The sequence below is a fragment of the Cavia porcellus genome, unplaced genomic scaffold, assembly GCF_034190915.1.
Source record: "Cavia porcellus strain 051 isolate PalLab524CR breed Dunkin Hartley unplaced genomic scaffold, mCavPor4.1 scaffold_7, whole genome shotgun sequence".
Taxonomy (NCBI): domain Eukaryota; kingdom Metazoa; phylum Chordata; class Mammalia; order Rodentia; family Caviidae; genus Cavia; species Cavia porcellus.
Genome location: NW_026947490.1, coordinates 69512909 through 69801266, shown reverse-complemented (window position 1 = coordinate 69801266; position 288358 = coordinate 69512909). Strand labels below are relative to the sequence as shown.

The following is a 288358-nucleotide window of genomic DNA, read 5'->3' as shown; positions in this document are numbered from 1 at the left end:
GCCCACAGCTCGGCGACATCAGACAGTCGCCCTGTAGACAGGTCTGGTGGAGGACATCTTGAAATTGGGCAGAGACCGGCACTGTGACGGCATCAGCGACACAGAGAGAACTAGTGGAGGATATCTTGGAATTGGGCAGACCTGGTGCCACAGTGACATTAGATAGTTGCTTTTGGCACAGGGAGGTCTAGTAAAGGACAGCTGGGATTTGGGCAGAGCCCTGTGCCACAGTGACATTAGTCAGCCGCTTCTGGCAAGAGAGAACTGGCAGGATCTCCTAGAGCTGAACCAAACTTCTGGTTGGGACCCAATAAGCAGATATAAAATAGTTGTGACTCTGCAACATCCACAAAGTACAGCCTAACTTGCGGATTGAGTGGCACAGAGGCTGGAGGCTAACCTGCACCATCCCTGCATCCCTGCCTACCTCAGATAACAGCAAATTGAGGAGGGCAGCAAAAACACAAGTCAGCATGCTTCAGAAAGACCCTAAGCAATACAGAGAGGGTCAGAGATCCCCAGGACACTCCAGTCTGAAAGAAACCAGAAACATGACAAGAGATAGAAATTAAAAAAAAATCTCCAGCTGCTGAACATGAGAAAATAAGCCCAGGAGAAGTAAACACTGAAGAGAATAAGCACAGTAACTATCCAATACTGGACACAGCATCAGCCGAAATAAAAAAATACCTCCATGACCTAATAGATGAATTTAAAGCTGTACTCCTGATCCAAGTAAGGCAGGATATTAAGAGATTAATTAAAGAAATGATAAGCCCCGTCCAAGAGAACACAGATGGAAGAACGGAGGAGATCAGAAAAGAAAGAGAAACTTCTGAAGAAGAATTTAAACATAACTTAGAATACATGAAATAGAGCCAAAGAGATTACCAGGAAACTAAAAACTCCATTGAACACTGGCAAAATGCCTTGACAGAAACTAAAGTTAGGCTTTTGAAACTTGAAGAGAGATTTATGGTATACGATTGTGAAAGAAAAGACTTCTTAAAAATAATGAGGAACCAGAAAGAAACAATTCAAAGACTAGAAGATGACAAAAGGATATATAACTTAAGAATAAAGCATGTAAGTGAGGAAGCAGGAGCAACCAAAAATGAAATACAGGGGCTGGGGATTTAGCTCAGCGGCATAAGTGCCTGCCTTGCAAGCAGGCAGTCATGAGTTCTATCCCTGGTACCGATAAAAAATGAAAAGGACCCAAAAAAATGAAATACAAAGAATATTCACAGATATATTAAAGGAAAATTTCGCATTTATAGGGAAAAGAAATAATATCCAGATAAAAGAAGCATACAGAACACCAGCTACCTACAACCAAAACAGATCTACACCCAGACATATAATTAAATTATCAAGATTCCAGAAATCCACCAAAAGAACAGAATATTAAAAGCAGCCAGAGAAAAGAAGCAGATTACCTACAATGGGAAAATTATCAAAATAACAACAGACTTATCAACACAAACTCTTAAATCAAGAAGGGAATGGGCAGAAATATTCCAAGTCCTGAAAGAAAATAATTTGCAACCAAGACTCATATACCCATAAAAACTCTCTCTCAAAATTAATGGAGAAAGAAGATGCTTCCAAGACAAGGAGGAACTGTGGGAGTTTGTGGCCACCAACCCAACCCTACAGAGAGTGCTGAAGGACATTCCAGAGAAAGAGAGGAAGGGATACCAGGATTCGAGCAACAGTGGCAGAGAGGCCTCAATGAATGGGGCAGACAATGGAATGAGGGAGTAAGGTAGACAAATTATAGCAGTAAAGTGGAGTGGTAGACATGAGACAGAGACAGTAAGCTATAATCTTTAGTATAGATAGCTTTGATACACTATAAAAAAGGCAGAGGTCATTGTTAATAGTGTATCAGGATTTAAAAGGCACAGTAGTCTTATTGCCCTGTTTAGTTTGAATTTAATTTGTTCTGGTCTGTCCACTCATATCAGATTTGAGGGCACAGACATCTGACCCAAAAATAGCAGGTTATACCATGGTAACTATCCTTAATTTCCTATTAACTTAAACTGAAACCCTGTATTACTTACATTGTCTTACTATGACTGATCTTATTTGAATCTGATTCATTAGACTGTGGTTTTGTCTTGGCTGATTTTATTTGAATCTGGTATGTTTGATAGTATCAACCCTAAAAGTAGAGGCAACTACTCTAAAGATGACAAGATGTAAAACATATCCATACTGGTATTGATTATTAACAACTCTCAAGTCCTACAATGTTTTCAAAGTTGTGTTTTTATAAAAATAGCTATGTAATACTATGCTGAACTATTTTAACCCTGAAGATAGGGATGAGTCTATTGAAAATAACAAGAAAAAGCATAGTAACTATGGTAGGTCACCTAATATTGTGGTCTTATGTGTCTTTTCATTGCATGTTTTTCTAGGAATTTGTTTTGCTGTCTTGTTATGATTTGTTTTTTCCAATAATACAGAGAGGATAGATATACATGTAGAAATTCACACATGAGAAGATTTATTTAAAAACTATTTAGGGAACAGATTATATAATGCAAGATGTAATGAACAGATACTCTGAAGAAGAGACACTAAGAAACCCAATGCTAATTCTGTAGCATTATGATATAAAATATAGCAATACTATTATTCACTGATCAGAGTGATATTAGTCTAGTCTCTTAAGTTCAATTTCAGCATATGTAAAGATAAGGACAGCTACTACAAAGAAAAGGAGAGACACTGTGGTAGTTATTATTGTCTTCCCCAATGTCAGATCTTGAAAACCTAAAAAGCCTTCATTATCCTGTAATGATTTGATTAGTTCTATAATATGCATTATGTATTTAATGTGTGTGAAGATGAGGACAACTATTTGGAAGAAACTAGAGACAATTAGATAAACAGTGAAGATATACACTAGACTTGCTTCAAAATCTGTATTTCTTTAAATTGTTGTTTTTAACAGTTTTGATATGTTTAATCTTACTCTCTTTAAGATAAAAAACAAGTGTGTAGGACTAATAAACATATTACTAAGTTTTTGTTAGATCCTTGAACAGAACTGTTGGCAGTATCACTATTTGAATGTCACTTTACATACTTTAATTTTGTAACCTGAACAGCTATTTCTAAGATGACAATATGTAACTTATCAACTGGTGATTTCTTACCATTTATTTTTCTGTAATTCTGTATTATTTCTACCCTTTTTATCTCCATGTATTTTTTTTTGTTTCTTTCTCTTTAAATAAAAAAAGAAAGCTTCCTCTATATAATAAAAACATTCAGCAATGTAGTTGGATATAAAGTCAATACTCAATACTCAAAAGCATTCCTATACACTAACAACAAATCACTGAGAGTGAAATAAAAGAAGCCACACCCTTCACACTAGTATCCAAAAAAATGAAATACTTAGGAATTAATCTCACAAAAAAAGTAAAAGATCTATATGGAGAAAATTATAATGCCCTGAAAAAGAAACTGAAGAGGATCTCAGAAAATGCAAAGACATTCCTTGTTCATGAATACAAAAAGTAAATATTGTGAAAATGGCCATTCTCCCAAAACTGTTATACAGATTCATTGCAATCCCCATGAAAATACCACCAACAAATCTGATAAATCTAGAGAAATCACTCCTGAAATTTATCTGGAAGCAGAAGAAACATAGACAAGCAAAGGCAATTCTAAGCAGCAAAAGCAAGGCAGAAGGTATCACAATCCCTTACTTGAGGTTATACTACAAAGCTACAGTAATAAAATCAACATGGTACTGAAATAAAAACAGATCTGAAGATCAATGGAATAGATTACAAGATAGAACCACAATTAAAACACATTCAACAACCTTAACTTTGATCAAGGGGCCAAACATAATCACTGAAAGAACTATAGTCTCTTTAATAAATGGTTCTGGGAAAACTGGCTCTCCATATGCTGAAAACTAAAACTAGAACCATGCCTATCAACATGTACTAAACTAAAGTCTAAATGGGTCAAAAATCTGAATATTAAAACAGAAACACTAAATCTGTTGGAAGACAAATTGGTTAAAAACCTTGAAGACTTAGGGGTAGGTAGAGAATTCATGAATAGAAATCAAACCACATGGGAAAAACTTCCCAGAATCAATAACTGGGATCACATTCTATTAAAGAGTTTTGCACATCAAAAGAAATCTCCAGCAGAGTGAAAAGAAAACTCACAACCTGCGAAAATATCTTAGTGAACTCTCGCTCATATACAGGACTTCTGTCTAAAACATATAAAGAATTGAAAAAAATCAGACCTTCAAATTCAAAGACCCAATTGAAAAATGGACATCTGAGATGAATACATGCTTCTCAGATGAAGAAATACAAATGGCAAATAAATACATGAAAATTTTTCATCATCCTTTGTCATTAGAGAAATGCAAATTAAAACCACAATAAGATTCCATATCACTCCATAAAGAATGGCCAAGTTCAAAACCACCAACAACAAATGCTGGAGAGGCTGTGAGGATAAAGAAACCCCTCAGGATTTTTGGAGGGAGTGTAGGCTGGTGCAACCACTATCAAGATCAGTCTGGAGATGCCCAAAAACATGGGATTGGAAGTCCTAGTGGACCCTGCTATTCCACTTCTAGGCATATTCACAGAAGTACTGAAAGCAGCATACCACTGTGATATATGTGCACCCATGCTTATAGCAGCACAATTTGTAATAACCAGATCTTGGAAACAACCTAAGTGTCCATCAACTGAAGAATGGAAAAAAAGTTGTGGCTTTTTTATACAATGGAGTACTACTTAGCTATAAATAATGATCATATTGAGATATTTATAAATAAATGGACACAATTTGAGACCATAATTATAAGTGAAATAAATCAAACTCACCTGTATAAACACCATGTAGTCTCCCTAGTGTAAGAAATGGTAAGAGTATATAAGACTTTATGGTAATCATGATTCCCCATTACATTGTTTTGAAGCCTTATAATGTTTTCATTCATTAGTTGGGATGGTTTTATTCTGTTTTGTTTGATTTTTTATGTGTGATGGTATGAAAAGCGATTTTGAAGAAAACAAGACATTATGGCAGCCATTGCTGATTTAATATCATCTTACTTTGAGGTCCTACCATGCTTTTGTTCTTCAGTTTCCATTGGTGCTATCATGTTGTGTCTTACTGGATTTTAATATGTGTGATAGTATAAACAAATTTTCTTATGGAAAATGAGATAATATAGTAGCCATTGTTCATTTTCTGATGTTTGGTTCTGAATGCCCTGTAATACTTTCATTATTTGAATGGTTTTATTCTATTTTGTTATGTTTGATACTATTGTATGCAAAAGTGTTCTCAACTATTTCAAAGAAAGAGATGTTATGGTATCTCCTGTTAATATCTTGTCTTGTTGGATGTTGTCTTGTTGGAATTGCTGTGTTGCTTACATTTTTCTGCTCTGATCTGCTTTGTTTTGTCCTTTTTTGCTTTAATCTCTTTAAAATAAAAATGAATGTTATTTTGACATCAGAGACAGTATCAATGGTGCCTTGTCAGGCAAGCGACTCACTGCCACAGTGGGCAAATGAACACGGATAGAAGTGAGAAAGAAAAGAATCAGAGGCCTTTCTTTTCCCTGCAGGAAGAGAAACAAACTTTTTTCCAGCACTCTTGAAATATCCTTGAAATCTGATAACACTTGGTGTCTGACCAAGATACCATTCCTTACTGTTCCCAGATTGTCAGTTCACAATCAGATCATCTCCTCTAGGATCCTTTCACTTTGTTTAGCCTGGCCCTCATGACCCTTATTTTGTCTTTTAATAATTTTCCACCTTGACTTCCATGCTAGTCTTTGGCTATAAACTCAGATTTGCACAATGCAGGGTCTACCTCAACCCTTGTATGCCTTACTATAGTGGTCAATACACAAATTTACTTCCCAGATCATAGTTTTTTTCAGAAAGTGTTATTGGGAATTTTTAATTTCACAGATTGCACAAAAGTCAGTCAGACACCACTAATTCATTTATCCAACAAATTTCCAGACCTGTTACTAGTACTAGAAACTATAAAATCCATCATAAGAATCCACATGTTTACCTTAAATAAACTGACCACGTGAAACCTATTTTCAAAAATTGTTTGGGAAAATGCCAGAGGTAATGACACATGATGGTATTTACAGTTAATTAGGGGCTGAAGTCAGATTTCTGGAGTAAATGTTTTGGCCAACATGGGTAACATAATAAAACTTTGTCTTAAAAATTATAATTCCTTAAAATTATCTAAGAACTAAAATATGAATAAACGTCTTGCATATGATAATGAATATGAGATAGGTGCAAACACTTACTGTGGCCACAAGATGCCTTAAATTCTTAACCTTACCTTTACTACTTCCAGGCATGGACAACTAGGAAAGACAATACTTGTGGCTCTAGTGTCTGACAAAAGAGAAAATAATTATTTTTGGTGCCATCTCATTTTTCATAGAAGCACAAATCATCTCATGCAATCTTCTGATTCCAGGCAACATGTGTGCACTATAGAAAACAGTGCTACAAAACTGATGTGTAAACTGGGGAAATGCACGTGAAGAAGGATCAAATCTGATGATGGTATTTCAGAGTGTTGCCCAACATTCCTGACCTGAGTTACAGATCTAGACATAGACAGTCACTGAGATGAAAGCGTGACATGCTCAGTATTTAATGCGTCACTGAATATCTACAGTTAAATATGCCCAAGCAGGTTAGTATAACTAGCAGTGTAGGTAAAAAGATGCTTTATGCATGATGAAGGGAATGTTACCGATCTGGGTCTTTAGGAAATGAATATTTACTTAAGTGTTATTGTGAATCCAGGGTTTGGATTAAGTGTATATTGGAGATCTATTAATATCAAACAATTAATATTGAGGTGTAGTCAAGTGTATACACATACAGTAAGGTTGAAGATGCTGTCTCTCATGATTTAATCATGAAAAAATAGCAGCTAAATTATGAAAATATTATCATCTCTTCTTTTTAAGATATGAAAAAAAAGGAGCAGAATAAAAAGCAATTGCCAACAGTTCTAAGTGAGTATATACAGAAAGGAAAAGATTAGGGATACAGATAATATTTGCATCCAAATCCCCAGGCATTACTGATCCTGATTATCAAGCAGAAAGTAAAAAAATGAAAAAGACACTCACCCTATCATAGGGAAGTCTTTGTTGAGTTTTAAATGGATGTAATCATGAAATATAAACAGGTGTACAAAGAGAAGAAACTCCCAGTCACACCCTCTCCATCTTGTACACACTGGAGCTCCTGCTTTGAAGACAGGAATCATTATACAAGTGGCACCCAATGAGAGGAAGCTGGAAAAAGAATAATATAATACTCAAAAGAGGCAACTTGAAGTATATTCAAATGCCGAAATCTAAAGAAAGAAGAAGACTGCAAATGTCACTTGTTGAACAATGTTTCCTATGTATGTATTTATGTAGGTAGATAACTACATAAATGTGAAAGAATGTGTGTTTGTTTTACTATTTCAAAATTTAGATGGTTTGATGATCTTGACTTCAACCAAGCCACCTCCATGTCCTTTGAGGAATTTCCCATGGTTTTCCCCTGAAGCTCTGCATCTGATGTCCCGTGTCCCTGTGAAACCATACATTGGAAAATGTTTGAAGATCTGCTTATGCCCCTCCAGGCACCATTACTTCACTGTAATCATTTATGCCAGGTTCCTGGTGCCTTCTTCTCCTGTGTGGATTTTATCCCAATCCTCTACCAACAGGTGTTCACATGAATGTCACTTGGGGTGATGCAAATGGATTGCATCAGAGAAGATGCAATGTGAGATGTTTTCGAGATGTTTTGAGATGTTTTAAAATGTCTGGACGGTCCCAGACATTTTAATGAAGATTTGGTGACTATCCCTCTAGAGATCAAGAAAAGAAGTGACAGCCTCACACTCAGGAATCAGTACAGATACAGAACCCTCCCAGCTTTGCCCATTCATTTCTCAGTTGTTTAACAAAAAAACTTCCCATCTACATATTTGCCTCATTTTCCAAGAATCAGCAATAACACTATATTCAGAAATTTCAAATTATTCAAGATTAATAAAGTAGTATGTTGCACTAATGAAGTCTAAACTTTGACCTTTCTCTGCTATTTAGTACATTCAAAAGTGCTAATTCTATGGCTTTACATATTGTCATAATCTGTTCCTACAGCAAATAGGAGCCCTACATTATTTACTTTTAAGACTTCATGTGAGTTTGCTCACTATAAAGCAAAGAAATGGAATTTGAAAGTACTTCTGCATCTTTCATCACCAAAACTATTAAGTTTGATGCTTACATATAGATTTTTATATTATCATAGTTTCACAGAGATTACAAATTAAGGATGTTATTATTATTTGTGGTTCTGTAATGGTTGAGTAGATAACATTTTGCATTTGTTAAAATTTAAAGAATATCCAACACAAGTTGTGAACCATAACATAAATTTGGACTTTATTTTATTGTTGGAATAATATTGACTTATGAATTATGATACATAATAATAGAATGGTGAAGGCAAACAACAATGTATTTTCACATAATTTACCATAAACTTAAAACATGAAAAACTGAAGTCATTTAAATTTTAAGGAGAATATATTTCCTAATTTGATACCTAATATTCCATGTCACAATTGAGAATTTAAAAACTACTTAGTCCAATTAAAGATGAGGTATAAGTGCAAAATATACAAGTATCAAATCTTTTGTATATAAATTAAAATCACAGTAATAATTTTAATATTAAATGCATATTATACTAATATGTTTGCAATGATTGATACATTGTGTCAACTTGGGAAGTTTACAAACTTAACTAACTGACTCAGCAGTTCTACTTGAGGGTATAATGGACATGTCCTCAGTTATTTAAGCTCGAGGAGTTTGTAATGTCATTGCATCAACTTGGAAAGTTTAGAAGTTTAATTAATCAACTCAGCAGGGGTCTAGGGTCCTGTACTTCTGAACATGCTTAGCCTGTGCAAGAGGAGGGCACTGAGATGGTGTGATTGATGCACCCACCCTAGAGAACATAGCCTGCATGCAATAAAAGGTGGGGGGGAGAGACTTCTGTCCCTGTCATTTTTGTTCTTTTGTTGCTTTTGCTGTCTTCTGCCACCATCATCTGTTGCCCCTCACAATGGCAGCCTGCCTTGGAGTCAGCTGATTAGATTAAAACATCTTGAAAATGTGAGCTAAATAAACCTCTCCTTCTTTAACTTTTAGTGTCGGGTATTTTGTTCCAGCAATAAGAGTAATGTAATGAATATAAATAAGTCTTTTACCTGAAGTGTAACATAAAATTAACAATTTCATATAAAGGTATTAGGTGATGATTTCTTGGACACTGCAAAAACTACTCACTCACACACACACACACATACATACAATAAAAGAGTACCTGATATCAATAAAAAAAATCAATGAACTATCATGTAATAATCTCTAATTTTAGGAGAGATTATTGCTGTAAATTCACTTGTATCTCCTTGAAAGTCATGGTAAACCTAGTACTTGTGAATACGATCTTACTTGAATAGAGAGTCTTCAGATGCAATAAGGTTAATATAACACAATCCCACTTACAACACAAATGGTGTTTTTGTAAGCAGAGAAAAATACCACATGATGATAGTGCTAAAGACTGTAGCAATCCTATAGCACACCACAGATTAGAAATTGTGCTATTGCTTTTTTCACTATGCGGGATTGAACTCACAATTTTGTGCTTTCTGGGCAGGTACTTGTGAGAAATCATGCATTCTTACAATTTATTTTTTTATTATTTTATGTTTGAATTGCATGCAGTTTACACTCATCCAGAGGAGTAGATATGTATAAATAACAACGTGATTATTTTCCACAATTTTTCCACTTCACTCTACCCTCATCTGTCTTTTCGAAATGATCTTTTCCCATTGTCATTCTTGATATTATTGATCTTATCCCAAGTTGTATATAATATTTATGATTTATATTCAGTTATGGTATAAGGTTCCAGTATATGGTATGACTTTATTCTACTTAAGTCTCCTTCCTCTCCTCCTTTCTTGTTTCCCATGTTCTTTTGGGCTCCTTCCCATTTGCAAGAGATCTACCCTTTATCTCCTCCTATCTGTCCCTTAGTATTCTCTTTGTTTGTATGTTGTCTTACTCAAATGTCAGCTACTGTATAGTATTTAGAATCATGTGTCTGGATTATTTCACTCAATATTATATTTTCCAGGTACATTCATTTTCCTACAAATGTCTCAAATTTATCCATCTTTAAAGTCAAAAAGTATTCTATTATGCATAGATACATTTCCTTCATCCAGTTCTCTGCTGATGAATACACAGGCTGATCCCACAGCTATTATGAATTGTGCTCTTATAAACATTGGTATGCATGTCTGATTGTAGTATGATGTATTTAGGTCTTGGGAAAGATATCTGAAAGAGGGAAACCTGGGTCATAGGAAATTTATAATTTCAGTTTTTTAAGCAATCTCTACACTGACTTCCGTAATGATTTTATGAGTTTACAATGCCACCACTAATGTGGGAGGACTGCTTTTAACTCCAACCTTGGATTCATTTGTTATTTTTTAATTTATGCTCAACATGCTTTCGGGTGTAAGATGGAATCTTAGTGTTGAGTTAATTTGTAGTTTTAATGGGCAGGGATTCTCAATATTTTTTCATATATATGTTGGTCATTTGCACTTCTTCCTGTGAGAAGTGTCTGTTGATTTTATGTGCCAATTTCTTCACAGTGTGTTATATTAGATAATTTAATTGTTTCAAGTTTATTACATATTTTAGGTATTCCTCTGATTTAAAGCTAAAACAAACATGGCAAGATTTCACAAAACAAGACTTTGGTGAAAGCTTGAATTTACTTACATTCCAATAATATCATAAAATATAATTTTCTCATTTAAGCACCTAGTTGAGGATATTTATTAAAGCACCATAAGAAAATAATTCAGAGTTTTCATGACAGGGCAATTGCCAGAAGAGATGGTAAAAATTTCATCACTTTTCAAGTTAAAAACTGTATTGCAAAATTAAGTTTCTGGAGGCCACTATCCTTGGTGTAGAAATTAGATTTTCTTGCATCCTGGTATGGCATGTTTTGTTAGTTCTTAAGCATCCTTCCAAAATATTTGAGACACATATATAAGATAAATAACCAAAAGAGCCAAACTGTGTCATTATACATTGGTTAAAGAGAAAATTCAACAGGAAGTGATAATGATTATAAACATATGCACCAAACCACCACATGCAGCTTTCTAAAACAAAAACTAAGGGCATAAAAGATGAGAAAATCACTAACACCATTATAGTTGGGGGACCTCAATACCCCAACGCCATACATAAACAAAACAACTAGGCACACATATCAGGAATAAAATGGCAGAATTGTACAAAACTTTTGAATAAATAGACCTAAGAAATATTTACACGGTGTTCCAACCAAATACAACAGAATACATATTCTTCTCAGTGGTAGCTGGGACATTGTGCTTTATACACCAGATTATATGCCAGAAAGCTTGCTAAAGTCAATGCAAAATAATTGAAATCATCCCATTCTTATTATCAGATTATAGTTTCTTTTATCATGTCACCTAGTAGTTACAAAGTTCCAGACATTGCATTAATATCTTTCATTCATTTTGAGTTGATTTTTTTTCCAGGTGACAGATAAGATTCTAAGTTTATTGTCTTCTTATGGAAATCCAGTTGTAGTTCTGTATTATGTGTAACCTTACACTGCTTTGTTTTGTTTTGTGTTTTTCCCTTTTTCCTCTTAAATTAAAAAAAAAAAAAAAAAAAGAAATCCAGTTGCATAAACCCATTGATTTTTAAACAGTCTTTCCTTATTTGTATGATTCAGTTGCCTAAAGATGCATGCATTTATTTCTATGGCCTCTATTCTGCTCCACAGTTTTATGCCTATTCATATGCCAATAGAACACTGTTTTGTTACAATGGCTCCGCTATGTTGAAGTCAGGAATTTTAAATCTTTCAAATTTTCTCCTTTTACTCAGAACTGCTTTGGCTCCTCAAGTTCTTGTACTCCTCAAATACTTTAGAGATATTTTTTTGTAATCTTGTGAAATGTAATGAGAATTGTATTGAATCATTGCCTCATTTGGAAGGATTATTGCCATTTTAAAAACATTGATTTTCCTAATCTACGTATGTGGAAAATCTTTGCACTTTGTATTTTATTCTGTAATTTCTTTCCTCTGTATTTTAAACTTTTATTATAAGCACTTTTTATATTTTTGATCAGGCCTTTCTTTGTATCTTTGTATTTTTTTACACTAGTAGATGGATTCTTTCTTGGTTTGGTTTTTAGTCATCTCATTATTGGTATGTAGAAAAGGCATTCTTTTGTATAGTAGTTTTATATAATGCTAGTTTGCAGAAATTTTTAGTTCTAAAGGGGTGTTTCTACTGTGACATATTTATGAACTGAATCATTCTATCAGCAAAATAATTTCCCATTTCCCATTAGAACAACCTTTCAAGTTTTCTGTTGCTTAATTGCTTTAATTAAAATTTCAGTACCATACTGATTGAGTCCAATAAGTACACACATACTGATTTTAGAGAAAGTGTCTTCACATTTTGAGCACCAGTATAACTTTGGCTACGGGATTATCATGTACAGAGTCATTACTAGGTTGAAATAAGTTGCTCCTACGCCTCATTTATTCAGGACTTTTATCATAAATGAAAATTTAATGTTGTCCCATGCTTTCTGCATCACTTCAGATGATCATACATTGATCAATTCTTTTATCTATGATGTGAAAACAACCTCATTATGGTATGTAAACTTCTTAAAATGTTGTTGAATTTGAGCTTTGAGAATGTGATTGGATTTTGGTAATGTTTCATAAAGGATGCTCATTCACACGTAAAAATCTTTTCAAATGACTTTGATTAGTGTATATTTTACATGCATACTGATGACACCCACCAATAGGAAGTTGTACCTGTACACAATGTATTTTGCTTCTTTTCTTTTACCATTCTTACCAATCTTTATTCCTCTCTCCACTTACAAAGTATTGTTATTTACTTTTTATTTTCATTATTTTATGCTTTTCATCCTATTTCTTCACTTCACTTCCAACTAGCCCTTCCTTCTTTTCTTTCCTTTTAAACAGTTTCTTCCTAATATCTATCTTCAATTTTAGTACTTAATTACATTTTGGATTTCCCATACTGGAGAACCAATGTGATATTTAAATATGTAAACGCAACTTATTTCATTTAAATTGTGCTCTAAAAGTGCATCAATTTATCTTCCAAAAAAGTTAAAAACAACATACCACAGTCATATACACTCAAATCTTGTTTATAGCAGCAAATTTATGGTAATTAAGTTTGAAAACATCCTATATGCCCATCATTAGATGAACAGATTTAAAAAATGTGTTTTTTACTATCAAATGGAGTGATACTCTCTCATAAAGAAAAATAAACTTGGGACTTTTTAAGGTAAATAGATGCATAAATGTGAAAAACCTTAGACAAATATAAACAAATCAAGCTGTCTATAATTATTCAGAATCTAGTATCTTGATATATTGTGTGAGTGTAGACAAAAGACAAATTGTGAGATTTTTTTTTTCCTTACAAAGTTTTATGTGTCCGGGGTAGATACAAATCCTTGTATTATAAAGTTACATATTGTATACTAGTACACTTGCCACCCCTTACTGAATGTTGAAGTTTAAACACTGCCTGTGTCCTCTCTCTCTCTCTCTCTCTCTCTCTCTCTCTCTCTCTCTCTCGCCCATTCCCCTCTCTGTGTGCATTAGCAGAGCTTAGTTTGTAACTGTTGAAAAATAATTTATCAATTTAATTTGTTCTCAGTTTTATCATAGCACCACACAACTAAGCATCAACAAGGATTATTTTGATTCATACTCTACTTTTTAAGTATAATGAAAATAATAGATGTGTCATCTTTTTATGTCACATTGCATTGGTACATTCATCAATAAAATTCGGAATGCATGTGCTTTTCTAAGCAGCATATCACTTTTTAACATCACTAGGTTATTTCAGTGTATATGTGGAATAAAAGTCTGGTTTCAAGATTATACTTTTTAAATATATTAATTCATATTTATGTAGGTTTTTAAATTTGCACGATTTGTTGTTTAAAAATTATCTTTCTGGTACATAAGTGGATTGCAAGATATCTTTCTGAATTTTCCTAGAATGTGTAATGTTTGTGTATCATTAATCTTTAGAGCCAAATTTAAAAAGACCATATATATTCTATGATATTTTATAATGTTGTGCTCTTCCAAATCTAAATTTATTATTTAAAGTTGCAATTTTATTTTTCTTTATTCCATTAGATCCAATGTGTCATGTTTCAGGTTGTAAAGATATACAGAGACAATGGGTATGATGGTGACATGGAAGATGACAAAGCACTAAAATTGATTCCTTAAGTATTCCTGAATCAACTACCTCCCTTATTTATCAGAAACTGGTAGTATTTTCATATTGGGTGGGATTGACCACAAAGGAAATTACACTAACACTTTTAATAATATTTTGAAAAGCAGAATGTGCTGTCATCCTCTGATAAAACCCGTACCACAGAGGCTGAGGAAGGAAGAGCACTCCAGTGAAGGAGTTAAATGGTAAGCTTGGCAAAACATAATGAAATTTCCATCTTGATAAGTAACAATATCTACTGAGAAGGACACTGGTTTGCATTGAAATATTATATAATATAGGAAGAAGTCTTCTTTGATGACAGAATATTTCTTTAATTGTGTATTACATCCAATATCCAGGTAAATAAACATAAAATCTTGTCTCTTAAAAATATAATTGCGTATTTTATTTTTTAAATTTTTTTTATTTAAAGAGCAAAAAAACGAAACAAACCAGTAAAAGTGTACAAGTAACACAGAATTTCAAAAAAATAAACAATAAGAAACCACTAGTTAATAGATTACATATTGTCATCTTAGAAATAGTTGTTCAAATTACAAAATTAAAGCATACAAAGTGGACATTCAAACAGTGAGATTGCAAACAGTTCTGTTCAATGATCCAAGAAAAACTAAGTAATATGGTTTTCTATCTTACACACTTAAATATACATGCAGTTATATCCATTAGAGCACTTTCTTTTCCTCTCTTTTTTACAATAACTATTACACATTTTGGGTTTTATGACTCCCAAAGTTCTTATTACTTTTTTTTGAAGAGAATAAAACCAAAGGTGACAAAACAAAACAGAGTCAATTAGAACAGAAGGATGGACATAGTACATGATGTAAAAGCAGAATACAAGGTAACCAACAATGGTTACCATAATGCCTCTTGCTATCTTAAAAAGAGTTTCCTATATCATCAGGTATAATAGAATTGAACAAAAGAGTACAGAACAAAACCAATAAAACCTAAACATTGGAGACCTTACAGGACTTCAAAAGAAGATAATAGTCAAAAAAGAATGGGCATCATAATGAATCTTATTGCCTTTAAAATAGTTGCCTATACCTCAAACTTGATACTATCAAACAAAACAAAATAGAGTAAAATCAGAGAGCAATACAGGGGTTTGAATCAAGTTAATAGGAAAACAAAAAAGTCACTACAATATATCACCCTATTTTTAAATTTATTTTTCCCTTAACTGAAAAATAATTAAAAAATTAAATTTTAAAAAAAAAAAAAAAGGAAAAAAGAGGAGATTGAGATAAAAGAGGACATAACAACACAGGTCAGAACAGAAAAATTTAAGCAACATAGTGTTTCACCACCAGATAAACTGACATAACAGTAGTTACCATAGTGTCTCTTTCCTTGAAATATTTGAGTATAACTTCGTATACTATAGCATCAAACATATCAAGACAGTGTGAAACCATTCAAGAGAATGAAAGTATTACAGGGTATTCAGAATCAGAAAACATACTACACTTTGGATATCATCTTTTTGGCTATAAAAAATTTTTGTTTATAGTTTCATATATAATTAAATCCAATAAGATACAACATGATAAAGCCAATGGAGACAGAAGAACAACAGCTTGATGGCACTTCAAAACAAGACGATATTAAATCATCACTATCTATTATGATGTCTTGTTTTCTTCAAAATAGCTGTTCATACTATCACAGACAATAAAATCAAACAGCCCAGAATAAAATAATTCCAATTAATGAGTGAAAACATTATATGACAAACATTATATGAAAACATTATATTCAAACCAATATAATGGGGAATCGTGATCACCACATACTTTTACGTATTTATATCATTTCTTACACTAGGGAAACTATTTGGCATTTATACAGGTGAGTTTGGTTTATTGCACTTATGAGTATGGTCTCAAGTTGTGTCCATTTATTTATAAATATATCAATGTGATCCTTCTTTGTAGATGAGTAGTAATACATTGTGTAAAAATGCCACAATGTTTTATCCAATCCTCAGTTGATGGACATTTAGGCTGTTTGCAAGATCTGGCTATTACAAATTGTGCTGCTTATAAACATGGGTGCACATATATCACTGTGGTATGATGTTTCAGTTCTTCTGGGAATATGCCTAGAAGTGGAATAGCTGGAACAAATGGGACTTCCAATCCCAGCTTTTTTGAGAAATCTCCAGGCTAACCTCCACAATGGTTACACCATTGTACACTCCCACCAACAGTGTAGAGTTCCTTTTTCCCCACAGCCTCTCCAGCATTTGTTGTTGGTGGTTTTCTTGATCCTGGCCATTCTTTCAGGAATGAGATGAAATCTCAAGTGTGGTTTTAATTTGCATTTCTCTAATGACTAATGATAATGAACATTTTTCCATGTATTTATTTGCCATTTGTATTTCTTCATCGGAGAACTGTGTATTCATCTCAGATGCCCATTTTTGGATTGGATCTTTGAATTTTGGCGGTTTGATTTTTTTAAATTCTTCATGTTTTATACAGAAGTATTTTGTCTGAGGGCCAGTTCACTAAGATTTTTTCCAGTTTGTGGGTTTTCTTTGCACTATGCTAGAGATTACTTTCAACGTCCAGAAACTTTTTACTAAGAGGTGATCTCAGTTATTGATTCTGGGAATTACTTCCTGTGTGGTTTGAGTCCTGTTCATGAATTCTCTACCTACTCCTATATCTTCAAATATTTTACCCAATCTATCTTCAAATAGATTTAGTGTTTCTGTTTTAATATTCAGATCTTTGATCCATTTAGATTTTATTTTAGTACATGGTGATAGGCATGGGTCTAGTTTTAGTTTTTAGCATATGGAGAGCCATTTTTGCCAACACCAATTATTAAAGAGACTGTCGTTCTTCCAGTGAACATGTTGGCCCCTTTATCAAAGATAAGGTGGTTGAGTGTGTTTGTAGTTGTGGATGTATCTTCAAATCTATTCCACTGATCTTCGGCTCTGTTTTGGTTCCAGTACCATGTTGACTTTACTACAGTTGCTTTGTAGTATAACTTCAAGTCAGGGATTGTGATGCCTCCTGCCTTGCCTTTGCTGCTTAGAACTGTCTTTGGCATTCTAGGTCTCTTCTCGCTCCAGATGTATTTCAGGAGTGATATCTTGAGATCTCTGAGCTATGTTGATGGTATTTTTATCGGGATTGCATTGAATATGCATACTAGTTTTGGTAGAATGGCCATTTTCACAAGATTTATTCTTCCTATCCATGAGCAAGGGATGCTTTTCAATTTTCTGAGATCATCTTCAATTTCTTTTTTCAGTGTATTATAATTTTCCCTCTATAGGACTTTCACTTCTTTCCTGAGAGTAATTCCTAAGTATTTCATTTTTTGGTTTCTAGTGTAAAAGATGTGGCTTCTCTTATTTGTCTCTCTGTGATTTTCTTGTTAGTTTAGAGGAATGCTATTGATTTTTGAGTATTGATTTTGTATCCAACTGCATTGCTCACATTATTTATTATATCTTAAAGTCTTGCAATGGAGTTTGGGGGTCTCCTTTTAGAGTATCATGTCATCTGCAAATAATGAAAATTTAACTTCTTCTTTTCGTATCTTTACCCCCTTTGTTTCTCTCTCTTGTCTAATTGCTCTCGCTAGTATTACCAGTAGTACCTTAATAAGAGTGGTGACAAGGAACATCCTTGTCTTGTGCCCGATTTTAAAGTAAAGGCCTTCAATTTTTGGCTATTTAGTATATTACTGGCTGTTGATTTATAAAAGATGGCCTTTATTATATTGAGGTAAAGATCATCTATTCCAATTTTTGGTAAGATTTTTATCATAAATGAATTTTGGAATTTATCAAAGCTTTTTCTGCATCTATAGAAATGATCATTTGATTCTTACTTTTGGCTATATTGATATGGCGGGTTACATTTATTGATTTACATATGTTGAACCATCCCTGCATGCCTGGGATGAATCCCACTTGGTCATGGTGTATACACTTCTTGATGATTTGCTGCATCCCATTTGCCTGTATTTTATTGAGGATTTTTGCATCTGTGTTCACTTGGGAGATTTGTCTGTAGTTCTCTTTTTCAGTTGGGTCTTTCTCAGGTTTTGGTACTAGAGTAATATTTGCTCCCAGGGATGGCTTAGGAAGGATTGCTTCCCTTTCAATTTTATTGAAGAGTTTGAGGACTGTTGGCATTAGGTCTTCTTTGTATTTCTTGTAGAATTCTGCAGTGAATCCGTCTGGGCCTAGGCTCTGATTTGTAGGTAAGGACTGAATTACATTTTCAATTTCATTAATAGAGATTGGGTTATTCAGCAGTTTTACAACTTCTTGACCTAGCTTTGGTACTTCATATGCTTCTAGGAATCTGTCTTTCTTCGGTGTTATCAAACCTTTGAGAGTAGAGGTTTTTGAAATAGGTGTTGATGATCTTCAATTTCTATTTCTATAGGGTCTGTAGTGATTTATCCTTTTTCATTCCTTATTTGTGAATTTGAGCTTTTTCTTCCCCTTTTTAAATAAGGTTGGCTAGAGGCTTATCAATTTTATTTATTCTTTCAAAGAACCAATTCTTTGATTCATTGATTCTTTGGATTGTTTTCTTTAGTCTCTATTGCACTGAATTCTGCTATGATTTTTATAATTTCCTCTTTTCTTTTGGCTTTGGGCTTGACTTGTTCTTCTTTTTCTAGATGTTTGAGGTATAGCATCAGATTGTTTATTTGTATTCGTTCAATTTTCCTGATGTGGGAAATCAGTGAAATAAATTTTCCTCTAAGGACACCTTTCATTACATCCCAAAGATTCCAGTAAGTTGTATTTGTGTTTTCATTTGCTTCTAAGTATTATTCAATTTCTTCTTTAATTTCCTCTGTGATGCAGTGATTACTCAAGATTGTGTTATTCCCTTTCCATGTTTTTGTGTGATTTTTGCAGTATCTTTTATCAATTTCTAATTTCATTGTGCTATGACCTGATAACATGCAAGGGATAATTTCAACTCTTTTGCGTTTATTTAAATATGTTCTGTGAGTTAATATATGGTCTATTTTAGAGAATGACCCATGTACTGCTGAGAAGAATGTGTATTTTGTTGTTGTTAAATGGGTGGAATACTCTGTATATGTCTACCAAGTCCATTTGTTCACAGCTGTGATTCAGTTCTGTTATTTCTTTGCTGATTTTCTGTCTTGTTGATCTGTCTATTGGTGTCAGTGGTGTGTTAAGATTTCCTGTTATAATTGTATTACTGCTAATTTGGTTTTTCATTTCTGTTAATACTTGCTTTATATAACTGGGTGCTCTGGAATTTGGTGCATATATATTTAAGATAGTTATCTCTTCCTTTTGAAGTTTTCCCCTAACCAGTATGTAGTGACCTTCTTTATCTCTTCTGATCATTATTGGTTTGAAGTTCATTGTCTGCAAACAGAATAGCTATCCCCGCTGTTTTTTGCATTCCTGTTGCATGATATCAATTTCTAATCTCATGTTTTCCATCCTTTGACTTTCAGTCTATGAATTTCCTTCTGGGTTAGATGGGTTTCTTGTAGACAGCATATGGTTAGATTTTGTTTCTTGATCCATTCTGACAGTCTGTTTCTTTTAATTGGTGCACTGAGAACATTTACATAAATGGTCATAACTGTTATATGTTGGTTTATTGTTGACATGTTATCTTTCTTCTGTTGCATCTTTATCTTTCTGTTCTGTTTAATTGTCTGCTTTGTTTAGTGGTTTTTTCCTAAGTGTATCTAAACTGTCTTTCAGTATTATTTGCAGCATTGGCTTGGTGATCATGAAGTTCTTCCACTGTTCTTTGTCATGGAAGTATCTTATTTCTCCATTGATTTTTAAGGACAGTTTTTTAGGGTACATCAGTCTAGGTTGGAAATCATTTTACTTTAGTATATGAAATATTTCACTCCATGCTCTTCTTGACTTTGTTGTTTGTGCTGAGAAGTCTGCTGTGATTCTGATGGGTTTTCCCTTATAGGTGATCTGTCTTTTCTCTCTGACAGCTTTTAATATTCTATTCTTTTGTTGGATTTCTGGTATGGTGATTATTATATGTCTGGGTATATTTTTATTTTGGCTGTTTCTATTGGAGTTCTATATGCTTCACTGATCCTGATATCAGTTTCCAATCTCATGTTTGGGAAGTTTTCATCTATTATTTCCCTAAATATCCTCTTGACATCCTTTATGTTGTCCCCTTCTTTTTCATTTATCCCTATCAATCTTATGTTGTTTTTCTTTGTGTCATCTTGCAGTTGTTGAATTGTTATTTCTGGATTTCCTGTTATTTTTAAAAGATCTTTCCTTTCCTGTTCACTGGCTTCCATCTTGTCTTCAAGGTCTGAAATCCTATGGTCACATTCATAGATGCAGTTTTTACAACTTTCAATGGAATTTTTGATTTCCTGTGTATCTCTTTGCATCTGCTTTTTTGTTCTGTTTCTTTCTTATATTGTTCATCCAGAGAGTCTATCTTTTTGTTTAGTTCTTCCAATTTTTTAACTGTGTCTTCTTTAGATATTTTCAGCATCTCCTTTATTTCTTTTATCATTTCTTCTTTTACTTGAGAGATTATTTCTAGTTTGAATTCCTTTAAAGCTTCCCAGAGTTGCTTCTTTATTTTGGTTACTATTATCTCTAGCATTTCAGACATATGGCATGTATTTTCTTCTATGTGCATGGCTCCTAGGCTTTCCTGGGATGGGCTGGATGTTTGAGATTGTATTTTGGTCTTTCATTTTGTCATTTTCCTATAGTTCCATGTTTCACGTGTTGTTCCAAAGCTTCCCCAGGGCCTCTTGCAAATTGTCTCCTATGTCCTGGGCTCCTGGGACTCCTCTGGTAATGTAGCTCCCTCCTTGTGCAGTGAGGCTTCCAGATTAAAAGAAGGTTGTCAGACTCCCCTCAGGTAGACGTAAAGCCTCCTCAAGCTACACAGCTCCCCTTCTGGCAGCAAAGCTCCCCTGATGGAAGGAAGGCCACTTCGTGTGGTCCAGACAGGCCCAAGTCCTGCTAAGCCCAAGCCCAAGCCCAGCAGGCCCCCAACCCCTAGAGCAAGGATCTCATACTCTCCCGGGGAGTGGATGCTGTGTAACTATCCACCTCCTTGGATAGAAAAGCTCCCCATGCTGATAGAAGTTCCTCCTATGGCCTAGGTTGGCCTCAAACCTCCTCAGTAGAGCTGCTCCCTCCTCCAGGCTGTGGCAGTAATGCTGGTGCTCTCTAGGCTGAAAGAAGGTCGCAGGCAAGGCCGGAGCAGGTTCCCATGGCTCGGCTCAGCTCCCTCCTCCAGGCAGGGCAGCTGCAGTATGCCCTTCACATGAGGGAAGGTGGTCAGCAAGGCTAGAGCAGGTTCCCAGCTTGGCCCAACTCCCTCCTCCAGGCGGGGCAGCTGCGGTTTGCCCTCCAGAGAGACAGTGGTCAGCAAGGCCGGAACAGGTTCCCATGGCTCAGCCCAGCTCCCTCCTCCAGGCATAGCAGCTGTGGTGTGCCCCTGTTATCTGGTTTTGAAGGCCTATAATACCTTCATTATTCTGTTCTGATCAGTTTGATACTATTTTGTTGTATTTGAATTCATTGTGTGTGAATATATGGACAGCTATTTAGAAGAAATCAAGAGACAATATGATAATCAGTGATGATCTCCTGTTGTCTTGCATTGAAATCTATGTTACTTACACTGTTTTCTTCTGATTTGCTCTGTTCTGTTTAGTTTTATTCTCTTTAAAATAAAATAAAATAAAATGTTTAAGGAGAGAAATTATTAGAAAGAAAGGTCAGTGTAGAATATTTGTCCCTTGTAAAACATCCTTTGCTTATGAAATACGTGTGATGTTAGGTACTGTGTTTTCCATCACTGTTCTTCAGTATTTTCTTCCAATTTTCTTTCCCTTTTAGATTACCTTTGGTGCTCTTGATTCTGTACTGCCTGTCAAGTGTATCAGGTGGTCCCAAAGGACACACATTTGGCCCTATGCATGGTGTCCTTGTTGTTTCATTTCTGCTAGACTTGAGTGGGTCTGCTCATCACAGAAGGCCATAAGGGCCTTCAGTTTCTCTCAAATGTGAGAGCTTAGATGGTCAGGAACAGAGTTCGTGTAGCCTTTGTGAAAATGGTCCCAATTATGGCTGTGTCATATCTCTCTATCATTCACAATGATGATGTCCTGACTGCAGATACATAATCAATGTGGTGGTTATTTAATATGACAGTGACAGTTCAAGTGGTGTGAGCTACATCATGATACAAGACCAGTGACAGAAAATCTGGGTGACAAACTCACAATGGCAAGCTGACCTGTATGGGAGAATTTTCATACTTGACACATTTCATAGGATTCTTATTTTTTCTCGCCACCATGGAGAGATTTCAGGTTTCAAAAAAATTTCTCCCAGGAAGCCACCCTGTTCAAATATCCAGAAGACACTTATGTGTTTAAGTATTGGTATGACAATTCCCATTATCCTTTCTCTTGATCTGATTTTGAATTGGAGAACTGTACAACCAATGCCTCTCTGGGTTGGTTGCTCTGTACCATTTTGAAACAGCCATGAGTGTGAGCTAAAATATATGTAATGGTGTATATGCTGTGGCCTGTGATCTCTGTGCAAGGCTTTTCAAGGAAGTACAAAGGCCACCAGTGAGAAATAGACAAGTGATGATATTTCCCCACTGGCAGGTATGCCTTACTTTGGATGGCATGCAGTATCATCAAAGTGTCTCAATTTATGCTATGTGTTTCACACAAGAATATTGCAACCATTTCTACAAAATACAGGGCACTGTGTATCACATTTATTGTTCTTCAATCAAGGTGTCACCACTGGCAAAGGTGACAAATCAGAACAATGGCTCACTGCTTCGATTGGTAGGATGTCAATGCCATGCCCACATAAGTAGAGCACATGAGATTGTTAAAACACAACATGAAAACTTGTAGTCACTTATGAAACTAAATGGAATTAAAACATACAGAGCACTTATTTATAGGAATATTCCATTTAGTTCTGCAAATCCTTAAGATATTGATGCACTCATTTTGTTGGTAAATGCTATGGGAATAGTCAGACAAACAATGGAATTTGTGTGTGATAGAAGATTTGATTCCAAAACAGATGCTTTTACCTGACAGAACTCATTTTATTTAAATGAGCTTGCATAGAATATTTTTCACAGAAACTGAATTTCAGTTCTAGAACATGGTAACATTTTAATTTTTAAAGATGCATGTGCTCTGATTCAGGAGGTACTAGTGTTCATGTTGCTTATTTAAAAACAATTAGACACTTTAGGGAATTTCTGCTACTTGTATTTTCTGTCTTTTCCTGGAGCCCTGTTCACATAAAATAATGTGTCTCTTTTAGCTGCATCCCTTCTGATAGGGGACACCAGATTTAACAATCCAGCTGTAGACCAACAGAATATGAATAATGGAAGAAAATGGGATTCAGTGTATGATATTCTCAATTTGTGGAATTTTTCAGAAGTCTTTAGACTCATGGTTAAACTAGTAACACTTTCTTTATATGATCCACCTGGGCAAAACCTGACTTCATTTTAAGACATTATAGAGTGAGCCCCAAGAAACACACAGGTGTGTTCAAAGTAATCATGACCTAATTCCTTAACTGTATACATTCATAGGACTTGTGACCTAGATTTCATTCATGAAATGGTCAAGTTTTGCTCATGTGGAAATTAAGTTACTCAATTTAAAATTTCAAACTAAAATCTCCTTTACCACATTTCTGATGAGCAAGAAAGCATAAATTTACTAAACTATATTTTTGTAGGTATATGTTTTATCTTATGAAATAACCTTGACATTCATTTAAGCAATTATATATATATGAAAATTAAATTTATCCAACTAACTCTGAAGAAGTAAACCTCGAAGAAGTCACTATCATATATTCTTTCACTGGGCTTGGTGTGAAATGAGAGTTGCAGTTCTGTATTTAGAAAAAGTTCTAAGAAGGGAGAGGCTACTTGTTGTTTTGATTACACCCCTGTGCAGACAATGAGATCACCAATGGCACAGGTAGGATCAGATCCTATGGACATATTCTCACTTTATTTTATACTCACTCCATTCATCTGGGAAATTTGACAAAAAAAACTTTGAGATGAATTTTCTTACTTTAAAGAGATTAAGACAAAAGAAGAGAGAACAAAGCAGATCAGAACAGAACAATTTAAGCAACACAGTACTTCACCACAAGAAAACCTGATATTAACAGTAGCTACCATAATGTCTCTTTCTTTGAAATAGTTGAACATACCTTCACATACAATAGTATCAAACATAACAAAATAGTATAAAACCATTCAAATAATGAAAGTATTACAGGGCATTCAGAACCAAATAACAGAAAATGAACAATGGCTACTATATTATCTCATTTTCCATAAAAAAAATTGTTTATACTATCACACATATTAAAATCAAATAAGATACAACATGATACAACCAAAGGAAACAGAAGAACAAAAGCATGGTAGGACTTCAAGACGATAGTAAATCAACAATGGCTGCCATAATGTCTTGTTTTCTTCAAAGTAGCTGTTCATACTATCACACATAATAAAATCAAACAAAACAGGATAAAACCATTCCAACTAAAGAATGAAAGCATTACAAGGCTTCAAAGAAATGTAATGGGGAATCATGATTACCATAAAATCTTATTTACTCTTATGATTTCTTACACTAGGGAGGCTATATGGTATTTATTCATGTGAGTTTGACTTATTTCGCTTATGAGTATGGTCTCAAATTGTGTCCATTTATTTATAAATATCTCAATGTGATCATTCTTTATAGCTGCTCCATTTTATAAAAATATAGTACTCCATTTTATAAAAATACCACAACTTTTTTATCCATTCCTCAGTTTATGGATGTTTCCAAGATCTGGCTATTACAAATTGTGCTGCTATAAACATGAATGCATATATACATCTGTGGTATGATGCATTCAGTTCTTCTGGAAATATGCCTAGAAGTGGAATAGCTGGGTCAAATTGGACTTCCAATCCCATGTTTTTGAGGAATTTCCAGACTGACCTCCAGAATGATTGCACCATTTACATTCCCACCAACAGTGCAGGAGAGCTCCCTTTTCGAATCAGCCTCTCCAGAATTTGTTGTTGGTAGTTTTCTTGAACCTGGGCTTTCTTTTCTGGAGTGAGATGGAATCTCGGTGTGGTTTTAATTTGCATTTCTCTAATGACAAAAATGATGACAAACATTTTTTCATGTATTTATTGCCATTTGTATTTCTTCATCTGAGAAGTGTGTATTCACCTCAGATGCCCATTTTTGGATTGGGTCTTTGAATTTTGGGGGTCTGATTTCTTTTTAATTCTTTATGCTTTAGACAGGAGTCCTTTGTCTAAGGGAGAGATCACTAAGATTTTTTTCCCATTTGGTGGGTTTTCTTTTCACTCTGGTGAATGTTTCTTTTGACATGCAGAAACATTTTAATAAGATGTTATCCCAGTTATTGATTCTGGGAAGTATTTCCCATGTGGTTTGATTCCTGTTCATGAATTTTCTACCTCCCCCATGTGTTCAAAAATTTTACCTTATTTGTCTTCCAATAGATTTAGTGTTTCTGTTTTAATACTCAGATCTTTATTCCATTTAGATTTTAGTTTAGTACATAGTAATAGGCATGGGTCTAATTTTAGTTTTCAGCATATGGAGAGCCAGTTTTCCAAGAACCATTTAGTAAAGAAAATATTATTCTTGCTGTAATAATATTACTGGAAGTAATAATATCTTCTTCACCCTTTTATCAAAGATGAGGAGGTTTAGTGTGTTTGTAGTAGTGGTTGTATCTTCTAATGTATTCCATTGATATTCATATCTGTTTTTATTCCAGTACCATGCTGATTTTATTACAGTAGCTTTGGAGTATATATTCAAGTCAGAGATTGTGATGCCCCCTACCTTGCCTTTGCTGCTTAGAATTGCCTTTGCTATTTAAGTCTTTTCTGGTTCCAGGTGAATTTTTGGACTGATTTCTTTAACTTTATGAGGTAAGTTGATGGTATTTTCATTGAGATTGCATTGAATCTGTATAACAATTTTGGAATAATGTCCATTTTCATAATATTTATTCTTCCTATCCATGAACAAGGAATACCTTTCATTTTTTACATATACTTTGATTTCTTTTTTCGGATTTTATAATTTTCCCTATATAAATCTTTTACTCTTTTCATGATATTAATTCCTAAGTATTTCTTTACTTTGGATGCTAGTGTGAAGGATGTGGCTTCTCTTATTTCTCAGTGACTTTGTTGTTAGTGTTTAGCAATGCTATTGATTTTTGAGTATTGACTTTGTATCCAGCTACATTGCTGAATTTATTTATTATATCTAGGAGTCCTTCAATGGAGTTTTGGTGGTCTTCTATGTAGCTGTCATCTGCAAGTTATTATTATTTAACTTCCTCTTTTCTTATCTTTACCCCTCTTATTTCTCTCTCCTGTCTAATTGTTCTGGCTAGCATCTAGTACTATGCTGAATAGGGGCAGTGATAAGGGACATCCTTGTCTTGTTCTTGATTTTCAGGTATGGATTTGATATATCTATACAAGTGTTCCATCCAACAGCATCAGGATATACATTCTTCTCAGTAATACATAGGACATTCTCTAAAATGAGCCATATACTAGCCAACAGAATATATTTATGTAAATTCCAAAGAGTTGAAATTATCCCATGCATGCTATCTGACTATAGTGCCACTAAACATTAAAGAAACTGCAAAAACCACACAAACAAATGGAAATTAAATAATATACTCTTTAGCAATCAGTGAGTCACGGGGGAAAGTAAAAAAGAAATTTAAAAATACCTACAAACAAATAAAAATACAAATACAACTTACTAGAATCTGTGGGATGCAATGAAAGTGAACCTCAGAGGAAAATTTATTGCACTGAGTTCCCACATCAAGGAAGCAGAACAAAAACAAATAAACAACCTGATTCTACACCTCAAACATCTAGAAAAAAAAAGAGAATTCAAACCCAAAACCAAAAGAAGGGAGGAAATTATAAAAATCAGAGCAGAAATTAATGCAATAGAGACTAAGAAAACAATCCAAAGAATCAATGAATCAAAGAGCTGGTTCTTTGAAAGAATAAATAAAATTGATAAGCCCTTCATCAACCTTATAAAAAGGAAAAAAGCTCAAATTCATGCAATAAGGAATGAAAAAGTGAAATCACTACAGATTCTGTGGAAATACAGATCATCAACACCCGTTTTAAAAACCTCTACTCTGATAGGTTCAATAACACAGAACAAATGGACAGATTCCTAGAAACATATGAAGTTCCAAAGTCAAAAGATGTAAAACTGCTGAACAACACAATTTGTATTAATGAAACTGAAAATGTATTCAATCCTTACCCACAAATAAAAGTCCAGGCCCAGTCAGATTCAATGAGGCATTCTACAAGAAATACAACACTCCTCAAACTCTTCAATGAAATCAAAAGGGAATCAATTCTTTCTAAATCATTCCTGGAAGCAAATATTACTCCAGTGCCAAAACCTGAGAAAGGCCCAATTAAAAAAGAAAACTACAGGCCAATCTCTCTAATGAACATACATGCAAATATCCTCAATAAAATATTGGCAAACAGAATGCAGCAAATCATCAAGAAGATTATACATCATGACCAAGTGGGATTCATCCCAGGCATGCAGAGATGGTTCACCATATGTAAATCAAAAAAATGTAATCCACCATATCAACAGAACCAAAAGTAAGAATCACATTATCATTTCTATAGATGCAGAAAAATCTTTTGATAAGGTCCAGAACCTTACAGAAAATTGGAATAGATGGTCTTTACCTCAATATAATAAAGGCCATTGATGACAAACCATCAGCAAGCATCATATCAAATGGCCAAAAACTGAAGGCCTTTCCTTTGACAGGGAATTGATGATAAAATTTTTCCTTCACTTCTCAATTTTTTTGTTATACTAAGTGCTATTGCCCGCTTTGTAAATACTCTTATCACGTTGAAATACACTCTAATTTACTTCCCTTTTATATCATTCTTTGTTTTATTTCTTGTTTGCTTCTTTGTTTCTTTGCTCTGCCTTGCTGAGCATTGAGCTAGAGTGTGCTTTACCAATGACATCTGTCCCTGACTATTTTTAGTTATTTTAGTTATTTTATTGAGACAGACTATTGCCAACTTACCTCGGACTGCCTTAAACATGTTATAGAATGATCTCGGCTCACTAATTCTAATTAGTATCACTTATGCACTACCATTCCTGTGTATATTTATTTATCTAGCTCTATAAAAAGCATTATTTCCTGAAGATGAGCCCTTTCCTCTACCCCATCTTCTAAGTTCCATCTTCAGTGTGAAGTTGAGCATAGAGTGACATTAAAGCCAACTCTTTACATCCTTTGGATGCTCAAAAATATTACAGGAAAGAAAAGGTCAGGCATCTTTCATTTTCCAGTGCCTGACACTATTCTTCACACAATGAAGATACACAGAGGCAATGAGTTTGAGGACAGATGGGGAATGATTTTGGTGTTTAGTCGGCTTATAACACAGCACAATTTCAAATCTTTGGATTTAATCCCTGCTCCCGTAGAATGCATAGGTGCATAGAGTGGCACCTTGTGCTTGAATTAGAATTTGTGCCAGAGAATTGTGAGAGTGATATGCCACAGAATAAGGCATTGGACAAGAAATAATATCTGCATTTCAGAAGGCTGCCAAGGACATTTTTCAGAGGTGATACTATTAAGATTATATCATAAGGAAAATGGGTAGCATAAATTCTTGATAGTATTAATAGTAGTAACCCAAATGGTGCTTTCACCATTTATGGAAATTCAAATGTCCTAAGGGAAAATGCTCTGTTATTAAAGTGCAGATCATAGGAAGATGCAATGCAGGTTGAAAAACTTTCTATAAATTTATAAATCTCTTATTTAAAACTGTTACATACTATATATAGCAACTTGGAAGTATTATATTTCTTATATATCATGACATAGTGGAATCAACTTCCTGCTGAATATTTTCTGTTTTGTTTTTGTGGCTGATATATGTTTTGATTTCTAAATATAATTAGAATTATTTCAAACATTCTCTGGCATACATTGAGAATTTTTATGTACTGTACCATGTATTTAATTTGAATATGAATACTTTAAAAATAATTATACACACATTTAGAGAACAATGCACCTATTCATATCAGTAACTATATGCCTTCCAGTACCTGCCATACATAGTCTACAGAAAAGAGAGAAGCACAAATTAAAAGTCATGTGCAATTGAAAATCTTTTGGGTTAATGCTGAGACTATACTGAAACAAATATTCCATATACATGTAAATCTGTGCTGTTGAGCATGTAAATAAAAATGATGAGGTTCTGAATTTGAAATATTCATCATATATTAGAAACAAGTAGTGCAAACTGATCACAAAGAAAATGAAATTCCCTGCAGACCAAAAGAAACCTTTAAGAAAGTAAAAGACAGAAAAATAAACACAATGAAATATGATCAAAAGCTCTTCATCCAATTGATCAAGAAGTAAAAGAAAAATTGAAAGTAGTGTATCATGACAAATTTAGCCATGATAATAGAGATATATACAAAACTTTTCTTTTCCCCCTTCTTCAAATCAAAAAAGAAAATATGTGAATAGACATCAATTAATGTCTTGAAATCTATAAAATTACATGAAAATTCAGCAACTCAGGCATAATAACAATTTAAAACTATCTAAAATATCAATAGCTCCACAGTACCATATCTAACAGATGGGAGTCCATAGTATTATATGTCACTCAAATTTGTTGATTTATAATATTAGCAGAGAAAGTTATAAGCATTCAAAAGTATACTAACAGTAACCTAATTTGTTTCAGAGAAAATGAAAAGAGGAAAGTTATTTCATTCTAACCCTGGTGCTAGATTGTGTTACTTGTGGCTGAAATTTCTGTCAGAAGGAAAAGGATCACAGACCACTCTTCTTTTTAATCTAAATTCACTAAATTTGATGCTGTGGTTTAGTTTTACTAAACTAAATTTATTGAGGGATATAACCTCGCAGCATTAGAGGATATATTCCTAAAATTCATTTGGAACCACAAGAGACCTACAATACCAAAATTGATTCTAACCAACAGGGGGAATTCAGAGGACCTCAGAATCACTGAGTTAAATTATACTACAAACCTACTGTGATAAAACAGCATGCAACTAGAAAAAAGTGACATGGGAATCTATAGAACTTATTTAGAAGATACAGAATCAACTCTAGACATGATCATATAAACATTAATATTAGTCAAAAGGAATAGACCATGAACCAACTTGCATAGGCAATTTTAAATCTACCTAGTCCTGTCTTATACTAAAGATGATATCTTTTTTCCAGGGAATGTGCATGGCTCCTTTGTCAGACACAAGATAGCTTAGTGTTTGGGGTGTTATTTCTGCATCTTCTAATCTGTGTCACTGATTCTCTGGTATGGTCAACATCATTGGCCATTCAAGACATGCAAATTGAAACAACACTGAGACTTCCTCTGACCCCACAAACAATGCATATTATCAAGAAATCAACTGATAACAGATGAAGAAAGGGGTATGGGGGAAAAGAAACCCTTGTGCACTGTTTGTGGAAGTGTCACTGGGCCAGTCATTGTGGAAATTTGTGAGTGTGTGGATTCCTCAAAAAACTATGGTTAGAGATCTCATTTGATCCCACAGTTTCCCTTCTGGATATCCTCATAGGTTATTTAAAAATACCATATCACAGCAATATATGTCCATTCATGTTTACATAGTACAGTTTTTAACAGCCAAATTTTGGAAACAAAAATGTCCATCAATCAAGGAATGGATAAAGAAGATGTGCATTATTTTATACAATGGAATACAGTTCACCAACAAAAAAAAAGGAAAATTTGAGACATTTCAAGGAAAATAGATGCACTGTGAGAGCATGTTCTTAAATGAACTAAATTAACTCACTCATATAAATAACACATGTATTTCTTTTTCTCTTTCCTGCACTTAGCAACACTTTTAATGGCATCTATGCCAATGACTTATTGATGAAGACTTAAGATCAAATTTGGCCAGGAACAGGTGGCCCCTATGGCGTTGCTATCAGTGGAATCACGGTGGCATCATGTGAGGAAAATGACACTCAAGTACTGATTTGTGTTTTTCTCCTGGACACCAAATCTCAGATGTAGAGCCCAGAGGCAATGGTAAAAAACTTCTCCAGGGGCATGGAGCAGGCACTGGTGACAGGAGCAGTGGTATCAAAGTGTCCACCTGAGTGAGAAACAATGTCACACTGAATCACACAGACATGCTGTATTTATATTCCTGCCTCACACTGCAAATTTCCTGTTCACTCAATCTAAAGCATTGCACATACACCTACAACGTTGCCTTTGACTTTTCTCTTCCTGCTCCTGCAGCTTCCTGTCTTAGTGTGTACTTTTGACAGTGAATTCTGCCTCATTGAAGGAGCACCATTGTGAACAAGGATGGAGATGTGGTGGTTGGGTGTTTTTTGGATCTTTATTACTACATCTACTAAATGGGTATCTTTCATATAATGCCTACCAGAAATTCCACTTCATACAGTAAATCTCTTTTTCATTTATTTGTTTTCTTCTGAATATTATGGTAGATAATATCTAAGGGCATATGGTTTGAAGTATCAATATCCTCTCTGGTGCTATCCTGTTGTGCCACTCACATGTGGGAAGAGAATATTCCTTTTGTTTTCCTGTGCTTTTTTCTTCCTGTTATCACTCTTGGAACCTGAGTGAAACCCCAGTCTCAATCATATTCCATAGTCCATGCCCTTGCTTCTTCCTAGATGCCACTGCATAATGGTAGGTCATGTTCTTCATCACAATTGAACTCCTGGGATTGAATTGAATGCTCAGTGATCATATTCAAATATCTCATAACATAATGAAGCAATTGATATTTCCCTAACTATGCAGAAAATTCCTTACATTCTTACAGATTATCTTCTGTCATTTCTACCTCCTATGTCTGGAGGCATTTCTTCCAGTAAATATTCAAGTACTACTTCAGACTAGGGAGCTCAAGGACTCCTTGAGCTGCAAGCTGTGCCCAGATTAAAGGATGAATCATCTGAGAAAATGTTTCTCACAATGGTCATTCTTCCTTAGTGGGTTGTATGTATCTTTACTGTATTCAAACACTATTTCATTAGTTCTCACACAAGATATATAAAAGAATAATGAATTGTTCAAATGATATGAGAATTGTAGCAAATGATGTGCTTCTGTGAGAAAAGTAAATGTCACTGTAACTGTGTCTATAAGACTGAGTCTTATAGAAGGTGCTGGCCCCACAGTGTTCCTTGGGTAACTGGCCATGTTAAGAGTTAAAATTCAATACACAAAGATTTTCCAGGGTCACAAAACAGTTCTGTGGCCTGGTTCTAAGGCCTACACATTAGGATGCTTGCTGCACAACCTGATATGAGCAGAGACTCACTTTTAGCCTGGCCAGCTCCCAAGGTGTTTCCTTCTTACCTGTCTGGAAGATGCAGATGCCTGTTGCCTCGGGTGCTTGGCAAGGAGTGGGGGCTACAGACTCCTTGATGATGTTCATGCAGGAATTTGAAGGAGCTGACACTTTTGTCTCCACTGGTATGTAAGGGACCTCACTGATAGGAGAATTTGTGAATTTCATTTCTAGAGAGGACCCTGTTCCCGGACCTGTCCAATCAGAAGGGACAACTCAGCACTGGATTTGAAATAGCAGGGTGAAGGCTCTCCTGACTTGGTGGTGTAAAATTTTCTGTGCTTTCTACATAATCATGCATGTGTTAATCAATGGTTTATTAGAATCTGCTTTACTGTTTTACCTTGATGCTAGAGGCTTTTGTTATTTATGAATCCAAGCGCCTACATTCACCTGCTGTGACTGTAGTCTCTTTAAGGCTATTTAGCACCAGGGACAGCAGAGTATGGAATTTGGGCTTTTTGCTTTTGCGGTCAGGTTCTCTACCTACCTCGCACCCTTTATAGCATCCAGAAATTTCCTTGTATTTTTACTTCTAGCCATGCTCCCCATGTTTATATAATTTTTGAGATGATAACTTCCTGTGCTGCTTTTGCTACCAGCACTTTCCTGGGCTCCACAATTTCCTCTGCTTAAGCTTCTTGAGCAGCTGGCATTGTCAGTACACCCTCAAAGTGCATTTTTCTTCCATCATTTTCCAAAGTGGGTATTTTGTTACTGATGTACTTAAAATAAAAATTTTGATTCTCAGTCCTGCTATTATTTCTTGTTTGTGACAGAACACAACTGTTTTTCAGTGTTTCATCAGAAAACGGCTCTAAATCACCTAAACTCTGTGAGAGCATTAATTAGTCATGTCACATACTGAAAATGACAAGGAGGATTTTATTTGATTTGCACATAACACTAGACTATAATACACTGAAAAATGATTTGTTTGGAAGGGTGAATTCTGGATGGTGGATGGGCTAATGTGTATTTAGAGATAACCAGGAGGATGCAGGAGAAATGAGGGAGTCTGGCAAAGGCAACCTGAGAGGACTTCAAAGACAGAGCACTGTGATCAGACATTGTCCAAGTGTAGTGGGGAAGGAGAAATCGATCAAATACCAAGCATTATCAGATTTCAAAAATAGCTTTAAAATGTAGGGTTTGTTTCTGTTTCTAGGAGGAGTGGATGAGCTATGCACTCTTCTGTTGTACTCTGCTGTTCCCACATATGCTCATGGAATAGGCTGGTTTTGCTGCTGGCCCTATTATAGAACCATGTACTGTGAATCTTTTACCTTCTTTCTTTTCTTCTTTCCCCTATCCCAGTTGTAATTTCTTTTTGAAAAGTTTCTTTCTCTTTCACTTTCACAATATCTGTTGTGCATTTTGGATCTTACTTGCTCTTTCAAATTTTTACATTAGGGAGACAATAAGACATCTACACATGCGAGTCTGATTTACTTCAATTATGAGTATGGTTTTGTGTTGCATTCATGTACCTATAAAAGCATCAAATATAACCTTATTTTTACCTGAGTAATACTCCATTTTATGAAAATACCACATAAATCACCTTTAACCAGAAATAGATGAGCTTTTAGATTGAAAAAATACCCATCATTTGCCTTTTTCTTTTTCCTATTTACAATGCATCTCAAAGTGTAACACTAAAAATACAATTTTCTTGAAGTCATTACTTTTATATTTTAAAAAATTCTTACTACCTTGAAATTATTTTGCAATAAATGTGTGTACTTACTTAGCTTCACTTTTCACAATACTTTTCATTAAGAATAACATAATTTAACATTTAGTTAATTTCTAAACATGTTATGATAAAAAGATAGATAATAATCTATTAGACATACAGAAAAAGGCATAAACAGGCTAATTTTTTTGTATCCCAAATCCAACTTGCAAACTCATGCTTACCAGGCAGGAGGTTATGCCACTAAGTTAAACCCCTGGCCCTTCATTTACCAATCCTATAGAGGTAAAATTTTTAGATTCACATTCACTTATTTTTGTTTCTTTTATTTTTATGAAAATAAACTTTTCCTATATAAATGCCACTTTGTCTCTGAAGTGGGTTTGTAAACAATATAGGAATCCAAGCAGCCAAACTGATAAATTTGGAATTTAACTAGCTGAGCTCAGTGACCACTCATGTGGACGCTTTTTAGAGTCTCACCGAGTGGTCCTGAACTGGAAAATTACAAAGCTTTTAAACCAAGAACCATAAAAGGAAATCCTATTGGAAACAATTTAGCTAGAATCTTACATTAATTTTTGGTTGATACCTGTATCCAGCTTCTTTTGGTGAGCAGTTTAACTTTTCTCTTGTGGGTACAGCTCATTATGCTTTTCTCATGGGACTTATATATACCCTAAGTAACTTTCCATTTTCTTGGGTCAAATACAGGGCACTAGTTAAATGTAGGCCTCAAAATGGCATCACTTATGCCAAGCTACAATAAAGGACACCATGCCAAGGGTCAAATAAGTGTTCTTTCAGACCACTTGATACAGTGAAGGATACTCAATACTGTCAATCAGTATAAAATCAAATGAGCCAAAAGTAACCTTAAATGAAAACTGAATAGTACTTTGAAGTGCTGGTGGATATAGCACAATAGCAGTGCTGAAATGTATTTGGTAACACCTACAAGTTTTACAAGGAGATCTGTGTTCTTCCCATGTTTCTACATATACCCTCAGGAGATATTTTTAAAAATCAATGAATTACTGTGACATCCCAGAAACAAATTTCTTTCCCTCTTTCCTTCCTCTTTTATCCAAAGGAAATAAATAAATAAACTGTATTAAGTGTATAAAAATGTTACACATAGCAGCCAGGGTAAGTCCATGTGTCATCCGGAGCCCTGAGGAGACTTCAAGAACATCTCTTCTGGAGCTCAAGACCTACCCAGAGTCTAGCCACACTGGGCTGTGCTTTGAAGGTTTCAGGCCTGCCCAGGACATGCCCAGTGGCCTCCTAATTCAGGAAACTCAGTTGGCAGCTGGAGCGAGTCTACACACAATCCCAAGCCATAGGGAGACTATAAGAGCATCTCTTCCAGAGCTGAAGGACCCACCCAGAGCCCAGCCACAATAGTCTGTGCTTGGCAGGTTTCAGGTCTACCCAGGACACACCCAGTGACCATCTCTTAAACCGGGAAATTCAACTGGTAGCTGGGGTAAATTTGCGCGCCACCCTAAGCCCTGGGAGACATTAAGATCATCTTTTCCAGAGTTTAAGTACCCATCCAGAGCCCAGGAACACTAGACTAGCTGTGGGAGGTTTTGTGGACCAACTATACTACACCCAGTGACCTTCTTCAATTACAGGATTTGACAGTAGGTGAAGTGAGTTCCAGGGCATTGGTCTTCACCCAGGGAAAGCTTTCATCATCCACAGTGGTTAGCTGCCTGCCCAGCTATCTGGAACACTGAAGGTGGCATGAGCGTGCCTGAGAGTCTAACTGGACCAGGTTCAGCAATGTTCATTCAGTCCCAGGAGCCTAGGGCACAGGACATAATTTCCAAGACATCCAGGGGAAGCCTTGGAACAACACTTGAAGCACAAAAATATAGAAAAATGACAAAGCAAAAGACCAAAATGCAATCTCAAAACTCAAGCCCATCCCAAGAAACCTTAGGAGCTATGTACATAGAAGAAAATACAGGCCATACACCTAAAATACCTGAAATAATAGCAACTGAAATAAATAAGCAACTCCGGGAAGCTTTAAAGGAATTCATATTAGAAATAATCTCCCAGGTAAAATAAGAAATTATAAAAGAAATGAAAGAGATGCTGAATATATCTAAAGAAGAAACAGTTAAAAAAAATTACAGGAACTAAACAGAAAGGTAGAATCTCTGGATGAACAATATAAGAAATAAATAGAATACATAAAGCAGATGCAAAGAGATATACAGGAAATCAAAAATTCCACTGAAAGTTGTAAAAACCATCTCAATGAAAGTGAAGATAGAATTTCAGACCTCAAAGACAGGATTGCAGCTAGTGAACAGGAAAGAAAAGACCTTTTAAAAAAAACAAGGAATCAAGAAATAACAATTCAACAGCTGCAAGACAATGCAAAGAAAAACAACATATGATTGATAGGGATAAATAAAAAAACAGGGGACAACATAAAGGATGTCAAGAGGATATTTAGAGAAGCAATAGCTGAAAATTTCCCAAACATGAGAACAGAAACTGACATCAGGATCATTGAAGCATACAGAATTCCAAATAGTCATAACCAAAATAAAACTACACCTTGACATATAATAATCAACATCCCAGAAATCAAATGTAAAAATAGAATATTAAAAGTTGTCAGAGAAAAAAGACAGATCACCTATAAAGGAAAACTTATCAGAATTACATCAGACTTCTCTACACAAATAATATAAAGTCAAGAAGAGCATGGAGTGAAGTATTCCAGGTCCTAAAGGAAAATGATTTTGAACCTAGACTGATGTACCCTGAAAACTGTCCTTCAAAATCAATGGAGAAGGGGCTGGGGATTTAGCTCAGTGACATAAGTGCCTGCCTTGCAAGCAGGTAGTCATGTGTTTGATCCCTGGTACTGATAAAAAAAGAAAAAAAGGAAAAAAAAACAATGGAGAAATAAGATACTTCCATGACAAAGAACAGCTGAAAAACTTCATGATCAAAAAGTCAACCCTGCAAAGAATACTGAAAGGCAATTTAGACACACTTAGGAAAAAAACACTAAGCAAACCACACAAACAGAACAGAAACATAAAGATTCAACAACAGAAAGATAACATGTCAAAGATAAACCAACATATGACAGTTATAACCATTAATGTAAATCATCTCAATGCACCAATTAAAAGAAACAGACTGATAGAATGGATCAAAAAACAAGATCCAACCATATGCTGTCTACAAAAAACCCATCTAACCTAAAAGGATATTCACAGACTGAATGGCGAAGGATGGAAAATAATACTTCATGCAACAGGAATCCCAAAAAAAGCAGAAGTAGCCATTTTGTTTGCAGACTATGTGAACTTTAAACCAATAATGATCAGAAGACATAAAGAAGGTCACTACATACTGGTTAGGGGAAAACTTCCAGAGGAAGAGATAACATCTTAAATATATATTACCAAATTACAGAGCACACAGTTATATAAAACAAGTATTAACAAAAATGAAAAATCAAATTACCAGTAACACAATTCTAACAGGAGACCTTAACATACCATTAACACCAAGGGACAGATCAACCAGACAGAAAATCAGCAAAGAAATAACAGAACTGAATCACACCTGTGAACAAATGGACTTGATGAAAATATACAGAGTGTTCCATCCAACAACATCAGAATACACATTCTTCTCAGCATTACATGGGACATTCCCTAAAATAGATCATATATTAGCCCACATAACATATTTAAATTGCAAAAGATTTGAAATTATCTCTTGCATATTATCAGATCATAGCACCACCATAAAATTAGAAATTACTGATAAAAGATACAGCAAAAATCCTACAAAACATGGAAACTGAATAACACACTGTTGAGTAATCAGTGGGTCACAGGAGAAATTAAAGAAAAAATTAAACAATATCTATAAGCAAACAAAAATACAAATGCAAATTACCAGAATCTGTGGGAAGCAATGAAAGCTGTCCTCAGAGGAAAATTTATTGCATTGAGTTCCCATATCAGGAAAACAGAACAAATACAAATTAATAACCTGATGTTACACCTCAAACATCTAGAAAAAGAAGAGAAAGTGAAGCCCAAAGCCAAAAGAAAATGAGAAATTATAAAAATCAGGGCAGAAATCAGTGCAATAGAGACTAAGAAAACAATCCAAAGAATCAATGAATTCAAAAGTTGGTTCTTTGAAAAAATAAATAAAATTGATAAGCCCCTAACAAACCTTATTTAAAAAGAGAAGAAAAATCTCAAATTTATGCCATAAGGAATGAAAAAGGCAAAATCACCACAGACTCTGTAGAAATGCAGATCATCAACACCTATTTTGAAAACCTCTACTGTACTAGGTTTGATAACAGAAGAAATAGATAGATTCCTAGAAACATATGAAGTACCAAAGCTAGGTCAAGAAGATGTAAATCTACTGAGTAACCTAATTTCTATTAATGAAATTGATAATGTAATTAAATCCTTACCTACCAAGAGCCCAGGCCCAGATGGATTCACTGGAGAATTCAACAAGAAATACAAAGACTTAATGCTGACACTTCTCAAACTCTTCAATGAAATTGAAAAGGAAGCAATCCTTCCTAAGTCATTCCTAGAAGCAAATATTACTCTAGTACCAAAACCTGAGAAAGACCCAATTGAAAAAGAGAACTACAGGCCAATCTCCCTAATGAATACAGAAGCAAAAATCCTCAATAAAATGTTGGCAAATAGAATGCAGCAAATCATCAAGATTATACACAATGACCAAGTAGGATTCATCCCAGGCAAGCAGTTATGATTCAACATACATAAATCAATAAATGTAATCCACCATATCAATAAAGCCAAAAGTAAGAATCACATGATCATTTCTACAGACGCAGAAAAACCTTTTGATAAAGTTCAACATGATTTATGATAAGAACCTTACAGAAAATTGGAATAGATGGTCTTTATCTAAATATAATAAAGTCCATCTATGACAAACCAACAGCCAGTATCACACTAAATGGCCAAAAACTGAAGGCCTTTACCTTAAAATCAGGCACAAGACAAGGATGTCCCTTATCGCTGCTCCTATTTAATGTAGTACTGGAAATACTACCCAGAGCAATTAGACAAGAGAGAGAAATAAAAGGCGTAAAGATAGGAACAAAAGAAGTTAAATTATCTTGACATGATACTCTACATAGAAGACCCTCAAAACTCCATTGAAAGACCCCTAATATAACAAATAAATTCAACAATGTAGCTGGATACAAAATCAATACTCAAAAATCAATACCATTTCTATGTACTGACAATAAGATCACAGAGAGATAAATAAGCAAAGCCACACCCTTCACACTAACAACCACAAAAATGAAATATATAGAAATTATGCTCACAAAAGAAGTAAAACACCTACATAGAGAAAATTATTACACTAAAAAAAAAAGAAATTGAAGAGGATCTCAGAAAATGGAAAGACATCCCTTGCTCAAAGATAGGAAGACTAAATATTGTAAAATTGGCCATTCTCCCAAAACTCCTATACAGATTCAATGCAATCCCAATAAAAATACCATCAACATACCTCCTGGATCTAGAGAAATCACTCCTCAAAATCATCTGGAACCAGAAGAAACCTAGAATAGCAAAGACAGTTCTAAGCACCAAAGGCAAGGCAGAAGCCAGCACAATCCCTGACTTGAAGTTATACTACAAAGCAACTTGTCATAAAAAATCAACATGGTACTGGAATAAAAACAGAACCGAAGATCAATGGATTAGATTAGAAGACACAACCACAACTACAAACACACTCAACCACCTTATCTTTGATAAAGAGGCCAAACATATTTGCTGGAAGAACTACAGTCTCTTTAATAAATGGTGTTGGAACAACTGGCTCTCCACATGCCAAAAACAAAACTAGACCCATGCCTATCACCATGTACTAAATTAAAATCTAATTGGACCAAAGATCTGAATATTCAAACAGAAACACTAAATCTATTGGAAGACAAATTGGGTAAAAACCTTGAAGACACAGGGGTAGGTAGAGAATTCATGAACAGGAATCAAACCACACAGGAAATACTTCCCAGAAACAATGACTGGGATCACCTCTTATTAAAAAGTTTCTGCACATCAAAAGAAATCTCCTGCATAGTGAAAAGAAAACCACAAACTGGGAAAAAATCTTAATGAAATGTCCCTCATACAAAGGTCTTTTTTAAAAACACATAAAGAATTTTTAAAAATCAGACCCCCAAAATCAAAGATCCAATCCAAAAATGGGCATCTGAGATGAACACACAATTCTCAGATGAAGAAATACAGATGGCAAATAAATACATGAAAAAATGTTCATTATCATTACTCATTAGAGAAGTGCAAATTAAACCCACACTGAGATTTTATCTCACTCAGATAGGAATAGCCAGGATCAAGAAAACTACCAACAACAAATTCTGGAGAGGCTGTGGGTAAAAGGAAGTCTCCTGCACTGTTGGTGGGAGTGTAGACTTGTGCACCCATTGTGGAGGTCAGTCTGGAGATTTCTCAAAAAGATGGGATTGGAAGTCCCATTTGTTCCAGCTATTGCACTTCTAGGCATATTCCCAGAAAAACTTAAAACATCATACCACAGTGATATATGTGCACCTATGTTTATAGCAGCACAATTTGTAATAGCCAGATCTTGGAAACAACCTAAGTGTCCATCAACTGAGGAATGGATAAAAAAGTTTTGGTATTTTTATACAATGGAGTACTACTTAGCTTTAAAGAAAGATCACATTGAGATATTTATAAATAAATGGGCGCAGCTTGAGACCATACTCATAAGCAAAATAAATCAAACTCACATGTATGAATACAGAATAGTTTCCCTAGTGTAAGAAATGGTAAGAATACATAAAAGTATGTGGTAAATATGATTCTCCCTTATATTGCTTGTTTTCATTCATTGATTGGATTGGTTTTATTCTGGGTTGTTTGATTTTATTGTCTGTGATGGTATAAACAGCTATTTTGAAGAAAACAAGACAATATAATAGCCAGTGATGATTTAATATCATCTTGTTTTAACATCCCATGAAGCTTTTGTTCTTCTGTTTCCATCAATTTATCATGTTGTATCTTATTGGATTTTATTATATGTATAGTGTAAAGAAAATTTTTTATAGACAAGGAGATAATATAGAAACCATTGTTCATTTTCTGTTAGCTGGCTCTAAATACCCAATAATACTTTCATTATCTTAAATGGTTTCACACTGTCATGTTTTGTTTGATGCTATAATATACGAAGTTATACTCAAGTATTTCAAGGAAAAAGACACTATGATAGCTACTGTTATGTTGGGTTATCTTGTGGTGAAACACTATGTTGCTTAAATTGTTTTGTTCTGGCCTGTGTTATGTTGTTATGCCCTCTTTTATCTTAATCTCCTTCTTTCTCTTATTTTTTAATAAATAATTTACACATAAAGCAATACTGAGAGTAAACAGTGAAATATCACCTTGATGAATTATTAAGACCCTTGGTTTATTATTTGCTATAATAGAGGAAAGACATTACCTAGCAGTAAAAATCTTTAGATATGTGCAAATTGTGATGAGTTTACTGTATCTCATAGGCATTATCTGTGTGTTCCATACAAAGTTTGTAGAAATTAAACAATGTTTGAAATGTTATCAAAATTCATTGTACTTGGGCTTACTAAACATCAAAAATACACACTTGAAAATTTAACATTTCAGGCAAGCAATAGATTACTTAATATGTGTTAAAAATTACTAAATGTGCTTTCATGTACCTGACATGGTCACTTTCAGTCCAGGGAACTGAGGGCACACCAGGTGAGTGGCAGTGCATTTGCACTCAGGGAGAGTTTGGATCATCCCTCTCAGTGTTTAGGACCCCCTCCCTCCCCCAGCTTTCTGAACCACCAGAAGAGAAATGGGAAGTCCAGCAGGCCTGACTCTGCCTTGCCTAGCCACCTCCATTCAGTCCCAGCAGCTGAGGGTGCAGGACATTTCCAGTGAGCTTGTACTTGGAGAGAGCTTTGGATCATTGTTCCCAGCATTTAAAACACAGCCTGCAGTCCTAGACCTCCTGAGGAGGCCCTGTAGGCTAGACTGGGCCACACCCAAAGACCTCCATTCAGTCTCAGGTTCTCAGGACACACGAGGTGATTTCCAGAACACCCAGGGGAAGTTTTGAAGTTTCCTCAAAACCAGAAAATATAGGAAAATGACAAAATGAAAGACTAAAATACAATCTCAAATATCCAGCCCATCCCAAGCAAGCCTAGGAGCAATGTACATAGAAGAAAATATAAGCTATACACCTGAAATTCCTGAAATGATAATAACTGAAATAAAGCAACAATTCCAGGAAGCTATAAAAGAACTCAGATAAGAAATAATCTCCCAGGTAAAAGAAGAAATGTTAAATGTAGTGAAAGAAATGCTGAACACATCTAAAGAAGACATAGTTTAAAAATTACAGGAACAATGAAAAAAGATGGATACTCTGAATGAACAATATAAGAAACAATCAGAATGCATGAAGCAGATTCAAAGAGATATAGAGGAAGTCAAATATTCCATGGAAAGTTGGCAAAACCACTCAATAAAACTGAACATAGAGTTTCAGACCTTGAAGACAAGATTGCAGCTCATGAATAGGAAAGGAAAGATCTTTCAAAAATAGCAAGGAATCAGGAAATAACAATTCAACAGCTGCAAGATAATGCAAAGTAAAACAAGGTAAGACTGACAGGGATAAATGTAAAACAAGAGGCCAACACAAATGATATCAAGAGGCTATTTACAAAAGTAACAGCTGAAAATTTCCCAAACATAAGAATGAATACTACTTCGGTGAAGTATATAGAATTCCAAATAGCCATAAGCAATATAATAGCTAAACCCAGACATATAATAATAAACATCCCAGGCATCCAACATAAGAACAGAATACGAAAAGCTGTTAGAGAAGACAGATCACCTATAAATGAAAAACTATCAGAATCAGCAGAATTCTCAACACAAACAATGAAGCCAAGAAGAGAATGGGGTGAAACATTTCAGATCCTAAAGGACATGACTTCCTCAGACTGGTGTACCCTGCAAAACTTTCCTCAAAGTGAATGGAGAAATAAGATACTTCCACAACAAGGAACAGCTGAAGAATTTCATGATCACCAAACTAACCCTGCAAAAAATGCTAAAAGACATTCTAGATAGACATAGGAAAAATCCACTAAGCAAGACAGATAGTTAAATAAAGTAGAAAGAAAAAGAAGCAACAGCAGAAAAATAACTTGTCAAAAATAAACCAATATATATCAGTTATAACCACTAATATAAATCACATCAATTCACCAATTAAAAGAAACAGAATGGCATAATGGATCAAGAAACAACATCCAACCATATGCTATCTACAAGAAACCAATCTAACCCAAAAGGAAACTCATAGACTGAAAGTCAAAGGATAAAAAACAATACTTCATGCAACAGGAACACAAAAAAGTACGGGTAGCTGTTCTGTTTGCAGATAATGTGAATTTCAAACAAAGAATGTCCAAAGATATAAAGAACATCACTACAGACTAGTTAGGGTAAAGCTTCAAGAGGAAGAAATAACAATCTTAAATATCTATGCACCAAATTTGGGAGCACCCAGCTATACAAATCAAATATTAACAAAAATGAAAAATCAAATAAGCAATAACAAAATTATAACAGGAGAACTTAACATGCTACTGACACAAAGGGACAGATCAACCAGACAGATAATCAGCAAAAAATAACAGAACTGAATCACACCTGTGAACAAATGGACTTGATATATATATATATATATACAGTGTTCCACCCCACATCAGCATATACAATCTTCTCAGCAGCATGTGAGAAATTCTCTAATGTAAACCATATAAAAGCCCATAGAACACACTTAAATGCAAACAAATTGATATTATCCCATGCATGTTATTGGATCATAGTTCTATGACTCTAGAAATTAATCATAAAAGAAACTGAAAATCACACAAACACATGGAAATTGAATAATGCACTCCTAAGCAAACAGTGGGTCACAGAGGAGTTTGAAAGAGAAATTTAAAAATATCTATGAGCAAGTAAAAATACAAATACAACTTACTGGAAACTGTGGGATTCAACAAAAGCAATCCTCAGGGGAAAATTCATTACAGTGAATTCCCACATTAAGAAAATAAAACAAACACAAATAAACAACCTGATGCTACTGTGGGACACTCAGACTCCAAGAGTGGGCCCCTGCCCCTAATCCCCCATCAGCAACTCTCAAAAACAACAAGATGGAAAAAAATAGAAAAAGAAGTCCTTTATTTTAGCTGGCACCCAGTCAGGCAGTTGCTAGACTGAGCACCCCAAGCAAAGGAATCTGAAACTTTTAAAGGCAAAACCGCAAAGCAAAGGGGGTTGTTTGTGCCGGTGGGTGTCCTTTGGAAAGCTCTCAAGCATAGTTTGGGGTACAGCTTGACCTGGGGACTTTTCACGTACATAACATGTTTTTAACATAAGTACAAGGTTGCAGTGGGCTGTTTCTTGGAACAGATGTCTCCATCAGGACAAACAAGTTTTATCATCTTTTATGGAGCAGTACAGGGGAGGTCGGTGCTTTACAGAACAGCAAGGCAGTGAAGGGAACTGGTTCACAGGTTACAACAGCTATACCTCAAACATCTAGAAAAAGAACAAGTCAAGGCTAAAGCCAAAAGACTGGGGGAATTATAAAGATCAGAGCAGAAATCAATGCAATAGGAAGAAAACAATCCAAAGAATCAATGAATTAAAGAGTTGGTTCTTTGAAAGAATAAATAAAATTGATAAGCCCATAGACAACTTTATTTTAAAAAAGAAAGAAAAAATTCAAATTCATGCAATAAGGAATGAAATGGGTGAAATCACCACAGATTCTGTGGAAATACAGATCATTAACACCTATTTCAAAAACCTCTCTCTCTCTGGGTACACTGGGCCAGTGTGGTGGGGTGGGTCCTGAGCACCTGCATCAGCCTCCCTGCTCCCAGCTGTACTTGACAGACTTTAGAGTTCTAAGCAAGCAGGCAGGTGCCATTGGTTCCAGAGGTCAGACAGCCTGGTGCAAGTGCCCTGCACACTTTCCCCTGAGTCCAGCTAGTTTGGGACCCTTGCTCTGCCCCAGCCAGGGAACTTCATGGCTTCGGTGCACTGGACCAGCGTGGCAGGTCCTGACTGCCTGCATTGGCCTCCCTGCTTCTGGCTGTGCTTGGTGGACTCTGGAGTTCTAAGCAACCCTGCAGGTGCCATTGGTTCCAGAGGCCAGGCGGCCTGATGTAAGTGCCCCATGGACTTTCCCCCAAGTCCAGCTAGTTTGGGACCCTTGCTCAGCACCGGCCAGGAAACTTTGCAGCTTCTGGGTGCACTGGACAAGAGTAAAAGGTCCTGAGTGCCTGCAACGGCCTCCCCACTTCCAGCTGTGCTTGGCAGACTCTGGAGTTCTAAGCAAGAAAGTGGGCACCATCGGTTCCAGAGACTGGGCTTGAGCCAGCCTACTCCACTCCCTGTGACCCACTATCAATCCAGGGAACTGGGTGGCCAGAGTCACAGGAGATGAGAGCATGGAAGAGGATTTCCAACAGACCATGGGGAAGCCTTAGAATAGCACTTGAAACACAGAAATATAGAAAAATGACGAAACAAAAGACCAAATTAACATCTCAAACTCTAACCCATTCCAACAACCTTAGTAGCAATGTACATACAAGAAAATATATGCCATATACCTGAAATATCAGACATAATAGCAACTGAAATAAAGAAGCAACTACAGGAAGCTTTAAAGGAATTCAACTAGAAATAATCTCCCAGGGAAAAGAAGAAATGGTAAAAGAAAGGAAAGTGGGGCTGGGGATTTAGCTCAGCGGCATAAGTGCCTGCCTTGCAAGTGTGCGGTCGTGAGTTCGATCCCTGGTACTGGTTAAGAAAAAAAGAAAGAAATGAAGGAGATGCTGAATATATATAAAGAAGACACAGTTAAAAATTAGGTCAACAAAAAGATAGAATTGCTAGATGAGCAATATAAGGAACAAATAGAATATATAAAGCAGATGCAAAGAGGTATATAGAAAATCAAAAATTCCACTGAAAGCTGGAAAGTGAAGATAAAATTTCAGACCTTCAAAGACAGAATTGCAGCTAGTGAACAGGAAAGGAAAGATCTTTTAAAAAGAACAAAGAATAAGGGCACAATAATTCAACAACTGCAAGATGACGCAAAGAAAAACAACATAAGATTGACAGGGACTAGTGAAAAAGAAAGGGACAACATAAAGATGTCAAGAGGGTAATTAGAGAAGTGATAGCTGAAAATTTCCAAAACATGAGATTGGAAACTGATATCAAGATCAGTGAAGCATATAGAATTTCAAATAGTCATAACCAAAATAAAAGTACACCCAGAAATATAATAATCAGCATCCCAGAAATCCAACATAAGAATACAGTATCAAAAGCTGTTAGAGAGAAAAGACAGGCCACTTATAGAGGAAAACCTAACAGAATCACAGCAGACTTTTGAGCACAAACAATAAAGTCAAGAAGAGCATGGAGTGAAGTATTCCAGATCCTAAAGGAAAATTATTTCCAATCTAGACTGATGTATCCTGCAAAACTGTCCTTGAAAATCAGAGGAGAAATAAGATACTTCCATGACAAAGAAGAGCTGAAGAACTTCATGATCATCAAGCCAACCCTGCAAAGAATATTGAAAGACAGTTTAGAAACACTTAGGAAAAAACCACTAAGCAAAGCAGACAAACAGAACAGAAACATAAAGATGCAACATCAGAAAGATAACATGTCAAAAATAAACCAAAATATAACAGTTATAACCAGTAATGTAAATGGTCTCAATGCACCAATTAAAAGAAAAAGACTGACAGAATGGATCAAGAAACAAAATCCAACCATATGATGTCTACAAAAAAACCCATCTAACCCAAAAGAATACTCACAGAGTGAAAGTCAAAGGATGGAAAATAATACTCCAGACAACAGGAACCCCCCCAAAAAAGAGGGAGTATCCACTCTGTTTGCAGACAATGTGAACTTTAATTGATAATGATCAGAAGAGATAAAGAAGGTTACTACATACTGGTTAGAGGAAAACTTCAAGAGGAAGAGATAATAATCTTAAATATACATGCACCAAACTACAGGGCACCCAGTTGTATAAAACAAGTATTAACAGAAATGAAAAATCAAATTATCAGTAACACAATTATAACAGGAGACCTGAACACACCACTGACACCAAGGGACAGATCAACCAGACAGAAAATCAGCAAAGAAATAACAGAACAGAATCACAACTGTGAATAAATGGACTTGATAGACATATACAGAGTTTTCCATCCAACAACATTAGAATACACATTCTTCTCAGTGATACATGGGTCATTCTCTAAAATAGACCATATATTAGCTCACATAATATATTTAAATTAATACAAAAGAGTTGAAATTATCCCTTGAATGTTATTGGGTCATAGCGCTTTGAAATTAGAAATTAATGATAAAAGATACTGTAAAAATCCTACAAACACATGAAAACTGAATAACACTCTTCAGTAATCAGTGTGTCACAGGTGAAATTAAAGAAGAAATTAAACAATACCTATAAGAAATGAAAAAACAAAAGCAAATGAAGCCCAAAGTCGAAAGAAGAGAGAAAATTATAAAACTCAGAGCAGAAATCAATGCAATAGAGACTAAGAAAACAATCCAAAGAATCAATGAATCAAAGAGTTGGTTCTTTGAAACAATAAATAAAATTGATAAGCCCCTAGTCAACCTTATTTTTTAAAAGGGAAGAAAAAGCTCAAATTCATGCAATAAGAAATGAAAAAGGTGAAATCACTACAGCCTCTATAGAAACACAGAAAATTATCAACACCTACTTTGAAAACCTATACTCCCAAAGGTTTGATAACATAGAAGAAAAAGACAGATTCTTAGACATATGATGTACCAAAGCTAGGTCAATAACATGTAATTCTGCTGAATAAGCCAATTTCTATTAATGAAATTGAAAATGTAGTTAAGGCCTTACCTACAATGAAGAGCCAAGGCACAGATGGATTCACTACAGAATTCTACAAGAAATACAAAGAGGAATTAATGCCGACACTCCTCAAACTCTTCAATGAAATTGAAAGGGAAGCAATCCTTCCAAGGTCATTCCTGGAAGCAAATATTACTCTAGCACCAAAACATGAGAAAGACCCAACTAAAAAAGACAACTACTGATCAATCTCCCTAATGAACACAGATGCAAAAATCCTCAATGAAATTTTGGCAAATAGAATTCAGCAAATCACCAAGAAGATTATGCCCCATGACCAAGTGGGCTTCATCCCAGGCATGCAGGGATGGTTCAACACACATAAATCAATAAATGTAATCCACCATATCAATAAAGCCAAAAGTAAGACTCACATGATCATTTCTATAGATGCAAAAAAAGCTTTTGATAAGGTCCAACATTCATTTATGATAAGAACTTTACAGAAAATTGGATTGGAATAGATTGTTTTTACCTCAATATGATAAAGGCCATCTATGACAAACCAACAACCAGTATCATACTAAATGCCCAAAAACTGAAGGCCTTTACTTTAAAATCAGGCACAAGACAAGGATGTCCCTTATCACTGATTCTATTTAATATAGTACTGGAAATACTAACCAGAGCAATTGGACAAGAAAGAGAGAAAAAAAGAGGAAAGATAGGAAAAGAAGTCAAATTATCATTGTTTGAAGATGACATGATACTCTACTTAGAAGACTCCCAAAACTTCATTGAAAGACTCTTAGATGTAATAAATAAATTCAGTAATGTAGGTGGATACAAAATCAATACTCAAAAATCAATATCATTCCTATACACTAATAAGAAAATCACTGACAGAGAAATAAGAGAAGCCACACCCTTCGCACTTACACCAAAACAATGAAATATTTAAGACTTACTCTCACAAAAGATGTGAAAGACCTATATAGGGAAAATTACATACACTGAAAAAAGAAATCAAAGACAATCTCAGAAAAAGGAAAGACATCCTTACTCATGGATAGGAAAAAAAATATTGTGAAATTGACCATTTTCCCAAAACTGCTATACAGATTCAATGCAATTCAAATCAAAATAACATCAACATAACTCAAAGATCTAGAGAAATCATTCCTAAAATTCATCTGGAGTGAGAAAACACCTAGAATAAAAAGACAGTTCTAAGCAGCAAAGGCAAGGCAGGAAGCATCACAATCCCTGACTTGAAGTTATACTACAAAGCAACTGTAGTAAAATCACATTGGTACTGGAACCAAAACAGAACCGAAGATCAATGGAATAGATTAGAAGATATAACCAAAACTACAAACACACTCAACCACCTTATCTTTGATAAAGGGACCAAACAGGTTCACTGGAAGAACGACAATCTCTTTAATAAATGGTGTTGGAAAAACTGGCTTTCCATAAAAACCTTGAAGACATAGGGGTAGGTAGACAATTAATGAACAGGAATAAAACTGCACAGGAAATACTTCCCAGAATCAATAGCTGGGATCACATCTTATTAAAAAGTTTCTGTACATCAAAAGAAATCTCCAGCAAAGTGAAAAGAAAACCCACAAAGTGGGAAAAAATCTTAGTGAACTGCCCCTCAGACAAAGGACTTCTGTCTAAAACATATGAAGATTTCAAAGATCAAATCCAAAAATGGGCATCTGCAATGAATACAAAATTCTCAGATAAAACAGTACAAATGCCAAAGAAATACATGAAAAAATGTTCATCATTATTACTCATTAGAGAAATACAAATTAAAACCACACTAAGATTCCATCTTTCTCCTGAAAGAATGGATAGAAGCGAAAACTACCAACGACAAATGCTGGAGAGACTGTGAGGAAAAATGAACTCTCCTGTATTTATGGTGGGAGTGTAGACTGGTGCAAACGTTGTGGAAGTCAGTCTGGAGATTTCTCAAAAAGCTGGGATTGGAAGTCCGTTTTGTTCCAGCTACTCCACTTCTAGATGTATTCCCAGAAGAACTGAAAGCATCATACCACAGTGACATATGTACACCCATGTTTATAGCAGCACATTTTGTAATAGCCAGATCTTGTAAACAACCTAAGTGCCCAACAACTGAGGAATGGATAAAAAAAGATGTGGTATTTTTATACAATGGAGTATTAATCAGCTATAAATAAGGATCATATTGAGATATTTATAAATAAATGGGCTCAACTTGAGGCCATACTCATACTCATAAGTGAAATAAATCAAACTCACATATATGAATACTGAATAGTTTCCCAGGTGTAAGAAATGATACAAATACATAAAAATATGTGGTAATCATTATTCCCCATTATGTGGCTTTGAAACCTTATAAAGTTTTCACTCATTAATTGGAATGGTTCTATTCTGGGCTGTTTGATATTATTGTCTGTGATGATATGAAGAGCTATTTTGCAGAAAACAAGACATTATAATAACTAGTGCTGATTTAATATCATCTTGTTTTGAAGTCCCACCAAACTGTTGTTTTTCTGTCTCCATTGTTTTTATCATGTTGTATTTTATTGGATTTCATTATATGTGATAGCATAAACAAAATGCTTATGGCAAAGAGATAATATAGAAACTATTGTTCATTTTCCGTTAGCTGGTTCTAAATACCTTGTAATACTTTCATCCTCTTGAATGGTTTAACACCAACTTGATATATTTGATGCTATAGCATACAAAGTTGTACTCAAATATTTCAAGTAAACAGACACTATGTTAACTACTGTTAAGTTGGGTTATCTTGTGGTGAATGAAACACTATGTTGCTTAAATTGTTATGTTCTGACCTGTATTGTTATGTTGTTATGTCCTCTTTTATCTCAATCTCCCTTTTTTAAAATTTTTTTTATTTTTTTTAATTAAGGGAAAAAATTAAATAAATTAGCTGTATATATTAGAGGAACTTTTTTATTTTCCTATTCACTTGATTTGAAGCCCTGTATTGCTCTCACCATCTTGTTTTGACTGATTTTACTCTATTCTTTTCTGTTTGATAGCATAAAGTTTGAGGATATAAGCAACTACTTTGAAGGCAATAAGATTCACTATGATGCCCATTCTCGTGTGACTATTATCTTCTTTTGAAGTCCTGTAATGTCTCCAATGTTTAGGTTTTATTGATTTTGTTCTGTACTATTTTGTTCAATTTTATTATACCTGATGATATAGGCAATTCTTTTTAAGGTAGCAAGAGGCATTATGGTAACCACTGTTGATTACCTTGTATTCTGTTTTTACATCATGTACTATGTTAATCCTTTGTTTTGACTGACTGCTTTGTTTTGTCACATTTGGTTTTATTCTCTTCCAAAAAAAAGTAATAAGAACTGTGGGAATAATGAAGCCCAAAATGTGTAAATGTTATTGTAAAAAAGAGTGGAAAAGAAAGTGCTCTAAATGATGCAACTGCAAGAGTGTTTAGGTATGTAAAACAGGTGACCATATTACTAAGGTTTTGTTGGATCATTGAACACAACTGTTTGCAGTCTCACTGTTTGAATGTCCACTTTGTATGCTTTAATTTTGTAACTTGTACAACTATTTCTAAGATAATAATATGTAATCTATTAACTAGTGATTTCTTACTGTTTTTTTTTTTTGAAATTTTGTATTACTTGTACCCTTTTACTGTTTTTTTTTTCTTTAAATAAATTTTTTTTTAAAAAAAACTCCGGGGCTGGGGATTTAGCTCAGTGGCATAAGCACCTGCCTTGCAAGCAGGCGGTTGTGAGTTTGATCCCCGGTACTGATAAAAAATAAAAAATAAAAAATAAATCACACACACACAAAAAAAAAAAACTAAAACAAAATTTTTTTTATAACTCTACTCTCATAGGTTCAATAACACAAAAGAAATGGGCAGACTCCTAGAAACATATGAACTACCAAAGCTGCATCAAGAAGATGTAAACCTGTTTGTTTCTTATATTGTTCATCCAGGGATTCTACCTTTTTGTTTAGTTCCTCCAGTTTTTTTAACTGTGTCTTCTTTAGATATGTTCAGCATCTCTTTAATTTCTTTTATCATTTCTTCTTTTACCTGGGAGATTATTTCTAGGTTGAATTCCTTTAAAGCTTCCTGGAGTTGTTTCTTTATTTCAGTTGCTATTATGTCTGATACTTTAGTTGTATGGCATATATTTTCTTCCATGTACAAAGCTCCTAAGCTTTCTTGGGATGGGCTGGAGGTATGAGATGGTAATTTGGTCTTTCATTTTGTCACTTTCCTGTATTTCTGTGTTTCAAGTATTATTCCAAGGCTTCCCCAGGGCCTGTTGGAAAACCTTTTCTATGCCCTTAGCTCCTGGGACTCTAGCCGCCCAGTTCCCAAGATTGAAAGAGGTTTGCTAGGGGTGAGGTAGGCCTGCTCAAGACCCACCAACCTGGTCCAGTGCAACAGGAAGCTGAAAAATTCCATCTGGGGCCCAGTGAGGATCCCAAACTAGCTGGGCTTGGGGGGATGGTGTGGGGACACTCACCCCAGGCTGCCCAGCCTCTGAAACAGATGGCACTGGCAGGCCCAGAACTCCAGAGTCTGCCAAGCTAGACAGGGAGGGGTAAGACCTGTGCAGGCTCACACAAGATGCACTGAGCTGGTCCAGCGCAACAGGAAGCTGTGAAAATCCCTGCCTGGGGACAAGCATGCATCCAAAACTAGCTGGGCTTGGGGAGATGGTGCAGGGATACTCACGATAGGCTGCCCAGCCTCTGGAATGGATGGCACTGGCAGTCCCAGAAGTCTAGAGTACACCAAGCCTGACAGGTAGCCAGCAAGACCTGTGCAGATCTGTACAAGACCCACCGAGCTGCTAAAGTGCAAAAGGAACTGTCCAGGGCTGAGCGAGGGTCCTATACTCCTGTTAAATAGATTCAATACAACCCCATAAAAATACCATCAACATACCTCAAAGATCTTGAGAAATCACTCCTAAAATTCATCTGGAGTGAGAAGAGACCTAGAATAGCAAAAACAGTTCTAAGCAGCAAAGGCAAGGCAGGAAGCATCACAATCCCTGACTTGAACTATACTACAAAGCAACTGTAGTAAAATCAACATGGTATTAGAATAAAAACAGAGCTGAAGATCAATGGAATATACTAGAAGATACAATCACAACTACAAACACACTCAACCACCTTATCTTTGATAAAGGGGCCAAACAGGTTCACTGGAAGAAGGACAGTCTCTTTAATAAATGGTGTTGGAAAAACTGGCTCTCCACATGCCAAAAACTAAAACTAGACCCATGCCTATCACCATGTACTAAATTAAAATCTAAGTGGACCAAAGATCTGAACATTGAAACAGAAACACTTTCTAGAGGAAGACAAATTGGGTAAAAACCTTGAAAACATAGGGACAGGTAGAGAATTCATGAACAGGACTTACACCACACGGGAAGAACTTCCCAGAATCAATAACTGGCATCACATCTTATTAAAAAGTTTTGGCACATCAAAAGAAAGTATTGTGAAAAGAAAACCCACAAACTGGGAAAAAATCTTAGTCAAGACGACAAGGTCTTCTCAGACAAAGGTCTTCTTCTAAAATATATGAAGAATTAAAAATATCAGACCCCCAAAATTCAAAGATCCAATCCAAAAATGGACATTTGAGATGAATACACAATTCTCAGATGAAGAAATACAGAAGGCAAATAAATACATGAAAAAATGTTCATCATCATTACTCATTAGAGAAATGCAAATCAAAACCACACTGAGATTCCATCTCACTCCTGAAAGAAAGGCCAGGATCAAGAAAACCACCAACAACAAATGCTGGAGAGGCTGTGGGGAAAAGGGGACTCTCCTGAACTGTTGTTGGGAGTGTAGACTGGTCTGGAGATTTTGGAAAAGGCTGGGATTGGATGTCCCATTTGTTCCAGCTACTCCACCTCTAGGCATATTCCCAGAAGAACTGAAAGCATCATACCACAGTGATATATGTACATCCATGTTTATAGAAGCACATTTTGTAATAGCCAGATCTTGGAAACAACCTAAGTGCCGATCAAATGAGGAATGGATAAAAAAAAGATGTGGTATTTTTATACAACCTAACACAACTCAGCTATAAAGAGTGACCACAATGAGATATTTATAAGTAAACAGATGCAACTTGAGACCATACTCGTGAGTGAAATAAATCAAACTCACATGTAAAAATGCCATATAGTCTCCTAGTGTAAGAAATAGTAAGAGTACATAATATTTTATGATAACCATGGTTCCCCATTATATTGCTTAAAATCTTATATTGTTTTCATTCATTTGTTTGAGTGGGTTTATTCTGTTTTGTTTTATTTTGTTATGTGTGATAAGTGTGAACAGCTACTTTGAAGAAAACAAGACATTATGAGAGCCACTGATGATTTAATATCATCTTGCTTTGAAGTCCTACCATGCTTTTGTTCTTCTGTTTCCATTGGTTCTATCATGTTGGGTCTTACTGGATTTTAATATGTGTGATTGTATAAACAAAGTTTTTAAGGAAAGTGATAAATTATAGTAGTCATTGTTCATTTTCTCATATTTGCTTCTGAGTGCACTGTAATACATTCACTGTCTTGAATGGATTTATACCATTTTGTTATATTTGATCCTATTGTGTGTGAAGATATGCTCAACTATTTCAAAGAAAAGAGACATTATGGTAGAGACTGTTGATATCCGGGTGTCGTTCTGAAGTGCTGTGTTGCTTGCATTGTTCTGTTCTGATTTGTTTTTTTTTTCTTTTTTGTTTTATTCTCTTTGAAATAAAAAAAAATGTACAGGGTCAATCAGTTGTTGAGGTTAGCATGACCAAACCAGAATTAAACTTGTTCCACAAGTCTGTGCTTTGTCCATAAGTGCATTAGTTTATAAATTTATTCAGCCTTTCTCATTTCCTCTTTTGGAAAATAAGAGATTTAAATAGATGCTCTCTAAATTCTCCTCTATTGTTAAATTTTATTACTAGTATAGATACGATATAGAATTGTAGAAATATATAGTAATTAGCTTCTTAACCAAGATGAAAGACAAAGCTTATAACTTCAAACCCTTGAAAAATTGATAGTATTCAATTGCTCATTACACAGTAAAAAAATATAAATATGACTTAAAAAGTTGAAACTCTGTTTAACAAAATTTGCATTTACCAAACATTCTAGCTTAATTAGAAAAGTGTCCAATATTCAAGGAATGTTGGTCATTCTCCCTTAAATCCACTTTTACTTTTTTTATTTAAAAAAAGGTTAAGATAAAAGAGGACATAACAAAACAGGTCAGAGCAGAACAATTTAAGCAACATAGTGTTTCACCACAAGACAACCCGACACAACAGTAGCTACCATAGTGTGTCTTTCCTTGAAATTTTTGAGTATGACTTCACATACTACAATATGAAACATAACAAGAAAATGTAAAACCATTCAAGAGAATGAAAGTATCACTGGGTATTCAGAACAAACTTACAGAAAATGAACAATGGTTACTGTATTATCCCCTTGTCTATAAAAATTTTGTTTATACTATCACATATAATAAAATCCAATAAGATACAACATGTTAAAACTGATGGAGAGAGAAGAACAAAAACTTGGTGGGACTTCAAATCAAGATTATATTAAATCAGCACTAGCTATTATAATGCTTTATTTTCTTCAAAATAGTTGTTCATATCATCACAGACAATAAAATCAAACAACCAAGAATAAAACCATTCCAAATAATGAATGGTTCAAAGCAATATAATGAGAAGTCATGATTATCACATATTTTTATGTATTCTTACCATTTCTCACACTAGGAAAACTATTCGGTATTCATACAAGTGAATTTGATTTATTTTGCTTATGAGTATGATCTCAAGCTGCACCCACTTAATTGTAAATATCTCAATGTGATCATTCTTTATAGCTGAACAGTACTCCACTGTATAAAATACCACAACTGTTTTATCCATTCCTAAGTTGATTGACAATTAGATTGTTTCCAAGATCTGGCTATTACAAATTGTGCTGCTATAAACATGGGTGTACATATATCACTGTGGTATGATGTTTTCAGTAGGTCTGGAAATAAGCCTAGAGGTGGAATAGCTGGAACAAAAGGGACTTCCAATCTCAGATTTTTTTTGTTTTTGTTTTTGTGGGGTTTTTTTGTCTTTTTCCCTTTTTATCGGTACCAGGGATCGAACTCACAACGGCCTACTTGCAAGGCAAGTGCTTATGCCGCTGAGCTAAATCCCCAGCCCCTCCAATCTCAGATTTTTGAGAAATCTCCAAACTGACCTCCACAATGGTGGCACCAGTCGACACTCCCACCAAAAATGCAGGAGAGTACATTTTTCCTCACAGCCTCTCCAGCATTTGTTGTTGGTGATTTTCTTGATCCTGGCCATTCTTTCAGGAGAGAGGTGGAATCTCAGTGTGGTTTTAATTTGCATTTCTCTAAGTAATGATGATAAAAATGATGATGATCATTTTTTCATATATTTATTTGGCATTTGTATTTTTTCATCTGAGAATTGTGTGTTCATCTCAGATGCCCATTTTTGAATTGGAACTTTGAATTTTGGGGGTCTGATTTTTTTTAATTCTTCATATGTTTTAGACAGAAGACATTTGTCTGAGGGACAATTCACTAAGATTTTTTCCCACTTTGTGGGTTTTCTTTTCACTATGCTGGAGATTTCTTTTGATGAACAGAAACTTTTTAATAAGACGTGACCCCAGTTATTGATTCTGGGAAGTATTTTCTGTGCAGTTTTATTCCTGTTCATGAATTCTCTACCTACCCCTGTATCTTCAAGGTTTTTACTCAATTTCTCTTCCAATATATTTAGTATTTCTGTTTTAATATTCAGATCTTTGGTCCATTTAGATTTTATTTTAGTACACGGTGATAGGCATGAGTCTATTTTTATTTTTCAGCATATGGAAAGCCAGTTTTTCCAACACCATTTATTAAAAAGACTGTCCTTCCAGTGAATATGTTTGGCCCCTTTATCAAAGATAAAAAGTGGTTGAGTGTGTTTGTAGTAATTATTGTATCTTCTAATATAATCCATTGATCTTCGGTTCTGTTTTCATTGCAAACCACGTTGATTTTACTACAGTTGCTTTGTAGTATAACTTCAAGTCAGGGATTGTGATGCCTCTAGCCTTGCCTTTGCTGCTTACAACTGTCTTTGTTAGGTCTCTTCTGGCTCTAGATGAATTTTAGGAGTGATTTCTCTAGATTTTTTAGGTATGTTGATGGTATTTTTATTGGGATTGCATTGAATCTGTATAGCAGTTTTGGGAGAATAGCCATTTTCACAATATTTATTCTTCTTATCCATGAGCAAGGATTGTCTTCCCATTTTCTGAGATCCTATTCAATTTCTTTTTTTCAATGTATTATAATTTTCCCTATATAGGTCTTTCACATCTTTCATGAGAATAATTCCTAAATAATTCATTTGTTTGGTTGCTAGTGTGAAGGCTATGGCTTCTCTTATTTCTCTCTCTGTTGTTTTGTTGTTAGTGTATAGGAATGCTATTGATGTTGGAGTATTGATTTTGTATCCAGCTACATTGCAGAATTTATTTGTTATATCTAGGATTCTTTCAAAGGAATTTTCGGGGTCTTCTATGTAGAGTACCATTTCATCTGCAAATAATGATAATTTAACTTCTTTTCCTATCTTTACACCTTTTGTTTCTCTCTCTTGTCTAATTGCTCTTTTCTAGTTTTTCAGTACTATATTAAACAGGAGTGGTGATAAGGGACATCCTTGTCCTCTGCCTCATTTTAAGGTAAAGGCCTTTAGTTTTAGGCCATTTAGTATGATACTGGATGTTGGTTTGTCATCGATGGCCTTTATTTATTGAGGAAAGACTATCTATTCCAATTTTCTGTAAGGTTCTTACCATGAATGAATGTTCGACCTTATCAAAATATTTTATTATATCTATAGAAATTATCATATGTTTTACTGTTGGCTTTTGACATGGTGGATTATATTTATTGATTTACATATGTTGAAGCATCCCTGCATGCCTGGGATGAATCCCACTTGGTCATGGTGTATAATCTTCTTGATGATTTGCTGCATCCTATTTGCCAATATTTGAGGATTTTTGCATCTGTGTTCATTAGGGAGATTGGTCTACAGTTCTCTTTTTCAGTTGGGTCTTTCTCAGGTTTTGGTGCTAGAGTAATATTTGCTTCCAGGAATGACTTAGGAAGGATTGCTTCCCTTTCAGTTTCACTGAAGAGTTTGCAGAGTGTCGGCATTAAGTCTTCTTTGTATTTCTTGTAGAATTCTGCCGTGAATCTGGCTGTCCCTGGGCTCTTCTTTGTAGGTAAAGACCTAATTACATTTTCAGTTTCATTAATAGAAATTGGGTTATTCAACAGATTTACATCTTCTTGACATAGCTTTGGTACTTCATAAGTTTCTAGGAATCTGCCCATTTCATCTGTGTTATCAAACCTATGAGAGTAGAGGTTTTCAAAATAGGTGTTGATGATCTTCTGTACTTCTATAGATCTTCTGTACTGATTTTTCCTTCTTTATTGCATGAATTTGAGATTTACCTCCCCATTTTGAAATAAGATTGACTAGGGGCTTATCAATTTTATTTATTCTTTCAAAGAACCAACTCTTTAATTCATTGATTCTTTTGATGTTTTCTTAGTCTCTATTGCATTAATTTCTGCTCTGATTTTTATAATTTCCTCCCTTCTTTTGGCTTTTGGCATGACTTTCTCTTCTTTTTCTACATGTTTGAGGTGTAGCATCAGGTTATTTGTTTGTATTCATTCTGTTTTCCTGATGTGAGAACTCATTGCAATAAATTTTCCTCTGAGGACAACTTCCATTGAATCTCACAGATTGTGATAAATTGTATTTGTATTTCTGTTTGCTTGTAGGTATTGTTTAAATTCTTCTTTAATTTTGCCTGTGACCCACTGATTATTCAAGAGTGTGTTATTCAGTTTCCATGTGTTGGTGTGATTTTTGCAGTATCTTTTATCATTAATTTCTAGTGTCATGGCGCTATGATCCGATAACATGCATGTGATAATTTCAACTCTTTTGCATTTATTTAAATATGTTCTGTGGGCAAGTATATGCTCCATTTTTGAGAATGCTCCACGAACTGCTGAGAAGAATGTGTATTCTGATGTTGCTGGATGGAACACTCTGTATATGTCTATCAAGTCCATTTGATCTCAGGTGTGATTCAGTTCTGTTGTTTCTTTGCTAATTTTCTGTCTGGTTGATCTGTCCCTTGGTATCAATGGAGTGTTAAGGTCTCCTATCATAATTGTGTTATTGCTAATTTGGTTTTTCATTTTTATCAATACTTGCTTTATATAATTGGGTGCTCTTGAATTTGGTGCATATACATTTAAATTATTTATCTCTTCCTCTTGAAGTTTTCCCCTAAATGGTATGTAATGACCTTTTTTATCACTTCTGATCATTCTTGGTTTGAAATTCTCTCCTGTGTGTGGTTAAGGCTAATTCTGCTTTTATCATGAGACTCAGACTCTCCTTCCCTGAGTGATCTTCCATGTTTCACAAGGCTTCTGAAGCCAGAACTTCCAGAAAAAGACAGACAGGCAAGCATCCCATCAGGAAACATCAAGAGGGAATCTAGCATTGATATTTCTGGCAGTATGTGTTTTTTAAGATAAGGAACAGGGAATGTGAGAGTGTGTGTGTGTGTGTGTGTGTGTGTGTGTGTGTGTGTATTAGAGTGAAGCTGAGGAACAGGCCATGCATGTGTGTTTTAGTGTCAGCCTGGCAAGGGGGCATTGTGTCTTTTGAGTTTGAACCTGGGGGTTGGGGGATATGTGTATTTTTGAGCCTGGGGAATAGGACATATGTGTGCTTATGGGGTCAGCCTGGGGAATGGGGCATGTGTGTGTTTTGGGGATGAGCCTGGGGAATGGGGCATGTGTCTGTTTTTAGTAGAATGGTGGTGAACAAGGAATGTTCTAACTATAAGCTGTCCTGGGAAATGGGGCATTGGTGTGTTTTTTAGGTGAACCTGGGGAGCAGGGCATGTGTGGGTTTTTAAGGTGAGCCTGGGGACCTTAGCATGCGTGTGTTTTGAGGGTGAGCCTGGGGACCAGGGCATGTGTGTGTGTTTTAGAGTGAGCCTGAGGAACAGGGCATCTGTGTGTTTCAGCACGAATTTGGGCATTGGGGACAGTGTGTATTTTTAGGATGAGCCTGGGGAACAGGATATGTGTGTGTTTTAGGGTGGGTGTGGGAAACAAGACTTGTGGGTGTGTGTGCTTTTAGGGTAACGATGATGATCATGGGAGGTCAGACTCTCTCCCTGACTCATTTTCCATGTTTCATAAAGCTTTGAGAAACAGAATCACCAAAATCATACAGACAGACAAACCAGTATCACATCGGGAATGATGTGGCTAATTAGATCTGGCATTGCTTTTTGGTTGGCAGACACATACAACTATCTGTCTCCCATTCTTTTGTCAGGTCAACCAGGTGGCATTTTTATCCCCTGTCTGTGTCTGTGACTCGGTACTGCTCTTTCTTCTTTACTCATACCGTGTTCATACCCTGAGTAGTTTTCTGCTCTCCAGAGTCAGACACAGGACATCCACTAGTTACAAAAATGTGAGACTCGCACTCCTCAGTCAGACATGGGTCAGTTATTGGTCAGACACTAGCTGCATATGTGGGACACACTCCAGAGGGCATTCAGTCAGAGATGCAGAACTAAGCCAGACAGACACACGTGTTTCAGAGCAGGGCTAAGGGAATGAGTGAGAGAGTGTCCCCAAATGTCAAAGTCACACAGCTTGTGAACCTACAGAATCACAGAAAACAAAGATATCCCATCATAAATGAATTTTAGTTACGATCTGGCATTGAGTATGGATCGACAGACAGACAGACACCACAGCAGTCTCCCCCTGATTCAGCGGATTGTTTGTTTAGTATGGAGTTGCACACAGATGGTGTTGGTGAGGCAGAGTCCCAACAGCGGGGAAAGGAGTGCATGAAAAGACACAGCAGGAGATGGACCTGTCTAGGTGAGTGGAAGAGAGGGGAAATGGAAGGAAGGAGTCTCCCGCACTACCATGGCCACAGAGGTGAGGCGGCCAGAGGCAAGGTGAGTTGAGGTGTGGAAGGAGGGTGAAGCCATGATTAGTCCTTGCATCACTGAGGCCCTACCAGACGGACCAGAACCACTTCAGAGCGTGGCATTTGACCCATCCATGTTCTGAGCACCTTGGATGCTCCTTCAGAGTGCTTAAACGTGAAAGTGAACCAGAAAATCCTAAAGCTTTGCCCAAACCCTAAGCCTAAGCCTAACCATAACCCAAACCCTAATTTAATCCTAGCCATAACCCTAAACCTAGCCTTAACCCTTGGAATAGATGGAAATCTGGGAAGCTAACTCCAGCCTCTTACAGCTGAAAAGGGTGACGAGGAAGAAACACTGGCCTCAGATGCAAGGCCACAGGCAACCCCAAGAAGAAGCCAGTCCCCATAGAAGCCAGTGTCAGAGCACCTCCACTAACTTCCACAGCCTAAAACCCTAATGCTGATCCTAAGCCAAAGCCTAAGCCTAACATTCCCAAATGGGGTGCCATCCTCCCTTCAATGTGTCCCAACATACAAAAGGTCCATCCTAGAATAACTGTGTCCTGTGCCATGTCTAACATGTCTTTCTCTACCTCTCTCTGTCTCCATCAAGTTCTGGATCTTCCACTATGGCTCAGTTTGTAGCTGCATCCCCCAGTGGCCAGAAGGTAGAATAGGTGGCATTTTCAGATAGCTGACATGGAAACAGTCAGCTTGCAAAGCTGATGCAGATCAAATGAAGGAGCTAACCGTGACCAAGCAGGTAGTCAGTAGGGCATTCCCAAACCAGCCCCTCACCCATGGAGGGAAAGTTTGCCTGGATTTTGGGCCAAGGGAGCCTCCCTAAGCCACTGGCTGGCTAATGCCAGGCTCTTGGCTCACTAATTATCACCCTCTGCAGACCCTAATCCCTGTCACTGATGACCTCTCCCTGCTCTATGATATTGTTGTAGTTATGGGTTGTACAGAGAACATGGAGTTTATAATATTAATTTTATAATGGTCACCAGGAGTTAACACAAGAATATGCACAAAACCTATCTGCAACACAAAAGACATACAATACTTAGCCAAGGTCCTAAATCTCGCAACAATGTCCCACATGAGTCCAGATGAAAACCCAGAAATCATGACGATGCCTCCCACGAGTGCAATTGGAAACTAGAGTCCAAAAGAAGGAGTCAAATCAGTCTCTTTGATGGATCTGTGCTGGGAAGGCCCAAAGGTCAGTGGTGGAAAAGCAGAAAGACCATGACCATGGGCTGAAGGATCTGGGCTAGTGGGATGAGGGTTCTTTGCTGGAGCCAACAAGTCACACTCACACCAACCCAGGATTGTCCTGAAAGGCATCAGAGCCATCCTCAGTGACAGAGAGGCACCAAGCTCTGATGACAAGCATATTCGGGTACATGCCAGGAAGCCAGCATGACGAGTTCATCCTGGAGACCAAGCAGCACATGCCTTCCCCTCTGGAGCCAAGAAGCAATGCTCGATGTGAGAACCAAAGCTCCTCCAAGAGGACCAATGGCTCAAACAGCAATTCATATGAGAACCCACAATGCCTCCACACAACACAATAATGCATCAATGCATTAAAGACCTCCTTCTCATTCTCCACTTATTTGTGCTGGCAACTTTCCACAGTTGCAGCATCTTTACTCATTGCCATGCTGCCATAAGCCAGCTGGCCTTAAGTTGACCACCAGTTCCTAATCCATAACAGGAATCTATGGCAAACTCTTCATGGTAACCCCCAGTATCAGTGAAAGGAGGTGAAACATTTTGGAAATGCAAAGGCATGAGACAAACATGACCATTCCAAAACATATAAGCTGGGGAATATAAAGCATCAGGAAAAAAGCCAGTCTAACACCCATCAGGGTGAATACTAAGTCTGAGAGTTTTATGCGCAGCATTCAAAGCATCTCTCCTGTTTCAAGCTCTTAAAGGCTTAGGTGAGTCCACCACCATGGCAGGCACTTCCAGGGATTTCAGCTCCCATGGCAGCTTTGCTCTTAAAGCCTCTCTGCTCGCCGTTTGCAGATGTCTTTCCTTGGATGATCTATCCAGCTACATGTTTGGCTTTTTAAAACTTTTAGGGTCTCCACAGCACTTTTGGCTTTACCCTTGTATCTTTATGATTTGCCCTCTCAGGAACCCACACTTGGCCTAACGCAGGCACTTTGTGATTGAGGTGGAAGCTGTCTTAACCTCAGAATTTGTGCATTATAGTTGTACCTAAAATCAGCACCATGTGGAGGCTGGCTGCCAGTTTGCTGCCAGCTGGAGTGGTAGCCAGGCTTCCTTTTATCCTCCCTTGGCTGTAGGGTTAAAGTGCTTGGATCACTGGCTTCTGTTTACGTGATTCTTTTGAGGAAAAGCTTCTCTTTGTTTCCACTGTTTTGGAAACTCACAAGTATGCTGTCATTTTGGAACCTCACTCGGCCTCTGCCAATGTTGTGGAACCTCATGTGACCTCTGTCATCATTTTGGAGCATCATGCTCTGAAGCTTTCTCCTCTGCTCTGAGAAAATTCTTTCTTTTTTGCCATTTTGAGATGAGCTGAACTTAGCTGGGCAACCACTCCTCCTTTCAGAGTCTCACAGGTTGGTGGGCTCTGATCTGGAAAATCACAACGACTTCAGAAAAGAAAGACTTCCTTCCCCCTTGGAAATGATTTAGGTAGAATCTGACATTCAGTGAATTCTCATTCATCAGACGGACAGACAGACAGATCGACAGACCAAAAGAAGGGTCAGACATTCAAGAACAGACAGATAGACAGAGAGAGAGAGAGAATGAAAAGAGGCAAAGGATTCAAAATAAAGTAGAGACTGTGGTGAACAACAATATAGAAATGCAAACAGCCACATTGATAAATGTGGAATTTAATCAAGTGAGTTCAGGACCACTCAATTATATGCACTCTCCAACACTACCCCTGGTTCTGGGTATCAAATGAATGCCCCTGAACTGGAAAGTGACAGAGTTTTAAAAGAGAGAATTACAGAAGACATCCTGTTGGAAGCAATTTAGCTCGGCTCTTTCCTTCATTTTCACATGACTGACACCTGCATCCTGCTTCTTTGGTTGGGCAGGTTTTCCTTTTCCTCATTCTGTAGGTACTACAGCTCATTCTGCTTTGCTCGTGAGACTTATACCCTGAGTGATCTTCCATTTTCCTGTGTCAAGTATAGGTCACTAGTTAAATGTAATGCAGGGCTCAAGAAAAATTGCATCAGTTATGCCAAACTAGAACATGGGTTAGAGAGGGATAAGCAGCAAAGGCACTTGAGTGAGTGGGTTTGTGAATGAAAGACAGACAGACAGACAGACTGGGTAATCCAGTCAGCCAGATGGAAGCATTCACAATCCAGTGTGCTGGGCTGGGCTGGGCAGGGCAGGGCAGGGCAGGGCAGGGCAGGGCAGGGCAGGGATGAGGGTTCAAGGCTGGTGCGGAGAAGTCACACTCACAACAACACCAGGGCTGTCCTGAAAGGCACCACAGCCATCATCAGCAACATGGAGGGAGGCCTCAAGCTCCTCTGATGACAAGCACAGTCAGTACATGCCAGGAAACCAGTGCGACAAGTTCATCCTGGAGATCAAGTGGCACATGTCTTCCCCTCTGGAGCCAGGAACCAATGCTTGATTTGAGGACCAAAGCTTCTCAAAGAGAACCAATGGCTCAAACAGCAATTCATAGGAAAACCCACAATGCCTCAGTGCAACACAATAACGCATCAATGCATTAACGACCTCCTCTTTCTCCACCTATTTATGCTGGCAACTTTCCTCAGGTGCAGCTTCTTCGCTCAATGCCATGCTGATTTAAATCAGGTGGACTTAAGTTGCCCACCAGGTCTTAATCCATAATAGATATCCATGGGAAACTCTTCACAGAAACACCCTGTATAAGTGAAAGGAGGTAAAACATTTTCCAAATGCAAAGGCATGAGACAAACATGACCATACCAAAACGTATAGCTGGGCAATATAAAGCACAGGGAACAAAGCCAGTCAAACACCCATCAAGGTGAATAATAAGTCTAGAGTTTTATGCGCAGCATTTGAAGCAGTCTCTCCCATTGCAAGCTCTAAAAGGCTTGGGTGAGTCCACCTCCATGGCAGGCACTTCCAGGTATTTCTGTTCCCATGCCAGCTTTGCTCTTAAAGCCTCTCTCCTTGCCATTTGTAGCTTTCTTTCCTTGGTTTATCTATCTAGCTACATGTTCACCGTTTTAAAACTTTAGGGGTCTCCACGGAACTTTTGGCTTTACCCTCTTATCTTTATGATTTGCCCCCTCAGGGGCACCCTGTTTGCCCAAAACCAGAAACTTTGTGATTGAGGTGGAAGCTGTCTTAACCTCAGAATTTGTGCATTACACTCGTACCTAAAATCAATACTATATGTAGGTTGGCTGCCAGTTTGCTGCTAGCTTGAATGGTAGCCAGGCTTTATTTTTTCCTCCTTTGGCTGTAGGGTTACTGTGTCTGGATTGCTGGGTTTTGTTTACCCAATTCTTTTGAGGAAAAGCTTCTCTGTGTTGCCACTGTTTTGGAAACTCATGGGTATGCTGCCATTTGGAACCTCACATGGCTTCTGCCAATGCTGTGGAACCTCATGTGGCCTCTGTCATAATTTTGGAGCATCATGCTCTGAAGCTTTCTCCTCTACTCAGCGAAAATTCTTTCATTACTGCCATTTTGAGATGAGCTGAACTTATCTGGGCAACCACATGAGCCACTCACGTGGACTCCTCTTTTCAGGGTCTCACAGAGTGGCTGGCCCTGATCTGGAAAATCACAAAGATTTCAGACAGAGAACTACTACAGAAAAGAAAAACTTCCTACTCCCCTGGAAATGACTTAGGTAGAATCTAACATTCATTGATTTTTCATTCATCAGACAGACAAAATGACCTACAGACCAAAAGAAGAGACAGACATTCAAGAACAGATGCACAGAGAAAGACAGAGAGTGAAAAGAGGCAAATAACTCAAAAGAAAGTAGAGACTGAGGTGAACAACAATACAGAAATCCAAGCAGTCACATTGATAAATTTGGAATTTAATTCTGAGCTCAGGACCACTCAGTCATATACAGACCCCACCACCACCCTAGCTCAGGGTTCCAAACAAGAGGCCCCAACCTGGAAAGTGACAGTTTTTAAGAGAGAATCATAAAAGTCATCCTGTTGGAAGCAATTTAGCTCAGCTCTTTCCTTCATTTTCATGTGACTGACACCTGCATCCTGCTTCTTTGGTGGGGCAGGTTTTCCTTTTCCTCATTCTGTAGGTACTACAGCTCATTCTGCTTTGTTCCTGAGACTTATACCCTGAGTGATCTTCCATTTTCCTGTGTCAAGTACAGGGCACTAGTGAAATGGAACGCAGAGCTCAAGAAAGATGGTGTCAGTTATGCCAAGCTAGAACATGGGCCAGAGAGCGAAAAGAGGCAAAGGGGCTGGAGTGAGTGGGTACCTGAATGACAGACAGGCAGACAGACAGACAGACAGACACAGCAACACACAGACAGACAAGTTAAGCCAAGCAGACAGATGGAAGCACTCACAGTCCAGTGTGCTGAGCTTGGCTGGGGTCAGTGGAGCTGAGCTGAGCTGAGCTAAACTAAGCTGGGCACCACCACAACTCCCATGGATCCCTTGTTTCAAAATCTCAGAATGACTGGCCCAGAACCAGGAAAAGAAAAATCTCACAGAGACTTTGAACTGACAGCAAACCACCAAACTGAAAGATGTCCCTCTGGGAAAGTTTTAGCAAGAGTCTGGCACTGATTTTTGGTTCGGCAGAAAGACAGAAACCCCCCTCTGTTTCCCACTGCTTAGGTGTGGCAAGTGGGTTGATTTTTCCCTCCTGTGTGTGGTTAAGGCTCATTCTGCTTTTATCATGGGACTCAGACCCCCATTCCCTGAGTTATCTTCCATGATTCACAAGGCTTCTGAACCTAGAACTGCCAGAAAAAGACAGACAGGCAGTCATCCAGGCAGGAAAGATCAAGAGAGAATCTAGCATTGATATTTCAGGTGGTATATATTGCTTAGGAGGAGGATCAGGGAATGTGTGTGTGTGTGTGTGTATTAGAGTGGGGATGAGGAATAGGTCATGTGTGTGTTTTAGTATGAGCCTGGGGAACAGGGCATGTGTGTGTTTTAGAGGGGGTGTGGGAAACAACACTTGTGTGTTTGTGTTGTTTTAGGGTAATAATGATGATCATGGGAGCTCAGACTCTCTCCCTGACTCATTTTCCATTTTTCATAAAGCTTTGGAACACAGAACCACCAAAATCATACAGACAGATAAGCAATCCATCGAGAACAATGGGTTCTCTAGAATCTGACATTGATTTTGGTTGGCAGACACATACACCCATCTGTCTCCCCCTTCTTTGGTCAGGTGAACAAGGTGGCATTTTGTCCCGTGTCTGTCTCTAGGGCTGGGTACTGCCCTTTCTCCTTTATTCATAACCTGCTCATACCCTGAGTAGTTTTCTGCTCTCCAGAGTCAGACACAGGACATCCACTAGTTACAGACAAGTGAGACTCGCACTCCTGAGTCAGACATGGGTCAGATATTGGTCAGACACTAGCTGGATATATTCGGGGCACACTTCAGAGGGTATTCAGTCAGAGATACAGAACTAAGCCAGAAAGACACATGTGTTTCAGAGCCTGGCTGAGGGAATGAGTGAGAGAGTGTCCCCAAATGGCAACATCACACAGCTTGTGAACCTAGAGAATCACAGAAAACAAAGACATCCCGTCAGAAACAAGATGTAGCTAAGGTCTGCCACTGATTTTGGGTTGACAGGCAGACAGACCCCATAGCAGTCTCCACCTGATTCCATGAATTGTTTGTTCAGGGTGGAGTTCCACAAAGATGGCACTGCTGAGGCCGCGCCCAGCAGGGGGAACAGGAGTGCAAGGAAGTGTGCAGTGAGAGATGGACCTATCCAGGTAAGTGGAAGAGAGGAGAAATGGAAGGAAGGAGACTCCTGCACAGCCATGGCCACAGAGGTGAGGTGCAGTGAGATGAGGTATGTTGAGGTGTGGGAGGAGGGAGAACCCGGGACTTAGGCCAGGCTCCCTGCATCACTGAGGCCTTCCCAGAGAGACCAGAACCACTTCAGAGAATGGCACTTGACCCATCTGTCGCTCAGAGTGCATAAGCGTGAAACTGGACTCAAATACACTAAAGCTTTGCCCAAACCCTAAATCTACCCATAACCCGAACCCTAACCCTAACCCTGCTAGGGAAAGACAACCCACTCTCACTCACACAAAAGCACCCTAGAAACAGGCAGGACATGTATAAATAGCCAAGAGAGGGTACTGGCACCTCAGGTGGTACTGGTGTCCAGCAGCAACCAACAAAGTTTGGAACCAAGCCTATTAGCCTCCAGACTCCAATCAAAGCTCGGCCCCACACAGCAAGCCCTGCACAAAGCAGATATACTTCTCCTCCATCTGAGGTGCCAGATGCTCATGTTGTGCACAGACTGCCATGCCATGTGGTCATTTGCAAAAGAGAGAGAGCCCTCACTACCATGCCATCAGGTTCCCTGAATGCCACTCTTCTGCCCTGATGAGACAGCGAACTCTGGTGGCTAAAGGGGCATGCACATCATCCCAAGAGGCACTGCCAAGAGCCAGGTGCTCTAAAAACACCAAGGAGCCTCTACCTGCCTGGCAACTCCCAAGGTCAGGATGATAGTTAGGCGACCTGATCCCTGCAGTGGAGAGAGGACTATGCTGCCTTGTGCTATGCTTTGCTGTGCTGTGCTGAGCTGTATAGCCGGGCATGTCAGGCCAGCATTGCTGGGCACTCATGGCTCACTACTCTGCAGGGCAGTGGTTAGCATCTCATGGCACTCATTGAGTATGGCATCACCAGTCATGGGCATCAGAGGAAACGTGATGTGAGTCTTGGTGCAGATGGCAATCTGGGTAGCTAGCTCCAGCCTCTTACAGCTGAATAGGGACACGGGGAAGAAACACTGGCCACAGATGCAAGGCCACAGGCAACCCCAGAAAAATGAGAGTCCCCAGGAACCCGGTGTCAGAGCACCTTCCCTAGCTCCCACAGCCTAAAACCCTAATGCTTAGCCTAAGCCTAATCCTAAGGCTATGCCTAAGCCTAACATTCCCAAAGGGAGCGCCATCCTAACCCTGTGCCCCTTAACATACGACAGGTCCATCCCAGAATGAATGTGTCAAGTGCTGTGTCTGTAATGTCTTTCTCTGCCTCTCTCTGTCTCAGTCAAGTTCTGGATCTTCCACTATGGCTCAGTTTGTAGCTGCACCCTCCAGTGGCCAGAAGATGGAACAGGTGGCACAGTCAGAGTGCTGACACAGAAATTGCCAGCTTCCAAAGCCCAGGCAGATCCACTTAAGGCACTAGTGACAGGGTAGGTGGTCACTCGCGCCCTCCCCACCCAGACCCTTACTCCAGGAGGGTAGGGTGGCCTGGATGTTGGGCCCGGGGAGCCTCCCTAAGCCACTGGCTGGTTAATACCAGGGGCTAGGCTCGCTAATCATCACCCTCTGCTGACCCTAAACTCTTTCCCTGCTCGCCACTCCCCATTCTATGATATTGTATTTAGGGGTTGTGCAGAGAATAATTAGAACCAGAACATGGAGTTTATAATATTAATTTTATAATGGTCACCAGGAGTTAACACAAGAAAATGCAGGAAACATATCTGCAACACCAAGACATAGAACACTTAGTCAAGGGCCTAAATCTCACAGCAATGTCCCACATGAGTCCAGCTGAAAACCCAGAAATCATGACAATGCCTCCCAGGAGTACAACTGGATTCCAGAGTCCACAAGAAGGTGTCACACCGGCCTCTTTATGGATCTGTGCCAGAAAGGCCCAAAGGTCAGCGGTGGAAAGCTAGAACATCTATGACAGCAGGATGAAGGAGCTGTGGTAGTGGGATGAGGGTTCTATGCTGGAACTGAGAAGTCACACTCACAACAACATCAGGGCTGCCCTGAAAGGCGCCACATCCAACCTCACGGACATGGTGGCTCCAAGCTCCTCTGATGAGAAGCACAGTCAGGTACATGCCAGGAAGCCAGCATGACAAGTTCATCCTGGAGACCAAGTGGCACATGTATTCTACTACGGAGCCAGGAAGCAATGCTTGAAGTGAATGCTTCTCCAAAAGAACCAATGGTTCAAACAGCAATTCATATGAGAACCCACAATGCCTCCAAGCAACACAATAATGCATCAATGCATTAACGACCTCCTTCTCATTCTCCACTTCTTTGTGCTGGCAACTTTCCACAGTTGCAGCATCTTCACTCAATGCCATGCTGCCGTAAGCCAGCCTGCCTTAAGTTGACGACCAGTTCCTAATCCATAACAGGAATCTATGGCAAACACTTCAGGATAACCCCCGGTATCAGTGAAAGGAGGTGAAACATTTTGGAAATGCAAATGCATGAGACAAACATGACCATTCCAAAACATATAAGCTGGGGAATATAAAGCATCGGGAACAAAGCCACGGATTCATAAAAGAGACCGGTGTGATACCTTCTTGTGGACTCTGGAATTCCAGTTGTACTCCTGGGAGGCATTGTCATGATTTCTGGGTTTTCAGCTGGACTCATGTGGGACATTGCTGTGAGATTTAGGCCCTTGGCTAAGTGTTCTATGTCTTGGTGTTGCCCCATCAGGGCGAATACTAAATCTGAGAGTTTTTTGTATAGCATTCAAAGCAGTCTCTCCCGTTGCAAGCTCTAAAAGGCTTGAGTGAGTGCACCTCCATGGCAGGCACTTCCAGGGATTTCAGCTCCCATGGCAGCTTTGCTCTTAAAGCCTCTCTGCTCACCATTTGCAGCTTTCTTTTCTTGGATGATCTATCCAGCTACATGTTTGGCTTTTTAAAAATTTGGGGTCTCCACGGCACTTTTGACTTTACCCTCATACCTTTATGATTTGCCCTCTCAGGGACACACCGCTTGGCCTAACCCACGCGCTTTGTGATTGAGGTGGAAGCTGTCTTACCCTCAGAATTTGTGCATTATAGTCGTACCTAAAATCAGCACCATGTGGAGGCTGGCTGCCAGTTTGCTGCCAGCTGGAGTGGTGGCCAGTCTTCCTTTTTTCTTCCCTTGGCTGTAGGGTTACAGTGCTTGGATCACTGAGTTCTGTTTACCTGATTCTTTTGAGGAAAAGCTTCTCTTTGTTTCCAGTTTTGGAAACTCATGGTTATGCTGTCATTGGGGAACTTCACGTGGCCTCTGCCAATGTTGTGATACCTCATGTGGCCTCTGTCCCCGTTTTGGAGCATGACACTCTGAAGCTTTCTCCTGTGCTCTGAGAAAATTCTTTCATTTTTGCCATTTTGAGATGAGCTGAACTTAGCTGGCCAACCATATGAGTCACTCACGTGGACCCCTCCTTTCAGAGTCTCACAGAGTGGCTGGCCCTGATGTGGAAAATCGCAAAGATTTCACACAGACAACAACCACAGAAAAGAAAGACTTCCTTGCCCCCTGGAAATGATTTAGGTAGAATCTGACATTCATTGATTTTTGATAATTCAGTCAGACAGACAGACATTCAGACAGACAGACCAAAAGAACAGTCAGACACTCAAGAAGAGAGAGAGTGACAGACAGAGAGAGAGTGAAAAGAGGCCAAAGGGCTGGACTGAGTGGGTTCCTGAATGACAGACAGACAGACAGACAGATAGGGTTATCTGAGTGGCCAGATGGAAGCATTCGCAGTCCAGTTTGCTGAGCTGGGCGGGGCTTGGCTGACCTGAGCTGAGCTGAGCTGAGCTGAGCTGGGCAACCACCACTCACATGGATCCCTTGTTTCAAAATCTCAGAATGGTTGGCCCAAAACCTGGAAAAGAAAAAAAATCACAAAGACTTTGAACAGACAGCCAACCACCAAAAGGAAACATGTCCCTCTAGGAATGTTTTAGCGAGAGCCTGGCTCTGATTTTTGTTTCAGCAAAAAGACAGACACCCACCATCTGTCTCCCACTTCTTAGGTGGAGCGAGAGGGTTGATTTTTCCCTCCTGCGTGTGGTTAAGGCTTATTCTGCTTTTATCATGGGACTCAGACCCTCCTTCCCTGAGTTATCTTTCATGTTTCACAAGGCTTCTAAACCCAGAACTTCCAGAAAAAGACAAAGAGGCAGGCATCCAGGCAGAAAAGATTGAGAGAGAATCTAGCATTGATATTGCTGGTGGCATGTGTTTGTTAGGATGAGGAACAGGGAGTGTGTGTGTGTGTGTGTGTGTGTGTGTGTGTGTGTGTGTGTATTAGGGTGAGGCTGAAGAACAGGCCATGTGTGTATGTTTTAGTGTGAGCCTGGGGTACATGACATGTGTGTTTCTAGGTTGAACCTGGGGGGTGGGCTATATGTGTATATTTATGGTGAGCCTGGGGAATGGGGCATATGTGTGTTTTGGGGGTGAACCTGAGAAATAGGGCATGTGTGTGTTTTAGGGGTGAGCCTGGGGATTGGGACATGTTTCTCTTTTTAGCATGATGGTAGGGAACAGGGAATATGTGGAAATCTAGGATGAGCCTGTGAATTGGGGTATTTGTATGTTTTTTGTGTGAGCCTGGGAACCAGGATATGGTCTGTTTTTAGCATCATGGTGGGGAACAGGGCATGTATGTATATATGTTTTAGGGTGAGCTTGAGGTACAGGACTTGTGGGTGTTTCAGCATGAACTTGGGGATTTGGGGCTGTATGTGTTTTAAGGGTGATCTGGGGGAACAAGGCATGTGTGTGTTTTAGAGTGGGTATGGGGAACAAGACGTGTGTGTGCGTGTGTGTGTGTGTGTGTGTGTGTGTGTGTGTGTGCTTTTAGGGTAATGATGATGATCATGGGAGCTCAGACTCTCTCCCTGACTCATTTTCCATGCTTCATAAAGCTTTGGAACACAGAACTGTCAAAATCATACAGACAGACAGACAGGCATCCCATTGGGAACAATGTGGCTAGCTAGAATCTGATATTGCTTTTTGATTGGCAGTCACATACAACCATCTGTTTCCCCTTCTTTGGTCAGGTGAACCAGGTGGCATTTTATCCTATGTCTGTGTCTGTGACTCGGTACTGCTCTTTCTCTTTACTCATACCCTGCTCATATCCTGAGTAGTTTTCTGCTCTCCAGAGTCAGACACAGGACATCCACTAGTTACAGAAATGTGAGACTTGCACTCCTCAGTCAGACATGGGTCAGATATTGGTCAGACACTAGCCGCATATGTGGGGCACTCTCCAGAGGGTATCAGTCAGAGATGCAGAACTAAGCCAGACAGACACGTGTTTCAGAGCAGGGCTGAGGGAATAAGTGAGAGAGTGTCCCCAAATGGCAACGTCACACAGTTTGTGAACCTAGAGAATCACAGAAAACAAAGACATCCCATTGGAAATGAGATTTAGTTAGAGTCTGGAATTGATTTTGAGTCGACAGACAGACAGACACCAAAGCAGTCTCCCCTGCTTCAGTGGTTTGTTTGTTCAGTGTGGAGTTTCACAGAGATGGCACTGGTGAGGCTGAGGCCCAGTTAGGGGCCTGGACTGCAGGAGATGGACCTGTCCAGGTGAGTGGAAGAGAGGGGAAATGGAAAGAGCTTCCCACACAACCATGGCCACAGAGGTGAGGAGAGGTGAGACAAGGTGAGTTGAGATGTGGAAAGAGTGTGAACCCAGACCTTAAGCCTGATTCCCTGCATCACTGAAATCCTCTCAGTTGGACTAGTCCCACTTAAGAGCCTGGCACATGACCCATCCATCATCTGAGCACCCTGAATCCTCACTCAGAGTGCTTAAACATGAAACTGAACCCAAATACCCCAAAACTTTGCCCAAACCCTAAACTTAACCCTAACCCTCACCAAAGGCCACAACTCGTGGTTGGCTGCAAGATAGAGAGAGCCTTCACTACCATGTCACCCACTTCCCTGCCTGCCACTCTTGACCGTATGAGACAGCGCCCCCTGTTAGCTAAAGTGGACACACACACATCATCCCCAGATGCTCTGCAAGGATCCAGGTGCTCTGAAAACCCTAAGGAACCCCTCCCTGCCTGCCCATCCCAAGAGGCATGATTAAATAGCTAGGGAACGCCTCTTCTGCAGTGGAGAGAGAGCTCTACTGTGCTTTACTGTACTATAGAGCAGGGCATGTTAGGCCAGTGCTGCCAGACACTCAAGGCTCCTGTTTGCAAAGCAGTGGTTAGCATCTCATGGCACTCATTGTTGCATATGGCATCACATGCCAAAGGAAATGTGGTGATCCTTTGGGTTGATTGCATTCTGGGCAGCCAGCTCCAGCCTCTTACGGCTGAAAAGAGAAACAGGGAACAAACACTAGGCTCAGATTCGAGGCCACAGGCATGCCCAGGAAGATGCCAGTCCACAGAAAAGCGGGTGTCAGATCACCTTGCCTAACTTCCACAGCCCACTTGCTCCACTCCAACAGATCCCAGCGTAGCTGGTGACTGACCTTGCTTATCTTCATTCAAGCCCGTGAGGTTTGCTTAGCCTAGATAGCCAGAAGGAAAAGTTGGCCATGGGGTGGGTCCCCAGAGAATCAGAGCTTATTCCCCAAATGAACAGTGTGGGCTCCCTCATGGGTGTGTGAACATCAGCAGAAGCTCAGTATGGCAGTGGTAGGGTCATCTTGCTCATTCTGTTTTTCTCATGGGACTCATTCAGACTGCGATCAATTTATCCATTTTCTCCCTCCTCCCAGGTCCAGATACAGGACATTGATTTGTTTGGTGCGGGGATTTGACAGAGGTGCTGTGGGTGATGCTGAGCTAAAGGTGGGGGAAGGTGAAGAGAAATGAGGGCCTGGTAAAAGAGAGTAGACAGGGAAGGATGGAGCTTCCAGCTTGCCCCTGGACTCCGAGGTGAGGTGAGGTGAGGTGAGGGAGCCCAGCAATTTGAGGCCATAGCTTTCCCTCCCTGGGGCTCTCCTACTCCAGCAGGCCCTCGTTCCGAGCATGGCCCTCAGCCCATCTATCATATTTGCCTACCCACCCTTCACTCAGAGCTCTGATATTGGACCCTGAACCCTAAAACCCTAATGCTAAGCCTAAGTCTAAGCCTAACCCTCCTAAAAGGGGTACCACCCCATCTTTTGTGCCTCCCCCACGCGACAGGTCCATCCCAGGAAGAATGTGTCGTGTGCCTTGTCTGTGGTGTCTCAGCCTCTGTCTCCGTTGATTGCTGGATCTTCAACTGTGGCTGGGGTCACAGCTGCGCCCTCTGGTGGCCAGAAGGTGGAATAGGCAGCATCAGAGCGCTTTCGAGGAACTGCCAGCCCAATGGACCAAAGGCGCTAACCATGACTGTCTGGGCAGTCCATCGTGCCCCGCCACTCACCCCTGGCCCCAGGAGGGGAGGCTGTCAGGGATATTGGGTCCAGGGGGCTTCCTTAAGTCACTGGCTCGCTAATCCCAGCGGTTCGGCTCACTAATCATCACCCTCTGCTAACCCTAACCCCTGCCACTGGCCACTCCTCTGCTCTATGATATCTATGGAAAACTCTTCATGGTAACCCCTGTTACCAGTGAAACAAGTTTAAACATTTGGGAAATGTAAAGGCACAAGATAAACGTGACCATTCCAAACTTTACAAACAGGGGAATATAAAGCATTGGGAACAAAGCCAGTCTAATGTCCAGCAGGGCGAGCATTAAGTCTTTAAGCATTAAGCATTAAGTCTTTAGAGTTTCATGCTTGACATTTGAAGCAATCTCTCTCCTTGTAAGCTCTAATAGACTTCGGTGATTCCACCCCATTGAAGGCTCTTCCAGGGGCTTCAGCTCCCATGACAGGTTTCCTCTTAAAGCCTCTCTGCACTGTTTGTAGCTTTCTTTTCTTGGATGATCTACGTGTTTGGCTTTTTAAAACTGTTGGGGTCTCCACTGCACCTTTGGATTTACCCTGATGTCTTTAGAAATTACCCTCTCAGGGGTGCATCGCTTGACCTAACCCAGTCCCTTTGCAATTGGGGTGGAAGCCATCTTACCCTCGAAATTTGTGCATTATTCTCATACTTAAAATTGGCACCATGTGGATGCCAGCAGCTGCCAGCTGGAGCCAGGCTTTTTTTCCTCCATTGGCTGTAGGGGTCCAGTGCCTGGATTGCTGGGCTCTGTTTACCTGATTATTGTTAGGAAAAGCTTCTCTGTGTTACCACCATTTTGGAACCTCACAGGACTGCTGCCATTTTGGAACTTCATGTGGCCTCTGTCGCCATTTTGGAGCATGATGGCTCTGAAGCTTGCTCCTCTGCTCTGAGCAAATTCTTTCACTTTTGCAGTTTTGAGGCTGCAAAAGAAGGATGGAGACCCATTGCTTTCTCGGATGCCCCCAGCCATCCACCTTATGGGGGGGGGGTGGTTCTCAGCCATCAAAATATCAGCTCTATCTTTACAATCCACAGCTTCACTGGAGTTTTCTTTCTGGCCAAACCCACAGCATTTTAAATGATCTCATTGGGCTCTTTGCTCTTGATCTGTAATATATACCTGGCTAAGAGCCCCCTGACGATAGCCATGCCACAGCCTCAACATTTGACTGCCTTGAAATTTCCTTTGCCAGACTAATTGGTCCATTGCCCTTCATCTCAAGCAGTCCCAGTCAAAGTCTCTGGGCATGAACAAAATGCAGACAAACTTTCTGCCAAGCCATAACACAGGCCATGGGAGTCCAAACAGCAATGCAGTCCTTTTTTCCATCAGAAACCTCCAAAGCCTGGTCTTTACCATCAGGCTTTCTATCAGCCTTCTGGTCTCCTGAGTTGAGTTCTGACCAAAATCTCCCCTACAGAACAGCCTAAGCTGCTCTAGCTCTATGAATGCAGGCCACATGTCACAACCTTTTTAAACTCTGCCCACAAGCCATTTCTAAACCTGTCTCTAGAAAAAGGTGGTCATTTCTGATCACAGCAATGACCCCACTCCTCAGTACAAAAGCAGGGAGAAAGAAAAAGAAAACAGCAAAGGGCCCTGAGGAAAGCAGAAACAGAGAGAGAGGAGAGAGAGAGAGAGAGAGAGAGAGAGAGAGAGAGAGAGAGAGAGAGAGGAGGCAGATGGGACTGAAGTAGGTTCATGAATGATTTAGGAGGCCGATCAGTGGCCAAATGGATAGATACATTCAGAATTTAGTGAGCTGACCTGAGCTGAGCTGAGCTGGGTGACCAACCACCATTCATGTGGACATGTGGACTCCTCGTTTCAGAGTCTCATAGAGTGGCTGGCCCTGATCTGGAAAATTGCAAAGATTTCAGAGAACAATCATAGAAAAGAAAGACTCCATTTGCCCCTGGGAACGATTTAGGTAGAACCTAACATTCATTGATTTTTGGTTCAACAGACAGACACAAAGAACAGACAGACACCCAAAAGCAGAGAAAGAGAGAGAGAGAGAGAGAGAGAGAGAGAGAGAGAGAGGCAGAGTCAAAGGACACGAAAGCAGAGACTGAGGTGAACAACAACATAGGAATCCAAGCAGCCACACTGATAAATTTGGAATTTAATTAACTGAGCTCAGGACCACTCAGTCATATACAGACCCCACCACCACCCTAGTTCAGGGTTCCAAACAAGTGGCTCTAACCTGGAAAGTGACAGTTTTTAAGAGAGAATCACAGAAGACATCTTGTTGGAAGCAATTTAGCTCGGCTCTTTCCTTCATTTTCACATGACTGACACCTGCATCCTGCTTCTTTGGTTGGGCAGGTTTTCCTTTTCCTCATTCTGTAGGTACTACAGCTCATTCTGCCTTGCTCGTGGGACTGATACCCTGAGTGATCTTCCATTTTCCTGTGTCAAGTACAGGGCACTAGTGAAATGGAAGCAGAGCTCAAGAAAGATGGCGTCAGTTATGCCAAGCTAGACCATGGGTCAGAGAGTGAAAAGCGGTAAAGGGCTGGAGTGGGTTCCTGAATGACAGACAGACAGCGGAATCTGAGCAGCCCGATGGATGCATTTGCTGTCCAGAGAGCTGAGCTGAGCTGAGCTGGGTGTCCACCACTCACGTGGACCCTTGTTTCAGAGTCTCACAGAGTGTTTGGCCCCAAACCAGGAACAGAAAAAAAATCACAAAGATTTTGAACAGACAGCAAACCACAAAAAGGAAAGATGTCCTGCTGGGAAAGTTGTAGCTAGAGTCTGACACTGATATTTGGGTCAGCAGAGAGACTGACAGACACTCAGCCATTTGTCTCTCACTTTCTTGGTGGAGTAAGTAGGTTGATTTTTCTCTCCTGTGTGTGGTTAAGGCTCATTCTGCTTTTCTCATGGGACTTAGACCCTTCCTCCCTGGGTGTGCATCTTCCATGTTTCACAAAGCTTTTGAACCCAGAGCTGCCAAAAAAAAAAGATAGACAGGCATCCCATCAGGAAAAATTGAAATAGAATCTTGCATTGATTTGGGGGTGGCATATGTTTGTAGGGTGACAAACAAAGAGTGTGTGTGTGTGTGTGTGTGTGTGTGTGTGTGTGTGTATTAGGGTTAGGATGGGGAATAGGGCGTGTGTGTGTGTGTGTGTGTGTGTGTGTGTGTGTGTTTAGGATGAGGTTGGGGAACAGGGCATGTATGTGTGTTTTAGGGTGAGCGTGGGGAACAGGGCTTGTATGTGTTTTCAGGGTGGGGGGAGGAATGGGCCTAGTGTTTGTTTTTAGGGTGAAGCTGGGGAATAGGGCATGTGTGTGTGTTTTTAGGGTGAGCGTGGTGAATAGGGCGTGTGTGTATGTGTGTGTGTGTGCACGTTGTTAGGGTGACAGTGAAAATCATGGGATCTCAGACCCTCTCTCCCTAAGGGATTTTTAGTGTTTCACAGAGCTTTGGAACACAGAACCATGGAAAAACACAGAGATAGACAGACAGACAGACAGACATCCAGTCAGGAACAATGCAGCTAGCTAGAATCTGACATTGAATATGGCATGGTTTCTCTTATATGAGAAACACAAATAAAAAGCAAAGGAGACTTCTGGGAACATGATGGAGTGGTAAGCATCAGAGAAAGAGCCCCTATAAGAGTTGCTGTCTAGACATTGGAATACAATGTCCAGACAAGAAGCAAAGTGGGTGCGTGGACCCAGGAAAAATTGGAAGGGAGAATTAAAGCCCATGGGGAGAGAAAGAGAAAACTTCAGTGAAGAAGAAGTGGGTAGTTATGGAGCCTTCTCCCTGGGCCAAGACTCACAGCACAGGAGGAGCAATCAAACCTGAAAACACACAGTGACTGCATGCAACCCCAGAGGCCTCAGTTGAGAGACGTAGCAGTGAAAGGGAGAGGTGGATGGTAAGAACTACACTCCCTGGGGGTAAGTGTTGAGGTCTCTATCATCCCATAGGAGAAAGAGATGGGCTCAGAACCATCTTGGAGAAGGGACAGCTGAGCTCGGAACCCAGAATAACTTCTCCATCTAGTGGTCTAGTGGTCCATCTAGTGGCTCCCAGCTGAATTCAAGTCCAAAAAGTTGTGATGATTGCTACAGGCTGAATGGGTATGATCTCAGCCTCAGGGCCAGAAACCAGCCTGAACTTCAAAGGAAATAAAGGTGCATGCTCAGTGAAATTGTCCACTACCCCACCATAGAGCTACTTCTGGCTTGCTGGGATAAATTAACATGGACCTGGATTCTACCTCCACAGGTGATCTACTAGTGACAATGAAAGGGAAAACTGTACAAGGAAAACTTGTTCATTTTAAAACTTTATTCTCTTTGAAGCTTCCTATCTATGTAACTGTTTCATCTTTAACTCTTTGCTTTCTTGACCCCTGTAACCATGACAGTGTAACTGAACATACAGAATGCCTAATTGTACCCAGCTTTGTGGTTGTTAATCTAGTCTTGTAAATGATGGTCACTAAAATATCCTTGAAATTAATGATTGCACCCTGTTAGTTAATCAGAAGAACTGCCAGTCTTTCCTGTCCTGCTTTGTTTTTTTTTAATTTAAAGAGAAAAAAAACAAAGCAGTAAAAGGGTACAAGTAATACAGACTTTCAAGAAAAAAATATATACAGTAAGAAATCACTAGTTAATAGATTACATATTGTCATCTTAGAAACAGTTGTCCAAATTACAAAATCAAAGCATACAAAGTGGATATTCATACAGTGAGATTGCAGGCAGTTCTGTTCAGTGATCCAACAAAAACTCAGTAATATAGTTTTCTATCCTACACACGTAAATATACATGCAGTTATATCCTTTAGACCACTTTTTTTTCTCTTTTTTACAATAACAATTACACTTTTTGGGTTTTATTACTACCACTAGTTCTTATAACTTTTTTTTGAAGAGAAAAAAAAAGTGACAAAGCAAAACAGAGTCAGTTAGAACAAAATGATGGACATGGTACATGATGCAAAAACAGAATATCAGGTGATCAACAATGGTTACCATTATGCCTCTTGCTATCTTAAAAAGAGTTGCCTATATTATTGGGTATAATAGAATTGAACAAAACAGTACAAAACAAGACCAATAAAACCTACATTGGAGACCTTACGGGACTTCAAAAGAAGATAATAGTCAAACCATAATGGGCATTACAGTAAATCTTATTGCCTTCAAACTGGTTGCCTATACCCTCAAACTTGATACTATCAAACAAAACAGAATATATAGTAAAATCAGTCAGAACAAGATGGGGAGAGCATTACAGGGGTTCAAATCAGGTTAACAGGAAAACAAAAAGTTACTATAACATATCCCACTATTTTTAAATTTAGTTTTCCCTTAATTAAAAAAATAAGAAAAAATAAATTAATTTTTTAAAAAAGGGTGAGATTGAGATAAAAGAGGACATAGTAACAGAACAATACAGGTCAGAACAGAATAATTTAAGCATCATTGTGTTTCACCACCAGATAACTTGACATAATAGTAGTCACCACAGTGTCTCTTCCTTGAATTATTTGAGTATAAGTTCGTATACTATAGCATCAGACACGCCAAGACAATGTGAAGCCATTCAATACAATGAAAGAATTACAGGGTATTTAGAACCAGCTAATGGAAAAGGAACAACAGTTTCTATATTATCTCTTTGCCTATAAAAAATTTTGTTTATACTATCACATATAGTAAAATATACTAAGATACAACATGTTAACACCAATGGAAATGACAAACAACACCTTGATGGGACTTCAAAATAAGATGATATTAAATCAGCACTAGCTATTATGATGTCTTGTTTTCTTCAAAATAGCTATTCGTACTCACAGACAATAAAATCGAACAACCCAAATTAAAACCACTTCAATTAATGAGTGAAAACATTAAATGGCTTCAAACCAACATGATTGGGAATCATGATTGCCACATACTTTTATGTATTCTTATCATTTCTTACACTAGGGAAACTATTCGGTATTTATACATGTGAGTTTGATTTATTTCACTTATGAGTATCGTCTCAAGCTGCATCCATTTATTTATAAATATCTCAATGTGATCCTTTATAGCTGAGTAGTACTCCATTATATAAAAATACCACGAATTTTTTATCCATTCCTCAGCTGATGGACACTTTGGTTGTTTCCAAGATCTGACAATTACAAACTGTGCTGCTATAAACATGGGTGCACATATATCACTGTGGTATGATGCTTTCAGTTCTTCTGGGAATATGTCTAGAAGTGGAATAGCTGGGTCAAGTGGGGCTTCCAGTCCCAGCTTTCTGAGAAATCTCCAGACTGACCTCCACAATGATTGTACTAGTCTACACTCCCACCAACAGTGTAGGAGAGTTCCTTTTTCCCCACAGCCTCTCCAGCATTTGTTGTTGGTTGTTTTCTTATCTTGACCATTCTTTCAGGAGTGAGATGAAATCTCAGTGTAGTTTTAATTTGCATTTCTCTAATGACTAATGATGATGAACATTTTTTCATGTATTTATTTGCCGTTTGTATTTCTCCATCTGAGAATTATGTTTTCATCTCAGATGCCCATTTTTGGATTGGGTCTTTGAATTTTGGGGGTCTGATTTTTTAATTCTTTATATGTTTTAGACAGAAGTCCTTTGTCTGAGGGGAAGCTCACTAAGATTTTTTCCCAGTTTGTGGGGTTCTTTTCACTATGCTGGATATTTCTTTTGACGTTCAGAAACTTTTTAGTAAGAGGTGACCCCATTTATTGACTCTAGGAAGTATTTTCCAAGCAGTTTGAGTCCTGTTCATGAATTCTCTACCTACTCCTATGTCTTCAAGGTTTTTACCCAATTTGTCTTCCAATAGAGTTAGGGTTTCTGTTTTAATATTTAGATCTTTGATCCATTTAGATTTTATTTTAGTATATGGTGATAGGCATGGTCTAGTTTTAGTTTTCGGCTTATGGAGAGCCAGTTTTTCCAGCACCATTTATTAAAGAGACTGTCGTTCTTCCAGGGAACCTGCTTGGCTCCTTTATCAAAGATAAGGTGGTTGAGTGTGTTTGTAGTTGTGGTTGTATCTTCTAATCTATTCCATTGATCTTCAGCTCTGTTTTGATTCCAATACCATGTTGATTTTACTACAGTTGCTTTGTAGTATAACTTCAAGTCAGGGATTGTGATGCCTCCTCCCTGGCCTTTGCTGCTCAGAACTTTCCTTGCTATTCTAGGTCTCTTATTGCTCCAGATGAAATTTAGGAGTGATTTCTCAAGATCTATGAGGTATGTTGATGGTATTTTGATTGGGATTGCATTGAATCTGCATAACAGTTTTGGGAGAATGGCTATTTTCACAATATTTATTCTTCCTATCCATGAGCAAGGGATGTCTTTCCATTTTCTGAGATCTTCAATTTCATTTTTCAGTGCATTATAATTTTCCCTGTATAGGTCTTTCACTTTTTTGTGACAGTAATTACTAAGTATTTCATTTATTTGACTGCTAGTGTGAAGGGTGTGGCTTCTCTTATTTCCCTCTCTGTGATTTTGTTGTTAGTGTATAGGAATGCTATTGATTTTTGAGTATTGATTTTGTATCCAGCCACATTGCTGAATTTATTTATTATATCAAGGAGTCTTTCAATGGAGTTTTGGAGGTTTTCTATGTAGAGTATCATGTCATCTGCAAATAATGATAATTTAACTTCTTCTTTTCCTATCTTTACGCCTTTTATTTCTCTCTCTTGTCTAATTGCTCTGGCTAGGACTATATTAAGTAGGGGTGGTAATAAGGGACATCCTTGTCTTGTGCCTGATTTTAAAATAAAGGCCTTCAATTTATGGCCATTTAGGAAGATACTGGCTGTTGGTTTGTCTTAGACGGCCTTTATTATATTGAGGTAAAGACCATCTATTCCAATTTTTGCAAGGTTCTTATCATAAATCAATGTTGGACTTTATCAAAAGCTTTTTCTGCACCTATAGAAATGATCATGTGATTCTTACTTTTGGCTTTATTTATATGGTGGACTACATTTATTGATTTATGTATGTTGAACCATCCCTGCATGTCTGGGATGAATCCCACTTGGTCATAGTGTATGATCTTCTTGATGATTTGTTGAGTTCTATCTGCCAATATTTTGTTGAGGATTTTTGTATCTGTGTTCATTAGGGAAATTGGTCTATATTCTCTTTTTTAGTTGAGTCTTTCTTAGGTTTTGGTACTAGAGTAATATTTGCTTCCAGGAACGATTTACGAAGGATTGCTTCCCTTTCAATACCATTAAAGAGTTTGAGGAGTGTTGGCATTAGGTCTTCTTTGTATTTGTTGTAAAATTCTGCAGTGAATCCATCTGGGCCTGGCCTCTTCTTTGTAGATAAGGACTTAATTATGTTTTCAATTTCGTTAATACAAATTGGGTTATTAAGCAGTTTTACATCTTCTTGACCTAGCTTTTGTACTTCATATGTTTCTAGGAATCTGTCTATTTCTTCTGTGTTATCAAACTTTTGAGAGTAGAGGTTTTTGAAATAGTGTTGATGATCTTCTGTATTTCTATTGGGTCTGTAGTGATTTCACCTTTTTCATCACTTATTGTATGAATTTGAGCTTTTTCTTTGCTTCTTTTAATAAGGTTGGCTAGGAGCTTATCAACTTTATTTATTCTTTCATAGAACCAACTCTTTGATTCGTTGATTCTTTGGATTATTTCCCTAGTCTCTATTGCATTGATTTCTGCTTTGATTTTTATAATTTCTTCTCTTCTTTTGGCTTTGGGCTTGACTTGCTCTCTTTTTCTCGATGTTTGAGGTGCAACATCAGGTTATTTATTTGTATTCGTTCTGTTTTCCTTATGTGGGAACTCAGTGCAATAAATTTTCCTCTGAAGACAGCTTTCATTGCATCCCAGAGATTCCAGTAAATTGTATTTGTGTTTTTATTTGTTTGTAGGTATTGTTTTATTTCTTCTTTAATTTCCCCTGTGATCCACTGATTACCAAGGGTGTGTTATTCAGTTTACATGTGTTTGTGGGATTTTTGCAGTATCTTTTACCATTAATTTCTAATTTCATAGCGCTATGATCCAAGAGCATGCAAGGGATAATTTCGACCCTTTTGCATTTATTTAAATATGTTCTGTGAGTTAATATATGGTCTGCTTTAGACAATGACCCATGTACTGCTGAGAAGAATGTGTATTCAGTTGTTGTTGGTGAAATACTGTATGTCTATCAAGTCCATTTGTTCACAGGTGTGATTTAGTTCTATTTCTTTGCTGATTTCCTGTCTGGCTGATCTGTCCATTGGTGTCAATGGTGTGTTAAGCTCTCCTGTTATAATTGTATTACTGCTAATTTGGTTTTTCATATCTGTTAATACTTGTTTTAAATTGCTGGGGGCTCTGGAGTTTGGGGCATATATATTTAAGACAGTTATCTCTTCCTCTTGAAGTTTTCCCCTAACCAGTATGTAGTGACCTTCTTTATTCCTTCTGATCATTATTTGTTTGAAGTTCACATTGTCTGCAAGCAGAATAGCTATGGGTTCCTGTTGCATGAAGTATTGTTTTCCATCCTTTGACTTTCAGTCTGTGAGTATACTTTGGGTTAGATGGGTTTCTTATAGACAGCATATGGTTGGATTTTGTTTCTTGATCAATTCTGCCAGTCTGTTTCTTTTAATTGGTGCATTGAGACCATTTACATTAATGGTTATAGCTATTATATATTGGTTTAGTGTTGACATGTTATCTTTCTGATGTTGCATCTTTATCTTTCTGTTCTGTTTAATTGTCTGATTTGTTAAGTGGTTTTTTCCTAAATGTACTGAGGCTGTCTTTCAGTATTCTTTGCAGGGTTGGCTTGGTGATCATGAAGTTCTTCAGCTGTTCTTGGTCATGGAAGTATCTTATTTCTCCATCAATTTTGAAGGACAGTTTTTCAGGGTACATCAGTCTAGGTTGGAAATCATCTTCCTTTAGGATCTCAAATACTTCACTCCATGTCCTTCTTGACTTTATTGTTTGTGCTGAGAAGTCTGCTGTAATTCTGATAGGTTTTCCTTTATAGGTGATCTGTCTTTTCTCTCTGACAGCTTTTAATATTCTATTCTTTTGTTCAATTTCTGGGTTGGTGATTATTATATGTGTAGGTGTTATTTTGGTTATGGCTATTTGAAATTCTATATGCTTCATTGATCTTGATATCAGTTTCCAATGTCATGTTTGGGAAATTTTCAGCTATTACTTCTCTAAATATCCTCTTGACATCCTTTATGTTGTCCCTTTCTTTTTCATTTATCCTTATCAACCTTATGTTGTTTTTCTTTGCATCATATTGCAGGTGTTGAATTGTTATTTCCTGATTTCTTGTTATTTTTAAAAGATCTTTCCTTTCCTGTTCACTGGCTGCAATCTTGTCCTCAAGGTCTGAAATTCTATCTTCATATTCATAGAGGTGCTTTTTGCAACTTTGAATGGAATTTTTTATTTCTTGTGTATCTCTTTGCATCTGCTTTATATATTCTGTTTGTTTCTTATATTGTTCATCCAGGGATTCTATTTTTTTGTTTAGTTCCTCCAATTTTTCAATTCTGTCTTCTTTAGATATGTGTTCTGCATCTCCTTCATTTCTTTTATCATTTCTTCTTTTACCTGGGAGATTATTTCTAGTTTGAATTCCTTTAAGGCTTCCCGTAGTTGCTTCTTTATTTCAGTTACTATTATTTCAGCTATTTCAAGCAAATGGCATGTATTTTCTTCTATGTATATGGCTCTTACGCTTTCTTGGGATGAGCTGGATGTTTGAGATTGCATTTTGATCTTTCATTTTGTCATTTTCCTATATTTCTGAGCTTTAAGTGTTGTTCCAAGCTTCCCCTGGGTGTGTTAGAAATTGTCTCTGATGTTCTGTACTCCTGGGACTGCCCTGGTAGTGTAGCTCCTGCCTTGGACAATGAAGCCCCAGGATTGAGAGAAGGTTGCCAGGCTCTTCTTAGGTAGACCTAAAGCCTCCTCAAACTACACAGCTCCCCCTCTGTGGCAGCAAAGCTTCCCTGAGGGAAGGAAGACCACCTAGTGTGGTCCAAGCAATCCCAAATCCCGCTAAGCCCAATCTAGTGTGGCTGCAAGCCCAGCGGGCCCCCAATTTCCTAAAGCAAGGGTCTCATTCTCTCCCAGGGAATGGATGTTGTGTAACCATCCAGCTCCTTAGATGGCAAAGCTCCCCAGGCTGATAGAGGGTCCCCCCTATGGCCTAGGTAAGCCTCAAACCTCTTCAGCTTGGGCTGCTTCCTCCTCCAGGAGGTGGCAGTAGTGCTGATGCTCTCAAGGCCAAAAGAAGGTCACAGGCAAGGTCAAAACAGTTTCCCGAAGTTTGGCCCAGTTCCCTCCTTCAGGTGGGGCAGCTGCCGTGTGCCCTCCGGGTGAGAGTGTGTGGTCGGCAAGGCTGGAATGGGGTCTTGCGGCTTGGCCCAATTCACTCTTCCCAGCAGGCAGCTGCAGTGTGGCCTTTGGGTGAGAGAAGGTGGCCCACTAGGCTGGAAGGGGTCCTGCAGCTCAGCCCAACTCACTCTTCCTGGCAGGCACCTGCAGTATGGCCTGCAGGTGAAAGAGGGTGGTCCACCAGGCTCCCTGTCCTGCCTTTGTAACCCCAACTTACACTTCATATAAAAATGCTCAGTCAAAGACACTGCCTCACTTTTTGTCAGAAGTTATTCCAGCCAGGACCACCAGTGTAAAATAAAGCTGGTCCCTACCTCTTGACTTCTTGAGGGTCTGAGACAAGCACACAGCAACTTCTCTTCCCCAATTAATTGAAGAGGTAGGATATTTTTTATTTTAACAGAAAACAAATAAACAAAATTTCAAGACAAGATAATAGGAGAGAAACAATGGTTACTACATCACATATTGTTATCATTAAATTAGTTACTCAGAGTGCAAGATATTGGCATTTGAGCTCAGCAGGGCTTGGACCAGCGTGCACCAACTTTCCAATTTCCTGCCATGCTTGGCCAGCTCTGGGGAATTGGGCCTGCCTCCCTGCACCCTGAACTCTGGACTGGGCAGCCTGGGATGAATGTCTCTGCACCATCCCGAGCACTGGGAGGGAGTTTAAGATCTTAGCTCGTGCCAGCGAGGGAACTTTATGACTTCCTGCCGCACTGAACCAGCTCAGCAGGGCTTGGACCAGCTTGCACCAACTTTCTCGTTTCCTGCCACGCTTGGCCAGCTCCTTGGAATAGAGCCTGCCTGCCTGCGCTCTGAACCCTGGAGACTGAGGTGAGTGTCCCCACACCATCCCGAGCTCCTGGAAAGGAGTTTAAGATCATTGCTCCTGTGGACCAGGCAATTTTGTGGCTTCCTGCCACACTGGACCAGCACAGCAGGGCTTGGCCCTGCCTGCCCCACCCCCAAAAACCCTCTCTCAATCAGGGGAACTGGGCAACCAGAGTCCCAGAAGCTGAAGCATAGAATAGAATTTCCAATAGGCCCAGGGGAAGCCTTAAATAACACTTAAAACACAGAAATATAGGAAAATGACAAAAAAAAGACCAAAATACAATCTCAAGCCTCCAGCCCATCCCACGGGGCCTTAGGAGCTATATACATAGAAGAAAACATATTCCATTAACCTGAAATACCTGAAATAATAGCAACTGAATTAAAGAAGCAACTACGGGAAGCCTTAAAGGAATTCAAACTAGAAAAAATCTCCCAGATAAAAGAAGAAATGATAAATGAAAGAGATGCTGAACATATCTTTAAAAAACACAGTTTAAAAAATTGGAGAAACTAAACAAAAGGATAAAATCTCTGGATGAACAATATAAGAAACAAACAGAATATATGAAGCAGATGCAAAGAGATATACAAGAAATCTAAAATTCCATTAAAAGTCAAAAAAACAACCTTAATGAAAGTGAAGATAGAATTTCAGACCTTGAAGATAAGATTGCAGCAGGTGAAAAGGAAAGGAAATCTTTTAAAAATAACAAGTAATCAGGAAACAACAATTCAACAGCTGCAAGGTGATACAAAGAAAAATATCATAAGGTTGATAGGGATAAATGAAAAGGGAGAGGACAACATAAAGGATGTCAAGAAGATATTTAGAGAAGTAATAGCTGAAAATCTCCCAAACATGAGAATAAAAACTGACATCAGGGTCAGTGAAGCATATAGAACTCAAATAGCCATAACCAAAATAAAATTACACCAAGACATATAATAATCACCATCCCAGAAATCAAACATAAGAATAGAATATTAAAAGCTATCAGAGAGAAAAGACAGATCACCTATAAAGGGAAAACCTATCAGAATTACAGCATACTTCTCAGCACAAACAATAAAGTTAAGAAGAGCATGGAATGAAGTATTTGAGATCCTAAAGGAAAATTATTTCCAACCTAGACTGATGTATCCTGAAAAACTGTCCTTCAAAATTGATGGAGAAATAAGATACTTCCATGACCAAGAACAGCTGAAGAACTTCATGATGCCACCAAGCCAGCCCTGCAAAGAATCCTGAAAGACAGTTTAGATACACTTAGGAAAAAAAACACTAAACAAAGTGGGCAATTAAATAGAATGGAAAGATAAAGATGCAACATCAGAAAGATAACATGTCAACACTAAACCAATATATAACAGTTATAACCATTAATGTAAATGGTCTCAATGCACCAATTTAAAGAAACAGACTGGCAGAATGGATCAAGAAACAAAATTCAAACATATGCTGTTTACAAGAAACCCATATAACCCAAAAGTATACTCACATACTGAAAGTCAACATGATGGAAAACAATACTTCATGCAACAGGAACCCCAATAAAAGTACTATTATGTTTGTAGACATTGTGAATTTCAGACCAATAATGATCAGAAGAGATAAAGACGGTCATCACATATTGGTTAGGGGAAAACTTCAAGAGGAAGAGATAACAACCTTAAATGTATATGCACCAAATTCCACAGCACCCAGTTATACAAAGCAAGTATTAATAGAAATGAAAAACCAAATTAGCAATAGCACAATTATAATAGGAAACCTTAACACATTGACACCAAGGGACAGATAAACCAGACAGAAAATCAGCAAAGAAATAACAGTCCTGAATCACACCTGTGAATAAATGGACTTGATAGACATATACAGAGTTTTCCATCCAACAATATCAGCATACAAATTCTTCTCAGCATTACATGGGACATTCTCTAAAATAGACTATATACTTGCCCACAGAACATATTTAAATAAATGCAAAAGAATTGAAATTATTCCATGCATGTTATTGGGTCATAGTGCCATGACACTAGAAATTAATGATAAAAGATACTCAAAAATTCCCACAAACACATAGAAACTGAATAACACACTCTCAAATAATCAGTGGATCACAGGGGAAATTAAAGAAGAAATTAAACAATACCTACAAGCAAATCAAAATACAAATAAAATTTACCGGAATCTGTCGGATGCAATGAAAGCTGTCCTTAGAGGAAAATTTATTGCACTGAGTTCCCACATCAGGAAAACAGATTGAATACAAACAAATAACCTGATGCTACACCTCAAACAGCTAGAAAATAAAGAGCAAGTCAAGTCCAAAGCCAAAAGAAGGGAGGAAATTATAAAAATCAGAGCAAAAATTAATGCAATAGAGACTAAGAAAACAATCCAAAAAATCAATGAATCAAACATTTGGTTCTTTGAAAAAGTAAATAAAATTGATAAGCCCCTAGGCAAACTTATTTTAAAAAGGGAAGGAGAAGCTCAAATTCATGCAATATGAAATGAAAAAGGCGAAATCACTACAGATTGTAGAAATACAATAGATCATCAACACCTATTTCAAAAACATCTACTCTAATAGGTTTGATAATACAGAAGAGATTGACAGATTCCTAGAAACATATGAAGCACCAAAGCTAGGTCAAGAAGATGTAAAACTACTGAATAACCCAATTTCTATTAATGAAATTGAAAATGTAATTAATCCTTACCTACAAAGAAGAGCCCAGGCCCAGACGGATTCACTGAAGAATTCTACAAGAAATACAAAGAAAACTTAATGCCGACACTTCTCAAACTCTTCAGTGAAATTGAAAGGAAAGCAATCCTACCTAAGTCATTCCTGGAAACAAATATTACTCTACTACCAAAACTTGAGAAAGACCCAACTAAAAAAGAGAACTACAGACCAATCTCCCTAGTGAACACAGATGCAAAACTCCTCAATAAAATATTGGCAAATAGGATGCAGCAAATCATCAAGACGATTATACACCATGACCAAGTGGGGTTCATCCCAGGCATGCAGGGATGGTCCAACATATGCAAATCAATAAATGTAATCCACCATATCAATAAAGCCAAAAGTAAGAATTGCGTGATCATTTCTATAGGTGCAGAAAAAGCTTTTGATAAAGTCCAACATTCATTCATAAGAACCTTACAGAAAATTGGAATAGATGGTCTTTACCTCAGTATGACCAAAGCCATCTTTGACAAACCAACAGCCAGTATCATGCTAAATGGCCAAAAACTGAAGGCATTTACCTTGAAATCAGGCACAAGACAAGGGTGTCCTTTATCACCGCTATTGAACATAGTACTGGAAATACTAGCCAGAGCAATTAGACAAGAGAGAGAAATAAAAGGCATGAAGATATGAAAAGAAGAAGCTAAATTATCATTATTTGCAGATGACATGATACTCTACATAGAAGACCCCCAAAACTCCATTGAAAGATTCCTAAATGTAATAAATAAATTCAGCAAGTAGCTGGATACAATATCAATACTCAAAAATCAAAAACATTTCTATACACTAACACCAAGATCACAGAGAGAGAAATAAGAGAAGCCACAGCCTTCACACTATCAAGCAAAAAAGTGAAATATTTAGGAATTATCCTCACCAAAGAAGTGAGAGATCTATATAGGGAAAATTATGATACACTGAAAAAAAGAGATTGAAGAGGATCTCAGAAAATGGAAAGACATCCCTTGCTCATGGATAGGAAGAATAAATATTGTGAAAATGGCCATTCTCCCAAAACTGTTATGCAAATTCAATGCAATCCCAATGAAAATACCATCAACATACCTCAAAAATCTAGAGAAATCACTCCTCAAATTCATCTGGAATCAGAAGAGACATAGAATAACAAAGACAATCCTAAGCAGCAAAGACAAGGCAGGAGGCAGCAGAATCCCTGACTTGAAGTTGTACTACAAAGCAACTGTAGTAAAATCAACATGGTACTGGAATAAAAACATAGCAAAGATCAGTGAAATATATTAGAAGATACAGTCACAACTACAAACACACTCAAACACCTTATCTTTGATAAAGGGGCCAAATATCTTCACTGGAAGAAGGACAGTCTCTTTAATAAATGGTGTTCAAAAACTGGCTCTCCATATGCTGAAAACTATGACTAGATCCATGCCTATCACCATGTACTTAATTAAAATCTAAATGGATCAAAGATCTGAATATTAAAACAGAAACACTAAATCTAATGGAGGACAAGTTGGGTAAAACACTTGGGTACATAAAGGTAGTTGGGGAGTTCATGAGCATGAATCAAACTGCACAAGAAATACTCTCCAGGATCAACAACTGGGATCATGTCTTATTAAAAAGTTTCTGCACATCAAAGAAATCTCTAGCATAGTGAAAAGAATACCCGCAAACTGAGAAAAAATCTTAGTGAACTGTCCCTCAGACAAAGGACTTCTGTCTAAAACATATGAAGAATTTTAAAAAATCAGACCCCCAAAATTCAAATATCCAATCCAAAAATGGGCATCTGAGATGAATACACAATTCTCAGATGAAGAAATATAAATGGCAAATAAATACATGAAAAAATGTTCGTCTTCACTACTCATTAGAGAAATGAAAACTAAAACCACATTGAGATTCCATCTCTCTCCTGAAAGGATGGCCAGGATCAAGAAAACCACCAACAACAAATGCTGGAGAGGCTGTGGGAGAAAAGGAACTCTCTTGCACTGTTGGTGGTAGTTTAGACTGGTGCAACCATTTTGGAGGTCAGTCTGGAGATTTCTCAGCAACCTGGGATTGGAGGTCCCAAATGTTCCAGCTACTCCACCTCTAGGCATATTCCCAGAAGAACTGAAGACTTCATACCACAGTGATATATGTGCACCCATGTTTATAGCAGTACAATTTGTATTAGCCAGATCTTGGAAACAACCTAAGTGTCCATCAACTGAGGAATGGATAAAAAAAATTATGGTATTTTTATACAATGGAGTACTACTCAGCTATAAAGAATGATCACATTGAGATATTTATAAATAAATGGATGCAGCTTGAGACCATACTCATAAGTGAAATAAATCAAACTCACAGGTATAAATACCGAATAGTTTCCCTCGTGTAAGAAATAGTAAGAATACATAAAAGTATATGATAATCATGATTCCCCATTATATTGCTTTGGAGACTTACAATGTTTTCATTCATTAATTAGAATGGTTTTATTCTAGATTTTTTTATTTTATTGTCTGTGTTGGTATGAACATCTATTTTGAGGAAAACAAGACATTATAATAGCTAGTGATGATTTAATATCATCTTGTTTTGAAGTTCCCCCAAGCTTTTGTTCTGTCTGCATTGGTTTTATCATGTTGTATCTTGCTGTGATAGTATAAACAAAATATTTTAGAGACAAGGGGATAATATAGTAATCTTTGTTCATTTTCTGTTAGTTGATTCTGAATACCCTGTAATACTTTCATTCTCTTGAATGGTTTTACATTGTCTTTTTATGCTTGGTACTATAGTATATGAAGTTATACTCAAATATTTCAAGGAAAGAGACACTATGGTAGCTACTGTTATGTCAGAATGTCTTGTGGTGAAACATTATGTTGCTTAAATCATTCTGTTCTGACCTGTTTTGTTATGTCCTCTTTTATCTTAATATTTTTCTTAAAATAAAATTTAAAAAAATATATTGGCATTTAATTGTCCAAACAGTATGAGCACACATCTTTCTTTTCAAAGAACTGAGACAAATTAAAACAGGGGTGCACATACATTTCTGAGGCGTCATGTTTTTCTGGGAAGATACCCAGCAGGGGGGTTAACTGGATCAAATGGGACCTCCTATCCTGTATTTCTGAGGAGTCTACACATTGATTTTCACAGTGGTTGTACTAGTGAACACTGCTCCAAAGAGTGTAGAAGGGTATTTTCACCCTTCCAGCCCCTTCAGCATTTGTTATTAGTTGATTTATTGATAATAGCCATTTTTTTCTGGTGTGAGATATAATCTCAATGATGTTTTAATTTTCACCCCTCAAACGACCAGTGATGTTGAACATTTTTTATAGATTTATTTTCTATTTTATTTCTTCATCTAAGAAGTGTATATTCATTTCAGATGCCCATTTTCGGATTGGGTCATTAAATTTGAGAGGTCTGATGTTTTGTGTTTATGAGTTGTTTATATGTTTTCAGTAGTAATTGTTTGTCTGAAGAATGGCTGGAAAACATTTTTCCCACCTTTTGGGTTGTCTCTTCACTCTGTTGGTGGTCTCTCTTGCAAAAACAAAAGTATTTTACTAGTATGAAATCCAAGTCATTAATTATTTGTGATAGTTCTTGTATGATTGGAATTTTATTCACAGAGTCTTTGCCTATGCCAGTGTCTTCCAGAGTTTTACCTATTGTATCTTCCAGTAGAGTGGATATTTTGTTTTAACATTTAGATCATTGATCCAATTTGAATTCAGTTTAGTGTATGGGTCCAATTTTAATCTTCTGCCATATGCAGAGCCATTTTTCCAGGATCAATTACTAAAGAAGCTATCTTTCTTCCAGAGAATGTGTTTGGTACCTTGGTCAAAGATAAGATAGCTGAGTATGTCTAGAGTTGTGTCTGCATCTTCTGGCCCATTCTATTGATTCTCTGGTCTGTTTTTCTTGCTAGTTCCATGTTTTTTATCACAGTAGCTTTATAGTATAACTTCAAGACAGGGATTGTGATCCCCCATCGTGCCTTTGTTGCCCAGAGTTGCCTTTGATATTCTAGAACTCTTCTAGTGGCAGATGAATTTTAAAATTGTTTTCTCTAATTCTGTGGAATATTCTGTTGGAATTTTGGTCAAAATTACATTAAATCTGTATAACAACTTTGGGAAAATGGCCATTTTTACTATGTTGGTCTTCCTATCCATGAACAAGGGATATCTTTCCATTTTCTGACATCCTCTTCAATCTCCTTTTTCAAATTACTGTAGTTTTCAAAGTATAGATATTTTGCATCCTTTATTAGATTAATTTCTAAGGGGTTTTTGATGCTATTGTAAAACATGCTATTTCCCTAATTTCTCTCTCAGTGAGTTTGTTATTCATCTACAGGAAGGCTATTGATTTTTGAACACTAACTTTGTATTCAGCTATGCCAATGAATTTGCTTATTAAATCTAGCTTATTAAATTTTAGTGGCGTTTTTGGAATCTTCTATGTAGAGTATTACATCATCTGCAAATAATGATAACTTTTTCCCTTCCTATATTTATTACTTTTATTTCTTTTTTCTTGTCTAATTGTTCCAGGTAAGTTTTGATGACTATGTTGAAGAAAAGTGGGGACAGTGAACATCCTTGTATTTTTCCCGATTTTAGAGAGAAAGCTTTCAGTTTTGATCCATTTAGTATGATATTGGCTGTTGGTTTGTCACAGATGACTTTTATCAGATTGAGATAAAGACTATCTATTTCAATTTTCTGTAGGGTTTTATCATGAACGTGTGCTGGACTTTGTCAAAATCTTTTTCTGCATCTATTGTAATGATCAAACGATTTTTGTCCTTGACTCTGTTAATATGGCATATTACATTCATTGATTTGTGTATGTTGAACTATCCCTGCATTTGTGGGATAAACCCCCACTTGTTCATATTGTATAATCTTCCTGATGATTCACTGCATTCTGTTTGCTAACGTCTTGCTGGATTTTTGCATCTATGTTTATTATGGAGATTGTTCTTTAATTATCTTTCTAGTTGAGTCATTCTTAAATGTTGGTATTATGATAATGCTTACTTTGATGAATGAATTTGGGAGAAATGCTTCCCTCTCAGTTTCATTTAAGAGTATGAAAAGTATTGGTGTTAGGTCTTCTCTAAATTTCCTGTAGAATTCAGTAATGCAATCCCAGCACTCAGAAGGCCACGGCAGGAAGATCACAATGAGTTTGAAGCAATCCTGGACTACAAAGTGACTTAAAGGCCAGTCTGAACTGCATAGTGAAACCCTATCTCAAAAACACACCAAAAAAAATCAATGGCGAATCCATCAGGGCCTGGGCTTTTCTTTGTTGTAGATTTTTAAATTACATCTTCAATTTAATTGATATTGTTTTTTTTTTATTTAAAGAAAAGGAAACGAAAAAAAATATATGGAAATTAAAAAAAAAGGGTAGAAATAATTCTAAATTACAGACAAACAAAAGGTAAGAAATTGCCAGTTGATAAGTTACAAATTGTCATCTTCGAAATGGCTGTTCAGGTTATAGAATTAAAGTATATAGAATGACATTCAAAAAAAAAATGACCCTACAAACCATTCTGCTCTATGGCCGAACAAAAGCTCTGTAATATGATTATCAGTCCCACCTATTTGTTTTACATCTCTAAGAGGATAAGGTTAACCATATCAAAACAGAACAGAACATTTTAAAAAAAAAATAAAAAAACAATTTAAAGAAATACAGATTTCAAAGCAAGTCCACTGGAGATCTACCTTATCTATCTAGCTTCTTACAAATAGTTGTCCCTAACTTCACCCACTTTCTATACTTATTGCATATTATAGAACTAATCAAATCATTACAGGATGATGGAGTCTTTTTAGGTCCTCAAGTTCCAAATTAGGGAAGACAATACCAACTACCATCGCATCTCTCATTCTCTTTGTGATAGCCATCCCCATCTCTGCATATGCTGAAGTTGAGCTGAAGAAACCAGTCCAGAGTCATTTTAATCAGCAAGCAATAGATTGCAAGAATTTATATTATAATGCTACAAAATAAGCCTCAGGTTTTTCAGGTTTCTTCCTCAGAGTATTTGTTCCTATCCTCTCTGTATTATAGGGAAAACCAAGTCATAACAAGACAACGAAACAATTTCCTAGATAATGGCACAGGATTCTGCTTGAATCTCTTCAGGATTCCATTTGTTTTTTATACTAATCATTCATGGATTCTATCTTTTTCTTGAAGTTCTCTATTTTTTTGTCTGTAAATGCTCTAGAATCACTAAGCATGATTTTCATTGTGAACACCATCTCTGTGTTTTTTCTGATTTGAGAAATTATTTCTGATTTGAATTGTTTCTAGAGTATCATTCAATTTCTCATTACCATCTCAGAGAGGCCAGGTGGGTGGCTTTCAGATTGTCCCACCTCATTGCCCCTTTGGTGAGCTGGATGTCTGGGGCTGCATCTTGTTTAAGTGTTCTCATTTTCTTTTCTTTTTTAGTTTAATTCCCGAGTTGATTATTATACATTTCCTATTGTGGGTTGCTTTATTGCTAGTATTTAGAATTCTTAGGTAATGATGTCTTCTCAGAGGTGTCTTCCAGGTATAGCTGGTTTTCATGTTTTGAGTCTGTTGCAAGATCCTACCTCTTCCATTTGTTGGGGATGAGGAATTGCTGCTTGTTTTAGCCATTCTCTAGATCCTTGGTAGTGTGCCAAGTAGTTTCTGTGACCATTAGTCAGTCTCAGTTTGGGAATTCCAGGATGAACAACCATTTAGAACTTTTGGCTATAGTGGTACCATCAGCGATGACAGTGGCATCAAACACAGCCTGGAAAATGACAAACTGAGCTATCAATTTGTCACCTTTAACCATATAAGCTACATTTGTGGTTATATAACAACATCTAAAACAAACCAAAAAATTATATGCAGTATACAAGTCCTTAATATGTCAATTTTTCCCCCAATGTTTAAAATTTAAAATGGGTTAGGGAGAAGATAAAGAACTGAAAGAAGAGAAAGAGATTAGAAGTAAGGCTGTAAGACAAAAAACTGAAGCACAAGACTTGAAATAAAGTGAGAAAGAAGAGATAAAAAAGAAGAACATAATATAACCACAACCACAAAGAGGCTAGAAACCACATTTACATTCATATAAAGACAAAATCAAAGAATGAAGATTTAAAAACAAAATCAAAAACCACAAGAGAGGCAGAAAAAAAAAGAAATTTAAAAAGTCCACTTCCAGGTTTGTCTCTGTTGTCACTGACTGACAACATGTGGAGACAGAGTCCCAATCCATGACAATCTATCCCAGCAAGCCAGCAATAGCTTTTTGGTAGGGTATTACATCATCTGAGTGAGCCTGCACCTTCTGGCTGACACACACTCATTCAGCCTGCAGCCATCAGTGCACCTTCCATGGGGCTGGGCCCAGCCTGGAGCCACTAGATGGAGCCAGCTGCTACTCCAAATTCTGAGCTCAGTCAATCCCTCTCCAAGATGGTTCCCAGTCGATTGCTTTCCAATGAGAAAACTGAGCCCTCATCAGTCATTGTGAGCTGATGCAGACCTTCACAGCCACTGCTCCCCTGTACTGCCACATTTCTTGGTGGAGCCCTTTGTGGTGTCAGCCATTATCATATGTCCACAGGTTTGAATTGATCCTCTATCTGTCTCAGGGAGAAGGCACTGCGGGCTACCTCCTTCTTCTTCATTGAACTTTCTCTCTTCATGCTCTCTGTGGGCTTCCATTCATGCTTTATATATCCTTCCTGGGTCTAGGGTATCTACTTCTCTCTCTCTTTTCTTATTCATGTTGCTATATTACAGTATCTGGACAGAGACTCTCAGAGAGGCTCTTTCTCTGCTGCTTACCACTCCACCAGTTTGGTGCTCCCCAAGAGGTAAGATCTGGTGACAGACTAAAAACCCAAAATCAGCTACATCTGGAAGATACCTCAGAGAAATAGTCATTTCCTAAGGATTCTAAATACTAGCAATGAGGCACCTCACCATGGGGAATTTACAAGCACCAACCCAGGAAATAGACTAAAAAAATATTGAAGAGAGATAAATTACAAAATAGGGAAAAGTTTAAATATTTTACAAAATTACAAACTGTATTGTTTTAAAACTATGTATATATACATGTGCATTCGTTTTATATACTACTAGTTTATCTTAGTTAATTGAAAAAAAGATTTTTATTATCATCTGTTTCTTTTTTGTAAGAATCCTTTTGGTTTATGTCTATATTCTGAGTAACTACTTTGAAGATAACAAAATGTAATAATTGTTATTCTCTTATTATTTGATTGTTAAATATTTTTTCATTAAAAATTTTTCAAAAACAAAAGGGCAGTTGACAAAATGTACAGATAGAGGATGGCTCCCCATTCTTGTGTCCATTGGAAACCCTGGGGTACAAGTTCACTCTATTTTCTGTATGAAAAAAGTACAAACCTGAAATTCTCCCAAAGGCACCACCACCAGCAGTATATTTCCTCTGACAAGAGTGAGTCCTCAACCCATTTTTACAGTCAGGAGAGTACAACCTGAGATTTTATTTTAAAAAGAAGGTTAACTCACTGTAACAAATTAAGTTTCCCAAGGTGAACCATGGAAGACCATATTTGGCCAGGATTGACCACCTAGAAAAACATACCCTCCAGCGGCCCCGTTAGAGTAATTTATGGTTTTTTTAGGCTTGCTTTTTTTCATGGTATATATAATATGATATAACATAATTAGAACTTTGTGTAACGTTTGCTGCTGTAAATACTGCTGTACTGCACATCCTAGGCTAGTCTAATTTTTTTTCTGGGAATGAATTTATAAGAGAAAGAATTAAACTTCCTTTGAAGCACTCACACATATAAGAATATATCATTTATTTAGTCAATGCAATACTTAAGTATTGACAGCTTGTTGTCTTCACTATTACAACAATGTTGTAAAAACAACCTGAATTTGAATGATTATTCTCACAGGAAGACACACACACACACAACACACACAAACTTTTGTGGTGCTCAAGACCTAGGACCAAGAACCTACATATGCTAGATACATATTTATTCTACAACCACTTTACACTTCTAGTCCTTTACAAGCATTTTTTAGGTCCTTGAATTGTTGTTTAATTTACTCTCCCTTTGACAGTACCTAGCTATTTGCAAATCTCAGCATTTCTAGCTTAGTGTAATATTGTCTCTGGTAGTATCAGCTCCTAGGGCAGCCTGTAGCCCTCCAATTCCTTCACTCTTCTTTCTATCAGGAAAGGCAAGAGTTTATTCCACCACCTCTGTCTGCAATCTTAGCAGGGCTCTAGAATTAGCAACAGGATTAAGGTGGAAGCAGTAGCTTCTCTCTAGAAAACAACCTTCAAAAAATAATCTCAGAATTTTCTAATTGGTTTCCTTTCTGCTGTTACTTCAGTTTATTATGTTTTCATTTTCAGCTGAGGACATGCCAGGATGAGACTGTTGCATTATATATCACCTTAGACACAGGATTGCAGATGTTATTTCAGGCCAACTTCTTCCAAGAGTATTCATTGCTTATTTTTGCTTCTGTTTAATAGGGAAGCCATCAGAGGCAGGATATCCAACACAGAGCCTCAAGAGTCATCATAAAATCATAATATCTTGCTTTTATGCAGAAATGCATAGGAAATTGCTGTATCATTCTCTTATAGAAACTAATATTGCACTGTTGACTTTTATTTTAAATTTTGAAATATGATTTCCCCATATTTCCTTTGTTTTCATGCAGAGCCAACATGAGAGAAATGAGTCACAACCCTTGCTTGGATTAAAGTGTAGAAGGCTGGAGATGGTAGAGGGTCCAGTGGCAGAAGCTGTGTTGCAGCCATTACCTGGTGGAAAAAAGAACTGGTGCTCAGACGTCACCAGGCTAGTAGTTCTAAGAGTCACATTAACGCTAACTGGAGAATCTCATTTCTGTCCTCTCACAATCTCTTCATTATCTCATTTCATTACGAATAAATACAGAAAACAGGTGACTCATAGGCTTTTTTCCCTTTTCACAATTTAAAAAATCACATAATATAAATGTTACCACCTGAACTATTTTTAAGTGTACAGTTAGTGAAATTAAATATATTTATATTGTTGCATAATCACTACTACCATTCCCCAGAATTATTTTGATCATGTGAAACAAAAGTGCTGTGCCCATTAAACAATAACTTCCCATCCCACTTCGCAATGGGTGGGGTCAGAATCTGAGCATCTGGAGACACAGTGGTACCCACTGTCCTGCTTCGGTACTTATCACTGCCACTCTGCCCTGGAGGAGATCCCTTTTAGACTTAATCACACTATACTTCAAAGCTTATATTAATTGGTATTACAATTGTTGTTGATAGGAGTCAGGCATGATGATTCACCTGTGACAGCCACCTGGAGATTACCCACAGTGGTTTGTTCCATTTGTCCCTGATACCTACTCTATTGTGCCAGTGCTTCTTACCTCTGTGGCCAATTCTTAGCATCATATAAAGAAAACATCTAATCCCTAAATTTACTTAAAAGTCATGGCCCCAGGAAGATAAAGGAAATGTAAAATAGTGAGGAATTTATAGTTATCATTGGCTTTTGTTTACAGCTTCAGGTTGCAAAGTACTCCTGCATATGTAGTTAAATGTCTTCAATAATGCTGTCAAGTCATTATTGCCAGCCTATTTTTTTAGAAAGAAGGAAATTATCTGAAAAGGAAGGGAAGTTAGCAAAAGTCAAGCAGATAGTTAAGCCTTGGTCCCCAGTTCCCACAAGGGAACTTCTTGGCATCACAAGGATCTCAATGGAGTATTGTTATCACACCCATGGAGAAGGATTCTGAGTCCACTAACCAGTTCAGCTTTGCCTTCTATTTTGATTTGTTTAGACAAGGTTCAAGCCTGATTATTCTATTTTATTTAGTTATTTGAATTACTACAGTCCTAAAACGTGCTAAAATATTATTTCTTCTTTTTGTTTTAATTCTCTGATTATAAGTCAATATGCATCTTCACCTCATTCCTTTGTATATGATTGATGCTTGCTGGTCAACCTCAGAACCCTGGCAGTTTTTTCTAAATGGTCCTTGTTCCTCTCAGAACCTCATCAGCTTTCTTGAGTCTTTCTGCACTTCCAGAACATCAGTGAATAAGCACATCATGTACCACAGCAGCAAAATCTCCTTCTGTGATTTTTCCTCTTCAGATTTTCCTTTAGCCTCCTTCACTTTATGATGACATCCTTTTCTGTTCTCAGGATCGTGACTGACATAGTTACTTTAGAGAGACAGGTTTTAACATTATAGGAAACATTTTATTATCCTAGTATTAACTTTTTGTCACTGGGATGTGACATACTCAGTTTAAAGGAGAAGAGGTATATTTTGGTTCACTGTTTCAGAGGTCTCAGTCAATGGTCATATGGCTCCAAGGCAGAAACAACATGGAGATGGTAAACTGTCCGCTTCATGGTAGATAGAAAACAGAGCGAGCTGGAAAGACAGAGTGGAAGGGATTAGAGACAAAAGATGCTCTTCAAATGTATACCCTCACGAGCTACTTCCTAACAACCCATTCAGCTATGAACTCAGCCACGGGTTCCATGAATGAGGTTAGCACCCACTCTCCATAAGTTTTTGGAGGACATTTCATATTTAAACCACAACATCCTATATCTTTCTGTTAGCCCTATGATTTCAACATTGGTCAGCCTGGCATGAGTTTTTCTGGGCTTAACTCCACCTAGACTGTCCCTGAAGTCTGTGGGAGTTCTGTGTGAGTCTCTCAGCCTCACCACCTCTTTTCTCCTTGGCAGGGACAGATGGCACACTCAATGGGGGAGTCATTTAGCAGATGTGAGCAGCTATCTTCAGGTTGTGGGGGAGAAGCATAAGGCCTGTCCTCCCAAAAAACATCATAGAACACATTTCTATCTCCCAGATACTTGCATTTAGCAGAGGGCATTCCTGTTCTTACCACAGCCACATTTCAAATGTCATGTGGCATGTACAACTCTACAGAGGCGTGGAAAGTGGAAGTTCTCTGTCTTAGGCCTGTCTCACCTACATTGACTTTGTTAGATGCTGTGCTTAGAAAAGGGTGTTGGAGCTTGGTGAAATTACAGAGAAATCTTCTGACTTTCATACTGAGTCATTTCAAGTTATTTTGAGGCTTAGTATTTTCTGAAATCTTTGAAGTGTAATGCATTTTCTTTTTGATTTCTTATGAGCTATCTTAACGCTCTATCCTGAATAATAGGAAGACTCCTATTTCTAATCCTTTATCCACATTCTCTTTCTTTCCACAATCTGTTCCTTCTCTATGTCTCTTTCAGTCTTCAAAGCACTTTGCAACCCCTTAATCTGGTCACCAAAAGCTATGTGGAAACACCTACCCACAAAACCCAGTGTAATGTTGCAGAGAAACCACTTAACACGATAAACTCTGCAGATAATTTATCTGTACTAACACTGTTGTCCACTCACTATTCCCCCTCCTGGGCAAGTAATGAAGCAATGACTTTGTTTTTCTTGCCTGACACTTGGTCCTTGCTACTAGACCTCCCATTCTTCTTGTGTTCCTGGTTCTTTGTTGATTAGCCCTTCCTTCCTCTTTGGAGACAGGAAAAATAGCAGTTTCCTGTTCTGTTTGTTTATTATGTTTAATTAACTCCTCTATGGCAATTCTATGTTTATTGGACAAAGTAACATTTCTATTTTAAAACTTGATTTGCAACTAACGTAGATTCAGAATACTTCCCGTATTAGTTCTGGGTTTTGTGATTTATTTCACACATAATAAAAAAAGACTTTTTTCTGCTCCCTCAAAAGCAGCTCTCATGTGGTGGTGGGCTGTGACTTCTCATGAATGAAGGACAGTGATGTTTCTGCTATACAAATGAAAGGGTAGACATGTCACTATGTGTGTCTGTCATCCATATGTAAGTATGAGAAGCAAACAGAGAAAAGTGTAGTGGTCAGATTAGGTTTCACAGTCTAATAAACTAAGTGGAAAATAATACACCAAGAATCATGCACTTTGATTATGGGAGCTTCCTGGTCTTATATAAACTAGAATTGAAAGCAGTGATTGGCAGGCATCTCCAGAAATGCTGGTTTTTTGGCTGTGTGTCTGTCCAGAGATGAGATTTTGTTCATCTACATGGAAATGTATTAAAAGGGGCTCACCAAGAAACTCTAGTCTATCATAAAATGTTTCTTTGCCATAAAACCCATCAGAACAAGGGTATCCAGAAGTTAGAAAGATGTCACCCCATCCTGAAAGAGGCATCCAGAACCACCAAACTGTGGGTACCTACTACTTCAGTTTTCCAACTGTACTGTTCAAATTCTTTTCATTTTTTAAGTAGAGAAAGCCCAGTTTTAAATGGTCTTAAGGTGATAAAAAGAGTTTGTTGAAACAGCATGTGAAAATCAAAGAAAGACTTTAACTTTAGGTACTGGCTAGATTCAGAGGCTCAGATCCCTCCCTCTATCTCTTAGGTCTGCTTTCCTCTGTTGGAGTCCATTACTATGTTCTTACCTCACAGTATCAAGACGGTGGCCAGAAGTTGCTTGCCTTTATCATCTCTTCTTATTAATACCAGATGAAAAGACTTGTTTCTCTCAAGAGTTAAAAAAAAAAAGAAATTCTGGATTTGAGTCTGACTTTCACTGACTGAAGCATGTTGCCATCCCAACTGTGGCTGGAGATGGGTGTACATGCTGATCTGCCAGACCTGAATGCCATAGCCATACCTCAAGCCAATCCTTAACCATGTGGGCTGAGAGGAGAGGGAAGGCAGATCCTTTAGGAAAACATGACTTCTGTTATCAGTTGAAGGAAGGCCGGATGCCTGTGCAAGCAAAACAATGAAGGTGCACAGTGTCCAACTCAAATCTCTGTTACTATCTCTGTGTAGAGTTCGATAGTTTTATCTGACATATGCAGATTTGCTCTAGAACTTCAGAGGCAGATATCAAATTCATACCCTGTTAAGGTATCTCCACTCACTCCTAGGCAAGTGAGCTCACTTCAGCTTATTGGTAGCTCATATGTAATTTCTCCCCTCCTTGTACTATTCCTGTCATGTTGAGTGGGATTATTGTCTCACCCAGGGTTTTGATTTTTTATAACTATGACAGCATTAAAAAAATCTGGGCCATAATTATTTTTGAAATATGGTGTATTTTGGGTATGGAGCAAAGATGGACAATAATTATGGAGGAGTTCAAAGTTAGATCCACTGTAGGACCAAGTTTCTGTGTTCATAAGTACCTGCCTTAGACTTCAGGTTTTAGCCAAGACTTTACAAAAAGTTTCAAGGACAACAAGAAAATAAATCCATTTCTTCCTCCCTGGTATTCCAGCTTTAATATTTGAAATATTTTTGATAGAGATATTTATTTTGTTTTGTTTTGTTTTGAGACAAGGTCTCACTATGTAGTTCAAACTAGCCCTAAACTCACTTTGTAGCCTAGGCTGGCCTAGAACTCACAACAGTCCTCCTTCCTTAGCCTCCTGAGTTCTGGGATTACAATGTGCTCCACCAAACTGGTCATTGTAGTTATATTTATGAAAAATTGAATTACAGATTATGTTTTGACTCTTTGTGGTCCTGTGAAAAGGAAAATCATATTTTAAAAATGTATCTTCCTTGAGAAAAGATAAATTAGATAATTTGTAGATAAATTAACACTAAAAATTCCAGATTGTGCTGCAAATGTGTCCAGCCCCTTGACTTTCCCCAACAACTCTCTGCCTGCCTCTTGGCATTCTTTTGCCCTGTTGTGCCTAGTTGGGGTTCTTCCTACCCCTGGCACGGTATGACCACCTCACAGGCTACTCTAAAAGTATCACAGACTTACAAACAAAAGAAACTCATACAGTTCTGGAGGCTGGGAAGTCCAGATTTGGAGGTAAAGGAGAGTCTCATTGCACCATCCTGTGATGAAAAACAGAAAGACAAGAGGGTGAAAACAGCAAGAGAGAGCTAAGCTCATATTTTATCAGGAACCTACTCTGGCAGTAACAAATCCAATAATCCATGTATGAGCCTAGAGCCCTCATTAACTACACACCTCTAAAAGGCTCGGCTCTGTTACACTAGGGATTAATTTTCCAATACATGAACTTTGGGGGACATATTCAGATCATAACACATACCAAAGGAAAGAGCCCAGGGACTACTGCTTTCCCCCTCCTGAGGTCAAGAAAGCTTCAGTTTCCTTCATCCCTGTAATCCAAGAGTTTCAGGAATAAGAGACAGAATAATCTGATCTTTCTGTGCTACTATTTACTGCTTCTCACTGGAGCTCTTACTAGACACTTGACAGGAAGGACTCATGCTCGTCTGTGTGGCTTATGTACCATTCCTTTCTCTTTTGGACATTCTTACCTCAGAACTAAGTTAAATCTCCCTCTACCATAATTATCACCAGGACCAACCATCCTTCTCAGGGAAATATGCCTGCCCAACGCCCTCACCCAAAGGAAGGACAGATGGAAGGAGATGTTGGGCAGATGGAGTCAGAAGGCAACGCCAGAGTCGTGCAGATCATATGTGAACCAAAATCTAGCATTCTTCATGACAGTTTATATTTAACCTGAATTATTTCTTATCAATCAAATCTATTTGTACTAGCTAATAGGTAAGCCAATGTCAGGGCAGCTCTAGGGTGGGCATAGTTGACATCTCAAGGGAGTTACAAAGAAGTAGAGGAGGAGATCCTTTCATGAGCTCAGCAGTTGGGAAGAAGAAACATTAGGATAAAATATATGCTCAGATTTTCACATACACTATTTGGAATTTAATCTTTTAAGAAGATTCTGGAGCACTGTTGCATATATAAATGTTTTTCCTAAATATTGATATAACAATTCAAGAAAAGTATATGTTCAGAGGTCCAAAATTTATACAAACAGTCCCAGATACAGTGCTAGATGTTATAACTTTGAGCACTGGAGACAAGCTGCTTGCATTGCAGGCTCTGTGGGAATGCAGAATGGTGGAATGGATTGAAGCTGAAGAGGGACTTGAGTTGCCATGGTGAGACTCAATAAATACCTGTGAATTTATTAATTAACTCAAAGTAACAGAAGTATATATAGACTAACTGGAAGGAAATATTTGTGTGAGATTAGGCAGCATTTTCCACTCTGATTGATAGTTATTGAGCATCTATTTTGGGTCAAACAGTTTTTCTTGGTGGTAGGCACATAAGAGTGAGCTAGACAAAAAGCCTTGATCTCAAGGAGTTAATATGTGAGAATAATAGACAACAATAAGCTCAGTAAATACATGAATAATTAAGATCATCTCAGAAAGCAACAGGTCAGGAAGTGTTGGGAGCCACAGCCCCGAGCCCGGTCGCCTCACTTGGCGGACGTGAGGCCTGTAGTAAAGAGTGAAGCCTGAGGTAGATTGCCCCTCCCATCGAGCACGTTAGTTTCCTGCTTACCGCGTAAGCAACCCGCTCAACAATATAGTCTGCCTGGCAACTGATGATGTTAGCCAATCAGCTTGCCTTGCTTACTTTAACATGATTGGACACTGTACCCGTATATATACCGGTGCCACCCCTGGGCGGAAGAAGAAGCCCGGAAGTAGAAGCCCAGAAGGAGCCGCGGAGAGCGGACCGGTAGAGGCTTCGGAGCGAAGCCCGGAAGGAGCCGCGGGGAGCGGACCAGAGGAGGCTTCGGCTGGGAGCGATCCCAGGGCAGGCTGTACAGAGAAGGAAAATAAAAAGAAAAGGTTGTCCACTACCAGACTTTGTCGTGTGTCCTTCCTGCCGGCCGGGAGCGGACATCGACATTTGGAGGCCCGCCCGGGGACTGATCACCCCCGAGACGTGGAAGTGGACAACGCTCCAGTACAGAGCTGCGAGACAGGTGAGTTGGGGATAAGCCTGGGCTCTGGGTGGCGCGCACCTACAGGGCTTTTAGACTCCCCTCAGGCTCACGCGTAAGTGGCGGATTCCTTGGGCCTCACGCGGTGAGTAACATATTAAAAGATGGGAAACATGTTAGGTAGCAACACTAAGAGCGAGGGTGGTTGTGGAGAAAGCTCTCAAGAGCTTACAAAAGTACGCAGGGTATCTGAGCAGGCCCAGTCAGGGAGCTCCCGAGAGGGGTCCGTCAAGGGGAACAAGGATGCTAAGGAGGAGGACGGGGCTCTAGCCTCGGAGTCGTCTGACTCCGAGGACGAGGGAAAGTTGAATGGCAAGGAGGCCAAAGAGACCAGCTGTCAGGAGCCTAAGTCGCTCAATAAGGAGTCGCAGGGTTCTTTTCCAGCGTTGCCCCGCGAATTGCGCTCTGCTCAACCTGGTCTGCGGAGGAGTAGAGAGCTCCTGAGCGCTCCCCGGCGCGAGAGGGAGGCGAAGCCTTCCGCCCCACCTTGGGGGCCGTTTCCGGAGGCGATTCCTCGCCACGAGGCGGCCGCCTGGGAGCTCCCTCCCCTTTCGCCAGAACAGGAAGTGATGCACGGGCCCCCATTTTCCGCCCAATCACGGCCGCTGTCTTATGCTCCGCCGCCGGCGGGTCGGTATTTTTACAGGCGGCTTTGGCAGGGGGGACGCTTGTCTCATGAGGTACATCCACCTGGGATAGATAGTGGCCCCTACGGGATATTTCCTGTACAAGTAGCTATGGGCCAGGGACGCAATGTATGGGAGCCTTTTGAGATAAAGCAGATTAGAGAACTTAAAAATGCAGTTACAACCTTTGGGCCGACTGCGCCTTACACCATTGCCATGCTGGAGAATCTGTCTTCTGGGCCCCTCACCCCCGCGGACTGGATTCAGCTGGCAAAGGCGTGTCTGCCCTCGGGCAGTTACCTGGATTGGCGAGCCTGGTACGCAGAGTTCTCTGCAGAGCAGGCTGAGAGAAACGCCAATCGGGGAAACCGGGGGTGGAACAAGGAAATGCTTATGGGAGAAGGTCGGCACGCTGATGACCAGACCCAGTTCCCCGGCGCTGTCTATGAACAAATCAATGCCATAGGGCTCCGCGCCTGGAAACAGGTAAGTGGTGCCGGAACAGCCTCCTTGTGTCTTTCAAAAATAATTCAGGGTACCACAGAGCCATTTGTTGACTTTGTGGCCCGAATGCAAGATGCTGCCGATAAGATATTTCCTGATCCGGGAGTGGCTCAACCGCTGGTAAGACAGCTGATTTTTGAGCAATGTACAAAGGAGTGCAAGGCAGCGATAGCTCCTCATAAGAACAAGGACCTCAACGCCTGGATTAGGATATGCAGAGAGATAGGGGGGCCACTCTCCAACTCGGGAGTGGCTGCTCTCCTGGCCGCGGCTGTACAGCAGAGGGGACCTCGCGGGTTAGAAGGGGAATGTAAGGCTAAAGGGTGTTTTGCCTGCGGGGAGCCAGGACACATTAAACGTCATTGCCCAAACAATGCAGATGCTAGGCCTCGCCCTAGGAATGAAGAACCATATGTTTGTGGGCGATGCAAAAAGGGATCACACAAAGCTGAGGAGTGTAGGTCGGTCTTTGATGCACAGGGCAACCGTATTTGTGGACGAGATGCTAGAGGGCCAAAAAACGGCCAGAGGGGGCCCCCTTCACAGGCGGGCCCCCGCCCCAGAGACAGGACAGCTCAGGGTGGCAGCCTTCAACAAGGGCCACCCCTGGGTCAGCAGGTGTGGACCTCAGTGTCGCCTCAGGACTTATATTAGTGCCTGATATGGGTGTTCAAGTGGTTGAAACCACCTTTAAGGGACCGTTACCCGAAAATTCCGTGGGTCTGGTGATCGGGAGATCCTCCACGGCCCTTCGGGGTCTCACAGTAGTCCCAGGGGTCATAGACTCAGACTACACAGGACATATTAAAATTATGGTTCAATCTCTTGTGGGTACTATGGTAATCAATAAAGGAGACAAGATAGCGCAGCTCTTGCTGCTCCCCAGTCTCCACAAGAGATTTCCCTCAAAGCAGAAAATTAGAGAAAGTCAAGGTTTCGGTTCCTCAGGGGAAGTCTTTGAGGGACTCCATATGACACTTGGTAAAAGGCCCATGCTCTCACTTAAGGTCAATGGCAAGAATATAACAGGGCTCCTAGACACAGGAGCTGACCGTTCCATTATCTCCAGAAAGGATTGGCCTTCCAACTGGCCCACCAACACTGCAGATAACACGCTGCAGGGCCTGGGGATGGTGTCAGCTCCTCAGGTTAGTGCTTCAACCCTGCTCTGGTGCGATGAGGAGGGTCATCAGGGCCATTTCCAACCGTTTGTGTTGCAGTTGCCAGTGTCTCTATGGGGAAGGGACATCCTCACTCAGATGGATGTCACGCTTACGTCAAACTGCTCCCCCCAGGCTAAGGATATACTCAGGAACCAGGGATATACCCCTGGCAAAGGCTTGGGCAATGCCCTACAGGGTCGGACATCCCCAATACCAGTAGAAAACAAAAAAGGTAGGCAAGGATTGGGTTTTTCTTAGGGGCCGCTGAAGAAGCTCTCCTACCCACTTCGATCAAAATCACCTGGAAATCAAATGATCCGGTTTGGGTACCTCAGTGGCCCCTGCCTAAGGAGAAGCTATTAGCCTTGTCAGAAATAGTCAGTACACAACTTAGATTAGGACATATTAAGCCGTCAACCTCCCCATGGAACACCCCCATTTTTATAATTAAGAAAAAGTCTGGCAAGTGGAGGCTGCTCCATGATCTAAGGGCGGTCAACGCGCAGATGCAGCCCCTGGGGGCGGTCCAGAGGGGGCTGCCAGCTCTCTCAGCCATCCCTCAGTCCTGGCCAGTTTATGTTATAGACCTTAGAGACTGTTTCTTCTCAATTCCCCTGCACCCAGAGGACACTCATAGGTTCGCCTTTACTTTGCCCACCATTAACCAAGAAAGCCCTGATCTCAGATACGAGTGGGTAACGTTGCCCCAAGGTATGGCCAACAGTCCCACTATGTGTCAGATTTACCTTGATTCCCTACTGGCCCCCCTACGAAAATCCTTTCCCAAGATAAGATGTATGCATTACATGGACGACCTTTTGCTCAGCGGCAGGGACCCAGACATGCTAAATAATATGCTCAGCCAGTTGGTCGAGGCCCTGAGACAAGCTAATCTGCATGTTGCCCCCGACAAGATTCAGGGAGGAGAAATGGTGACCTACTTAGGCGCGAGAATCTCCCCTATGCTAGTCTCTCCGCAGAAGGTCACCATTAGGATGGATGGCGTTAGGACCCTAAATGACACGCAAAAGCTATTGGGAGACATTAATTGGATTAGGCCATATTTACATATACCAAATTCAGATCTCAAACCCCTGTTCGACCTTCTGAAGGGAGACCCAGATATAGCCTCCCACAGGAGGCTCACTCCTGAGGCAAGAGCTGCCTTACAGAGAGTGGAAAAAGCCTTAGGTGGGGCTACCTTACACAGAATTGAACCAGGGCGACCCTTTGATGTCTGTTTGCTACAGACTAGTCTACAGCCCACAGCGGTGATTTGGCAGAAAGGACCACTACTGTGGATACACCCTAAGGTCTCACCTGCAAAAGTCATAGAGCATTACCCGGAGGCAGTCGCTTCATTGGCCCTTGAAGCGCATGATAGAGCTGTCCAACATTTTGGCTCAGGACCACAAGCCATCCGAGTACCCTATACCGCCAGCCAGATCAAGACCCTGGCTGCCTGCATAGATACCTGGGCCATTCTGAGATGTGTTTTCCATGGGGATATAAACAATCAATACCCTAAAGACCCTATCTTGTCATTTGTCACTCAGCACCCTATAATTTTTCCAAAGGTTACTGCCTCTGAGCCATTAGTCCTAGCAACTACAATATACACAGATGGCTCCAAGACGGGGATAGGCGCCTATGTGATCCTAGGCAAGCCCCCGGTTACCATACAATTTGAACCTGATCAGCCTCAGGTGGTAGAACTGCAGATCATTAAAATGATTCTTGAACGGTTCTCAGAAGCCATTAACATTGTCTCCGATTCTAGGTATGTGGTCAATGCTATGCAAGTGCTTGAGACTGCCAGTTTAATTAGATCCACTTCCACAGTGGCTGGACTGTTCCTGTCTATCCAGACATTGCTTCAGAACAGACACCATAAGGTCTTCACCACCCACATAAGAGCACATACATCCCTGCCAGGGCCCATGGCACAGGGGAATGCGGCTGCTGATACTGCCACTCGCCCGTTATGGATTTTTACCTTACTAACACCAATCGAGCGAGCCCGTGCCTTCCATGATAAGTTTCATGTCAATGCCAGGACACTAGCAAACCATTTCCATGTTTCCAGAGCAGATGCACGAGATATCGTGCGACTATGTGACTCCTGTGCCACATACAAACCTGCCATACCGATGGGAGTAAACCCTCGAGGTTTGATCCCTGGTGATGTTTGGCAGATGGACATCACACATATACAGGAGTTTGGGACTCTTAAATATGTTCATGTTTCCACAGACACCTGTTCTCACGTCATATTTGCAACAGCAGAAACAGGTGAAAAAGTGTCTAATGTGATCAATCATTGCCTGGCGGCTTGGGCCGCATGGGGCAAACCAAAAATATTAAAAACTGATAATGGACCAGCCTGTATAGGCAAAGCCTTCAATGAGTTCTGCAAAATGATGGAGGTTCAATTAAAACATGGTATCCCATACAATCCCCAAGGTCAAGGAATCATTGAGAGGGCTCATAGAAGCCTCAAAGAAATTTTACAAAAACAAAAAGGGGGAGTAGGCCAAGGCCTGGCCCCAAAGGCACGATTATCCATGGCACTATTCACACACAATTTTTTAAATTTAAATAATGATAATCGCTCCCCAGCTGTGGAGCACTGCAACCCTTCCCCCAACCATAAAGGGTGGGTGAAGTGGAAAGATGTCCTGACAGGACAATGGATGGGCCCGGATCCAGTGGTCAGCTGGAACCGAGGCGCGGTTTGTGTTTTCCCACAGGAACCGGGACGAGAACCACTGTGGATACCGGAGAGACTGACACGGGCAACAAAGCCCTCGACTGAAGATCAGACCTGCCCTACTGGAGATCCATCACAGACCAACCAATAAGATGAATAGAAATAGCGGTAGCCCGAAATGGACAAGAAGATCCTCAGGCATATGCATGGCTTGCTCAATTGGCCCACGACCGAGTCTAGATATGGCGGGCATCCCTCATTCTCCTCCATAAGGTGACAATACACAGCAGGGTAGGTGAGTCAATGACGGGTAAGAGCGTGCCTCCCCAGCACGACTCGACCTAAGCCAGGCCCTACCCCATCCTGCACGTAAGCCCTGGACTGTTAGATGCTGCCCAGGTCTAAATTTCTCTCCGAGGGGATTTCTTTACGGAGAGGAAATGAGTGCAAGCTTGTGTGCATCCAGGTTCCGTCCAGTTTGTGCCTGGCCCTAGAAAAAGGACGAGGGCCTCAGGGCCTTGGCAGACCATGGGACGGCCGACCAGGGTCTAAGCCAAGGACCTACGGTGGGCCTACACATAGGGCATAAGCCTCTGCACCCAGTCCAGAAAGGGCTACGATGCGCACATTCATAAAAAATAAAAAAGGGGGAGATGTTGGGAGCCACAGCCCCGAGCCCGGTCGCCTCACTTGGCGGACGTGAGGCCTGTAGTAAAGAGTGAAGCCTGAGGTAGATTTCCCCTCCCATCGAGCACGTTAGTTTCCTGCTTACCGCGTAAGCAACCCGCTCAACAATATAGTCTGCCTGGCAACTGATGATGTTAGCCAATCAGCTTGCCTTGCTTACTTTAACATGATTGGACACTGTACCCGTATATATACCGGTGCCACCCCTGGGCGGAAGAAGAAGCCCGGAAGTAGAAGCCCAGAAGGAGCCGCGGAGAGCGGACCGGTAGAGGCTTCGGAGCGAAGCCCGGAAGGAGCCGCGGGGAGCGGACCAGAGGAGGCTTCGGCTGGGAGCGATCCCAGGGCAGGCTGTACGGAGAAGGAAAATAAAAAGAAAAGGTTGTCCACTACCAGACTTTGTCGTGTGTCCTTCCTGCCGGCCGGGAGCGGACATCGACAAGGAAGACCATGGAATGATAGAAAATGACCTGGAGGAGAAGGAGGGTTACTTTAGATAAGGCGGTCAGAAGGATCTTACAGAAGATGACATGATCATGCTAAAACCGTGAAGGAACAAGGAACACAGACTTATTCCTACAATCAAAGTCCAAGGTGACTGATAAGTACTAAACTATATCTTTATTTCCAGGACTGGATGTACCTTTTATGCGGAAGAAGCTGATTCTACAAAGATATCTCATATCACCCCAACCAGTTGGCTGGCTTTAGCCTGGCCCATCACCCTTCTATAATTATGTGCTTTGTTATCTGTAAGAGTGAGAATGGATCAATTCTTTCCAGCTCCTCTGAGTTCTGTGATTGCTACCACTGCATTTCATGTTCAGAAATGCAGAAAAGTTACCAGAACCATTGTAAACGGGCCACTCAATACTTCTAACTTTTCTAAGGTTTAGAACAGGAGTCATAGACAAGATTTAGCATGCAGCCACAAGGCTCAGGCTCTGGGATGGTAGAGTGTGTTTGTGCTTAGCAGCAGCACCTCTGTTTCTATGTGCCATTGCATGTTTCAGAAACTGGATATTTTCTTTCTTTTCCTAATCCTAATGATATTTCCAGGCTTCTGTGCAGCTAAGATTCTGGAGGTAGTTAGATTCTGTAAAACAGATACTCTTGGTAGGGATTTTGAAGACAAGAGAGGCTAACATCAGGCTGGACAACCTGGGTCTTTCTGCAAGAGCTGCTTCCCTGTGGCAGGCAGGACAGGGAGAAGTGTGGTTTCTAGATCCCTCAGCTCATCAGTATTTAAATGCAGCTTCTGAAAGCAGAGTTCAGCTTCCTCATTTTCCTAGTTGAAAGAGGGGGCATCTGTCTAGGAGCAGAGTTGTTTTTGAAGGCTTTTTTTTAGGACCTCAAGCCCTTCCATAGATCTGGTAAACTTCTAACTCCCTGTAGAATGTCTGCTTCAGAGACAAGGGACCTGTGTCTATCACAGGAGCCCTTCCTCATGGAGGCTTTCACCTGCATTCAGAAAAGCAGCTCTTTCAGACCTTGGTTATTAAAGCTTTATATATGTTACTTTCACCTTTATTAGAAGATCAGCAGAAAACCCATAGTTCCCAAGAGCCATGGCACCCCACGTAAAGAACTTCTTTCCCTTTGAACATCCTCTGAGTCTCAGGAACCCCTTGTCTACAACCAGAACTACCACAGGGTTCAGGTATATTCAAACTGGAACAATTCACTCTACATTTAGATGCACTATGGGAGAAATGAGTTAGTAACCAGTAAAACACACACACATACACATACATACACACACACATATACACACACACAGAACAACTAGATCTTTCAAGGATTAAGAAAGAATTTTTCACTTTTTCTCTCTTTTTTGGGGAAAAGCGTAAGTTTTCACCTCACACTTCTCCAAAGGGAGTTTTAGTTGATTTTTTTTTTGTTTATTTTAATAGTCTGTTTGTTTCTTTTTTGAAGATTTTTAGGATAAAATGCAGCCATAAAATAGTGATTAGGGTTTCATGAAACTTTAAAATCTGTGCCAAGAAAGTTCCTCTCATCCACTGACGCCTCAGTCTAAAGAGAGATAATGGAAAAGAAAAACAGGAGGCCAAGAAGTCCTGGCTAGAAGCGTACAGTACCGTGGAGCCCATCCAAGAATTTCACTGTGTGCAGGAAACAAGCTCTAAAGCTATTTACATTCAAAGCAAATGAATCTAAACCTATGATATTATTTTGACCCCCAAACACTTATTCATCCCATTTCCATATTTATGGATCCTCTACTGGAAAAGAACCCCTTTTTTTCATAATTAGAGATAAGGACATAAAAAGTGAGGTTACCTATGATAGGTGACTTTGGATCAAAAGCTTCAAAATTAAACAGCAAAGGAAGCAGAAGGAAAAGAAAATAGGAAGAAAATGTCACTCAATGACCGAATTTAAAAAATTGGTTGGGTATTGGGGGACATTAGGCCTTTAATACAGAAGGTGTATTTCTGGATTCGGGTTAAAAAAATCAAGTCACAAAAGAAGAGTTCAATTAACATGAATTACCATCTTCATTTCCCCTATTATCTTTTTCTCTTTTCTCCAATTCTGTAAAGGTTTTTATAAAACCAAGAAGCAAAGCTTCTTTTCATCTTTTTGTTTGGTATCCCTTCTGAACCTGAACATAGATCCAGAACAAAAGAAGACATCTTCCAGACAGAAAGTGGAAGGACACTGTTCCACTTCCCTCACACTCTCCTTGTCTATGTGACAGCAACCTGATGGTCACCTAAGAACAGAGCTGGGACCTGCTCCTTGCACTGATGTATCAGGCTTACCAAACTTCAGCACTGACCTGAAAAGAGATGCTAAGCCAAGTCATTCTCCATTAGCCACTTGACTCTGAATCTTTTCTAGCAGTAAAATATATGGACTGAATACCAGGGACCTTCTTAAACTCCTTTAAGTTACTATGGGACATACATAGCATAAACAGAGAACACTAATATAGGGGTCTGCAGTGACATGGGAAGAGTCACCTCTGCAGGCTTATGGGCAGCTGCAACTTCTCACATAAAGCTGCACCAGACATTCATTCACTGAATTATTTTCTATGCAAAACTTCTCTCCTGGCTGGGAACCTACCAGAGAAGAGTCTGAACAAGGATGCTGTGGAAAGAAAGATCTCATTGGAAAGCCACAGGCATGGTTTATGAACCGTAAGCCACCTATAGATAAGAAGTGAGAGAGTTAGGGCTCACTTAATTAACTACATCAGACCCTTGACAGTAATTTCCACAATTATAAAAAAAACTTTAAATGGATGGCAAATGAGTTCAGAAAAATTGCTGAGCCCTTATAATTTATATCTATGGCTACATTTTACCTAACTTTACTAAAATCACCAGCAAATAGAAGTAAGCTGTGACACACTTCTTGACCTGTACAATCCTCATAAGTTGTTATTGCCAGCTTCTGAATGGGGCAGACAGAGGGGTGGTGCGGGGTGGGAGAGGGGGAAAGCTGGGATGGAAAAGAGAGAGAGAGAATGCCTCCTGTAAACTCCACCAAACAGCACTGGCATCAGGAAAGATTTCAATAGAATAATCTTGAGCCAAGAAACTTTGACACAGAGCCTCTGAAATCAAGATCTGTGGAAATTTCAGACAGGAAATGTTCTGTATTTGGTGCAACTTCTTTTGACACAGAGTTTAAAAACTGAAATCAAATACAGTAGTCAGACAACTTCTAAGCAATTTCAAGTAAGTACAGTCATAACTCACTTCCAGTCAAACAATGTGAGATTTTAATAAGAGCAACAGGAAAAGTTCTAGAAGGAAACAGCACTGCTAACTTCCTTTGTTCTGGCAACACTCCCTATCAAGGAATTTTTTTCTCCTCTACTTGCAAAGTGGGTGTGTGATGACCAGAACATGAAAAATGGTAAACTATATTTTTTTCCAGCAAAGTTGCAATTATTCAGATCTTGCATAATTCAGGATACATGATACGCAAATGTGTGATGGCTATGTGACACAGCATATCTGTGCTTTCTCAGCCTCCCACCCAAGCATAGTACCTGGAAAACATCCATAAAGTGAGGGAATGCTCCTCAGGGCCCAGTCTTTTCTTGGCTTAGAGATGGGCTTGCAAAATATACCGCGCAAATTATTTAACCTCTTTCTGTCTCCCATAGGCACCTGCAAAGTGGAATGGAGGCAGTGGTTCAAAAACTATTTATGTATGCTTCAGATGCTAACAACCACTGTCACACCCAATGTCAATAGTCAGGATTGTGACACAAACCTGATACAGTGTTTAAGACATCTTTCACTCTTAAAAGTTTTAGAACTTCATACTGAGATTATAAATATTAATATTTTGAGTGGGCAATAATGATAAGGCTTAAGAAGGTGGTAAAGGGTAGATAGTTTTCTTTTTTATACTTTTCAAATTAGAAATAATGATAGACTCCTACGAAATTACAAAAATAGTATGGAAAAGTCCTGTATTCACTGCCCCCCACGTTCCCATGTAACATCTTATGTAACTATAATACATTATCAAAGGCAGGAAACTGACATAGGTGCCATACTATTAACTGGATTCAGATCCCACTGGGATTAAAGCAGTTGTTAAAACAATTTGGATACTGCCAGAGAACATTTGACTCATTACACGACATTTATTCTTGGAGGTGGCATGCTGTAAGGAATTTGAGCCCATTCTCATCAGCCTGTATATTTTAGGCATATGATTTAACATCACAAAGCCTGTTTGTTTATCTGTAAAACAAAAACAGTAATACCAAGTACAGTATGCTGTTATGAGGAAACATATTGAGTCCAAGAAGTAGCATATATTAGGAATCTTCAAAAAAGTACTTTCCTTTATTCCTACATAAGGCCTGACACTTAGTTCCTAGAGTTTTGGGGTACACCAGCCACCTTCCTACTAGTCAGCCTGCCTCTTGATGATGATGACTTTCTTTTTTTTTTTTTGGTCTTTTTCCTTTTTATCGGTACCAGGGATCGAACTCATGACTGCTTGCTTGCAAGGCAGGCGCTTATGCCGCTGAGCTAAATCCCCAGCCCCAGATGATGGTGACTTTCTTCAAGCTGGTCTTATTTCTGATAACCAATATCCCTACTGGTCCCTCGAAGGATTGTGAAGTGAGATGGGCTCTGAGATGGGCTTCCTGCCATTCCTTTACCTAGAAAGTGACCACTCTGCTCCACAAAGCCATCCTCTGCCCAGCCATCTAGCTGCTTTGGACCTTTTATCCCCGTGATCTGGTACCAAAGCAGAAGGTGGGAGCCCAGCTGGCATATCATCCCACTGATTCTTTTCCCAGGCTTCAAAATGAACCCTGGAATGACAATCAGGCAGTCTGTGATTGCGAAGTTTCCTTCTGCCTTTCCAAGTACCTGCCTTCTGGAGCAGGTGTGCAATTTTCACAAATTGTAGCATTGGCCCTGAGGGTGACTGCAAAAACCACATAGGATTTTCCATCTCCTAATTTTTACCATTGTCCCAATAATTTGTCTATTGTAAGCCAGCTGGGCAAGTGCTAACCTTCATTTTCTTTTTGGTACAGTGCCTACTGTTGCCTTAACACTCAATTAATAAAATGCTGTAATGATCTGCCTTCTGGCCCAGTGTTTTAGAAGCAGGGCTAGGCAGACAAATCCTGAGTGGATTTCCTCAGAACACAGGTCCCCAGCAGGGGCTGAAGGTCACTGTAGTGTTGGCTGGGGTTAGGGGAGAGAGACACTTTCGTGGGCCTGAGGGTTTTATGGAGGAAGACTTAGGCAGGAGTGGACTGAGAGAAAAGGACGCTGGCATATGGATGAGGTAGCCCCAGGTCAAGATTTTGAAGAGCTTCAAACTTGAGGTTAGAGTGACTTTTATTAGAATCTTGGCTCTGGCACTGACCATCTGTATGCCTTGGGACAAATTGCTTATAATTCTAGTCTTGATTTTCTCAGTTGTGAATGGGGATAATGATCACCACATCTTAGATACTGTGAAGACAGATAAAGATTCTAAACGTTAGGCCTCAATCTTCTCCTGGGCCCATCTGGACCTTTCTTGTCCAATCTAGTTTTAACAAACCTACCCCATCCTGAGTGTCAGATCACTTTTGACATCTAATCAGGTCCCTTGTCCTCCACCATCCCCAGGATGTCTGACAACCCAAGCTTGCCCTCAGCAGGAAACCTTTTAGGTAACTGGAGCCAGAACCAGCCAACCGGGTGTCTCCTCTTAATAATTCTCCATCCGCTGCCTGCCCCTCAATTCCCACCTGCTCGAGGTACCTTTTGGGTTGGGTCCAATCTCTACCCACTCCTGCAAAATCCCTTTGTCTACACCTATAACAATAAATCTTCTTGCCGTACGGTATCAAATGCCATTAAATGTGTTTTTCTGTAACAAAACAAAGACAGGAAAAAACCACCCAGGGGGGCCAATAAATGAACATTTCCCCTCTAGCCTGGCTTTGAATTGATAGTCAAGCACAATTCAACCTGAAACTTCCCCTGTACACACCTGGTTTCGGAGGGCCTGCTTCAGAGTTAGGGATTCTGACCTTTAGCCCACCTTGGGGACCCAGGGTGGTGACAGAATCCCTACAGGATGGAGTTGTACTGAGGTGCTTGACAGAACAGCTCCTGGCAGACCTGCAGGTGGGACCCGGCGTGACGCGAGGGTTTGGGATGCCACCTTCCCGGGCACCTGGGCTGCGTAGCTTCCTCCGCTCCTGGGCGGGTGGGCTAGGCCTGAGGCCGGGGCGTAAGTGCGGTGGGCGCGAGGGGCGTGGCGGGCTGCAGACTCGGCTGCCGCCAGGTGGCACCAGGAGCCGCCCGGAGCTCTAGTGGGCTGCGCGGGGCAGGAAGGGGTTAAGCCGCCGAGAGCCCCGCGCTCCTCGGGGAAGCCCGGCCGGGCGCGGAGGAGGGCGGCGGGCCCGCGGAGAGCGCCATGCGGGGAGGCGCGGCGCCCGGCCGCCCCTGAGCCGCCGGAGCAGCCGCCCTCGGCCCGGGCGCGGAGATGAGCAGGTCCGCGTTGCTGCTGCTCTGCTTGCTGGGCTGCCACATCTGGAAGGCGGTGACCAAGACGCTGCGGGAGCCGGGCCCCGGAGGCGCCCAAGGTCGGTGGGTGGCGGCGGGAGCTTTGTGTCGCGGGCCCTGCGCAGCGGCGGCCTGGAGCTCGCCTGGCTCGGAGCGGGCTGGCGAGGCTCGGGGGGCAGCGGGGCGCGGCGGGGCGCGCCGAGGTCCATCCCTCTGCACCACGGCATCGCGCGCCACTCGAGCTCCGGGCGTCCCGCGCCTCGCTCCCGGCCCCGACCGGGTCCCTGCAGCGGCGCCCAGTGGCGCGCGGCTCTTTTGTTGTGGCGGGGGCCGGGTGGCCGCCGCCCCGGTGCCCGCTGCGCCCCGAGACCTAGAGTCCGCAGTTGTCGCCCTCCACTCGCCTGCCGCAGTTAGGGAAAGTTTCGGGGTCCCCCCCGCCCAGTCTCTCTCTGATGTCTTTTCCAAACCCGTTGGGATTTACTCAGGGGCCTAAGACTCGGGGTGAGAGGAGAAAGAACTGGAACCGGCAGGCCCAGATCACTTTTAAAAAATTCATTTTCATGCCTGTGCGTCCCCAGCTCGTGCCTTTTGTCTAATCTTTGGCCACAGCAAATCAGCTTTCCAGGCGTAGAGGAGCTTGGACGCCTCTGAGAATGGCCACAAGCCTGTCTTTTGTTTTGTTTTTACATCAGAATTTATTCAGGGGAACCCCGTAGCTTCCTTAGCATGCTTTTGTGGGGCCAAAACCGAGTGTTTCTGCGTTGCTGGCCTTCTCAAAGCAGGACTGAGGCCCCGCATGCCAGCATCTGCATCCACCTGGGCGCCGCTTCCCTGGGTCCTTAGGGCCTAGCGGGCAAATGAGCCCACAGGCCGCCCCTGCAGCCACGTGCACCCCAGGTTCCTGGCAGGAAGATGCCAGTCCTGCAAAGTTGGCCCCCGCACAATGAATGGAGGAACAGTATGCACCACGAATGGAGGAGGAGTGTGCACCAGCACCCTCTGACTGGGACCCTGTGTTAGGCTTTTCTTCTGGTGACCTGTCCTAGGGATCGGAGGCTCCTGGACAGCCTCATGGATGTTATACCAGGAAGAGGAGGCTCTGCTGACAATCTGGGTTTAGTTGTCTACATGTTGAATGAAAGGCTTTCATATGCAACACTTGGTGAATTGCGTTGGATGCATGGCTTCTACAATCAGGGTAGGCTATGACCGATAGGAATTGTCTATACATTTAATAAGGTATATACGGAAAGGGTATTGACAAGGTACAAAAAGACCCATTATGTCTGCTCATGTAGGAAATGAATGTCTCTGACATTAGATCATCAGGGCTGAATTGTAGCCGCCTTAGTTTATATTCTACTGCCTTTCCAATGTGTTTTTAATTATTATGATATTTGTGTCTCAGTGAGGTTATTATTTCCAAAGAACAGGTTGATTTTTTTGTGTTGTACTTCAGATATCAATACATAAAAACACCCAGTCGATGCACTTACAAAACAGGGTAAGTCATGGCTCGATTTAAAGAAGAAATTATAAGAAAACCTTTGAGGTCTAAGACTAGATTTTACTGAGGTCTTGCTGTTAAAACCCCAAAATGGAATAGCCTATAAAATGGTAGCAAAATGACTGACCTATAAGCATGTTTTCACTATCGATAAGAGTATTTTAGTATATAGTATGGCCCGCGTGGGAGAGTGAGTATGGTGAAATATTCTCCTCTTAGATCGCGTATTTGGTTTGTTATTTAGACTAAGAATGGCTTGTAAGGTGTTAAACCCAGAAGCTATATCCAAAGTCTGGGTCTCACTACCTGACACTTGGATTTTGAGCTACTTTTGTTGCTAAGGAAACAATTTCTCTGTTGGCATTCAAGGCCATGTTTAACCCAGTGAGTTTGGCAAAGCATCTTGACTTATCACTGTCTTCTATGTTTTTAATTTGTGTCTTTTTCTGCAGTCCTGGATCTTTGCGCCAAGGAGTCAAATGCTATATCTGATTTCATGTTACATTTTCCTCAACAGATTAACCATTGTTTTGTTGGGGCTCAGATAGTGCTGAATGGGTGATAATACATGTACCATAGTACAAACTGAGATTGTAAACATTGCATTCATTGTAAAGAAGAAAAGTTCAGGCTGGTTATGATGGCATACATCTGTAGTGCCAGAACCCTGGGAGGCTGAGGCAGGAGAATCCCAAGTGTGAGCCCAGGATGGGCAACTTAGTGACTTAGCAAGATGTCTCAATAGAAAATTTGAAAAGGGCAATGTGTGGGATGTAGATCAGGGTAGAAGCCCTGAGTTTAATCGCCAGTGCTACAAAACATAACATAAAAATAAATAAAAAGGAAAAATTCAATGTTTATTCATCCAAAAGCTAATTTGTTAAGAATTTTATTTTTATTGTAGAAAAAAAGAAACATACTTTTGAGCAAACATTACATGTACATTGTACACTAACAGGGTTTGCAAATTACTGTGGAAAAAATTAGTGACTTCAGGCATGTAGCAATTGTACATTCTAGTGTTCCACCTAGATTTGTGGGACTCAATGATACCTGCTTTGTAAAATGAATCTGTATCATAACATCCAGGGAAACTAACATCTGCAAGATTTCTTGGTACCACTTTGCTATTTATATATTCAAGATAAAATTTAAGGTTTGGCTTCAGATTCTTTTACTATAGCTGCTCTGATTTTGCCAAGTGATTTCCAGTGCAACAGTTAGCCATTTGCCATGTCACTGGTCTGAAGTGTGAACTAGTGTCAGAAGAGATGACATGTTTCATGTGAGCTGCTCTGAAGTATTTAGTAAAGGAAGATTATTCAAAACTATTGACTAACTGGCTTTCTGTGCCTCTTACCAAACCACATGAGGCAGCTTGATCGAAGGGTACTCTTCTGGAAGAGCAGTAGGCTGTGCAGATGTGCTCTGTAGGGATGTGTTTTTGAAGCCCTATATTCTGTTTATATGCTAGAAGAAAGGTCAGTACTAGATGAAGAATTTCATGCTCAGAAATCTGTTATATGATCTTTATCTTGCTATTATCTAAAGTAAGTTTTTTTTTTTTTTTTTTTTGCAATGATGTAGTAACTTTTTGTGCATCTCAGAAAAACTACAGTCTATTATCTGAGTGAATGGGTTGGCTGCCTCTCTTCTCTCCAGAAGGTCTGTTCTTTGCCAAATTCAAACTTCAGTTATTAGGCCACTGTGATCATCTGAAAGACTGAAGCAAGGATGGAGGGGTTTAGGGAGGGTCAGCCAGCAGGACTGGCTTCTCCTGACATTATATTAATAGCATAACCACTACAACGTATGGGCTCCCATCCTGGAGGAATTAGACTTCAGGAGACCACTGCGCCTCATTGCAAGCCAAGTGTGACATCTACCAGAAGCAACAACAGTTACAAGGGATTTCTGCAAAGTCTTTGAAATGACTTCATTTTTATCTTTGTGAGACGGGGTCTCACAGTGTTACCCATACTGACCTTGAACTCCTAAATTCAAGTAATGCCCTGGCCTCAGCCTTTAGAGTAGCTGGGACCACAGGGATAGGGTTCCATGCCCAGTTTATAAATTATATTTATATCCTATTTTTTCTGTGCTACTTTGTAACTTATAGGTTGTTGGCTTAAAATCCTAACCAAAAGAAGGAAATTTTACATGGATTTCTAAATTTGCAAATAAAGGTGCTTTCTCAGTTTCAGTATTCATGTTGGAAAAAATGAAATATCTCTATAAATCAAATTGTGCAATTTTATCATTGTTGGTAAATAGGTAATTTTAGTAAATATTAATTTAGCAAGAAGCATGTGAAATTAAGTTGGGCAGCATATATACTTGAAAATTGAAATATATATTGAAAATTTTGGAAAAAAATTTTAGAGATTTATATGGAAGAGTTTGCCTTAAGTACTTTTCATGAAACATGTTTAATGGAAATTATGATGCTATTATAGTTCAATCAAGTTATACAGAAATACTGAAGACAAATCACTTGATTTTACCAACTACTTCAGGACTGTTAAAGACCACAGGTCTAGCTAAATTATCTTGTTTTAGTAAACATCTAACTGAATGCATTTCAAAATTAAGCTTCAAGGCTCTGTATAGATCAGTTAATTGTATGAAATAACTTTTTAAAAAAATTTACAGCATGAACCAATACTTGCTCTACATTAATAAAACCATTACCTTTATAAAGTCAGACTTGTAAATAGGAACTATCTAAGGCACTTAACCACTCTAGGGTTTCCTCATATTTTTAAAATAAGCAGTTTAGTCAATATATTTAAGATGATTCCATCTTTTTCTAATCAAACAGGCTTCATTTGCGAACTTTCCTTACTTTTAAACTCAAGTCAATCTGCAAACTGTGTTCTTTTTTTCTTTCATGTATCTGTTACAAAATTTATTGCTTTTTATAAATTACAGTAATTAACTTTTCTATGTGGATGAATTACTATTAGCTGGTGTCTTAGCTCTTTTTTCTTTATATCAAGTATGCTACCGGACACTTTGTTTCAATGTGCCAAGGATGACTCCATAGTAGACCTTCTGTATCCTTTACAATCTATGTATCCGTAGTGAGGATTGAACCCATAGCTTTACACTGAGCTACATCCCTGTGTGTACTGCATACTGTACATTCTTTTTATTTTTAAATTTTGAGACAGGGTCTCACTAAGTTGGTAAATTGCCCAGACTGGGACAAAATTATAATCCTCCTGCTTCAGCCTCACAGAGTAAAAAGCAGTAATTTTACAAATGCATATATATAGTGTATTTAGTGCCAGAAGGATTTCTTGGGGATAGATTTTATTTTACACATTCCACAGGCAAGCTAACCTAGACCAAGAGAAATAAACTGAGCAGAGATAATGCACTGTGCAGGCTCGTGCCACAACAGGCAGCAAGATGGCTCCAAAGATGCCACTATAATCCCCCGAACCTGCTAATATGGTATTTTCCATGACAAAAGAGACTTCAAGGAGGTGAATCACTTAAGGGTCTCCAAATGGGGAGATTATTTGGGATTACCTTGGTAGGGCCAATATAATCCCAGGGATCCTTATGAAGGAAAGCTGCAGAATAGAGTCAATCCTCTGAGACAATGAAAGCAGAAAATCCAAGCCACTGAGTGATGGAAGATACTCCACTGCATGCATGACCTGAAGGATGTATTCTCCTCTCGAGGCTGGGAAAGCAGACAGTGATTCTCCCATACAACCACAGAAGAAACGCAGACTTGCCAGCATCTTGCACTGATCTTTCTGGGCTCCAGAACATAAGATAATATATCCATGTTGTTTTAAGGCACTGAGCTGTGGTAATTGTTATTGCAGCAACAGGATGCTAATACAGACCTTTACTCTTGTGAACTGTGAAAGGAAATACACTGCATACTCATGGTAATGGTACAATATGGGTCATTTTTTAGAACCAAGCTACTGAGGATGAATATTTGGAGAAATGCTTGGGGTTCTAGAATCTGGTTGCCAGAATTCTTCCAAAATGGTGGCATGGCAGAGTTCTTAGATGTGTGGGACACATCTCCCTGTCACCAAAATAACTATTTTTCTTCCAAGTAGAATCAGCAGGTTGCTGCTTCTCCTTTGTTCATAAGTAAAGTAAATCAAATCTGCCATGCTCCTTCCAGAACTGAAATGCATCCTTGCAGATAGAATATAGTAGGCTTTGAAACTCTTGCCAAAAGACACGTTTAGAAACCTTGCTTGCCTTCAAACTTAACTCTAATTTTTTTGTTGTTGTTGTTGTTGAAACATTGTACTAGTTAGCTTTTCGTGGACATGACAAAGCACTAGCGACAATTGGTTTTATAGGGAGGAAAGCTTGATTTGGGCTTCTGGTTTTGGAGGTTTCTATGCTTGATTGTTTGGATGCATTGCTCTAGATCTGGTAGGGAGCTTGCAACACAGTGCAGCTGCTCACCTCATGGCTGCCAGGAAGCAGAGAAAAAATTTGGTTTTATAACAGACTCATTTACTCCAAGCCATTCAGCTGTGATCCATCTATGGTTAATCCATGGATGAAGTCAGAGTCGTCACGATCTGATCACCTCCCAAAAGTGCCATCTCTGGACACTGCTGCTTTGGGGACCAAACTTTTAACACATTAGCTTTTGAGGGACCATTCAGATTGAAACTGATATAGGGAAATGAAACTCCCAACCTACTATATGTCCTGTATGCGTTCGTGTTCTCTAAAACTGAAGAATGAATTTTAGGAACAACCGAGGTTAAGAGTAGAAATATTTATTGAGTGAAAGAAAACTTCTGTCTGAGAGAGAGACAGAAGGGGTCCCAAGTGGGTTGCCAAAGATTCTTTATTCTCTGGGGATTTTTACAAAGTAAAACCATGAGGTGAAGCAGGTGTAAAGTTGGGGAAACTGGAAACTCATGAGGTATATAGGAATGAGGTGGGGCAGATCTGTGTTTAGCCAATAAGATTAATAGCTCAGGTAAAATTGATTAAAGTGGAAACAAATGGGGAAATGAGTCATGTAGAAGATGGGCATTCTTAGAGAGCAGTGACTCCTCCCTAGAGATTAGAATGATGACTTCTGACTTCAAGGTGATTCAGATTTAATTCCTAAGGATTATATTTAAGGGTGTGGTTGCATTTGTTTTGTCTTCTGTTTGGAGATCTGGCCCACAGCAACAGGTGTGTCTCCTCCAAGGTCATCAGACATCTGGTCCTCTGTGCCAGCTTCTTCAAGGGCCTAGCCCTGTCTGACTGCCTATAATATTTGTAACTAACTCAGCTGCCTGTAACAAAACCATAGCAGACATAACTATTTTTAACCAAGTGAGGTAGGAAAAAGTTGTGTTCATGTCACCAAGGGCTCTCATCACCTAGAAATGTTCATCTTGAATGGCAACTTGGTTTTCTCAAAGACTCCTCATACCCTCTGTAGTATCTTACCACTTATGTTAGGCAAACAAGCTGCTCTGGCTCCAGTTCTGGATCATTTTAGCACTTGAAGAAATCCTGCTGGCCAGGGCAGGACTAGTGTGGAACAAGCCTCAGCTCAACACTGAGCCTATTAGCGAGTATCAGAAGTGTACACTTGCTTGGCTTCCTGCAGGTTCCCTCTGGGTGGGAGGTTTTGTGTAACCCAGTGAGGGGAGCCAGGAAACACTGGGGAGGGTCGCAGAACAGCAGCTGAAGGGGTCACTGGTGACATGGTGGAGTAGTGTGGGATTCACACCTCACTTCCTGGAGAAGGAGAAAAATGGTGATGTGGCTTGGCATGAGTCTCTTCTCCAGGAACTGACCTCTAGGACAGAGAGAAGCTTGCAGCTTCCCCATTTCTGGACTTTGGCATAAAAAAAGAAAGGAAGGGAGGAAGGAAGGAGAGAGGGAGGGAGGGAGGAAGGAAGAAAGAGTATTAGTAGTGGGAAAGGGAAAAAATCACCTAGTTGTAGTACTTTAAGGCTTGATAGCCTGCACATTAAAGTATTATATCATATCCCCAAAATGTTGTTCACTCATTACTCTCAATTTCTTCTACCACTTAGACCTTAGTCCTTCTTCATAGAGAACTTGCAAAAGCCAGCGTACCTTTATCTCTGTTTCATTCTGTTTTTTTGGCACAGACTCACTTCCACAATGTCTCTGTTTAAAACCATTTTATTCATAGCTCTTTCCTTCAGAAAAAATATTTAGTATTTCTCATGTGCCATATGAAATCTAATGTACTAAATATGGCCTTCCCAGACTCCCTGCTTTCCTCAAGCCATGTCTATCCCAACTTTACTTCTTATTCTTCTCCAGCAGAACATTCTTTTATCATCTCCTAGATGGTCAGTGGTCTTTCTTTGTTCTCTTCTCCTACAGCTTTCCCCTTTTCTGCTCCTAAAATCAAGTCCCTATTCAACTTTTTGCCATATGAAGACAGTATGCCAAATGCTTATTAGATGAAAAGGCAGTATTTGTGGGAGGGGAAATGTGCTTTTGTGTAAGCTGATTAAGATGTCCTTAACCCTAATGTTTTACAATCTGGTTGAAAAACAAATTGAAAAATAAATGGGGGAAGAAAGACATCATGAAAGACCTTTATCGGTCTTCTATAATTTGGCAAAACCCATGAATAAGATAAAACCCACCAGTGCCTGTGTAACTGGAAGTCCAGCTATCAGTTGCCTATCATGTTTATTTCAAGAATTTACTTACAGGAACATACAGAATTTTGTTTGTGAGATCATAAGCATGTACCACATCACTCAATGCTCTTACAGTGGGAAAGTTGAATACAAGGAGGTTTTGGGGAAATCACATGTTTAAGCTGCTAAACAACATACATTGGGTGGTACTGGAGCTACAGCCATTTGAAACTCTAATTGATAACAAGAGAGACAAGTAAAGCTTTCTCACATTATATAATCTGAGTAGGAAGGCAAGACTATCAAATATAAAGTTAATAGTCATTAAATATTTTGAACTTTAATTTTGCATAAAGTATAAAAGGACATGCACAAATAGGAAAACTTTTGAAATTGTGGAAAGTAACAAATAGTATAGAAAAAGATGGCTAGGAAAGGTTACTTTGCAAGTGAACATTGAATTTATAAAAATTTATTTTGTTTTGCGTGTCTTATTTTAAGCTGTATTCCACAGGAATAGAGAATTATAAGTTTAATGAATAAAAATCCAACTTTTCAAGTCAACTCAATATTTTAAATTTTGTAGCTCAGAATTAAAATAGAAAGGGGCTGGGAATTTAGCTCAGTGGTATAAGTTCCTGCTTTGCAAGTGCACAGTCATGAGTTCGATCCCCAGTACAAAAACAAAAAGAATTAAAATAGGAAAATAGCTGAATTTACAGTGGGAGAAAGATTTTTTTTTTTTTTGGTCATTTTGAGACAGCATTTCACTATGTAACTCAGGCTGGCCTTGATCTCACTTTGTAGCCCAGACTGACCTCAGACTCGTAGCTGTTCTCCTGCCTCAGCCTCCCAACTGCTGGGATTATAGACATGAGCCACCCAGGGAAAGATTTTGAATGGCATTTTGGCAGAGCTGAACAAAACACACTGAACATGTTGACTAAAAGTGTCCCCAGTCGATAAGATGATTCATATTAGTGAGACTTCTGATTTCAAAAACAGAATTAGTCATTCAGCTTTAATGGGTGAAGTTCACTCTGCCTCCATACAGGTAGTGTGAGAGTGTCATTGTGATTCCGTTCATTTGGCCCACAAAGTTTACATCATTCCTCTTGAGAAGAAAGGTTGACAAAAGTGTTTTCTAGTGTAAATTTATTTTAACAGAGAGAATGAAAACACATATACATGGTGTCTTAATATTTTAATAATTTATTTTAACAATTATTTATTATTAAACATTTGATTAATAATTTAGATGAGAACCTTTCTGGGCCATTGATTAAACGTTCTTATGAAACAAAAGTTTAAAAAAAGAGAAATTGTACAATTTATATCCAAATTTAAGTCCAAATAAAAAATAAAAATTTCTTTATGGGCAGTAATTAGGGCAGTAATCAAGCTACAAAATGAGACAGACTCATTTTTTTTTAATCATTGAGTGAATGGCAGAACTTTTAGGTCAACTAAAACATTCATCAAAGAATGAGTAGAAGCCAGATATGGAGATGTACACTTATAATCCCAGCATTCTGAGACGTTAAGGCAGGAGGGTTACAAGTTCAGGTTCAGCTTGGAAAATTTAGGGCTAAATTTAGCAATATCCTGTCTCAAAATAAAAAAATAAAAGAAAGATTGGGGATATAGATCAGTGGGAAGACCCTGGGTTTAAACCCCAAACACTGAAAAAAAATTAATAACTAGAAAGTACTGATACAACTTCCAGAAGAACATGTCAGACAAATTACAGCAGCCACAGAAGATCTCTGAGATTACCAGCTTAGAATCCAGGAGTGGTGCTGTGTGAGGAGTCCTAAGCGAGGGGAGATGTACCCTGCTGACCCAGGAACGCACTAAGTTGAGAGAAACCAACTGGAAATGCAATCCTGATGCTATAACAGGAACAGATAAAATCTCAGCACGGAAGCTGGATTCCTCGCCATTGGAAGCCGCGATTCGAATTTCCTGCTTCCACTGCTGTGTCCCAATTGGCACAGCAGGGAGAGAGACGCATGAAAGCTCTGAGAGCGTGAATCGGCGAACAAATGGCATTGAGAGTGGGACTAGCAGGGAGCCCTGCACCGACCTGCGGTGAGTAAGAGAAATGGGGACCCTTTCATAGACTAGGAGGTTCCAACAGAGGACATTCTGGGAACAGGCAGACTAGACAGAACAGGGCACTGCAGTGACTTTAGTCGCATATTCCCCTCTCAAGCAGGATTGGTGGGGAGAGCTTGGCCTGGTGATGCCATGAACTAAGATCCAGTAGGCTAGCCCAAATCAGGTCCCTGTGCCTGGTGGTGCACCCTAGCAGTGAAGACTTCAGTAGGTTGACCTGGAGGGACGGGCCCAGCAGAGGCTGCCCAGGTCTGTGTCTCCCTAGTACAGTGCAGTGGGTGGGAACACCTAACCAGCAGATTCAAACAAATTGTAACAAAGAGAAAAGGCCTCCTACATACGCTTGTATGGAAGGAACAAAAAGTATGGGAAGAGGGAGGAACAAGAAAGGGTCTTCAGACCCCAATCCTGAGAACACTGATCCAGGAAAGGTAAATGCAAAAGAGAATGAAGACAGAAAACATGCAATATCAGACACGGCACCTATAGACATAAAGCGGTATCTCTGGAGCCTCATAGATCGAGTTCAAAAATAAAGTATTTAATGAAATAAAACAAGAAATAAGTAGAATAGTTAGAGAAATGCTAAGCACCACCCAAGAAAAAACAGATGGTAGAATGGAAGAACAGAAAAAAGGGGAGAATTGTTTGATGGAAAAAATAGAGAAAGCATATAATACATGAAGCAGGTTCAAAGAGATTACCAGGAAACTAAAAACTCTATTGAAAGCTGGCATAACAGCTTGAAAGAAACTAAGGATAGATTATCTGCACTGGAGGACAGATTTGTAAGGTGGGAGCATGAAATGAAAAACTTCTTAAAAATAACAAGAAAACAAACAGCAATAATACAAAGGCTAGAAGATGATAAGAGGATCTATAACTTAAGAATTAAGAACATAAAAGAAGAAGTAGGAACACAAACAAATGAACTACAAAAGCTGTTCACAGAAATAATCCAGGAGAATTTTCCTAATTTAGCAAAAGGCAAAGATACTCAGATGTATGAGGCATACAGGACCCCAGCCACCTACAACCCAAACAGAGCTACACTCAGGCATATAATAATCAAAATTCCAGAAGTCCAATGTAAGAACAAAATATTAAAAGCCGTCAGAGTCGGGGCTGGGGGTTTAGCTCAGCAGCATAAGTGCCTGCCTTGAAAGCAGGCAGTCGTGAGTTCGATCCCTGGTACCGATAAAAACAAAAAAGACCAAAAAAAAAAAAAAAAAAAAAAGCCGTCAGAGACAAGAAACAGATCCTTACAAGGGAACACCCATCAGAATTACAGAAGACTTCTCGGCACAAACCATCAAATCAGAAAGAGTGTGGGGGGAAATAATTCAAGCTTTGAAAGATAATAACCTCCAGCCAAGATTGATATATCCTGCACAACTGTCCCTAGAAATTGATGGAAAAACAAGGTGCTTCCAGGATAAAGAGGAACTAGGGGAATTTGCAGTCACCAATTCAACTCTACAGAGATTACTGCAGGATATTCTAAAAATGAAAAATACCAAGATTCCAGAAACAGGGGCCAAGAGGCCACAATGAATGGAGCAGAAAGTGAAATGAAGAAGACAAACTGACAACTAATGACAGAAAAAGAGCTCAAAAGAAATGAGGCAGAGAAGGTTGGATGGTAGGAACAGCCATTTTAGAGAAAACAAGGCATCATAATAGGTTGTGCTGATTTAATATCCTCTTGTTTTGAAGTCCCATCAAGCTTTTGTTCTTTTGTCTCCATCGGTTTTAACCTATTGTATCTTATTGGATTTTATTATATGTGATAATATAAACAAAAACTTTTATAGACAAGATTATACAGAAACCATTGTTCATTTTCTGTTAGTTGATTCTAAATACCCTGTAATACTGTCATTCTCTTGAACGGTTTTACATTGTCTTGATATGTTTGATGCTACAGTATACGAAGTTATACCCAAAGATTTTAAGGAAAGAGACACTATGTTAACTACTTTTAAGACAAGATTATCTTGTGTTGAAATACTATTTTGCTTTAAAAAAAAGAAAGTACTGATACAGGGGAATGAAATTCCCGACCTACTATCTGTTCCATACCAGTTCGTGTTCTCTAAAATCAAAGAATGAATTTTAGGAACAATGGAGGTTAAGAGCAAAAATATTGAGAGAAAGAAAGCTTTTGTCTGAGACAGAGACAGAAGGGGTCCCAAGCAGGTTGCCAAAGATTCTGTCTTTTCTAGGGATTTTTATAGAGTAAAACCATGAGATGAGGCAGGTGTAAGGTGGAGAAAATGGGAATTCACAAGGCAAAGGGGCATGAGGTAGGACAGAGTTATGATCACCAATCAGATTAATTGTTCAGGTGGAATAGACCAATTAGGGACAAATGGGGAAGTGATTCAGGTAGCAAGTGAGCATTCTTATGGATCAGTGACTCTTCCAATAGGGGATTGGGATGGTGACTCCTGGCTTCTCAGGATAATCCATACCTAATCCCTAATGTTTATACTTAGAGTGTGGTTGCATTTGTTTTGCCTTCTCTCTTGAGATTTGGTATGTGTTTCCTCCAAGGTCACAAGACATTTGGTCTTCTGTGCCAGATTCCTCGAGAGCCTGGCCCTATCTGACTGCCTATAATACTTCTAACTAACTCAGCTGCCTGTAACAGTACCACTTGTTTAACCAAACTGCTACTTTTGGCTGTCCAGATGAAGTTACAGGTTCTAGAAAATGGATTTAGGACACAATCCTGCAATCATGAGCTGGGCTGACCACACCTGGAGGATTGTCTGTGTCCTAAGGGGCTGGATTTAAGATTTCTGTCGACTCCTTTGGACACATTTGCAGGAGTCTGTGTGCTGTGTTCAGCTGTGTGCTGTGTTACCCTCATCACACTGCTTGGCACATGTGCCTTTTGGTGGTGTAGGGATGGCGTAGCAGCCCCACACAACCCCAGACAGAACCTCATTATCTCCAAAAAAGCTGGACCGAGTCCACAGGTGGAGGACTTCAGAAAATACTTTCTTTAGTGATGGCGACTAATTGATAGCTTCAGAGTCCTGCTTGTGAATAATGGTCTCAGAGATGTTGGTCTAGTGGAAAAACTCCCAGGGAAGCATGTAAAGAGCCATAGCTTAGTTTTCCAGAAGAGTGTTAATAAGTGGACATTTAATTAGGACACCTTACTGTGTCACAGTTTCCATGGGACACAAGTTTAGATACTATATGACTCTACTGAGGCTTTGCTTGGGGCTCCACAAGGCCAGCATCAAAGCAACCAACTGAACCTTGTGTCTTCTGCAAGGCCTTGATGAAGAACCCACTTGCAAAGACAGAAGGTCAGCATCCAGTTTCTTGAAGATACAGACCTGAGGTGCCTCTTGCTTTGCTGGCAGCCAGGAGCCATTGTCAGCTCCATGAAGCCAATTGCAATCTTTGTCACATTGTACCTTCTAATATCAAGCCAGCAACAGCATGCAAAGCCTCCCTCCCCCATCAATCTCTGATTTTGTCATCAGCTGCATCTCTGGCCACACCCAGAGAAAACTGCTGGCTTTCAGGTCTCCTGAGATAAGACTGGATCTACCAGATAATCCAGGACAATGTTTCTGCTACTTTACTTACTTCTGTAGTCCCTTTATCCATACACACAGGTATCAGGAATGGGGGCCCAGACACTCCACCAGAAGCAGTCCTAATATAAAAGATGAGTTGTGCCCATGGCATTTGTGCCCTCCACGGGGACCTGGAGAAGGAGGGGAGAGACTGCTGTGGGTGCTTTTGGAAATTCTCAAGGAAGCTTTCAGGATAGTAACTTCCTGTCACTTCCTACCCTGAGGATTTAGAATGTGGCATGGACACACATTAGAAAAAAATATGGAAATTCATATGATATTGAAGGCTGTATGTTAAGTGCTATACAAAAAGTTAAAGATTTGTACGTTGATTCTGAAAACTAGGAGTAAAATTTATTCAGATAACTGATTTATTAAAATTTTCCAGTGGTAAGTAGTTGTAATATTTCTGTTACATTTAATATTGCATTAGTATCTTATCTAAGATAATGGCTGTACTTTCCCAGAAAAAAAACTTGATGGATTATTTTATTTCATCTTCACATGAATCCTTTGAGATATAAATACTGTTCTCATTTTATGAAGGAGGAATATTAGTCACAGAGGAGGGAATCGACTTGCCCACAGTCACAGTGATGGACAGGGCCCCTATGTTATAGTGGTCCTTGTCCTCAGACTGCTGCTTCAACTTGGAAGATCTGACATCACTTCAGTCATTATGACATATTATCAATATAAATAGGGGCTTGTACTCATTCTGGTCATTTCAGTGAAGAAAGGCAAACATACTGCTTATGTTATCCTTGTGTCTTTCACCTGTGGAGAGTGACCTTGAACAGCTATTTGCTTAGTGTGTCCTAAAAGCAAGGCCTGATACTCGGAGCTGTGTGGAATCCAGATGTGCGGAAGAAACAAGAAGTACATAGAGATAATTATGATGAGCTCTTAGGGAGGTTGGATAGAACAAGGCAGTATTTAGGGTTATACCTGGTTGGCTTGGGTTACAGTTAGCTTGCAAATTGTTTATGCAAGAAAAATTTGTTTGAAGCTAGCAGCTGGTGAATTGGGATTGGGAGAGATGTGTCCTCATTGGTTGTTCAGAAAATTTTTGCCCCTGGTCAGGGCAATCACAGTGCTGATGTTTTTCTATCATAGCTGAGTTTTTGTGTTTGGTTGTAGAACTTCATAGAAATGGGATCAGATGGCTTCTGCCTTCATCATAACATTTTTTGATTTCCAGTCATGTTAGGGGTTCTATCAGTGTAGTAGTTTGTCTCTTCATAATGCTGAATAGTTTTTTATAATATGAATATTGCAGGTTATATCTCTTCTTCTTTTATGGAGTTGTTTCTAGTTTTGGCTAATGTATAGTTTCTATGAATATGATGTACAATTCTTTTGTGCACATGCATTCTATTTCTCTTGAGAAAACATCTAGAAGTAGACTTGCTGAGGGTCTACAGGGTAAGTGAATGTTTGGTTTCATCATAAACTGCTAGAACTTTTTCCAAAGCAGTTATGTTTCTATATTCCCACCAAAGTATATAAGATTTTCTCTTGCTCCACTTGTTCATCAGCATTTGGTGTTGCCTTTTTAATTTTAGTCATTTTGAGGACAGATTTACTTAGAAATATATTTGATAACAATATATAGTACATGTATTCTGTTTTCTAGGCATAAATGTCTTGAGTTCTTAAAGAGTATTGAAGCATTTTTAGAAACTGAAATTGAACTTCCAGTACATGCTTATGTTCATTTTCAATATCTTAATGCAAATTGTTTTCATTTTATTAGTTCTATCATATCACATTGCCTCAATTGCTTCCCAATTAATCATACACCTATAGATAAACTATGATATAGATTGCACATGCACATGATTGTGTACACATTTGTGCATGCATGTGTTTGCGTCTGTGTGTGCCTGCATCTGCCATAGGGGAGGAGTGGAAGAGAAAAAGAAAATAGCCCTTTCTGAGTCTCATTTGTGTAGTGTATGTGCAAAGCTTGAAGTGATGTGGGACTCTCTTGATGCCAGCTCCTTGCTTTAAAGGCAACCCAAGTACACGTGCCAGTTGGAAGATACAGATGTTGACAGGTTCAAAAGTCACAATCTTCTAATGACTAAGCAACTTGTAGAAGTTATTTAGGATACTTTGTTAACCCTGTAAGTCATCATTGTATTGAATCAATTCCTCAAAGTAGTCTAATGGTGTTTAAATAATAAAGTTCTAAGCATATGCATTTTATTTATTTTTTTATTTTTATATACTTGACATCTTTAATTTTATTTAAAGAAAGACTAAACAAAACAGAAAATGGGTAGAAATAATACATACTTTCAAAGAAAAAAATAAACGGTAAGAAATCATTAGTTGATGATTATAGATTGTCCTCTTATAGTTATTCAAGATACTAAAGTAGAGCATATAAAGTGGGGATTCAAACAGTGAGACTGCAACCAGTTCTGTTCAACTATCCAACAAAAACTTAGAAATATGGTTATTAATCGTATACACTTAAACATACATGCAGTTATCCATGTCTTCAATTATGTTGAGATTGAACAAACCCAAGCAGGCTAATATCACAAAGAATAATACTATTGCTGGGTGTCACATTATGACACTCCAGGATCAGCACTGGGTACTTTAGTGTCTCTTTTTCTTCAAAGTATTTGTTCATTTCATCATGTGTCATAAGATTAGTTCTCATAAACTGTTGATAGGTTCTACACATGCATGAGTCTTAACATAGTTTCTATCCTTTCTATATTAGAGGGAGAAACAAAACAAAACATATTCCTATAAACACATGAAACAAAAAAAACATATAAGACCATTGTATAAGGAGTTCTACGTAATCCCTGTGTTGTCTTTCGTTATCTTCAATAGAATTGGCTATATCATCAGACATAGTATAATTGAATATATCAATATATAATAGTATTAATAAAAACACGACTTTGTATATAGTATAAAACTTCAAAAACAGGCAGTAATCAAACCAGAATGTGTATCATAGTGAGTCTTGTCATCTTCAGTGTAGTTGCCTATACTCTCAGACTTAATACTATCAATCATATCAGTTTTGAATAAACTCTTCTCTGCCTCATTTCTGTTATGCTCTTGTTTGCCATCAGTTGTTTGCTTATCTAGGTGACCCTTCCCACTATAGTGTGCTAGTGAGTTGTAAACAGGGGCAGCATATGCTCAGATCAGTCAGGCTGCTGAGGCCTGTACTATATTAGTGTGTGCTGCCTCCCCTCCGGCTCAGTTAACCTGCTGAGGCCTTCACTGCATTATTGTGTACTGCTGCCACAGGGAATTGATTTCAGAAAACCTATTGACTCTCGGCAAGGTCGCGTGACCCAGGCCAAGCTCACTCCACCAATCCCATTCGGAAAGAGAACAACTGACTGAAGTCACTGCTGCCCCTTGTTCCTGCCAGTCCTGCCCAGTCCCAGAATGTCATCTGTAGGAGCCTCTTTCTCTGTGGAGTGGTTTTATTCCCATCACTCACTCCAGGTCGATGCAGGTTCCCTGCTAGCTCAGCTCTCTGTTCAGCTCGCCGAGCCTCTACCTCAGAGTGACTGAGTTTCCAGTGAGTCAAAGTGGAGCGATTTCCAACAGCTCAGTAACTTGCCACCACTCGGGTTGAGTGCTGCAGCAGGAGCGCTGAACCTGTAGCTGTTCCAATAGTAGCACCAGGACTATATGTTTGGTTCTTCTTACCTTAGTTTCTTCTTGGGACCAGAGAATTCATCTCCCTCTTTTGGGACTCCCCACACTGTATTATGTTGAATTCTAGGTTGACTATCTCAGGGAACCTCTGTAGCCTGCTGTTATCTATCTGCCACTTTGCTCCTCCCCCCTAAACATATCCATTTTAGAAGTCACAAAATTTAAGTCAGTATTGAATGTACTGGGAGCTGATCTACTTTAAAACAGTTAAATACCTAGCAGTTTAAATGGCTGTGCCCAAAGAAAGTTAGACAGGATGTGACAGGATGTGACAGGATGTAATGGTTGCCTTATGTCCTCCAGCAGCAGCACCTTTTGTGTTTGGTTTATTTTTCTCTTTATTTTACAAAGCAAAGCAGAAAAAAGGATAGAAACAATACAGAATTTTAAAAAATAGTAGGAAATGAGCACTAGTTAATATACTGCATTTTATTATCTTAGAAGTAATAGTTTAGGTTACAAGATTTAGGCATGCAAAAATCAATCAAACAATGAAAAACAAACTTCTTTTTGATGAAGAAATAGAGATTGATAGTATAGCTATCTATCTTAATGTATGTACATACATGCATACGTACATGCATATGTATACCTATAGACATATAAACTTTTCCCTTCTTCCTTTTCTCCATTCCCTTATCCCAATTATTCTTTCTTCTTGAGCACTTTCTTTCCCTTTCATTATCACAATGTCTGTTGTACACTTCAGATCTTATTACGGTTTCAGGTTTTTTCTACACTAAGGAGATGATATTATATTTGCAAATGTGAGTTGAATTTATTTCACATATGAGTATGGTTTCAAGTTGCCTCCATTTACCCATAAAAGCCTCAAGATTATCCTTCCTTATAGCTGAATAATACTCCATTGTATAGAAATACCACATTTTTTTTTAACTGTTTCGTGGTTGATGGGTATTTGGGTTGTTTCCAAGATTTAGCTATTACAGATTGAGCAGCATCTTTTGTAGAACAAAGGTGTATGGTACCAGAGCAATCCTGACTTGCTGCTTTGCAACAGCAGGAGCTATAGTCCACTGTCTTTATGTCAAGTACTTTAGAGAAAGAACTAAACATCAGACTGGGGGTTTCCCTGGGTCTCTCTTCCCAAACTCTCCCAAGACTGCATTGCACCAAGATGCAGACCTCTGAGAGCCCAATGGGAAGTGGGGAGTGGCCCTGCACAGGTGTGGCAGTGCTCTGTCCACTGAGGTTTTTGGTGACAGCATGTGGGTGAGAGGGCCCTTGTTCTAGGTGTAATTCCACTTTTGATCACTTGCTTGCACCTGGGCTGTCCAATGTCAACAGCATTAACTCTGAGTCACTGTGACCAGACTGAATCAGGGATACCCTTGGCCTTTCAGGTGGGTACACTTGGCCATGTGTGAATTTAATGGAACTGAGCTATTTCTGCCATCTGCATTTAAGATTAAGGAAGCAAGTTTAGGATACAGTATTATACACATGGTTTCTCTTATAGGAGAAACCCAAATTATAAAGAGCACAATAAAAGATAGAGAGATGCATCTTTCTCAAATGGAAAGGGGATCAAGAGATGAAGAGAGGAAAGACAAACCATATGAAAAAAGGGAGTAGGAGGTGTTATGTCCATGTACCAACTCCATAGAAGTGAAGTAAATATTTTGTACTGGAAGTGTAGACTAATATAAAATAATTGAATTTTTTTAAAAAGGAAGAAGTAGTGTTAAAGTGAAGTCTCTCTCTTTGCAGTTCTATTTCTTTTCTCTTGTGCCATCTTGTAAGTTTTCTATTTTAGAACTGCCTGTTTGGTTTTTTTTACAATCTTCCCTTGTGTACATTTTAGTACTCTTTTAGTGGAGATGTATTCTCCACACCCTTCTGTATATATAAATGGAATCAGTGGCTTAAACAGCCTTTCGGTCTATTGTGTATATTTGGTTCTTCAGTGTAGATACTTTACAAAAGGAGAGGGTTTTTCGCATTTAGGACACTTTGTTGCTGGTCATGAGACGTATTCTTCATTCACGCTCTTCCCTGTAGAGTCCCACATTCATGTGGGGTTTAATGGAATAGAAGAAAGTCGTACTCTGGGAGGATTTGGGATTAGTGAGCAATCTATTATTATGTCAGTACTTCTGATATTAAGAAAATCTGTGGCTCTTCCAGTTAGGAAAATAAAACATTGTTAGATAAATGCAAGTCTTTTATTCTGAATATTGTAATTCAAAGGAACTGTATCTGCTCCTTAAAGAAGGCATGAAGAAATTACTTGTGTTGGATGAACCTTGAATTTTAAAACATTCCTGTTGGATCAGAGATTGGAGGTGATGGGGGTTTCGATGGTACCTTCAAAGTCAGGCCTTTCACTTGAGCTCAGCCGAGTGCCTCTTATCACCTCCCATCTGTTCTGTGTCTTTCTGTTTGTTTGTTTGTTGAGGCATATGGTTAAGGCATAGAAAGAAAAATCAGCCTGTGTAAATGGTGAGGGTGGAGGACCTGGCATTTGCAGTCCCATCAAGTGTGCCATCCATCTGCTTGGCACAGAGAGCCCTTTCAGAAGCAGCGCTGTTCTGGGCCCTGCATCTACCTTTTGTACACATAGTGCTGGAATGACCACAGCAAAATTAAGTCTCTCCTCTCTGGATGGCTCTGATAAGCACGCAGTGTGGATACTCCAGCACAGTTTTAGGGATACTCAGAGTGGTCATTTCAGCTTATTTGTCTCTTGGCAGACAGAGCAAAATGAATGAGGGGCTTTTAGTACATATTTCTGATTTTCTTTAGAATTGATTTTGTATAAAAATTACATTTTACCTGTATTTAATACTGATAAAAAGACATGTATTTTGTCAGCTTTTTTTTTTGGAACACTTTTTTCCTCCAGCTTTTAAATATCTTTTACCTTTTAAAATTTAAAAATAAAATCACTGCCTGCACTGTTAGGGTGACTCAGTGTCTTGATGGAAATTTATTAAATGTTAATATTAAATATTAAAGGCCATTTTAAATCAGTCCATGTTGAAGTACATCATAGATGCTAAGTAAACACAAGAGAGGAGATTTAGTTTTTTGGACCAACGTTCGATTATGTACAACTGTTAGATAAAATGTTGTTAATCGATAGGGTTTATTTCTGCTCAAATTTTGCCCTTTCTAACTCAGACTGCTTAGATTCCACATGAGGAAAGGGCTGGCAAGACTTGAAGTTAGAGCCTTCTTAATTAGTCCCTCTGCAGGCTTCTTCAAGGCAGATGAGCTCTCCTTTTCCATCTGTCCATCCATTCACAAAAATCTCTGCTTTAGTTTTCACTGAGATGTTGATACCCTTGTTACAAAAGTGCGTTGTCTTTCATAGATTTTCAAGCGCATTCAGATCCATTTTCTGTTTTTCTCCTCATAATCCTGAGAAGTATTGGGAGGCCTATGATTCCTTTTCATGGGTGAAAAATCTGTGACTGGAAGCGGCTGGCGCAGCTTGGAGATGGCGATCTGCACATCTGTGGGGGTCTTCCACGCTTGTGCTCGGGCTCCCAGAGACTCCTGCGTGGGTTCTGAGCTGAACAGCCAAGTCCTGAGCAGCGGTGCCCGCAGCTCCCAGCACAGCTCACACATCCATGAGGAGGCAGGAGGCAATGCCTGAGCTGACACCTGGGCCTTTCTTTCCCTGAGCAGAGGGTGGGGAAAGCAGAGAGTAAAGAATAGAGAGTAGTAAAGATAGGAAAAGAAGAAGTTAAATTATCATTATTTGCGGATGACATGATACTCTACATAGAAGACCCCCAAAACTCCATTGAAAGGCTCCTAAGGGGCTGAGGATTTAGCTCAGCAGCATAAGCGCCTGCCTTGCAAGCAGGCAGTAAGTTCGATCCCAGTACTGATAAAAAAAGAAAAAGATAAAAAAAAGGGGGGGGGAAGACTCCTAGATATAGTAAATAAATTCAGCAATGTAGCTGGATACAAAATCAATACTCAAAAATCAATAGCATTTCTATACACTAACAAAAAATCACAGAGAGAGAGAGAGAAATGAGAACCACACCCTTCACGCTAGAAACCAAAAAAGTGAAATATTTAGGAATTATTCTCACGAAAGAAGTGAAAGATCTATGTAGGGAAAATTATAATACACTGAAAAAAGAAACTGCAGAGGATCTCAGAAAATGGAAAGACATCCATTGTTCATGGATGGGAAGAATAAATATTGTGAAAATGGCCATTCTTCCAAAACTGTTATACAGATTCAATACAATCCCAATAAAAATACCATCAACATACCTCATAGATCTTGAGAAATCACTCCTAAAATTCATCTGGAACGAGAAGAGACCTATAATAGCAAAGACAGTTCTAAGCAGCAAAGGCAAGGCAGGAGGCATCACAATCCCTGACTTGAAGTTATACTACAAAGCAACTATAGTAAAATCAACATGGTACTGGAATAAAAACAGAGCCAAAGATCAATGGAATAGATTAGAAGATACAACCACAGCTACAAACACACTCAACCACCTTATCTTTGATAAAGGGGCCAAACATGTTCACTGGAAGAAGGACAGTCTCTTTAATAAATGGTGTTGGAAAAACTGGCTCTCCATATGCCGAAAGCTAAGACTAGATCCCTGCCTATCACCATGTACTAAATTAAAATCTGAATGGATCAAAGATCTGAATATTAAAACAAAAACACTAAATCTCTTGTAAGATAAATTGGGTAAAAACCTTGAAGACATAGGGGTAGGTAGAGAATTCATGAACAGGAATCAAACCGCACAGGAAATACTCCCCAAAATCAACAACTGGGATCATGTCTTATTAAAAAGTTTCTGCACATCAAAAGAAATCTCTAGCATAGTGAAAAGAAAACCTACAAACTGGGAAACAATCTTAGTGAACTATCCCTCATACAAAGGACTTCTGTCTGAAACATATAAAGAATTAAAGTAAAAATCAGACCCCCAAAATTCAAAGATCCGATCCAAAAATGGGCATCTGAGATGAATACACACTTCTCAGATGAAGAAATACAAATGGCAAATAAATACATGAAAAAATGTTCGTCTTCACTACTCATTAGAGAAATGCAAATTAAAACCACACTGACATTCCATCTCACTCCTGAAAGAATGGCCAGGATCAAGAAAACCAAGGACAACAAATGCTGGAGAGGCTTTGGGGAAAAAGGAACTCTCCTGCACTGTTGGTGGGAGTGTAGACTGGTGCAACCATTTTGGAGGTCAGTCTGGAGATTTCTCAAAAAGCTGGGATTGGAAGTCCCATTTGTTCTAGCTACTCCACTTCTAGGCATATTCCCAGAAGAACTGAAAGCATCATACCACAGTGATATATGTGCACTTATGTTTATAGCAGCACAATTTGTAATAGCCATATCTTAGAAACAACCTAAGTGTCCATCAACTGAGGAATGGATAAAAAAACTTGTGGTTGGGGCTGGGGATTTAGCTCAGCGGCATAAGCGCCTGCCTTGCAAGCAGGCAGTCGTGAGTTCGATCCCTGGTACCGATAAAAAAAATGAAAAAGACAAAAAAAAAAAAAAAAAAAAAACTTGTGGTTTTTTGATACAATGGAATACTTCTCAGCTATAAAGAATGATCACATTGAGATATTTATAAATAAATGGATGCAACTTGAGACCATACTCATAAGTAAAATAAATCAAAACTCACATGTATAAATACCGAATAGTTTCCCTAGTGTAAGAAATGGTAAGAATACATAAAAGTATATGATAATCATGATTCCCCATTATATTGCTTTGGAGCCTTATAATGTTTTCATTCATTAATTAGAATGGTTTTATTCTGGATTGTTTGATTTTATTGTCTGTGTTGCTATGAACAGCTAGTTTGAAGAAAACAAGACATTATGATAGCTAGTGATGATTTAATATCATCTTGTTTTGAAGTCCCATCAATCTTTTGTTCTTCGGTCTTTATTGGTTTTATCATGTTGTATCTTGCTGGATTTTATTACATGTGATAGTATAAACAAAAATTTTTATAGACAAAGAGATAATAGAACCATTGTTCATTTTCTGTTAGTTGGTTCTAAATACACTGGAATACTTTCATTCTCTTGAATGGTTTTACACTGCCTTTTTATGTTTGATACTATAGTATATCAAGGTATACTCAAATATTTTAAACAAAGAGATACTATGGTAGCTACTGTTATATCAGATTGTCTTGTGGTGAAACACTATGTTGCTTAAATTGTTCTGTTCTGACCTGTGTTGTTATGTCCTCTTTTATCTTAATCTTTTTTTTAAATAAAAAAAAATCTGAAAAAAAAAAAAAAAAAAGAGAGAATAGAGAGTGGCAGTCAATGCTGCACGGGAATGCGTCCCCTGCAGGGGGAGCCAGGAAGTGTTTGCAGGAAGGAGGCTTTTGTACTGGTGGTGGAAGGCACAGAATCTTGTTCAGCAAGAGACCAGACCTAGGCTAAGCCTCTTCTGTGGGAATTGTAACCAAGGAATAAGGGAGTCACGCTCTCACCTACCACCAAGATGCCCAAATTTATAAAGTATTTGAAAAAAGAGTGTTTATTTATTTATTCATTCATTCTTTTTCTATGTCAATTGCTGAGTGGCTGGTAAACCCTTGTCTCATACCACAGGAGGGCATAATCAGTAATGGATAATATTATAGGCCTTTGAACTGGTTGGTATGTCTGATCTTCTCTCAAATTACTATAAATTCTCCTTCCCCTTCCCATTATTCTACTTGGTTGGTGAATCTTCTATCAGATATTCCAGCATCAAAAGGTCTGAACTTTCCAACCTAACTTTTCAACGCGGGCCTCCTCTATTAATCTCATGTAATTTATTCAGAATGCTGTTAGTAGTGTTTGTGACTTACCTCTTTTGCTTTCTTTCCTCAATCTTGTTCTTACTTTTTCAGTCAAACTAGCTGAAAAGTGCCCGCATCACAGCAGGCAAAGGGCTGTGAAAGATTCAAGGCCTTCAAAGTCAGTCTCAACAGAGGAAGAAAGAATCAGTGGAAATTGTTAACCAAGCCACTTGTGTTCAGACCTTAGTTTATGTCAGGGTTGTCAAACGTGCAGTATTTGTCTTTCCAAGCCCTAGAGATGTGCTTGATGAGGGACCCCAAGGTTCAGTTTCCTAGTGATGGACTGGGAGAGACTTAATTCCCAGTGTTAGTTGTCTGCCGTGGTTTTTATGGGTGCCCCCAAGTGCAGGCCTTTCCTGGCCATCAGGAGCACATTGGAGGCTCCTTTCATACTCTTCCAAGGAAAAAATTAAAAGGAAAGGTGTTGCAAAGAGAACCTGTGTTTAAATGCCGTTTATTCATTCATTCACAGGTGTTTATCAAGCCTTCCTCTTATTTGTCAGGCAGTATAAAAAAGACACATGATTCCTGCCTTTTGAGTTTATAGTTTATTGCATTTGGTTAACCATTCACTTTGCAAGATTGCTCTTCTATATGGAAAAATATATGCTCAGCTCTGTGAAAGGACACCTGTCTACAGATGTCACTGTGTGTCCTTCTAATTATTTGTTGCTTTTATTGATAAGGGTCTAAGCCACTTCCTAGTCACTAAAAAAACCTAAGTTTCTTAATATGTCAGTTAACACCTATCATGGAAATAGAAAAATTACACAGTTATATCTAATGTTGAATGTGGAAAATATTTTGTTTTTTCTCCCACACTGTTTTGAAAATAATTTACAGCTCACACAGCTAGACACAGTAACATGAAACCAAACTACGTTTAAGAATTAAGGTTTATAGATAAGGAAAAGGCAAACAGCTCTGTTGCTCTAGGGAAAAGGTAAATAAAACAGAAAAATATTATAAATTGAAAGATAGTATGGTGGAAGTAATATTGTATAACTGCCCTGATCCCTCACTTGTTCTCACATTGCCTGAGCATTGGGCAACAATAGAGCTAATCCTACTCTTCTACCCAGTATTTCTCCAGCTCCCATGGACTATGAGTCATCTGGTAATTTTGGACAAGTTCAGGCTGAGCAAGTCTGTGTGGCCCCGAGATGCTGCTGCTCTTAGCAAATACTTGAGACAGCTACATTCTGCTATGTGGAGATAGGAGGTAGACAAGGACAGGTCTAGGAAGTGCTCCTAAAATGCCAACTTAGCTCACTTGTCCTTGGGTTGTTGCTGTTCCCACCAGCAAGCCAGTGCATCACTCCTTTTGCCTAGATTTTTTATTTTTTATTTTATCTTACTCTTATACTAAAAATTGAACCTGGACTTCTTTGTCCCAAGTAGAAGGTGGTCAGCCCTGCAGAGGCAATGGAATTCTCCAGTGAGCTTTTAGAAATTCGTCTTCCAGTAAATGCTTGACTGCCTGCAGAGTACCACAGGACCTTATTGCAGCCTTTAAAACAATCACCTCTATGAGCACTTGATTCTTTGGAGTGTGTTTTTAAGTGACTAAGTGGAGTCAAGTCCTTTGTGGCACTCCCACTGCCACATCTTCCATAGAAGAGCCGGGTGAAAGCTTGGGTGCTGCACACCACCTGGCCTGTGGCTTGTTCCTGCCCCAGCGCCTCTGGGTCTCTGCTCCATGGCATGGGAGTCTCAAGGAAGGGCTTGGAGAAGTGGTTGAGAAGAGGCTCTTGCCCCTAGCATTGGGACTGTCTTCCATTCAGCAGCTATGTAATCAACATCTCCTACCTAGGGCTCCATCCTTTTTATACAGATCTTGAGGCCTCACCCCTCTGAAACAGCCCCCTCAGACCCAAGGTGCCTCAGTTTACAAATGCCTTTCATTCCCTTTTGGGTGAAACTGCTGTCTGTTCTTAGTTTTTCCACCAGTTCACCTCAAAATCCATGCCTTAATGCTGTGTTATTTGTACCCTGTCCCTAGCACTCCCTTTTCCCTCAAATCCAGCGCACAGTTAGTTGATGGCCTGCTCTTCTCCCCAGGCATTCTGTTCTGATTGTCCTCTTCTCAATTCTGCTATCCTTCATCTTTTTTTGGGTGCTTTCCATCCTCTACATTTAAAGGAGGAAGCAGACCAGGTTCCATCCCTGGTTCCCAGGACATCCTCACTCCACTGAACTCTTATGTCTGTGCCCAGTCCAGACCTGCACCTTGGATATCTTGCCTGCACAGGTCCAGCACTCTTGTGTCCTGCCCCTCTTCCTCCTTGGGGTAATTTTGGGTGACGGAACCATTCACACTGCTCTAAAGCATCTGGAGTCATCCCCTTCAGGAAGCCATCTGTGGTCCTCTCATCCAAGATCTGGTACTTTCTTCACTATTTGTTCTGGGTCCAGTTGTGGGTGTGGAGGGTACAGTAGAATCTTCCACAGGACACTTCCTGCCCTGCTTTGCTGTTTTTTGCACATCTTAATGCTTCATTTGTTCTCCCCAGAGCTAGAGCTGCCTCTCACCCATACGGCCCTTAGCAGTGTTTGTTAAAAGCAAATCTGATCATGCCCATTTCTTGTCTCCCTTTCTTATTGTGTCTTCTCTCCACCTCTCCCAGGAGTCAAACACAGGAAATAGAACTTCATAATTACAAGAGTAAGTTAGATTGATTGAACTTTATCATTTCTCTGTGTAGAGTTTAAGTGTTCGATGTAATTGTTATGCAAAAAGTGAGTTCAAGGCTTCCTTTTTTGATAGATGTGTTCAGCTGTGGCCAGCAACAAAAGTTTGCTTTCTGTTGTGTCTTTTGTTAAGGCTGGAAAACTCAATGCCTTGAAAAGTTACAATGAAAGGAATATTTTGCCTATGATGGTGCCGATGAATATAAAGCAGTTTATTGACTAACAAACAAGATTTACAAAAATTTTATCTTGTAATTTTGTCATCCCTTTTCCTAAAATGAAGTAACAGACTCTCCAAAAGTACAATACCACAAAGTTAGACTATATCTTTTGTATTTACGATTTCCAGATACTATATGGGACACTCAGGGAAGTTTATATTTCAGGTATGCAATGAATAAAAAGATGTTGGTGCTGCAGATGCATGTACTGTGTCATACCTCCAAGTTCAAATAAATTTTTAGTGTATGTCCCAAATATCATGCAGTATTGTTTTTACTGAACTAACGTATTGTTTGTCATTTATCCCCAAGTCAAACATAATTGGGCATCCCATATTGTATTTCCTAAATCTAGACATACTGATTACTGACTCAAGACAATTGTGAATTAGGATTTTTAGCTCTCAATTTGCAGTCACAGTGATGTTTCAGAGAGGCCAGTGTTCAAACAAGCTGCTACCTTTGCCATCTTAAATCTCAGCAGTCAATAACTCTACCTTAAACTGGAGGAGCTTTGAGAAGAAGGTTCCCTCTTTCACTGCACCTATTTCAAGATGCACTTCTGACACTAATTGTTGTAAAGTTGCACAGTAGGAAAGATGAAAGCCCAGTCTTCATCTCTGAGGTTTCTTTCACATGTGTAAAAATGAATGTCTTTTTTGTTTTGTTTTGTTTTTTAATTTTATTTAAGGAGAAAAAGAAAAAAACAGAAAAAGGGTCCAAGTAATACAGAATTTCAAAAAAATAAACAGTAGGAAATCACTACTTAATAGATTACATATCGTCATCTTAGAAATAGTTGTCCAAGTTACAAAATTAAAGCATGCAAAGTGGACATTCAAACAGTGAGACTGCAAACAGTTCTGCTCAATGATCCAATAAAAATTCAGTAATATGGTTATCTATCTTATACACTTAAATATACACGCAGTTATATCCTTTAGAGCACTTTCATTTCCTCTTTTTTACAATGACAATTACACATTGAAATGAGTATTTTTGATGTATAGACATATCTAGCTGGTTTCAGCAATAGTTTATTGACTTTCCTACTTGATAAGCAGAATGAAGGGAACATGGAAACACTGCTCCATTTCCAGATTCTCAATATTAGCAATAAAGTCTTCCCAGTGTGGCTCAAGAGCGAGAACACTGCAATTAGCTGGGGAGAGTTGTACAGCAACACTCAAGAACCAACTGGGGGGACCTGCATGCAGGTGATTTTTCCATAGACCACAATATTCTATTATGTGGCCCTGGCAGAGGCCCTCTGAGTTGCAATATTAAACACTGTCTTACTCTCTGAGTGACAGTATAGAAATACTGATACTTCATTTGCCTGGGGTGTGAATGGTAAGTGACAGAGCCTTTGCTCAGAAATTAAACACATAACAAGTTAAAGTCCAGCCTTCCAGTTACTTTCTGTAGAGACCCAGAGGATCAGCAGTCTGTGTATGTGTGCTGGGCCCAGGTTTAGAATTATCAGTGAAGTACAGCTCAAGAGGGTAAGACTTGGCATACTGGCATGCTTGAGCTTCATGTGTTGTGGAAGCTTGTCTGTGTCCCCTTCCTATTTGTTAGCAGTCCTCTACATTGTGCAGTTTGTTGCTGTAATTTCAGTAGTGTTAACCTGGGAAGTGAAAATGATAAAAATGTGAGACCAAGTGTAATTAAATATAAGTACTGACTGATAGATGCATGACACTGTGATGCTTATTGACTACACAGGTGACATCATCAGGCTTCTAATTAGACCTCTTCTCATCCAGGGCACCACTAATGAGGTGAGCACATCTGTCCTGTTACTGAGAGTCCTAAAGGTGACTTCCAGGGTGGCATGACCTGTTTTGAGGATTTGCGGTCATGAGCTAAAGTGTCTCCAGGTGACCTCAGGATCTCCTGGGTCGCTAAAGACACAGATTCCTGGATTCTGCCTATCTCAGAGCTGTCTGATCTGGATCTCTGGCTTCCAATATTAGTCCCTGGGATTGCAATGCTGGGACCATGGGGTTGGTTTGAGCAGCACTGTGGGAAGGGCTGCCTGCTGTGCCTGCACTGTTTGCTCTTAGCTGAATGGGTCGTTGGATGGGAGCCTTCAAGAGCAGGTGACTCTGGCCTCCTTTTCTGTGGTGCAGTGGGGTCTAACCTCTTGCCTGTTGCATGAGGTCTCTTCCCCTGGCACAAGTCTGGAGTAGTGTAGGTATCCTCAGAAGTCCCATGTTCCTCTGTGGAACTGTTTCCAGCCCTAGGTACTGGCTGATAACTCAGGCACAGCTGCCTGGTCCCAGTAGTCATATGGTATCACTTTTCCCTCTTTTATGCTTTCTTCTTGTTGCTCTGAAGGAAGACTTATTTTTTACTGCGAACATAATCTTTCATATTAAAGTACAGATTGCCTCTCAATTACAACTTCAAAATTTTTCAATTTTATGATAGTATAGAAGCTACATACATTTAATAGATATTGTGCTTCACGTTTTAAATTTTAATCTTTTCCCAGGCTAGCTACATGCATGAGATAACTCTCACACAATGCCTAACTGTAAACTGATACAAATGTGCTAAGCACATTTAAGATATTTGAGATTAAGCTATGATATTTGGTAATTAGATATAATAAATACATTTTCCACTTATGACATATTCAATTTACAATGGCTTTATTGGACATAATCTCATTGTAAATTAAGAAGCATCTATAATTTCATATATCTTATCAAAAATTTTCATTGCATGGTAAAGTGAAGTACACAATGACTGTTGCCAGCAATTGAAAAGAATATGAGAAGATTGTTGCATAACGTTTTGAAAGCTAGTATTATGAAGTCCCCTTATACTTTGCTTGCCAGGAGATGGTAATGACTTAGACAAACAGTGACCCCTAAAGTATATTCTACAGTGGATTTTAAAAGGAGTTTTGGACAAATTAGTAGCATAGATGAAAAGTTCTAACATAGGGCTTTATATAAGCTAAGCAGAAATGTTTCAATACCAAAAATGGAATATTTGGAGAACCTTCCCCAATTTGTACTAGAAGATCTCATAGCTTAAAACTTTTCCTCTTATGATTTTCTAGTCCATGTTATTTGACTCTGCTGGAAGCTTTTATAAGATGAATTCTAACCAACCCCAAACTGCAAACCTTTGGGCCAGAGATTTAGCTCAGTGGCACAGCACCTGTCTAGCAAGCATGAAGTCCTGAGTTCCATTCCTGGTACAAAAAAAATCAATAAATAAAATTTAAATGAAAATTAAAGTTTGATACACCCAGGTATTGAGCAATGCAAAGTTCACTATCATGTCCAGATAGCCTGCTACCTAAGAAGTTAAAGATCTATCAGCATAAAGAAGATTGTAAATGTAAGGCATTAGGCTGGCTGTTTATTAGCAGTACTAGAGATTGAACCCAGGACATTTGCTACATCCCCTGTCCTTTTTAAATTTTCTTGAGATAGGTCTTGGTAAATTTCCTAGACTGGGCTTGAACTCAGTCCTTCTGTCTCTACCTCTCAGAGTGCTGGGTTTACATTTTATTTTTGAAGGACTTTATTTACACTGAAAATGTTGATACAGTTATGATTGGAATCCATTCTACTCCCTTTCATCCTGCTCTTCCCTGCTATTGTAGCCTGATCACCTCTGAGTGACATTGTCTGTCCAGCGCACTGTATAGCCTTCGTGTGTCATCTGGTGAGGGCCCTCTCTGCTCAGTTGTCAGTATCCAAATGTACTCAACATCAAGACTTGCAGAACTATTTATCCTAAATTCACTGTCCAGACTGAAAATTCATTTACTAAATATACTCAAGACCACAGAGAAAAAGTAGAGTGGTCCCGAGTCCTGGCTGTCCCACAGTGCTTAAACATCCCATGCAGGTGGTTTTCCTATTACTGGACTACGAAAGTGGAGAGCCCTAGTGAGGGTGGGCACTGACACTGTCCTCCGACACTGTGGCATGGCAAGTTTGACCCTAAGCCCAAACTTCTATGGGACTTTGTCATTTATTGAGGCAAAAATTTCAGTGCTGTGGCCCATGAGATGAGCGTGTTGACAGTGACTTCAGTGGTACAAATCAGGCCTGTTGCCCCTTGCGACTGCATAATGGAGCTCTGTCCTCTGTTGCCTTTGCATAGACACTGTGCCTATCCACAAGCAACCCCCAAATCCCACATCCCATTTCCTAACACTTCACTCTCGGTGCATGAACCCATATTGATGCAAATAGATGATTGTATGAGTAACAGACCAAGAAGAGACGAATCTGCACTGAAGTAACTACTGTTTGTAGTGTGCCTTCGGGTGGGAGATGTAACTCCTGACTGTTCAGATATGAGAGGGGCAGAGTACTTTCTTTACAGAAAGAGAAGCAGAGGAAAAGGGTATCTTCACAGTGGAGAAATACAGTGGCCATAATCTCAGACAGATGATGAAGCAAGGCCAATATTCAGAGAGGGAAGTTGAGGTAAAAGACTGTTCACTTCATGTAATGACCTGTGAGTAGCTTTTAACTCTAGTCTAATCACTGAAACATGTCAGAAAAGCGCAAGAGAAGGGATGTACTCTGAAATACCTAGCCAGCACTCTTGAGAACTGTCAAGCTCATCAAAAGCAAGAAAATTCTCACTGCCTAGTGGAGCCTAAGGAGACATGATGACAAAATGTCATATGCTGTGTCAAATGTCGAATGGATTCTAAAACAGAAGGGCATCAAGGAGAAATAAGGAAGTCTGAATAAATAATAATAATAGTGCTATTTAAGTCAGTTTTGGTGCATTAATTACAACCACCATGTGAGAGTTATACTGGAACTCTGAATTATCTCTGCAGTTCTCTTGAAAATCAAAAACTGTTCTAAAACAAAGTGATTCCAAGAAAGAAGCTAACTATTGGTGCCCGGTACTTTTTAGGTGTTAATGACCTTTAGATAAATCACAGGCTAAAATATATGTTACATCTGAATTTGGGGTCATTTTTCTTTTCAGCATTTCCAGCACCTTAAACTTAAAAAAATCCTTTGATAAACAGAATTCTTAGTATCATGAAAATATATTCTTTGCAACTGTCATTGGTCTTCTCTATTTTGATTTCAGGTAAAATGTTTATAAAATACTGGGTTTCTATTATGACTTTATTGACAGGCATTAACAAGTGTAATAAAGGCAAATGATGTCAAAACAGATCATTAGACCGGACAGTAGAAGTAAATGAGGTAGCTTAATTAGTGACTTTGCTAATTCTTATTTCTTTTATTAGTTAGCATTCACTTTTAGTTTGATATGCACACAATATGTATTTTTTATACCTGTGGCAGAGAGTATATGAAATAGTAACATTTTTCTCCACTCTTCTAGATCTAAATTGGAACAATATGACATTTTGCTAGTTTTGACAATTTTAAGAATATAGAAATATTGAGATTTCCTGTATATTGAACTTACTTATTGGTAATATAAAAATCCAGGTGAGAACTTTGTTTCTATAGCTCTAAAATTTTGATGAACTGTTCATATCCTCTGAATCAGACCTCAAGATTAATTCAAAAGTTATTGGGTATTTCAATAAAGATATTTAATTGGCCTGTGTATGTGATGTGACAAAGTGTTTTATTTTTAAATAGAAGTTTATAATTGTATTAAGCAAGTTGCAACAGTCTTTAGAGTGGGTTTTTTTCTACTACTAATTAAAGTAGTGGGTTTTTGTTTTGTTTTTCTTATTTTCTAAAGTCTTTGATGTATTTAAACTAAAGAAACTCTTGGCATAATCTATTCAATTTAAACTACCAGGAAGGGAAGTGATAGGATAAACTCTAGTTTAGTAATACCAGGACAATTTAAGGTCCTAGTTCTAAGCCATAAATAAAATACCATTTGCTTATATTTTTTTCCCCTTTGAAATTCATCTCCAGTTATTCCTACCTCTGACTCTTGTAACAGATCTGAATTAATTGGTACAAAGGGTATGTTAAGTAATCTCATTAAAGGAAACATAACTTGCAAATAACTGAGTTCCAGAAAAAAATGAAAATTAAGTTCATAAATAGTATTGTGTTAAGCATATTAATGCTAGTTTTTACTTTTAAGTGCTAATAAAGCCTGTATGCACTTCCCTTCTTTCTTTGCTAACAGAATCCCTGTTGTGTTCAGGTGTCTGTGGGTGGATACAGCCTCAGGGCTAGGGTCACCCTAGATAGGCAGAGCTCTTCTGAGCCTTCTGGGGCTTCTGGACAGATCCTGCTTCCTGTTGGAGAGGCTGCAGACTTCCCCACCACATCCCTTCCTTTCCACCTGCACACTGTTGGTGGTGGGGCCTGTGCTCTAGTTCTGGCACTTCTGACTAGGAAGCAGCAAAAAGCCACTGTACTGCAATGTTTGCAGAACCCTAGAAAGGAAGAACCTGATTTTTTACATCACATTTAGTAGCTGAGGCTTGCCAGACTTCTACTTCCTTAATGAAAAATAAACCTCAGTTCACTTAAAGAACTGACCAACAGGTTTTCTCTCTCCTTTCAGCCAAAAACCTGCTCAGCAGATGCTGCTGTATGATCCTAGTGCTGTGTGTGAGAATAGGAAGGCCCTTGGAAGTGGAGCGCTCTCCAGCAAGGCAGGGCTGAGACCATGCACAGTCTGACCCAATACTCTTTACATTTAATCACTTCTAAATACCTTTGTGAAGTATGGATATACTTGGAAGATAGGAACATAGGATTGAACTCTGTTCTCCAAGTAGAGGAACTGGTTGAGGCTTCAGGATAAGAATTTGGAGGCTATACTTCTGTCCATAGTTACAGCATATTGTTGCAGGCAGCTGAGTTAGTTAGAAATACTATAGGCAGTGAGACAGGGCTAGGTCCTCAAAGGAGCCAGTGCAGAAGCCCGGACACCTTGCAGCTGTGGGGAAGACAGATACCTCCTGCTGTGAGCCAAGCCTCAAGACAAAAGATCAAACAAATGCATTCATATCCTAAGGACTGATATTCTAAATAATTCCCTCTCACTCTGAGGAAGTCAGGAGCCACCATTCCAACTCCCTAGGGAAGAGTCACTGCTCCTTAAAAATGCCCACTTTCTATGTGACTCGCTTCCCCATTTGCCCCTAATGTAAACAATTTTACCTAAACTATTAATCTTCTTGGTTAATCATAGTTCTGTCCCATCTTATGCCCATCTGCCTTGTGAGTTCCCAGTTTTCCCCACCTTGAACCCGTCTCACCCCCTGATTTTACTCTATAAAAGTCCCTGGAAAAGACACAGTCCTTGGCAACCTGCTCGGGACCCCTTCTGTCTCTTTGACAGAAGCTTTCTTTCTCTCAATAAATATGTTCTTTTCTTAACCTCCGTTGTTCCTAAAATTCATTCTTCGATTTTAGATAACATGAACTCATACCGGACATAGTAGGTTGGGAGTTTCATTCCCCTATATCAATATGGTGGTCCAGAGGAAACAAAACTGCAGTTCCAGCTGACCCAGTGCTGGCAAGTTGTCCCCCAGATTAATACTTTGGAGCCTGCTGTGGCTCTGGAGCACAGACTGAGACCTGCTCAGAGCAGCTCAGCCCTTGTGTGGTGCATCCCTCCTTGGACTGCTGATTTGTGGACCCCAGGATTTTGACTCTCAGGATAGTCAGCACATGCCAGCTATGGTTCCCTAGATAAATGTGTAATTGAGAGAATTCCCTTTTCCCTTAAAATATAGCATTGTCAACTGTTGTATAATTGAAGATTTCATTGTTATTCCTCATAGAAATCTCTATTATCACAGACTGCATTAAATTTCTGATTTTTGGGTAAGAATCTCAGGGCAGTTGTGGAGAGAAAAAGAATTCTTTCACCAGTCAAGATAAATAATGAAAGCTTAACCAAGTTAGAAATTTGAGTCTACATAGAAGATCAAAATGAATCCAGTTTTGACACTTGATAAGAGCTTGATCTTCTTTGAAAAAAAAAAAAAACTGAATAAAACAGGTAGAAGAGCCATACCTGGACATGATAAAGGCCTTCTATAACAACCCAATAGCCAGCATCATACTAAACGGGAAAAAACTAAAATAATTCCCAGTGAAATCAAGAGTAAGACAAGGATGTCCACTATCACCTCTTCTAGTCAACACAGTACTGGAAACATTAGCCAGAGAAATTAGGCAAGACAAAGAAATAAAAGGGACACACATAGAAAAGGATGAAATCAAATTATTATTATTTGCAGATGACATGATACAGTACACAAAAGACCCAAATAACTCCACTCAAAAGCTCTTAGAATTAAGAATGAACTTCAGAGAAAGCAAAAATCAGGATCAACATACAAAAATCAGTAGCATTTGTGTACAGTAGCAATGAAAAAGAAGTTATGAAAATAATACCATTCACAGTAGCTTCAAGAAAAATGAAATACCTAGAAATTAACTTAGTCAAGGAAATGAAAAAACTCTATAAACAAAACTGAAAAAGGAGATTGAAGAGGACATCAGAAAGTAGAAAGATGTCCCCCTGCTCTGGGATAGGCAGAATCAATATTATCTAAATGGCCATACTCCTAAAATTATACCAATTCAGTGCAGTCTCCATCAAAGAAACAATGAATTCTAAGACTCATACAGAGCCAGAAGAGAACCAGAATTACAAAAGCAATTTGGAGTAACAAAAGCAAAGCAGAAGGCTTTGACTTAAAGCTATACTACACTACAAATCTATACTATAAAGCTACAGTGATAAATATGGCATGGCATTAGAACAAAAACAGATACATGGAGCAGTGGAGCAGAATTGAGGATACAGAAACTTCCCTGGACACATTCAGCCATTTGATCTTTGACAAAGGGGCCAAAAGGATGCTTTAGAGGAAAGGCAGCCTATTCAACAAGTGGGGCTAGGAAATCTGGTTACCTACCTGTTTGCAGAAGATTGAAATTAGACCCTTATCTCTCAGCATGTACTAAATTAAAAGTAAAATAGATCAAGTATCTAAACATTAAAACAAATCAATAAACCTCCTGGAAGATAAAATAAGTAAAACATTTGAAGATATAGGAAAGGATTTCCTTAACAGAACCTCAGTTGTACAAGAAATAGCAAAAATCAACAAATGACATTATATCAGAGTAAAAAGTTTCTGTACATCAAAAGAATCAACCAGTAGAATAAAGGGACAACAGAGTTTCCCTACAGGGAAAACATTTGCCAGCTACTCCTCAGAGGACCAATACCTAGAATATACAAAGAACTCAGAAAAATTAAAGATCCAATCAAGAAGTGAGCAAGAGAAAAGAAACTTCGTAGAGGAAGAAGTACAAATGGTCTACAAATATATTAAGAAATGCTCGACATCTCTGGTCATTAGAGAAATGCAAATCAAAACAATGGTAAGATTCTATCTGACTCCAGAAAGAATGGCTATCATTAAGAAATTGAACAATAACAAATGCTGACAAGAATGTAGAGAAAAAGCAGCCTTCCTTATTGTTGGTGGGAAAGTGAACTAGTACAGTGGTTACGGAAATCCATATGGCAGTTTCTCAAAGAACTGAAATTAACATTCCATATGATACAGCGATCCCACTGTTCAGTATCTTCCCCAAAGAACTTAAGACATCATACTACAGTGATACATGCATACTAATGTTTATAGCAGCACAGTTCATAATAGCTGAGTCACAGAAACAAACTGTGTACTCATCTGGATAAAGAAAATATGGTATTTGTATGTAATGGAATTCTACTATGCTGTAAAAATGACAGATTTGACACATTTGTAGGAAACTGAATGCTTCTGGAAATAATGTTGAGTGAAATAAACCAAACATAAACGCTAATATCAAGAATGAAAAGTGGATGAGAAATTAGAGGAGGGAGAGAGGGAGAATGAGGGGAATAAAAAAGAAACAAACTGTGATACATACATGGACCCAGTACCCAAGATGGCTGTAAACTGCATTAACTTCAAACATGTACTAATAAAATAAAAAAGAACTTAATCTTCCTTTTTTACTTGTCTTTTGGGGGGACAGGACAGTTGAATTTGGCTGTACCATTGAGCCACACCCTCAGGCCTCTACATTTTTTAATCTGTACTGGAGAAAAGCAGTATATCAATAAGCATACCTTTGCTGCACTTTAATGGGAGCAAAGAAAATACATCTCTAAACAAAGATAGAAGATGGTTGTGCAAGCCCTTTGCTTTTGTTGAGAAGTTACTCTAACAGATAATACGTTCTGGAGTCTAGCATGATTTTAAAAAGGATGAAACTATGCATCAGTTTCCATCAAACAAGTTTCACATTTTATTTTCAACTCTCAACATTACTACTCAATACAAGTACATCTCCTGTAAAATGTTTAATTGCTACCTAAAGTTTTATATTTTGGCCCACACTTTGTTTTTCTTCTATTTGAAAACTGATGACTCTAGGATTCTGAGGTTTTATTTATATTTTAGAGGAAAGCTTATCTTTTTGGTTAGCCTTAAGGGATCAATTTTAAAGCAGCAGTTTAATGTAAATTTATTAGTTCAGATTTATATTCTTTTTAAAGTTAAATCATTTTCTTAAAAGATAAATGAGAATGCTTTAAATGAGGTAACTTGCTTGAGCATGCCTATTGATTTCTTGTCGCAGTGTAAAAGGCTGAATCTATTGTTATGCATATATTAAATCAGAATTTTTTAGAATTGCTTCTGTAACTTGGAAACCTTGTTCCTGAATGGGCAATGCATTTTTTACTCACATGATCTTTTAGGAAGAGTTCTGTAGCATAAAGCATATCCAAACATTTCACAAAGATGAGCAGACTTTTGCAGACTCCAGATGATATGGTACAGACAGGTTTGAACCAACTTGAATAAATCTGGGGTTTCACCTTTCACATTGTGGCTCTGAAAGATGCCACCTTTAGGAAAAAATGTTTGTTTCATCCAGAGTTCTCCCAGAAATTGTGTGCTCCTTTCCACAACCCCAGCAACTATTTAATGTCTAATAACTATAATAGGGTAAATACCAGTTTGAAGATTTGAAATTTTTTGAATGGTCTGTGAATGCCCTGTTGCATTGGGTTAATTTTGGTTAACTAGTCCTGCAGATTATAAACAAGAGCAAAGTTAATAACATTAGAGGTTAACCACTAAGTGTTTCATTCATCAAAGGTTTTTAAATCAGTTACCCTCACATCTGATTCCTGGATCAGCATTGATGCTGAGGTATTTACCAGCTTGCAAGGAGATGATGGTAGCTTTTCTTTTATCACCAAGTAAATTTTGAAAATCCAAAGTTTGAGGATGTTTCTCATTTTTCTGCTATTCATTGAAAGAGGATAGAGGGTCCAGAAAATCCTATTGCAGTTAAGCTACTTGTTAAAGGGATATGTGAAGAGAAATCCTAGCCTCCCTGAGGCCTTAGAAGTGGAGCTGTGACATCAAAGTTAGTTTAATTGTATGGCTGTGTTTAGGGTTGAGGACAGGACAATCTAGAAAGTCCAGAGCTTCAGGTCCTCAGAGGAAAGAGCTTTGGATATGCAGGAGGGACAACTGAAAGGCTGGGCTGGAGGCTATGTGTTTCATTTGTTGGGTACTTGCCTGTCCTCTCCAAATCCCTGGGTTTGATTCTCAGCACTGCCAAAAAAGTCTGGGGTAAATACCTCAGACTCAGGGATGTAGTGACCAGGTGGACAGAGAAACTGTGTGAGGAGCAAGGCAGAGTTTCTTTTCAAACATTAAGTTCATATTGTAATTCTAACTACTGTATACATAAAATTGCCTTATATAATTGAAACTTTTTCTAACAATAATACAAAGGTACAAAATAAGTAACAACGGCAGTAATAGTAGCTTTGCCTTAAATGACAAGGACCTGAAAATTATATGCCTACTTTTTACATGTACATTCACACCTAACTTTTCTAAAGCATGTAATTTGAAAAGTTAAAGAGATTAACTACATAATATGTTTAGAAAATAGAATGCCAAATTGTAGCAGAATATTAAGTTTTTCCCCTGAATATTTCTGGATCACCAAGGAACTTGATGGCCAGTATTTTCAAATCAAGAATAATAAGTGATGACAAATTTAACCAGAGATGATCTTACTTTTCTTTTAGTAGTACATATTTGCAGTATGTAATATTTACATTCCTTGAATGGAGTTGGTCCATGCAGTAACATTTTCATGCCTGTTTTCGTCCCCTTTCCTTCCTCTACCTCCATCTCTTGGTCACTTTCCCTTTTGAGAAAGACTTAGCTCCCTAATTCCTATGATGTATATTTATTTAGCTCTATATTTATAATCTGAGTCACATAAAAGAATTTATGTGTTATTTAGACTACTTACGTGTCAGATTTAATTTACTTGTCTCAGGATGCACCTATTTTCTTACAAGTGACTCAGGTTTATCTTTCCTTAAGGGCAGAGTTTTAAAAGCATGAACAGCCACAGGTCCTAAAGTCCAGAAAGGTTTTGGTGGGCAGCGTTGAGCAGGCAGCGTTCTTGGGGAGCTGGTGCAGGTCAGGGATGCTGTGGAGTGAGCTGTTCTACTCACCTCATTGGGTGACTGTGATGACAGTGACAACACGAAATGGTCATTGGCATTCTGTGTGTGTGCTCCTTGTGGGCTCTATTTTGATGTCACTAGGGGAACATCCCCTTGCTTGGAACATTCTGTAAATGATTTGATTCACTTTTTATTAGTATAAATGCTATCAGATTGCCAAAAGACTCTAGCCTCTCCCTTCTTCTCCATGCCCAGACAGATGAACTGAAATCCTTTGTTTTCAACCTATTTGTTAGATCCACTTTGGAAAAGAACCAGGAGGGGAGGGAATAAAACAGGCAGACACCTGAGGAAAAACTACAGGGCTGTGGGTGTGCTCAAGACCCTCCTCATATCAGGATCCCTGTAACTTGATCTATACTAGAAATGTCACAACTACAAATTAGGCAAGAGTATTAATTATTTCAGGTTGGTAAGTTTTGTCTGTCCTGGAAAGACGTCAAGTTTGTGTCATCCCTTGCAGGTATGATGAGATTGGAAACACATGTATCTATTTTATGAAAGACATAGGTCCCATATGCAAGGGCGTGTCCCCATCTCTACTGGGTCTTAAACCCAACCTTAAGAAATATAAAAATTCTGTGGTTGAGAAGAGTAAGAGAACCACTGGTCATGGCTGAGCCTGAGGATATCCCAGGTGAACCAAATATTCATCTCTTTTCCTAAACAGTAAATACTAGGTTGCTGCTTGGTTAAGTCTCTAAAAAGTTTTGCATAAAGCACAAATGCCAAATTTTAAGTACTCTTGATGATACTCTTGCGTATTCATTGTTTTTAAAATGTATGTATCTGTCGTGGAATTAGCCTGTAATTGACTTCAGAGTATGGAGTATTCTGAATACACACCAATGGCTCGTGCTTTTGGGATAAGGAATGGTGATGGAGCCAGGAATACAAGGAAGGAGTGTTTCTGGAGCTCATGTTTTGATGTTCATATGTGGGTGGTTCTGTTGTTAGATTGTCTAGAATGCCATTTCGTAGTCTTGGGCAATTATATGGTCTCTGAGGAACACACCTTGGTGTCTAACAGCTTGCACTAGTTGTCTGCCTTCACATACATGACTGATTTTTAGACTGGGAGCAGCCAGAAGGTCTTTAGGACTTAAGTTAAAAGACCAGGGCCTTCCAAGTTTTGCTCCTCTAACTTTTTGATTTGATGAACTTATGACAAATACTCAACATTTCCAGACCACAGATTCTTCATTTTCAATTGTTTTGGGCCATGATTTAAACATGAATGCAACATCAGAGCCATGTTGAGGACTCAGTTCCCAGTGCAGTCATTAGAGACCAGGGGTTGCGACCTGCATTTTGATGGCATGCTTCTGAGGCTTCATCAACCACCCAGCATCAGTAGGATATTTCTCAGGCAATAGCAGAGCAGATTCACAGGACCACCTGTGGGTAGTATTTACATTTGGGCTAGACAGAGTAAACTGAAAAGCTTTATACTGGTTCTACACTTCTTGTTTTATTATTAGGGTGATCTTACTAATAATGACCCAAAGATGTGTATACTTATCTTGAATCTCAACATGTCAGAGTTCTTCCCTTGACTATCACGTAGAAGCTTTTCTGTTTCTCTTTTGCTTCCATTTGTCTGTTGCATGGATTCCGAAGAAAACTATGGATTAGGCAAGCGGTATAAAAAAGAAAATAATAATTAGGAGATCACAATTTTGACAATGTAGTAATTCAATGTGGAATAATGAAGCTTATCTTTCATATTAGATGAGGAAAATGTTTACCAAGCAAATTAAGCTTATAGGCAATGACATTCAGCCAGTTGTAGTGACATTCCATGCAATAAGGAAAGTGCTTATCTTAAATACATCCTACAAGAGGACTTTCTAAGTTAGTACAAAACATAATTCAAAACTAGTTTAAACAGTAAAAGTGTAACACTGGTTTATGAAAGTAGAAATCCAAAGGCATAGTGTTGGATCAGGTAAAGGTTGTAGGGTGCCATTAAGTGTCTGGTTCCTGTCTCTCTGCTTCTTTGAATGGTGTCAACTTCATTCTAAACTTGACTCCCCTTGTGATCTCAAATGGCTTTCAGAAGATTATAGTGCCACATGACACTCCAGTGATCCCTGAAGAAGCCACAGCATTTGTCTTTACTGCAATTGACTCATCATTATTACCTGATGTCATCTTGGGAGCCAAACAGACATCCCAGTGGAAACCCAAACTGTCAATAACAAGCATCCTGCTGCAGTTTCTACCTGTTCAGTATGGCTGGGTGGTCACAAATCCAATTTGTAAATAATTAGAACTAAGTGCAAGTTACTATATCTGTTTTAAACTATGAATGCATATCTTTCTTAAAACACAATATTTTTCCTTTCCCTAGCACTATGATTCTTGGCTTTTCTGGACATCATTCCAGCTAGAAGTCTTCCTTCCTCAGTTGGTACCCTGGAGTTGCTCCACAGTGGTGACACTGCATGGCTTTATCAGTGATGCCTGTTTGCTGCAGACCAAGGGTGAACTGCTCAACCTCTGAAACACAAGTTTCAGAGTTACATCAGTAGATGTAACTCACCCTCTTCAGGAGGTTTCTGGGAAAGTTTCCTGGGATGACATCACTGTCAAAAGAAGCCCAGTGACAGACTTGTAGTTTCTGATCCCAACTGATAGATTTTGCTAAAATTGATCATCAATATCTTAATTCTGAGCATCCTAACAGTATTTATTTACAGTGCATGCTGACATACATATGTTTAATCTGTACTAGGCTAAAGTCAGAAATGTGGGTTAAGCGCAGGAGTGCCAGTTGACCATGGTTCATAAGTGGACATGGGGAGACAGAATGATGAGAGAGTAGTTTTCTCTCCTAACTCATCTCACCAAGGTCAGAAGAAAGCAGTACTTCCTACATTGTGGTCGCCATCACCCAAATGTCAAGGGTGAGGATGAAGTGTGACATGAAGATTTAAGAAAGAAATGGGATCTGGCATGGGATCATATTTGTAATCCAAGCACCCTGGGAGGCTGAGGCAGGATAATCTTAAATTTGACCTCAGCCTGGACAATGTAGTGAGACCCTGTCTCAAAAAATTAAAAATGGGAAATGGGCTGGAAATGTAGCTCAATGTGAAGGCCCTGGGTTTAATCCCCAGAGCTGCAAAATTTAATTAATTAACAAATAAATGAAATACACGTCTCAGGATTTATGCCATGTCAGAATTAAATTCTACCCAGTGAGAGAATGTGAATCTCTCAGCTCCAGCACACTCTGACATAGGCTGGGAGTATGCAGAGTAGCAGCTCTGGCCACACAGAATGGCTGGAAAGGAGGCAGGCATTGAAGGGCAGTGAGCTGAGACCCACAGGTAGAAATGCTTGATGAGAGCTGGGGAGGGGCAGGCACAGCTTTGGGGACAGCCAGGAGAGCTTGGAGGAGGCAGGGAGGGAAGCTTCCCAGGCTGCCAGAGCCCAGGTGGGCTAGCGGAAAGCTGCTGCTGAAGGAAACAGGTCAGACTCAACATAAAGCCAGGCAACTGCTGTGAGACCTGGGCAGAAAGGTGCTTTTACGGGACTGCTTTAAAGAGGTTAGTTATAAAGCAAACCACCGGCCTTATACCCACCAGTGACCCCACACCATGGGCGTTGGTGCCCACAGCCAGATGGATGCCCTGCTAGCTGACTCCAGGGTCCCACAGTCCCAGATCAATGCTTCCCTGGGGAAAGGCTGCCTTCAGGGAGTCAATTTTGTTCTTCAGTTGTTAGCTCCACTTAAACCTGGTGCTAATTAACTGTTTTAATTAAATATTATGTATTACAGATATTAATATGAAAAGCAGATGATCTTTTTGTGAAGAATAAATTGAAGTCTTGCAACGTTTCCATAAAGGTCAGCCCCTGAGAAAAGTTTGGGTGTCACACTATGATAAAAATTGGAAATAGGACAGATATGAAAAGCAAAAAGGACTCAACATGTGGCTGCTTTGCCAGTGTCTTTCAAACTGTCCACCCAGGAAAGAGCAACCAGAAACTGCAGGCAGTACTTTCTAAAGACAGTACAGAGTTTAATGAAAAAGATGATGTGGAGCAACCATGGGGCTGCATGCCTGTAACACCAGCACTCTGGAGGATAAGGTTGGAGAATCGCTGTGAGCTCAAAGCAGCCTGGGCTACGTAGCAAGACCTTGCCTCAAAAAACCAAAAAGAAAATGAATGAGTACATGGAACCATGCCAGCTGTCATGGAAGAGGAGAGGGGATCTTATCAAATTAATTCAGCTTTAACTAGCTTATTCTTAATAGTTGTGTTACTCAACAGCTGTATTGTGTGGTGTTCCTCTGCTTTGCTGAAGTTTTATCACTTTCCTGTTTTCTCTTTTGCTCCAAGTCCTCAGATGCAAGGTGTGAATGCTAAATGCAAAGAGTTTACTTAGAAAGTGATTAAAAGTGTAGAGATTTTTATTTAGGACAGGACCATTTGCCTGTGATTTATTACTAAATCTATGATTAAGTCGTAGCTCCTATCAATGACAACAAGGATATTGATGAGCTGGTTTGGTGTTGGGCTATGTGTGTGCCCATGCAGACAAGTGTGCTCTTTTTATCCCTCTCACCCTCACATCTAAGGTGTTTTAATAATTGCTGATGGCTAAGTAAATTTTAAGACTGTTGGTAGGAAACCTCTTGACATTCTCTGGGTGGATGTGTGTAACATGAGTAAAACCCCACTGGAAACAATAAATTTCAGTGGGTGTGCGTGGCAGCAAATTGTGCATGAGTGTGGAGGTTGGACAGAGTTAATGCCATCAGCACTGCACTAGTGCTATCTGGAGAGTGTGACTGCCAGGAGAATATGACTTTATTTGCACTCTTCGTATTATACTGTGTGAGGAGATTAAAATGCTTGGTTACAAAGTGATTTCTCAAAAGAAGTTGGGTGGACCCCTTTAGAGCATGGTTTAAGGATGAGAGAAGGACCTGCACAATCCTGGACTGGTGTTTCACTTGCACCTCACTTAGAGTGGACTCCTCTGCTTGCATAACTTTATCTTACTGAGGAAAATATAGAGAAAAGGAGGGCACTAGGTCTCAGCTGGGCCTAAAATGAGTAGATACCTTGACATTCAACTCCTGGTTAATCAGAATCTGGCATTATGTATGTTCATTTCCATCACTATATTCCACGTTTTGGGAGGGAGGTTAAGACTTTTTTGTAGCACTTCACTTCCTTGCAAACTACTGATGAATTTCAGGAGTTATAACTTAAGAGTCATGTGACTACCCTCTTGCAAATTGGCTATCCACCATTCTTTGCATTCTTGATGCTCCATTTTGAAATGGCTATGTGAACTTATTGACTGTTAGATTCTTATTAACACTTAAAATGAAAGCTTTTCCTGTCTCTTTTAAACTGCACTGTGTTTGAAGATACTTTTTAATTTTTGAACATCGTTTATACACTGCATAACATTGGAATCCTAATGCTACATTCTTTTCTTCCAAATACATTACTTAAGTAAAATCATAACAAAAGTTAAAAGACAACTTAGTCCCTTTTACAAAAGTATTCTGATTGTGGAGGTACTATATTTTCATTGGGCTAGGTTAGCCTGACATCCTTGAAATGAGTTTCAATCCTGTAATTAGCTCTGCTTTTTCTAATTCTGTATACATGCCAAGTAAGTTTCCCATTGTAAATTGGCTTCTTGGTTAGCTGTGCTTTAAGAGACTATAATCCTCAGCTGTAAGGTGCCATCTTAGGTGTATTTTTCTTAAAAATGCAGAGTTTAGTATTTTGTGTTTAATCCATCAGTCTTTGACCATGTCATCATAGTAAGATCACCTTGGAGGCCAGGTATTCATAAGGTTGAAAAGCAGACCCAGACACTTCATAAAATTTGCCAGAATGACCACACTCATGGGGGGAGCCAGTTGGTGGGCAGTTTCCTTACTACATTTGAAAGTCTTGGCATTTTTCATGCTCACTGTTCAAAACATTAATTATAACTCTTAATGGTTTGGGCTATAGTGATTTTGATAGTGCCATCTGGGGGTGGCTGTATCAAATGAACATAATATCCTTCTGAAGAGGACTGGAAGATAATCGGCCATATCTACACTTGCAAACAGCTAAAGTTTAGATAAGTGCAATAGAAAAAAAACCAAGAGGCTATCTCCTTTAAATCTATGGACTATTTTGTCTAATGTGAATAGAGCATAATGAAAGATAATTACAATGAAATCATCTTTTTAAATATACTTCAGATAAATAAGACTAGTTTGAATGTTGGAAAGCATTCTGGAAAAGAAACCTGGTGGTGAACCAGCTAGCAGTCCCTTGATGGCTGACTCTCCTTCAGTTGTATTCACCTATTGAGCAGCTACAAAGAAAGCAAAACATTGTCTATTTAGATCTATTACAGAAAGCTGTTTTTTCCCCAGTGGCATTTTTCTGCAGCCTTCTAATCTCTGCAAAGGTTTTCAAAGATAAAATAACCCATGTTTGTATCAGGCCTAAGGTTACCACCAGAGCATTATGAAACACAGTTAGTATTCATGTGTAAGGAATTAGAAGCATTAGAATTTATTTCCTGCAGAGTTTTGCACCATGGTACATAATCATATATAGCTGGCTTGTCTCATAGTCATGCTTGACTACTTGAGTCAGACTACCAAATAGTCAAAAACAAAATAAACCCACATAAGTGTGACAGTGAATGCCAAGGTCAATGCAAACTCTGCCCATATGACATTCTCATTAAACTCAAGTACAGTTTCTTGTTCAATTTGACTTAGTCAAGTTTAAAGTTGTCAGAGTTACTTTCTTTCATACTTTTCAATATATCATTCTATATTATTGGTATAACTATTTAGGTAGTACTAGAAGAATGTGTGATCAAAAATGACTGTTCTTTAATTCAAAAGGTTTAAGGATGGCAAAGAATTTTACTAAAAAAGATGTACCATACATTCCTTGGGTTCTTGAATTAAGGGACTGTTTCTTGTTAGTTTCTCATCTCACACCACTTTTGCAAAGTTCTCTCCGTATGTGTCCAGACTCCTTGGCCCTGAATCACTTCATAACGAAGAAGGGAGTCAATATCCCTTTTCCTTCTTCTGCTGGTGTGAGCAAGGACAGAACAGAGAGGCAGAAATCCTGTGCAGAGTCAGGTGGATATCACATCCAGCAGTCTTTGTTGAAAGGGGCATACATATTGTGCTTACACCCATGTCTCTGCTGTCCTTTGGAGTCTAGGTTTGTCCCTAAGGAGATGTTACTTGTGTATCAGTGTTTTAGTTATTCTCTGATCTCCTTCATGTCCTCCTTCTGGGAATGCCACTCTCATGACTGATTCTTCTGGAATTTCCAATTTGCTCTGCTCAGAAGTCTTTTTCATTTTGTTTTGTTTGGTTTGGTTTGGTTTAGTTTGGTTTGGTACCAGGGATTGAACTCATGACCTCGCACTTGCCAGGCAGGCACTTATACTGCTCAACTAAACCCCCAGCCCTTCAGAAGTCTTTATAAGCCTCTTGGAACCATAGGCAACTTCTGAGATTTTTCTTTTGTGGCTCTGTTTAGGGAACAATGACAAGAGAAAAAGTCGGTACATGTTCAGTACAGACACACAAATATTTTTAAAAATATTTTTAATCCACAATTGAGAGGCAATGTATTTATCACTTACATGTCTATAGCTATATAAAATTTTAGTTCCATCAAACTTCATTTGCAGACATCAGTATAAATAAGTAGTTTTATGCCTCACTTTAGGAACTGCATAAAGATAGATGGAGCCCTTTCTGTGGTAATCTTCCCTACCCTTCTTGAGCCCCCCAAACCACCTCACCGACACCTGTCTCTCTGCCCCTCATCTGGCTCCCTTGAGTGAGAAATGTCTATTTCTTCCCAACACACCTGGAGCCACCTAGGGACTTTTCTTCTGTTTCTCCAGAAGAAATTTGTTTAGACATGTCTTCCTAGACACAATATCTGGTGGACTGGAGCAGTTAGCAGCTTAAGTGTTGTCAAATATTTAGTCCATATGTCATCCTGGCCTGCTTCTGGGCCCTAGAGATGCAGAACATCTTTCCTTTCATTGGGCCAGAAAATATTTGAGTCTATGGGAAACGCGTCCCCAAAATATAATTGCTTGTCACAGCATGTTACATTTGGGACTCAGATGGTGGGCTTTGGCAGATTGCCTCAGATGAGTTATTTTAATCTGTACCTCACCTGGAATGAATGCTAGATTCACATTTTGCCACAAGCATGCCAGCAGTAAGTATCATCAAACATTTGCATTTTTTCCAGTCCAGTGAGAGATTGGTATCTCACAGGTAGCCTTTTAAATCAGAAATAGTGTGTTCTGTGATTCTGCCTTTTCTCTTGCTGAAAGTTGAAAAGAAAGTGATTAAGTAGAGATGTCCATCCAACCAGGCACTAGCCCATCATCTGGAAGGCTGATCCTAAGAAAACCACACATGCCTGTGCACCCAGAAAGATGCTATCCTATAGATCTGCGACCAGCAGACGTCCTTCCCACAGATACTGGCTGAGTGTTGCAGGATGACACTGAGCACAGATACATGAAAGCAAGGAAGGGAACCAAATGCCGCCCTTCCCAGGCTGATGTCTGCACATTTCAGAGCAGCCTGGCGTCTACAGAGAGAACTCAGCTTTCTCAGTAAACCCAAGAAACGTGTGTGTCTACCAGCTTGGATAGACATTTATGCACAAGTGTGCTCACTGAAAAGCTGCAAATAATCCCCAAGTCCAAACTGAGGAAGAGGCACTTGGGAGGCTGAAGCAGAAGTATTTCCATGAATTGGGGACCAACCTGGGCTATATGGTGAGTTCATGGCCAGCCTAGACTATACAGTGAGACCCTGTCTCAAAAGAAAACAAAAGATATATAAATGAACAAATAAATCTAGTAAAAATAAGCTAATTTGTTAGATTTAACTGCTTCTGGTAAATTGAATAAGTGGAATTTATTTTTCTTTTTAATACTATATCTGTATTGATTTTCTACTTTACATAGATGGTCAGAAGGATAAAGGTAAACTGTTACCCCTCCATGCCCTTCTTGTTTCCTCTGTAAAGGACATGGGAGCTCGCTAAGGCCTGAGCTGGGATGAGGGGACACCAGGTAAGTCTCAGACAGGTGTGGAGATGGCTGGTGGTATGATGGCAGTTGTGGCAGTTTTGAATACTTAGTCTGTAGTAAATGTAAGTAGAACATTTCCTGAAACCACTGGGTAAGTCAGTATTCCATAGGTATGGGTTGTGCTGGGCAGCTCTGTATTACTGTAACTAGTAGCTAAGGTAACATAAAAAGTAAAGATTTATGAGGGGGTCACAATTCCAGAGGTTTTAGGCAATGATTCATTGGTTCCATTGCTTTGGGGTGATAGTGGCGGAGCAGAACTGCTCCTTGTAATCAGGAATAGTAAGAGACAGAAGAGGCCCAGGTTCCACAGTCACCTTCAAGGGAAGCCTTCAGTGCCTGCCAGATCACCACTAGACCCTGGCCTCAGGACTCCCACCACCCCCCAGCAGTGCCAGGCCAGAGACCAAATCTAGTACAGATGCCTTTGAGAGATACTTAAGATCCAGACTAAACCACAGGTCTATTAGCATAGTGGGATAATGTGGCATTTAAAGGTGATTTCTACAGGATGCTTTTGTACCAGAATCCTCTACAGTAGAAGAAAAACCAATATAGTAGTTACATATAACAGTGTTATAGCTTACACAGAAGACTAGCAGTGTGCCACGTACAAATCTAAATGTTCTGCACATATCTGACCATCTGATTCATACATAAACATATTTGTTTTATTTTTTGTAGGACTGGGGATTGAAACAAGGGCCTTTGCACTAAGCCACATCCCTAACCCCCACTGATTTTATTTTGAGGCACAGTCTTGCTAAGTTGCTAAATTGCTTGTACTTGTGATCCTCCTGTCTCAACCTCCCAGAGTGCTGATGTTTGCCCCTATGCCTGACCCTAAAGTAAAATGTTTTGAAAGTTATTGCTGACCCCACTTTGAGAATGTAGAAACAGAGATCAGATAACTTGATCCAGTCTCATGGCTAGTAAATGGCAGAGTGGCGTGACTCCCAAGTGGAAATCATTCTACCTTTTTGTTGAGGTAGAGCTAGTGCATGGATCAGAATGGGCCGGAGGATTTGGAGGCGCAGGACATGGTGAGAAAGTTCTTTGGCTTTGTTCACTGTGGTGATGGCTACATGGATCTGTATATTTTTCCAAATTCATTGCACTGAATTCTTAAGAGGGACTTTATTAGAGCTAATTATTTCTATCAATAAAATTGGTTAAAAATAATAAAAGGCCTGAAGGTGACCTAATTTTCCAGGCTGAGGTCTGAGAATTTGCCATCCTGATATAAGGACAGGCAAGGCCAATCTGGAGCTCACTTACTCATCTCTGAAGAACAGGAAGGAGACAAGGACCAAGTCAAGTAGGGCCATTCTTTCTAGGAGCTGCAGCCAGACCACAGTCGTGGGAGCTGCTGGCACACAGAGTGCTCCTAGGTCATCTACCTGGGCTCTCTAAGGAGAGGAGCATTGTGCTGGCTGTACCCTGACCTTTCCCACAAGTGCATGGGAATGTGGTTTATTTAGGGGGCCTTCTTCTCAGCCTTTGTAGTTGGGATAAGATTCCTTCATCTGCCCCAGAGATAAAGAAGGGTTCCAGGGCCCTTGAACTCTTTCTCCAGAAATAACTTGTTACCCACAGGGATTTTACCACTGTGTTAAACTGATGCTCTTGATCAGATCGAGCCAGGAATTATCTTTCTAATACAGCATGATTCATACCCCAGACAAATTACCATTTTCCTTCTCCTTAGTACCAGCCTTAAAAAGGTATGCAAATAAGCAAACCCACAAAATCCAACAGGGTTTTGAAGGCCATGGTCAGGAGGATAGATCGAGCTCTAGGAAGGCCCTACTGAGAAGGTCTGTTAATCGTTTTTTGTTGTGGGCTCCAATACTGACCCCACAACTTAAAGGAGAACAGGTTAATTCTGGTTCACAGTTTCTGTGCATGTTCAGTTGGCTCCAGGCAGCAACAGGATGGGACAGGGGCAAGGTGGAGGGAAAGGTGTGCAACCTCTAGCAGCCAAAAAAGCAGAGAAAGAGAAGGAGGAGCCCAGGACAAGAACATATCCTCCACGCTATGCCCCCAGTGGCCCCTCCAGGCCCCACCTCTACACCTCAGCAGCAGTGACCCTATGATCCAGTCACCTTCCAAACAGGGAAGTTTTGGAGGACATTTTGTATCTAAGCCATAACTGGAGGTGTCCATTATATTGAGGCCTGAAGAAGACACTGAAGCTAGCTAGGAAGAGGTACAGACAGAGCTGTGGTGGTCGTGAAGTGAGAACACTAACTTGAATTGGGTGGGTAGAGCTCAGTGTAGAAGCCCTTGCTCCTGAGCAGGACTGGTTCTATCCCTGTATCTGCCCCCGCACTGTCACCACCACATGTGGCCATAAAGATTCAAGTGTAAATGAACTAAAATTAACAAGTCTTGTTCACAAGAAGCACACATTAGGTGCTCAGAACATGCACATAGCTGGTGGCTGCCATACTACACAATGCATACAGAAAATATCTATCGTGGGAGAGTTTTGTTAACTGAATAAAGGAGTTCAGTAGTGTACCAAACAGATATCTTTTCCTTTTTTTAATGTCAAGATTGACAGTAATGGTGGTGATACGTATGCAGGCCTATTTGTATAAGACTCTGTGGCTTGTAAGGTTGTACACGGCCCCCTGCTTCAAAACCCTTTCCCAGCTATGTAGGTAGCAGAGTGGTCCTATCATACCAGGCCTGACTACATTCCTTCGCAGCACAGGTTTGGGGCATGGCAGTGGCCTTTCTGGGTTGGGTCAAAGAAGTCCCATAGCAACAGGAAATAGCTGCCACAGAGATAGAGAGGACTTCAGGAAAGATAACAGGAGGCAAGGCCAGGTTTTGCATTTGTACGTCACTCTGTCGCCCGAGGAAATAGGACAGGACTAATTACTACTTCCACAGTGTAAGCTCAGAATTCTGTTCTATTCTGGCAGGAAGTAAATCACTGTCGATAAGGAACCTGAAGGCTGGCGTTGTTCTGATCGCACATTCCTGCAAGTTCCGGTGCAGTGGCCACAGCACACTTTATCTCATTAAGCATGACAGTGGGACCAATGAGTAGAGCTGTCCCCAGGAAGGTCTGTGTTTTACTTCACCCTTATAATGTTTATGTAGGCACCATGATTTCCCTTCAGATATGGATACACTTTATTATAAAAGGCTTAGAAATCTGCAAAAATACAGAAATTAAACTCTACAAATCTCCTGCATTTAAAAAGTGATCAGCTGTGGAAATCTGTGTAGAGATTCCTCAGAAAACTAGGATTAGAGATCTTATTCTACCCAGCGATTCCCCTTCCGGATATTTTCCTAGAAGAATTAAAAACATCATACCACAGTGATATATGTGCACCTATGTTTATAGCAGCACAGTTTATAATAGCTAAATCTTGGGAAAAACCCAAATGCCAGTCAACTGAAGAATGGATAAAAACATGGTATTTTACTGGAGTACTACTCAGCTATAAAGGAGGATGAACTCAAGGCTTTTATAAGTAAATGGATGCAACCAGAAACCATATTCATAAGTGAAATAAATCAGACTCATGTGTAAACATCGTATTGTCTCCCTTATATAAAAAACTAAAAGATTGGGTGAGGCCCAAAAGGTACCATAGATATTGTGCAGGGGAATGAAACTTCAAAAAAAACAAAAAAAAAAAAAAAAAAAAAAAAAAACCTAGGATGGGGAAAAAGGGAAAAGAAAGGGGGAGAATATATATATATATGTAAAATATCTAAAGTAATTGTAATATTAGGTCCATTAGTTCAAGGAAAAAACTATGATTGCTAATGTTTGATCTGTTTCACATGCCTGTTTTGTAATATGAGCAACTATTTTGATGATAATATATAATATAGTGACTATTATTAAATTCGTATCATTTTGTTTCAAAATCTTATATCATTTCTACTATTTTGTTCTGTTTTTGTTTTTCTTTTAATCTCTTTAAAAAATTAGAAAGAAAAAGTGGTCAGTTCCTTTATCAGAAGAAAGTAGACCTTTAAAGTATACCTTCCCAATTTAGAGTCAGTCTGTACTTTTCATCTTCAAATGCTTGTCTTGTTTCTAGGAGAGGGATAACCATTAATGTTGGACTGTTTAAGGCCAGAATTAGGACAATGAGGGAGAGAAGTTATAGAAGGGAAAATATAGGTCAGGAAAAAGGAAGCGTTTTCTAATATCTGAAGTTGTCCAGTTACAGAATCAGCCTGCTGCCAGGCAGGGACACAAGTAGCAAGCGCCAGAAGCACTTCAGCCACCAGTGCTGGAATCCTCCATGCTGAGGTTTCCAATTTCCTTCCTGCAGTAGCTGGGCCCTGGGACAGAGGAACAAGTTTCTGCCTCAGAGCAGCATGGCAGAGAGTGGACTGGGGAGGAATTCCAAGTGGGCTTCCAGGGAAGAGGAGGAAGTGCTTTTACCCTAGAACTCCTACAGCTGGTTCTTGGCCCAGCTCTTTGTTCCTGGCATGCAGGGAGAGGCATGGCTCAGGCTGCAGTGGAAATCAGAAATCTGTTTGCTTTATCAAGAACATCTTGCTCAGATGTAAAAAGTGAAAAGTGCCAAACTCAGCCCAATAGTTGATATACACTCTGATGCCAAATTTAAAAATTTTTAAAAAGGAAGAGTCCAGTGTACAGGCAGGAGCTCCTGTGAGCTGTAGCCTGCCTGGGCTGAAGGATGAGCGACACACAAGGGTCTCTGAAAAAGCAGAGTTCCAAGCTGTGTCTTCTCCCCCAGCCTCATCCACTGGCCTCCAAGCAGGCTGTCACCTGCAGAGCACTTATCTTAAAGAAAGGGCACAAAACTTCCTCATTTAGCAGCAGACTTGTTCCGGAGTCCAGCAATAAGGTGCCATGAGTGCATTGGCATGGGGTGATGTGTCAGCACAAACCCACTCCCTTTCTAACCTTCTGTGTTTGGCAGCAGGGGCATATTTTCTCTCCTGTTCATTCATGTCAACTTTTATAGGCATGGAGCTTTTTATCTTTTTTGACATCTTTCTGAGCTGATCAGATTTGAAAGCTGGTACCACCATCAGCTATGGTGTAACAGAGAGTGTACTAGATTTAGATGACTCTGTGCCCTGGGAAGGTTGCTTAACTTCTCTTGAATCGATTTCCTTATCTGGAAAAATTGAGCTTAATCTCACATACCTCATATATGTAGATGTAAGCAAAGCTCACATATGGGAAAATGCCCCTGAGTTTGCTAGGAACATCGGTTCTTTCCTTGGTTAGGTTGAGGTGTTACTCCATATTCACTGAGGCAGAGAAAGATGGTTGGTAGAAACTCACTATCCTCTGTATGGAAGAGGCTTTCTGTAGTGGTTGTTTTTTCTCCCATAGCCCCATTTGCCCCTATTCTTCCAGGGAAGAGACATGGAGCCTCCTCCCCTCGCACTCAAAGGGCAGCCACCTCTCCTTGTACTCCCTGCAGTTGAGCTGGGACAGTTTACTGGGATGCAGTGAGAGAGAAAGAAACCAGCACCTAGATTTATTTCAGTCTATGCCAAAGTAACTAGTATTTAGGGAGAGTCCCAGGAGGTGCAGAGTGAATCCATATTTACTATTCATTTTTAATGGAAGAGAAAAGCAAAAGCATTTGGGAAGGGCCATTCCCTACTTCTGCAACAAGTAGTCAAAAATTATTAAAAGGGAATATAGGTTTACCCCCTTCCAGCTTCTCTCTCCACTCCAATTCACTGAAATGTTAAATGGAAATGGAAATTTTATAAAGATATACTTGTGCTAGCAGAAAGTGTGTATATATATCCATGTGTATGTAGTTTATTTCATGCTTATAAAAGTACAGAAGCCTACTATGCTCAGTATCTTTAAAGAGAAATACTTAGTCTGGGTATAAAGTAAGTGGCATGTGTTTTAAAAACAAGGCAGTAACTACAAGGGTATAGTTTGGGGGGACTGAGGAGCAGTGTAAGGGCAGGCCCACTATCCTGTAACTGTTGAGTGGGGACAAGGCTTAGCCTGAGGTGTGCCTGCAGTCCTTCTTTCCCAGGTGCCCTGCTGGCCACTCTCTGTACCTCCCTTAGGACTAGCTCTCCCTGCTTGGGCTCCCATCCCACCACAGAGTTGCCTTTCACATCATGGCAGGTGACTGGGAAGGAGCATCAGCTGCAGGCTCCATGTTTAACACCTCACAGATTTCTGTACTAGGAGCATTTCTGTTTTAAATCCCCACTACCAGGGAACAGCACTTGGTACAGGGTTGTGGAACAGGTCTGAGGGAAAGTGACTTGCTAGGCAGCCTGCTGCTCTGCAGAACCCTAGGCCCACAGCCACAATCTCTGGATGTCTGCTTGGGCCTATGGTGGGTCACAAACCAGGCTGGTGTGGAGCTTGGCTCAGCCATGTTCAACCTTTTTAGGTCATTTTATCCTCTTCCCATAAACCAAGAACATTATCTGCTCTGCCTACACCAGATAAGAGAACTTGTGTGATAATTATTTGGAACCTATAATATCCTAGACTTAGATATGCTGCTATTTTTTAAAATCAATTTTGTTTTTCTTTTACCCGTCAATTTCCTCCCTTCCCAAAGACTTTTCTCCAGTCTTTCTCCAGGCTTTTCTGACATTCTTGCAGATAAAGGAGCAGAAACTGGAAACCAGTCTTTTACATATTTGGTCTTTTGAGATGAGAGAGAAAGGTCAACTGCCAAGTGTCATTGGCCACTTATACCAATTTTCTTTTGCTGTCTGGCTAGTTTGTCCTATGTACCAGAGACCTGTGAAAGTTAATGATGAAAGGTTTAAAACAAACATACTTTTTGGTTTTTTTTTTTTTTTTTTTTTTTTTTTTTTTGCTTCATTGAAGATTTGCCTGAGCATTGCAAAAATAATTTAATGATCACTGGAAGTTTCCTCATTATGACATTAGCAGCATTTCACCTGTATTTTTAATAAATTGGTATTCACATTTGTGAATTAGAGGTTATTAGATTCTTCACTTCCAAATAGTTTGTTTCTTTGTGATCTTACACTCATACTATCAAGTATCTCATTTTAAACTTGGAAAGTCCTAATCAAAACTATGAATATTGTGATTTGCTGATGACATTTAAATTGTGAATATAAGCAAAAGTTCAGCTTATTTACATTACCCTATGTACTAGAAAATAAGTTAAACTTGGTCTGTGTTCTCTCCTCATTTGTATTTCATTCCTGGTAAAGTTATGTATGACCACTAATTCATTGCTCATACATTACAAAATAAAGAGAATGAGCAAGAAAACTAAATATTCAACGTATTAAGTAGGACCAGGTTTACAATGAGAAATGAGCTGTTTGTGTTTAGGTTATATTTATTTTTCAAACTGAAAAGCTAGCAATTACTTATGGAAATACTAATCAAAATAGACTTTGTCAAGATAACATATGTGAGCAGTCTAACACCTTTAAAAAAACTTCTGTTTTTAAGAACTAAGTGTTAGCAGATGTCTGTCCATTCACAAGACTTTCTCTTGAGAACCTCCTGCTAGCATTAACTAATTTTCATAATGATTAACTTTTTGGCATTAGCATTCATGGCTCTCATCAGTAAATCTCAAGGACTCTCTATGAGGAACCGCTCAGACTGCTTCAAAGCTCAGGGATATCTAAGGACACCTGAATATGTGACCCTGCTTGTCTATCACAGGCATACAGTAGGATAGAGTTATACAACCATGACTTAACACAGGTGAAGATGCATGCGCTGGTTACAGCACTATGTAAGAATGTAAATACGAGATAACAACCTGTATAAGAATTGTACAAATAAGACACAAGCACCCCTCTTGCTCTTGCACTGTGGCTCTTTGCTCTGCTGCATGCTGGCTGCTGTTGCTGATGTCTTCAACACATGCATTCTTTAACCTTGGGACCTCAACTGTGAAAATCTCCCTTGGATCCCCACTGAGCAAGCTGACATGCCATATACTTAAAAGTAGAATGTAATACATTGTATAGGTGCAATCCGCATGACCATCACTGATTTTTGAAAGATTGATGTGTGAATATAGACAGTTTGAGAATGACAAAATGTGTGATTTTTCAAATAATTAAAAGTCTTCATTTCCCCACATCGGCTGTATGATCCTAAATAAATACTAAATACTTGTTAGTTGGTTGATTTAAAAAGGGAACATCACAGTACTGACAGAATATACACATTTTTGTGGTAGTAAATATTGTAGTTTGGGGTCTCCCTTAAGTCCTTTCCTATCTTAACATGAATTTTTCATTTTTATAAATTTTAAGGAGAAAAAAAAGAAAAATTCAAAATAAGATGTAGGAGAGTAGCAATGATTAATACATTGCATATTGTCATCTTAGGTACTCAGAGTACAAGATATAGGTATTTAATTGTCAAAAAATATTAGCACAAACCTTGCTTTTCAGTGAATTAAGAGAAAGTAGTATAACTATCTTAACTATCCTATATAAACCTCTTTCTCTCCCTGTCTCTCTCTCACTATATATATATATATATATATATAAATAATATATAAATATATATATATATATTTATACATATTTTATATATGTATATATATGCTTTTCCCTTCCTTTTCTCCTTTCCCCATCCCAGTTTCTCTTTCTTTTTGAAGAATTTTTTGCTATTTAATTCTATGTATAGCTCATTAGCTCAGCTAATTAGATCCCTTATTTGTTAGACCCGGGTCATGGATTCATCCCCACACAGCTGTGTATACAGCATCCAGTGACATTCTGCAAGCAAGTGGAAAGTTGTAGGGTTTGCTGGTACACAGTTTCCTAAAAAAACAAGTCAAAGAATTTGCCCTCTCAAAGATGGCCTGGGAGTGCAGTCCTTGTGCTTCTGGATCAGCACGTGGAAGCAGGAAATGATGTCAGCACAAGAAGCGTTTTGGCAGCACACCAGTCTTAAGTTAACTTCCACATCCACAGAGTGTGATCAACTTAAACCCTAGAGAGAATCCCAAGCTCACTGCAGTGTTATTGAGCGTTTTGAAAGGGCTTAAGGCATGTTAGAAAGCCTTGCTCCAGGAAGCTGCCTCTGGCAAGAGCACTATCCAGGATAGACGTCTGCCAAATTTAGTTCCAGCAGGAAGGTGAATGTGACCTAATACAGCGGAAGAAAAGGAATCTGGAAGGAACCCTGGTTCTCCCTATGCAGATTGTTGTATTTAAGATGCAGTTTTCTCCTCTGCCCTCCTTTCTATTTTGGACTCTTCACTCTGAATCTGATAGTCCTGATAGTCAACCTGCAAAGAATGTCTAGTCCTAAAAATGTGAAATTAATTACTCCTAATTGACTGATATTGATGAAAGGGTAATTTAAAGATTTTCTTCTGCATGTGTTTAATATTTTGATGTGACTTTAAAAAAAAACCCAAAACACCATCCATATCATAGTCTCAGTGAAACATGTGCATTTAAGTTCATAATTTAAAATCTTTCTAATCAAGTTATTCTAAACTAGAAGCCACCCCTGGCAGGAAATGTACAGTTGAGTTGCACACTGAAATAATGGTCTGTGTGATAAATTGATCATTTTGGGTATGAATTTTGCTTGGTTTGGGTTATGTCATATGAATGTCTATGCTATCAGACCCTTCCTTGTTGATAACTTAGTAGCTCTTTTACTAAGACCCTTGGCTGAGTCCTCTCCTCCCTGTGTTGAGAGGGGACAGAGAGCTGACTTTATCCTCCTCCTGTTTCTGCCTTCACCTCCACATACAGGCATCTGTGCCCCGCGAGTCTCATCGATGATCTTAGCCAGGACTTCAGCATTTGTTTCCTCACCACCCTTTCCTGCTCAAAAATCTTCATGTATTGGCTGCTGTTCAAAATGTAGAGCTTTCCGTTTACTACCCTGATAACTTTGGTCATTGTGTAGACATTAAAGTCTGGAATGTGCTTTGGAGTTCATCAGGTCTGATGCTGACACCTCTACTGTGCCTCCCTGACTAGATGATTTTCTCCTTTCACTACTTAAATATTTTCTGCTATATAAAATGTATTGTTTATTTTTAAAACCCACAATTTTTGAAAGTTCTTCCTTATAACACATACAAATGTAACTAGTTCTGTGCCAGTACATTGTCCACAGAATATCTCGTGCCAGGAAAATGTTGAATCACTTACTTTTTAAAAACAAAGGTTTTATTACTATTCATGGAAGGGCAGGCTGACAGATCCAGAGACCGCTGTTACTAAACAGGTAGTACATTGAGAAGAAGGGCATGTCACAGCACATGGAAAGCACCAGGACCCAATGGGAGGCAGAGGATGTAAGGGAAAACGTGGGTAGGAACTGTGTGGGTGTGTGTGTCAGGAAATGTAAGGCAGGTAAGGAGGCTGGGCTGCTTAAGAATTGGTTAATTTGAATAATTTAAGCAAGTTCTAGGTATAACAGTGCCCCAGTTGCCTAGTTACTGGAGTGACTGGGACAGGGGACCTATCACATGAAAACCCCTCAGAGAAGTGGTTTAGGGGTGCTTTAGATAGGTCAGTTGCATACTAAAACCACTGAGCTGAGTGAAAGTAACAGTTCACTATCTCTTAAGAACTAGCCAGTCCGAGGCAACTGACCCAGTCCCTTCTTGGACAGCAAAACTCCAAAGTGTCAAAGCATCAAAAGTAGAGAGTAAAAAGCATATTATGCACCTGCTTACCCTACAGTCCCAGCTTCCTGACAGCTGAGGGTTTTACAGCTACCAAAAAGCCTACCCTTTCCTCCCCAAGAGAATGAAGGCTCTGATGCTGGTCATAGTTTCCTCTGCTTCCCAGGTTCTTTGGATTTATGGCCCAATGGGAAGGTCACCCCAGGAACTGACCCCAGGGCCTGTGGAGTCGATGACTTCTCTGTGTGGCTTCTGCTGAAGAAGGCTTGGTCACCAGTTGGCCACCCCATGACTTAATTTTAATCTCTTTCAAATACAGGCTTTTTTCCATTCATTAATTCCTAACTCCTTTGGCTAGTGAGCTTTCTTGGGGACATCATTATTGGCCCTGAAACTCATAAGCTTTGAGTTCTTGACCTGAGCCAAATAATTAAGTGTAGAGATATGAGTTTGACCCATTTGATAGATGACATTTAATATCACCATTGTAAAGAAGAACTAAAAATATCATCAATGTGCAAATCTAAGACAAAATATGGCAGAACTTTGCTGCAACTTGAAAAAATAATCTCATTTATGTGGTGGAATTGGTGAAGGAGTGTGTGGAACTCTTAGTTTTCAAGGCAAGAGAGGAAAATAAAACTCCTTTGTTGGTGTTGCTGCCATACCATGAGGTTAAAAGGCAAAAGGTTAACCTATTTGGCATGAACTAAGACTCATTCTATACAGTTTAACTGTGTGGAAAATATTGTACACTGATGTTCATTATGAAAAAAAATAATTAGGAACAGTACTTTGCTGCTTTTAACAGTCAGATTTTTTCCTCATAGATGAAGCAGGAAACTTCAGTTATGTTGTGAAAAATTTTAAATTTCTTAGGAAAATCCTATAAAATGGATCTCACAAATACTTTTATTAATCAGGACATTATAATGCTTTGTAACTTGCAGAAGTGAGCATAATTTAGAGTGCTAGCCCTTAATACAGAATTTATTCAGACAGCTGTAAAATGCAGAAATTCTTTTTAACCAAACAAATGTACATTTTTGACTGTCAAATGAATAGCAACAGACACCCTTATTAGCATGTCATTTTAATTCTGTACTCCAGTTACTGTTCGCGGTGACCTAAACATGGCTTTGCAACTATGGTTGAAAAGGTCATTAAAACAATCAGTGTTTAAAAGACAAAACACCCTTTAAAGTTTGGGGTGGGAATGGTGGGGGCTCTGCTTTTCCTTGTTGTCTATGTGGAAGGCTGACTGTGTGGGACATTCCAGAACACCCTACAGGGGATGGCAGAGTGTCTGGTGAGTGGAAGTGTGGTACAAGGGGACATGGTTAGAACTTTCCAGAGGAAAGAAACCCTTAGCCATCCCTGACAGAGGGTTTTTTAAAAATTTGAAAATCCACTGTTAGAAAAGAACTTCAGCCCAGTTATGGTGGTGCATGTCTGTAATACCAGCACCTGGAGTGCTGAGTTAGGAGGATCGCTGCAAATTTGAGGCCAGCCTACAATATGTAGCAAGACCCTGTCTCAGACAACTAAAATGCAGATTAAGCTTCACTTTTCAATCAACAACTTATCTCCTACTGTGTGGCTTTGATCCTAACAATCCACATGATCTATGGCTCCAGGGGTTGGGACCTGGGATGGTTTTATAGATGCTGGCAGAAAACACAGTACTGGGTCAGAGCTGGGGGACCCTTTAGTGCTCAAAGCAGCAATAGTACCCAAGAAACAGCGTTCCTACACCAATTTCTTGAGCCTGAGGTTCTGCAAGAACAACACAAAGAGGGCTGGATGATATCTATACACTCAGTAGCTTCCTTCACGGAGAGAGGCCCTGGGCCTCTTGGGAACCCACATCTTCCTAATTAGTAAATCCACCTGTACTTTGCTGCTCAGAGAGATACTGACTGTTGCTTACATGACTGTCATTAAACACTCATCCTTGAAAGGGTAGCTCAGAACACAGGGCAGTTAGTACCTCACTCAAAAGCTGTGCAGAATACAAGAAACCCATGGCCAGTTCTCTCCTCATAATGGCTTCTGTTGTTTCCTTGGCTCTCTGTGACCTTGGTAATTGGGATTGAGAGAGAAAATTCCATAAACTATAGTCAACTCCTCCCAGGAATCTTTTCAGACCTTCTGTAAATTTTTTGCAGACCTACATGTGCTTCATTAAAGAATCAAATGCTGAGAATAATGAGCTAATTATAAAAATGGCTAGCAGTATTAAGCCCTCACTGTGTGCTATATCACATAGGAGGCACCTTACACTTGTCATCTCACTGTGTCTGTCTACAGAGGTCACTGTGGACAGGGGCCTTACCTGCATTTCTTATAGAGTAGAAAGTTCTGGTTTGGAACATTAAGCTGTAAGTGACAGAAATGGCACTCAAACACACGTTGTAAGAGTCCAAAGCCTTGTGCCTTCAAGAGCCAGTGTTTTCCTCTTAGTTTTCTTTCACTGAGAAGCTTTTGGAGGGAGGTGGTGGTGGTGGTGTTGGTCATAGTTGTTTTGAGGTTTTGTTTCACCAAATAGTTAGCAGAATGCTCACAAGTAGACATGATCGGGAATACTCTAGTGGATACCATAAAAACATCACCGCTAGTCAGTCCTTCAGGAAATCCTGTAATCTTTTCAAGGTAACTGGCGTTCCTGCTTTAGAGAGAAAGACGTGGTGGCCCAAGAGGGTTATAAACTTGTCTGGGAGGGGCATACAGTTGATTAAGAAACCAGCTCCACGTGCCAGTACAAAGTGTGTTTCTGTATGCGTGCCCCAGGAGGGCCCAGTAGTAATGAACATAAGTAAATTCTAAGGTGTCCTAAAATATTTTTGTTTTATCTGAAACAAAAGAATATTTTAATAATAGATTCCTTGTATTATTGCGTATCTCCATTCTTTTGAAAAGATAACACATATGTATGATTTAATTACTATACTGATTCAACTTCAGCTGTATGGCAAGAGGCTTATCTTTCTTTCATAATTATTTTTCAAGTCCCAGGGAGTTTCACACACTTGGGCCATTCACAGCCTTGCAGCAGCCTCTTCATCTTGCCTTTTTCCTGTTTATTTTATTTAATTTTAAAAGTAATGACTACTACTAGCTACTAGCTCCCACTTAGCACTTTCTAACTGGTTCCTTCCCAGAGAGAAAAATTACTCAAAATAATCATCATCAAATCTTAAAACTGCTTAATTCCAAAATAAATACCTTGTAATTTTGCTCTTGTCCTAACGTTATGCAAAATAAATAGTTACAGATACATATAGACATGATAGACAGAGAATCTTTCCCCCACTAGATTGCTGTGGCAACAATTCCACCAGCATCTTCCACCAGACATTTGAAGTTTGGCTTTGGTATACACACTAACTTTGTAGTCATACCTAATGTTGCTCATTAACTTAGCCCAGGTTCTTCCAAATCCTCACTATGCTGTCATCAACATTTTAAAATGCCAACAGAACAGAAGCATTCTAAAGTGGTTTCCTATGGCGATTTCCCTGTAAATCCTTGTGGATTCTCTGGAAGCCAACATGTTCATCATTGTAACTCTTTTATTCAGTATATCATGGTGCTCTGTAAGGCTTAGAAAACACATCCACTGTGTTTACAATTCCATATTATCTTTATGTATTTTGTAAAACAAAGGTATTTTAGGTTTGTGAAGTGGATATGCCTTGACCTTTTGGGTCTTTGTTTCTTTCTTTTTTTCTTCTTTTATTTTTGAAACAGGGTCTTGCTGTGTGGTTTAGACAGTCCTTGAACTCACTGTGTAGCCCAGGCTTGCCTCAGACTCATGGTGATTCTCCTGCCTCAGCCTCCTGAGTGCTGGGATTACAGGTGTGGGCTGCTTTAACTTTTATGCAGAAATTCTTAAATGTTGAAGCCTTGATTTTTTTATAGTTGTTAGCTGTATTTGTATCATTTTGGTGTTCAGTAACTGCTTTAATTCTTATAGCTTTTGAACTGTCATATGCTTTTACTTCAAAAGTTCCTGCCAAGATAAGTAAACTTATATTTGGGTGTAGTACTTTGAAGCTATATTTAAGTAATTACTGATACCACATATAGAAAGTTGGCATTATGTTAGTTTAACTTGCTGTCTGATAATTTTTTAGAGGAACATCCTGTTATTACTTATATTTGTAAATTACATGTGAGCTATATATCATATGTAAATTGTACATATATCATATGTAAATTGTATAGTTAGGGCAAGTCACAGTAGTCTTCAAATTATCCTGGGATGTTTACCTAAATAGCCCTTGATTAAATTGTAGTAAGGTACTTACTTTGTATTTGCTCTAATAGCATAATATGATATGAAAAAAGACTCAGAAAGTCTCATGTTGTACCAAAAACAAAAAAGAATGTGAATCTGCTACTGAATTTATCACTGGTTGGCTAGGCTTGACAGAAGTTTTAGGCAAATGTTCCAGGAAGTTGCTGGTGTTTTTCATTTCTAGTATAATGTGCTTCAGGTAAGGGAGAGCCAGCTGCGGTGGCACATACCCCAGCCTGGGCTTCATAGGGAGTGAACTACATGGTTAGGTCCATCTAAAAAATACAAAAAACAAAAACAAGAAGCTAGAAGAAAAAGATGTCCTATCACTTGAAAAAGATGGAAAGCCTGTGTGTGTGTGTGTGTGTGTGTGTGTGAGATTTAACTGCTATACTTCTAGTGTTTATTATTGTGTTGCTTTAGTCACTTTTTTGTCACTGGAACAAAATATTCAACACTTACAATTTAAAAGAAGAAAGGTTTATTTTGGCTCCTGATTTCATTCACTTGGACATGGTAGAGGGGTGAGGCAAGGGAAGATGCACTCAGCCCATGGCAGAGGAAGCAGAGAGGAGGGCCCTGCAGTCACATCCCAGTGACCACTCCTTCTGTCCAGCCCCACCCCCCAGCAGAATCCAGCTATGAACCAGTCAGAAGATTAACCCAGTGATGAGTTTCAGCCCTCATGATCCAGTTACCTTCCAAAAGCCTCACTTCTGAATTCAGGAGAATTTTGGGGAGCATTTTAGATCTAAGCTCTAATGCATTCTTCAACAATCCTGGTAACTTTGGAGATGTTGGTTAGAAAGTGTTGTTCATAGGATGATCATCATTTTGAGCCTCATACAACTTTCTTATGATGGGAGGGTAGGGAAAGTAATCCACTGGTTTGCTGCACAAAATAAAAGTTTATACATTAGAGGGACAGAGATGAAAAAGAGTGCATTTGTGTATAGAACTTGTCATGACTATGCCAGGGGGGGAAAAAAACCTCTAGATACATGTCAATAGTGCTTATTGGCTGCCTATGTAGATCTAGTCTCTTCTCTTCCCAGCTGATCTGGAACTGTTGAGTCTACATAACTGTCATTTTGGGAGGCTCAGAGTGTGAGTCAGTTTTCAGAGATGGTAATCACCAAAAAGCACAAAATAGAATTCTGAATTTCCAAGGACTGCAGGAGCAGACTTAGCTCATGTGTCACTTTCCCAGTAGATATTCTAGAGATCACAGTCCTCCACTAAAATTTAAGGACTGCATTTAAAAGTAAATCGCAGCATAGGTGGGAATTCTGTCATCAGACATTGTGACCAGATCAATAGAAGGGTTTAGGGCAGTTCTTGGTACCATCGAGTGCAAAAAGGATCCTTGGAGAACAGTAGCAGAGGGCAGTTAGAAACCACGAGGTTCTGGTGCCCAGCAATTGACCTCTGCAAAATGTCTGCATTGTTCTCCCTCCTTTGGAGATAGAATGGAAATTTTCTTCTCCCTGAACAGTTATCAAAGTGTGTGTTGCTTTTGGAGTTAAATACATACAAGGATTGTGAAATACTTCTAAGAATTTGGATGTAAAGAAGTCTTGGGATGTACAAACTATAGCAGGTTTTCACATCAGTGTATTATATATTAATGTATTCATGTAATATGTAACATAATGTATTGTATAGTGTATAATGTTAAATAGAGTATCATACATTGGTCTTTTCAAATACATATGTAATTTGCTTGAAAGACACACATAATGCACTAATGTTTGAAAATTTTAAATTTTCTGTTGTATATACTTGTTTCTTTACTGTGGTACTGGGGACTGAATCCAGAGCCTTCTTACTGAGCTACATCTCCAACTCTTTTAATTTTCTGAGCTAAGTTCTCAGTAAGTCACTATATTGTGGCTGAGCTCAAACTTGTGATCTTCCTGCGTCAGTGCTGAAATTACAAGCGTGTGCCACTACACTCAGCTTAAACAAACAAACAAAAACCCTCGAATTCTAAAAATAAAATTGAACAATAAAAGATGTGTGTACTACATGAAACTGGAGAAAATAAACTACAGTAATACTGTAGCATAACAAGGTATTTCCTACTTTTATCAGATCACAAAGTAGAATAAACCGTTTTACCTCTATAAAAGAAATGGATAGAAAGTTGCCCCTCCATACATTAGACAATTTAGAATATGCTCGTATTCACTATGTAAAACAGACAGCAAGCACAACAATGGCATTTAATCCACCCCCATAATGTCATCCATGGCTGATGACTTTTTTATAGGATTCTACTGCCTTCATGTCAACCTGGTGGTTCTGTTTACAAATCCTGAACATGAGCCAGCGTCAGCGTCTTTTTCCTCTGCTGAAGTGTACTCAGAAATTGAGCCTTTCCTAATGACTTCGCGAGTTTTGGGTTTTAGCAGATCACCTTCCCATTCAAATTCATTACTGTTCTCTGGGTGTGTTCAAGCCATCTGAGTTGATCTCCCCACTTTCATCCAAATCATCTGATAACACAAAGCCATTGCTAGAATCCAGTGTCAGGCTAATGTCTGCAGCCTTTAGTTTCTCTTTTACTTTATTTCCATTAACTTCTGCTGTCAGCAGCCAAGTCAGGGTCCTTTGCCACAGTATTCTCTGGTCCAGATATACAGTATACCTACTTCAGTATTATCATTTTCTGGCAAAGTTGTTGGGAAATCTTCATCTTGCCATTCTCCTTTCAGTTCCACACCTTACATCCTCAGCCTGGATTCAATGTCAACTACAAACTCCTGACAATCTAGAGAGCCAATGGCCCCAAAAGAGACCTCAGTCCCCTCATCCTCTTCGCCCCTCCAGGCTGGCCACATGGGGCTGATGTTGGCACTGAGCAGAGCCTGCTCCCCTCCTTTAGTGGTGCAGACCAGCCTACTATCCCAGCCACAACTGTAGGTGTATTTGCTATGTAAAGATATGCAAATCCTGTGTACATGCTGCTGTTATAAAATTCTGGTAATACAGGAAAAATCTCTTATAGAAAAGGTCTGGTAACATTTTAAAAATAACCTCTCATTTGGAAAACACTTTTAAGCTATCAAATGATCTTTTATTGTTTCATTTAAAAGATGAAAAGCCATTGTAAGTTCCCTAAATTGGGATTAAATATAGCTAATCACAGTGTTGGAGCCCAAGTCCAGTGACTTCCTTTGCAGCTGCCATCCCCTGGTGTTGGCAGCCGGAGGCTTTGACAATGTGGCAAAGGACTCTGACTTGGCAGCTTGGTGGAAGTGTGTTCCTTCTGTCATGCCCTGTTGCAAACCCAAAAAATACTGGGTTCCCACTAAGATATGCTGCTGTGGAAACCCACAGCTCTGAAGCCCCAAAGGAAGGGAAAAATTAAAATCCCACAATAGCCAATTTCAGGAAATAGAAAGGGAATTAAAAAAGCATTCAGAGAAAGCCAAAAACTTCACAGCAACAACAAACAAACAAACAAAATCAAGTCCACAGACTTTGCTTTCCCTTCCAGATAGACCTAGAGTTTGCTTGAATAAATATGTGAACTAAGAAGTACATGGTGTTCAGAAAGCAGATGAATGTTACTCTCCTAGCTCTATTCCCCATGAAAAGCACAAAGGACAGCATGTTCTGCAGTGTTCTGTATTAGCACATGATTTTAAGAGGGAGAGCAAAGATACTTGTTTTGGAGTTTGGATGAGAAGTCATAAAATAAATGTATTCTCTCATGCATAGAAAAATAAGATATTCAAATTCATGTTGGAAGGTGCGGATGGAGGACTAAGCAGCTTTATCAACAGCCTTTCTGTGTCTTCAGCCAGCCTTGCCCAGCCCTCCCTTGGGGTCTCCCATGCATCTGTGAATATGCACCGTAATTCCATCCTCTCACTCCTATAATCATGTTTGCTCCCAACTTGCTACTTAGGGGTGCCTCTTCCCAAACCAACAATTTGAAACAGACTTGTTGCAGTTAGTTCTAAATCAATGGCAATTAGAAAGGAAATAACTAAAAGATGCTGCTGGACTACAAGGTAGTGTTTAGTTTTCTACCCACGGAGCGCATGCTTATTATATGATTTAAGATGGACTTGTTAATGCCCAAGAGCCTCACATCTACCAAGTGCCAGGGAGTGCTGAGTCCTAGGAGAGGCGAAATTTCTGAGTGCTTCCATTTCTGCTTCCTTCTTGGCTCTGCCACTGGTGGATGAGTAGCCTTCTTTGTGCCCACGGGTGCTGTTCTTTCTGGCATGCCATGGTGAGGGCAGCATCCTTCAACCCCACCTCCCAGGACACCTTCCACCTCCCTCCTCCCTGTACCCTCATGGCTTCGCGCTCGTCATTAGGAACTAGCAGATGCAATAAGAAGAAGCATCTGTAAAGCTTTCAGTCAGCTCACCGAACTCTCGGAAGACAGCTTGCAAAGGTAGAATGATACATGAGCTCTATGGTGGACTATTCCCCATAGCTCCCTGCTGTCCCAAAGAACTCTGGGAAGACAGTGTGCAAAGGCAGAATGAAACCTGAGCTCTGTGGTGGACTATTCCCCATGGCTCACTGCTGTTCCAAAACAGGTAACTCCTCTGAGTCCCCTTTGGTCAGAAAGAGCACCTGTTTCTCCATGCTCCAAGTTGAAATCCAACATAGGACATCAGATTCCCAGAGCTGGGGTCTATTTTACCTCCCCCTTGGCTGCAAGGGAGGCTGGAAAAACAGGCTCTGGAATTAGTGGGATCATCTGCCAGTAGAGGAAGGCTACTTGGATGATGCCTGGTTCTCTGGGGCCCACCTACCCGTGCTGCCACCACTTGGATCTCAGCATCACGGGCATCTCTTCTGGAAAACACTTCCCACATAAACATCTGGACTAGTGGTGGCGAAACTAAGGCATGGGTGTTACTTGCTTTTCTTTTAAGACAAGAAATGTTAATATTAATGAGTTGTTTTTCTAACCTAAACCTCAGGATTCAGTTTTAATTGCAGTGTTGGCACTTTGTGACAAGTAAATGGGTTTTAGTCTCCAGGTTGCTACCACCAACTCATAGCATAGACTCATCAGCAGGCCCTGTTTGTCCCCGGCCAACAGTGAGTGGTCTTACACATCCTTTATAAGTCTCGTCATCTATTCAGTCCCTCCATGAGTGCTTGCAGACTATGTTTTGTTTCTTTCTGGCTTGGTTTATAAACTCTAAAGCTCACTAACCTCTTCCTCACTGTATTTTTATGCTCTCCACCCAGTTTTGTCTTTTTTGCTCCCTAGCACATGGATTGGCGTTCCCTTTTCCTTCTTCAAAAACTGTACACTCTTTAACCAAGAACCATAAAGTAGGCGTGATGACACACACCCATCATCCCAACTACTAAAGAGGCTGATGCAGGAGGATCACAAATTCAAGGCCAGCCTGAGAAATTTAGTGAAACTCCATTTCAAAATGAAAAGGGCTAGAGATACAGTTCAGTGGTAGAACACTTGTCTAATGTGGACAAGGCCTACCCTGGGTTAAATTCTTAGTATTGGAAAAAAACAAAGTGGGATCCATATTTTTTCATCTTTTCTTTTAATCTCCCATAGTACCTAGTGTCATGCTAAGCAGAAAGTAACTGATTAATAAATATTTTCTAATTAACTACAGTCATTGTTATCTGAATTAATGCTTCTTTCAAAGGGATTTTGATAGGGGTTATTTTAAAAATAGTGAAGAAAAAATAAAAGGGAGACATACAAATACTTAGCCTATGTTCTAATAAATCTTTATAGATTCTGAAATTTGAATTGCAGGTTGTTTTATTTATTTTTATTTTTACACATTATTTTAATATGACACAAATACTATTTTGACTTTTTTTTAACAGTCACTTAAAAGTGTTAAAAATCATTCTTTGCTTATGGACCATTCATAAACAGCAATGCTTTTGAACATATGTCCCCGGGTTGGACTGCAGTGCTGATCCCTGCTACCAGTCTAGGGGAAACATGGGCCCATAGTCAGCTCAGATAGTACCTTCTAGTTTCCATGGGGCTCCAGTGCCAAGATCTGCAGGTGAGGGCAGCTTCTGTTACAAGGCTGAGCAGTAGTCTAGTGATAGATTATGAGGGCCTGAGGCAGAACAGTATTAACAAGAATGCAGAACAAAGTCCAGCTGTGAGGTGTGTTTTGGAATCAGTCCTGTGCACCAGTGAAACCGAGAATGGTGTCTCAGTTTCTGTTTAGTAAAGGAGTGCCCCACTCAGTGGGATCCTAAATCTCTCATAGACCACCAAAAACACACTGGCTCTTACTCCGCCACTCTCAGAATCTTCCTTTCATCCAACAAAAGAAAACAGTGTTAGAAACATTGTCTCACCTGGTCAGAAGACTTGTCCTCCAGCTGTCAGTATAAATAGTTTGTTTACTGTTGAATTTGTCATTGTATCAAAATGATACCCCAGGTGTCTGCAAGAATTACCCAGCCATAGTAACATAGTAACAGCCTGTCCTCCAAAAGTGGTGATATATAATCTTTTTCCAAAGTATACAATTGTAGAGCATAAACTAGACTTTGTGTATCAGAGGAAAATCAAGTGATTGAATCTAAGATCTAACTAGGGTGGACTCCCTCCAACTGACGCATTGTCCTCTCTGCAGAGGTGACTCTGAAGGTGCACATCAGTGATGCCAGCACCCACCAACCCATCCCAGATGTGCTCATCGAGGTCTTCGCCAAACAGGTGTCCATCGCCTCAGGAACGTCAGGAGCTGATGGCGTCGCCTTCATCAAGTTCCAGTATAAGCTGGGCAGTCAGTTAATTGTCACCACCACAAAGCATGCTTATGTGCCAAACTCTGCACTGTGGAAGCCCCTCCGATTACCTGGTAAGTCCTCCTTTATTTTCTTTTACTGTTTTAGTGTGTGTTTAATATGTGATAAACACATTTACCGTGAGCACCTGGTACTTACACATATGACATCTTGATCCTTTACTCTTTCCTTGCCTCCTATCCACATCCTGTCTCCACAGAGTTTCCTATTATCTAACTTCTCTTTTTTTTTTAAATTTATATTTTGGACTTGTTATATAAGAAAAACCAACTTTGCATGGCTAATATATTTTACTCACATTCTTAATCTTTCTCTGAAACAGACGTCATGGTGTTGGGTAGTGCTGATGGAGGCATCCACAGTAATAACCTCAGAGGCATGTGTCAGTCAGGAAGATCTGTGTATACATCCTCTGCTTTACCCTCAGCCCCTTCATGTGCAAGGCACATGGGGTCAACATGTAAAGCTGGTGGCTGGTGAGCTCTGCGTGTTGTGTACATGGAGAATTGAAAGCTTTCAAGTGTCTGCTCATTTCTCCAGCATACCACGTTGCACCTTCTGGATGGCCACAGGTAATGTGGGGTCTGGCAGTAAGTCAGCCTGCACCATCCTCATTTGCCTCTAGGGTCCTCTTCCTCAGCTATCAGCTGGAGGCCCAGGGTGCCTATAGGGTGGGAAGGCAGCAAGAAACTATTTTTTCCCTCCCACCAGCCACCACTTCAAAGCATTGTGACCACCACAAGGAGGGCTGTGGATGCAGACTCAACCCAAGATGGGCTCAGTGAGCAGCAGCTGTGATCCCTCTCCTGGTTCCTCACGCTGTGTCTTATACCCAGATCATGCTATCTGTTGGTACCAAATGAGTGAGGGGAAAGGCTGGACTGAGAGCTGGGGTATTCGCTGCCAAAGTTGTGGCAAGAACAGATGATAGCAAGTGGCTGACTTGGGCTCCAGCCCTGCTGTATGACCAAGCCCCTCCAGCTTCCCTAGACATCTCTGTAAAATGGAGCTAAGAATTCCTTGCAGTGTAGTCGTGACGAAACATTAATTATCACAGTTAGACTGCTTTACAACATCCACTGTACAGTATGTGATCAGAAGTGTAGCTTGAAAGATGTTGCCTGCCAGATACCAGCATTAGTGCTCAGCACTGACCTGTTCCACTGCTGGACACTGCCACCCCTACCCCTGCCAGGCCCCTGCTGGCCCTGAGATCCGTGACCAGCCATACTGGGGACACTGCTCAGAAAGCCTCAGTGTCTCCTAAAATTCATAAAATTCTTTTTAAATTTCAGTTCACTCCACCACCCCCACCACTCCCACAGTGCTGGGAATTAAACTCTTGCCCTGAACTACATCCCCCAGGCTTTTTTATTTGAGATGAAATATCACTGATTTGATAGAATTTATGAACCTCCTGCCTCAGCCCTTCTGAGTGCTGGGATTACAAGGGTGTACCACCACGCCTGGCTTTAGTTGACTATCTCCTACTCACTGGCCACTGTCTTGGGTACCAGACACAGACCTTGCCCTGGAAAGTTTCTAGGTTTTTTTTTTTTTTATGAAATCAGCCTCAGGAGTAGTTTCCATAGCACAGGTGTTTTAGTCAATATGCTCGAGAGAGAGAACCAGTAGGCTAGAGAAATAGTGATGAAAGAGTGTTACTAGGGAAGTTGTCTTACTGGATTGTAGGGACTGTGAAGTCCCACAGTAGGTTGTCTCAAGCTGGAGAACCAAAAAGCCAAGAACATAGCTCAGTCTAAGTCGAAAGGTCCTGAGCCAGGCACTTCAGTGCTATAACTCTCAGCATGAGACAAAGATCTGAAAGGCCAGAAGCCACTGGTATGAATCCCAGAGTCCAAAAGCTAGAGAAACTGGAGCTCTGAAGCCAAGGGCAGGAAAAGGCAGGTGTCTGGTCCAGAGGACAATGAGCAAGAATTCACCGTTTTCTGTCTGGATCCCCTGCTGAGTAGGTAGTGTTCACCTCACAGACAGCAGACAGATTTTCACCACTCAGTCTATCCACTCATAGGCCAGTCATTTCCTACAACACCCCTCCAGACCCACTGGGACAGCAAGTCATCCTAAAACTAAACCAGTGGTGTTCCTTTGTAGCAAAAATGGGATGGGATGGGATTGGTACCTATTGAAGCTTTGCAAATAAATAATGCAAAGACTTAGAACAAATAATGCTTTATTGCCTATCTATACACCCCTTAACCCCAGTCTCATGGACATACAAAGTCAACCATCATGTGGGCAAGGGTTCTGATAAACAGATAAAGTATATGAGTCTGGGATGTGGGAGAAGGAGAGTTTAACCAGCATAGGTAAGTGAGCAAGAGATTCTAAACAGGATAGGTGGTTATGGAGTCCTGAGGTCAACAGACATCAGAATCAGGAGATTTTTGTAAAAAGGTGCAGATTCTAGCCATCAGCCGTTCCATTTGGGGAGCTTGACTCAGGAATCCATGTGTTAACAAGCAGTCATGTGCTCCCTCACTGGAGTTTGAGCCCCCTGCTCTGTGAACTATGGAAAGTAGAGTTGATGTGGGTGTGTGTAACTGGGGAGGATCATTAAGAAGATTACAGAGAAAATGAGAAGGATCTGGGAAATGTTCAGGAGGCAGAATCCAGAGGGCCTTGAGTAAAGGAAAAGAATTCAGGGAAGAGGATGGAGTCAAAGCAAGAGTTGGACCCCAGGTTTCTGGCTAGCAGAAGCGTGGCGGGATCTTTAGAGGCTGGGTTCAGAGGTGATTCACATTGCGCTGAGGGTAAAGAGGAGCTGAAATAGAACCAGGGAGGCCAGCAAAACCAGGGGGTGACTTCATTGGCTTTCATCAGAAGGAAGCCTTTGACACACACCCCTGTTTTCTACAGCAAACATCACTGAAATATTGCAGAAGAAACTGAGGTGGAGTCTACCTGTAGAGGATGGAAGTCGCATAAGGCCAGCCCATTCACTGTCCCTGGGCTTTAGGATCTGTGAGGTTACTTAAACTTGGAGTTAGATACTGAGCTGCTACTGCAAAGGAGACACAGGAGAAGTGCCAGAGAGCCTCTGCTCACATTTTTATCAAGTGCTCAATGTCACTCTGTCCTGTTGTTTCTGTTTAAGGGTACCTTGTTCAATATACATTGTTGATCTACTAACATTATACTCATGGCCTATAGCCCTGTCGCTCCTCCCTAACCAATGCTTGTCCATACATTTTTCAGAAGGCATTTATCAGCTTCATCACACTAAAGGTCTCCAGACAGCATTGCAGTGCTGTGCTCAGGGACCACATGAAGTAGAGAAATCACCAGCAGACAGCACAGAAATGTAAAAAGGTTGGCAGCTAAATAATCAAAGGAAAGAAAGGACACCAGCAGCATGAGGTCGCCACGTATAACCTGGAGTGTATGCATCAGAATACTCGACCGGAAACCACATGAGTATGTGAACATCAACAGTGTTGATTTTGCAGTCACAAGTAAACCCTACCATGCAGGCACATCCTCAAATACAGTGGAATAGGTGAATGGTAAAGGCAGACCTCATATTTTAGCTCTTAATGGAATCATTTGAGGAGAAGAAACCATTTCTGTAATATCTGTTTCATGGAAAGACTTCTGGGTGAGGGTCTCAGGACTGCCCATCATACCAGCCACACACATGGGCCTGTCAAGGCTGTCAGGCCTGGGTTCCTTGGCTCTACAACGAAACAATGTGCCTGAATAATTTCAAAGGCCCTGGCTGTTCAGCGTAATAAAGTATAGTTACCTGAAATCTAATAAGAAGCAAGACCTAAATTTGCACCCATCTCTTGTAAAAAGCAAAGCATTGTTTTTGTGCACAATTTTGGGATATCAGGTCAACATTTTTGATATTCTGGGAAATTCAGCAAAGAATAGAAACAAGTTGGTAGCTTCTTCTAAAAGGCCATAAAAAGTTGAAACTAAAAAATGCTTTCTTTACTTCATGTGTACAATGTTTCAGTTTGATGAGGTTTGGTTTGGTTTTTTTTTTTTTTTGATATTGGAGATTGAACCCAAGACCTTTTCTCTGAGCTACATCCCCACCCCATTTTTTATTTTTTAGACAGGGAATTGCTAAGTTGCTTAGTTTAGGCTTAATCTTGTGATACTTCTGCCGCAGCTTCCCAGAGTGCTGGGCTTACAGGCATGTGCCACAAGGCATTCTTATGAGATCCTGGAATGAATTTCTTTTTTTCCTCCCTATCAATATTTCCTAGAGGATGTGTTGGGCTTTTTCCCCTTTCATAGGAGGGCTATGGGGTAAGGGGAGTCCAGCATAAAAGGAGCACCCTTCACCTTTGGCAAACAAGTAAGCACAAATTTAGCTATATAAAATAAAGTTCATTCCCTAAAGAATATTGTTATGCAGCATAATTATTTCTCTCTCTGCAGCCATTGGCCCAGCCTTTTTCCATGGCTTGAAACTGTCCCAGCAGCCTCTGACCTGCCCCCTTAGACCACCCTCTATGTAATCTAAAATACCTTTGTCCAGTTGTGTTACAAATCATCGTAGAATCCTTCTGTTATCTTGAGGATGTAAAGGTGACACAGAGAGCCTCTTCCCTTGGCTATGTCCCCTCACCTGCCCCTTTTGGACAGGCCACACTGGGAAGTGTGGTATTCTCTGAAGGAGTCACTTTACACCCTCCATATGGGAGCATGTACTCCTTCATCATCGTTCACCTGACCTTGTCTTCTATCCTATGGAACCTAGCTAGCTGGGCTACTTCCTGCTCCAAGAAGTCTTCCAACCTTCCCAGGTGGAATGAGATGAAAGATGAAGCACTGGAGCAGAGCACTTACCTAGCTGGAGAAGGCCCTGGGTTCCATCCCTAGCACCATAGAACAGCATCTCCTCAGTGTGAAGAAGACCTCAGGGTCTCAGCCAGCACCAATTCAAGATGGATAAACACATCTGAGACTCAGGACTGTTGCCACCTGAGACTTGGGACCACTGCCACCTCTCACCCCAGTCCACAGTCTCTGCTCTGCCCCAGGAGACCCGTGCCCCACTACAAGAAATCTTCATTTTTTTTTCCATTCTAAAAAATATCATATAAAACAGTTTTCTGGGATAGCTGCCCTGTGTGTGCGTGGACCAAGTTCTTTCCCTGAGAAAAGTTTTCAGTACACACCACAATAATTCTATCGCTCCTGAAGGATGATCGTAGGTAGTTCCCAAACTTGGAGACCCCCACAGTTATCATGAATGGGTGCAGGGCCTACAACATACTCCAGGCTCAGGGCGAGTTGAAGTGTGACACCTTCTGCATTTGAAGGTAAGCTGCTTCCTGCAGGCAGTGCTCACCACAATGTCTTGCCTTTCTTCCCAGCCACCAGGTGTCCAGTCTCACTTTTAGAAGTTAAGATAGCCTTTGAAGGAACCATGAAGGATTTATCCATGGTAGAGTTTCTCCTTCTAATCCTGGCTCACTTGTGGTATCATCCATGGCCAGGCAAGTAGGAAGAGGTAGGAGCTGCTGACAGCTTTTGCTCTAGCAGTTTCTTATGATATCCTCCCAAACACACTTATTCTTAACTAGGAAGTATGATCAAAAAATAAAGCAACTGTTAATTGAAAATATATTGCAAGCTGGGCATGGTGGTACACACCTGTAATTCCATCACATGGGGGGCTGAGGCAGAAGGATCATCGCAAGTTTGAGACCAGCCTGGACTACAAAGTGAGCTCAAAGCCAGCCCAAACTGCATAGGGAGACCCTATTGAAAGAAAGAAAGAAAGAAAGAAAGAAAGAAAGAAAGAAAGATATTGCAGAGCAAGATACATTGTCACTAATCTCCCTCAAAATCCTTCCATCAGCCTTACATCAGACTCTAAGACACATGAATCAGACAATTGAGACTAGTGGGAAAAGATCAAAATATTAACTTAGAGGTAAAAATGACCAAATGAAAAAGGAAAATGCAGTCTCAAATGTCCAGCCCATCAGGAACAAGAACAGGACACACAGAAATACAGGACAATAGAAGTCATACACCTGAAATTTCTGAGAAGATAACAAGTGAAATAAAGAAATAAATCCATGAAGCTATAAAGAAAATCAAATTACAAATAATCTCTCAGGTAAAGAAAGAAATGACAACCTTAATAAAGGAGTTGCTTAGCATAGCTAGAGGAGATATAGATTTTTTAAAATACAAGAGAATGGGAAAGTGATGGAAACCTTTAATGAACAATACAGGAAAGAAACAGAATGCATAAAACAAATTCAAAGAGATTCCCAGAAAATCAAAAACTCCATTGAAAGCTGATGAAATTGTTTGAATGAAGCTGAGGATAGACTTTCAGACCTTGAAGACAGAATTTCAGTTAGCAATCATAAGAGGATACAACTTTTAAAAATAACAAGGGAGCATGAAATAATAATTCAACCGCTTCAAGATGATGCAAAGAGAAGCAATATAATACTAATAGGCATTGATGAAAATGCAAGAGTCAACACAAATGACATAAAAAACTATTTGCAGAAATAATAGCAGAAAACTTCCCAAACACAAGAAAAGAAACAGATATAAAGATAAGGGAGGCATATAGAATGTCAAACAGTCATAACCAAAATAAATCTACACCCAGACATATAATAGTTAAGATCCTAGAAATTCAGCATAAAGAAAGAATACTAAAAGCTGTTAGAGAAAAGACACAACTCACCTATCTAAGAAAGCCCAATTAGAATCACAGCAGGCTTTTCAACACAAACACTGAAGTCAAGATGAGCTTGGAGTGAAGTATTTCAAGTACTGAAACAAAACAACTTTCAACCCAGAGTGATGTACCCTGAAAAACTTTCTTTCAAAATTGATGGAGATACTTCCATGACAAAGAACAACTGAGGAAATTCATGTTCACCAAACCAACTTTAGAAAGGATACCAAAAGACATACTAGAGAAACAAAAATGACTACAATTCCCAGAACAACAACAGAAAGAAACCACCAGGCAGCAATTGAACAAGAGTTAAAATCAGAAAAACAGCAACAGGAAAATAACATGACAAAGCTAAGCCATTACATATCAGTTATATCCATCAAAGAAACTGGTTGACAGAATGGATCAAGAAACAGGATCCAACAATATTATGTATACAAGAAACACATCTGACCCAAAAAGAAACTCATAGATTAAAAGTCAAAGGATGGAAAACAGTATTTCATGCAACAGGAACCCAGAAAAAAACAGGGGTAACTATTCTATTTGCAGACAACATGAACTTCAAATCAAAAATGATCAAAAGAGATAAAGAAGAGCACTACAAACTTGTTAGGAGAATAATTCAAGAGGAATACCTAACAATCATAAATATGTATGCACCAAATACAGGAGTACCCAGATATGTAAGACAAATACTAATAGACATGAAAAACCAAATACACGATAACACACTTTTAACAGAGAACCTTAATAATCTGTTGTCTCAAAGAGACAGATCAACTAGACAAAAAAAATCAGCAAATAAATAACAGAACTCAATCAAACCCCTGAACAAGTGGACTTAGTAGATGTTTACAGAGTGTTGCACCCAACATAAGAATACACATTCTTCTTAGCTACACATGGGGCATTCTCTAAAATAGGACATATATTAGCCCATAGAACATGCTTAAGTAAATGCAAAGGAATTGAAATTATCCCTTGCATATTATCTGACCATAGTACACTGAAATTGGAAACTAATGGCAAAAGAAACTGCAAAACCTACATAAACACATGGAATTTGAATAACAACTTCTTGAACAACCAATGGGTTACAGATGAAATTAAAGAAGATATTAAACAATACCTGAAATTCAATGAAAATGCAGATACAACATACCAAAACCTGTGGGATGCAATGAAAGAGGTGCTAAGAGGGAAATATATAACAATGAATTGTCACCTCAGCAAAATATAACACACACACACACATAAACAACCTAATGCTATACCTCAAACCTCTAGAAATAAGAAGAACAAGTCAAGCCAAAAGCTCACAGAGGAGAGGAAATTATGAAGAGCAGAAACTAATGTAATTGAGACTAAGAAAAAAATATGAAGAATTAATCAAAGAGTTGGTTCTTTGAAAGAGTAAACAAATTTGATAAACAGCTAGCCAATCTCAAGAAAAAGGAAAAAATATCAAATTCATGCAATAAAGAATGAACAGGATGAAATTACTACAGACCTTATGGAAATCCAGATCATGAATACCTACTTTAAAAATCTCTACTCTCATAGGGTGGAAAACACAGAAGAAACAGACAGATTTCTAGAAACATATGAATTACCAAAGTTGAATCAAGAAGATATAACAATTTTGAATAACCCAATATCAGCTACTTAAATTAAAAATGTGATTAAAAACAAAAAAAAAAAGAAAGGCCCAGGTTCTAAGGGTTTCACAGTTGAATTTTACAAGAAATTTAGAGAAGATTAAATGCCAACACTCCTCAAACTCTTCAGTGAACTTGAAAGGGAAGCAATCCTCCCTAACTCATTCCTGGAGGCCAATACTACTCTGATACTAAAACTAGAAAAAGTCCCAACCAAAAAGGAGAACTAAAGGTTAGTCTCTCTAATGAACATAAATGAATCCTCCATAAACATCAAAAATACTCAATAAAATCTTCGCAAATAGAATGCAGCAAATTATCAAGAAGATTATACATCTTAACCAAGTGAGATTTATCCTGGGAATGAAGGGATGCTTTAACACACAAATCAATAAATGTAATACACCACATCAACAGAGCAAAAGATAAAAATCACATGATCATCTCAATAGATGCAGAAAAAAAGCTTTTGATAAAGTCTAATAATTTTTCATAAGAACTCTAGAAATTCAGAATAAATAGTATCTACTTCAATCTGATAAAAGCCATCTATGACAAACCAACAGCCAACATTATACTAAATGGGTAAAAACTGAAAGCTTTCACTCTAAAGTCAAGAACAAGACAAGGTTGTCCACTATTACCACTCCTATTCAATATAGTTCTGGAAGTACTAGCCAGGGCAATTAAATAAGAGAGAGAAATAAAAGGAATAAGGTTAGGAAATTAAGAAGTTAAATTATCACTGTTTGCAGATGATATGGTACTCTAGATAGAAGACCCCAAAATCTCCATCAAAAGTCTATTAAAGTTAATAAGCACACTCAGCAATGTAGCTGGATACAAAGTCAACACTCAAAAACCAGTAACATTCCTGTACACTGGCAACAAACTCACTGAGAAATTATGAAAATAACACTTTTCGCAGTAGCATCCAAAACAATGAAATACTTAGGAATCAACCTTTCAGTATAGGATGTAAAAGCCTATACTGAATATAGTACTCTAGAAAAGGAGATTGAAGAAGAAATCAGAAAATGGAAAGATATCTCTTGCTCCTGAATGAACACTGTGAAAAAGGCCATACTCCCAAAACAGATCTAGAGAAAACATTCCTAAAATTCACTTGCAAACAAAAGAGATGTAGAATAGCAAAGGCAATCCTGGGGACAAAATCAAGGCAAGAGGCATCTCAATCCCTGACTTGAAATTATACTACAAAGCTACCACGATAAAATCAGCATAGTACTGGCAAAAAAAAAAAAATAGACCTGAAGGTCAATGGAACAGGTTAAAAGATGCAAACACTACTACAAAGACTCAGCCAACTTGACAAAGGGGCTAAGCATGTTCATTGGTAGAAACATAGCTTCCTTTATAAATGGTGCTGGAGAAATTGGCTTTCTGCATACTGAAGACTGAAACTATGTCTATCACCATGCACTAAACTAAAGTCAAAATGGATCAAAGATCTAAATATGAAAATAAAAACAGTAAAGCTACTAGAAGACAAGGTATGTAGAAAGCTTGAAGACATAAAGGTAGGCAAGGAGTTCATGAACAAAATGCAAACTGCATGGGAAGAACTTCAAGGAGTCAACAACTGGGATCTCATATTATTGAAAAGTTTTTATGCATCAAAGAAATCACCAACAGTGAAAAGAAAATCCACAGAATGAGAAAGAATTTTAGCGAGCTGTCTCTCAAACAAGGGACTTATATCTAGAACATATAAAGAATTGAAAAATATCAGGCCCCTAAAATTCAAAGATTGAATCCAAAAATGGCATCTGAGATGAACATGCACTTCTCAGATCAAGAAAAACAAATGGCAAATAAACATATGAAGAAATGTTCAACATCACTGGTCATTTGAAAAATGCAAATTAAAAGAACTTTGAGATACAATCTCACTCCAGAAAGAAAGGCTGCCTTCAAGAAATCAACTGATAACAGATGTTTTTGGAGCTCTGGGGGAAGAAAACCCTTCTCCATTGTTGGTGCAAGTATAGATTGTTGCAACCACTGTGGAAATCAGTGTGGAGATTACTCAAAAATCTAGGATTGGAAGTCTCGTTCAATCCAATTATTCTCCTTATGGGTATTTTCTCAGAAAAACTGAAAATGTCATGACACAGTAATATATGTGCACTCATTTTATAGCAGCACAATTTGTAATAGCTAAATCTTGGAAACAACCAAAATGCCCATCAACTGCAGAATGGATAAAAATGATGTGGTATTTTTGTACAATGGAATATTACTCGGCTATAGAAAAGGAAAATATTGAGGCTTTTATAGGTAAATTGAGGCAATTTGTGACTATATTTGTTATGATTTGTCAGATTGTCCCCACCCATCTCATGCAATCATGGATGTGGCTGATCTTGTGTTGTGATTGGTTCATTGTCTAGCACTCAGATTGATAGTATGAATGCTACTTCTCCCCAGGGGTGGAGCCAGCATACAGTGTAAAGGTGGGAAGAAGGTGTATCCTTCATTCCCTTACTGGTTCATACTTGCTGTTTTATGGCCACCATGAATGGCTGCCCTGCCACACCATGCTGCCTTGGAGCCAATTGAGTATGGCCTGAAACCCCCAAGAACTATAAGAAATAAGCCTTTCCTTCATTCATTTTGGCCATCAGGTTGTGGTCTCAACAAGAGAAAAGTAACCAAGGCAGAATTTGGTACCAGGAATGGGGTTCTGTGACTATACCTGACTGGTTTAGGAGCCTTTGAGACTGGCTTGTGGGAAGTGTTTGGAGAGGTTCAGAGTTGTCACCTGACTGCATAGAACTGCAACAGCTTATGCTATTCTGTAAGGGAGATACTGGTCAGAGATCAGGAAATCAGAAGGCTGATAGAAAGCTTGCCTGTAAAAACCAGGCTTGGGAAGTTTCTGCTGGGAAGAAGGACTGCTGTGGTTGTTGGACTCCACACAATGTGTGTTATGGCTTGGCAGAAAGTGTCGCATTTTGCTTGTGCCCAGAGACTTTGCTTGAGACTGAGGTTCAGGGCAATATATTGATTAACCTGGCAAAGGAAATGTGAAGGCAATTGAATATTGAGGCAGTGGCATGGCTATTTTGGGGGGATTTTAGCCAGATTTATGTTGTGAATCAAGAGCAAAGAGCCCAGCAGGATGATTTTAAATGTTGTGAATTTGGGTAGGAAGCCGTGGATTGTAAAGATAGAGCTGAGACCTTGATTGCTGAGAAGGAACAAAGAAGGCCTGGGGCTATCCCAGGAAGCAGTGGGTTTCCACATTTTGCAGCCCCAAACCAGAAAAAGTGAAAGCGTTTGCTCCCAGGAGAAAGCTGCAGAGCACCATATTCCAGAGTTGCAATGGAAGCCACAGGAGGTTCCAAAATGGCAGTGACATTAAAAAAAAAAAAAAAAACTGTTCCTCACAATCAGTTTCAGAGAGCTCTGCAATCAAGGCACTTGATCCCTGCAACCAAGAGAGAGGAAAGCCTGGCTACTGCTCCAGCTGGCAGCAGACCTTGGTGACATCCACACAGCGCTTGTTTCAGGTACAAGGAAAATGCATGAGGTCTGAGGTTAAGGCAGCTTCCACCTCATTTTCAGAAGGCCTAGGACGCCAAGCAGTGTGCTCCTAAGAGAGAAGTATGTAAAAATGTAAGGGTGAAGCCAAAGGTGCAGTGGAGACTCCAGAAGTTGGGAAAAGCCAGAATCATGAATCATCCAAGGAAAGCTGCAAAGACCAAGCTTAGAGAGAAACTGTAGGAACTGAAACTCCTGAAAGTGCCATGTGGGTAGAGTTACTCAAGCCATTTGCAGCTTGCAGCCAGATTGTGTCAGATGCTGAGCATGGAACTCCATGACTTAATATCCGCTCTGCTGAATTTTGGACTTGCTTTGGTTCCAATGCTTTGTATTTCCTCCTGTTTGTAACTACTGGAATGGTAACGTTTATCTTATGCCACCATATGTTGGAAGTGTTTAACTTTGTTTTCATTTGTACAAGGGCTTGCAGCTAAGAGTTTGTCTTAGATCTCAGATGAGAGTTGGAACTTGGACTTTTCAGCAATGTTGAAACTGTTAGGACTTTGGCAACCCTTGGAGATGGATTAAATATATTTTGTATAAAGGATGCACATGAGTCTTTGAGGAGCCAGAGGTGGAATGTTATGGTTTGTCAGATCCACCACACACACACACACACACACACACACACACACACGTCTCATGCAATCATGGATGTGACTGAATCTAGCATTTGTGATTGGTTCATTGTCTAGCACTCACATTGATGGTATGAATGTGACACCTGCCCAGCGACAAAGCTAACATATAGTGTAAGGGCAGAAAGAAGGCGTATCTTTCACTCTTTTGCTGGCTTGCACTTGCTGTTTTGCAGCCGCCATGAATGGCTGCCCTGTCATGCAATGCTGCCTGGGAGCCAACTGAGTATGGACTGAAACACTCACAAACTGTAAGAAATAAACCTTTCCTTCCTTTATTTTGGGCATCAAGTATTTTGTCTCAATGATGACAGAAAAGTAACCAAGACAATATTCATAAGTGAATTAAATCAAACTCACATTTATAAATATCATGTTTTCTCCCTAGTGTAAAAAAAATAATAAACTGAAAGAGTAATAAAATCCAAAAGGTACAATAGATATTGTAATAATGAAAGGTGAAGAAAATGCTCAAAAGCAAAGAACAACTGTGATAGGGGAAAGGAGAAAAGGAAGAAAGGAAAAGATTATATGTATGTAGGTATACATAAATAACTATATGTATAAATAACTATATGCAAGATAGATAACTATACTACTAATCCTTGTTCCTTCATCAAAAAGAACCGTTTGTGCTATCATTGTGTGTTTATTTGATTGCTCATTATTTCTGCCTAGATATTGTAACCTGAACAACTACTTTTAAAATAACAATATGCACTATATTAACTAGTGTTAATTTCTTACTATTTGCTTTTTAGATTCTGTATTATTTCCATTCTTTTTTTTCTGTTTTTCTTTTTAAAATAAAATAAATCCTTCCCTTCACTTCTGAACCAGATCTAGAAGTCAACTTTCATGAATGTCTTTAGTTACACTCCCTCATGTCCTGAATTGACTCAAAATTTCTACCTTTTGTGGTCATTTTGACTTTGGGGAAGAGCCAGAAGTTGCAGTATCAGATCCAGGGAATTAAGTGAATGAAGACACTCTGTAATGTTTTTACGAGCCTAGCACTTGGCAGCAACAGTCACTGTATTTTTTATCACACCTTGAAAAGACACTCATGAAAGGAGACTTCCAGAGCTATATCAGAACATGACAAAAATGTTCTGAAACAAAATGTGTTCAAAGCCAGGGGGAGTGTATTGAGGGGAATTTTATTATAATAAATTTTTAAAATTTAAATACTGTATATTTTGATTATCACTTACATGTCTCTCATCTGAACTTTCGAAGTGAATTCTTGTTAAATATTTTGTTCTTTTTCATGTTTGGGATATGACTCATATATTCTAAAACACACCACTCTAAAGTGTACACTTTACAAATGTGAAGACCTACAACATAGTTCATTGTCTCCTAAAAACCCTTTAGCACAGACTTCAATTTCATGCCGCTTGCAGCACTTGGCGACTACCAACTTACTTCCTGTCTCTCTAGATTTGCCTTTTCTGGACATTGTGTGTAAATAGAATCAGACAATCTGTAGCCTTTGGTATCAGGGACTTCCCCTCAGCACCATGTGTTCAGGTCCATCCATGTTGTGACACATGTTCAGCACCCATTCCTTTTATGAATGTGTACTGCTCCCATGTGGGGTAGTCCACACCTAGCCACCCATCCTTGCTTGAAGATGTCTTTGACAAAAGAAGCAGGATCCATCATATGTAAATTTTCTTGTTTTAAAGAAAGCAGTAATGTTCCATAGATACAAATTATGTAAAATAAGTTATTTTATACCATTAGAAAGTCTTAATGTTGACATATAATATTCTATATTTCTAAAACACATAGTGCTTACATAGTCTTAATGTAAAGAGGCTCGGCTTACTAAAAATTTATAACAATTTTTTTTAATTTTATTTTGAAAGTATACAACAGAACAAGTCAGAATAAAGCCAACTAAGATTGTACAGTGAAATTGGTACAGAATTTCACAGCAGGTTACCGGGATAACAGTAATAGGTATCATAGTATATTTTGTTATCTTTATAATAGTTGTTCTTTCAATCACATATATCAAAATGAGATGAAATATAAAACTTATCAAAACAGAATATTGAATAGAGCAGTACCATTAATCAGAAAAGAGCAAAACAGTAATAAAAATATTTGCCTTCAAAGAAATGGTAGAAGGAAATCCCCCATATTTGCTACGGTCAACCTCCCAGGAGATACTCAGATTTCTAGTTTTCATTTGCTAATGGGCGGGGGGGGGGGAGAAGAAGGATAGGGGAAGTGGGATATTTGACTCTAGGCCATGTAGCAGTAGGTTCACTATTGCTAAGCAGGGAGACAGGATGGTCATTTGCTTTCACAGCGTCCTCAGTTCCAACATGGCGTGGATCTCAGGAGACACTGCTGGTTCTCCCCCTGGAAGGGCTGCAGTGGGCCACACTGCCGCCGCTTACCAGGGAGGGGAGGTGCTTGCTTGGCTTCCAAGAGTCCTAAGTTCCAACATAGTGTGGATCTCCGAAGACACTGCTGGTTCTCCCCCTGGAAGGGCTATAGTCTGCCACCCTGTCTCCGCTCATCAGGGAGGGGAGGTGCTTGTTTGGCTTCCCAGAGTCCTAAGTTCCAACGTGGTGCTGATCTCAGGAGACTGCTGGTTCTCCCCCTGGAAGGGCTGCGTCCGCCACCCTGCCTCCTCTTACCAGGGAGGGGAGGTGCTTGCTTGGCTTCCCAGAGTCCTAAGTTCCAACATGGCGTGGATCTCAGGAGACACTGCTGGTTCTTCCCCTGGAAGGGCTGCAGTCTGCCACACTGCCGCTGTTTACCAGGGAGGGGAGGTGCTTGCTTGGCTTCCCAGAGTCCTAAGTTTCAGCATGGAATGGATCTCAGGAGACACTGCTGGTTCTCCCCCTGGAAGGGCTACAGTCTGCCCAATTTATAACAATCTTAAGTTGATTATTTCTAGGGCAAGAAGTTAAGTGATTGCAGTTTTTCTTGTGGCATCTTAAAGGTCTTCCATTGATCGTATTGTAAATCAGCATTACTGACCGATTTGAGGTCAGTGCATTCAAGAACTCAGAGCACCCAGAAAACTATATGGCCTTTTGATTTGACTGTAGGAATTCCCTGATGTCTGTTTTTGTTCCTGCAGTATTTTCTTCACTGAGCCTTGGCCTGCTTCCGGAACGATCTGCTACTCTAATGGTCTATGAAGACATTGTCCAAATAGTATCAGGATTCCAAGGTATGTTTAAAATTTTAAAAAGAATGACAGTCACTCCAGAGCCACTACTAAGACCTTTTAGTCAGATGGTGAAGGCAGCGGTGTTATCCACAGCTAGGGTACAGTACTTACTGTTCTCGCTGTGAGGCACCAACATCTGAATTCAGTTAAACTGTCAGTTGCCTGCAACCTTATTTTTTTCAGACTCATCCTGTGTGTGTATAAGCATGTGATAGAAAAGAAGGGACTGCCCTGCTCTGCTTAGCCTCTGTACACACACACAAACACACATTTGTACAGTCTCCCTATCCAAAGCAGAGAGATTGTCGGTCTGACTCAGTCCCAACCCAGTGCATGCCTGGGCTGCATTTACTAGTGGGCAGAGGCTAGTAAGTGTGTGAGTGTGGCTTTTTGCTTTCCTCGTGTCCCTTGTTTTTTCATCTGTCTCACACTGTGGTTCTCACACACACCCCAGCTCCCGTGTCTCCAGAGGAGAAAAAGCAAACCTACGAGATTCTGGGAACTTGTGTCCTTGGTAGTTTGGGGGTAAAATGTATTTATGGCTTTTGAATAGCATTTTACTTCATCTAAATCATGCACTTTAGAATCATGTTTCCTGGCATTGGATATTCCTTCATGAATAAATCCTTCCATTACATTTGGCTCTCCATGTCTGCAGATTCCACGACCATGGATTCTATGCCTGCAGATTTGGCCATCCTTTGATAGAACCCCCTACACAAGAAAGTCACATCACTAGGGAATAGAGACATTAATCTTGTTATTTTTCCAACAATAATATAGCATCTATTCATGTAGAACTTGCATTGCATTAGGTGCTATAAATAATCTAGAGATGATTTAAATTACACCAGAGGAAGGAACTTTGCTACTGTGGATTTTGGTGTCCACCGGGGATCCTGGAGCATTGCTCCATGACACTGAGGGATCACTGTCCTTTATGCCCTGTTCCAATACCATTTTATATACCACTCTTCAACAAACCAGATGTGCATGCCACCTGCAGATGAAGTGACTCATTCCTCCGTACATTATTACAAGCTGTGGACACACAGAAAGAACTTGACTTGCAGCTATTTCTCTTAGTGGATGAATTCGAAGAGGAAAGAAGTCTCCTGTAGCATTTTTGACTCAAGTTTGGAAGACAAAACAAATAGAGATGCAAATTTTGATGTCATCTGCACCGCAAAAATCCATAAAGCTGTCTTTCTTTCTTCCAGGAGAGAACAATGATGAGCCTGAGTTTTCCACACCCTTTTATATTAGCACCGTTCTGTGGCCTATGCCTGTGGCTTTGGTGCCATCCAGTTTTTCTTTCATTACCTTTGCTATGGTCTAGAGTTACTGGCCATCTCCTGTTCCCAGCCCCAAGGACATTTCCCCTCCACTTTCAGCGGAGAATGATGTCATTCTGCCTTGAGGCCCTTTGTTCTGGACTCCTGGTCTTTTTTCCTTGAGAGACTCCAGTGCCTTTCCTGGGCCCACACTTCATTCCATTTTTTTCCTGTGTAGTCTCATGTGGATTCCTGTATTTCAGCTTTGCCTAGATACTAACTATGCCCATAGATGTCTTTCAGAAAAACTCAGCCTGCCCTGAAATAAAGGTTTGGAGACTGCTGCTTATTTGAACTGTGGCCTGGGGAGTCCTGCAGGTACCCCATGCCACTGTGCTGGTCTTGTGTCTGTGTTCAAACTGAGCTAGACTCCAGCAGGTCAGCACAGGCTCTCTGCCTGTCTCTTTCCCAGCTACTCTGACAGGACAGCCAATCTTGTTTTCCTGGGGCAAGCTCCAGTCTTTCTTTCCTGGCTCCCTTTTGCCCCTGGTGTAGAATCACATCCTTGCTTAGCACTCACAGTCTCTCTAACCTGGCCTCAGTCTCCTTGCTAAGAATTCTGCTCCCTCATTGCTATGTTCTAGCCTAAATGAATGTCTTTTTCTGTTTTCCATTTGAGATGTCTCACCCCATCTTCTATCATGCCATTGCCCCGGACCCTACAGATTGAGCCCTGTCACAAACATAGTACCCCTTTAAGGACAAAACTGCTCGAAGGGACAGGAGTATCAGCAAAGGATTGCACAGTCTCTCCTTAGGTGGGAGATGCTACCTGACCCCATCCCTTTAGGCTCTGGCTGGAGTGGATACCCAGCACAGGGGACCCAACTTGTTGAATGATTAGGAGTCAAGGCGTGGCTAAAAGTTAGCAGCTCTGGTCTCACTTTCTTTTATTCAGATTGAACTAAGAATCCAGGAGTGGCAAGAAGTGCAGCTGAACAGTCATCAGATACAGGCTGGACCCAGGCCCTAACCAGACCACCTATAAACTGGTTAGAAGGAGCAGAAAGAAAGAAAAACAGAGGAAGCCTTTGGTAGCAGATCGGAAGCAAATATGCTGGGCTTAGTGGCCCAGTGTTTGAGTGGGTGAATTCCATGCTCAGCCTAGATCTTCCTTCCACCCCAGTCATCCTGGCGCTGCCTGCACCCACTGCCAACAGTGCCAGCACCTATGATTTCATGCTATCTGGCTCCTGTCCTGGATGCCCATAGTCCAATTGCCTGTTGGTCCGCAAGTCCTTACAAATAGCCACTGGCTGGAACTCTGGGTCTTTTTATGTTGCCTCCTTCTCTGCCATATGGACGATCTACCTGTGCTTCTTCACTAAATTTAAAAGCTTGGCAGAGGAGGCCTGTGTCATTGTCATCTTTGATAGTGAGGGCGTCCATGAAGTACTGAGTAAACTACACACAAAAGCAATCAGAGGCCAGCTACTTGTTTTCCTATAGACCATTTATACTGTGGTCAGTATTTTCTTTATTGTGAGTGTTTAAAAAAGAAAGAGCGTAGTTCACACACATGCACATATTTATGTCTTCACACACACACACACACACACACATACACACTCTACTTGAATAACTCTTTTTCTCTCTGGAACAAGAATTATTCTACTGGGGCTGGGGATTTAGCTCAGCGGCATAAGCACCTGCCTTGCAAGCAGGCGGTCGTGAGTTCGATCCCCGGTACCGATAAAAAGGAAAAAGACCAAAAAAAAAAAAAAAAAAAAGAATTATTCTACTGTAAATAAGTCCAAAGCAGTGAGAAACTGTGGTTTCTGATACCATTAATTTGTTTGGTCTATATATCCCTGCCTCCTGTAGCTAACCAGAAATTAGCTGAGAGCCATTTCTTCCTTTAGTAACCTCATTTCCACATTACTTCTTAAAATTGCAGGAATTTTGTTAATTTTTTAACTCACTTTTACATCTTGAGTTTAACAGTGTTAGTTGTAGTATTCCTTATCTCAGTGAAGTTGAGGCATTAGCAGTGATATGATAATGGATAACTTTATTTGTCAAAGGAAACTTATATGTGGTTAAGAAAATGGGGAAATCTTTAGTGCTATTTATATACTGCAGTTTCATTCTATGAAACTACTATTGTATTGAATGTATGAATGGTACATTGTTTGTATTTGCAGTATGACCACATTTAGTCACCTTTATTATTTTTCAGTCAGTACAAGGAAAGGGAACAGCAAATTCTGAGCCAGTACTGGCTCAGAAATGCCAGTACTGCAAGCCAGTTGGCTTTGCAGGTTTTGCTGAGACAGCACGGCATGGCAGATAGTCCTGCCAAGAGGTTGGGAGCACCAGTGACAGCACTGTCTTGAAGACTCATGTGGAGATGATGCTTGGTGTTTTATATGACACCACAGGAAAAGCTTTGCAAAATGGAAGGGCACTGTGGGAGAGAGGAGGGTGAGGGAAGAGCCAGTGTTCCCTGGGATAGACACTTGATGCTTCCGTTGAGGTTTTTGCTTTAAAATGTTTGCAGTCAAATAAAATAGAATAAACAAATGGTAATGAGAGGTTTTCCATAAAAACTAAAAGACTGTCCACTTACTTTCTTCCCAAAAGACGAACTATTCAATATTTACGCAAATTCCGACCCACGCACCAATAAAGCCCTTCCCATATCCCAGGTGGGCAGTGTCTTGCAGCTGTGTGCCAGAGTAAGCAGAGGGGTAAATGCACGGCACTCATGAGACAGGCTTTAGCAGTCAGTAGCCTTGGCATTTTGGAAGTGAAGAAGCGAATGTACTGTTAGGGTCCACCCTGTTTATAAAGAAAGCCGGAACGTACTTGTATTGGAGGAGAAGGGCAGAGCCCAGTCAAGTAAGTGGCAAGCTGGAGGAATTCCCTGAGGAGGCTGCATCTGAAAATGTGCTCATTGTTGCAAAATGCTGATAAATTTCTTCCAGGGTTATCACTGAGATAAGAAAATGGGAAGAGAGAATGCTCATAAATTAAGAGAATCTTTCTTAGTATTTTGTGCTCTGCTGAAGAACACTTTTGGTTGAAATCTTGTGGGAAGTGTTTGATGGTAAATCCTGAAGCTAACCCAGGTGATTGATGGTGAGGGATGAAGGGGTGCTGTGATTATCCGATGCTATAGATGAGACTACAGAGTTGGCCTGAGGCTCCTACAGCCTCCCAGAGCCCTCTGCTGACTTGAGGGAGACACTCTGAACACAGTGACAATAGAGAGCAAGATGCTGGGAAGACACTCCTGGCTGCTCCTAGAAGTTCCACCTGCAAGCTGCCTGCCACACCCACATCAGTGGTCCTGTCCTCTTTAGGGGCTCTAGCTGTTCCCTATGCAGCTTTTTTTATGTTCCCAGAGCACCTCCTGGAATCCTCTTGCCCCACTTTCATGTACCTCCTCCTACCAGTGAACTTGCTGCTTGTTTCAGAGATAAAACAGAGGCCCTCAAGGACCAGTTTCCTCAGCCATCTTTCTGCTGCTCCCTCTGCTATAGGGACCTTTCCCTGCAAGATTTGGCCCCTGCCCTGAGCCCTTTCACCTCCACACTGGGTCCCATTCCTGTCTCCTCTCCAGCTTTCCCCAAACTGTGCACCATATTTTCCCCTTGGTCCTGTCTGAGCTCTCAGAATCACTTAAAGTTTTGCCATTCAAAAAGAAATCTTCCTTATACCCTGCTTCTTCAGATTGCATCCTCCTCGATCCTCACCCTCTCTAACTTTGGAGGCATCTCCTCTTGTCCTGCACATGGCTTTATGCCCTCATATCCAGCCTCCACTGTTGCTTAGAAATTTCTCTTACTGAATCTGGCAGAGTTGAACTTGCCAGATGCATCCACCTGTTCCCGCCCTCATGCTGCGTAACTAGGCCCTGGCCCATTCCTTCCTTCTTAAATCCTGTTTCTCCTTCACCTACTGCCTCTGCCCAGCACTTTGTTTTTTTTTCTTCTTCTCAGCCTCCTTCATGGGTTCTTACTTCCCTCCCATCTGTTACCCCAACCATGGCCTTCATCTATAACTACGTCTTCTGTGGGCTTCAGTGCCGCTGTCTTGACTTGGAACTTTATCACTTCTCCCTTGAACCACTTCATGATAATTTCCACAGTAGACTCTTTCCACTAGTTTCCACCTGCTCTCAGAATTGGGTAAAAACAAACACTATCAGGCCTATCTAAGTCCAAGCCTGGCACAGCATGCTTTGTGCCCTTGACCTCGTTCTTCACTCAGATCACACACTTCTTGGACCTAGGCTCTCACACCTGCACACCTTCATGTGTGCTGTTCCTCATCTGCCTCTTTTCAGTCTTCACAGTTCCACTTACACATGTTTCAAGAAACTACTTTCTTCCTGGATTGTCAGTTGCTCACTGCTGAAGCCATCATTTTTCTCTTGTGTTAGGACTTAAGACACTATGAAATCAAGCCACTCTTTTGTCTGTCTTCTCCACTCTTGAGCTCTAGAAATGCAAAGGCTTTTCCTATTCTTCTGTGTCCATTGTGCTGAAGACCCTCATTTTATATTGTCTGGATTATGGGGAAAATGTTGAGAATACACAGTGAGCAGTTCTCCACTGTGGTAACTTTGCACCTTGGAGAAATTTAGCAGTGTCTAGAATTCTTGGGAGCTATGACTGGCATCTTGTAGGTAGAGAGTGCAGATGCTGTTAAATATTGTTACAATCCCTGGAACAGTTCTTATCCCAATAGAGAATGACCTGGCCTCAACTGTAGGAGGTCCTAATCTAGTAAATGTTAAAGTCTAACTGGAATGTAGCAAGTTGCCAGGTATAACTTGTCTTCTTTTCAGTTCTTTAAGTATGACTATGCCCAAGGTAGAGACTGAGCTGGTGAAATACATTTCACAGATTAGCTATTCTTGATATCTTCAGTCTAATAGGGAAGGGATTGGGAAGTAAGCCTTATCCTGCCCTGATGTGTACTAGGAAGCACTGCAAGCCCTGCTCCATGTATATTCTGAACAGATACCCCAAAAGATGCATTATAAGACTGATATGATTCATACCCATCATTAAATTACTTGAAGCCCCACACCACTCACCTAAGAAGTGGTAGTAAAAGGGTTTAAACCTCGAGTTAAGTGATTCCACCATCCGTGTTCTTCCCTTGAAGTATCTCTGATAGGGTATGCACAGATGCTCCCATAAAAACAGACCCCACAGGGTGCAGTGAGATCAGGACTATAAGAGGGACAAACAGCATAGAGGTTGGGGTGCAGTCAAGACAGGCTATGAGGAGGAGATGGGATTCAAGATGCATTTTATAGGCTGTATAGAGTATATGGATAAGCAATATGAAATGTTTCAGACATGGAGAGAAGGAGGAATGCATGTTAGAAATAGAGCATGCAATCCTTCTGGCCAGATGGTAGGGGCTGACAGTTAATAACCAGAGCATCTGTTTTGAGATAGATATGGTACAACAGGGAGAGATGCAGACATTTGAATTAAATGATTCCTACCTCATATAGGCAGAATGACTTTGGCCAAGTTAGTTAACCTTTTTGTGCTTTAGTTTCTTCCGCAAGCCAGAACTATCCGCTTCCGAGGGTTTTATGGAGTTAATGAAGATTGAAGCACTAATCCGTGCTTCTTAAGTGTGAGAGATGTGAAGTAATAGTTTAGATCTACTTATTTTTGTTTGTGTCATCACTGTAAATTTGACAATGATAAAGATCCACAGATATTTTCTGGGCAGGGAAAAAACATGATAAGAGCAAAACCTTAAAGCGGTTAGCATGTCACTAGGTGAAATGGAAAAGAGGGTAAGAGCGAAGCGGGGGTGGGATAGGAGACATAAACGAGAAGCAGAAAGAAAGGAAAAGAAGAAATGTTGATGCATTGGCCCAACTTGGCACCTGAATGACTTCACAAGATTTTCAGAAGGGACAGTGATGACCTGGATTCCAAATTGGATGTTGGAGAGAACATGTGATCATTAAGGAGAGAAGTAGGTGATGATTCTGGAGTGCCAGAGCAGCATCCTGGCAGAAGCAACTCGAAGGCAGAGGAGTTTCAAGTGTGGAACTTTGCAAAGAAGCCAGAGCTGAAGAGAAAAGTAACAGCTAGTGGCAGTGGTAGAGGAAATCACTAAGGGGAGGGAGAGAAACAGCGGAGACAATAAATCACAACTCTTGAGGGACTGTTTCATCTGGAGGCAGGAAAAGAAGACAAGAACTTTCCAGGGAAAGAGCAAAATGACTGTGGAGAGATCCAGAGCACAGGACTGTGAACACCAAGACAGAGTGCATTCACAGGCGAGGGTGGTGAACAGTGTTGAACATCATGAAGAGGCCACAGAAGACAAAGGCTCAGAATTGGTCATGGGTTTGCAGTCCCCATTTCTGTCATGTTCTGTGGGTAAAACCATGTCACAGAGGTTGGACAGAAGAAAAAAAGGCAGTCGTGTATGGGGACAGCAGGGCTGAAGTAATGTTTGATGATAATTTTTCAAGATGGGGGAGAAATGAATATATTTGTTGAGAGAAGCAAAGCCTATAGACAAAGAGATTGTTGATGAAGAGTTGACGGAGATATGACTTGCAATAAACAGCTAAGCAAAGTTAGGACAAGGGCTTGAGTTGACTTTGGAGGAGAAAAAGAGAAACAGAAAGAAATAGATTTGATGTGCCAAGGGGGAAATAGAGGCTCCAGCATTTTCATCAAGTAGGATCTAAGCATGTTAGGAATGGAGTGGAGCGCTCTGTTTCAGGACAGGATGTGAAAGGAAGCCAGTCCGCTCTCCAGTTTTCATTCCCACCCAGGTGTATGAAAATCTAGCAGCTTTCATGCATGATAAAACTAAAGATGCAGCCACTACCCCAACTGCACACACACTCACTTCAATTTTGTTTGTGCTATAGCTCAGAATAACTTCTATCCTTAGACAAGGTGTCTGGTCATTTCAACAGAAAGAGCTGCCTCCTGCGTGTTGCGTACCAGGATCTCCAGCAGACCCACCCATGTTGTTGTGTCAGTCACAGTACACATCAGATCTGTTAGAGCAGCCACTGCCTTTCCCCGTCAGCATGGCTGAGCATTGCCTCCATGTGCCCCGATACCAGCCACAACCACAGCAACCACAGCAGACAGACCTCAGGTGTCGGACCAGCAATCAGATTCTGCCAAAGGGATGGGAGGAAAGAGAGAATGAGAATGAAAGTACATATATCCCACCTCTTTCTGGGATGACCCGGCTTCTGCCTCCTCCCTTGACCCTAAAGAGACCCAGCTCCCCCTCTTCCTTGTCTCCCTTAGACACACATTCTTTTCTTCATATTAGCTGAATTCTTTGCTTTTCCACTGTGTGAGACCTCGGTCTTCACAACTGAATAACACCAGCAGCATTGTTGAGGCAAGAGAAAAGCAGAGAAAGTACATTTTCCTCTCACTGAAAACAATGAGCCCTGGAAGTATTAGTGTTACTTTGTAGGTAGGGTGAGGAGATAGAAAGGGAGGGACTGACTTTGACTTCCCGATTCCAAAAGTGAAGCAGGAAAGGAGAAAGAAAGAAGTGGGCAGTCTGTGTAGGCCTGTGGGAGAAAGGAGTAAGGAGCACACTGCTGCCAGCCAGATACAAGGAGCTCAAGGGGCCGCAAGAAGCTTGCATTCTGTGCAGACCCAAAAGGAGCAAGACATCAGTATTCTGTACCATAGAGGAAAAGAAGATCAGACCAAAAAGAGGAAAAAAGGTCAAAAGGTGTCAACCCACAAAAGTGGGCATCACTGTGCATTTGTTTGGAGAATGAAGGCAGTGTGCATGGTCCAGAACCGGGCTGGTGGATATGTGCAGTGTCAGTAGAGGTGACCAGCACCAGATAGGACACCATGCTGTATCTGGCCTCCTGGCCCTTAGGCTCTGCACTTGGGCCTGCATTTCAGAGTGGACATTCAGCCAGTGAAAGGACCTGAGCAGTGATGTTTAGGAGAAGAGGAAGCATGTTATTCTCTTACCTCCCTTCATAGAAGATGTAAGTCCTTCGGGCTTCCTTAGTCTCATCTGTAGGGAAAGAGCCTTGGCTTTGTTGATGCTTTGAGCTCTAAAGCTCTTATTCCAGAGCACTTCCAGACAGGCTGCTGCTTCCTTGTATATTCTCTGCCCCAAGGTTAGCAGGGACCCTGGGGTAGCTGTGAACAGTTTATAAGACAGGGCTTATATACTGACAGAAATGAGGGTCATGCAGAAGAATCCCCTGGCTGAGCACAGGGACACAGTCTTCCTCAATTAGGAGAAGGATATAAGGGGTTTTTTGTTAATATTTTTGCCAAGTTTGTGCAAAATTGCTTAGCACCTTCCTGCCAGTGACTGTCACTACCATGTTAGGTAAAAACAGGTTCAGGCTTTGTTTGCAGTCACTGCAGCATCTGGAGAGGGTGGATGCAGGTGACACAAAGGAGCAGGCCATGGTTTGTTGAAGGAGTGTCACTTCTCATCATCTCCAGATTTCCTTGTTAATTCTTTGACATAATGTGTCAGAAGTAGGAAAGACTCCCAGGAACAGGCGGGATGCCTAGTGGCAGCTTCCACAGGAAGGCTGGGCTTCACGCTGCCAATCTTATTGTTTCCATTCTTCCCAGGCTTCACGTGCTATTCCTTTGCTCTATGTCTATTTGCTCTGTGCAGTTAAACCACATTTTACTGAGGAGATGAAGGTCGGGTTAGGAGCAGTACCCAAGAGTATGTTGCATTGTTTGTGTAGAGAGATTAATTGTCATCTACTACATTTCATTTACTCTTGGAACGTTCTCAAAATATTACCCAATCCACAGACAAATGCTGTGCAGTGAAAGGACTGCTCACACACACAACTCGGAAAAAGCTTTTTGTTAAAAACCTAAATAACATCTTGTGTCAAAACAAATGTGACAATGGGCTATTATTTCTCATCCCATAATAGCATGTTGTCATGTCTTTGTGTTCTGCATGAATGAGGGATTGGAGGCAGTGTGGGAAGGGGCTGGCCGTGGGGGGAGGTATTTTGAAACCCCAGGAAACACTGTGTGGTTCTGTATTTTCTAAAGTAGGCAACGGCTCCTTGGGAAGGTAACTCAGAAGTTAATCCCCACAGGTGCCCGGCCACAGCCTCGTGTTCATTTCCAAAGAAGGGCTCTGCGGTTGCCTGAGAACACAAGCTACAGCGACCTCACTGCGTTCCTCACAGCCGCCAGCTCTCCCTCGGAGGTGGACAACTTTCCGTACTTGCGAGGCTTAGATGGAAATGGAACAGGTAAATGGAGTCTCTTCACATTTGAGGTGGGAATTCTGTGTTCTAATCTAGTGATTATGGACGTGTCTGCAGGGTTAGCAGCAAGCGGAAAGAGAGCCACACATTGCAGGAGGAGAACACAGGCCACCGGTGCTTCGGTTCACCCTGCATGGCACAGGATTTCGTTTTAGCCAAGTGTCTTCCTTGAGCCTCTGTGGCTACCAGCTACTAGAATCACCTTCACCGGACTTTTCTCTGGTGGACTGAGTATGTTTAATTCAGAGAACGATTTATAACCAAGTTATAAATTATAATTATGTTTAAATATGAGATAGATAGAAGATGACCTCTGCCACGTTCCATTGCCCAGTCGCCCTGGAGGAGAGGCACAGCCCTGCCACACCGCCTTGCACGCACTGGTGGCAGAAGGCAGTGCACCTCTCATCCAGCACTGGGCAGGCATGTTCCCCCCGCCTTCCCCCACAGCAAAGAGGGCCCGTAGAAGTTGAAACCTCTGTCTCCTGAATCTTTCCTCTCTGTACTCACTTTCCCTTTTTGTCTTTCCTGTCAGAATATCAGAAGAGGAAGGGTTCCAAAGGGGGTTTGCTTGGAGGGTCAGAGAGTGGCCAGGCTTTGAAGTTGATCTAGAATCTTCCTCTGGTAGATCTCTAACTCAGCTCTGTCACTGTCACTATTCTAGCGTGACACATAACAGCTACAAGATCAGAGAAGCAAAAACCACTAACAGAAGAGAGGTGATAGCATCTTATCAGAGAGATTGCAGACATGTGCCCCCCCCCTCCACACCTCACACAGACTCCACACAGCACTTGCTAACAGGCTTTCGAGTTCCCAGAGAGGGCCAGGATCTGGGGGTCCTGAGTTGGCTTCTTGTCTGTTCTCCCATTCATTCCCTGTGTTTTAGAATAGCCACTGCATGTAATTGAAAACCAGAGGTTTTTCTGTGTAAAATCCTACTAGGTGAGTAAATTACTGCATTACTGCAGTGAAACTGTAGTTTCATTGAATTTCACTTAATTTTCCATTATTTTGCATGAACTGATAATTTTTGGCTGGGGTAGGGGTGGAAGGTTGAATCTGAATCATCTGATCCATTTTACAGCATGTTAATAAATTTGTTTTTAGAGATTAATTTGGCCTAATGATTTCTTTACTTTTATACCTTCTGTGGTACATATTTTAAGAAATTTTTCTTCCTTAACTATTCTGTACTGTTGAGACAGTTTACATGTCAGGCATTTGCATACAGACAGATGTATAGTGGTCAAATTTAGTAAACATTCTTGGAAAAAATACTGACTTACTTTAAATGTGCAAAAGAAAAGCACTGCTCCAGGGAACAGGTGACATCCAGTTTGAGACCATCCCAACTCTCAGCCAAAATGAAACACAGTCATAAAACCCCAACTCCAAAGGACATCCTCATTCCTCAGAGCTCATTCATGTTTCTGTGTCCCACTTCCCATAATTCTTGAATAAATTATGAAATCTGAAGACTGGAGGAAGAACTCAAAGGACTATTGATTTTGTAGTTTTATTTTAAAATCACTCAATTGCAAAGAGAAGACAGAAAGTCTTTAGAAGGTAACATTAAACTTTTCCACTAAAGTAACTGATAAGTTGACCTAGAGAGAGAGTCAGACCTTCCCTGAGCCTTACCAGCAAAGGTATCCAGCTCACGCTATGCTCACAGGTGCCGAGAGATTCACCAGAGCTCAGGCTCTGCAGAACGTGAGATTCTACAGCCCATCAGCCCAGTGCCAGCCTCTAGGCATTGTGAACACAGCTTCTGTCCTGCTATACAAGGACGTCCCTCAAGCTTCAAAAATGGCTCTATGATATTTCAGCCAAGAGGAAGAGCTGGAACTAGATGTGTCTTTGTAAGATGACAGGTTATATCTAGTGGTCAACAGGGGAGCGATGGGGCAGAAACAGAGGAGACTACAGAAGAGATTGGTAGAGGGCGTCCTTGGAGTGTTGTAAAGACAGCTGTGTCCAGTTAGAAGAAATCTCTAGAGTTAGAAGTAGGGAAATGCAGCCAAATGGAGATTTCGGCCACTTCCCCACTTCTCTCTGCCACCTGGCTGCTCCATTAGCATCTTGCCAGCACAAAAGGTGCCCACTGGAATACAAGCTTTTACATATTCATTGTCATGTGTACAAGGAGTCCAGCATGTGTTATTGATCCCATCATCAAACTAAAATCAATGAAGGTACATGAAGTTATTTCTCAATCCTCTATTCTGTTCCACTGGCCAAGGAGTCTGTTTTTGTGCTAATACACAATGGAGTGCTCAGCCATAAAGAAAAATGGAAAATGGAAGGATCTTGAGACCCTAATATTAAAGTGAAGTAACTCAGAAGCAGGCTAAATATTGTATAGTTTCTCTATTGTGAGAGAACCATAATATAAATAATTTAAAGAGAAAAATAAAAGAGGGTGATAGGAAACAGGGAAGTAAATTCAAGATGGGAAGGAGGGAGAGGGGAGCACGCTGCTTCATGCTGGAAAACTCATTTCTGCAATGTAGCCTCCCACTTAGAGCTTACAGCTGAGATATCTGTCTCTGTGTGCTCAATAAGCCATCTAGTCCACCCTGGTTAGTTAAGAAAAGAAGAAAACCAGCACTAGAGGAGTGGAGTAACTTGCTGGGCCAGAACCGATTAGGAGTGCCGTCTGCCCAGGTCTGGCCAGAGTCGTGTATCATAGGAAAGGAGAATGGAAAGGTGACAAGACAGAAAAGATCTCTCTCTGTGTCTGTCTGTCTGTCTGTCTCTCTCTCTCTCTCTCTCTCTCTCTACCTTTCTCTCTCTCTCTCTCTCTCTCTCTCTCTCTTTCTTTCTATAATAGATAAAGTAAAAAGGGGGAATGCCTTTCTTACTTCATTCTCTCTCATTTCTTTCTTTTTGCCATGATGGACATTGACCCCAAGGCCTCACACATGCTAGGCAGATGCTTTATCCCTGAGTTACACCTACAACCCAGGGGACCCATTCCTGCTGTTTTCTCTACCATCTGCCTATGTTCCTATGCAAATGTTCTGCACAGGGGTTGCTAGAAGAAAACAAGTCTTCCTAAAAGAAAATTAAGTTGTTTATACAGAATCAAATAAACTATTAAATGTCTCTATAACTAAATTGAGCCATGTGCTGCCGACCTGGGTTTGTTATTGTGTCACTTTGAAATGATTGGCTCATATAAGGTATTTTAACAAGAAATATGCTAAATTCTGGGTTCTGGCTTTCCTTGTCTTAAAAAAATGGCAAGACTAAGAGATTTCTAAATTTGATTCCAGCTCTGATTTTTTTATGAAATCTCTCTGCTAAGCTCCTCCTGCCCTGCTTCTTTGAAAGACTGGAGTAGATATAAAAGCTGTGCTATTTAGAAACCCCTCCATGAAGGGTTCAACCTCAGTCATTGATACTGCAAAGTTCATTAGTTTTGCTTTAAGTGTTTAAATTTAGTCCAAATTAGAGAAGATATTAACTTAGGTTGGTAAGTAGATAGGTAAATACTGTATATAAATAAGAAATCTTGCAGATTGTATTCTAGTGTAACCTAAAGATTTTATCATTGTGTGTCATTTTGTTCAAGGAAAGAAGTAAAATTATGACAATGCATTTTACATGGTATTATATTTCATAGAGAAAAATCTAAAATTAATTGCTTAAGTGTGTAAATATTCCTCTTAGAGGATTCTCCGATTTTCCTGTAAATCATGATCATTAAAGCATTGGCTTGGAAAAAAGGCTTCAAGTAGAGAGTAATTGGGATATTAGATTTCTTTTAAACATACCAAAAAACAATGACATCTAAAATAACTCATAAATGCTTTAAGCCCAAGTTTTAATAGGATACTTTTTCAAAAGTCCAGGGGGCTGGGAATTTAGCTCAGTGGCATAAGCACCTTCCTGACAAGCACTAAGTCGTGAGTGCAATCCCAGGTACCAAAAAAAGAAAAGAAAAAAAGTCCGCATTTGGCAGCAATCCTTAAGGAAATTTACTATTTAAAACAAAAACAAACGGTCATGGTGGCCCGTGCCTGTAATCTCAATATGTGGCAGGCTGAGGCAAGAGAATTGCAGTGAGTTCTAAGCCAGCCTTGTATACGTAGTGAGTTCAAGACAGCCTGAAGCACATAATGAGACCCTGCCTCAAAAATACTACAAAAACAAAAAATAGTCTCTAAAGCATTTCATTATAGCACTCTGTTGTCAGTGTGGGACACACTGGGACTCGCTTTATGCAGAAGTTCTTAGTGATTTGCCCGTAGACCTTCACCCCACATTAGAGAAGAGTCCTTTCCTTCCAAGGCCCTCTTTAGAATCGGCACAGTCATTAGATGTGGCAAAGCTGTGCTTGGATGTCAGTTCACTGTATGCCCTTAGAAGGCACACAGTTACTGCCTGTTCTGAGCTTGTTTTTCTAAAATGGAGATTTCACTTGCTTTGTAATATCATAGTGATGATTGTTCATATAAAGTGTTTACCACAAGCTAGGCATGGTGGTTCATGTCTGTAATCCCAGCACTCCGGGAGGCTGAAGCAGGAGGATTGCAAGTTTAAGCCCAACCTGGGCAATTTAGCGACTTAGCAAGACCCTGTCTCAAAATAAAAAGTATTAAAGGAGTGGAGATATAGGTCAGTGCTAGCTCCTGAGTTCAATCCCCAGTACTTTAAAAAAAAAAAAAAAAAAACATGCTTACTGTAGTCCCTGGCATATTAAAAGTCCTCTATGTGTGACGGCAAATACCTCTTCCTTCCAGGAAACAGTACCAGATATGACCTGACCCCTGTCACGGCTGTCAGCGTCCACTTACTAAGCAGTAATGGAACCCCAGTGCTGGTGGATGGTCCCATCTACGTCACCGTGCCCCTAGCCACACAGAGCAGCCTTGGGCATAATGCCTATGTCGCAGCGTGGAGGTTTGACCAGAAGCTGGGTGAGTGAGGATTCCGCATCACAGTGGGCCAGCAGGTGACTTCCATTCCACTTGGCTTTCCTCCTAGGAACCTCGTAGAAATCTCCCTTCCTTGCAAGTACTGGACACTGCTGTTCACGGTGTGCTATACATTCTCGCATGGGAAAATTTACTCCACCATGCTGTTCAGAAACTCACTTTGTTGTTGTTATTTTTTTAATTTCTGTACATTTAAACAAATTAACTTGGGAAGATTCTAAGGATTATGATAGCTAAAATTCCTTATTCTTCAGAAGATCCTGTGGTTTCTCTTGATTATCTTGGCTTATGGAAAAGGAAAAATAATTGACATTATGCAATATAAAATAAAAATTTCCCATGATCCTATCACCTAAAGGAAATCATGAATATAGTATGAAATCTATCCTAGTCATTTCACTGTGCACATGTGTATTGGTTATGAATGGCTACCCTAGAAATTATCCTAAAGTTTAGCAGCTTAAGAAACAATAACTATGAACTATCTTTCAGTTTTGGGGGGTCAGGAATTTAGGCCCAGCTGAGCTGAAGGGCTCAGTTTCAGAATCTCTAGAAAGTGATGGTAAGGCCAGCAGTCAGACTGTGGTGGTCAGCTGGCACAAAGTTCAACAAAGGTCAATAAGCATGCTTCAAGACACATGTGTTACAGGAGCTCCTCCATTCCTTACCAGCTATTGGGCAAAGACTTCATTTTCTTACCATATGGGACCCTCTGTGTAACTACTTATAGCATGGCAATATGCTCTCCATGCATGATCCAAAAGAAAGGAAAAAAATAAAATAAAAGATTAAAGCCACAGTACCCAAAACAGAAGTCATCCTAAAGATTGTCTTCCATGTGCATTTTAACAGAAATGAGATTATTTACTAGACTCTAGTCTGTAATTTGTTTTTAAAAATCATTAGAACAGCATAAATATTTTTATAATGTTATGCTCTGCAACATCAATTTTAGTGAGTGCATGCTATTTCATTATATGGCTATATTATAATTTAGTTCATCAACCCCTTAAGACTAAAAAAAGTTACTATCCTAATGCCCTGATAAATATCTTCATAACTAAATCTTTTTTTCACAGCTGTGATTACTTGGCGGGGAGGGGGATTTCTGTGTGTCTTTGGTTACCTGTTCCATGAAAGTCAAATTGGAAATACAAGTTTTTAAATAAACTAATTTGGAATCAACCATTACATAAAGGTTAATGGGAGGCTTTATATATCAAGTATATTTTCTAAGACATTTAATCCTTAGAATCAGTTCTAGAATTAAGAAAATAAATAACTATTAAATTATTTGGATTTGGTTTGGTTTTACTTTCCAATTAATTAATATAAGATACCATAATTATTTTAAAATTGCATTATTTTATAAGATGCACTGAGCTTGACATTTTTAGGATTGTGACACCAAAGTAACATAGCCTGTATTAGATATTTCTTGGTTGTGTCTTTCATGAATTAATAATTTTGGAGAAAAATCAGTCATAGTCATGCCAGGCCTATGTGACAGACAACTTACAAAACCTTAAGTCCCATCTTGGACCATCACTCACAAGTTTTTTCTCATTTGTGAGAAGCATGCATTTTCAGATACTCATTTTTGTAGTTTAGATCTAAAATGTCCCTAAAGTTTCATGTGTCAGGGGTGGGGTTTTTGGAAGGTGACTGGGTCATTTGAGGCACTATGCTCATAACCAGATCAATGCATTATAAGTTCATAGCTGAATGTGCTGTTACAAAGTAGGTGAGTCACTCGGGATGTGACCTGGAAGTGTGTATTTTTATTCTGGTGTCTCTCTTCTCTCTCCCTTCTCGTTCTCTCCTGCCATCCCTTCCATATCTGCCTCACACTTTCTCTCTCTCTCTCTCTCTCTCTCTCTCTCTCTCTCTCTCTCTCTCTCTCTCTCTCTCTCTCTCTCTCTCTCTCTCTCTCTCTCTCTCTCTCTTCCTCTCCCCTTCCATTCCCAGCTGTCATAGGTTGAGCAGCTTTCCTCTACCAGACCCTTCTACCATGTCATTTCTATCTCAAAGCCATCTGGATATAAATTTGGCCCTCTGAAACAATTAGCCAAAATAAACCTTTCCTTGTAAAATGCAACATCAAATATTTTTGTCCCAGCAGGAAAATCACTAATACAGAAAACTGGAACCAGAAGTGGAGCCATTGCTGTGACTGTATCTAACCATGTAGTTCTCACACCTTTGGAAATGGTTCACAGGAAAAGTTTTGAGATGCATGCTAGAGAAGCCCTACAATGCTATAAGCAGAATCAAAGACCAGAATACTTACTGGAATGTGGACAGTAAAGCCAAGGCTCATGAGGTTTCAGATGGAAACAAGGACTCTATTGGAAATTGTACAAAGGGGCCATTCATGTTACATTCTGACAAAATACTTGTGTTCATCTCACCCATGTCCTAAGACTTTTTGTGAAGCTGAATTTAAAGGTGGCAGATTCATTCATCTGGCAGAGGAAATTTCAAGGCAACCCAGAATACACTGCTGGCCACTATATTGAGAATTCAGAGAAAAAAAGCAGAGCTGAGAGATACAAAAATTTTGCAGATTGACCAGAAAGGCAGCACATGTAAAGAGGCCAAAGAAAGCATGGTTACTGAAAACATTAGTATTAAGCTGTAACTCCAACACTTAAGAGGCTGAGGTAGGAGAATCACCATGAGTTCAAAAACAGCCTGGGATACATACTGAGTTCAAGGCCATGGCAAGACCCTGTCCAAAAAAAAAACCTAAAAACTAAAAATGTGGCATTAAAAAGAAGTAAAGTACTTTGCACCAAGATGAAGGAAAGATATGTTGAAAGCATCTCAGGAAATGGCCAGAGCCTACTTATCACAGGCTCAAAAATATAAAAAAGTAAATCCCATGAAAGATTTTGTTTTGAGAAGAGACCCTGGGATACCTGCTCAAGAAGGACCTCCTAAGGAGTTGGCTCCCAGGATTCATTTCTGTGCTAAGCCATCCTGGGACTCCAGTCATAGAGTAGACCATAGTACTCTACTGTGGACCAACAGCCATAGTAGCCATGGTCTAAAGGGGTCTGGGTACTTATCAAGCTGGCAGCCACCCTTTTTTTTTTTAATTTTATTTAAGGAGAAAAAGAAAAGAAACAGAAAAAGAGTTCAAGTTATACAGAATTTCAAAAAAATAAACAGTAGGAAGTCACTAGTTAATAGATTACATTGTCATCTTACAAATAGTTGTTCAAGTTATAAATTTAAAGCATATAAAGTGGACATTCAAACAGTGAGGCTGCAAACAGTTCTGTTCAATGATCCAACAAAAACTCAGTAATATGGTTATTTATCTTATATGCTTAAATATACATGCAGTTATATCCTTTAGAACACTTTCTTTTCCTCTCTTTTTTACAATGACAATTATACATTTTGGGTTTTATTACTCCCACAGTTCTTATTACTTTTTTTGAAGAGAATAAAATCAAATGTGACATAACAAAACAGTCAGTCAAATAAAATGGACATAGTACATAATGTAAAAACAGAATACAAGGTGATCAACAATGGTTACCATAATGCCTCTTGCTTTCTTAAAAAGAATTGCCTATATCTTCAGTTATAATAAAATTGAAGAAAACAGTAAAGAACAAAACCAATAAAACCAAAACATTGGAGATATTACAGGACTTCAAAAGAAGATAATAGTCAAACCAGAATGGGCATCATAGTGAATCTTATTGTCTTCACAATTGTTGCCTATGCTCTCAAACTTGGTACTATCAAGCAAAACAGAATAGAGTAAAATCAGTCAAAACAAGCTGGTGAAAGCAATACAGGGTTTCAAATCAAGCTAATAGGAAATCAAAGTGGGTTACTATAATATATCCTGCTATTTTTAATTTATTTTTCCCTTAATTAAAAAGATAAAAATAAATAATAAAAAAAGGAGATTGAGATAAAAGAGAACATAACAACAAAACAGCACAGGTCAGAACATAACCATTTAAGGAAAATAGTGTTTCACCACAAAATATCCCGACATAAAAGTAGTTACTATAGTGTCTCTTCCCTTGAAATCTTTGAGTATAACTTCATATACTGTAGCATCAAACATATCAAGACAATGTAAAACCACTCAAGAGAATGACAGTATTACAGGGTATTTAGAATCAATTAACAAAATGAACAATGGTTTCTGTATTATCTCCTTGTCTATAAAAGTTTTTGTTTATATTATCACAAATAATAAAATCCAATAAGATACAAGATGTTAAGACTGATGGAGATAGAAGAACAAAAGCTTGATGGGACTTCAAAACAAGATGATACTAAATCAGCACTAGCTATTATGATGTCTTGTTTTCTCCAAAATAGCTGTTAATACCATCCAACCTTCTCTGCCTCATTTCTGTTGAGCTCTTTTTCTGTCATTAGTTGTCAGTTTGTCTTCTTCATTTTGCTTTCTGCTCCATTCATTGTGGCCTTTCTGCCACTGTTTCTGGAATCTTGGTATTTTTCTCTTTTAGAATGTCCTGCAGTATTCTTTGTAGAGTTGAGTTGGTGGTTGCAAATTCCCCTAGTTCCTCTTTATCCTGGAAGCACCTTGTTTCTCCATCAATTTCCAGGGATAGTTGTGCGGGATATATCAATCTTGGCTGGAGATTATTATCTTTCAAAGCTTGAATTATTTCCCCCCACGCTCTTCATGATTTGATGGTTTGTGCCAAGAAGTCTGCTGTAATTCTGATGGGTGTTCCCTTGTAAGTGATCTGTTTCTTGTCTCTGACAGCTTTTAATATTCTGTTCTTATGTTGGATTTCTGGAATTTTGAATATTATATGCATGGGTGTAGTTCTGTTTGGGTTGAAGGTGGCTGGGGTCTTGTATGCTTCATACATCTGAGTATCTTTTACCTTTTCCCATATTAGGGAAGTTCTTGATTATTTCTGTGAATAGCCTTTGTAGTTCATTTGCTTGTACCCCTGCTTCTTCTTTTACATTCTTAATTCTTAATTTATAGATCCTCTTTCATCTTCTAGCCTTTGTATTGTTACTGCTTGTTTCCTTGTTATTTTTAAGAAGTTTTTCCTTTCATGCTCCCACATTACAAATCTTTCCTCCAGTTCAGATAATCTATCCTTAGTTTCTTTCAAGCTGTTATGCCAGTTTTCAATAGAGTTTTTAGTTTCCTGGTAATCTCTTTGAACCTGCTTCATGTATTCTATGTTTTCTCTATTTTCTCCATCAAATAATTTTCCCTTTTTTTCTGTTCTTCCATTCCACCATCTGTTTTTTCTTGGGAGGTGCTTAGCATTTCTTTAACTATTCTACTTATATCTTGCTTTACTTCATTAAATACTTCACTTTTGAACTCATCTATGAGGTCCCAGAGATATTGCTTTATGTCTATTGGTGCCATGCCTGATACTGCATGTTTTCTGTCCTCATTCTCCTTTGCATTTACCTTTCCTGAATCTGTGTTCTCAGGATTGGGGATTGAGGACCCTTTCTTGTTGCTCCCTCTTCCCATACTTTTTGTTCCTTCCATACAAGCATATATAGGAGGCCTAGTTTCTTTCTTTGTCAGTTACAGTTTGTTTGAATTGCACCGGCTAGGTGTTCCTGCCCACTGCAGTGTACTAGGGAGGCACAGACCTGGGCAGCCTATGCTGGGCCCACCCCTCCAAGTCAGTCAACCTGCTGAAGGCTTTACTGCCTTAGGGTGCGCTGCCAGGCACAGGAACCTGGTTTGGGCTAGCCTACTGAGTTTTAGTCCGAGGCATCACCCAGCTCAAGCACTCCCCACCAATCCTGCTTGAGAGGGGAATATGTGACTGAAGTCACTACATCAGCCTATTCTGGCTAGTCTGCCTGGTCCCAGAATGTCCTCTGTTGGAGCCTTCTAGTCTATGAAGGGTCCCCATTCCTCTCACTCACCGCAGGTCGATGCAGGGCTCCCCATCAGCTCTGCTCGCAACTTGGTTCGATGATTCCCACTCTCAGAGATTTCAACATCTCTATCCCTGCTGTGCCGATCCAGATGCAGGGCCAGTGGCAGGAAATTCAAGCTGCGGTTTCCAGAGGAGTGGATTCCAACTTCAGCACTGAGACTTTAGATGTTCTAGTCGTAGCACCGGGATTGCATTTCCAGTTGGTTTCTCAGCTTAGTTTGTTCCTGGGTCGGCAGGGTATATCTCCCCCTGCTTAGGACTCCCCACACCGCACCATTCCTGGAATCTAAGCTGGCTATCTCAGAGAGCCTCCATACCTGCTGTTATCTCACTGGCAGCCAACCTTAGTGTCATCCATGTGATGCTTGTTTGACCAACATGCAGAATGCAAGTGTTGTGAGGTCAGGGAGGTTTCCACCTAGATTTCAAAGAAAGGCCTGCAAAAAGAAATGCATAAAGCCATTAGTGTGAAGGCAAAGATAGAGTAGAAACCCCAGGAGGTGGAGATACTAGGAATGTGGAATGTATGGTAGGAAAAACTGCAGGCAGATGGAAAACCAGCTCAAGAGAGGGGCAGTGTAGGTTGTGACCAGAAGTACCATGGCAGTGGCATCATCTAAGTGCTTTGGAGCTCACATCTTGCCATAACCTGGCTGGGTGCTAGATAGGGAGCCACTTCATCATGTCTGTCCTGCTAGTTTTTGGTACTGCTTTGATGTAATTCTTTCCTACTCCCCTTTTTCTCCCTTTTAGAATGGCAATGTTTACCCTATTCTTTTGTGAGCTGGATGTGTTTAACTTTATTTTAGAGTTCAGTAGTGGCTCATAGTTAAGAGTCTGCCTTGAGTTTCAGAAGAAACTGGATTTGTACTTTTCAACAATGTTTAATGGTTAAGACTTTGGCAAAGCTTGAGACAAAATACATGATTTTGCATCATGAGATGGACATAGCCTTTTAGGGATTCAGGATTGAATATTATACTTCAGATCTAAATCCCCCCCTAAGTTTCATGTGTTCAGAGATGGAACTTTTGGAAGCAAATGGATCATGCAGAATACTACGTTCATTAGTGTAGTAATCCACAGGTGAGTTCATAGCTCAACATGCAGTCAGAAGGTGGGGCCTGGTCAGAAGTGGATCACGGGGGCTGTGACCTGGAAGGATATGTTCTTGTCCACAGTTTCTTCCTTTTCTCTGTTTCCTGGCTGTGATGACTTAAACTTTTTTCCTCCACTAGGCTCTTCTTCCATGCCATTTTTGCCACAAAGTCAGCTGATCATAGGCTGAACCTTCTCAAACTTTGAACCAAATTAAACCTATCCTCCTTTCAATTGTGGGTGCAGGATATTTTGTCCTAGTGATGGGGAAGTGACTAATATGGTCATCCATTCATGCATTCTGCCTTCTTTATTATCCCTCCCAGTGGACTCAAACCCATTTGTTCCATGGTCTGAACATGCAGCAAAGAATACGGTTAAGTGCAGGACTTCACACATAGGGGACTGGAATTCTAGCTCCATTACCTTGGTTGTGGGGTACTGGCCATGTTAACATTTCTGTATCAATTTCCTCAGCTATGAAGTAGGAATATCAACAATACCTGCTATTGCTATGAGGAGCATAGTCATAGTAGGGTTCTGCAAAGAAGCAGAACCAATAAGATGTGGGAGCAGGGATTTATAGCTGTATCTACATGGATAGATATGAAGGGATTGATTCATACAGTTGAGGAGGATGGAATTCACACAATGCTCCCATCCTCAGCCTGTGTGCTTCCTCATAACCTCCCACTCTCCTGAAATGAATGAGCTTCTGGTCACCAGCCAACTGTGGAATCAGACTCCCTCCTCATCGTCTCTAGGGTTCCTGTAGATGTGTTGGCTTCCTTTCCTCTGTGCTCCTCTGCCTCAATATCCCCTGTGTTCTCTTTGTGCTGTCCCCATGTTCTGCCTTGGGCCTAGCCCTTGACTTATTTTCTGTGCTGTTGGCAGGGTATCCAGCCGCTAGGCATCTGTTAGCCATGTGCTTCTGGCTGGCCTACAGGAGACTCAAGTCCAGTTCTGAAAGCAGCTGTCTAGCTTCCTTCTCTCATCACTATACCTGCTCATTCTGTGTCTCCTCTCTTAACTAAAGGTATCATCCACTGAACCATCAAAGCAGGAGTCTCAGAGTCACCCAATGGACACTTCTGCCCCCATGTCCTGCTCCATGCATTTGTGCATGGTCCCTCCCAATCACATCGATGTCAAATCAGTGTTCCTGAAACTTGCCACCTCCCTGCCTTCTCTAGGTTGCCTCTACCACAGCTGCGACTCCCTCTTCTTCCCATTCCAACAGTGGTCTGGCTGCCTTCCATCTCATCTTCTCTCCACTGAGCTTTGTGAATTGCTGCTTGGGTTGTCTTCAAAGTAACAGACTGCTTTCCTAGCTGGGGTTGTCTGAGAGCAGCTCACTGGGAAGAATCCCAGATTCCACAACATGGCACACAGGTGCCTTCTGAGCAGGTGCCCTGCTCTTGTCTCCTGCTCTTCCTAGCATAGGCTCAGGCTCATGCTCTGTTCCAGCACATCATAGTTTAACCTTTCCTGAACTTGCTAAGGTTGCTGAGTGAGCAGAACCTACCCTTTCAAATGGTCCAAGTCTAACTGAGCCCTTTCAGACACACATGCACATTGTGGTGGTCCCAGCAATGTGGAAAGCATAGCTCAATGATTAGTCATCTCTGGCATACCTTCCTGAGTTTTACTTGTCTTTGAATCCTTGTGATCAAGAATAACTACCAGTACACATTGAGTTCCCAGTTAAAATATTTGTTAAATGGTCACATAAGGATGATGTTGATGTTTTAAAAAGTCAAGTATTTAAGATATTACAATATAACTTACAATATAACTTTGTACATGAAATGCTTTTATGTACATTATATTTATGTACAGTGGGAGTGGGGCCAGGCAGCCAGGATTTCCCCAGGGTACAGAGGTCTACAGGAGGCAGATGCTCAACAATCTTAACCCTTTAGGTCGTGGGGCCTTGGCCCAAGCACCATGTAATCCCAAACTCTTTTGGTGATAAACTACAACTCCCAGAACCTCTGGGTGTTGTCCTCCTTTGCAATTTATAGAGATGCTCCCCTGCAGGCTGGTCTACTTTTTCTGAATCTAGGCAGCTGAGAAAACAACGGTGGGATGAGAAGAGGGGCTCAGGATGCCTCCCTCCTGTTCCCCATGCCATGTGCCTCCCTGCTGTTTATGCTGCCCCCTTCCACCCTCCCCAGGGATGCAGACCACTGGCTGGGGAAGGAGAGGAGGGGGTCAGGTGGGAGTAGCCCCGCTGACCTACAGACATGGGGTGGGAATCAATCAGTCCAAGGGCTCGGCTCAAAGGGGGTAAGTAGGGAGGGTCTTGTAGGTCTGCCCCTCTGAAGTGTCCTCCGATTTCCTCACCTTCCTTCTCACTCTGCCAGCCACTTTTGGCCCCTTCTTTTCACTGGCATCCAGGTGACTCCATATGTGAGTCTTTTTGAGGGAGGACTAGTGGCTGGCAGCCTTGAGGTTGGTACAGGTCCCTAGGTCCTCGAGGAGTCACAGCCAGTGACAGGGAAGTGTTGGGATGGAAACAGACAGGAGCCATGGGAAGTAAAGAAAAAAGCTACAAGCCAGGGCATACAAGTGCTGAAAGCTGCAAGGACAGAGATTTTTTCCTTCCAAACCCTTGACTTTAGCCCAGAAGAACTGCTTTGGGACCTAAAACCTTCAGAGTATAAGAGAATAAACTTGTAGTGTTTTAAGGCCCTAAATTGTTCCAATAGCAGCGGTAAGCTAATATAATGGAATGAGTGAGATCAAAGAAATGTACCTTGTTACAAAGCCCCTATAATATGTTATCTAATCCCTTATTTTCTCTCTGGAAACAATCCCCATGGTGTTGAGCCTTTGTTCACTGGGATTCTTCATTGTGTGATAGATCTATTTCCATTTAAAGTTTAACTTTCCATTTACATTTTAGCTTTTTTAGCTTAGCATCTATCATTAAAAAATGCAACTGCCAAGTTCCTGGCTATAACAGATTGCATGTGCACAAAGAATCGCCCACATTTGAATTGTCATTTGAATCAAATGAATTAAAATGTTTTCTCAAAACTTTAAGACTGGGTCGACATTTCAAAGAAATTATATGCTCTATAACTTACTAAACTCACTAGAAGCCTACATGTCTCTTAAGTTTTTCACTATTGTGTTTAATCAGTAATGCCATTACCTACATTGAAATTTAAAATTTTTAGTTAAAAATTACTGCAAGGATAGCATTACAGATTAGAAAAAAAAATTAGTAACATCAACCCATCTTAAGCATATAATACAATTTACTATCAGCTGGTATTTGTCACTATAATAATTGCTTCAAATCATTTAATACTTTAAATTATCATTCTGGAGGTAAAACAAAATACTTGCCAGTTTCAAAATTGTTTAATAGCCAGAAATAGCAACTTGTGAATCCATTAAGAATTTTTCTCCTAAATCAGGATTAGACAGCTGTGGCCTAAAAGCTAAGAATGCTGTGTATATTTTTAAACGATTGAAGCGAGAATTTTTTTAAAGAGGGGAAAGGGAAGTGGAGAAATGTTGGTTAGAGAACATAAAGTTTCTATTATGCAGGGTGATTGAATTCTGGAGCAGAACAGTGGAAACATAATAATGCTGCACTGGAGACTTGAAGTTCACCAAAACAATAAGGTCTTCAGTGCTCTTAGCATAAGGAAAAAAAGAAAATGGTACTGGGAGGATATTGTTTATCTGAATACATAAATCAAAACAAGAAGTTATGTACCTTAAATGTATACAAATTTTGTCAATTATACATCAGTAAGGATAGAGGAAGAAAGAAAATGAAAAGAATACCTTGTGACACATTAAAATCATGATACTCATATATACTCATTCCTAAATAAATTTTTATTGGAACATGGCCATACCCATGCAATACTCACTGAGTGGTGAGTATACTGCAACAGAAACCAGCAAACCCAAAAGACATATATCTGGCCTCTCCCAGGAAACGTGGGTGAGCCCTGAGCTGAATGCCTCCCAAGGGGATGTGCTTTCCATTCTGGTGTCACAATGTGTCTTTACAAAGTAAAAATGTTACTTTTTACTTGTGGCTGAGACAAAATACCTGATGCCCAAAATTGGGAAAGGAAAGGTTTATTTCTTACAGTTTTTGGATGTTTCAGTCCATACTCAGTTGTCTCCAAAGCACAGTGGCATGGCAGGGCCACAGTTCATGGCGGCTGCAAACAGCAAGGTGGAAACTGGCAAGAGGGAGAGACACACTTTCTTCCAGCCATTACACTGCATGCTGCCTCCACCCCTAGGCAGGTGTAGCACTGACACCATCAATCCAAGTGCTAGACAATGAACCAATCACAAATGCACAATGCAAATGCATGAGGTCTGGGGGCCACTGACATAAACCATGACACAATTCATGAATAGCCCACACTGCAGGACAAACCAGTCCACTGCAGGAACACTTCCTATTCCTTGTTTGTCCAGGAGTAACAGCTGATATTCAGATTCATTGCAGGGCATGCCTTCAAAAGGACACTGAAATTGTTCTGTAGTCCAATGGGGCTTCTGTTTAAGTAATAACACTACATTTTTAACACTGATTCAATAAACTGATGTTTTCACTATGACTTGAATCCTGGAATTTAAGATTGCAGGTCACTGAAAACTCACTTTGAGGAAGGGCATTTTTCTGGTCATTAGAGAGGTAGCTTTGATGATGCCATTTGTTGTGGGTTTTTTCCTTTCTTTCTTTTTTTTTTTTTTTTTTTTTAGTGACAACAGTTGTTTTAATTTTTTCTTTAGCAACAGGCAAAGAACTTCCCATTATAGAAATTAGCATCTCTATATTTCAACCTAGGGAGGGTGAGTTAATAATATTTCCTTAGAACACAAATAACATTGGCTTTTCCTTAGTGTTATAGCAGTATCAGTTGGCTACTTGCTACTTACACCCTAAACTGATTTGCCATAAGAAGCACGATTTGCCTGTCTAGACTGAAACTTGTCTTCATTTCTGTGTTTTACTGCAACTGATATGTTATAATGCCACTTGATTTCTGGAGAAACAAGGGATCTACCTAGTGGATGAAAATCTTTTCCTAAGAGGAAGTGGCAAGGTTTAAACTTCTGGTCTCCTAGTTGGGCTCTCTTTCTCTGTGCCCTAGGTGTTGGGGGTCACCCAGAAGCAGAGACAGAACAAAGGGAATGAAGAAACACATCACGTTATTCCATGTGCAGGAACCAGTTTGATCTTTGAATGAAGCAGTTTCTTGCCTAGGTCCAGCAAATGAAGTCAGCCATGGTGAACACATTGTAGTTGGGGCCCTCTGGGCAGTAGGAACTAAGTGTGTCAGCTCACTGTTAGGGCACTTCCTCTTTCTTTAGCATGTAACTAGGGTGGCAGACAGCTGTCTAGGGGACAAGGCTGTCAGCCTGGGATCTGACTGTTGCCCCGAGGAATGGTCACTTCTAACAAGCAAACCAGGTCAGTGGCTGAACTAAATTGAAAGTGACTGACAGCTAGTGGCAAAGAAACCGAGATTTTACAATTTGGATTTAAATTTCTATTGTTTTAATGGTAACTCATTGAATTTTTTCTCATTCTAAGGAGATGATAGAAATAAAAGCATAATCTGAGAGTGAAGCTACATTGCAGAATCCGGTTTTAACTGCCTTCCCCACACAGGGCAGGCTGGGGGGAGGGGGTCCAGGAGACTGCTATAGAAATGGTTGCTGCCTCAGCATTCACCATATGTGACCATGTGCAGGTGTGCCTGCATAATCTACATGTGGTTGGTTTGTCTCCACGTGAATGGAAATCTGGGTGCTGATGCTGGGCTCATTTAATTAGTCCTTCTGCGTTTGTCATAAATCTAGGCAAGCTCGCTCATGAAGGCAAAGCTTACTCAAAATACAGATCTAAGGTTTTTTTCCATTTCATTAGTTTCTGGGTGATGGACTGGGTGGGGAGTAGGAATTCTTAAAACACTAATTATTTTAGAACCGAAAGGGGATAGTGTTCTGACCAAGTCAGCAATGAGCCTGGGTGCTAAGGATGGGTCAGTGTAGCTCGGCCACTCTGGTGAAGGACACAGCGGGAGGCTTGTCTGCTGCTCTGCTCTTTCTTGGTTTTGCTGTGAACCTAAATATTTTTTCAATGAATGAATTAATAATATTACTAGTTTATCTTTTTGCTGTATATCATAAGCCACATATCTAGATGGATGAACTCAAATTGGAATACCAAGGAGTCATGATTAAAGTGAACTATCTTACATTCTATAGGTAAAAGAACAAAAAGAAGTTTACTTCTCTAACAATTATGAATGTATTTATATGTATGGTAATTCTAGAATCATATGTATCATCTTTTTTTCTCAGAAGAACAGATGCAGTAGTTAAAGGTGTTAGACAAAGGAAGAAGCTAATTTACCTAAGTGTAATATCAGTATCTCCTTAAGAAAGACGTTGTTGGATGTAGTGGTGCATGCCTGTAATCCCAGTATTTGGGAGGCTGAGGCAGGAGGATCATTGTGAGTTCACAGCCAGCCTGAGCTATAAAGTGGGCTCAAGGATAGCTTGAACTACATAGTGAGACCCTGTCTGAAAAAGACAAAGAAAGAGAGAGAAAAACAGAGAGAAACAGACACAGAGAGAGAGGGAGAAAGAAAGGTGTTAACAAAAATAAGTCATTTTACAGTTAAGACTATTGCTTAGAAACAATTGTCAGGAAAAGAGGTTTTTTTTCCCTGATACGAAAATCACCCTTAGAAGTTAACTGGGCTTCAATGAAACGTGTAGGTGCCAGATAACTAATTTAACTGCAAAGAAGGTTGGTTGGTTCAAAGCACAGAAAACTCTAGACTCGACCTTACTTTGGGCCAATAATGGCAGCACAGTGAGAGCTCTGTCTTGCCAGAGACTGCAACAGCCAAGCTGTCAGCTTTGACTTGCTGTTTGAGATGCATCTGGGATCTTTTTGCCATTAGGGGCCTCTTAGCATCCCATTTGCAGGATTCTGCTCCTGAAAAGTGGAGTGAGACCCGTAAGAGTTGTTTTTCGGTGTTGCCTAGTAACTCAAAAACACAATCTTGTAATAATCACTCTATTTCTAGGAACTGTTAAGCCTTTTGTGTAATCCCCAAATTGAGAATTTTTAGAAAATAATTCCATCCCATTATCTCTTGAGTAGTTGTAGTTCAGAGCATCTTTGTTTTAAAACCTATTCTTATGGATTTAGTTTTCTTTACATATCATTGTATGTAAAACTAGGATTTCCCATGCTTGAGTTTAACCAAAATCATTTTGACAAGTTTGGCAAATGACTGTTGTCTGCTTTTGAGGTCTTAGAATATACTAATCTTTATGTTTCTCCCAAAGAAAAGCTTCTTCTTTTATAGTCAACTCTTAGTCACTATTTGTGGAGTTTTCACTACGTGGATAATCCATGGCAAATTCATCTCCTGCTGCCGGCTTTCTCCACCATCAGACCTCTGGGCTGTTTTAAATGTTTTAAATGCCTCTGGGCCCTTTATTGTTTTAAATGTGAACCTAACATACTCATTCTAATATGAGTCTGGATAAAAAATAAATAGGAAGATAACACTGTTGTAAATGTATTTCACAAGCAAATATTTCTTAAATGTGTTCTATTTCCAATTCCCTCTACTTGGATGAATAGTTGAATAGTAAAAAACTTTTGGTAGATTTTAATATTACAGTGGATAATGTATAGCTTCTAGCATTAGTGAAAATAGGCAGCTAAAAACCCAGCAACTGAGACATCTTGGACCTGAATACCTGCTCCTCATCAGGTATTACCATGGAAGTTACGGAAGAAAGAACTCTAACTTTGCTGGGCCTCACTTTTATCATCTATCAAATGGCAATACATAATAGTGCCACAATCTCTGCCTGTAAAATTATGAATGGAGAGCATTTACAGTCATCGTGACACATGGTGAAAGGTTTAGTAGGTGCTAGTATTATTATGTTAGTATATTATGTTGACACTACTATTACTTAGCGCATAGTGAAGCATTAAATGAGTGATAGTAAATTCTATAGAGCATAATATCCTTAAACTTAGCATCCCAGTTTCCCTGGGCTGATCCTTAACTGGGATGCTGGCCATTTGGAATTGAACTTCTAAATAGCCCTTACAGTGAGAATAAATGACATCTTTAATTTGAGTGGGGAAAAACAGAAGTCTTCTGTTGTGTGTAGTGGGTGTCTCACTAGTAAGGAGCCAGCAGCTGGTTAGTTCTGTCCTGTCTAATAGCTAAGCACCAGGGGCCAGCAGCCCTGAGGGAGCCCTCAGTGAGGACTCAGGGCACAGACACTGGGGAAACCTAAAGTCTGCAGTTTCCTGAACAACATTCAGTCACCAAGGTTTAAAGATTCCCAGGGATTCTTTGGGGTCTGAGATTTGTCTGCGAGGGTTTTTAAACAGGGATTTAAATTTCATCATTATTTTTTCAAATTTAACAGGAGAATATCCCATGGTATCTGGATTTATCACAGAGTTTTAAATTATCAGATATTGCATGCATTTGAGTGCATTTTGGATACTGTTTTATAGAATAGGATGAATAAGAATTTAATAGAATGGACATAATATATAAATGATACAGCCTCCACTTATCAAGGACCTAAAATCAGAGAATGTTAGAAAAAGAAAATTGTACAGTGAAAGTGTTACCATTCAGCTTAAGAAAAATGTTTGAAGAATTAAATCACAGACATACTGAGCTCAGAGACCCTCCTTACTGGTTTCTATGTCCCATTTACGCTGTGAGACAGGGTTCAGCTGGATGACATGTCATCAGATTCTGCATTAAAATGATTTTTAAAATCAGGTCAATACTTTGGGAATTTCACTTTATAAAGTGGTTTGTGCTTTAATTAAATCAGAAAATTCCCAGGCTGCACACATGTGAGAGATGGGCCTGTCCTTAGCATATTTCCTGCTTCTCTGTGTTTAACATTCCTAATCTCAAATAAAGTCTATGACGCCTACCCCACAGGTAAATAATGCACTAAGGCATCTCACTCACAATCAGCCAGGTGTTATCTTCCTCATGTTGTGGTTCTTCTTCTTTTGGATTACTGCTCAAAAATCACTCATGTGCACACACTCACACCAGCCCAGAGTGTACTGCATTAGACGTTTTCACAGAAGTGCCCCTGAGCTCTAACATACCACAGAGGTGTGGTTGCACACAACGAACAGCCCTGCCGTGTCAGAGATGCAGTTTGAAGTCACAATCAGAGCTTTTGGAAAGAAGTTTTTAGTCTATTCAGGCTTGGCTGAGTTTATTCATTAGGAAAACAAGTTTTACTATAAACCAATGTTTTTCATTGCAATTCTCAGAACAGCCTTTCTTTAGCAAGAAGAAGCACGGTGGGTGCCCAGCATACATGCAGGACATCCCTGGAGTAGAGTGGGATCATGCTGAAATGGGTCTCCTTCAGATTGCCAGTCCCCTTCCTTTTCCAGAATTTCAGATTTTTGTGCAGTTCTGCTTCTATGCCAAGACTTAATGTGGCTGAATGGAATAATGAACTGGATCTAGCAGTGTAAAGTGAAAGCCTTTCCTTGGTGTGTCTTGCCTGGCCCATCAGTCAGCTAGAGGATATTTGTTTATTGTGTTTGGATTTATGGCCAACATTGAAAACTGGGAAGATTTCCTATAGAATTTTTTTTTTGTACTAGGGATCAAACTCATGACCTCGTACTTGCCAAGCAGGCACTTATACTGCTGAGCTAAATCCCTAGCCCTCCTATGGAATTCTAATCCTGGCTGCTCCTTTAAAAAAAAAAACAATTCATTTGTTCAACAAGTATTTAATGAACATCTTCTCCATGCCAAGTGTCTCTGTCATAGTCCCTGGAGAAAAACAAGTCATGGATGGGCCTGATAAATACAAAGGTTTTGTTCTAGCAGAAGAAGCCAATGCAGTGTTGTATTTAGAGGCTCTGATTGCTGCTGAACAGGGAAGCAGAGTGATGTTAGATTGACTGGCCAGTCACAGCGAGCGATGACATGCTGTTTGAGGTCAGATCCCAAAGACACTTAGAAGCCTATCCTGGGACGTGTTGGGGCCAATCAGCTGGGAAGAGAGAGTAGACTACACAGAAGTCTTCATCTGAACCAGCTTGAACTTCCCCTTTTGCAATAACACACGACATCTGTAGAGCTTTGAGTCTGTGGCCCCTGGCCCAGTCTGCCAAGTGACCAGATCCCTTCTTGTACCAATCAGGAATAACTCCAAAGTTGCTTCAAGCACTTGCTGTCCAGTCCATAACATGCCAGCCACACTGTAGCAAATGGCAACAGGGTTTGCAAGAAAGAGTACCACCCCTACACAATTAAAATCTTTGGCACTGACAGTGTGGCCTACTGATGAGAATTACGTTTCCTTATTTAGGAGCTGGTTAAAGCGGCAGCCTCAGGCTTCCCAGCCCCCAGACAGATCCCTACTTAGAAGGTTTCCGCTTTAACAAGCTTAATAGCTGGTGAAGAGCATCATGTCACTGATCTCCAGATGTTCACATGTTCCATGTGGTACCCTCCCTTACTCTGAGCAGTTCTGCTAAGTCTAGGTTCTCCTGCCTGTGCAGCCCACTGTCCTTGTCTGCTACCCAGACCTGGGCTCCTTCTGGCATGAAACGGAACAATGGGGATTGAACTCTGCTCATAATGAACAAAGTCGCTCTCTAGCTGGGGCTAATTCACTCAAACTGATTCTACTTTCTATAATATATATTTATATTTATAGTATATACTATAAATGTAAATTCTTATAAGAGTTCATTAATGCTACTGTATATCCTGGTACTTCTAGCCATCTCTTTAAGGAATAAGGTTTGCCAAAATCTTTATGGTTTCCCATTATGGCTTCTTTCCTAAAATTTGTTTCAGTAAGTTATGTAACAGCTCAACAAAGCATACTGAGAAAAAAATCAATAGCTTAGATGAATTTATTCAAGAATCTCTTTCTTAGCATATGTGAGGCCATGGGTTCGATCTGCAGCATTAGAGGAAAATCTCTGTCTCAGAAATGACACTAAAATACAGGGACCATTTTGCAGCTGAATATAGTATCATTTCATGTTTTAATTTCTAATAGTCAACGTATCTGTAATTTTATGCTTCAGAAAAAAGACCATTGCTTATACTGAGCTGTCCTTAATTTTATTCTTGTTTAAACCAGTTCTGAAATGTACTTACCTAAAGCTATGTGAATCTGGCCAGTAGCATATAACTTTCATGTGTCAGTTTGATTGCTGTCAACCAGAATTATTAGATAATTGATCACTAGATGAATATTTTACTATGTAGTTAAAAAGAAATGTTTATTTATCACTAGTTGCACAGAAAAAAAGTTCCAGTTTCAGAGAAAAAAAAAGAAAGCAATCTAACTAATCAAAGCCATAGACTTTATTTTTGTAAATAAACTTCTTGATTCTCTTCCCCTTTTACATAGATCTATCTTCATACTTCCTATCACCTGTCTTTTATTTTGCCCTTTATGCTTTAGGTTTCTTATGTATAAGTAACTATGTAATATTTAATCTGTGTATCTGGTTTATTTCACTTTACATTATGTTCTCAATGTACAACCATTTTCCTACAAATGACTCAAGTTTATCTTTCTTTGCTGCTATAAACATAAGCATGCATGTGTCACTGTACTAGAACTTTAATTCTGTTGAGAATGTCACAATCTGGGGGACGAGCACTGCTACCCTGCTGTCTGTGCAGCCCACTGGATTGTAACTCAGCCCCAGCAATAAATTAGAAGGACAAAGCTTAACAAAAGGAAGACATTTGTATGTAAAGAGGAAAAGTAGGGAGAAAGGAGACAATAGATAGCTACCCTGATAAGAAAGAATAAGGGGACGCTGAAATATAGCATCGTGAGGAAGGAAGTGGATACCCTGGAACCAGGATAAATCTGAAGTGCAAATCGAAGCCCACAGAGAGAGTGGAAAGTAAAACTTCAACAATGAAGGCAGTAGCCAGCAGCATCTTTGCCCTGAGACAGAACTCACTGCACGAGAGGAACTGTTCGAACCTGAGGATGCACAGTCACGATGATGGTGATGGCTGGTGACCCCAGACACCTCTGCAGAGACACGGTAGTGGAGAGGAGCTGCAGACATGGAGGATTACACTGGCTGGTAGCGAGTGCAGAGGACTCAGTCCTGCTGCAGGGAGAGAGTGATTAGCTGGGAGCCGTTTGGAGGTGGGCCAGATAAACCCAAAACCCAGAACTGCTGCCACCTTCCTCTAGCAGCTCCAACTGGGTGCAGACCTGTGAAATTGCGTGGACTGTAGCAAGCCCAGTGAGTCTGGTCTTGGGACAGGCCTGCTGAGGTTATCCACTACTCTGCCATAAAGCAACTGCTGCCTTGCTGGGACAGATTGGCATGATTTGGAATTCTGTCTCCTCTACTAGTAAAACCAGAAAGAATCCTGGAAATGGGCTATTTGCTTTTGTTTTGTTTTGTTTGGCTTTCTTTTTCTCTTTCATTGTTTATACATGAGTGTGAAAGTGGTCGCTAACTTCTTTAGGGGTGTGGTACCTTCCTGTTCTTCCTTTTGTCTCTTCCATCTCTCTTTCCCTTCAGTCTTCTACATCAGTTTCCCCAAGTTGGTGTGATCCCCTTTGTTCTCCAGCCTTCTAATCTCTTTCTCTTTTCCCACTTCTCCATTTTCTCCTTAATCCATCTTAAATTTTAACCCTAAGGGCAAAATTGACACATAATGAATTCATACATTACATCTAATTATCTGGTTTGCTTTACATAATCACAAATCTAGTTTATATTGTTAAAAGTTGCAAATAAGGGTTAGCTCATTTCTAGGCTGTGTTTGATGCTATTGGCACCATTGTAGCCAAAATTGACATAATTGTTCTAAACAGCTGTGGGTCCTGGTATTTCATGACTGAGATTAACTAAGGGTCACAGAAAACACAGTGGCACAATGCCAAAGAACCAGAGATGAGGCAAGACCAGCAACAACTTCCCACCACCAACAAACTGAAGAGGTAGGATCTTCCAACAGACTCAAAACCCAAAAACTAGCTACACCTGGAAGATATCTCAGAGCAGTAATCATTACCTAACGGCCCAAATACTACCAATAAAGCAACCAGTGATAGGCAACTTACAAGCATCACCCCAGGAATTAAACTAAAAATAGAGAGAAAATAAAATGAAAAGACACTTAAGCAAAATGCAGTCTCAGACATCCAGTTCACCAAAGGCAAATTCAGGGGGCAATGAGATGGAACAATCCAAAAGCCTCTCACCAGACCTCTCTAAATTGGAAACAACAAAACAATTGAATGAGGCTCTGGAAAAAATGAAATCAGAAATAATCTCTCCGATAACTACAGAGATTACCAAAATATACATCATACTTAGTGATGTTGGAGCAGACACAGACAAAAAAAAGAGACAAGCTTAAACAAATTATGGAAGCTCCGCACAGGATAGAAATGGAATTCACAAAGCAGATGCAAGCAAATATCAAAAAAAATAAAAACTCCACTGAAAGTATTCAAAGCAGATTAGGCCAATGTGAGGACAGGATCTTAGATTTTGAAGACGGTCTTGCAGTTAGGGACTAAGAAAAATATTTCTCAAAAGCAGCAAGGGACCATGAGAAATCAATCCAGCACCATGACACAAAGAAGAATAACTTAAAATTAATTGGAATTTATGAGTAAGCAGGAGATACCACAAAAAACGTTACAAAAATGTTCACAGACATCATGACAGAAAACTTTCCTGGTAGAAGAAAAGAATTTGACATACAGATAAATAAGTCATACAGAACTCCAATTAGCAATGATCAAAAAAATCTACAGCCAGGCATATCATAGGCAAGATTCCAGAAATTCAACGCAAGAATAAAATCCTAAAAGCTATTAGAGAAAAGGAACAAATCACCTATAAAGGAAAGTCCATCAAAATTACAGGTGACTTCTCAGCACAAATTTATGATCACCAAAAACCCTACAAAAAATTGGACTAGATGGTCTTTATCACAATCTGATAAAAGCCATCTATGACAACCCAACAGCCAACGCCATACTAAATGAACAAAAACTGAAAGCTTTCACTCTAAAATCAAAAACAAGACAAGGATGCCCACTGTCTCCACTCTTATTCAACAGAGTCCTCAAAACTTTAACTGGAGCAATTAAACAAGAGAAAGAAATAAAAGGAATAAAAATCAGAAAGTATGAAGTTAAACTATCATTATTTGCTGATGACAGGATACTCTACTTAAAAGACCCCCAACAACTCCACCAAAAGACTTCTAAACTTTGCAAGTTCGGTAACATAGCTGGTTACAAAGTCAACACTCAAAAATCAACAGCTTTCCTGTACACACATAACAAACTCACTGTGCTCTGAAAAAAGATTGAAGAGGATATTAGAAAATAGAGAGATTTTCCCACCCTTGGGTAGGAAGAACAAATTAGTAAAAATGGCCATACTTCCAACAGTCTTATACAGATTCAATGCAGTCCCAATCAAAAGCGTATCTCACAGAATTAAAGAAAGCAATCCTAAAATTCATCTGGAACCAGAAGATACCTAGAATAGCAAAAGCAATCCTGGACAACAAAGACAAAACAGGAGGAATCACATTTCTGACTTGAAATTGTACTATAAAGCTTCTGTGATTAAAAAAAACAACGTAATACTAACAAAAAAAAAAAAACAGACTCCAAGATCAATGAAACAATTAGAAGATGCAGAAACAACTGAAGACACACTAAGCCACCTTATCTTTAACAAAGGTGCCAAACACATTCACTGAAAGAAAGATAACCTCTTTAATAAATGATGCTGGATAAACTGGCTCTGCACTTGCCAAAGATTAAAACTGGACACATATCTTTCACCAGGTACTAAACTAAAATCAGTATGGATCAAAGATCTTAATATTAAAACAGAAACATTAAATCTACTGGAAGACACAATAGATAAAACTCTTGAAGACATTGGTGCAGACAAAGACTTTATGAGCAAAACCCCAACTTCATGGGAACTATCACAAAGAATCAACAACTGGGATCTCGCCCTACTGAAAAGCTTTTGCACAGCAAGAGAAGCCACCAACAAAATGAAGGAAGAAACTACTCAGAACATGGGAGAAAATGTTAGTCAGCTGTTCCTCAGACAAAGGATTAGTATCAAGACCATATACAGACCTAAAAATAAATTAGACCTTGAAGATTTAAAGACCCAATCCAAAAATGAGCATCTGAGATACAAACTTCTCAGATGAAGAACTACAAACAACAAATAAATGTGTGAAAAAACGTTCAACATCACTGGTGTTTCAAAAGGTGTAAATTAAAACAACACTGAGATTCCATTTCACCCCAGAAAGAATGGCTGTCATCAAGAAATCAACCAGTAACTAATGCTGACAGCAACGTGGAGTAAAAGGAACACATCTCCACTGTTGGTGGGAATGCAGAATGGTTCAACCAATGTAGAAATCAGTGTTTAGATTCCTCAAAAATCTAGACTAGAGATCCCATTCAACCCAGCTATTTCCCTTCTGGGTATCTTCCCAAAAGAATTAAAACATCATACCACAGTGATATATATACACTCATGTTTATAGCAACAGTTTGTAATAGCCAGATCTTGGAAACACCCTTAATGCCCATCAATGTGAATATAAAAAATAGTTAAGATAGTTAAAAAAGAAGGAATCAGGTTACTTAACTCTGGAAAGATGGAGGACCCATAGACCCTTTGTTCTAAGCTGTTTTGTGGGGTGGAAGTGAGTGACTCCCCTCCACCTGGAACTTGCTATAACTGGATTGGCTTCCAGGCACCTCTGCCTAACATCATTTCTTTGGGTAATCTGGGTACAGCTTCTTTCTGTCCTTGATATCCCTTTTAAAGCTTTATCTTAAGGGGTCAGGTGGATATCTATTGTACTCTATAGTGACCCTAGAATGAGTAATACAGTGACTCGAGTGAATACACAGGTATGTAGGTGTGTACATTAGCACATAGGTGTGAATACCTACTGCTTTTAGTTTTTGGAGGTATTGATAGTTGGTAGTGTAATAGTTGGTGTAATAGTTGGTGGTTGTTTACACTCCCACCAACAAGATAGAAGAGTTCCTCTGCCAGCATTATTTGTTATTGATCTTTTGGTGGCCATGCTTTCTGGATGAGGTGGAGTCTCCATATTGTTTTGATTTGCAGTGTTGGTCAGAGATGTTGCGCTTTTCTTTATGACATTTTTGCATCTTCTGTGAAGTGTCTGTCCACTTCGCTTGCCCATTTTTTGACTGGGGCTTTTGAGTTCTGTATATATTCTAGATAACAGTCTTTATCTGAAGAATAGATGACTAACACTTTTCCCCATTCTATACATTGTCTTTTCATTCTTTTGGCTGTTTCTTTTGCTATGCGAAGCTTTTCAGTCTGATGTGATCCCACTTGTTGATTCTCCATACTATTTCCTGTGTAATCAGGAAATAGTTTTCCTTTGTTTTCACAAAGTCTTTGTCTATGCCTTTGACTTCAAGAATTTTACCTATTTTTATCTTCCAGCAGGTTGTTTTAGCAATTATTCCTTCTATTTTGATTTTAGTTTAGTACATAGAAAAATATGGATCTGGAGTCAATCTTCAGTATGTGGTTAGCCAGTTTTCCCAACACCATTTATTACAGAGGCTATCTTTTCTCCAGTGTATTTTTTTTTTGGCCCCTTTGTCAAAGATCAAAAAGTTGAATGTGCTTGAGGTTGTTTCCACTTCCTCTGTCCTACTCCATCAATCCCCATATCTGTTTTTGTTGCAGTACCATGATTTGTTTTATCACAGTAGCTTTGTAATATGATTTTAAGTCCAGAATTGTGATTCCTCTTGTTTCCTGGATTGCTTTTGCTATTCAGGTCTCTTCTGGTTCCATAAAAATTTTAGGATCTTTTTCTCCATTCTGTGAAGAATGTTGTTGGAATTTTGATTTTGATTGTATTAAATCTGTATATCAATTTTGGAAGTGTGACCATTTTGACTGTATTTGTTCTGCCTACCCAGGAACAGGATAAATCTTTCACTTTCTGATATCCTCTTCTATTTCTTTTTTCAGAGTGCTATAATTTTCATTACAAAGGTTTTTCACTTCCTTAGTTAGGTTAATTCCTAAACATTTCATTTTTCATGATGCTGTTGTGAATGATATTTTTTCCTAGTCTCTTTCTCAGCAGGTTCTTTTTAGTGTACAGGAATGCTATTGATTTTTGTGTATTGATTTTGTGTCCTACTACATTCCTGAATTTAGTTACTAACTCTAAGAGTTCAAAACCATAGACTTTAATTTTGAATATGGAAGGCTACTGTGCAACATTATAGAAATGTAGAAATTGTCACTGTTTCACCATACTGCTGACTGTGACTTTAAGGGCTGATAAATTTGTATATTTCGCTTTACTGAGTGGTCCTGTGCCAGATTTGTGAAAGCATGCTATAAAATACACCTTGAGACTTCTGTGTTTACAATTAGTAGAACATTGCAAACTGGAAGAGAACCTAAAATAATGCAAATGAAAGCCCTGAAAACTAAGTCACCTGGCTCTTAAAGAAATCCATCCACTTTCAAGATTTGAAGTGACAGTGATGTGAAAATGAGCAGCTTGCTTTGGACTGAGAGATGTGGCTTCCTAAGAAGAGTGTTTTGGGGCCGGGGATTTAGCTCAGCGGCATTAAAGCCTGCCTGGCAAGTGCAAAGTTCTAAGTTTGATCCCCAGTATCAAAAGAAAAAAAAGTGTTCCTCCAAGCTTACTCCATGCTGGTACTTGGCCGGAGCCACATCACAGGCCAAGTATGGAGACTGTGATTGGCCAGAGTTGCAGCTGTGAAGCAGGACACCAAACAGGGGTCCTGATTCACTTCTGTGTCTGTGCTAATGACCTCAGTTTTCATCACAAGTGTTCCCATTTATTTCACAATGAGGATTTGGGTATGAGTATAGAAATAGCTGTGTTTCGCAGTGCAAATAATCAGTTTTTTTGTATTGCTGGGGATGTAACTCAGTGTATTACACATGTTCAGCAAGTACTCTACCCTTGAGCTAAACATCCAGCCCCAATAACCACCTTTTAATTGATGGACACTTGAGATAGGTGTTCTGAATGATTGTGTGATTTCTTCCTAATTCGCAGCTTTTAGGCATAAAAAACACTCCACTCTCATTCAAGAAAAACCTATAATGTGTGGCACGTTAACTGCAAGAAGTAGAATGCTCAACCCCAGGTGCTTAAAGTCTGAGACTGTTTATCATCAAATAGGAGGCTGGTGACACACAGTGGCTCCATGATACAATGAAAGACATTCTGTGCCTTCTTTGTGCCATCTGATGGTGGCACACTTATGGACTGTCTGATGCTGTGGGAGTCCTCTGAGCAGTCTGCAGTCCCTGCGTAGTGCTGAGCATTTCTTTGTTCAGTGCTCTGAGGTCTGACGGACATCACCGTGAGAGCAGTCGTGTGTGTTCCCTGATATGTCAGGTGTCAGCCTCAGTGTGAAGCCTGCTAAGTAACATGTAGATTTCCACTCCCAGCTTGCTTTTCAAACTCCATAATAACAGAAAGACAGCTCTTTCTACTTGTTACCAGGTGCTTGGTGAGATATTTCAGCTGTCCCCAGGTCTTCGAAGCACAATAAATGTGCAACACAGGAGAAACAAGAAAAATCTGAACTCCTCAGACTGTATTTGCATTAGACATTGTATTTTGGATGAGCACTTTTTCACTTTGTAGGGTTATTTGGACTTTGACAGCCATCTGTTCATTTTTTTTTAATCTGACCTTTCTTTATACATTGCAAATAAAAGTGGACTTCAGCATTGCTTACTCCCCCAATGTGAAAGCAGTTCCCTTGGTGACCACTGGGAGCTACCATCCCCTTCACAGACACCCATGAGGCGTAATCCCCACCCAGTCTGCCCTGCAGGATACTCACTGTAGCTAAATTTTGCTGTAGTATTACAGATTTGTGGTGCTGTGGACACTGCCTGCTGAATACATAGCTAACTCATTTTCAAACAGTGAGGATGATATTTTAGCACATTATTTGTTGAAATTATCTCCTGGCTGGACGTAGTAGTGTGTACCTATGAGCCCAGAGCTACTCAGGAGACTGAAGCAAGAGGCAAGTTTGCGTTCAGCCCAAGCAAATTAGAATCTGTCTCAGAATAAAATTTAAAAAGGGCTAACCCATTGGAGGAACATTTGCCTAGCAAACACGAAGCCATGGATTTAATCTCCGGTTTCAAAAAGCAAAACTCTTTCCATGATATAAGGTATAATTCTAAAGAGTGATTTTTAAAAAATACTGAAACTGGATTCAGAGTACTGCTATTGAATGGCAGTTTTGTTGTCCTGTCCCTGACGCTACCTGTAGTATGTTACTCCAGAGAGTTTTAAAAAGTGAATACTTCCCTGTGTGGGAAATTGGGGGCTGGTGGTAATGAATGAGCAAAGCTTGATAACTACACAGGAAAACAGAGGGAAAAAAGAAAGCTAACACAAGGCTTAGTAGGACTATTAACCATAAGAGTAAATATCACTGCAATACTCAACTGTTTCCTAAGGGCATCAGTGTTAGAACCTAGCATACTTGTTGGAAATAAATACAACACTGAGCTATGGGGAAAAATCAAAGTGTATTTTCTTTTCTAAGACAGGTACAAAGTATACTTTTAGAATTAGTAACAAAACTGCCTTCATTGGCAAATGCAGAAGAGCAGCTTCTAGACCATGTTTCAGAGGTGTCCTAGGGTTGCCATGGGAGGGTGACTTCTCCCCACTTCATGCAGGGACCTGTACCAAAAGGGTAAAAACCTGCTTTTTATCTGTTCATTTCTGTTTAAGATCTGCTATAGAGTTCAGGTGTCCTAAAGACTATTTGAACTTGATGATGTAGGCACTTCAGTCATGCAGAATTTCATTTCTTGACCCTGGGAATCAGCACATGACCCTCACACCCGTGCAGTCGCAGTGATAGACACAGTCTCAGCCTGGTTAGAGTGAAGAACATGTCACCAAATGACTCCTGAGACATCTGCTCGTAGCCCTGTGGTAGTAGCTGCAGCTGTGGGGCTCTTGGGGATGAAGCCTGGCACCGTGGCTGAGGCTATGGGGGCACAAGAGAAGGCAGGATCTTGCCTGCCTCACCACACAACCAAATAACTGCCTCAGCTTCCTGCTGCTGAGGACTCATAGGGGACAGTAATAACTGTATTGTTGCTGAGACATAATATTCAATACCCACAATTTTAAAAAGGAGGGATTTAATTTGCTCACAGTTTCAGTCTATGTCAGCTGCCTCTCAGGTAGAAAAATCATGTTAGGAAGGCAAAGAACAGCAAAGCTGTTTAGTTCAGGACACCAGGAAACAGCAGAAGAGCAATTCCAGAATGCACAGGCCAGGGACCAGACACAGACCCCAGGCCAGACTTCCACGTTCCCCCAAAGTGTGCTCCACCCGTCCCAAGGGTGATCCCAAACCAACCAAATGGAAACTCCATCCTGACTGCCTCAGAGCCCTGGGAAGGGAGCTGGCAAAGCGGCTAGGAAAGAGCAAGTAGAGGAAAAGAACAGGCCAGGAAAGAGCAGATCAGGGAAAGCAGAGAAACTAGCCCAGATGAAGTGAGCCCAAGCAGGCAGTACTACTGTCTGACATGAGAGGCTGCTCTCCTTTTAGACCACAGGCTGGGAAGCTGCCTGGGACAGCCCTATGAGCAAATGCACTGGCCAGAAGCATCCAGGCTTCCAGAGGCCAGTACTCCCCATGGCAGGTGGGCCACTGGGAACAGCAGAGGCTATGCCCTTGCCCCTTGCAGTTATGCATGAAGCAGGAGCGGCCTGGGCCCTGCAGAGTTGCACTGAGAAGTGCCTGCCACTCCCACATGTGCAAATGCTGTCCCGTTAGCATCCTGGTTGCGGTTCCCCAGATCGCACAGAGCCTTGGACAGAAGAGACTTCAAGAAGCTTGTTTGCCCTGCCAGCGTCATCACCTATAAAGAACCCAGCCTCATTTCCCAGGCTGGAGGCAAAGATCTTCTTGCATGTGCCGATTGCCCAGGTAGGGAAGCAGCCCTCAGCCCACAGCAGTGTCAGGGTACCATTAACAAGAAGTACATGTTTGTGAAGCACAGGTCATTGATTCCTGTATTGCCTGTAGCTCATTTCCTCCCACAAAATACAGGAAACTTGGAAAATGCTTTTGCCAGTAACAGCATGATTGTTGAATCCTGAAACAATGTCACAGTGTCATCACTGGCTGTGTGCATGTTGCAGAAAATGTATGCCAAAGTAAATGACTCTTCCCTCAGATAGTTTTGTTCCTTTGAGTTTAGGAAAGAAGCAACCCCACTGAAGTCACATCTTTCCTGCTTGTCACACCAGGATGTTCACAGATGGTTTACCTGATGTGATTTTTTGCATTGTGCCTCTACCTGTCATTCTGTGTGAAGTGCTGTTGAGTGCCTGCCCTATGGGTATTTCTAGGAGCTGAGAGGCCCAGAGGAACAGAGGCGCAGGCCACATTCTCAGACCTGGACCCCAGTTAGCACTGCATGTTTTTGGAAAATTGAGATACAGTAACACATGCCCTAGGAATGTCAGCGTGGAAGCATGGAAGATCTAGATGTAACAGATACAAAGCAACCCACGCTTGATCAGCTTGATTTGGATCTTGAAAGATGGGTAGACTTTTGGAAAAGAAACAAACTACATGAGGTTAGAAACATAATAGCAGACAAAGCTGCAGCCTCCGGTAGAAGTATTGGTCTGGGAAGAACTCAGGAAGGGTGTGGTAGGCAGCAGATAATGGAAACCCACTATGCTGTGCGTTGTTTGCAGGTTCCAAGTGGCCTTCTAGAACATTTGAAGCCCTCCCTTGGTGGATGCTAAACTCCTTTGAAGCCTGTAGCTGCTTCCCTGTCTTTCCATCCTTGGCCATCCCGTATGCCCAATGTTTCTGCCTTCACGTCTGCTGTTCTCATTCCTAGAATGCTGTCTTCCTTCTCCTGGTTCCCTGCCAGCCCTCTTCTCCTCTCCCCTCCCCTTGCTGACAAACTCAGTTCACTCTTCATAGCTAAATCCACTCTCTGACACTTGCACCCTGCCCCAGGCAGTTCTGTCCCTCAGTGAGCTCCCAAAGCAGCTATGTCTGTCTTTAGTTGATGACCTTTCTGGCTTTGACCTGCTCCACCACCACTGCCACTGTCTGTCTTCTAGGAGAGACCTGGAGACTGTCAGCAGAGGGGCTTGTGTTGGTCTGTCCATCCTCCTGCCTGGCTTGCCTCAAATGTAACTTGGAGAACTTTTTATTCATGGAGATGGGGCCCCACTGTGTGTTCTAGGCCGGTCTTGGACTCCCTATCTAGGACTCAAATTCACACTGCCTCCAGCTCCATAGTGCAGGCTTGCAGTGTGTGCCACCACTATTTGGAGAAATCTTGAGCAGTCTGTGCTGTTTCATTTTCCTGTGGGAGAAGGCAAAAGCAATCAGGAAAAAAGATAGGAGTTTTATTTACGAATGAGCAGGAGCTCTAGAACTCAGTGTCCAGCTTTCATCTTCAATTCCTGTTTAGCCTAACCTAGTAACCACCTCATTTGCAGACCGGTGCATGTAGTCTAATCTGGAGAATAGTGCAGTTCAATCAGTGTGCAGGCTCCCTGGCTGACCTGGAGGTCTGCAGAGTTGGCCCCGGGGGCACACACAGGAGTGGGGTGGGTATAGTGCGCAGGTCAGGACAGTTGCGGGATGACTACATTCAGGGAAAGTTTTCTTACCCCGGCTTGTTTCATATCCTTAAGAGCCAGGTAAAAGGAGTAAGTATTTGAGTTGCTAAAAAGTCTATGGGTTGATGCATTTCAGAAAATGAATCTGAATCGGGCAACTGTGTTCTTATGTCATCTTGGAAAACTTTGGTTTATATTTGCTCTAATTTGAATGGCGCCCACTCAGGAAGGCTGGAGAATGCAAAGCATTTCCCCTTGGGTTACTCCCACCTTCCTCCTTTGTGTAGCTGCCAGCTGAGCAGAGGGGGCTGTGAGATTGGAGGCACCTTTCCACCCACTGCATTTTAGTGTTGCTATGGCAACTGATAGGCCTAGAAGCAACCCAAGCATTGTTTCTTCAGGGAGCAAAAATACCTCAATAATGTGTGTACCTGGGGAGGAAGGGATTAGATCCTTGAGGAATGAATATGTGGTGCACTCAGTCTGTTAAGGCCTGCAGTACCACTGGGTCACATGCATCGGGCCACCTCCAGTAGTGCACCGTTGTAGGAGTAAGGTGTAGCAGCTATATGTATGCAGCCCATGTGTGATAAATTAAATAATAGTCAGCATGATGCTGGGTGTGGAAGGCCCACCTGAGGATTGTTGCCAACAACATAAAAGCAGAACTGGAGAGGAAGATGATGTGCTATTGATTATCCTGGAGAAGCTTGTCAGCTGGTTTTCCTGACATGCACTCAGCTGTTCTCACCGTCAGAGAAGCTTGGGACCTGGCTGTTGCTGAGAATAGCTGTGGTTCACTGCAAGGGGACTCTGGTCCTTACCTTGAGTATTGCTTCCTGGCTGTACTGCAGATCCCTCAGCCTGTTGGCAGATCGTTCATCCTCAGGTGCAGACTTTCTAGCTTCCACCACTGACCTTTGGGTCTTTCCAGTGCAGATCCTTAATACAAACTTGCATGAGATGTTATTGTGGGTTCTAGGCCTCCAGCTGAAACTTTCACAGGACAGTGGCATGGGATCCAGGTCCTCAGCTGGATTCTGAGTCTGGTGTGTGGACAGATCTGCACTCTTCTGCCTTGACTCTTTGGGTGAATATTATAAAAAAATCTCGTAAATTATGTGTCCCATATTAAATCAGTTCCCCTGTGAACCCTAGCTACAACATCATTCTTCCATGCTAGTGCGTCAGAATGGGTATCCATGACCTGGGGGAGGGATCAGCCACCTCCCCTGTACCTTCTGCCCATCACAATATTACAAACCTCTTCAAGGTCCTCTTCAGGTGAGCCCAGGGTTGCCATTTGAACTAGAAAAGAACCCAAAGACCTTGAGCAAATTAATCGTCCTCAGTGGGTCTACCTACAAATCCAACAAAGTAAGCAGTAACAGAATAACCAGATCCAGGGAAGATGTGTAGGAACACATCATGATAGAGCTGAAGGAATAATTGGAGCCAGGCATAATGGTATATGCCTGTAATTCCAACACTCCTGGAAGCTGCAGCAGGAGGATCACAAGACTGAGCCTAGCTTGGGAAACTTAGTGACTTAGCCAAGACCCTGTCTCAAAATTTTAAAAAATAAATAAGAAAAGGACTGGGAATGTAGCTTACTGAAAGAACCCTGAGTCCAATGCACAATACCTACATTACCCCTCCAAAATAAGATAAAGGAAATGGCCTCAGCTTGAGGTCAGACAGATATAGGTTCCACTGTACTTTATTCTCCACTACTGAGAGGCTGTGGAAAAATTTTTGAAACTCCCAGGTCCTCAGTGTCCTTATCCAGAAGAAGAAACTAGACCCTACCACATAGGGTTGCTGTGAGAATCACAGAGAATGTATGTGAAATAAAGATGCTGCAGCTTAGTCAAGTGCAGGCAAGTGTTCATGGATGGTAAATGCAAGTTAAAGTAATAGCTACAGATCGAGCACATTTGATTTATTTAGAACTTCCTGACTGTAGAACTGACTGACAGCTTTTCAGAACACTCACCCAAGCCAGCCACACTGAGTTAGATTTGCAAAGATGGAGTCAAGAAGTCCATATTTCTGAAAGGCTTTCGTAAGTAATTCTGCCATAGCCCATGGGTGTTCAGATGGAAGAAATTTGCTCACTTTCTTGAGGGTGGAGATAATAGCACTAATTTCTCTCCCCCTCTTTTCTGCTTCCAGCAACCTCTAAGACACTGATCTTATTCTACTTCTGGACTCCAAGTATTCTTCAGAAATTATTTTAGAAGAAGGATGTGTGACACAGTGGCTGAAATTAATTTGATTGGGAAGGCAGAGAACAACTGAAATTATTTGCCTTTTTACCTGAAGGGAAGTTGCAAAGAATTTTTCAGTAAACTGTATGCAATCCCTAGATGATAATTTGACTATCTGGGCAATAGAATGAGCTGTAAATGTGACATTTAAGGTGACTTTTACAAGCACTCAGCCTAAAATAGGAATTTAGCATGCATGTCACTGAAGTTTTGTTCTGAACCCCACAGGGACGTGGCTCAAGAGTGGCTTAGGCCTTGTACACCAGGAGGGAAGCCAGCTCACGTGGACCTACATCGCCCCCCAGCTGGGCTACTGGGTGGCAGCCATGTCTCCTCCCATCCCAGGTAATGTGAAGCCCAGCCTGTGATGATGGGGAGCATTTTCTCCCAGGGCTCAGGCTAAGTGCGCCTTTGAAAAAAACATCAGTAGAGAGAGCATATCCCATTAAAAATGCATAGAAGTTCAAAATGAAATGACGTAAAAAAGTATTGGTGGGGGGATTCTGGTTAGACCTTTGCCATCTAGAATGAGAAAAAATATATGGAAATAGTCCTGTCTCCTGGCCCTGTTTTGCTCAGACAGCTTCCATGGAAATTTTTGTTGTTGTTGTACCGGAAATCAAACACAAACTCTGTGTGTGCCAGGCAGACGTGTGCCACTGAGCTATACCTCTAGCCCTTGCAAAGAAAATTCTTAATCAGAAGCCTAGAGAAGCAACTGTCACTTCCTGCGTAACTCCGGAAAGAGCTGTGGCCTGGTGTCTGTGTGTATGCATGAAAGCACACACTACAGAGACTCATAGAACATAACCCCTGGGGGCTTCTTCAAGCTGGGCACTTTAGAGCTGGCGTTTCCAAAAGACTTACATATAAACTAATACCTTTGGGATGAAAAGAATAATCTCTACTCAGGATATATGAATTGACTCAGATTTTTCAGAAACTGACTCAAAATGTGTTTAAGTATATATGTTATCCCAATGAATATTCCAGAATTGTATTTTTCAAGATGGGCATCTCAGAATTATTTTTGGTAAGGATTCCCATAGCTGCACTTGTCATTAGCATCTGTATCAACTGGCCACCTACCTTAGTGATCTTGTCCTTAGTGACAAATCTTTTTTTTTTTAACACATGCAGAAATTATGCACACCCAAATCTAGTGAATAAAGTAGTGATCAAGTAAGGCCAAAATGTATAATGGTTAAACAGTGTCTTGCAAATGAACCCTAAAGGCAGCTCTAAGTGAAAATTTCAGAGTATTTAACAATGGGATGGTCTCTGAAATTAACCCAGAGATTTCCAGAATAACTGATGTAGTGGAGACTTCCTAAGTAACTGACATGGGGAGAATTCCTAGGTAGATGCAGAGAAATTAATCCCACACCAACAAACTTCATACTGAGTGTTTTCCTTGATTATTTGCATTCATGGCTGTATAAGCATGAGCCAGATATGAAAATGTACCACTTCTCTAACTTGAACATCAAATTAAATGAATGAGGAGAAAGGGGAGGGGGGGGATCCTGTAGGTACCAAAATAGAGGCCATAAAGCTCAATGCGTTAATGTGAACTTTTATTTTACATATGTTTCAAAAACTAGCTACCACTTTTCCATCATAAGGCAGATTATTACACATAAAGAGACAAGAGTCCAATGGAAAAGAAAGAGTTCCAAAGCTATAAAAAGTTTATAAAGCAGCTAGGCTCAGTGGAGCATACCTGTAATCCCAGCCACTTGGGAGGCTGAAGCAGAAGGATGGAAAGTTCAAGGCCAGCTTCAGCAATTTAATAAGATCTTGTCCCAGAATTAAAAGTAAAATCTTTGCAGATACAGTTTAAAAGTGTTAGCCCCGGGTTTAATCTCCAGTCCCACAAACAAACAAATGACAAGCAGCACACACAGCACAGCCTGATGGTATTTGCTGTACAGACACCTGTGTGGGTTACTTTCTCCAGTTGCTTTTACTATACACAAATTACAGTGATGCTATGATTTCATGACCTCAAAACACACAGGAAAATAATTGGAGGTTTTGTTCTTTAATTTCTGTGTTTAAAAAGGAAAATATAGCTATGAATTTTATGCTGTTTTCTGTGGGCAAGGTTAAAATAATTACCTTGTGAGTACTTGAGAGACCAAGTTTCAGTTACCTGAATTTTTATATGTACCCAAGAGGTCTTCTTGCCTGCTCTGTGTGTGTTTGCTTGTGTGTGTGTGTGTGTCTTGCATGTGTGATTCTGGATTCCAAGGTTTCACTATGACTTAAGAAGGTTTTATCTGTGGTTGTTTTTCTAACTTTATAAACATCAACCTCAGCCTCCCACTGAAGTGGATTCTGTTTGGAGAGAGAATGGTATTATTGGTTGAGCTTAGGAAATGTCACTTTAAAAAAAAAAAAAAAAAAAAAAAACTGGTAAACCTTCATGGGTTTACCAGCACGTAACTTAGGAAATTTGGCTTCTTTAAAAGATTCCCAAAGAAATTTGTCTTTTCAAATCTCAAAATCAGGTGTGGTGGCATATGCCTGTGATCCCAGAAATCTGGGAGGCTGCAGGAGGATCACAAGTTTGAGCCCACCCTGGGCAATTCAATGACTTAGTAAAATCCTGTCTCAAAACACAAACTAAAAAAAGGGGTGAGAATGCAGCTCAATGTGGAGTCCCTGGATTCAATCCCCAGTACTGGAAGAAAAAAATCAAAAAATAAATAAATAAATAAACAATGACTTATGATTTTTAGTAATCATAACCAGGCTGCCCTGAAATATTGTGAAACCAATTTGTTCTGTCCCCTGTACTGGCCTACTGCCAGGATATTGGACATCCAGAAAGGCCCAAAAATCATTTTGCAAAGGGTTTTTCATTGTCAATCTGTTACCAGGAACATTGAGACAGATTTATGCTACTCTTGAACATGAAGTGTATGAAAGAGCACACACACACCCTCTTAAGACTTTTTGCAATGTAAACTTGGAAAGAAAATACTTTGATCTCATCTACAATTTTTAAAATGTCTGTTGTCATTTAAGGTTAGTGCTTTAAAAATGTATTATAGAGAAATACTTATTTGTTTAAATGGAAAGCATTTTGATCATGTTTGACAGTTCTTAATAAGTTCGTGTCATATACTTAAACCTGATTCATTAGACAAAGAACAGTCTACACAGTAATAATTGCCCTGGAAAACATCGTGTATAAAATCACAAGAAACCCAGGCTATTTCTTGACTATGAGAGTCCATTCTTCATATTGGCCTGCGTTTGTTTTATTTTATTATAAGAATATATGGTAGCATTCTAAGTATGCCTCCTAGCAAGGTTCACATCTCAGCTCAAGTTGGCCCCAGACAACCGCCTGTCAGTCTTCAAAGTGCTACTGGCCACAGAAGCCTCCAGAAATGTTAATGACAGAACAAAATGATCATCCAAACGGTATCTTCATCTAGCCACTGGTCTGTGCCCCAACCAAGAAGAGTAAACAAAAGACATTACAAGGAGAGGTCAGGCTATATAGTCAATGTTTAAATTTCTAAAAATTTATTGTAGTAAAAAATGTATCCTTTAATCCTCCTCCAAAATACTCCTCCTCCCTTTGAACGCACTTATCACATCATTTCTGAACCAGTCTTGGATGTCCTCTTTCACGAGTGTCTTTGTGAGATATGATCAAAAATACAGTGAATGCTGCTGCTGCTGAGAGCTATCCAGTGGCAACCGAGGCTTGCAGAAACATTATGGAGCATTCTCATCCACCTTACTCACCAGACCCAGCACTGTGGGACTTCCCCAAAGCCAAAATGAGTATAAAAGGTCAGCATTTTGGATCAATTTAAGACATTCAGACATCTATAGCAACACAACTAAAGACACTCGTGGAAGAGCACTTCTAGAAATGCTTCAGAAGATGGCAACAATGATGTCAACAATTTTCAAAGAGGGTGGAGGGGATTTTAAGAAGGGATTAGTGGCAAAGTGTCTTTTACTGTAATAAATATTTTAAAATTTAAACATGAATCATATTTGTTGGTCATGCTATGTATGTTCTCAACTAATTATCCCTCTTTTTATTTAAAAGTATCCAAAAATCTAAAATACCTTTTTTGACCTTCCAGGTCCAGTCGTGACACAGGATATTACCACATACCACACAGTGTTTCTTTTGGCCATTTTAGGAGGAATGGCTTTCATACTTCTGGTTTTGCTGTGTCTCCTCCTATATTATTGCAGGTAAAGTGATATCATCTTTTAATGTAGATTCACTTATATAGTTTGGTATTGGGAAGCACTGATGTCGAGGTCTTGTTTTCTTTTTTGAAACTACAGTTAAAAATTTGAAAATTCAGATATGTGATCTGAACCAACAGGATGCATACAGTATGCTGTGAATGTCATTCTTAGGATAATTATTAAAAAGTATTGGACAATTTTCTGAATGAATCATGAATATGACAGAATATATGAGATTTCTCATATGGATGATTCATTTGGAATATTCCTGTTGCAGTTTGAGAAATCATACTCTCAAGATCAAAGTAGAATTGATGCTATGTCTGTTCAGGAACCACTGGGGTAACCACTTTAAAATGAATTATTTGGTGTTCTATGAAGCTGAGGATGAAATATTCAGAATACTCTGAGTTGGCATAAGGATATGGGTGTGAATTGAGAAGTCTGGCCATGGATTAGTTGTTTTGGTTTGTTTTCCCTTGAAATTGAGCATTAGGTTCTTATGTGAAACTCTGAGACACTTTCCCACTGTGAGACGCCCTAACCTGTGGTGTGCGTTGTGTCTTTGGTCACAGGAGGAAATGCTTAAAACCTCGCCAGCACCACAGAAAGCTACAGCTCCCCACAGCCCTGGAGAGTTCCAGAAGGGACCAGTCCACTTCCATGTCACACATCAACTTGCTGTTTTCTCGTCGGGCATCAGAATTTCCTGGCCCTCTGTCTGTTGCCAGCCACAGCCGCCAAGAGGCCCCAGGGACAAAGGAGCTGATGAGTGGGGTCCATTTAGAAATGATGTCACCCAGCGGGGAGGGAGACCTGCACACGCCCATGCTGAAGCTGTCCTACAGCACCTCCCAAGAGTTCAGCTCCCGAGAGGAACTGCTGTCCCATAAGGAGGAAGACAAAAGCCAAACCTCCTTTGACAACCTGACACCAAGCGGGACGCTGGGAAAGGATTACCGTAAGTCCGTGGAAATTTTTCCCTTGAAGGCCAGAAAACCTATAGAACGAGAAGGCCGTGAGTCACCAGGCAACAATGACTACAGGGGCAGTTACAACACTATGTTCTCCAAGCCTTTATTTGAAAAGCAAGACCGAGAAGGGCCGGAATCCACAGGAAGCAAACTCACCATTCAGGAACACATGTACCCTGCACCTTCATCTCCAGAAAAAGAACAACTGCTAGACCGAAGATCCACTGAATGTATGATGTCACGATCAGTCGATCACCTAGAGAGACCTACGTCTTTTCCACAGCCAGGCCAGTTGATCTGCTGTAGCTCTGTGGACCAGGTCAATGACAGTGTGTACAGAAAAGTGCTGCCTGCTCTGGTCATTCCAGCTCACTACATGAAACTCCCAGGGGACCATTCCTATGTCAGCCAGCCTCTGGTTGTCTCAGCAGACCAGCAGCTGGAAATCGGGAGGCTGCAGGCTGAGCTCTCCAACCCTCACACAGGGATCTTCCCACACCCATCTTCCCAGATGCAAGGCCAGCCTCTTTCCTCCCAGGCCATCTCGCAGCAGCACTTGCAGGAGGCAGGCAATCGAGAGTGGAGCCCTCAGAACGCATCCATGTCAGAGTCTCTGTCCATCCCAGCATCCTTGAACGATGCAGCTTTGGCTCAGATGAACAGTGAGGTGCAGCTTCTGACTGAAAAGGCGCTGATGGAACTTGGGGGTGGAAAACCACTTCCACACCCCCGGGCCTGGTTTGTCTCCCTGGATGGGAGATCCAATGCTCATGTTAGACATTCATACATTGATCTCCAAAGAGCTGGAAGGAATGGAAGTAATGATGCCAGTTTGGACTCTGGTGTGGATATGAATGAACCAAAATCTGCCCGAAAGGGACGGGGAGACCCTTTGTCTCTCCAGCAGAGCCACCCAGCTGTCCAGGAGCACCAGCAGAAAGAGCCCAGCACTCCAGACAGCACTGCCTATACACAGCTCGTGTACCTGGAGGACATGGACCAGAGCAGCAGTGAGTGTGGGACCACTGTGTGCACCCCCGAGGATGGTACACTGCGGTGCCTGCTGGAAGGCTCGAGTCGGAGGAGTGGGGGACAGCTGCCCAGCCTGCAAGAGGAGACCACCAGACGAATGTCAGATGCACCCCCAGAGCCATCAGCCAGTCCTCACCAGAGAAGATCTGCTCATGAGGAAGAGGAAGAGGATGACGATGATGATGACCAAGGAGAAGACAAGAAGAGCCCCTGGCAGAAGCGAGAGGAGAGACCCCTCATGGCATTTAACATTAAATAAGCCATCACAGAACCACCCAGCTGGAGAACAGAAAATTGCCAAATATCCTGTCTTACCTGTTTGCAGGGGAGGTTGACTGGTGACAGCTATGGAAGTGGACACTGATTGTGTTGATACTGCAGTGTCCATAGCAGAAAGGAATTAAAGCTCTTGCTCAGAATAAAGGATGACTAATGACCCCTGCTACCCCTGCAAGGCAGCGGCTGGAAGAGGTGTCTCAATGTTGTTCTGGGACTTGATGTGCCCGCCACAGCCAGGGACACTGCAGAACTGCACATGACATTCTATGCTCCAAGGATCACCTCAATTCTCCCTCAGATTCTGGGAACAGAAGAAATTCTTTTTGCGTTGCTTGAATCCATTTTGTCTCGATAATGCCACCGTGAAGTTATTCCTGAGAAGTGAGGGTGGCACATAGTGTCCCAAGGTAGGCATTATCTCGAGGGAAAGCTATGCATCACTGCTTCGTCATCTTACTTTGCTTAGGTTTTGCTTTGGTTAGGCCTTATTTTGAGATTTTCTTTTTTTAAAAAAAATACGCAGTTTGGTTGTAAAAATTTTATTCCCTCATTTTAATCTAGTCTCCTTCTCAGTGGTTTATTTCAGTGTCTCCCTTTAAGAACTCCTGAGTGTCATCTCTTAACATCCAAGCCTTTAAATGAAATCATACTGAAATTTTTATCAGCTAAGAGTCTTTCAATTCTGGTCCCATTAACTCCAAGTGCCTTTTTTACAGTGAAAACAAACAGTCCCTCATTGTTTTGGTTTTTCTTAACCCTTTTAATTAAACTGCCTGGATTTTATATAAAACTATAAATGATGCTCCTTTTATTTAAACTGCATGCTGCCAAGTGCCATTTGTGCTGAGCATTCCCTTTTCAACACAGTGTACTCTAGTTATCCTGTGTAATGTGGGTTCTGTTTAGCTACGATAGACTAGAGGACACTTTAGAGATGCCCTTCGCTCCTTCTTCCCTTTGGCCACTAGCCACCAATATGGTTTTCCTGGCTGTTTGTATATACAAGTACACATTGTCTCTGGAATCTTATGGGCTTATCTTGCTCACCAAATACAAGAGTATGGACTGAGCAAGGGAACTGAATGTGACTATTAAAATAAATTGTACTATCCAAAAGTGCCAGAATGACTCTTCTGCGCATTCTCCTTAAAGAGCTGCTTGGTTATCCAAAAATGAAAAATTCAAAATAAATTCAGAAGAAAAATAAAACTATTTTGTGGTCATTTTAATTCATTCTGAGCCAGTATCTGTCACAAAATTGTTTATAAGACTTTGTTATTCCTTTGACAGCCTTCGATGTGATTGTTGGACTTGCAAACACAGAGACACTTAGAAATTTCCACAAAAATTGAAACACTTGTCTTTAGTCTTGTTTAAGAATACAAAGTAATTGGACAAGGATATAGTTCAGCAACAGAGCACCTGCCTGGCAAGCGCAAGGTCATGAGTTTGATTCCTGGTACAAAAAAAAAAAAAAAAAAAAAAAAAAAAAAAAAAACACAAAATAAAGAATAATAATGTTTTTTAAAAAGAATGTAAAGTAACATTCAAGTAAGGAGATATGTATGTACTTTACAAGAAACTGATGTCTTGTGTTCAGTATTAATTCATCTTAGAACAGCTTCAAGATTTCATTAAAAATGACCAGAATCATACCACATATGTAATACTGCTCTTCTAAATTATTAACAGAGATGGTGTGGGAACATAGGCAGAAATGAAGTAAGCCAGCTCTGTTCACAGTTGGAAGCTTCCTTGCAAGCAGAAAACCACTAGAGCTGACTTTTGATATTCTAACTCTCCACTGGTGATGCTTAGTACTTGGCTTCTAAAAGGAGCATCTGCTCAGCAGCTCCACAGCAGTAGCCTAGCAGGAGTGGTAGGGCCGCCTCTGGAGTGAACAGTCCCACCAACAGGTGGCAGATGAAGCCTTGCAGACTTTCTGAAAAGGAATCATTTGCCACCTCCCCCAAAGGAAGTAAATCACCTCTCCAAGAATACACAGGGCTAGTCAGTCCCTGGTCATGAGAGCAGGAGAAAGGGCACTGAGATATCTTGCTGCTGCCTTGGTCCCAGCCCTTGGCAGCTCTGCCTAAGGAATCCCCTAAAGGATCCCTTTCCAAAAGAGGTTTGTTTAATGATGTCTGCAGCCCATGAAAAGCAGGCAGATGTCGCCTGTTAGTGCTAACTGTGAGAGATCTGTCAGGAATGGGGTAGTGCTACATTTCCAGCTCTTCCTTTTAAGGTAAGGTTGGGGAGGACCTGATCATAGAAAGTACTGAGTAGCTAGCTGTGTGTCATGTGCCAAAGACCAGTGGAAAAGGGGAACCAGTTCTGCAGAAGATGGAGTTTGGTTTGTTACCGTTATCCACAGTGGGCTCAGAGGTGAACATTTTTTCTCAAGGTGCCAACACTGATCACCAGACAAGCATTCTCTGGACAGAGCACCATGACTGCAGACTTTAAACATTTCATTTATCTTCTCCCTAGCCCAGGGTTGTGAGGGTAAAATGTGTCACAGGATTTTCAATCATTGATGTCCTCTGATATATCAAAGGCATCTTGCTTACACCACCTAGTGGCAAGTTTTCACCTGCCTATTAAGGAGCATGTTCTTGGAAAAGATGGGGTGGATGTACCCAGGGACAAATGAGCCCCTGGTTTGTTCTTCCAGGTGAGGTGGTAAGGAGAGGAGACAGATCAGTGGCATTCTTACCTGAAATGAAGTATTAGGAACAATAATGTGTCCAATTCTTAAAATCTTATGAGGAAGGTATATGTACTTCTTTTTTTATACCTGACTAATAGAACCTTGGAGATTAAGTAATTGAGTTACTCAACTTGAAGTACTACCATGCTGCTTAAATACTCAACTCTGTGAAAATAAATGCATTTAAACTGTAAATATTCCTAATAAAGAATATGTAGGACACGCTAAAATGCATACTACTCTATTATAAATTTCCTCTAACAACTAATTCTCACAGAGTACTTTTGTTGATTATCATCATAGCCAACCCATTATTGCAGTCAACAAGAGTGTGCTTCAAACACAAATATTGTTATATTATGATTAGGATGAAATTGGAACAATGAAGATGTATGTCAGAGTATCACACATTCATCGGTCGTGAATGACTTTGCTGAATCAGACTGTTTTTGAATACTAGGTGAACACTTCCTCTGTTGTTTTTGTGTGTGTGTGTGCTATTCAAAATGTAATGTCTCCAGACATTTTTTATTTAATCTGTATTAATAAATTTTTTCCTTCATGTATTAAATCCTAAATAATAAGCTGGGCCACAATTTGTGGTATTTGCCAATTTGTGTTGTGTAAATGCTCTCAGTGTGGCACTTTCAGTGAAGGAGTGTGACAGCTGCCTATACACTATACACTATGGAAGTTCACAAAAGCTCACAACTAGATCATATTACACTACACAAGCAATAGAGATGAGTAGTAAAATACACAGTAGATCTACACTATCCAAGAATGCCAGAATATCCAGTATCCAAGAATTTGTCTATTTACCTACTTGTTAAAATCCATTCACAAATCTAAAATCAGTACTTTGCTTTTGAAGTCATTCATGGACTTGCACATTATGATTAAAAATGTTGAGCTGTCCAACACACACTTTCCCAGATGAGACTGAACACAGCAACACATCACCTTCTTCATTCAGTTCTCCTAACCATAAATAAGTGTCCTTTTGGAAAGTGGTAGAAATTTGAGGTGGAAGGGCTTGTCGAATCACTGGGACACATCCCTGAAGGATGGGAACACCAGACTCTTTCTCTTCACTCTTTGTTTCTGGATTGTGAGGTGTTGTATTCCCCATCATTGCCATCCAAAACCCTTCTCAGGTCTAAAACAGCAAGTCCACTTGATTTTGGACAGGAGGCTCCAGAACTGAGAGGTAAATCAACACTTTCTCTTGCAACTTAATTATCTTAGGTGCTTTTAATATAGTAACAGAGAATGGCCTAACAACCTATAGTAACCTAACAAAGTTAACACTTCTACTATTTCACAGACAAATTAACTAGAGAAGCATAGTAATTTAACCAGTTAACCTATGCCCTTTGTCAGACTGCAATGGTTATTAAATAATACCACATTCAGGTGGAAAGCTAAAAAAACTGGACAAGCAGAATATAATTATAAATTCTTTCCAGGAAATAAAAATGGTAACTTATGTCTTAAGTGGCCCCTCGATCCTCAGAGAGATGATTTGACATCTGCTTCCCAAATGATGGGACACTCTGAAGCCCTATGACTCAAACGGCCAAAGATAGGAAAAATGAGTTAAATGAGATCAGATATTGAGTAATGAAAATTTTCATGTTTGCTCTCGGGAGACACAAAATAGAGGCATATTGATGGCAAATGTAAAGTTACTACTTGGAAATAGATAATGGCTCAAGTTGCACTGGAAATCAATCACAGTTTTTCCTTCAAAGAGGCCAGAAGTTTTTTATCATCTTGAGTGAGAGAGAGGGATACAAGGTCTTTCTCAAGGAGGAATCGGCCTCAATCGGCATTGGAGGACACAGGAAGACTAACAAGCATATCTTCCAAGAAGGGGCAACCCGCAGAGGTAATCTTGGCCATAGAACACTTTAATAGTCTCATATGGAAGACAATTTTGCTTTGTTGTTTTGTTTGTGTAGTGCTGTGGATCAAATGTAGAGTTTTGTGTTTGCTACAAAAGAGTTTTATAACCAAGGTGCATTACCAGGCTGGTTAGTTAATTTTTAAGAGTATTATTCCATAATACTGCAGCTAGCTCCCCTGAATCAATATTAGAACAAGACAGAGCATCAACAAATAAATAACCAAGAATGTACGACTATCATCATGAATTGCAATGGAATTTTAAACTATGCTAGAATCAGTTTTACTATGAATTAGAACAATTTTCATTCCTTTTAGCCTATTACTGGAAGGAATAAGATACAGTTTTAAACATAATTTTTGGCCAGGTATGGTGGAGCACACCTGTAAACTCAGCACTTGGGAGGCTGAGGCAGGAGGATTGTTGCAAGTTTGAGACCAGCCTGGGCTACAAAGTGAGCTTAAAGCCAGCCTGAACTGCATAGTAAGACCCTGTCACAAAAAGACAAAAAATTTAAAAAATAAACTTAATTTTCATGTTGAGCTAATAGAAGAAATTTTGGATCTCCAAGAAAATAGTATGGTTGGAAAAATAATAAACAGCCAGATATACTTTCAGAGATATTTATTGGAGGAATTAGATGAAGTATCCCGCTCAAATTCACACCAAAGATGAAAACAAAAGGGGAAAAGGAATTTAATTACTTCTAGGAGGTAAAACTTCTTTCAATTATTTTGTATCAGATTTGCACACTGGAGTGTGTGTATGTATGTAAGTGCATTTGTACACGGGTACATCAAGGGCAATGTCTAATGTTATGGCTATGTCTAAATGTTCCCCCAAAGTCTCATGTGTTCTTGGGGCTTTTTCAGAGGCAGCTGAATCTAGAGTATGATGCTGGCACCAAGGGTGTGTGACTAGAGAATCAGTCCTCTGATTAGCCTGTCATAGTTCTGGCTAGGATTAAGGGTACAAATGCTCCACCCAACCTAGGACCAGTAACCTGCACATAATACAAAGGGCAGAAAGAGTTGTTTCTCCCTGATTCGCTGCTTTGTTATTTTCTGCCCATCATAAACTGTTTCTCCTCTGCAAAGCCACCTGTCTCGGAGTTAGCCAGTTACGGACTGAAACTTGTACAAATTGCGAGCTAAATAAACCTTTCCCCCTTTAACTTTGGGCATCGTGTATTTTGTCTCATCAACAATACAAAAATAAATAAAACAGCAATGTAAAGATAGTATGTAAAACCTCAATAGAAATACTAGCTAATGAGTTAACAAAACTAAATTATAAAAACAAAATTACCAAACTATGTAGTGACTTTTTATCTTTATAAAATAAGTTATTTGACAGATAAAAAGCCATTTTCTAGTTTTCTTTAGTAACCCTTTTCCATTTATATTCTTAGGCAAAGTTTCAAAGTGATGTACGTTTTCAGAGTTTAGAAAGAGATCCTCCATGCCTCTTTCTGGATAATATTTCTAAGAAATGATGGCCAATTTAAAAAGTGCACACCAAAGGCCATGTTTTTACTATGTCAATCTCATAATGATTGGTTCAGATCAATCAAAAAGTTGCATTCTCCTTTTTTAACTAGAACTGAGAAAAGTAGAGCTACCACCTAAGAAACACTGAAACTGTCGCTAGTCATATTCTGACCAGCGCAGCCCCCTCAATGAGACAGAGGATGCTCTTGTTGGTAACAGGTAACTGCCACTTTATTGTTGCGGGCTCTGGCTTATATATTCGGCCGTGACCAATCACAGGCTGCCACGAGCTGCTCACGAGGAGGCAGGGCTGGAATGGGACTCGGGCTCTGGTTAATATACCCAGCTGTGGCCAATCAGGGGTTGCCACAGAATCAGCATGGGGTGAATACGGAGTGAGCACGGGGTGGCTAGTTTGGAGAGGGACGTAGCGCATTGCGGAAGCTGACGTGGTCCTTAGTCCCGGGTGGGGTATGGTATGTTGAGCGCCTGCGCCCAACAATATTCCTTTCAGTATCTGAACTGCCCCATAATTTTTCATTTTGCCTAAGGCAGCCAGGTATTATAAGACAGCTTCCAAAAGCAACTAAGGACAGCCCTGGCCGTGTACAGCCCTGGGTTTAATTTCTCCCATAGCTCAAGTCTTCTACTGTCAGCCCCATAATTTTATTATTCATCCTCTTCCTTCTATTATTTTAAATGCCCCAGTAGTGTCCCAATAAGTTACTAATTGGTCATTCAAGTTTATTTGTCACTAGTATATATAACTCAGCCCATAAATAAAATCCCACTACCTCAAGACAGCCCAATAAACTCAAGGCCCCTATCCTTGGCTAAAAACCTACATGGGAAGCCATGTACAGTGGTGCACACCTGTAATCCCAGCAGTCTGAGGTAAGAGGATCACAAGTTCAAATCCCATCTGTATAATTTAACAATTTAGGGAGAAAATTTTTTTTTAGTTTTGAAGATTTTTAAAAGAGGGAGAGGAGCTGGAGATGAAAGTCAGTGTGAAGGCCTCAGATTCAACCCCTAGTGCTGCACAAAACACGTCTGTGTGATTTCTCAGGCCCAGCCATTGTCAATTATAAAGGTTTGGTTTGGCAGTTTGGAAAGGAGTGGCAATCATGGTGTCAGCCTTATGTACTTCTGAGTACATAAACTAGCTGAGGTGACAGCTTAGGCCTCCTGGGCAGTAAGATAAACCCCAAGCTAAGCTGATCCACCAGATCCTCAACTGGCTCCGTTCCACTTGGGAAAATAGAAACTGAAGGAGCTTGTGCAGTTCCTGTTTAGCCTCTTGCTTATACAATTGCAGTAACTGATTAAATCCTCGACTGTGGCCTCTGGTCTTATTTTCCTCACTGACTGCCTCAGCACATCCAGGTCATCATCTTCAGCTCAACTCTAGAAATGAACCCGTCCATAAGTGGGATATTTATTTTCATTAAGATTTGCAAAACACATTATAATTTAGACATCTGGCTACATGCTCGTGCTTGCAAAGATAAATAAAGCACAGTATATGCTTCTAGAAATTTAACCTAACATTTTAAATTTTATTTTATTTTTTTAATTTTCAAATAAAAAAGAAAACAATGGGACAGAATTTCAAATCAACATAATAGGAGATTAACAATGGTAAATATATTGCAAATTGTTATCTTCAAAGTAGCTGCTCAGATTACAAGATATAGGCATGAAAAAATGATCAGTGAAAGCACAAACTTTTTTTGATGCACTAACACATTAGTATATGTACTTATATAATCTTTTCCTTTCTTTCTTTTCTCCTTTCCTCCATCCTAGTTGTTCTTTCCTTTTGAGCACTTTCTTGCTCTTTCATTTTTGCAAAATCTATCGTACAATTGGGATCTTATTTACTCTTTTTTATACCAGAGAGACAATACAATATTTACATATATCAGTCTGATTTATTTCACTTCTGAATACAGTCTCTAGTTGCATCCATTTACTTATAAAAGCCTCATTTATCCTTCTTTATAACTGATTAATACTCCATTGTATAAAAATCTCACATCTTTTTGATCCATTCTGTGGTTGATGGGCTTTTGGGTTGTTTCTAAGATCTGGCTATTACAAATTGTGCAGCTATAAGCATGAGTGCATATACATCATCATTGTGTGATGTTCTCAGTTCTTCTGGGAAAATACCCAGAAGGGGAATATCAGGGTAAAATGAAACCTCCAATCCTAGGTTGTTAAGGAATCTCCATACTGATTTGCACAGTAGTTTTTCCAGTCCACACTCACCCCAATAATGGAGAAGTGTTCCTTTATCCCCACAGTCCTGCCAGCATACGTTATTGGCTAACTTCTTGATGTTGGCCATTCTTTCTGGAATGAGATAAAATCTCAGTGTTGTTTTAATTTGCACTTCTCGAATGACCAAAGATATTGAAACTTTTTCATATGTTTATTTGCTATTTGTATTTCTTCATCTGAGAATTGTGTATTCATCTCAGATGCCCATTTTTGGCTTGAGTCTTTAAATTTTAGGGGCCTGACTTTTTCAATTCTTTTTATGTTCTAGATATAAGTACTTTGTCTAAGGGACAGTTGGCTAAAATTTTTTCCCATTCTGTGGGGTTTCTTTTCACTGTTGATAATCTCTTGATGTGCAAAAACTTTCTAAGATGAGATCCCAATTGTTCATTCTTTGAAGTACTTCCCATTCAGTTTGCATTTTATTCTCAAACACAGCCCACAACTATGTCCTCAAGATTTTTATGTACCTTGTCTTCTAGTAGTTTTAGTGTTTCTGTTTAATATTCAGATATTTGATCCATTTTAACTTTAGTTTAGTGCATGGTGATAGACATAGATCTAGTTCTAATGTTTGGCATATGGATAACCAATATTTCCAGCATCATTTATTAAAGAGACTGTATTATAGTGAATGTGTCTGGCCCCTTTGTAAAAGATAAGGTGGCTGAGGGTCTTTGTAGTTGTGTCTGCATCGTCTAATCTGTTCCACTGACACCTCAGGTCTGTTTTTTTGGCCGATAGCACACTGTTTTTAGCCTAGTCATTTTGTAGTATAATTTCAAGTCAAGAATTGTGATGCCTCTGGCCTTGCCTTTGTTGCCTAGGATTGCCTTTGCTATTCTAGGTCTCTTGTAGTTCCAGATGGATTCTATGAATGATTTCTATAGATACATGAGGTACATTAATGGTATTTTGATGGGGATTGCATCAAATCTCTATAACAATTTTTGAGAATATGACCATTTTCACAGTGTTGGTTCTTCCTATCCAAGAACAAGGGATATCTTTCCATTTTCTGATATCCTCTTCAATCCTCTTTTTCAGAACAATATAGTTTTGTACATATAGATATTTTACATCCTTTGTTAGATTGATTCCTAAGTATTTCATTTTTTGAATACTATTGTAAAAGATATTGTTTCTATAATTCCTCTCCCAGTGAGTTTGTTGTTTGTGTACAAGAATGCTATTGATTTTTGAGTGATGACTTTGTATCCAGGTGTACTACTAAATTTGCTTATTAATTCGAATAGTGCTTTGGTAGGGTTTGGGGGGTCTTTTATCATGTCATCGGCAAATAATGATAATTTAACTTCTTTCTTTCCTATTTTTATTTTCCTTTTATTTCTGTCTGTCTAATTTTTCTGGCTAATGTTTCTAGAACTATATTTTTTTTATAATTTTTTTTGTCTTTTTCTTTTTATCGGTACCAGGGATCGAACTCACGACCGCCTGCTTGCAAGGCAGGTGCTCATGCCGCTGAGCTAAATTCCCAGCCCCTCTAGAACTATATTGAAGTGGACATCCTTGTCTTTCCCCTAATTTTAGAGTGAAAGCTTTCAATTTTTGTCCATTTAGTATGATATTGGCTGTTGGTTTGTCATAGATAGTTTTTATCAGATTGAGGTAGAGACTATTCAAATTTTCTGTAGGGTTTTCATCATGAATCAGTATTGGACTTTATCAAAAGCTTTCTCTGCCATCTATTGAGATGATCATGTGATTTTTGTCTTTGGCTCTGTCAATATGATGTATTACACTTATCAATTTGAGTATGTTGAACCATCCCTGCATCCCTTGGATAAATGCCACTTGGTCATGGTGTATAATTTTCTTGATGATTTGTTGCATTCTTTTGCTAGTATTTTAATGAGAATTTTTCCATATATGTTATCAGGGGGATTGGACTGTAACTCTTCTTTTTGGTTGGCTCTTCTCTGATTTAGGTGTCAGAGTAATACTTGCCTGCAAGAATGCATTAAGAAGAATTACTTCCTTTTCAGTTTCATTAAAGAGCTTGAGAAGTATCGGCATTAAATCTTCTCTAAATTTCTTGTAGAATTCAACTGTGAATCCATCAGGACCTGGGCTTTTCTTTGGTGGTAAGTTTTTAATTATGTTTGCAATTTCAATAATTGATACAGGGTTATTCAAAATAAATTTTTATAGCTTCTTGATTTAGTTGTGGTAATTAATACATTTCTAGAAATCTGTTCATTTCTTCTGTTTTCCAGCCTATGAGAGTAAAGATTTTCAAAGTAGGTACTGATGAATTTCCACAGTATCTGTAATAATTTCACACTTTTCATTGCTCAGTGCATTAATTTAATTTTTTCTTTCCTTTTCTTGGTAAGGTTGGCTAGGCGTTTATCAATTTGGGTTTTTTTTTCTTATTTGAAGAAAAAAACAAAACAGAAAAAGTGTAGAAATAATACATAATTTCAAAAAAACAGTAAGAAATAATTAGTTGATAATTACATATTATCCTCTTACAAATAGTTGTTCAAGTTACAAAAGTGAAGCATACAAAGTGGACATTCAAACAGCGAGGATGCAAACAGTTTTGGTCAACTATCCAACAAAAACTTAGTACTATGGTTATCAATCCTATACGTTTAAACATACATGCAGTTATATCTTTTAGAACACTGTCTTTTCCTCTCTTTTTTACAATAGCAATTACACATTTTGGGTTTTATTACTCTTACATTTCTTATTGCTTTTTACACAACAGACACAATGTAATATTTATAAATATGATTCTTGTTTATTTCACTAATGAGGATAGCCTCAACTTGTCTCCATTTGCCTATGAAGGCCTCAAAGTCATCCTTTTTATAGCTAATATTCCACATCTTTTTCATCCACTCTGCAGTTGATGGGCATCTAGGTTGTTTCCAAAATTTAGCTATTACAAATTGTGCTACTATGAACATGGAAGCACATGTATCACTGTGATGTGACATTTTCAGTTTTTCTGAGAAAATATCCAGGAGGGAAATAGCTGGGCTGAATGGAACTTCCTATCCTAATCTTCTGAGAATTCTCCATACTGATTTCCATAGTGGTTGCACCAGTCTACAAGCCCACCAACAGTGGAACAGTGTTCCTTTTTCCCGCAGCCTCACCCCAACATTTCTTATCAGTTGATTTCTTGATGGCAGCCATTCTTTCCTGAGTGAGATGAAATCTCAGTGCTGTTTTAATTTGCATTTTTCGAATGACAGTGATGATGAACATTTCTTCATGTATTTATTTGCCATTTGTATATCTTCATCTGAGAAATGCATATTCATCTCAGATGCCCTTTTTGGAGAGGGTCTTTGAATTTGGGGGGGAGGTTTAATGTTTTTCAATTCTTTATATGTTCTAGATATATAAGTCCTTTGTCTGAGGGGTTGCTGGCTATAATTCTTTCCCATTCTATGGGTTTTCTTTTCACTCTGTTGGTGATTTCTTTTGAAGTGCAGAAACTTTTCAATAATATGAGATCCCAGTTGCTGATTTTTTGAAGCTTCCCATGCAGTCTGTGTTTTGTTCATGAAATCTCTGCCAGCCCCTATGTCTCCAAGACTTCTACCTACCTTGTCATCCAGTAGATTTAGTGTTTCTGTTTTAATATTTAGGTCTTTGATCCATTTTAACTTTAGTTTTGTGCATGGAGATAGGTGTGGATCTAGTTTCAGTCTTCGGCATGTGGAGAGCCAATTTTTCCAACACCATTTATTAAAGAGGCTATCCTTCTTCCAGTGAACATGTTTAGCCCTTTTGTCAAATATCAGGTGGCTGAGTGTCTTTGTAGTTGTGATTGCATCTCCTAATCTGTTCCATCGATACTCAGGTCTATTTCTTTGCCAGTACCATGCTGATTTTATCACTGTGGCTTTGGGGTATAGTTTCAAGTCAGGAATTGAAATGCCTCCTGCCTTGCCTCTGTTGTCCAGAATTGCCTTTGCTATTCTAGGTTTCTTCTGTTTCCAAATGAATTTTAGGAGTGTTTTCTCTAGATCTATGAATATGTCAATGATATTTTGATTGGGATTGCAATAAATCTGTATAGCAGTTTTGGGAGTATGGCCACTTTCACAATGTTGGTTTTTCCTAGCCAAGAGCAAGGAATACCTTTCATTTTCTAATATCCTCTTCAATCTCCTTTTTTAGCAGAGCGTAATTTTCAGCATATAGGTCTTTTGCATTCTTATGTTGATTCCCAGGTATTTCATTATTTTAGATGCTATTGTGAAGGGCGGTATTTCCATAATTTCTCTCACTGAGTTTTTTGTTTGTGTACAGGAATGCTATTGATTTTTGAGCATTGACTTTGTATCCAGCTACACTGTTGAATTTATTACCTGTAGTAGTCTTTTAATGGAGTTTTTTGGGTCTTCTATATAGAGTACAGTGTCATCTGCAAATAGTGAGTTTAACTTCTTCCTTTCCTATCTTTATTCCTTTTATTTCTCTCTCTTGTCTGATTGCCCTGGCTAGTATTTGCAGAACTATATTGATAGGAGTGGTGATAGTGGACATCCTTGTCTTGTTCCTGATTTTCATGTGAAAGCTTTTAGATTTTGTCCATTTAGTGTAATGTTGGCTGTTGATTTATCATAGATGGCCTTTATCAGCTTGAAGTAGACACTGTGTATTCCGAGTTTCTGAAGGTTTTTTTTTTTTTATCATGAACAGGTGTTGGACTTTATTGAAAGCTTTTTCTGCATCTATTGAGATGACCATGTGATTTTCGTTTTTGGCTCTGTTGATGTGGTGTATTACATTTATTGATTTGCATATGTTAAACCATTCCTGCATTCTTGGGATGGATCCCACTTGGTCGTGTTGTATAATATTCTTGATGATTTGCTGCATTTTATTTGCCTGTATTTTATTGAGAATCTTTGCATCAGTGTTCATTAGTGAAACTGGTCTATAGTTCTTCTTTTTGGTTGGGTCTTTCTTTGGTTTTGGTATCAGAATAATACTTGCCTCCAGGAATGAGTTAGGGAGGATTGCTTCCTTTTCAATTTTATTGAAGAGTTTAAGGAGTATTGGCATCACATCTCCTCTAAATATCTTGTAGAATTCAGCCATGAATCTATCAGGAACTGGGCTTTTCTTTGTTGGTAAGTTTTTAATTACATTTTCAATTTCAATAGCTGATATTGAGTTATTCAAAATTGCTATATCTTCTTGGTTGAGCTTTGGTAGTTCCTATGTTTCTAGAAATCTTCCCATCTCCTCTGTGTTTTCCACTCTATGTGAGTAGAGATTTTCAAACTATGTATTTATGATCTTTTGAATTTCCATGGGATCTGTAGTACTTTCTCCCTTTTTAGCCCTTATTGTATAAATTTGGGTTTTTTTCTTTCTCTTTATAAGGTTAGCTAGAAGTTTGTCAACTTTGTTTATTCTCTCAAAAAACTAGCTCTTTCATTCTTTAATTCTTTGTATTTTTTTAGTTTCAATTGTATTGATTTCTGCTCTAATCTTTACAATTTCCTCTCTCCTATGAACTTTGGGTTTAACTTGCTCTTTTTCTAGAAGCTTGACTTGAAGCATTAGGTTGTTTGTGTTCCTTCAGTTTTATTGATATGACAATTTATTGCTATATATTTCCCACTAAGATCACTTTCATTGCATTCCACGATTGCAGTATGTTGTTTCTCCATTTTCATTGAATTGTAGGGATTGCTTTATGTCTTTTTTAATTTCATCTGTAGCCCACTGGTTGTTCAAAAGGTTATTAATTTCCATGTATTTATGCAGGTTTTGACATTTCTTTTGCCATTAATTTCCAATTTCAATGCGCTATGGTCAGATATTATGCATGGGATAATTTCAATACCTTTGAATTTACTTAAAAATGTTTTGTGAGGGGTCCGGGGATTTAGCTCAACGTCATAAGCACCTGCCTTGAGAGCATGTGGTCATGAGTTTGATCCCTGGTACCGGAAAAAAGGAAAAAAAAATGTTTTATGGGATAATATACGGTCTATTTTGGAGAATGTCCCATGCACAGCTGAGAAGAGTGCATATTCTGATGTGGTTGGGTGGAACACTCTGTAAATATCTACTAAGTCCAGTTGCTCACAGGTATGACTCAGTTCTATTATTTCTTTGCTGACTTTTTGTCTAGTTGATCTATCGCTTTGTGACAATGGCTGTTAAAGTCCCCTGTTATTATTGTGTTCTTGTGTATTTGGTTTTTCATGTCCATTAGTATTTGTCTTATATAGTTGGGTGTTTCTGTATTTGGTGCATATATATTTATAACTGTTAGTTCTTCCTCTTGAATTTTCCCACTAATGAGTGTGTAGTAACCTTCTTTATCTCTTTTAATCATTTTAGGTTTGAAGTTCACGTTGTCTGCAAATAGAATGGTTACCACTGCTTTTCTCTGGGTTCCTGTTGCATGAAATACTGTTTTCCATTCTTTGACTTTTAATCTATGAATTTCCTTTTGGGTTAATGTGTTTCTGATATACAACATATTGTGGAATCTTGTTTCTTGATCCATTCTGTCAACCTATTTCTTCTGATAGGTGAATTGAGCTCATTTACATTTATGGATATCACTGATATGCACTGGCTTGACTGCCTTGTTATGTTCCAGTTGTTGGCTTTCTGTTTTTCCCCATTGTTTAATTGCTTGTCTTACCTGGTGGTTTCTTTCTGCTGTTGTTCTGGGGATTGTAGTCATTTTTATCTCTATCTAGTATGTCTTTCAATACTTTCTTCAGTTGTTCTTTGTCATGGAAGTATCTTGTTTCTCCATTAATTTTGAATGAAAGTTTTTCTGGGTACATCAGTCTGGAGTGAAAGTTGTTTTCTTTCAGGGCTTCTTAACCTGAGGGTTTGTGCTGAAAATGCTGTGATTCTAAAGGGCTTTCCTTGATAGGTGAGTTGTGTCTTTTCTATAACAGCTTTTAGTATTCTGTTTTTGTGCTGTATGTCTGAGATCTTAATTATCATGTCTGGGTGTAGATTTATGTTGGTTTTGACTGCTTGGCATTCTATATGCCTCACTTATGTGCATATCAGATTTTTCCCCATGTTTGAAAAATTTTCTGCTATTACTCCTGTGAATATTTTAGTTACATCATTTGCATTGAGTCCTGAATCTTCACTGATGCCTATTAATCTTACATTGTTGCTCTTGGCATCATGTTGAAGCTGCTGCATTGTCATTTCATGCTGCTTTGTTATTTTTAAAAGTTCTATCCTTTCATGATCACTAATTGCGATCCTGTCCTCAAGATCTGAAATCCTATCCTCAGCTTCATTTAACAGTTCTGCCAGCTCTGAATAGATTTTTTTGTTTCTTGGATGTCTCTTTTAGTTTGTTTCATGAATTCTGCTTGTCTTCTATATTGTTCATTCAAGATTTCAATCAGTTTCCCATGCTCCTGTACTTTTTTCTCTATTTCTTCTTTAGCTGCTCAGCAACCCCTTTAGTAAAGTTGTTATTTCTATCTTTACATGGCAGAGTACTTCTCATTTGATTTCCTCTATAGTCTCATGGAGTTTTTTGTTTGTTTGTTTGTTTCACTCATTATGTTTTCAGAGATTTTCTGGTGTGTTACTTTTGAAGTCCTCTATTTCAGTGTCTCCTGTACTTGCTTCTGGTGGACTAGATGTTTGAGATTGCGTTTTACTTTTTCATTTTGTCATTTTCCCCTTTCGAGTTAATATTTGGCCCTTCAGTCCCACTAGTGTCAACTGTTGGTAGTGTATATCTTGGGGTCCTAGCGTAAGATTGATGTTTGTCCAATTGCTGGGTCCCTCAATGAAGAGATGGGCCAGTCACCTGACTTCCCACTGTAGGACCTGTTGGATGAGTCCTATATTCTTCCTGGGCTGACAAGCCTAGTAGTATTGATGTAGGTCAACTTTTAGTTCCTGGTATTACTTTATCTTCAGGTTATTCCAGATCACCAACTCTCCCTGTATATAGTGTTTGTGTTGGCTGAGGCCCTACTGTGTCCCTATTGTGTGCCTGTGTGTCTCATAAGCCCTTTTGATTTTCTCCAAGTTGGGGGAGTCCTTATTGGCACACTCCTCACCCTGCCTGATGTTTTCTGTGTGCAAGAAAGGGTCACCCACACTCTTGCCAAACTCACCAAAGTCTTACAGTTAGTTGGAGGGAGCTTTACTACTGGCCCTATTTACCCACTGTACACCTCTATTTCAGGGGCATACTCACCACCCTGACTGGAGCTTGCCAAGATCTCTTATTTGGGTAAGGCGGTTACTGAATCTCCCTTCAAGCTAGCACAGTTAATCCACTGTAGTCCAAGGTTCTGAAAGAAAGGGTGGGAGCTGAAGATCAACAGCAGTATTAGGTCCAGGAGGTAGAGAGTGTCCCTGAGGGGTCAGCAGATGCCCTAGGTCCAGGATTTAAAACCCATATTACTCACACCGCTCTGCCTAGATAGGTTTTATTCTGTCCCATTTTGTCTACTTGCACTAGATCTGAGGGCACAGACAGCTATCCCCAAAAATAACAGTATATAGTACAGTAATCATTTTTACTTTCCTATTAACTTAATCTGGAGCCCTGTATAACTTCTACTGTTTTATCATGACTTATCATAGTTAAATATGGTTTGTTTGATTGCTGTTTGGTATTGACAGACTTTATTCAAAACTGTTATGAGTGAGTGTATCAAGTCTGAGAGTATAAGCAACTACACTGAAGATGATAAGATTCACTATGATACCCATTCTGGTTTGATTACTACCTATTTTTGAAGTTTTACACTATCTACAAAGTTGTGTTTTTATTAATATTGTTATAGAATTCAATTATACTATGTCTGATGATATAGACAATTCTATTGAAGATAACAAGAGACAACACAGTAACCATGGTAGAATTCCTTCTACAGTGGTTTTATATGTCTTTTTCATTTCATGTGTTTATAGGAATATGTTTTGTTTTGTCTTGCTTTGTTTTGTTTTTCCCTCTAATATAGGAAGGATAGAAATACATACTAAGACTCATGCATGCGTAGAACCTATAAACAGTTTACAAGAACTGATCTTGTAATGCGTGACGAAATGAACAAATACTTTGAAGAAAAAGAGACACTACAGTACCCAGTGCTGATCCCATAGTGTCATGATGTGAAATCCAGCAATACTATTATTCTTTGTTCAGAGTGATTTTAGCCTGCTTTGGTTTTTTAATCTCAACATAAATGAAGATATGGATAATTGCATGTATGTTTAAGTGTATAGGATTGATAACCATATTTCTAAGTTTTTGTTGGATAGTTGAACAGAATTGTTTCCAGTTTGACTGTTTGAATCTCCACTTTATATGTTTCACTTTTGTATCTTGAATAACTATTTGTAAATGACAATATGTAATCATCAAGTGATTTCTTACCATTTATCTTTTCTTTGAAAGTATGTATTATTTCTACCTGTTTTCTGTTTTGTTTAGTCTTTCTTTAAATAAAATTTTTAAAAAAGAAACTGCTTAAAACTCAGAAATAGGAGCAACTCCAGCTGGCACTGAGGAATGCCGCGCCGCACTGGAATCTTGGCCTAGGCCACCACGAGCTTCCTGTATGACTCCCACTGGCTCTGGGGAATATGTGCTGCCCTTGCACCTTGGTTCACACACTTCCTGCACGACTCCAGTCAGCACTGAGGAATGCCACACTATTAACAATATTATCTGCTGTCTTTTTAAAGAATATTCCTCCCCTTTCACTCACCCAGGGTACACTGTGCATTTTTGGGTTTCACCAACACCCTCAGTTTTTAGATTGGGGGCGGGAGGCAACCTGCTATTTACCTAAGTGGTTCCGAACTTTTCTCTCCTGGACTTGATCTCTAGTTGTATTCCTTTACCTATTAAAGCCTGTTTTTCCAACTTGTCACAAATACTGGTCTAGTTGCCCCTATTACTGTCTGGTTCTCTGTCACATAAAGCATTGTTTTCTCATATTTGATTTTTGGCCCATAAACCTTTTTCAGGTTAATTATATTTCCTATAAAGAGCATCTCAGTGGACCCTACCTCCTGATCTACTCTGCCTATGTTTCTCTCTTTTTTTTTAGAGTATCAAGGCCATCTATATTAGACAGTTATAGATATTATAGCCAACCTTCTCTGCCTCATTTCTGTTGTGCTCTTTTTCTGCCATTAGTTGTCTGCTTTTCTTCTTCATTCCACTTTCTGCTCCATTCATTGAGGCCTCTCTGCCACTGTTCCTGAAATCCTGGTACTTTTCTCTCTGTTTAGAATGTTCTTCAGTATTCTCTGCAGAGTTGGATTGGTGGTCGCGAATTCCCCCAGTTCCTCTTTGTCTTGGAAGCATCTTGTTTCTGCATTAATTTCAGGAGACAGTTTGAGCGATGTTTCAAAGCTTCCTCAATGCACTGGGAATCACCTGGCCCACTTTTGGTTCATGGGGAAGAATTCTGGCAACTGCTTGCCACTTGGAGCTCACTGGGTAAAGGCCAGTTGGGCCCATGGGCACTCTGTGTGTCCTTTGGTGATTTCAGACACAGGGCATGGTCTTACCATCTGGGAACAAAGTTCCAAGTTTCCCCTGGGCACTGAAATTAACCTAAGCGTAGTCAGGGCCCTGCTTGCTCCTTGGAGGTGGCTGGGCGTGGCTTCTAGTTTATTCTTTCAAAGAGTCAACTGTTTAATTCATTCTTTGTATTGTTTCCTTAGTCTCAATTGCAATAATTTCTGCTCTGATCTTTATAATTTCCTCCCTTCTGTGAGCTTTGGTTTTGACTTGCTCTTGTTTGTCTTGAAACTTGATCTGCCACATTGGATTATTTGTGCTCATTCTGTTTTCTTGATGTGAGAATTCATTGCTATATGTTTCCCTCTTAGGACCACTTTCATTGCATCCCACAGGTTCTGGTATGTTGTATCTGCATTTTTATTTCATTGTAGATACTGTTTAATTTCTTCTTTAATTTCATGTATTCTTTAATTTCATTGGTTATTCAGAAGGATTTTAATTTCCATGTGTTTATGTATTTTTTGTGGTTTCTTTTGTCATTAATTTCCAATTTCAGTGCAGTATGGTTAGATAATATGCATGGAGCCATTTCAGTTCCTTTGCATTTACTTAAACATGTTCTATGGGCTAATATATAGTCCATTTCAGAGAAAGTTCCATGTGCAGCTGAGAAAAATGTATATTCTTATTTTGTTGGGTAGAACACTGTAAACATCTAGTAAGTCCATTTGTTCACAGATTGGATTCAGTTCTTTTGTCTTTTTCCTGACTTTTTGTCTAGTTGATTTTGACAATGGGGTACTAATTGTGTTATTGCATATTTGATTTTTCATGTCTATTAATATTGACTTTTATCATCGGGTACTTCCATATTTGGTGCATATACATGTATGACTCTTATCTCTTCCTCTAAAATTTTTCCTCGAATGAATAAGTAGTGATTTTCTTTATCTCTTTTAGTCAGTTTTGGTTTGAAGGTCACACTGTCGGCAAACAGAATAGCTACTTCTACTTTTTTCTAGGTTTCCAACATATAGTATATTGTTTTCTATCCCTTGACTTTCAGTCTATGAGTTTCTTGGTTAAGTAGATGTGTTTCTTGCATGTAGCATATTGTTGGATCTTGTTTCTTGACCCATTCTTCCAATCTATTCCTCTTAATTGTGAATTAAGACCATTTACATGATAGTTATAACTGATATGTACTAGCTTAACTTTGTCATGCTATTTTCCTGTTGCTGGTTCCCCTTTGTTTCTCTTGTTTAATTGCTTGCCCTGCCTAGTGGTTTCTTTCTGTTCTTTTTCTGGGAATTGTGGTCATTTTTATCTCTATGCAGATCTTTCAGTTCCCTTTCCTGAGTTGGTTTAGTGAACATCAAATTCTTTAGTTGTTCTTTGTCATGGAAGTATCTTATTTCTCCATTAATTCTGAGAGATAGTTTTGTGGGGTACATTAATCTGGGCTGAAAGTTGTTTGTTCTTTCAGAGCTTGAAATACTTCACTCCAAGCTCTTTTTGACTTGAGGGTTCGTGATGAGAAGTCAGTCATGATTTTAACGGGCTTTCCTTGAAAGGCAATCTGTTTCTTTTCCGTAACAGCTTTTACTACTCTGCTTTTATGCTGAATTTCAAAGATCTTGATTATTACATGTCTAGTTTTGGTTATGGCTTGTTTGACTACTTAACTGTATGTTTGACTGCTTATCTGTATATCAAATTCTTTCCCCATGCTTGGGATATTTTCTACTATTACTTCTGCAAATAGTTTTTTATATCATTTTTATTGACTTCCACATTTTCATTGACACCTATCAGTTTTATAATATTTATCTTTGCATCACCTTGCAGCTGTTGAGATGTAATGTCATAGTCCCTTGTTATTTTTAAAAGTATTTTCCTTTCATAATCCCTAGTTACAATCCTGTCTTCAAGTTCTTAAAGTCATTCCACTTTTGTTCAAGCAGTTTGCCAGCTTTCAATGGAATTTTAATTTCATGAATATCTCTTTGATTTTGTTTCTGTTTCTTTCTTTTATTGTTCATTTAAGATTTCCATCATTTACACATGCTCTTGTTCTGTTTTATCTATGTCTTCTCTGGCTATACTGAGCAACTCCTTCATTAAGCTTTTCATTTCTTTCTTTACTTGAGAAATTATTTCTGATATGATTTCCTCTATAGCCCCATGGATTTATTTCTTTACTTCACTTGCTATCTTTTCAGAAGTTTCAGGGGGATAACTTCCAATGTCTTCATTTCAATGTCTCCTGTACTTGTTGGGGTTGGGGGTTTGAGATTGCATTTTCCCTTTTCATTTTATCATTTTCACCTCTTGGTTAATATTTAGGTCTTTTCAATCCCACTTGTCTCAACTGTCCAATATGTGTGTCTTAGGGTCCTACTATGTGGCTGATGTTCACCCAGTTTCTGGGTCCTGCAGTGCACAGGAGGGGCCAGTCACCTGAATTCCTCCTGCAGAGCAAGTTGGTTGAGTCCTATATTCTTCCTAGGTTGACTAGCCTAAGACTATTGATGTGAACCAACCTTTAGTCTGTACTGTTACTGCAGCTTCAGACTGTTCCAGGCTGCCAGAGCCACCTGGCCATGGTGTGCACCCCAGCCAATACCCTACTGTGTCACTGGAGCCTCACAGGCCCAGCTGGGTTGCTCTGGGTTGGAGGAGGCCTTGCCAGTATTCTTGGCAGCCCGCTCAGGGTTCTCTGTATGGAAGGATTCACCTGTGCTCTTGCCAGCCTGCCAAGGTCCTCCAGGAGAGAGGAGGGTTCACCAAGGCTCCTACTAACCTACTGAGGTCTTCTACTAGGAGGCATCTCACCATGTCCTCATTGGATTTCCTGGTTTCTCTGCATTGGAGGAAGGGTTCACCCAGGCCACCACCAGCCCACCAGGGCACTGAAGGCTGCAGAAGGAGTCACTGATGCTCCTGTGGGCAGCTAAGGTCTTTCAGGCATGAGGCAGGAGTCTAACCTGATATTTATGGTAGTGATTGAAAATTTTCATCTTGAATCCTGCATAGCTCATACTGCCCAGTTATTGTTCTCATCAATCACCAGGACAATACAACAAAGCCTTAGCTTGCTGGATTTTCGATGTCCACCCTAAAGTGAGAGCTGAAGAACACTTTTTGCTTTCTTGCCTTTCAATTATGTATTTTCTCATGACAGATTCAGAGAGAGTTCACAAAAATCCTGAATTTTGTGAAATTCAATTATAGTTGTTCTCTAACTCAGTTCACAAAAAAGTCTCAACTCTTGTCATTAACAAAAGAATGAGAACAAAGATTTGCATCAAGCATGGGATGCAGAAGTTATCTGGTTGACATGCTAAGTGCTATCTGGTGGGAGGCCATGGATTTGATCCTACACACCAAAGCATTGTAGTTGTATCATGATAATAAGCTTTGGCTAGTTTGCAAAAGGCCCTGCAGACATTAGGTAAGCTGTAATTATAGACTTGTTGATTTATAGGTTGTAGTTAATCGAGTTGTTTTTTATGCCTCACTTCCATTTTCCCTCAAATGCTATGTGATCATGTTATTGTTTGGAATCCAATGCTCCTGAGAGCTACCCTCTTCACAAATCATTTTTGTTTTGCTCAAATAAATTATAAATTTAATTGATCTAAGGAATTTTCCTTTAACAAAATGAGTTTTTAAATTAGTATGCTTTTCTTTTAAACTTCAGATTATGATCACTTAACTTTTTTTAATTTTTAAAGTTTCCTCCCTTTTTTTTAATCAACTTAGTTTTTGTTTGTTTGTTTTAAGTCTTAAAGCATATTTTTCATGCACTTTGCAGGTTTGCCTATAAATGTCCATAAGGGCCATGTAATATATCACTGATATTCTGATTACATCTTGCCTTATCAAAGACTCATAAAATGAGCCCAAAGAACAGAATGTAAACATAAAACAAATTCATCTTACGTGGGCTTCTTTGCATGATAACCACATCTCTCAATTTAAAAACAGTTGGAACACAGCAGATTTACCCCTAATCCACAAGTGAACAGATGGGTTATGGTGATAAGAATTGGCAAGAGGATTAATTTAGCCTCAAATGGAAAAGCAGACTTGAGTGGGTTTAGAAAGTCAAGTTAGCTGAGTGTGCTGGCACAAGGCTGTAGTTTCAGATACTAGGGAATGTAGCTCAGTCGTAGAATCTCCCTAGATTCATTCCCCAGTACTAAAAAAAAAAAAATCAAGTCCACGAGTTTTCTGAGAAAAGTAGAAAGAGGCAACAGAAACCAAGTGTACCCTCAAATCACCATGCAATCTTCTTTTTTTTTTTTTTTTTTTTTTTTTTTGAGACAAGGTCTTACTGTGTATTTCAGGCTGGCCTTGAACTCATTATGAAGCACAAGCTGGTCTTGAACTCATGAAAATCCTCTTGCCTCAGTCTCCCAAGTGCTAGAATTGTAGATGTACACCAGTGTCTTTCAATCTTACTTACTAGAATTTAGTCATCCAATTCCCAAGTTGGATTCTTTAGATACTTTTTCATTTCTCTTGATTAATTTTGTTTTGCTTCCTTTGTTTTGTTTTTGAAAAAGGATAGTTCAGACCCACACCTCTTGCTTCAATCTCTTGAGTGCTGGAATTATGAGCATGCACCACTACACTTGGCTTTGGTTGTTATTCATGTCTTAATTTATTGATGGATACATAGAAACAAAAAATTGTGCATGTTAATAGGTACCACTTTATGTTTTGGTACATACACACATTTCATAACATTTTGAATAGGTTATGCATCCCATCTCCTCAAACGTTTATCATTTTGTCATGGAAAAGCCCTTCAAAACCCTTTGTTCTAACTTTCTGAAATTTGCAATACATAACTGTTATATAGAGTCACCCTACTGCTCAGTAGAGCACCTGAATTCCTGCTCCTAACAGTAACCTAGTCTACAGCATTTGACTCCCCACTTGCCACTTGCCTCTATACTCCCTCCCTCGGGTGACCACATTCTACTCTTAGCTTCCATGAAGCCAGCATCTCTGGACTCCTCACATGAACAAGATGATCATGCAGTGCTTGTCTTTCTGAGTCTGGCTTGTTTCAGTTCATAAAATGATCTCCAGCTCCATCCATGTTGTTGCAAATGAAGAGATTTAATTCTCTTTTATGGTAAATATGGACATTGATTCTTTATGAATAAGACTCTAGCTGGATGTTCCTAGAAGATGTAGAGTAGAACTCAGTCCCACATACCATCTTGAGTTTTCGAAGTGGATGTTAATTATTTCAACTGAATATATTTTATAAAAATTTTATCCTTGAGGACATTAGCTATTGTTGATGGCATCTAGCCTATGAATCAAGCTTTCTTGTTTCTCAAGCATGTCATAGTAACAGTGATGTTTTTATTTTTTTTTTCTCACTTAAGAGGAACCTTTGGATAACTAGAAAAATTCCAAGGCATGACTGAACACTTTTCCTCCCAGCTGTGTCCCCTGAGGCCTACAGCGCTGACTTGCCCAAGGACTTCAGAATTCCAGAAATCCTTGATAACTGAGATTATGATAATCCCAGTAAGATTATTCACAAGAATGAGTATCCCTCCTCTGTTTTCTTTGACAGAGTCATGCAGGATAGTTTCAATATGTAAATTTATCGATAAAATCATACAATTGCCCTTTTGTTGTTCATACAACTAGTATGAACTGCTGATCACAGGGTGATTACTCCATGTCATTCCTAGTGTAATAACCCTAATGTCAAGTTTTTAAATTGTGTAGGAGGGACATGAATAGAACATGCTAACACAATTTGTTCCCTACTCCTATTCTTGCTTCTGGTTGTGAAATTTCTAACCTGACCTCAAAACAAATAAATGTAAACTTGCTCCTGTGATAGATGATCCAACCCTATTGCCAGCACAGCTGTTAAGGCCCAAGAGGAGCTGGCCCACACAAAGTAGGATTATCACCTTGATTCTCCTGATGAGTTTCCATTTCACTGAGGGTGATATAGGGGATGAAACTCCCAACCTGCTAGATGTCCAAAACACAGTTCGTGTTTCTAAAATTGAGGAATGAATTCTAGGAATACTGTAGGACAAGCATAGGAAGAATTTTTTAAGAGAAAAAAAACTTCTGTCTGAGAGAAACAGAAGGGAGCTCAGGAAGTCGGTTGCCCACCAATCCCACTTCGTAAGGGTATTTTGTTGAGCAAAACCACAGGTCAGAAGGGCTATAACCAACCAATCAGTAAGATTACAAGTATTTTCACCTAAGTAATATTGATCCAATGCAATTTATAGGATGGGTGTGGGATGGGATTAAACTATGGTCAACCAATAAGTACACAGCAAATATAGTTGCTTGGGTAATATTGATTAAGTGGGATCAAATTGAAAAATGTCACATTGCAAGAGCACCTGAGATGGACAAGGATTTTTCCAGGAGACTGTGGGTTAAGGAGGTTTGGTCCCCCACCCAAGGAGATTGATACCTATTTAGAATGTCAATCACCAAAGTATGTGGGTGTAGTCAACCCTCTCCTTGAAATCTGGTCATTCTGCAAATGTGCCTCCTGCCACCATTGTATTCTATACTGAGAGCCCAGCCCTATTTAACTGCCAGTAATATTTATACCTACCTTAGCTGCTGTCTACAATAAAACCATTTGTCATAAAGATCTGATGGGCAATAAAATCTGTGATTACCAGTCAGGTAGACTTATTTGTGTGTGTGCACTTGTGCGCACATATGCTATTTAAAAATTGTTTGTCTTGGAGTCAGTGACACGCTCAAGCTACAGAGAGGAAAACCAGATGCTATCCCCTTTCATGTGAGTCTGTGCCATTCATGGGCCATGGAAAGAAAACCAGATGCCAACCCCTTCCAGGATGTAGGCTGGGAGACAAGAAGAGCCAAGGATCCCCCTACTCCATGAGCAATCAGCTGATCCAGAGAAACACAGGCTGAAATGATAGCTATTGAAGTAAAATACAATTCAATGTTTGTAGTGTTTAGTGTTTCACTGACTTTGTAGGCCTAAAGCCAGTAATCTGATCATCTATTTAGAGGATAACAATACGCAATATAGCATCTATGGAGGATCTCCTCTGAAGGTGGTAGCTGTTGTTAATTTCCTATTATCTTATTATAAAGTTCCATATCATTTTCATTGTTTGGTTTGGTCTTATTCTTCTTTGCCTTTTTTGATTGCATTATATCTGATGGCATGAGAAGTTATTTCAAAGATAACAAAATATATTATGGTAGCCATTTTTATTTACTATTATCTTGTTCTGAAGTTCTGTATGTGTTTATTGTTTTATGTTTATTGGTTGTATTCTATTCTATTTTGTTTGATTTTACTATGTCTGATTGTATGAGCACCTATTCTGAAGACAACAAGAGGCATTATGGTAACAATTGTTGATTTCTTATTATCTTATTTTCAAATTCTGTATCACTTACACTAATTTTTAAATTTACTTTATTTTCCTTAAAAAATTGTCTTTGTGGAAGTAGGTGTCCACAGGAATAAGAAATACTTGAGCAAATTGACAGACACACTGTATAAAGATGTCCTTCTGCAGAAGCAGAGGGATGTGTTTCTTTTGGAGAAGTGGATACCTTGGGTTGTCTACCAGGCCCCACTCTCTGAACGCTGCTCTCTCTCCTCATCCATCCATATATCGCAAGAGAGGGCTACTGGCAAATTTGTCTCTTGCAGCCAGTTAG

At 39.6% G+C, this 288358-nt stretch overlaps 1 protein-coding gene across 2 annotated transcripts; it reads left to right on the top strand.

The window, feature by feature from the left end:
* Positions 1–121046: 121046 nt before the first annotated feature.
* Positions 121047–262964, top strand: Fam171a1 (family with sequence similarity 171 member A1). Of its 2 annotated transcripts, none has more exons than XM_063253811.1 (8): positions 121047–121277; positions 191701–191928; positions 207542–207634; positions 218042–218200; positions 222967–223143; positions 255469–255585; positions 259356–259470; positions 260046–262964. In XM_063253811.1, exons 1-8 carry the CDS (start codon positions 121178–121180, stop codon positions 261733–261735), a joined length of 2679 nt encoding a protein of 892 aa, XP_063109881.1. In that variant the 5' UTR covers positions 121047–121177; the 3' UTR covers positions 261736–262964. The 2 variants fall into 2 exon arrangements, with proteins under 2 accessions (XP_063109881.1, XP_063109882.1); XM_063253812.1 differs by lacking the exon at positions 121047–121277 and adding an exon at positions 173110–173253.
* Positions 262965–288358: the final 25394 nt, after the last annotated feature.

Coding starts and splice junctions, on each gene's coding strand:
- Fam171a1 (XM_063253811.1), top strand. CDS start 121,178: ATGAGCAGGTCCGCGTTGCTGCTGCTCTGCTTGCTGGGCTGCCACATC. Junction 121,278..191,700: donor GGGCCCCGGAGGCGCCCAAG/GTCGGTGGGTGG, acceptor TCCTCTCTGCAG/AGGTGACTCTGAAGGTGCAC. Junction 207,635..218,041: donor AATAGTATCAGGATTCCAAG/GTATGTTTAAAA, acceptor TAATCCCCACAG/GTGCCCGGCCACAGCCTCGT.